At 41.9% G+C, this 288325-nt stretch overlaps 6 protein-coding genes, 4 long non-coding RNA genes, 2 pseudogenes and 8 gene segments (V, D, J or C); 11 read left to right on the forward strand and 9 right to left on the reverse strand.

Moving 5' to 3' along the window:
- Positions 1-13760: 13760 nt before the first annotated feature.
- Positions 13761-14769, forward strand: LOC149917376 (T cell receptor gamma variable 9-like). The segment is given in 2 exon segments: positions 13761-14187; positions 14282-14769. Coding segments are annotated over 2 exon segments (531 nt in total).
- A 19-nt stretch (positions 14770-14788) lies between these two features.
- On the forward strand, positions 14789-15820 carry LOC149917377 (immunoglobulin heavy variable 3-30-3-like). The segment is given in 1 exon segment: positions 14789-15820. A coding segment is annotated over 1 exon segment (621 nt).
- Positions 15821-23191: 7371 nt separating this feature from the next.
- On the reverse strand, positions 23192-24698 carry LOC149917378 (uncharacterized). The gene is made up of 2 exons (XR_016467621.1): positions 24290-24698; positions 23192-24031 (listed from the first exon to the last, which is right to left on the reverse strand). It is a non-coding gene; the product is annotated as an uncharacterized LOC149917378 (long non-coding RNA).
- A 118-nt stretch (positions 24699-24816) lies between these two features.
- Positions 24817-33608, reverse strand: LOC149917379 (uncharacterized). The gene is made up of 3 exons (XR_016467620.1): positions 32835-33608; positions 32575-32689; positions 24817-26063 (listed from the first exon to the last, which is right to left on the reverse strand). It is a non-coding gene; the product is annotated as an uncharacterized LOC149917379 (long non-coding RNA).
- On the forward strand, positions 29736-30463 carry LOC149917380 (T cell receptor gamma variable 9-like). The segment is given in 2 exon segments: positions 29736-29881; positions 29976-30463. Coding segments are annotated over 2 exon segments (531 nt in total).
- Positions 30619-31319, forward strand: LOC149917381 (immunoglobulin lambda variable 1-47-like). The segment is given in 1 exon segment: positions 30619-31319. A coding segment is annotated over 1 exon segment (621 nt).
- Positions 33609-37223: 3615 nt separating the features above from the next.
- LOC149917382 (nucleoporin NUP42 pseudogene) lies at positions 37224-37784 on the reverse strand (annotated as a pseudogene).
- A 226-nt stretch (positions 37785-38010) lies between these two features.
- Positions 38011-42772, reverse strand: LOC149917383 (uncharacterized). Its single transcript, XM_090142235.1, has 4 exons — positions 40097-42772; positions 39621-39715; positions 39214-39290; positions 38011-38511 (listed from the first exon to the last, which is right to left on the reverse strand). Exons 1-4 carry the CDS (start codon positions 42718-42720, stop codon positions 38404-38406), a joined length of 2904 nt encoding a protein of 967 aa, XP_089998361.1. The 5' UTR covers positions 42721-42772; the 3' UTR covers positions 38011-38403.
- Positions 42773-50950: 8178 nt separating this feature from the next.
- Positions 50951-64872, reverse strand: LOC116241045 (rho GTPase-activating protein 32-like). The gene is made up of 7 exons (XM_090142237.1): positions 64802-64872; positions 60363-60508; positions 57962-58205; positions 56894-56962; positions 56681-56752; positions 56488-56588; positions 50951-51025 (listed from the first exon to the last, which is right to left on the reverse strand). The coding sequence occupies exons 2-3, from the start codon at positions 60448-60450 to the stop codon at positions 58000-58002; spliced, it is 294 nt and encodes a 97-aa protein (XP_089998363.1). The 5' UTR covers positions 60451-60508; positions 64802-64872; the 3' UTR covers positions 50951-51025; positions 56488-56588; positions 56681-56752; positions 56894-56962; positions 57962-57999.
- LOC149917384 (uncharacterized) lies at positions 60483-73431 on the reverse strand. Of its 5 annotated transcripts, XR_016467608.1 has the most exons (8): positions 73194-73431; positions 72270-72383; positions 71817-71905; positions 71291-71329; positions 67928-68058; positions 66900-66983; positions 65587-65649; positions 60483-61885 (listed from the first exon to the last, which is right to left on the reverse strand). It is a non-coding gene; the product is annotated as an uncharacterized LOC149917384 (long non-coding RNA). The 5 variants fall into 5 exon arrangements; XR_016467610.1 differs by lacking the exon at positions 71817-71905; XR_016467611.1 differs by lacking the exons at positions 60483-61885; positions 65587-65649 and adding an exon at positions 65659-66354.
- On the reverse strand, positions 62693-65580 carry LOC149917385 (uncharacterized; annotated as a pseudogene).
- Positions 73432-94070: 20639 nt separating the features above from the next.
- Positions 94071-95090, forward strand: LOC149917386 (T cell receptor gamma variable 9-like). The segment is given in 2 exon segments: positions 94071-94508; positions 94603-95090. Coding segments are annotated over 2 exon segments (531 nt in total).
- Positions 95091-95105: 15 nt separating this feature from the next.
- Positions 95106-96739, forward strand: LOC149917387 (immunoglobulin heavy variable 3-30-3-like). The segment is given in 2 exon segments: positions 95106-96166; positions 96602-96739. A coding segment is annotated over 1 exon segment (621 nt).
- Positions 96740-103512: 6773 nt separating this feature from the next.
- Positions 103513-126490, reverse strand: LOC149917388 (uncharacterized). Of its 4 annotated transcripts, XR_016467618.1 has the most exons (5): positions 125698-126490; positions 118388-118909; positions 107895-108416; positions 105863-106384; positions 103513-104352 (listed from the first exon to the last, which is right to left on the reverse strand). It is a non-coding gene; the product is annotated as an uncharacterized LOC149917388 (long non-coding RNA). The 4 variants fall into 4 exon arrangements; XR_016467616.1 differs by lacking the exon at positions 103513-104352 and having other exon boundaries at positions 105138-106384; XR_016467617.1 differs by lacking the exons at positions 103513-104352; positions 105863-106384; positions 107895-108416 and adding an exon at positions 125438-125552 and having other exon boundaries at positions 117158-118909.
- LOC149917389 (Ig kappa chain V-III region PC 4050-like) lies at positions 111560-112821 on the forward strand. The segment is given in 2 exon segments: positions 111560-112243; positions 112338-112821. Coding segments are annotated over 2 exon segments (492 nt in total).
- LOC149917390 (T cell receptor gamma variable 9-like) lies at positions 112978-113916 on the forward strand. The segment is given in 1 exon segment: positions 112978-113916. A coding segment is annotated over 1 exon segment (618 nt).
- Positions 123356-144048, forward strand: LOC116238588 (Ig heavy chain Mem5). The gene is made up of 5 exons (XM_090142239.1): positions 123356-123953; positions 134448-134514; positions 140783-141076; positions 142316-142399; positions 143056-144048. Exons 1-5 carry the CDS (start codon positions 123477-123479, stop codon positions 143193-143195), a joined length of 1062 nt encoding a protein of 353 aa, XP_089998365.1. The 5' UTR covers positions 123356-123476; the 3' UTR covers positions 143196-144048.
- Positions 144049-154670: 10622 nt separating this feature from the next.
- Positions 154671-205288, reverse strand: LRRFIP2 (LRR binding FLII interacting protein 2). Of its 8 annotated transcripts, XM_090142242.1 has the most exons (27): positions 205149-205288; positions 195695-195799; positions 189852-189938; positions 188410-188460; positions 186134-186187; positions 184428-184493; positions 182617-182658; positions 181701-181766; positions 180458-180532; positions 179947-179994; positions 179823-179867; positions 178503-178550; positions 178348-178404; positions 175159-175266; positions 172719-172763; positions 171908-172012; positions 171368-171439; positions 166716-166886; positions 166116-166208; positions 164328-164420; positions 160619-160720; positions 160238-160370; positions 159279-159328; positions 158262-158382; positions 157602-157681; positions 156383-156487; positions 154671-155692 (listed from the first exon to the last, which is right to left on the reverse strand). In XM_090142242.1, exons 2-27 carry the CDS (start codon positions 195782-195784, stop codon positions 155582-155584), a joined length of 2118 nt encoding a protein of 705 aa, XP_089998368.1. In that variant the 5' UTR covers positions 195785-195799; positions 205149-205288; the 3' UTR covers positions 154671-155581. The 8 variants fall into 8 exon arrangements, with proteins under 8 accessions (XP_089998368.1, XP_089998366.1, XP_031464256.1 ...); XM_090142240.1 differs by lacking the exons at positions 175159-175266; positions 178348-178404; positions 178503-178550; ... (7 more) ...; positions 188410-188460; positions 205149-205288 and adding an exon at positions 204734-204963 and having other exon boundaries at positions 154679-155692; XM_031608396.2 differs by lacking the exons at positions 175159-175266; positions 178348-178404; positions 178503-178550; ... (6 more) ...; positions 186134-186187; positions 188410-188460 and having other exon boundaries at positions 154680-155692.
- On the forward strand, positions 202670-213961 carry LOC149917391 (uncharacterized). The gene is made up of 4 exons (XM_090142125.1): positions 202670-202758; positions 204659-205604; positions 206006-207287; positions 207892-213961. The coding sequence occupies exons 1-3, from the start codon at positions 202670-202672 to the stop codon at positions 206048-206050; spliced, it is 1080 nt and encodes a 359-aa protein (XP_089998251.1). The 3' UTR covers positions 206051-207287; positions 207892-213961.
- Positions 213962-224051: 10090 nt separating this feature from the next.
- GOLGA4 (golgin A4) lies at positions 224052-284003 on the forward strand. Of its 5 annotated transcripts, none has more exons than XM_031608391.2 (26): positions 224052-224281; positions 227851-227946; positions 236112-236210; positions 240557-240622; positions 241569-241883; positions 244775-244822; positions 245238-245294; positions 247975-248073; positions 248588-248726; positions 249704-249891; positions 250364-250447; positions 251174-251321; positions 257168-257346; positions 258408-258539; positions 259534-259689; positions 260486-264696; positions 265502-265623; positions 266919-267049; positions 269710-269823; positions 270709-270729; positions 270982-271050; positions 271605-271680; positions 273129-273232; positions 278131-278217; positions 281376-281439; positions 283248-284003. In XM_031608391.2, the coding sequence occupies exons 1-25, from the start codon at positions 224195-224197 to the stop codon at positions 281403-281405; spliced, it is 6858 nt and encodes a 2285-aa protein (XP_031464251.2). In that variant the 5' UTR covers positions 224052-224194; the 3' UTR covers positions 281406-281439; positions 283248-284003. The 5 variants fall into 5 exon arrangements, with proteins under 5 accessions (XP_031464251.2, XP_089998369.1, XP_031464246.2 ...); XM_090142244.1 differs by lacking the exon at positions 224052-224281 and adding an exon at positions 224834-226795; XM_090142243.1 differs by lacking the exon at positions 281376-281439.
- The last annotated feature ends 4322 nt before the right edge of the window (positions 284004-288325 follow it).

Here is a 288325-nt window from a genome sequence, read left to right on the forward strand (position 1 = left end):
AGCGAATACCAAACTCGAGGGGAACGTAAGAATGCCCTCATACGTTCAGTTTTCTGTGCACTGAGTAGAAAACAACAGGAGCTGCTGGCCTGAAGGTTTTGCCGTAACTGAGCAACCTGACCTGGCTGTAGGTGCCCCTGTTCATTGCGGGGCAGTTGGGTCAGATGGCTTTACAGTGCCTTCTGACTCAAACAGGTCTATGATTCTCCCTTCTTCTTTCTGATAACTGCACAGGCCTCACCAATTACGCAGGTACAAAACGTATTATCCAAAGCATGAGTTTCTGTTCATAAAGTGGGCAAAACCTGACTTACCCAGTCTGAAATTTCCTTTCCGTAGGTCAGATCACTCTTGTTCCCTCTTTAAAACAAAACAAAAAAAAAAAAAAACACCAAAAAGAAAAAAATAAAAGCCATGCCTCATAAAAGCATGTTTGTGTCTTCCCACATTTAGATAAATGCTTTCAATCAGTACATGCAACAATGGAGAAGCAGGCTGCAGGAGCTGAAGGCTTCAAATGCCTCGAAAAAAGCGCCGAAGGTAAGTGTTAAGAAAAGGTAAAATATTTCTGTTCCTGATATTTGCTTTTCTCTTAACTCTTGAGTGAAGGTTTTTCTTAGGATTCACATTTAGACAGAGCTCAGGGTTCAGGCTTCAGCACAGGCAATGATTGTTCCTCGCTCAGAGAGCAGACTGAGCCATAGCAGTGATACAGATAGAGTCATGCAACAAACCAGAACAAGTGAGAGGAGAATGAGAGCTCCAAGAGGATTTGGGGATTGCAATTACTTTTTGCCCGTCACTCAGCAGATTTCTGCTTCTAGGGTGCTTGCAGACAGCCTGAGAGCGTTTTGTTTAAAGCTGCAACTGCTTGTGGCCAGCGTTTGATTAAGTTCCTCAGAGTTGCGTTCAGCTGGGTGGCACACATAGGTTTTTGCTTTAAGTGTGCATTGAAAGATACTTGCCTGTGTTGGAATGTAGTTCTCATGGATGTATTTGGAACTTTTTCAGCTGTCTCGGAGCAAGAATGCGGTCACTCAGCCATTGCCTTCTCTTGGATCGGGAGGACAGCAAGCCCCAAGCACTGGGTCCCCAAGTAAGTTTCTACATAAAGAACCAGCCATTAAACAGGCGTTGATAAGTGTTCTTCTGCAGTACTGAAATGCAGCAGTGTTTCAGTATGGCAGGTGTACCCATTCTGAGCGTTCTGACCCATTTCCTCACTGCAGGCTTTCCAGAGAGCAGCAGCAGTGGTGCTGCCGGTTCGTCCTCGAACGCAAATCCCAGCGTCCCATCTGGAAGCGCTCCAGCTGTGGGGAGCTCTGCTGCTGCCTCCAGTCCTCCTGCACTCGGGGTGACGTCCTCCCACAGCGTTCCCCATCCTGTTGGGACTGGCGCTTCTTCAGCTCCATCTGCAGCCCCCTTCTCACTTAACGCTTCTGCAACGACCAGTGGTTCTGGAACTTCTGGGCTTCCCGGCCCTGAACGTTCTGCTGCTGCAAACTCTTCCAGCACCGCTCCGCTGACAGCTGCTGGAACTCCCCAGGCAGCGACAGGAACTTCTCACTCGGGTGCAAGCAGTGCTTCTGCTGCACAGACTGCCGGTGCCTCTGGACACAACATCACGTCCGCGCCTTCTGCATTCCCAAATGGTATCAGACCAGGCCAGTTGTATACACCGAGGAGTGAATTAACAGCCGAAGAGCTGGAGCAGTTTAAAGCCAAGAAGTTCACGCCAGGAAGGGTCCCTCTGAAACCACCACCTGTAGACCTTTTATATGATAAGGATTTAAGTTAATTCTGAAGTTAGTTGTTGTTCTTAGTTGTTGTTCTGTGATTCTTCCAATAAACAACATTGTGATGGAGCAATGAGTTGGAATGCTTTGTTCTGACTTACGTTTTCATTTAATCTCTTCAGTCTTCTGTATAATCAACGATTATACAGGTGTTATAATTAAGAAATCTACAAGAGAGTTTGGCTAAGCAGGTTATTACACCAAAAAGAATAATAAAGGGCTTACCCTTGCCCTGGGCTCACTGGAAAACTCCAAAGGGAGGTATCTCCAGAAAGAGATCCTTCCTTCCCCACTGGTAGTCAGCTCTTAAATGGGACCAAGCTCCATCCCTTCCTGCAGCACAGGTGAATTGCCTTCCCTTGTGCTCCCAGGGCTGACCCATTGCTCACCTCAAGTGGTCAATCAGAGGTTCAGGCCCTGATTCAGCAGTTCCCATACAGTCTTCACAGTAAGATACCTTGTGGTATCAGCTTTCCACTACAACAGTCTAGGCTCATAGATCCTTGTGTACTGGCCAACCAGGTGGCTTCTGCCAAATGCTTCTCCCACTGCTTAAACGTTCCACCCCCCATTGCCTTCCACATAGTTTTCAACAACCCACTGTACTGTTTGATTTTACCAGAAGTTGGTGCATGCAAGGGAATATGATAAGTCCACTCGATGCCAAGATCTTTGGCCCAAGTGTTTGCAAGGGAATTTTCAAAATGTGTCCCGCCATCTGACCCAATTCTTTCTGGGGTGCCATGTCGCCACAGGACTTGTTTCTCCAGACCCAATATGGTGTTTTGGGTTGTAGCATGGGCTACTGCATGTTTCAAGGCACCCAGTGGTTACCTCCAGCATGGTGAGCACATAATGCTTACTATCGTGAGTTCGTGGCAAGCTGATTTAATCAACCTGCCACACCTCCCCATATTTCAACTTTTGCCATCACCATTCCTCCCAGCAAGTTTTCGTCCTTTGACATGGTCCCCCACCACATCCGTACCTCCAAATTGGAGGGATGTGAAGTTGATGGGTGGACCACTCGATGGATAAGAAACTGGTTTGAAAGGCCACAGACAGAGGGTGGTCGTCAATGTCTCCATGTCCAGGAGGAGGCCAGTAATGAGCAGAGTCCCCCAGGGGTCTGTCTTGGGACCGGTGCTCTTTAACATCTTTACCAAGGGCTCCATCAGAAGAGGGATGGCCAGCAGGGACAGGGAGGCAATTGTCTCCCTGCACTCTGCTCTTATGAGGCCTGAGGGGATAGAGATTTGTTTTTCTGTTTGCTCTACAGGTTTTAATAAAATCTGAGACTTTTGATTTATAAAACTATCCTGTGATGAAACTGCAACTTGCTCATGCTGACTGCTTTGCCCAGAAAACTCAAATCTATGTACCCCCACTGAGCAACTTCAGGAGCTCTGCCTTTCTCTGTGCCTGGTTACAGTCAGCCGTCAACATTTTTCAGCAAAGCTCTCCTTTCCTGTGAGAGTCTCTGATGCTGCATAGCTCATCTTTTCCTGTATCAGCAGAAGGGTGATGAAGGCTTTTCCTTTGCACGCTTGTTCCTTTCAGGACAGCCCAAGATTACATCTGAGAAAACCCTGGGACTGTCAACCAGCCTGCATGCTTAGCTTGGCATTTCAAAGAAAAAGTCTGAACACTTCTGGGACCTTGTGTGCCCTAATGACTGCAAACCAATGGAGGCTAAGAAAGTACGGTTTCTGTCTGCAGTTGCTATCTTCTAAATCAAAATAAGACTTGTTTCTTCACTGAAAATCTTAGGACCCTTCAAGCTTTGTTTTCTTATCAAAAAACAAAAGGCTTTGAGCCTCTTCAGTCATCACCAGGAACAAGAGCATGTTAAGGCACTGCTTTGTACTGAAGAAATCATAGAATCATGAAGGTTGGAAGACTGCTATGATCATCTAGTCCAACTGTCATCCATGTTGACAAAGCACGTCCCTAAGTGCCACATCTACCCTTTTCTTGAAAGCTTCCAGGGATGGGGACTTCACCACTTAAAAGCAATCCATTGCAAGGCAGTGTCCAATGATTGTCTCTTTAGGGAGGTCAGGAATCCAGGACAGGGCAAGCAGGGCTGAGCAGCCTATTCCAACATATCACCACTCTTTCTGAGAAGAAATTTTTCCTAGTATCCAAGCTGAACCACTACAAACAGTTCATGGCTATGCCTAAGGAAAAAGGTAGATCACCTGAAGTGCTGAGGTTGGGTTATGTTTCAGATGTCCACTGTTTAGTTCACCCTTGGCACCTATGTCTGCTTTCCTCAAGAATCTGTCAATTTCTGCCATGACTAGCAGAAAGCTTTCGCTTTTTGCCAAAGCACACCAATGGAGCAGTTGAGTTTCCCGTGCTGATGTGTTAATCCTAAGGCAATGAAGAGTTTTGCCCTTAGAAAGGCTGGATGTGTGTTTGAGGACTGGAGTGCTAATAATGGCACCAGCTTCAACAGGAGCGGGCATTAAGCACATGCATCAGAATTGGTTTGTGATTGACATGCTGGAAAGGAGCTCTATGGAGAAGGACCCTGGGTCCTGGACGACAGCAGGTGGACCACAAGCCATCAGTGTGCCCCTGTGGCCAAGAAGGCCAATGGGATCCTGGGGTGGATTGAGAAGAGCGTGGCCAGCAGGTTGAGGGAGGTGATCCTCGCTTTCTGCCCTGCCCTGGTGACCCCACATCTGGAGTGCTGTGTTCTCTCCTGGGCTTCTCAGCTCAAGGAAAGCAGGGAGCTTCTCGGGAGCCCAGTGGTGGGCCACAAAGGTGATTAGGGGGATGGAACATCTGCCTTATGAGGAAAGGCTGAAGGACCTGGGACTACTCAGCCTGGAGGAGACGGAGAGGGGATCTTATCAACGCTTGTAAATATCTTAAGGGCAGGAGTCAGATGGGTGGGCCAGGCTCTTCAGTGTTGCCCAGCAACAGGACAAGGGGCAAGATGTGCTACAAACTGGAACACAGGTGGTTCCATCTGAACTTGAGGGAAAACTTCTTTTCTTTGACTCCTGAGGCTGAGTGTGCTTTCTCATTCTTTTTTGCTTGCTCCCCTCTTTCTCAGCCTACCTTCCTTTCCACAAGATTTTCATGTGCCTTGGGGCTTCTCATTGAGGATGGAAAACTGAATTCTTAAGAAAATAAATCAGACAAAGTATTCACAGAAATTGTTGGACCCAGGAGTCAGTTATTGCGTCTTAGCGCACCTCTATAACTTTCAGTTGAAGCTGTATTTGTTTGTTTTTTTTAAATGAGGTCTACATTCATGCATCAAGGAATATACAATAGAATCATTCTGAGCTATGAGCAACCATACAAAACCAGGTTTAATTGTAAATTCACAAGAATAATTGTAAACGATCATTATTGTACCCAGTTGGATATTTGCAGAAGCCTGTAGGCAAATGGGTTGCTGTATTTTGAAAGTTAATTAATCAATTTAATTTGCTTAGATAAAGCAACATGAACTTTAGTTCACATGCTAGAGCATGCCTGTTGGGAGACAAGTGAATATCAGTGATAGGCTGACCCATTCTTAGCATAGGTCAGGAAGATTCTTTTTCTGCTTCTAGTAGGAGTTGATGTTTGTTTGTTCAAAAACACAAGACGCCTTTAACATGTTTGCACTTGTTATTTCAGAACTGAGCTAATTGAACTGGCATCTCAATTCAAACTGACATTTGACAGGTCACAGAGATTTTTCAGATCAGCCAAGAAAAACACAGAGGAAATAGCGCGCACTGACATAGATAGAATCATTTAAGAAAACCTACTAAGTATGTTGGGAAATATCACTTAAATACTGATAGAAGTGGAAAAAGTAACACATTTCCTAGAACAACAACTCATTCCTGTTTCTTGAAAGATTGTCCTCATACCAAGAAACATTTGGAGGATTCAAATCACACTACAAGCAGGAAATCATAAAATACCAGCAGTCTGGAAACAGGGTACTCAGTGACACTGTGGGGACATAGGATACTCAAAGTCTATTCCATCAACTTCCTGAATGCTCTTGGTATTATTCTAGTCTCAGCAGTGAAATAATGTAGTTCCTGGTTCACTGAGTATGCTTGAAATTACATCTATAGGGACTATAGATTCCTATAAGCAATCTAAAGGACAGCGTAAGCCTTCGTAGTCAAGATTTCCAATTTTGCTCCTCCTCACTCTTAAGTGGAACTGAGCAGCACAAGCTCCATGGGATCTGTTTCAAAGGTGCTAACAGACAGGAAGTCTTAGAGTCAGTAAAATTCACTACCTTGGTCTCAAGCCATGACCAAAATCATCTGACTTTGGAGTATTCCACAGAGCCAGTGCCTTGATGAAGGAATCAAACCTGCAAGCAATTATGGTAAACAGAATATTTTAATTAACATACTGGTATTTGGAATTCAGTACTCTGTACTAATACTTAAGTAGTTTAAATTTTTCGTGAACTTTCCAATATTTTATTGCATGGGAGCAGCAGCTGCAGTTTTGGTCACTCTGGTTGAGTCACAGTTTAAAAAAAGTAATTGTTTGTTTTATTTCCAGGCAAAAATTACCACAATTTGGATAAGAAATAAAATCCCATTCCCTGCAACATCCAACTGTGAATGTCCTGTCATTTACTTACTAGGGGTATATCTTTTTTTTTTTTCTCTACTGACATGCCCAGACTACTGTACTGTTACAGCAAGACATAGGTGAGAATGGTCTCTTAAACTATCTGAGGATGTCTCTTCCTCTTCTATGCTCTGGCACGGTATAGGATTTTACATGTGGTACATTACACAGAGCAAATATGGAAGAAATCATTTTTCATTTTCACTGTACAGCAAAATGATATTACCTACCACAGATTTAATCTGCAATGTGATTGCTTGGGTCTGCTTCCATTAATTAATTCAATTAATTAATTCAATTAATTTCAGGAAGATTCATTTATTTAAAAAAAAAAAAAGAGAGAGAGAGAGAGAAAAGGAAACTTGCTCATAGGTTCTTGGCAAACACCTGAGACTTTTCTGTCCTGAATGGAGGATTAGTGAGAGTTTATCCCTCCTGAAGGCACTGTATTCAGTGCATTCCCATGTGGTCATTGAGATGTTCTGCTTCAGAAACAAGTTAACAACTGCCTTTGTCTAAATGCCAGAACACCTGCAGCCAAGCAGCAGTGGGTCAGGATATCTCTTGGAAGGACCTCAGCACACAACTGCCTCGAGCAAGAAGAGAAAAGCCCATCCGTGAATTGGCCAGAGATGCTAGGACCTCAGCATGCTTGAGCCATACCTAAGGGAGAGCCTCTCCCTGAAAGGCAAAATACCTGCACCAGTATCTCACATACAGGATTACCAGCGTGGCACCTGTGAGCACAAGGTAGGCTGGCAACAGCCTTCACAACAGTTGACCTACAAACATTTCCCATTCCACTTTCATTTCATTGTTTTGAAGTCTGAAATTTGACCCCCAAAAATCAATGGCAAAGTCGTGCTATCAACAAAAACAAAGAATTGGGTTTGTTTTCTTCTCCTCTTACTGAAACAGTGTTACAGCTAGAAAGATTATCACAGTGAAAATAAGAAAAAAAAAAATAAAGGAACGCTCACCTGTATCCAAAGATGTAGGCTCACAGGAAAGACTCCATAAAGGAAGGATCTCCAGCAAGAGACCCTTCCCCAGTGGCAGTCAGCCCTTAAATGGAGTCTAGGAGAGCTGCAGCCAGGCTTCACCCCTTCAGTCACACAGCTGAATTGCCTTCACCTGTGCTCCAGGCTGACTCAGAGCTTGCCTCAGGTGATCAATCAGTGGTTCAGGCCATGACTCAACAGCTTCCATACACACAGGAAGGTAATACTATGAGAATTCAGGGTGTTTTTTGTTTTGTTTTGTTATGTTTTGGTCTTTTTTGTTTGTTTATTTTGTGTGTTTTTATTTTTATAACCTCTCTGCATTAAGCTACATTGAGGCTAAATCTATACTGCTCCCTCTAAATATACTGCTACCTGGAATTTTTTGTTCAGTAAGACAGATGCAGAAATTATTCATTACTTGATGAAACACCATTGACTGAGGGAATGCATTCATGAGTGCTGAAGGGATTCTTTTTGCATGCATCTCTTCGTTGTCAATGTTAACCAGATTGAACATCTTTGTCTTCCTGTCTAGCCATGCTCCCCACTCCAAACAAGATGTCTGGGGACATTTTGAAGGTTAATTTAGCATTTCCCAAATGTCATCCAACTCTGAATGATAAAGTTTATCTAATTTCTTTTTCACCCTCCATCACAACAAACTGTTTCCAGTACACTTACTTAACAACTCTTAGGGCCATAGCATGTACAAACCAAAGGCATCTAAATCATGAGCAGAGCTCTTGGTTATGAAAACAAACAAACAAACACACACACACAAATCACACAATTTGTTGTTCTTTGGTTTCAACAGCTTCATTCTTTCCACAAAAAAAAATGCAATATCTCTTCACATTGCCAAAGTAAGCTATCTCACTTCTAACATCATGCATCTGTTACTGGACCAGAGTACACAACATCCAAATTTGGTGATGAGTTCACTGCACTGACCTAACCTGAACATCCCACTGTCAATCCTGAAGAACAAATTCACTGCCTCTGAGGATGGAGAATTTGGGTTTTTGAGAGATTTGTGCTCTCAGGTTCAGCTATTAGCATGCTCACTACTACGCGTTCTTCAGTAGTTGAAGAAGAGCAGGACATCTCCATTACAAGAAAAAATGTTGGTCTTATCGGGTTTCACAATGACCTTGAACTAACTGATTCCTCTTCACCATGGAAGAGTGGAGTCACCTCCACAACATGTGGTTAGCAACCAGGGAAGCACTCAGTTCATCTGACCTGAAAAAGATGAGGAAAACTGGTCAAACTGGTCAGTGGGTTTCCTCCATCCACGCATTTTCTAGTAAAATTTTGATTCTGACCCACAGATAATTTCTATATAATTTTTTTTCTGGCTTTTAACATGACTTTGTTTTGTTTGGAAATAGCAGCCAAGGGAAGGTATTCAGGGTTATTAGAAAAAAAATGCCATCTTCCAAAGAGCTCATGAATTGATTGGGAGATTGCAGTGAACTAAGCAGTGAACTCATCAGTTCACTGACAGCGCAACAACCATCACAATTACATAAAACTTGCATAAACATGATTTTATCTGATTTTCTTGTTAGTCCAGGAAAAGCCTTCCTATTCGTTCAGCCTCCTGCTCTAGATCTAACCACACATGTCGCCTGCAGCCTCTGAGGACTTGCCACCCAAGGACAAGCATGCAGGTGATGCCTGCTCTGCTTTTCAAACATATCAACAAAAATATGTTGGTGACAAAAATGGCTTTAGGAGTATAATAGTTTTAGAGAAGCAGAGGTTGATATTGTCTCTATAACTATACTTAATAGGCATTAAAAGCAGCAAAATGGTTATTCAGCCCTTGTGGTAACTGTGCCTCGTAATTTCATTGATAAAAAGACAATATGAAGCGCAGGGTTGTTGCAACAGACACATATTCCACACAACACAGTCCCCCGACATGCAATAGACCAATGAAACAAGTTGAGAGAGATGGAGACTTCACCACCAGGAAGTTGAACACCAGAGGAGAGGGGTCCACACCATCAGCATTCAGCTCACAGGCAGGGAACTCTATGCTCCATTTGATACAAATGATGGTGATCGGGTATTTTTTGTGCTTGCTTGCTTCCTCTTTTTGGCAGCAAGACAAGGACAGAGAGGGGGAAGAATCACAATTCTGGAGAAGGTTGTGCTCCTTCTTGCTGGCATTCTTGCATTCCTCAAAGCAGGCCAGGTGCTGCCCCACTGCCGTTGTATCTCCATTGCCAGCAGGGCTCTGCTTCAGAGAACTTCAAAATACCACTTTCCTTGCTGACTGTCTACACTACTAAAGCTCAAACTACAAGCTCTCAGGCCCCATCCTCACACTTTTGATTGGGAGTTTTCTTCAGGAGAGTCTGGTTGAAGAGCTGGTATGTAGTGAAGCTACAGCATGCAATTAGCTGAGCTGTATGCAACAGCATCAACGAAGGGGTGACTCAAAGCACCTCACTAAGAGGCTTCATGCAGGGCAGAAGAAAAAAAGTGCCAATTGAGTATCTATAGAAAATCCTGTAGACCTCCTCTGCTAGCCAGGGCAGAGTCTTTTGCTGTACCACCTGGGCTACAATCTATGCAAGGTGTGCAGACATTCTCCCTCACCCTTTCTTGTGGCAGTGACAGATTTTCCCAGATGCTTGCTGATTTGGCTGAGCAGCCGACACAATCATTTCTGCAAATGGCCATCCCAAAAAAGCCATCACCGAGGCTGGTGCACCTTAACCCACAGGGCAAGAGGGCAGGTCCCACTGCCCCAGCATCAGCTGGCAGTGGGTCCCAGGTGTCACAGCAAAGGTGGCAGAAGGAAAAGGATTCCTTTAGTCAGCTTTAAATACTAGCTACCATTCTGAACCAATTTCTGACCGTTTAAAAATGTTGTTGTTATTAATTCAAGCAACTTGCAATACTACACTTTAGATATTATTCAGAGCTATTCTTTGTCCTTTTGTAAAATGTCATTCTATTCATCCAGGCACTCACATTTTTTATTCATATGCTTCTTTTTAATTCTCCTTTACTATATTACTGAAAGAGAAGTGCGTAACCTTTGCCTACACTTTGAATTCCTCTTAAATTACATCACTTCAAGGCTTCACACTGCATATATTTTACTGGGAAGCTCCAAGATGGCTTCTTGACACTCTCTCATAACATCCCCAGCTTGCAGTAGGGGTGCAAGCATGGCTGTGCCCACACATGCAGGGTGTCTTTTCATCTGACAGAGAAGGATCTCAAACTCACCACCACTCAGAGGCATAACTGCATGAATATTCAGGAGCAATGCTGCTGCAGTTACCTGCAGTTACTGCTTTTGCCATTGGAGCAGCTGGGATTAAAGCTTTGCTCCTTTGCTTTTATGTCAGCTATGATCTGTAACTCCCAGCCTGCAGAATCAGTGTGTGCTTAACCCCGAACCAACTCATCCTTCTTTGTACCCAGGTAACAGCATCACACCAAGGAGAACCACACAGCTGCAGTTGTCCTTAGAAGCACTGGAGAAAAGAGTGGCTTTTCTAGACTATGGGCAAAAACTGTAGCCATGCCAGTTTTGCATTCAAAACACTGTGGAAATTGTTTTCTTTGCTTGATTTCCTAGGGAGAGCCCCTGTTTGGTGTCTTGGTTGTATACCACCATTCCTCCAGCTGAGGCAGTGACTCACTGTTGGTACACAAGCTCAACAATATGTGCAGCAGAGTGAATACAGGAAGAGCTGCTTAGTCACATCTGCAGACAGCAGAAAGTTGTTTTCAGTTAGTTTACTGTGAACATTTAAAAATCAGGGAGAAAGGAGAATTAAGATCAATCCAAATCCAAAGAAAAAACAAAAATGGACTATTTTTGGAAATGCAATATTCCATTATCTTTACCTTTCCGCTTAGAGTCAGAATTCAATTCAGGTTCATATGTTAGCATTTCATTTACTTATACAGCATACAAATGGCAGTACTTTGATGTAGGAAAGTACTTTTACACTGGAAAGAGTAGAGTTTCTGAAGTTTCCTGAGGAACTATGATATAGATAATATGAAAAAGCATAAGAAGTTGAGCATAATTTTCAAGACCTGTAGCAGGCACAATTTATATAGATTGCAACACATCAAATATTCACCTAAAACCTGAGTCACTTGGAGCCACGGCTGACTACCTTTTGACTGAAGCTAAAGTTGTGCATGCAGCCAGCTTGGTGATTCTGGATTTTTGCTGCATGAAGTCTCATTCCCAGTGGATTCACAGATGCTATGCTGGGCTGTCAGGCAGCACACTGATTTCAGCATCTACCCATGCTCTCAACAAGGCCACTGTAACTCAGGGTTTCTGGGAGCTAAGTGACCTGTGTGTGCAAAACTCCAATAACTCCTTCAGACTCCAGTCTTCCTCTCCAGAGAAACTGGAGGGTATGGATCCACCTACTCAATGTGGATACTTTTTCTTTTTTTTCAGCACAACTGCTGAAAGCCAACAGTTCTGGAATTATTGATTTAAAACCCTTTTATCTCAGCACAGGCTTTTCAGATTAGAGATGATGGTACTCAGTAGACTGGATCCAAAACTTGTCCTGTGTGACTAGGCTAGCACCTACCCACAGTTAAGCAAAACCTGCTTGCTTTTCTTGTCAAATAAAACCAGCTACTGGGGTCAAAAGACTCATGTTTATAATTCCTAGTGATTTCATTCCAAATTCCCTCCCATTCTCTGATTGCTCAAGCTGAAGGTGTGCAAACGCAGGAGAGCTTTGCTTCTCTTGGATCTGGCATGGCTCAACCACTTTGTTTTTCTTCCTGGCTCTTCAGTGTTGCTAGCATTAACTGTTAGCAGCACATAAATTGTTCTCACTATTTTAAATTATTTCTGCATTCTGAGATTTTCCTTAAAGAATCATAAAAGAAAACCAAGGACTTCCATTTGTGCTATTCTCTTCATATCCAAAAAAAGCATGGAAATAGGCTTAAAAAAAACTACCAAGGCACAATACATAGGTAGCTCAGACACTGATATATCTTCATGCTACAAAACAAACTCATGTCATCATAGAATTATAGAATCCTAGAATCATAGAATAGCCTGGGTTGAAAAGGACCACAATGCTCATCCAGTTCCAACCCCCTGCTATGTGCAGGATCACCAACCAGCAGACCAGGCTGCCCAGAGCCACATCCAGCCTGGCCTTGAATGCCTGCAGGGATGGGGCATCCACAGCCTCCTTGGGCAACCTGTTCCAGTGCCTCACCACCCTCTGTGTGAAAAACTTCCTTCTAATATCCAACCTCCTTTGTGTCAGTTTAAAACCATTCCCCCTCGTCCTATCACTATCCACCCTCCTAAACAGCCATTCCCCCTCCTGTTTATAAGCTCCCTTCAAGTACTGGAAGGCCACAATGAGATCTCCCTGGAGCTTTCTCTTGTCCAAACTAATCTGCCCTTGGTGAAGCCATGCTGGCCCTCTCGGATCACCTTTTGGCTTGCACATGCCATTACATAGCTTCTAGGAAGATCTGCTCCGTAATCTTCCCAGGCACGGAGGTGAGGCTCACTGGTCTGTAGATCCTTGGGTCATCCTTTCTCCCTGTCCTGACAATGGGAGTGACCTTTCCTTTTTGCCAGTCCCTGGTGTCTTCACTGGACAGCCATGATTTTGGAAATATGATGGAGGGCGGCTTGGCAACCACATCAGCTATCTCTTTCGGAACCTTTGAATGCATGTCAGGTGGCCCCATGAATTTACGTACATTCAGTTTCCCAGGGAGGTCTCAGACTTGTTCCACTCTTATAGTGGGATGCAATCCGCTCCTCTCACCTGCACATAGAGCTTCAGGGTCCTGGCAGACACACCAAGCCTGACCACCTGTGAAGACCAAGGCAAAGCTCTCATTGAGTACCTCAGCTTTTTCTACGTCTCAGGACGCCAGCTCTCCATCACAGAAACGAGTGTATTGCTCCTGCTGTCCTGCAGGTGTCCTTCACGTTCATACTAGAAAGCATTTCCATTTCAACTAAGGATGAGCATGTGCCCCAGCCTGCTGAAGTTGTCTTGTTGCCAAAAGCAAAGGAAATGGCTAAGTGTGAAGACAGCTGCCTCACAAGGCAGAGAATAACAGTAGAAATGGCACTGGCTGTGGGACATGCACACCCCTCAGGATCCAGCTGCCTCCTCCAGTACGTTCTCTACATGGGACTGAGCAACTCTCTGATGAATCTTACAGAGAAACATCCTAGGCTAGCACCAAGCAGGCTGACCCATCTGTACTCTGACAATGAGGAGTTGCAAAGGCACAGGAAGCGGCCTCTGACTGTGTTTCTGGCAGCCCACAGCCCTGCAGAACCCCCAGCAGCCAGCACACTGCTTGGCTGCGCTCTCGCTGGGGCAGGGGCTGCAGCCCTGCCCTGCTGCTGCCCTGCTGCCTGCCTGTCTGTGCAGCTCACCAGGGGCAGGACGTGACAAACAGCACACGGGGCTGCGCGGCTGCTGTGGGCAACCCGCCTGCAAGGGGGAGAAGGCAAAGGAAGCGGCACTGGGAAGAGACACGGTCCGGTTTCACCCCAGCTGGCTGCTGGGGGCCGCTGTTGTGGAAATGGCTGCAAGCGCTTCTTGATCCTATCGGCAGGTAGAACAGCCCCATTGGGAATCAGAAAGAAGTGATTTCCACCGCTCGGATCTGCTCTGGGATCTCTCGAGTGCGAGACTGAGGCTGTCCACGCAGGGAAGCCCCAAGGAGAGCAGCAACCATGTGGCTGCTGACAGCTCTCGTGCTGGCAGTTGGTTTCTCCTGTACGTGCCCTGCTCGCCCCGCTGCCTGCATGAATAGCGGGAACCTCTGCTGTTCCAGCTTTGTCTGCCCAGTTTCTCTCTTGCTTCCCCTTAGGTGGCTCTGCACAAGCCCTGCAGCAAAGTCCAGCGTCCATCACCAAGCCTGAAAGCAAAACACTGCTCGTCACCTGCCGCATCTCCATCTCCAACTTTGACAAAGTCTTCATTCACTGGTACCGCAGGAGGCCGGGGGCAGCTCCCAGGCGCATTGCCTACATGGCAACCAGGCTGTTCCTTGACAGTGAGTCCGACGAGGGGAAATTCAGCATCGAGAAGGACCTCGCCAAATCCCAGTGCACCCTGACAGTGGGCAGGCTCACTGCACAAGACGCTGCCACCTACTACTGTGCCATATGGGATGCACAGCAGCAGAGAGCCGTAGGGAACCCGCACAAAGATATGCTCTGCTTCCTGAACCACATCCTAGAATGCCAGGAGACGTGTGGGAATGGCCTCACCTTCCCTCTGCATCTTTATTCGAGGCAAATCCCATGTGGGCTCCAAACTGTTTGCGTTTCATGTACCGTTTGGCCCAGACTGTAAGGTCCCTCTGTTGTGCTGCTTTCTCACAGCATCACCTGCTGGCTGCGCAGGGCCCCTCTCTGGGTGGCCGCTAGTGAGTCACATCCTGCCCTCAGGCACAGCCCCTGTCCCTGCCACAGAGCTGGGGGCTTTCTCTGGGGCACAGGCAAGCAGGCACCACGAGAAGAATGCTGCTGCTGCTGCTGCTGCCACTGCTGGCCCTGGCTGAAGCCTGCTTGCATCCATTCCCCTCCCCGTGGAGGCTCCACTTGCAGCAGCAGCAGAAGGCTGTCCTGCGTACGCCTGCGGGCAGCAGGCTGGCAGTGCTTGCTGCCTTTTCCCTCCTTCTGATACAGGGACATGCACAAGTGCTGCTGCTACAGAGTCCACCATCTGTTACCAAACCGAGATCCAGAACTGTGACTATTGAGTGCAAAGCCGAGGGCATAGCTTACTTCCAGGCTGCCTACATCCACTGGTACCGACAACTGCCTGCCAGAGCTCCTGAATGGCTCCTTTCTGTGACAGGAGAATCACAAGTTTTCTATGATTCGGAATCCTATAGGAACAAGTACTTGTCTTCCAAAACGGGGAACAAATTTTGCTATCTATCAATTCTAAACATCCGTGATGATGATGAAGGTACCTACTACTGTGCCTACTGGGTGTCCCACAGCAGGAGCAGCCTGCAGGCAGCCCTTACAGAAAGCTGGCTGCAACCTGAGCAGCACACTTTCATACAAGTGCCGAGAGCCACAGCTGCCTTCCTGCCCCCATCTCACAGCCTTCAAGACATCCCCACAAGCTGAAGCAGAGGAAGGAATTCCAGACGAAAGCCAAGACAATTACATGGCAATCATGTTCAGAGCTCACTGTCTCTGTCACTATTCTGTGTGGCCTGAGCTCATTGTTTCCTCTCCCTACCAGCAGCAGTCCTGCCCCTAATGTTCAGTTTTTCACGCTGGAATGGCAGCACTAAAGGGCTGATGAAAGATGCTTCTTGAACAGCCCTGGGAATTGGGAGGAGTAGAGAGACCTGGGGAAGTGCACAACTGAACAACCCTGCTTTCTACGCGTGTGCTTAACAAGATTTGTGGGTAAGATTAAATGGAGTGTAGCAGATAGATAGATAGATAGGTGCACACAAAACAGTTACTGGATTGAATATTTTAGGTCCTCTCTACAGTGTTACTGATGGGGTTTCATTTGCTGGTGAATTTCCCGCACACAAATACGCCCTCCCTGGCAATGAGCTGAAGAGCTTCCATTGGATGAGCCATGAGTCATCTCCTCCTCCCAGCTGCTGATGCTTTCTCCACCTGGATGGCTTTATAACACTTCTCCACTGCCTCAGCTCTACATTTCACTCTTGCACACAGCATGTTCTTGCTTCCCTTACTCGCTGTGACTTCATTTTTGTCCCGTAAGTGCCGTTTCCTTTCTCCTCTGCATCCCATGCATAGAGAACACAGTCCCTGCTCCAAGCTTGGTGGGTCCTGGCCTACATGCAGCTCCTCCCTGTTCCCTTGCAGGTGGAGATGCACAGGCTGTACCGGTGCAAAGCCCGGCAGAGCTCAGGCTGTTGGAGGGCAGCTCAGTCACCATGACATGCCTGAGCAGTGAAAACGTTGTGCACTGGTACAGGCAGCTTCCCGGGGAGCCACCCAAGAGGATACTGTACATGTCTGGATCTGCACCTACTTTCGATGACAACAATGACAGAGCGAAGTTTCAAGTGCAGAAAAATCCTTCCAACAGTGTTCTGACAATAAGGAAAGCAACCCGGAGGGATACCGGTACATATCACTGTGCATATTGGTATTATCAAGGCTTCACAGCATTAGATGGGCAAAGGTAAGCTGTACAAAAAGGCACTTGGCACTGTGAACCTCAAGCTCTCAACTCCTGCCAGATGCAGATTCTCCTTTATGCCACCTTTCTCTGGTAATTTTCTGCAGCAGGAGAGTAAAAGCAAAAGATTAACATGGCAAATGCTAAATGAATTATCTCAACTAATTCTCAGAATATTTCTTCTGTACTTACACATACCTGTACCATGCAGAAACTGAACAGTCTCAGTCACTTACGGATAAAAATAGGCAGTTATGGCCAAGAACTGACTGTACTCAGAGCACTCACCTGACAGTGAGCACAGACTGTCTGTGCCTGAGAACAATGCACAGTGGTAAGTATTCCTTATTCATTGAAAGCCGTACAGCAAACAGAGAAACAGATCTCTATCTCCTGGAGGCTCTCATCTGAAAGGAGGCACACACGTGAAACAATGAGAGAAAACTACATGATCTTCTAGATCCTCCTTCATTCTTTTTCTGCTGTCACTGCACTTACTACCAACTCCTTCTGCAGCCCCAAAAGCCCAATTTCATTGTCTCGATTTCTCACCTGATGCACCCAGACAGGACTTCACTCTTCTTCCGTGGGCCTGGTCTCCATTGAGCCTCCACTGAGCAAAGGTCATTGAGTTCTAAGAATTAGTGTCTATGGTCAAAGCCTCCGTTCACCATGCAGAGGAAAGCTGGCATTTGTCTGTCAGTTAGCTCCAAAGCCGAGTACTGAATTTGATTAGAACCCTCAGGCACAACTCCTGTGAGGTGCTGCACTAGAGAGACTGGACCTTCAGCCTCACAGAGATTGCCACGCTGGTGGTTTGGCAAGGCTCTGAACACTGCTTGTGTGTGAATGAATGTGCCATCGTGCCTTTCAGTCCTCGCGTGGGGCAGCGGTTCTTTGCATTTCTCTGAAAAGCAGACAGGACCACCATCTTCTAGACAACCTCAGCTTTCTCCGCCCTTGCTCCTTTCCCAGGCTGCTGTAGCTTCCTGACAAGCACAGCCCCATGTTGATAGGCACAGAAAAACATTGCTGGAGACTTCTCCTCCCACCTGGGGCCCCACTCACACGTCTCTCAGCCTCAACAGCAGCTGAGCAGGAGCAGCAGACATGCTGCTGCTGGCAGCTCTGATGCTTGCAACTGCATGGTCTTGTAAGTGCTTCAGCTTCTTTTTCCTCACAGGCAACCATGGATTTTGCCCTAACAGATGTCTTCCCAAGTGGTTGCTTACCAGTTGCTACTTAATGTCTCTTCTTTTTTGCTTTTCTTTTTTTTCCTTTCTTTTCTTTTCTTATCATTTCTTTTCTACTTTTTCCTTTTTGTAATTCTAGATGGATTTGCACAGGAAACTCCCATACAGAGCCCTGTATCCATCACCATGGCACAAGGAAACGCTGATCTGAAGTGTCATTTTAAGGACTTCTCTGGAAATTTTGATAACACCGTCATACACTGGTATCAACAGAAGGAGAATAAAGCTCCAGTCAGGATGATCTATTTTTCATCAGGGACAGTAGTGGCAGATGAGGGTTTCCAAAGGCACAGATATGGGATTCAAACTATTCCTAGTCAGAAACTTTGCACTCTTACCATAAGAAATGTAATTCCGGATGATGCTGCTACTTACTATTGTGCCTACTGGGACCCTCACTGTGGCAGATGCCAAACAGTCACCTCAACAAATAATTCCTCAGTAGCTCAACCACAGATCATTTGGAATAAACCAGATCAGCTCCCATAGTGTGGATGAGCTGCCCAGCCAGAAGCAGTTCCATCTCTATCTCTCTGAGGATTTGGATTTCTACTTCTCTCAAATGAAGGATTCTGAAGCTATCTGCAAAGTCCATGCTGATCGTTTCTTCACTGACAAAACTATTTGGTGATAGTCTTAACCTGGAAAGCCCTATGGATTGAAAGCAATCTGCCCAGTACACGTCCCTTCTTGCAACAGAAAGCACAAAGTTTCATTTGTAATGATGCCTTCCGGGAGACTTGCTGTGTTAGAAAGCTTCAGGACAAAACTGGGGCAGTAGCTGTCATTTAGACATGAGCTGTGTGAGATCCATCACTGCCATGCGCCAATCGTATTCATCCAGAATCAGCTCTTGGGCAGATTTCTGCTCTGTGGGCAGAAGAATAGCAATGGACTGATGCACATTTCATCTGCCCTGGCAGATTTTGGCCACAGGGATTTAGTCTCGTGTTCTCTCCATACAGTCCCTAGCACAAATGTGACTGTAACTGACTGAGGTTGCCCACACAGCAGATTGCCCTGGGCTGCCGCTGCAAGGAGGACTGTGTGCATGCATCTCTCCCCCTTCTCCTTCAAGTCTGTTCCATCCTTCTCTCCTCCTTGCTCCTGCACTGAAGCCACCCACCTGCCTGACCTGACAGAAAATGAAACCTGGAACTTGAGGGGGAGACTAGCGAGAGTGTGGAGACAGATTCACCCACGAGGTTGCCTCAGATGAAGCGGTCACCCCAAAGCCTCAAGACTGCTTCTACACGTAAGGACAGAAGGGTGATTGTTGTAGGTGACTCCCTTCTGCAAGGAACAGAAGGCCCTATATGCCGGCCCGACCCCACCCGCAGAGAAGTGTGCTGCCTTCCTGGGGCACGGGTCAGGGACATTTCAAAGAAAATTTCTAGGTTGATTCAGCCTTCAGACTACTACCCACTTTTAATAATTCAGGCTGGCAGCGAGGAAGTTGGCAAGGAAAGCCTGAGGTCCATCAAGAAAGACTTCAGGGGAATGGGGCGAATACTAGAAGGAGCTGGGGTGCAGGTGATCTTTTCTTCTACGCCCGTGGTGTCGGGAAAAGGTACAGGGTGGATCCGAAAAACCCAACTCTTAAATAGATGGCTTAAGAGCTGGTGCAGACACAAGAATTTCGGCTTTTTTGACCATGGGGCAATCTACACTGCACCTGGCATGATGGCTGCTGATGCAAGCAGCCTGTCCCTGAGGGGTAAGAGGGTATTAGCTGAAGAATTAGCGGGACTCATTGACAGGTCTTTAAACTAGGAATGAAGGGGGAAGGGGGCAAAATAAAGGCTACTGGGGTTGAACGGTTCATTCGAGGGATTGTACCAAACTCTGTGGGCAATGATGGCAGAGTGCAAAAGGAGGGAGTAGGGCAGGGGGATGCTGGGGATGCTGCTGTTCTAGCGGATCCTGGATCGCTTATGAAGGTGGTGAGACGGACAGCCCGGCTGAAGTGCCTTTATACTAATGCACGAAGCCTGAGTAACAAGAAGGAGGAACTGGAAACTGTGATGCATTCTGAAAGTTATGACATTGTTGCTATCACAGAAACATGGTGGGATGACTCCCACAATTGGGATACTGCCATCGACGGCTATAGACTCTTTAGGAGAGATAGGAGAGGTAGGAAGGGTGGGGGAGTTGCTCTCTATGTCAGAGATTGGATAAACTGTGAGGAGCTCCCCATGAGAAACAGTCAAGAACAGGTTGAGAGCCTGTGGGTTAGGATTAGAGATGGGACTAATAAAGGTCAGCTGGTATTAGGGGTATACTACAGGCCACCTGACCAAGGGGAGGCTGCTGATGAGGCTTTCTTGCTCCAGATGCGTGAGGCGTCTGCCTCACGGGCTCTTGTCCTGGTGGGGGACTTCAACCATCCGGACATTTGTTGGAAAAACCACACGGCGAGCTGCAAGAGCTCCAGAAGGCTCTTGGAATCCATTGATGATAGCTTTCTGGTTCAGGTATTGGACAGACCGACCAGAGGTCAAGCGTTGCTGGACCTGCTGCTCACCAACGCTGAGGAGATCATCAAAGGCGTCAAGGTTGGAGGATGCCTAGGCTCCAGCGATCATGCCCTGGTTGAGTTTGTGATCTCAAGCGATGTGGGCCTGGTAAAGAGCAGGACCAGGACGCTGAACTTTAGAAGAGCAGACTTCAAGCTACTCAATGGAATGCTGGCCAAGATCCCCTGGCGCGCTGCCCTCAAAGATAAGGACGTTGAGGAGAGCTGGCTGCTCTTCAAGGATGCCCTCCTGGCAGCACAAGAGGTCTCCATTCCCCTGATTAAGAAAGTGGGCAGGAGAGGTAGAAAACCGGCATGGCTCAGCAAGGACCTGCTAAGAGAACTGAGGGTGAAGAAAGGGGTGTACAAGCTCTGGAAACAAGGCTGTGTCACCTGGGAAGAAAACAGGGATGCCGTCCGGACTTGCAGACGTGGGATCAGGAAAGCCAAGGCGCAGGCAGAACTGAACTTGGCCAGGGACGTGAAAAACAATAAGAAAACCTTCTACAGGTACATTGGCCAGAAGAGACAGGCCAAAACGGGCGTACCTACTTTGGTAAATTTAAAAGGAGAAATGGCTTCAACAGATGAAGAGAAAGCTGAGGTGCTGAATGAGTTCTTCACCTCGGTCTTCACTGGTGGCCAGGATTCTAGTCTTTTTCATGTCCCTAAGTCTTGCACCCCCATACCTCTATGTGGGGACCAAGGAGGTAAATCCCTCCCCACTGTAAGGGTTGAGCAAGTCCGAGAGTGCCTCCTTAGACTGAATGAGTATAAGTCTATGGGGCCAGATGGCGTGCATCCCAGGGTCCTGAAGGAGCTGGCTGAGGTGGTTGCTGAGCCGCTCTCCATCATATTTGAGAAGTCGTGGCTGTCAGGTAAGGTCCCGGACGATTGGAGGAAGGGTCACGTCACTCCCATTTACAAGAAGGGGAGCAGGGAGGACCCGGGTAACTACAGGCCGGTGAGTCTCACCTCCGTGCCTGGGAAGATTATGGAACAGATCCTCCTGGACAATATGCTTGATCACATAAAGAACGAGCACGTGATCCTAGATAGCCAGCATGGCTTCACCAGGGGAAGGTCATGCTTAACTAATCTTGTGGCCTTCTATGATGGAGTGACGGCATTGGTGGACGAAGGGAAGGCAACTGATGTCATTTACCTGGACCTGAGCAAGGCCTTTGACATGGTCCCCCATCACATCCTCATCTCCAAACTGGAGGGAAGTGGATTTGACGGGTGGACAACTAGATGGATAAGCAATTGGTTGAAAGGCCGCAGACAGAGGGTGGTGGTCAATGGCTCTATGTCCAGGTGGAGGCCGGTAACGAGCGGTGTCCCTCAAGGGTCTGTCTTGGGACCGGTGCTCTTTAACATCTTTATTAATGACATCGATGAGGGAATGGAGTGCACCCTCAGCAAGTTTGCTGATGACACCAAGCTGAGTGGTGCAGTCGATACGGTGGAGGGAATGGAGGCCATTCAGAGGGACCTTGACAGGCTGGAAAGCTGGGCTCGGGTGAACCTAATGAGGTTCAATAAGGCAAAGTGCAAGGTTTTGCACTTGGGCCGGAAGAACCCCAGGCACCTGTACAGGCTGGGGGGAGTTGTCCTTGAGAGCAGCTCGGCAGAGAAAGACCTAGGGGTCCTGATAGATGAGAAACTTAACATGAGCCAGCAGTGCGCTCTGGCAGCCCGGAAAGCAAATGGGATCCTGGGCTCCATCAGGAGAGGGGTGGTCAGCAGGGATAGGGAGGTGATTGTCCCTCTCTACTCTGCTCTTGTGAGGCCCCATCTGGAGTACTGTGTTCAGGTGTGGAGCCCTCAGTACAAAAAAGACATGGAGATTTTGGAAAGGGTCCAGAGGAGGGCCACGAAGATGATCAGGGGGCTGGAGCACCTCCCCTATGAGGACAGGCTGAGGGATTTGGGTTTGTTCAGCCTGGAGAAGAGAAGGTTGCGGGGCGACCTCATTGCAGCCTTTCAGTATCTGAAGGGAACTTACTCCCAGGAGGGGAGTAAACTCTTCATAAGGGCTGATAATAGCAGGACACGGGGAAATGGTTTTAAGTTAAAAGAGGGAAGATTTAGGTTGGATGTTAGGGGGAAGTTTTTTACTAGGAGGGTGGTTAGGTCCTGGAACAGGCTGCCCAGGGATGTTGTTGATGCCCCGTCCTTGGAGGTGTTCAAGACCAGGTTGGACGAGGCTCTGGGCAACCTGATCTAGTAAAGGTGTATGTTTGGTGGCCCTGCTAGGCAGGGGGGTTGGAACTACATGATCCTTGAGGTCCCCTCCAACCCAGGTCATTCTGTGATTCTGTGATTCTGTGATTCTGTGATTCTGTGAAACGGCCTTTGCCATTGGTATTTACTAGAAAGAGAGGCCGTTGTCCCTTCTCCGAGCAATATGTGCTTAACACCGCATTGCCACGTGTCTTTCTGCTTTTGTTTTCCAGTCTTTCTCTCCAAGAAGTGTTTGCATTTCTTCTGAGGCTCAGAACTGAAATCCTGTGGCTGTGCATTTCCTGCCACGCTCCAAATCAAAGGCAGGGCACACGCTCACGGTGCTGCTGCCCGTTGCTGGAAGCTGATACCTACCGGCTCTTCAGCGGAGAAAAACTATGCACAGGAAAAACATCGCTGGAGACTTCTCCTCCCACCTGGGGCCCCACTCACACATCTCTCAGTCTCAACAGCAGCTGAGCAGGAGCAGCAGACATGCTGCTGCTGGCAGCTCTGATGCTTGCAACTGCATGGTCTTGTAAGTGCTTCAGCTTCTTTTTCCTCACGGGTTCCCATGGGTGACATAACAGATATCTTCCCAAGTGCAATGTTGCCACTGAATCATGATTACTTCTTTTACCTTTCTTTTTCTTATTTGTTTGTTTTTTCCCCCACAGAACTTCCATCCCCACAGACTCCCACTTGGTGCTGTCTCCATCCAAGGCCCCATTCATTCTGCTCCTCCACAGCAGCAAAGTGGAAGCAGCAAACATGCAGCTGCTGGCAGCTCTTATGACCACAACCACTCTGTCTTGTACATTCTGCTTTCTTAAGCTTCCTTTTCCTCACAGCAACCCATGGATGAGTTCAAAGATATCTTTCCACATCCCTGACTGTCACTGAATAACAATTTCTCCTCTTTTTTTCTTATTTCCTAGATGAATTTGCATGGAAAGTTCCCATTCAGAGCCCTCTATCCATCACCAAGTCACAAGGAAGTGTACGTCTGCAGTGTCGTTTTGGAGACTTGTTTGGACATTTTGATGACACCGTCATACACTGGTATCAACAAAAGGAGAATACACCTCCAGAGAGGCTAGTCTTCTTTGCATCAGGCTTGTGGTCCACCTGCTGTCGTCCAGGACCCAGGGTCCTTCACCATAGAGCTCCTTTCCAGCATGTCAATCACAAACCAATTCTGAAGCATGTGCTTAATGCCCGCTCCTGTTGAAGCTGGTGCCATTATTAGCACTCCAGTCTTCAAACACATCCAGCCTTTCTAAGGGCAAAACTCTTCATTGCCTTAGGATTAACACATCAGCACGGGAAACTCAACTGCTCCATTGGCATGCTTTGCCTAATCATGGCAGAAATCGACTGATTCTTGAGGAAAGCTGACACAGCCTTGATTTTCTGGTCCAGCCGTTGTGATCCCCTAGGAAAGGAGGCCCAGAAAAAGAACTACAGTGAGTGAATGCAAAACAATATTCTTGCAAATCCCAAGTACTTCAAAGAAACATATCATCCCGCCTCCCCTGTAGTCTACTCTGCTCCACAAGTAGGAGACTCTTAACCCCCTGGAAATACAATTTACCTGTTTTGGGTACTGCAAAATCCCAAGGAGGCCAATTTGCTTTGGAGATTTACTCCCTCTTATCTACCACAAATGCAGATGTGCTTTTTATAAACTCACCTGAACGCTTGCTCCCCGACTCTCCCTGCTCCCAGCGGGACATCTGGGGACAAATTCCTTTGCTCTGCTGCACAGGGTCACCATCAGCCCCCAAAGGGGTCAACTCCTCCCCCCATGAAACACAGCTCATTGTACGGGCAGCAATTTCCTGTTCTCAGTCTCAACAGCAGCCGAGAAGGACAAGCAACCATGCTGCTGCTGGCTGCCCTTGTGGCCACAACCACTTGGTCTTGTTCGTACTTTTTCTTAAGCTTACTTCTCCTCACAGGAACCCGAGGATGAGCTAAAAGGCATTATCCCAAATCCACAACCAACACTAAATAACATATTTTCTGCACTCTTTTTTTTTCCATTTTTTTCCTAGGTGCGTTTGTGTGGGAAATTCCCATACAGAGCCCCGTATCCATCACCAAGTCACGAGGAAGCATACGTCTGCAATGCCATTTTAAAGAGTTCTCTGGAAATTTTGATAACACTGCCATACACTGGTATCAACAAAAGGAGAATACACCTCCAGAGAGGCTAGTCTTCTTTGCATCAGGGAAAACTGCAGTTGAAAGTGGCTTTCAAGGAAACAAGTACGTGGTTAATGAAGTTTCTAGTCAGAAACTGTTCATTCTTACAATAAACGATGTAAGTCCAGATGATGCTGCTACATACTACTGTGCCTACTGGGACCCACACCTGGATAGATGCTATAAGACCATCAAGCCACAAAACTCCTTCAAACACTCAACTTCAACTTCAGTCTGAACCACAGCACCGTTACTGCCTCACTGCCCCAGCCTTCTCACTCCATCTGCTATCAGCTTCTACCCAGAGCAAATACTGCATGGATGCAGAGAATCACAAACAATAAAGGGCTGGAAAGGACCTCTGGACATCATCCAGTCCATCCTCCCTGCTAAAGCAGATTCCCTAGAGAGGGGAAGAGTCCAAGAAGGTCCTGAATGTCACCAGAGGACACTCCCCACCCTCTCTGGGCAGCCAGCTCCTTTGCTCTGACACCCTCAAAGAAAAGAAGAGGTTATTCCTCAAGTTCAGATGGAACCACCCGTGTTCCGGTTTGTAGCACATCTTGCCCCTTGTCCTGTTGCTGGGCAACACTGAAGAGCCTGGCCCACCCATCTGACTCCCACCCTTAAGATATTTACAAGCGTTGATAAGATCCCCTCTCCGTCTCCTCCAGGCTGAGTAGTCCCAGGTCCTTCAGCCTTTCCTCATAAGGCAGATGTTCCACCCCCCTAATCACCTTTGTGGCCCACCACTGGGCTCCCGAGAAGCTCCCTGCTTTCCTTGAGCTGAGAAGCCCAGAAGAGAACACGGCACTCCAGATGTGGGGTCGCCAGGGCAGGGCAGAAAGCGAGGATCACCTCCCTCAACCTGCTGGCCACACTCTTCTCAATCCACCCCAGGATCCCATTGGCCTTCTTGGCCACAGGGGCACACTGATGGCTTGTGGTCCACCTGCTGTCGTCCAGGACCCAGGGTCCTTCTCCATAGAGCTCCTTTCCAGCATGTCAATCACAAACCAATTCTGATGCATGTGCTTAATGCCCGCTCCTGTTGAAGCTGGTGCCATTATTAGCACTCCAGTCTTCAAACACATCCAGCCTTTCTAAGGGCAAAACTCTTCATTGCCTTAGGATTAACACATCAGCACGGGAAACTCAACTGCTCCATTGGCATGCTTTGCCTAATCATGGCAGAAATCGACTGATTCTTGAGGAAAGCTGACACAGCCTTGATTTTCTGGTCCAGCCGTTGTGATCCCCTAGGAAAGGAGGCCCAGAAAAAGAACTACAGTGAGTGAATGCAAAACAATATTCTTGCAAATCCCAAGTACTTCAAAGAAACATATCATCCCGCCTCCCCTGTAGTCTACTCTGCTCCACAAGTAGGAGACTCTTAACCCCCTGGAAATACAATTTACCTGTTTTGGGTACTGCAAAATCCCAAGGAGGCCAATTTGCTTTGGAGATTTACTCCCTCTTATCTACCACAAATGCAGATGTGCTTTTTATAAACTCACCTGAACGCTTGCTCCCCGACTCTCCCTGCTCCCAGCGGGACATCTGGGGACAAATTCCTTTGCTCTGCTGCACAGGGTCACCATCAGCCCCCAAAGGGGTCAACTCCTCCCCCCATGAAACACAGCTCATTGTACGGGCAGCAATTTCCTGTTCTCAGTCTCAACAGCAGCCGAGAAGGACAAGCAACCATGCTGCTGCTGGCTGCCCTTGTGGCCACAACCACTTGGTCTTGTTCGTACTTTTTCTTAAGCTTACTTCTCCTCACAGGAACCCGAGGATGAGCTAAAAGGCATTATCCCAAATCCACAACCAACACTAAATAACATATTTTCTGCACTCTTTTTTTTCCATTTTTTTCCTAGGTGCGTTTGTGTGGGAAATTCCCATACAGAGCCCCGTATCCATCACCAAGTCACGAGGAAGCATACGTCTGCAATGCCATTTTAAAGAGTTCTCTGGAAATTTTGATAACACTGCCATACACTGGTATCAACAAAAGGAGAATAAAACCCTGGGGAGGATCATCTACTTCACATCAGGAGCAACTGTAGTAGATGAGAGCTTCCAAAGGCACAGATACATGATTCAAACTATTTCTAGACAGAAACTTTGCATTCTTACCATAAGAAATGTACTTCTAGACGACGCTGCTACCTACTATTGTGCCTACTGGGTCCCACACTACAACAGAAGCCCAACAATCACCTCAACCAATACTCCTCCAGCAGCTCAACCACAAACCATTTGAAAGATCCCAACTCACTTCCCCACCATGGAGGAGTCTCCTGAACATGTGGGGAGGATTTCCTCATTGCTGACCAGCTCCTTGCAGATGTCAGCTTCCAGAAGATGAGGATTTCAAGCAAGCCAAGGGGGGCAAGGCTGAAGCAAACAGTGGATGTCTAAAACATAACCCAACCTCAGCACTTCAGGTGCTCTTCCTTTTTCCTCAGGCATAGCCTTGAACTCTTTGTAATGGTTCAGCTTGGATACAAAGGAAAAATTTCTTCTCAGAAAGAGTGGTGATATGTTGGAATAGGCTGCTCTAGTAAGTGGTGGAGTCCCCATCCCTGGAAGCTTTCAAGAAAAGGGTAGATGTGGCACTTAGGGACGTGCTTTGTCAACATGGATGACAGTTGGACTAGATGATCGTAGCAGTCTTTTCCAACCTTCATGATTCTACGATTTCTTCAGTACAAAGCAGTGCCTTAACATGCTCTTGTTCCTGGTGATGACTGAAGAGGCTCAAAGCCTTTTGCTTTTTCATAAGAAAACAAAGAGAGATCTTGAGCTTGAAGGGTCCTAAGATTTTCAGTGAAGGAAAAAGTCTTATGTTGATTTAGAAGATAGCAACTGAGGGAGAAGGAAGATTTGCTATTCATTCCTCCGGAGACCTGGAGATGAGGATTTTTCTCCTTTTTCAAGCTGTGTCAGTCTCTTTCCCCATCCTTCTTGCTTTCACTTTCTGTGTTTCACTCCCAGTCATCGCAGTAACAACACATCTGAATCACAACAGAAGTGCGGACGCTGCAATGCCAAAGCCAGTCCCAACAAAAACAGCTTTCCTCCTTTAAGAACACCTGTCCCTATTTATGCCTTTAAGCAATGTGTGCCTCTTAGCTTCTGATTCAGTGTTCACGTTGACCCTCATGGCTGTGAAAGTAATCCACACAAGTTTTTCCCTATCATCAGGCCTTTCTTCAGTATTTTCCTTTACTGTGGTACAACTGAGACTCTCCCCACTTTCTTCTTTGAACTGTAACTCGTTGAAGAACAGTAGCCTGGTGGCTCAAGAAGTGACACAATTTCATGTATGTATCAGGTGTCCAAACTGGCCATGGCTATTGCTGGATTTTGTCCTGCAAAGGCTTGCAAGCTAAAGACACACTGAGGAACTGGACAGTCTTTCTGCGGCACACAGTGCTTTGCTTTCTGTGTTTCTAACTATGAGACCTCCCTGTGAGACACACTGCTGTGGGCACAATCCAGTCCCTGCAAGAACAGCCAAGGTGGCAGTGGCATCCTTCACAGTGTGACTCGGGACACAGCTGGGGAAGAACTGGTCAGCCTCTTTCTCTGCCTATCTTATTTCTGGTATTGCATGTCAGTTTTCATAAAAATAATAGAATCTCTTCAGTTGGAAAAGCCCCATAAGATCGTCAAATCCACCCATCCATCTAGCACTTCTAAGTCCAGTACTAATCCGTGTCCCTAATGGCTTTTAAATACCTGCAGAGATGGGGACTCCACCATTTATTTCACTGGGCAGCCTGTTCAACAGTTGTGCCCAGAAGAATTTAGAGTAGACAACTGTTTCTCTTGCATCTGCTTAAACCATCTGCAGTCCGGTTCCTCTCTGCAGACACAAACCGTACGTTCTTAGCCTCCATTGGTTTGCAGTCATTAGGGCACACAAGGTCCCAGAAGTGTTCAGACTTTTTCTTTGAAATGCCAAGCTAAGCATGCAGGCTGGTTGACAGTCCCAGGGTTTTCTCAGATGTTATCTTGGGCTGTCCTGAAAGGAACAAGCGTGCAAAGGAAAAGCCTTCATCACCCTTCTGCTGATACAGGAAAAGAGGAGCCATACAGCATCAGAGACTCTCACAGGAAAGGGGAGCTTTGCTGAAAAATGTTGATGGCTGACTGTAACCAGGCAGAGAGAAAGGCAGAGCTCCTGAAGTTGCTCAGTGGTACATAGATTTGAGTTTTCTGGGCAAAGAAGTCAGCTCGAGCAAGTTGCAGTTTCATCACAGGATAGTTTTATAAAGCAAAGATTTAAGAAAAAGCAATCCCTCTTTGTGTCAGAAGGCGGATATTGTTAAGACTTGGAATAGCAACAACTCCAGGTTTACCCTGTGTTTGTCTGCACCTTCCAGACAGAGCAGGAAGGAAAACCTGAACCTGCACTGCAGCAGTCCAACTTCCTCCAAGCTCCTGGTGCCTGTATGCCCTGAAGCAGCAACGGGCAGGCTCAAGGCCAGCACAGCACTCCTGTTCATCTTCCAGCTCTTTGGACACCTATGAATTAAACTTACATCTTTCCCCCTTCTCACCAGACCACATGCATTCTTTCCGACAGCTCTGGATTTTCACTACCAACACGTTGGCCATTTGGCAGAACCCCCAGCAGCCAGCACACTGCTTGGCTGCGCTCTCGCTGGGGCAGGGGCTGCAGCCCTGCCCTGCTGCTGCCCTGCTGCCTGCCTGTCTGTGCAGCTCACCAGGGGCAGGACGTGACAAACAGCACACGGGGCTGCGCGGCTGCTGTGGGCAACCCGCCTGCAAGGGGGAGAAGGCAAAGGAAGCGGCACTGGGAAGAGACACGGTCCGGTTTCACCCCAGCTGGCTGCTGGGGGCCGCTGTTGGCTGCAAGCGCTTCTTGATCCTATCGGCAGGTAGAACAGCCCCATTGGGAATCAGAAAGAAGTGATTTCCACCGCTCGGATCTGCTCTGGGATCTCTCGAGTGCGAGACTGAGGCTGTCCACGCAGGGAAGCCCCAAGGAGAGCAGCAACCATGTGGCTGCTGACAGCTCTCGTGCTGGCAGTTGGTTTCTCCTGTACGTGCCCTGCTCGCCCCGCTGCCTGCATGAATAGCGGGAACCTCTGCTGTTCCAGCTTTGTCTGCCCAGTTTCTCTCTTGCTTCCCCTTAGGTGGCTCTGCACAAGCCCTGCAGCAAAGTCCAGCGTCCATCACCAAGCCTGAAAGCAAAACACTGCTCGTCACCTGCCGCATCTCCATCTCCAACTTTGACAAAGTCTTCATTCACTGGTACCGCAGGAGGCCGGGGGCAGCTCCCAGGCGCATTGCCTACATGGCAACCAGGCTGTTCCTTGACAGTGAGTCCGACGAGGGGAAATTCAGCATCGAGAAGGACCTCGCCAAATCCCAGTGCACCCTGACAGTGGGCAGGCTCACTGCACAAGACGCTGCCACCTACTACTGTGCCATATGGGATGCACAGCAGCAGAGAGCCGTAGGGAACCCGCACAAAGACATGCTCTGCTTCCTGAACCACATCCTAGAATGCCAGGAGACGTGTGGGAATGGCCTCACCTTCCCTCTGCATCTTTATTCGAGGCAAATCCCATGTGGGCTCCAAACTGTTTGCGTTTCATGTACCGTTTGGCCCAGACTGTAAGGTCCCTCTGTTGTGCTGCTTTCTCACAGCATCACCTGCTGGCTGCGCAGGGCCCCTCTCTGGGTGGCCGCTAGTGAGTCACATCCTGCCCTCAGGCACAGCCCCTGTCCCTGCCACAGAGCTGGGGGCTTTCTCTGGGGCACAGGCAAGCAGGCACCACGAGAAGAATGCTGCTGCTGCTGCTGCTGCCACTGCTGGCCCTGGCTGAAGCCTGCTTGCATCCATTCCCCTCCCCGTGGAGGCTCCACTTGCAGCAGCAGCAGGAGGCTGTCCTGCGTACGCCTGCGGGCAGCAGGCTGGCAGTGCTTGCTGCCTTTTCCCTCCTTCTGATACAGGGACATGCACAAGTGCTGCTGCAACAGAGTCCACCATCTGTTACCAAACCGAGATCCAGAACTGTGACTATTGAGTGCAAAGCCGAGGGCATAGCTAACTTCCAGGCTGCCTACATCCACTGGTACCGACAACTGCCTGCCAGAGCTCCTGAACGGCTCCTTTCTGTGACAGGAGAATCACAAGTTTCCTATGATTCGGAATCCTATAGGAACAAGTACTTGTCTTCCAAAACGGGGAACAAATTTTGCTATCTATCAATTCTAAACATCCGTGATGATGATGAAGGTACCTACTACTGTGCCTACTGGGTGTCCCACAGCAGGAGCAGCCTGCAGGCAGCCCTTACAGAAAGCTGGCTGCAACCTGAGCAGCACACTTTCATACAAGTGCCGAGAGCCACAGCTGCCTTCCTGCCCCCATCTCTCAGCCTTCAAGACATCCCCACAAGCTGAAGCAGAGGAAGGAATTCCAGACGAAAGCCAAGACAATTACATGGCAATCATGTTCAGAGCTCACTGTCTCTGTCACTATTCTGTGTGGCCTGAGCTCATTGTTTCCTCTTCCTACCAGCAGCAGTCCTGCCCCTAATGTTCAGTTTTTCACGCTGGAATGGCAGCACTAAAGGGCTGATGAAAGATGCTTCTTGAACAGCCCTGGGAATTGGGAGGAGTAGAGAGACCTGGGGAAGGGCACAACTGAACAACCCTGCTTTCTAGGCGTGTGCTTAACAAGATTTGTGGGTAAGATTAAATGGAGTGTAGCAGATAGATAGATAGATAGGTGCACACAAAACAGTTACTGGATTGAATATTTTAGGTCCTCTCTACAGTGTTACTGATGGGGTTTCATTTGCTGGTGAATTTCCCGCACACAAATACGCCCTCCCTGGCAATGAGCTGAAGAGCTTCCATTGGATGAGCCATGAGTCATCTCCTCCTCCCAGCTGCTGATGCTTTCTCCACCTGGATGGCTTTATAACACTTCTCCACTGCCTCAGCTCTACATTTCACTCTTGCACACAGCATGTTCTTGCTTCCCTTACTCGCTGTGACTTCATTTTGGTCCCGTAAGTGCCGTTTCCTTTCTCCTCTGCATCCTGTGCATGGAGAACACAGTCCCTGCTCCAAGCTTGGTGGGTCCTGGCCTACATGCAGCTCCTCCCTGTTCCCTTGCAGGTGGAGATGCACAGGCTGTACCGGTGCAAAGCCCGGCAGAGCTCAGGCTGTTGGAGGGCAGCTCAGTCACCATGACATGCCTGAGCAGTGAAAAGGTTGTGCACTGGTACAGGCAGCTTCCCGGGGAGCCACCCAAGAGGATACTGTACATGTCCGGATCCTCACCTACCTTCGATGACAACAATGACAGAGCGAAGTTTCAAGTGCAGAAAAATCCTTCCAACAGTGTTCTGATAATAAGGAAAGCAACCCGGAGGGATACCGGTACATATCACTGTGCATATTGGTATTACCAAGGCTTCACAGCATTAGATGGGCAAAGGTAAGCTGTACAAAAAGGCACTTGGCACTGTGAACCTCAAGCTCTCAACTCCTGCCAGATGCAGATTCTCCTTTATGCCACCTTTCTCTGGTGATTTTCTGCAGCAGGAGAGCAAAAGCAAAAGATTAACATGCTAAATGAATTATCTCAACTAATTCTCAGAATATTTCTTCTGTACTTACACATACCTGTACCACGCAGAAACTGAACAGTCTCAGTCACTTACGGATAAAAATAGGCAGTTATGGCCAAGAACTGACTGTACTCAGAGCACTCACCTGACAGTGAGCACAGACTGTCTGTGCCTGAGAACAATGCACAGTGGTAAGTATTCCTTATTCATTGAAAGCCGTACAGCAGAGGAACATATCTCTATCTCCTGGAGGCTCTCATCTGAAAGGAGGCACACACGTGAAACAATGAGAGAAAACTACATGATCTTCTAGATCCTCCTTCATTCTTTTTCTGCTGTCACTGCACTTACTACCAACTCCTTCTGCAGCCCCAAAAGCCCAATTTCATTGACTCGATTTCTCACCTGATGCATCCAGACAGGACTTCACTCTTCTTCCGTGGGCCTGGTCTCCATTGAGCCTCCACTGAGCAAAGGTCATTGAGTTCTAAGAATTAGTGTCTATGGTCAAAGCCTCTGTTCACCATGCAGAGGAAAGCTGGCATTTGTCTGTCAGTTAGCTCCAAAGCCGAGTACTGAATTTGATTAGAACCCTCAGGCACAACTCCTGTGAGGTGCTGCACTAGAGAGACTGGACCTTCAGCCTCACAGAGATTGCCACGCTGGTGGTTTGGCAAGGCTCTGAACACTGCTTGTGTGTGAATGAATGTGCCATCGTGCCTTTCAGTCCTCGCGTGGGGCAGCGGTTCTTTGCATTTCTCTGAAAAGCAGACAGGACCACCATCTTCTAGACAACCTCAGCTTTCTCCGCCCTTGCTCCTTTCCCAGGCTGCTGTAGCTTCCTGACAAGCACAGCCCCATGTTGATAGGCACAGAAAAACATTGCTGGAGACTTCTCCTCCCACCTGGGGCCCCACTCACACGTCTCTCAGCCTCAACAGCAGCTGAGCAGGAGCAGCAGACATGCTGCTGCTGGCAGCTCTGATGCTTGCAACTGCATGGTCTTGTAAGTGCTTCAGCTTCTTTTTCCTCACAGGCAACCATGGATTTTGCCCTAACAGATGTCTTCCCAAGTGGTTGCTTACCAGTCGCTACTTAATGTCTCTTCTTTTTTGCTTTTCTTTTTTTTCCTTTCTTTTCTTTTCTTATCATTTCTTTTCTACTTTTTCCTTTTTGTAATTCTAGATGGACATGCACAGGAAACTCCCATACAGAGCCCTGTATCCATCACTATGGCACAAGGAAACGCTGATCTGAAGTGTCATTTTAAGGACTTCTCTGGAAATTTTGATAACACCGTCATACACTGGTATCAACAGAAGGAGAATAAAGCTCCAGTCAGGATGATCTACTACACATCAGGGAGGGCAGAAGTAGAAGAAGGGTTTCAAAAGTACAGATATAGGATTCAAACTATTTCTAGTCAGAAACTTTGCACTCTTACCATAAGAAATGTAATTCGGGATGATGCTGCTACTTACTATTGTGCCTACTGGGACCCTCACTGTGGCAGATGTCAAACAATCACCTCAGCAAATACTTCCTCAGCAGCAAAACCACAGATCATTTGGAATAATCTGGTGCCGGGCAGATTTCTGCTCTGTGGGCAGAAGAATAGCAATGGACTGATGCACATTTCATCTGCCCTGGCAGATTTTGGCCACAGGGATTTAGTCTCGTGTTCTCTCCATACAGTCTGTAGCACAAATGTGACTGTAACTGACTGAGGTTGCCCACACAGCAGATTGCCCTGGGCTGCCGCTGCAAGGAGGACTGTGTGCATGCATCTCTCCCCCTTCTCCTTCAAGTCTGTTCCATCCTTCTCTCCTCCTTGCTCCTGCACTGAAGCCACCCACCTGCCTGACCTGACAGAAAATGAAACGGCCTTTGCCATTGCTATTTACTGAAAAGAGAGGCCGTTGTCCCTTCTCTGAGCAATATGTGCTTAACACCGCATTGCCACGTGTCTTTCTGCTTTTGTTTTCCAGTCTTTCTCTCCAAGAAGTGTTTGCATTTCTTCTGAGGCTCAGAACTGAAATCCTGTGGCTGTGCATTTCCTGCCACGCTCCAAATCAAAGGCAGGGCACACGCTCACGGTGCTGCTGCCCGTTGCTGGAAGCTGATACCTACCGGCTCTTCAGCGGAGAAAAACTATGCACAGGAAAAACATCGCTGGAGACTTCTCCTCCCACCTGGGGCCCCACTCACATATCTCTCAGTCTCAACAGCAGCTGAGCAGGAGCAGCAGACATGCTGCTGCTGGCAGCTCTGATGCTTGCAACTGCATGGTCTTGTAAGTGCTTCAGCTTCTTTTTCCTCACGGGTTCCCATGGGTGACATAACAGATATCTTCCCAAGTGCAATGTTGCCACTGAATTACATGATTACTTCTTTTACCTTTCTTTTTCTTATTTGTTTGTTTTTTCCCCCGCAGAACTTCCATCACCACAGACTCCCACTTGGTGCTGTCTCCATCCAAGGCCCCATTCATTCTGCTCCTCCACAGCAGCAAAGTGGAAGCAGCAAACATGCAGCTGCTGGCAGCTCTTACGACCACAACCACTCTGTCTTGTACATTCTGCTTTCTTAAGCTTCCTTTTCCTCACAGCAACCCATGGATGAGTTCAAAGATATCTTTCCACATCCCTGACTGTCACTGAATAACAATTTCTCCTCTTTTTTTCTTATTTCCTAGATGAATTTGCATGGAAAGTTCCCATTCAGAGCCCTCTATCCATCACCAAGTCACAAGGAAGTGTGCGTCTGCAGTGTCGTTTTGGAGACTTGTTTGGACATTTTGATGACACCGTCATACACTGGTATCAACAAAAGGAGAATACACCTCCAGAGAGGCTACTCTTCTTTGCAGCAGGGAAAACTGCAGTTGAAAGTGGCTTTCAAGGAAACAAGTACGTGGTTAATGAAGTTTCTAGTCAGAAACTGTTCATACTTACAATAAACGATGTAAGTCCAGATGCTGCTACAGTATGCTGCTACATACTACTGTGCCTACTGGGACCCACACCTCGATAGATGCTCAGAGACCATCAAGCCACAAAACTCCTGCAGCGACTCAACTTCACCTTCAGTCTTAACCACAGGACTGTTACTGCCTCACTGCCCCAGCCTTCTCACTCCATCTGCTATCAGCTGCTACCCAGAGCAAATACTGCATGGATGCCGAGAATCACAAACAATAAAGGGCTGGAAGGGACCTCTGGACATCATCCAGTCCATCCTCCCTGCTAAAGCAGATTCCCTAGAGCAGGTTACACACCAAAGAGTCCAAGAAGGTCCTGAGTGTCACCAGAGGACACTCCCACCCTCTCTGGGCAGCCAGCTCCTTTGCTCTGACACCTTCAAAGAAAAGAAGTTTTCCCTCAAGTTCAGATGGAGCCACCCGTGTTCCAGTTTGTAGCACATCTTGCCCCTTGTCCTGTTGCTGGGCAACACTGAAGGAGCCTGGCCCACCCATCTGACTCCCACCCTTAAGATATTTACAAGCGTTGATAAGATCCCCTCTCCGTCTCCTCCAGGCTGAGTAGTCCCAGGTCTTTCAGCCTTTCCTCATAAGGCAGGTGCTCCATTCCCCTAATCACCGGTCCCAAGACAGACCCCTGGGGGACTCTGCTCATTACTGGCCTCCTCCTGGACATGGAGACATTGACGACCACCCTCTGTCTGTGGCCTTTCAACCAGTTTCTTATCCATCGAGTGGTCCACCCATCAACTTCACATCCCTCCAATTTGGAGGTACGGATGTGGTGGGGGACCATGTCAAAGGACGAAAATTCGCTGGGAGGAATGGTGATGGCAAAAGTTGAAATATGGGGAGGTGTGGCAGGTTGATTAAATCAGCTTGCCATGAACTCACGATAGTAAGCATTATGTGCTCACCATGCTGGAGGTAACCACTGGGTGCCTTGAAACATATGCAGTACTCCATGCTACAACCCAAAACACCATATTGGGTCTGGAGAAACAAGTCCTGTGGCAACATGGCACCCCAGAAAGAATTGGGTCAGATGGCGGGACACATTTTGAAAATTCCCTTGCAAACACTTGGGCCAAAGATCTTGGCATCGAGTGGACTTATCATATTCCCTTGCATGCACCAACTTCTGGTAAAATCAAACAGTACAGTGGGTTGTTGAAAACTATGTGGAAGGCAATGGGGGGTGGAACGTTTAAGCAGTGGGAGAAGCATTTGGCAGAAGCCACCTGGTTGGCCAGTACACAAGGATCTATGAGCCTAGACTGTTGTAGTGGAAAGCTGATACCACAAGGTATCTTACTGTGAAGACTGTATGGGAACTGCTGAATCACGGCCTGAACCTCTGATTGACCACTTGAGGTGAGCAATGGGTCAGTGCTGGGAGCACAAGGGAAGGCAATTCACCTGTGCTGCAGGAAGGGATGGAGCTTGGTCCCATTTAAGAGCTGACTACCAGTGGGGAAGGAAGGATCTCTTTCTGGAGATACCTCCTTTTGGAGTTTTCCAGTGAGCCCAGGGCAAGGGTAAGCCCTTTATTATTCTTTTTGGTGTAATAACCTGCTTAACCAAACTCTCTTGTAGATTTCTTAATTATAACACCTGTATAATCGTTGATTATACAGAAGACTGAAGAGATTAAATGAAAACGTAAGTCAGAAGAAAGCATTCCAACTCATTGCTCCATCACAATGTTGTTTATTGGAAGAATCACAGAATAACAACTAAGACATGTAACTTCAGAATTATCTTAAATCCTTATCATGTAAATGGCCTGAAGGTGGTGGTTTCAGAGGGACCCTTCATGGATTGAACTTTTTGGCTTTAATCTTCTTCGACCCTTTGGCTGTTAATTCACTCCTCGGTGTATTTAACTGTCCTGGTCTGATATCGTTTGGGAATGCAGAAGGCGCGGACGTGATGTTGTGTCCAGAGGCACCGGCAGTCTGTGCAGCGGAAGCACTGCTTGCACCCGAGTGAGAAGTTCCTGTCGCTGCCTGGGGAGTTCCAGCAGCTGTCAGCGGAGCGGTGCTGGAAGAGTTTGCAGCAGCAGAACGTTCAGGGCCGGGAAGACCAGAAGTTCCAGAACCACTGGTCGTTGCAGAAGCGTTAAGTGAGAAGGGGGCTGCAGATGGAGCTGAAGAGGCGCCAGTCCCAACGGGATGGGGAACGCTGTGGGAGGACGTCACCCCGAGTGCAGGAGGACTGGAGGCAGCAGCAGAGCTCCCCACAGCTGCAGCGCTTCCAGATGGGATGCTGGGATTTGCGTTCGAGGACGAACCGGCAGCACCACTGCTGCTGCTCTCTGGAAAGCCTGCAGTGAGGAAATGGGTCAGAACGCTCAGAATGGGTACACCTGCCATACTGAAACACTGCTGCATTTCAGTACTGCAGAAGAACACTTATCAACGCCTGTTTAATGGCTGGTTCTTTATGTAGAAACTTACTTGGGGACCCAGTGCTTGGGGCTTGCTGTCCTCCCGATCCAAGAGAAGGCAATGGCTGAGTGACCGCATTCTTGCTCCGAGACAGCTGAAAAAGTTCCAAATACATCCATGAGAACTACATTCCAACACAGGCAAGTATCTTTCAATGCACACTTAAAGCAAAAACCTATGTGTGCCACCCAGCTGAACATAACTCTGAGGAACTTAATCAAACGCTGGCCACAAGCAGTTGCAGCTTTAAACAAAACGCTCTCAGGCTGTCTGCAAGCACCCTAGAAGCAGAAATCTGCTGAGTGACGGGCAAAAAGTAATTGCAATCCCCAAATCCTCTTGGAGCTCTCATTCTCTTCTCACTTGTTCTGGTTTGTTGCATGACTCTATCTGTATCACTGCTATGGCTCAGTCTGCTCTCTGAGCGAGGAACAATCATTGCCTGTGCTGAAGCCTGAACCCTGAGCTCTGTCTAAATGTGAATCCTAAGAAAAACCTTCACTCAAGATTTAAGAGAAAAGCAAATATCAGGAACAGAAATATTTTACCTTTTCTTAACACTTACCTTCGGCGCTTTTTTCGAGGCATTTGAAGCCTTCAGCTCCTGCAGCCTGCTTCTCCATTCTCGCATGTGCTGACTGAAAGTATTTATCTAAATGTGGGAAGACACAAACATACTTTTAAGAGGCATTTCTTTTGGGTTTTTCTTTTTGTCTTTTTCTTTCTTTCTTTCTTTCTTTCTTTCTCTTTTTCTTTCTTTCTTTCTTTCTTTCTTTCTTTCTTTCTTTCTTTCTTTCTTTCTTTCTTTTTCTTTCTTTCTTTCTTTCTTTCTTTCTTTCTTCCATTCTTTCTTTCTTTCTTTCTTTTTTTTTTTTTTTTTTGTTTTGTTTTGTTTTGTTTTAAAGAGGGAACAAGAGTGATCTGACCTACGGAAAGGAAATTTCAGACTGGGCAATTCAGGTTTTGCCCACTTTATGAACAGAAACTCATGCTTTGGATAATACGTTTTGTACCTGCATAATTGGTGAGGCCTGTGTCATGCAGTTATCAGAAAGAAGAAGGGAGAATCATAGACCTGTTTGAGTCAGAAGGCACTGTAAAGCCATCTGACCCAACTGCCCCGCAATGAACAGGGGCACCTACAGCCAGGTCAGGTTGCTCAGTTACGGCAAAACCTTCAGGCCAGCAGCTCCTGTTGTTTTCTACTCAGTGCACAGAAAACTGAACGTATGAGGGCATTCTTACGTTCCCCTCGAGTTTGGTATTCGCTGAGTCAAGAGCGGCCACCTGAAGAGCAGTACCCACTCCTAGCCTGAAGCGTCCACACCAAAGGTCAGCTGTTTGAAATACTTACATAGTATCCAGTGTTCTCTCGTGCAGTGCGGTAGTAATACCCCAGGCGTATCTCCTCAGGGGAGAACTCTGGAAAGCCTGCAGGGAGGCAACCAATCAGCATGCTCCAAAGGAAATACAACAAAAATACAAAATTGCCCTCTAGAGTTACACAAGAAACTGCCCTTGCTACACCATCTGGGACAAGCCAGGTCTACTTGGAGACACAAAAAGGACTCCTGGTGCAACTTCGGGGGTGCAAAACCACCAAGGAAATACCGTAATCCAATATCCCAGCCCGTTGCATCGCAAGGCAAGTCTTCACCTTGCAAGTGCTTCCATTGAGGCATAGCAGTGTGGACAAGTATAGAAATGCAGTCTAAACAATAGCAGCACTCTGCACTCAGCAAGGCTAAAAATGGTACCGACCTAAGACATTAGGCTTGCCCGTCACAGGAGAGTAACACGAAAACATCCACTGTCCAGAAGATTCCCAGCTTGCCATGTCTTTCGCTACACAGTCACTAGAAAACAGAACAGAACAGTCAGAAGCCAAACGGCGAAAAGCAAAGTCAAACTCAAACAGCCAAAGCCATCCCCATTAATTCCAAAGGACGCTGCTCAGAGGGAACAACTGAAGAATACTACAATTATCTGTGAAAGACACAACAGTCACTCTGCTGGACGCACAGATGTCCCAACAAAGCGTTTTACCGTATCATCGAACCGCAAGTAAATCACATCAGGTCTGTAAGAGAAACAAAACCCCAGTGCTTTCTATGGTTCCCCCCACACGTCCCAGCTTCCATCCTCCAGAACATGTCCTCTCCGTTATCCAGAGGAAGCCAGTAAGCACTTAAGCAGCTCCTTGCGAGCGCTTCCCAGGGGACAGGGTCATCACTTACGAAACTCTCCGCTGTCCATCTCTGTGGCCATCACCCGGGTCTGCACTGCTTAACGCAGAGCGCGCCTTCTGTTTCTGCGTGGAGACTGTGCTTTTCTTGCCTGCTGGTCCAATACCAGAGGCACCAGAGGGTCCTGCTCCATCATGGCTGCCACCTGATGTGCTCTTTGTAAGCACAGGAGGCTGGATAACGGCTGCGGGAGCGCCCCGTTCTCCTGCAGCTCCTCCCTTGCGCTGGAGCAAGTCTGGCTGGAGAAGGTTTATCTTTCTCAGGGCAGGAGCAACACGTCCTCCTCCATCACCTCCTGTGTGCTCGATCACGGGTGGCTGACTAAGGTTTATGTTTCCCTGAGTAGCAGCATTTGATTCTTCTACAGCTCCTCCTGTGTGCTGGATCACGGATGGCTGGCTAAGATTTGTGTCTATCTCAGATGCAGCATTTGATCCTTCTACAGCCCCTTCCGTGTGCTGGATCACCGGAGGCTGGCTAAGATTTGTGTCTGTCTGGGTAGCAGCATTTGATCTTCCTACAGCTCCTTCCTTGTGCTGGATCACTGGAGGCTGACTAAGATTTGTGTCTGTCTGGGTAGCAGCATCTGATCTTCCTACAGCTCCTTCCTTGTGCTGGATCACTGGAGGCTGGCTAAGATTTGTGTCTGTCTGGGTTGCAACACCCAATCCTCCTCCAGCTCCACCCTTCTGCTGGAGTACTCGTGGCTGGCTAAGGTTTTCATTTATCTGGCTAATGGCACCCAATCTCCCTACAGCTCCTCTCTTGTCCTGGATCACGAGTAGCTGGCTAAGCTTTGTATTTGTTTGATTACCGTCTCCCAATCCTGCTACAGCTGCTCCCGTATGTGGGAGCACAGGTCGCTGGCTAAGATTTGTATTTGTCTGACCAGTGGCTCCCCATCCTCCTACAGCTCCTCCCATCTGCTGGATGATGGGGGGCTGGCTAGAGTTTGTGTTTGTATGGGTAGTGGTACCCCATCCTCCTACAGCTCCTCCCGTCTGCTGATGCACAGGTGGCAGGCTAAGATTAGTATTTGTCTGACCAGTGGCTCCCCATCCTCCTACAGCTCCTCTTTTGTAGTTGAATATGTCTCCTCGCTTGTACTTAAACAGGGCTGGCCGCATAATGTGTGTGTTTCTGAAGGTAGCAGCACCCCATCCTCCTACAGCTCCTCCCATCTGCTGGATCATGGGGGGCTGGCCAGAGATTGTGTTTGCCTGGGTGCTGGTACCCCATCCTCCTACAGCTCCTCCCGTCTGCTGGATCATGGGGGGCTGGCTAAGGTTTGTATTTGTCTGACTAGTGGATCCTGATGCTCCTACAGCTCTTCCCGTGTGCTGGAGCACAGGTGGATGGCCATGGTTTGCATTTGTCTGAGAGTTGGCTCCCCATCCTCCTACAGCTCCTCCCATCTGCTGGATCCTGGGGGGCTGGCTAGAGTTTGTGTTTGTATGGGTAGTGGTACCCCATCCTGCTACAGATCCTCCCATCTGCTGATGCACAGGTGGTTGACTAAGATTTGTATTTGTCTGAGCAATGGCTCCCCATCCTCCTACAGCTCCTCCCGTCTGCTGGATCATGGGGGGCCGTTTAGGGATTGTGTTTGTCTGTGTGCTGGTACCCCATCCTCCTACAGCTCGTCTCTTGTAGTAGAACATGGCTCCTCTCTTGTTTTTTAGCAAGGATTGCCGCACAATGTATGTGTTTCTCGCAGAAGCAGCACCCCATCCTCCTACAGCTCCTCCCATCTGCTGGATCATGGGGGGCTGGCTAGCAATTGTGGTTGTCTGGGTATTGGCAACCCATCCTCCTACAGCTCCTCCCATCTGCTGGATCATGGGGGGCTGGCTTGCAATTGTGGTTGTCTGGGTAGTGGCACCCCATCCTCCTACAGCTCCTCCCATCTGCTGGATCATGGGGGGCTGGCTAGCAATTGTGGTTGTCTGCGTAGTGGCAACCCATCCTCCTACAGCTCCTCTCTTGTACTTGAACATGGCTCCTCTCTTGTTTTTTAACAAGGATTGCCGCATAATGTATGTGTTTCTCGCGGAAGCTGCACCCCATCCTCCTACAGCTCCTCCCATCTGCTGGATCATGGGGGGCTGGCTAGCAATTGTGGTTGTCTGGTTAGTGGCAACCCATCCTCCTACAGCTCCTCCCATCTGCTGGATCATGGGGGGCTGTCTAGCAATTGTGGTTCTCTGGGTAGTGGCAACCCATCCTCCCACAGCTCCTCTCTTGTACTTGAACATGGCTCCTCTCTTGTTTTTTAACAAGGATTGCCGCATAATGTATGTCTTTCTCGCGGAAGCTGCAACCCATCCTCCTACAGCTCCTCCCATCTGCTGGATCATGGGGGGCTGTCTAGCAATTGTGGTTGTCTGGTTAGTGGCAACCCATCCTCCTACAGCTCCTCCCATCTGCTGGATCATGGGGGGCTGTCTAGCAATTGTGGTTCTCTGGGTAGTGGCAACCCATCCTCCTACAGCTCCTCTCTTGTAGTAGAACATGGCTCCTCTCTTGTTTTTTAACAAGGATTGCCGCATAATGTATGTGTTTCTCGCGGAAGCTGCACCCCATCCTCCTACAGCTCCTCCCATCTGCTGGATCATGGGGGGCTGGCTAGCAATTGTGGTTGTGTGGGTAGTGGCAACCCATCCTCCTACAGCTCCTCCCATCTGCTGGATCATGGGGGGCTGGCTAGCAATTGTGGTTGTCTGGGTAGTGGCAACCCATCCTCCTACAGCTCCTCTCTTGTACTTGAACATGGCTCCTCTCTTGTTTTTTAACAAGGATTGCCGCATAATGTATGTGTTTCTCGCGGAAGCTGCAACCCATCCTCCTACAGCTCCTCCCATCTGCTGGATCATGGGTGGCTGTCTAGCAATTGCGGTTTTCTGCGTAGTGGCAACCCATCCTCCTACAGCTCCTCTCTTGTAGTAGAACATGGCTCCTCTCTTCTTTTTTAACAAGGATTGCCGCATAATGTATGTGTTTCTCGCGGAAGCTGCACCCCATCCTCCTACAGCTCCTCCCATCTGCTGGATCATGGGGGGCTGGCTAGCAATTGTGGTTGTCTGGTTAGTAGCAACCCATCCTCCTACAGCTCCTCCCATCTGCTGGATCATGGGGGGCTGGCTAGCAATTGTGGTTGTCTGGTTAGTGGCAACCCATCCTCCTACAGCTCCTCTCTTGTACTTGAACATGGCTCCTCTCTTGTTTTTTAACAAGGATTGCCGCATAATGTATGTCTTTCTCGCGGAAGCTGCAACCCATCCTCCTACAGCTCCTCCCATCTGCTGGATCGTGGGGGGCTGGCTAGCAATTGTGGTTGTCTGGTTAGTGGCAACCCATCCTCCTACAGCTCCTCCCATCTGCTGGATCATGGGGGGCTGTCTAGCAATTGCGGTTCTCTGGGTAGTGGCAACCCATCCTCCTACAGCTCCTCTCTTGTACTTGAACATGGCTCCTCTCTTGTTTTTTAACAAGGATTGCCGCACAATGTATGTGTTTCTCGCAGAAGCAGCACCCCATCCTCCTACAGCTCCTCCCATCTGCTGGATCATGGGGGGCTGTCTAGCAATTGTGGTTCTCTGGGTAGTGGCAACCCATCCTCCTACAACTCCTCTCTTGCACTTGAACACAGCTCCCCTCTTGTAGTTGAACGTGGCTCCTCTCTTGTTTTTTAACAAGGATCGCCACATAATGTATGTGTTTCTTGCGGAAGCTGCACCCCATCCTCCTACAGCTCCTCCCATCTGCTGGATCATGGGGGGCTGGCTAGCAATTGTGGTTGTCTGGTTAGTAGCAACCCATCCTCCTACAGCTCCTCCCATCTGCTGGATCATGGGGGGCTGGCTAGCAATTGTGGTTGTCTGGTTATTAGCAACCCATCCTCCTACAGCTCCCCTCTTGTAGTAGAACATGGCTCCTCTCTTGTTTTTTAACAAGGATTGCCGCATAATGTATGTTTTTCTCGCGGAAGCTGCACCCCATCCTCCTACAGCTCCTCCCATCTGCTGGATCATGGGGGGCTGGCTAGCAATTGTGGTTGTCTGGGTAGTAGCAACCCATCCTCCTACAGCTCCTCCCATCTGCTGGATCATGGGGGGCTGGCTACTGACTGTGTTTGTCTGGGTGCTGTTACCCTGTCTTCCTCCATGTCGTCTCAAGCGCTGGAGCACGGATGCCCGGGCAGCGTTTGCGTATCTCTGGGTAGCGGCACGCCGTCGTGCTGCGGCTCCTCTGATGGGACCTGCTAACGAAGAGGAAGGGACGCTAAGCATTGCAGACGGCACGCGATTCGCACAGCGCCGCCCGAGGCAGCAAGAAGTGGGAACAAAAAACATACTTGGGTAGGGGCGCCCCCAGCGGCCGCTGGCACGCACATTCTGGCGCCTGTCGGTGAAGTGGCAGCGACCCCGAAGGGCGGGCTGCGAAGCGGGCATGGCTGCACTGCCTGCCGGCATCAACCACCACCTGCAACTGACAGCCGCCAGGTGACGTCAACCCCCTCAGTGACATCATCCCCTCAGTGTTCCAAATGCCTGCGGGAGCAAAGTGCTCGGTCCTTGTATTTCTGGACTTGTTAATTTTTTCGAGCGGATCTTGCTCCGCAGACATCACTCACCTCATCTCCTGATTCATCTTCTCAGGAGGCTTTGGGTAACAGAACTGCACCCAAAGCACTGTGTTACTGGCTGCTTTAGTGGGTCGTGTATGTCCTTCACTGCTTTTTTCCTTGCCACTTTGACTTGAAGGACTGAAGATGACTTGTTAGTCCTTAGTATAAGAAAACCATTACCAAAATTAACATGTAGAACTATATTAACAGATAATCATCATCCAGCTACTCATCTGGAAAATTGAACTCGTTGTATTTTCTCACTTCAGAGAAATCCTAAGTACAAATGCATCAGTTTTACAAGTACCTTAAATATCAAAGTGATAATGAGCGTTGGAAGTTAATTGCATAGTCAATTAGCTTCTAGTTCAGTAAGTCACCTTACTGGCGGTGGACTGTTGGCAGCCAAAGAGCCAAAGCAGTTCCTAGCCATACTTGAAAACTTGCACTTTGCCAGCTGGGTCTTGCCTGGAACTTGCCACTGATTTACTCCTAAGATACAGAAACGTAATGTAGAATGCTGAACTTAGGTAGAGTTTATTCCAGCAATCCCCAGAAATCCTCGATGACTTTCTCTTCTTTTTACACTTTTATTTGCTTTTTATTTAAAACAAAACAAAACAAAACAAAACAAAACAAAAGCCTAAGGAAAAAAATGGAGAGGCTTTTTTTTTTTCTTGTCTTCTTTTAAGAATCCTTCCTGCAGTATAGACTTGGGAGAAGTTGCAGTTGTACCGCACAGTTCTCTGATAAATTGAAAGGAAGGTGTCTACATTTTTATGTTCACAATTTCCTAAATCTTCTGTAATTAACATATGGTAATGAAACGCTTTCTGGTAATGCAGTGTCTGTGTTCTCCACTCCATGTTGCTGTGACTACTGAAAAGTGTATGTCAAAATCAGGAAGGAAGAAGAGCATCTGTAAATATTGCCACGGGCACTGACATTGAGATTTGCTGGAGTATGCAAAAGCAGCTGAATTCCACCAGTTCAGAAGCAGATTGTTTATCAGACACCTAGTTTGAAGTCCAGTGACTCTGCAAATCATCTGTGTGCGTCTCGAAAAACAGGGAAAGAAATGGGTTACACCAACCTTTTCTCTGCAGATTAGAGCAACTATGAGGTTTAACAGAACTACTCGTGTTGTATTCACAGAGCAAACGAGAATCAATTAACCAAGAGCAAAAACGATCTCAGGGAATAAGAACAGCAATATTAATATTATTTATTCAGTGCATCCTGTGGAACCGTGTTGAGTTTTCTGGACTGGGAGTGAATAAGAAAATTCATTGCATGGTTGCAGTAGATGCCTGGAGAAGAACCAATCGTTTTCCATCCTGATGCTGCCAAGAGGACTAATTCAGTAAGTGGAAAGCTACGAGAGACTGACTTAGAGTAACTCTCCCAGACTGAGACATAAGTCAGGACAAGATAAATGTGGTGATGTCACCATCTGCATTACCTCATGGTAGCACATGGCAAGCCAGATTTGATACCCATTGCCATTCCTGGCCATTTAATGCCACCTTGTAAAATCCAAAATTCTCCTTTGAACTCTCACTCTCGTCCAAGATGAGTCACAGTACCCCAGATCATCATAAATCACTCAGGCACTGATGTGATATAATTCCAGTTTTACTATACTATCAGATCTTGCGTGGACAGCCAGCAACGTTTCTGAGGTGCATCTATTCTGATGTCTCCAAACCTGATTTAGATGAGGTAAAAAGTGGAATACACGTAGAAGCTGGGAGAGGAAACCAAGAGTGATCTTTAACACCAATGCTGAGAGACAGAAAGCAGCTTTGTGTGAAGGAGGAACATTGTCTCTTTGGGGGGATATGGACCTCCATTCCACAGTGCTTGGTCACACAACCAAAGGAAAATGGTCAAGGAAAATCAAGATGATTTCATGTTTCACAGGTGAAATTGTGACACTGGAGATGTAACGGAGAGAGCCTGGCATCCTGAAAACTTGTGGCTCTAATCTAGTATCAGAAAAACAATGAAATGGAGAAATGCACATGAAAGGCTAGTTACACAGCTTCCTTGCAGCTGTAAAGAATCTGCCTTTGATGCAGAATGAAAACTTTTCCCCCTGAAAAGGTAAAGCTGTGCTCTCACATGGCTTGGGCTGCAGGAGAAAATGTGGCTTTGGAGAGCTGACATTAATCTTGGTGGACTGGCTGTAGTCTTGGAGAACTCACAGTAATCCTGATGTGCAAGACAGCTGGATTGCATTTGCCTTCTACATACATGGGCAAGGAATTATGCAGGGAAAGATAGATATGGATATAGATCTAGACATAGATACAGATACAGGTAGGGAAAATTCATTCATTCAAACCCCATCAGCAAATATAAAGCTTTCAAGAGAAAGTATTTTTGTCATCTTTTTTTTTTTTTTTTCTTTTTTTAATGCACAGAAATGCATATCAACATGTTATCTGGAGGAAAACACATCATTTTCAGCTGATCTATATTTCTAAATAGCCACCTGGAATTTTTCCAGACTTTTCTGACCTCTTACCAAAGGGCAATTTAACGTTGTGGCTGCACAACTAACCTGTCTGCAGACAGACAGATGCAGAAAACAGCTGCTGTGCTCTGGTGCACTAAGCAGTAAGAACACATGGAATTACTAAAGGCTGCGATGTGGATATGGACATATTTTAGCAGCTCAGCCTATTTCTGCACACATTAATGCACACCAAGAGGAAAACAAACAAACAAACAAACCTGACAGCGTTCAACTGAGGCTCACAGTACAAAATTCAAAATGTAGATGAAACTTGCACGTAGGTCATGTATTTTTTATTTATCCACATCTACTTGACTTCTTCAGTATGAGGGCATAACTAGGCAGGTGGTAGCTAGAGAGAGAAAAGGGTGAAGATCTGCTTAACAGGAACAGGGATGTTCAGAACTGGATGGAAATTACACCTGGACAAACCCCCCAAGTTTTCACTTTCACGACAGAATTTTTGCTGCTTCTTAAGAAACAAGGCTAACAGCACTAAGAAGCAGAAGTGATTGGTTGATCATACTGATTTCTTAGCTGAGGAGGTTACTGATAATGATACAGGTTTTCCTTCACAGATATTTGTACTTTTTTTGTAAAGTAGCAAAAGAGAGCAATGGACAAGCTATTATCCAAGCATGACCAAAGCCTGTAGACTAGAATAGTTTACTAGGAGGGGATCAACACATGGGAATTGCTTTGTAGCTCTCTGAACCTGAAGAAACACGACAAAGACAAAAGTGCAAATATATATATAGATATTGAAAATCATTATTTTGCAGGTGTGTGAAAGTATTTTTATGAAGCCATTTATGACTTAATTGCCATTAATGAATTAGGAAATAAAGGTCAAAGCAAAAATTAGAAGCCATCACTGGATGTGCTAGGACAGCTTATTATCCTCTGGGTTTTTAATGTTCACTTAATTTACAGTCAGGTATTTCCCAAAGTGCTGAACACTTGTTAGAACAGAAGTTTTGAGTCGTGTGGGTACGAAGCTCATTATGTACCAAGGATCTGGATGTGAGTGGGTGGGTCAGTGTCACCAGTCATCTTCTGAGGCCTTGGAATACACGGGTGGTTGACAGTAATCAACATGAAAGTGTTCTGCACGGTGTCTAGGGTGCAGTGTAAGAGCGTGCTACTGCAAGTGTGGATTTTCTGTCAGCACCAGCATTACAAACACGTATTGCTCCAGGGACTAGTCTTCTGTAAGTGCATATACCATATCTAAAGGCAGGTACAATTTACTCATTACAAAAGCAAAAGTGTTTTCCACTAAAAAAAAACAAAAGGAAAAGAAAATAATGATTTGCCAGTGAGGAGAAATGATATGTAAATAGAGAAATTATTATTTGGGATGAAGCTCTTGAGGCTAAATGGGAAAAAAAAAAAAAGTTGATAATTTACAGTCTTAGATCTTCACCATATTCTGAATCTAAGAATCATAGAATTGCTCAGATTGGAAAAGATCATCAAGTCCAACCACAGGCTAACCACCCTACCCTAACTCTAACAACCCACTGCTAAATCATGCCCCTGAGCACCACAAATGGTTTGTAAACACACCCAGGGATGGTGACTCAACCACCATTTTTCCTGATATCCAGCCTAAACTAGGATGTCTTCTGCAACCTTTACAAATGCAAACTTCTTAGGCTACAAAACCTGCACCCTATAGACAGTATAAATCTTTTTCTTAGCTTGGAACAGAAGTAGGCAAGACAAAAAAAGGTGAAATTAGGGTTGGGAAATAGGGTTGTTACTGAAATTTCCAGCATCCTTTCATTCAGTGCTGTGACCTTCCAGATAAAAAGCTGCTTGCTTTGGAAAGCTGTGTGGTTTAAGAAATGAGCTCAGCTCTTTCACATAGGTATTGACAGCCCCCTTGGATATCAACATCAGCCTGAAAAATGATGTCAACTTCATATTCTGAAGAAGCACTATATGCCCAGCAAGCAGGATCTTTAGGGGAAGAAATATGAAGTCCTTCAGACAAGGAGAAGCTTCCTCACTCCCTACAAGCACACAAAAGGAAACAACTACACTGAACCCATGGCAGATGGAAAGGGTCTCCAGCATGCTATGATGTCTGGCAAAGCTCATTCAGACAACAAGCTACGGCAATAAATTATTGCTGCTCTCCTTTACGTGGGGAAAGCTACACGCCACCTGCACAGGGTCTGGAGTGGGGAGAATGCGAGTCCTCAGACCTAATCCCAGTTCTTCAGCTAAAGGATTAAACTCAAACAAGGTTTGAACATCGTGTTTGTGGGCACTGCTGAACAAACAGTAACCGTGGAAGGTGGGAGAACGGCTCTTCAACACATCCATGTGTTAAAGTGATGTGCCCAGTTGGTGGGTAAGACTCTGTGTGCCACCTGCCTGGCACCAAAGTCCCCAGCAAACCATGCTCAGACATCTGACTGTGAACCGGAGTGAGAATCAGATCAAGCTGGTGACTGACAGGTGCAGACAAGCTGTCAGCTGGAAAGCAGTGATGCTGACTCCAGCAGAGCACGTCTCAATATATTACAGTGCGTCAGATGTATTACAGCACCTCAGTGTGCGTAGTTTAGGAGCACAAAGGGCATTTGCCTTTTAATAATGTTTTTATGAGCTGCCTGAGTGATTTGCAAGCAGTTCAGTATCCACCGCTGCATACCACTGCTGCTGTATTTCTTAGAAGACTGCTTGGACAATGCAAGGGAGAAAATGACTGTGATCAAAGTGAATTTACAACACACAATTGCATTTCTGTGAACAATCTGCACAGCCAATACAAATAGGCTGGAAAAAATCGATTCAACAGGATCCATCAAAACAGAAATAAAACAAAAGAGCCTTGTCCCAAAGCAATGCTTCCGAAACAATACCCCATGAAGGTATGCTAATAAATAACTCTTATTTGCTTTATAATGTCGCCATAAATGTGAAAGGATCTGCAAAAGGAAACATTTATGAGTTCTTTTATTGGACCTCATTATGTGTGAGCAACATTAAAAACAAACTATTTCCCTCTTGCTCAGGACTAAGTTGATCAGCCTGAAATGTCACAAACAAATGGACTGCCTGCTCTTGCAAGATACCATTGTGTATTTTCAATCATATTTCCAAATTCTTAAACACTCACTCATTAATACACCATTGCATTTTCAAATCAGTACTTTCTCAGGTCACTTTCAGCAGGTGATGCATCCACAACCCTTTTCATACTTTGCAGAAAAGTTTTTCAAAAAGAGAGTGACTTTATAAATTCACTGGCTTGCTGAACTGATACACTCTGTTGCTTATGTTATGTCTTTTTACTTTTAGTAGGTGCCTAAAAATGTTCACATCTCTCCTTGGTTGACCAGTCTTTGCTCCACAGAAGCCACTGTGATCTGCAGCGAGCTTTTCCCTCTGTTACATTTCTTCTGTGAATTGTAGCTAAATATGAAAGTTCAAATTACATTCACTACTGCAGAAATCATTCAGATTCCAGTGGAACTTTTCCAGGATGGCACTAGGAAGATGTGGAAAAGGCACAAGTAAACTGATTTTGCTTTTGGATTGTGTTGTTGGTTTACACTCTCTGTGCTGGTCAGTCTCATTGAATGACCTGCAGGGAGAACCCAACTTTCTGGATGTTCATCTCCATCACACTCAGACCACTTTGGTCAGGAAGAGAAGCAGGATGTTGGGAAAAGACTATTACCTGTATGTTTTTAGCATGCTAGGGGTCACTTTGCGCTGAGATTGTGAATTCAACCTGCTGCTGGTGGGCCGACCCCTGAAACAACAAAAAAGCAAACTGTTAGTGCTCCTATCATATTAGTGCTTCTGTCTTCTCCTTAACCAAGAATGATTTTTTGTATCATTGCTGAGTGTACTATTGGATCACGCAATCACATGATTGCATTTATTTTTTAAATGTTCTATCAAAAATGAATGCAAGTAATTAATTGATTTTTCTACTATTCTTTCTGAAGAATTAAATGAACCTGTAGTCACACAGTTGCCTAGCAATACAGGTGAAGAAATGCAGCACACAGAATACATCCTGGTTAAAAAGGTATTAAAATATCAAAGGCAATGACAAGCTAGGGTGTGGTTATGAACAAAGGTTGATAAGTGGTGTTTTCAGGAAAGAGGTTGGTGTCATTTGGCCTGGAAACAAAACATCAGTGAAAGAACACTGGAACCTAACATGCAAGCCCCCAGCTCAGTGGGGAGAACTGAAGACACTAGCATTAATCAGGATGCTGGGGTTTAGGGTAATATATCAGCTAAGCTGATCCTCAATACCAACTTTGGCCTTAAAATCTGTGAATCCATCACAACCCAGGCAGTGTTGCACCCTTGACAGATGGTAAAGCCTGAAAGTTTCAAATGATTGTGTGAGGTTCAGCCCAACATCCCCCAGCATGCAGGCTGGCTTCTTCAGAGTGGGAGGATTGCTACCAAGCTTTTATGAGCAGGCTTTTGGGTGTGCATTGCATGCTGCAGCTCCCACCAGCCTGGGGTTCCCAAACCACCTGGAGCCAAGCAGCCCAATGGCATTTCTTCTTTACAGCACCTCCTGGGCTTAGCAAAGAGGTTGTAACAACAACAACAACAACTCTATAAGTGCTTTTCTTTTTTTGTTGCCATGGAAAATTTGCTAGTTTAAGAACAAATTGTATGCAATATTTTTTTTGTTCTCACGGGAAGAGTGCTTTCTTTTATGTGATGCAGGCTCCTTTAAACTCTTCCTGCACTTGGTGGGGTGCAGAATATCTCAGTCCTAAGAGATCTCAGTACTCATCCTTCTCCACCGCAATGCATGTTACCCCTCATCTGTCCTACAGCGTGCAGAAGCACAGCATTCCGCCACCACTCAACACAGGATGGCCAGAGGCTGAGCTGCAGTTCATTGTATAACACAGGTATAAGGAGTCTGGGATGGCTGAAGGACTACATCTGTTTCCCCTCATCACATTTACTGAAGCCCAAGTGGTTCAGGATGCTTTTCTAAGACTGGCATGCTCATCTTGATGAGCACCCTGGTGAGCACCACCTGCTTCCAGCAGGGCTGGTGCCATGGACAGATGTCTTTCATGGAGCCAAAATCGTGTAACCAGTTGCGTATGTTCAATGGAAAAAGGAGGCAGTGGTAAATTCATAAGAATGCCTAAGAAGGCATGTTCATCACAGAAACTTCCTGGAATACACACATGCATACATCAACCTTTTGCACTTAGCTGTTCCTGGCAGAGCTTTCCTGTGTGCAGCTCATAGGAATCTTGTAGAAGAACAAAATGACTTACAAAACTTTGTCACTGGTGATGACCCAGAAACTGTCAAAACAGCTCTGAGTGAATCAGTGGCAAGTAGCACGTTTTGTTTATTTTCAGAGTGCAATGCTCATCCCCCAAAACCATTCAGTCAAGAAACAAATGAGTTATTTACCCTTTTCACAGAATCACAGAATCTCCAAGGTTGGAAAAGACCCACGGGATCACCCAGTCCAACCATCCACCTATCACCAACAGTACTCACTAAATCATGTCCCTCAGCACAAAATCCAAACGTTCTTTGAACACCTCCAGGGTCGGTGACTCCATCACCTCCCTGTGCAGCCCATTCCAGTGCCTGACCACTCTTCAGAGAAGTAGTATTTCCTAACGTCCAGCCTGAATCTCCCCTGGTGAGTCTCGAGTTTCAAACATTATGTTCACCTGTGGCCTTGAAAATATTATTTTGGAAAAAAAAAATAAGGTCAAACATGTTCTTTAGAAAATGTCAAACAATTTGTACTTCATTTTTTTAATTATAAGCTTAATTCCTAACCACGAGTTATATTAAAAAAAACATTTGAAAGAAGCCGCATTCTTTAAGGCTTCTAACAAGATAAACTGGGACAGTTAAATATTTCATACTCACTTTGCAAATACATAATTGACCACAGAAATTGCAAGATGGAGAAGAACTTCATCTACCATATATACTTTTTAATCCCAGCACTTCTGCTCTATGAGGCACCAACCAACCAAATCATTAAAAAATGTGAAGATTGCAAGCTCAAAGAAAAGAAGCTGAGAAGTTACAACAGAAGGCAATACATAAATATTTCACCATTTTGAGAAGATGTGTATGACCAGTGTGCCAACTGACCAACAGCAGTCAACAGTACTGCTTAAATAAAAGACCAGCTCTCCCTGTCTGTTGAGGAGCCCATAAGCCAGGTGTAAGCAGGAACACAAATTTGCTTGAGCTCCTATTCTTGATCCTTGAACTGCCATTCTTCACCAGGCAGCCTGGCAGAATCTCCTAGCTGCTGGCTGCTGCAGCAATTAAAACTGCTCAGCACTTGAGCACAAGCCCACCACAGTGTTTCCTGTCTCACAGTTTCCTGCTCACCCTCAGTATCACTGGGCATGTGCCCATCAGCTCTTCTGTCCCCAGATGGCAGAACCTCTGCTGGCTACACCAGTTCTGAGTTCATATCCAGAGCTAAAGTGAAAGCCATCAAGTACAGCATTGTGTTCTTGGTAAGTATGGAAAAAAAGCATGCAGCTGGCAGCTGGGGCAGATGCTGAAGTTAGGGATCTCCCTTCATCACCAGCAAATAAAATGCATGAGGTGGTTCAGCGAAGGAGTTTTACTCAGACCTCTGACTTGCCTTCTGACCTTTTCCTCTGCCCTCCTATGACTGACAGGATCCTATTTTAGGCACCTGATGTATGCAGTGATATACACAGCCCTCCTGCACAGAAACGAAGTAAAGGAGGACACTGCCTAAAAGGAGCTAAGGAGGAGCTCACTTCCTCCTAAGCCAGGCTGCTAAAAGACCTGGCAAATGAGTTGTCTTTTGGGTTTAGAGAATACAGGCAGTACCTAATCTCCTTCATTAGGGCAGGAAAAGGAAGGAGAGGGAAGGGAGGCAGAGCAATTGAATTTGATGTCAGAAGCACGTTGCCTGCAGAGGTGGGGAGGACAAGCTCTCCTCGCCCAGCCAGGATGCAGATGACTCAGTGCAGGTGTCCTCCATCTCCCAGGGAGGTGACAATATCCTGATGAATTTAGGAGGCTGACATTTAATCTCAATAAATAAAGGCAGCATTACACAGCACTTGTGATTAGCTGACGGAGACAGACAGGGAGCTATCAGAAGCTGTTTACTCCCCAGGGCACTGCAAGAGAGATCACTCCTATTCCCAGTCCTACATAAAACTCAGATTGATTGATACTGTGATAAAGGCTACTACTAGAGGTGCTTAGTTCACTGGTTAGCTGTAGTGTCCTTGGACATGAGAGATGCTGCTGTGATTCATGGCTATCAGAAATCCAAGAACACCTGCTCTGCATCTGAACTTACCTTGTGGCCATCAGAGAAAGACTGTGCAAGAAACACAGAAACAGTCACTACCACGATGCCTCCAGATGGCAAGAGCTCACCTAGGTGTTCAGTATTTCAGAGGACCTTGATAATATCAGGCTCCCAGCATCTCTCACTGTGTGAGAAAGTGAAGGCACATAATGCTCACGGATTTCCCTGAATCCACCGATAGTGGGGGATCTGCAGCCAGTGCTATGACCCACACACTGACAGGGCACACTGTTGTTACTATGGGCCCTGTGTGTGGACACTACTGGGTTGGTTACTCCAGAAAACAGGATTTCTTCCTTGCACATTCACTGAGCACCCAGCTCAGTGCCCAGCACATTGGCAATCCAGGTGCCTATAATGCAGCTGAGGGAACTGCCTGCCTCAGCATGCTCAACACTCTTTGTGAGAGCAGTTGACATCGGCATTTATGAGACAAATTAATCCTGTATGCCTGCAAATAAAGCAAAACCCATGGCCTCTTTTTCTACCACCTCCAAACAAAAGCTACGAATGACGCAGCCCTCTCAGACCTGTTTCTCCAACAGCAGTAGGGCAGTCATAGAGTCTCCCTACATTCCCTTACTACAGGGCACCTCCAACCAGCGTGCAAAGTGGAATGTCAGCCTGCTGTAATTTAGAGTGAAAGTGTCATTCCAGTGCTTCTGGGTGCCTAAGAGCCTTTTCTTAATGGGTTTACAATCTAGTCTAGGTAAACAGGTAGGCATACACAAATCTTTGCACGTGCCAAATTCATCAAAACCTTTACTAGGGCATGATTTACTAAAAGAACTGCAAACTGAAATAAAGTTTAAAGGAAAATTGGAATTTGAGGTAAAAAAGAGCAGTTAATGAAGGTGCTTAGTTTAGCATTAATCATTACCCCTGCTGGGACCAGAACACAGAAGAAGTAAGGGATGAAGTTTATCCTGGGCTGTGGGTAGTAGAATCCCCAGGTTGGACCAAGAATGCAGCACCAAAAGGATTCAGAATAAAGCAGGGAGCTCAGCTGGTTCGGATCAAGCAGTACTCTCTCAAATCCAAAGACATGGATGACCTGATAGCTACCAAAACAAAGGAGGTAATGTGTAACATGGACAATTAGCTTACTAAACTTCCTCAGGCTTAATGGCTATTGACTTTCTCCACAGAAAGCCCAAGTGGCACAGCCACAAGTAACCCATTTGCAGTATGGAATCGCTGCGGGATCCCCAACCCTAGGAAACAGCAAGAAAGGAAACAGCCAGACTGGAACCTCAAACAGCTGAGGAGCTACAGATTTTCCTAAGGATGACAAGGTGGTGCCGCCTACAGCCATGGAATACTGCTAAAGCCCCTCTATGCCCTTTTGAAATCCTGTCCAAAGGTCCTCATACAGGTTGAGGAAGACAAATATGAGGAAGGCTTAACTGTGGCAATTAGACATGGACTCTGTTGTTGGTGCAGAACAAAAAAAGACCTTTTATTGCGGGTGATGAACTTGAACAATGTGCACTTGGTCAAGTGCCTTATGAAACGTGACCCTCTTGCCATATTTGGCAGTGCTGGATCTTCCCTCCTGCCCTGATGTAGATGGCACGGGAGCTGGGCTCGTCCCTCTGGTGCCATTCCACAGCACCCAGTCTGTGTTGTTGTGAGTGTTGGACTGAGGCACGGCTCTGTCAGCCTCATCTCACATCTGCTGTACCCCAGCAGCGTCTCCCAGTAGTCGGTGATAAGGATGTGCAGTCTGTCAAATACTTGGGTGCCTGCCAGGCGTTACATGGAACCACCGCAGCACGGCTCTGAGTGACCCCTTCCTGCTGTGCAGGCTACGGCTTGTCCACACATGAACATCAGACCTCAGCTTCCCATGTCTCATGGTGAACAGACTGAAGTATGCCTACCACACGCTGCCTTCTCCATTTCCTTCAGCAGTTCCTTTAGGAGATGGGATGAGCCTGGGAGTTTCTTCCTCCTTTAGGTTCATCCTTTCCTCTTTCCTGACCTGTACAGAATGTATGAAGTCAAATATCAACGTGCATGAAGTTTTGGAGACCAGTGGTGAGTCAGCGGAGTCAGTAAAGACAAACTACTCACTGCTGGGATTCCAGCTGGGCTCCAGCACAGGAGGAAACGAACAACCGGGCAAAGACAGCCACGGGGGCACTTCTGCAACCAAAGACCCATGAAAAGTTTCACTCATACCCCACAGCATCACTGAAGAGGAGAGCATTAGAGGGAATCGTGCCATGAAATGGCACTGAAATGGGCAGTGAAAGCTCTCGCAGGAATTACAAAGCCATGACTTACCCATGCCATCCGCCAGAGTTTTGGTCCCAGAGCTCAAAGCGGATCCTGGATCACCTGCACCAGTCACATCTGCAAACAAACGCAGGACAGAGCAACCCCCATTAAACATCCTTCCAGGCAGAATGACACAGGATGCAATTAAAGCCAGGGATTCCTTCACAACACTATTCTCTCCCTTCCACACAGGAAGGTAACCTTCCCACTGAAATGTGGCAGCTCTCCCAGTAAAGAAATACTCATGGCTTGACTGTGCATGCCCTTCAAGGCTCAAACAGGCTCAGAAGGCCTTGAGAGGATCTTAAGTAAAATTGCACCCAAGTAAACTGGGAGAGCATGAGCACTTCTGCCTCCAAGGAAACAGACACAACTTACATGCCCAATGCTTATGCATCTTCTCACTCCTTTTGTCTGGCTACCTTGTGACAATAAGCCCTGTTTAGTGTTTATTTCTTATATTTGTATTATTTGTTGAGTAATAGCTTCCAGCACGTGCACCCAAGCAGAGAGCAGTTACTGAGTGAGGTGGTCAGAAGGGCAGCAGCTCCTGGTGGCCACGTGCAGGGGCTTCTCAGCCACAGATGCCAGAAAGGTGTGGGCACAGCCAGTAGAACAGCTCCTGGTGGTAATTTTTGGTCACAGAGCACTGCAGTGTGCGGAACAAAGCCAGCAGCCTGTCCCTTCAGAGACCCCTGTCAGGCGGGGCTGGGGCTGCAGCAGCCCTGCCTTTTCCCAGTCTTAGCAAACAGCAAGTCAGTCCAACAGCTCTGCTTAGAGTAGAACCAGAATTTATTTCAGGCACGTGGTCCTGAAATCTGGAAAACCCTGATGTTTCCAGGTGCAGGTAGTACTGGCAAGCAGAGACATCAGATGGCTCTATACACCTCGTGACCTGCCTGACAGGAAAGGAACGGTGCCATTGTGTGGCTAAACTGAGCCCATCAGGCAGTCATAAGTTAGTGGAGTCCTCAGAGTCCAAAGTGAGTGGAAGTTTGCTACAACACTTCATGCCTGGTTAAGGTAACTTAGTTTCAGCAAGTTTTGCATTAGTAACAACGGAAAAAAACCCACCAAACAATTATGATAGGTGCTGCAAAAGAAACTCCTCTTCATCTTTTGGATGGAAAGTCAATGACTGTGTGGAATTTCCCCTGGAAAGCTGCAGGGCCTTCTTCCACTTCAATGTCTCTGCTGTCTGACACAACGGGAGAGCTGCTGTGGCCTCGTGTCCGTGCCTGTGCCTCCTCCAGGGTGAGCAGCTTGGTGGGAGGAGAAGAAACCCACAGGGACTTGGGCCACAATTCAGAACTGTGTCCTGTAAAGGAAAACCACAGAAAAGATGGAGGATCAGCAAGCAGCAGCACGGCCAACACCGCTCTGGGGGAGGTGCTATATTTTTCTAAGACTTGGTTATCCTAGTCACTGGAGGATGATGTCAAAATAACCATTTTGTCACAGGTATGTTTATGGCAAAGGACATACTCATAATTGAGAGCAACTTACTGTATTTAAGCAAGCAAGCGAAACTCCTAAGAAGTGAGGACAGGTCAGTCAGAAACCTTCACTGCCTTACTTGTATCAAGCTTTGTCTGCATGCAAAATATTGTCATGATAGTGACAGTTTTCTTCTTATGAGGTCTGGGTTTGGTCGCTCTCAGCATCCAGCAACAGGAAACACTGCAAACGAGTGCAGCAGCTACAACCCAGTGTGCAGGTGGAGACCTGAACAGAGAACTGAATCTGGCTGTGTCTTGCTCTTGGCCTGCTTGTTTTTGGAGACAAACTTTTAAACTTCTACCAAAGTAGCTCACAGTGCCAGCTGCTAGGATCTCTGAAGCCTCTCAGTGCAGGGCAGTGCAGGTGAGCATGAGGAGTCTGCTCTAAGAGCTGTCCTTCTTTGCTACTGCTTACACAGCAAGCATTTATATGGCCATTCCCATGCGATAAGAGGTGAGGGAGGGAAGTGTATCATCCCCCTCACATCAATATCCTGGTTGGATCCATTCCTACCACTTCTCTCTTTAACATCACAGCTCCTGGGTAATGTGTGCACAGCCTCATGTGTTTGTCAGCTGTACCTGAGTAGCCAGGCTTTGGGCCAAACGGTATACAGACATCCAACTAGACTAACTTGGGGTGCCTTAAAGCAGGCTGGGGAATGCTGTCCCCTCTTGAAGGCTGGTCCAGGTTGAGATGCTGTGCTCAGAGCAGCCTTGCCAAAGCAGTATTGCCAAGCTCAGCTGATACACTGTGACATTCCCTGACCCTTCTGCTTGTGGGGAAGCCGACAATGTGAATGTCTGAATCACTAAACAACTAGTCAAGCTGATATGCTCCATTCTACAGCCTGGATCATTGTATGGCTCAGGTGCTTTGCATGTCAATTTTCCCCTGGCAGAGCTCAGCCTGCTGTGGGCTGTTCCTATTTAGCCAAGCTAACCCCTACATCCTGCTGACATAAAAACTGCCTTCCAGTAGGAACAAAAGCTGCACTTACAGCAACTGTGCTATCCAAAGAAGAGCAACACTTGTATAAAATGGGAAGCAGCAAATATTCTCAAAAAGCACCTATCTAGACTCCACCAGTGGCAATAATTGCAGTGACTGTGCAAATTTCATTGGAAGGTCAGGGTATCAAAGTAGATGGAACAAACTTAGCACTGCTTTGGAATAATAATTGCTTGTGCTCTTCACACTTACTCATCTAACGTACAGAGGAAACTTTCTTCCTGGTGCAAATCTGTTTCTTTCTACTGGACCATGTGCACTTCTGGTCTTAGCAGTTACTCAAGGAAAGCTGTAGGTTCTGGGGCTGGGCACAAACATGTTGCAGTTATTTCCTCACTCTTAGCACCTAAGCTGTGGCTCATCTGAAAGCCACAACTCTGCAGTGCAGGCAGAGAAGTGGGAAACAGCTGCACGGCCCGTGCAGTCGTTGCCATGCAACTGGACAGCCCTGCTGATTAACCGATAGAGACTGTGAAGAAGAAACATCCAGGAAAGCAGCTGTCAGAATATCTCACATTAAGAGCAAGACTTCTGTTTCTCAGCATCAATGCTAATGAATACCAAGAGCTTTCTTTAAATCTGCTGATTGCTATTTGTCTTCTAAGATGCTTGTAAGGATCAACATTGAGTCATACTGCAAGACAGCTCTCAAGTGGGAAAGCACACAGAAGCATTGAAGAAAGTGATTTTAGAAAGAAAAGAGAGAGTAGGGAGAAAGATTAAGTTACTCTGTACAGACTGTCAGTGTGAGGACATAACAGCAGCAGCCAAACTTTCAGCTGTATATTCTCGTAGGGCTTCCCAGAAAGATACTGGTAGCCACATTTGCCATATTCTTACATCAGCCCAGAAGTCTGTTGTCTCCTCGACAGTAGAAGCATATGTCAAGTATGATCTCTTGGTGGAGATCTGAATTTGATCAAGGTGTCTGATCAAGGTAAAGCTAATGGAGGAAGACACTCACCTGCTCCATCTCCAATGAGCGGGCTGGATTTGGAGCAGAAGAGGACATCTGAGTGGTTCAAGATGAATTCCACAACAGCTGACTGCATCTGCACCTCCACAAAGGCAGCTCTTCCGCTGATGCAGGCAGACTCACTCTGCTGTGACCTGAAAAAAAATAGATGAAGTAAAACTGACAACAGACAGAAGACTGGGAAAACACCTCTGGCTGTGCAAAATGTGTTGATTTTGGAGGGGAGGGTCTACAAAGGCTGCATGTGTTTATTTTGAGGTTTCTTTTCAGCACTGTTTACAAGATATCAAGCACGAGCCCACTCTGGTGCACATCAGCGTGCCCCTGTTTCAATTCTGAATGACACTGGCCCAACACATACTGACTTCTTTTGGAGCCCAGCACGCCTTTTGCGTCTCTGAAAATGATGCAGGGACATTTTCTTCAACATTCCCTTAAGGATGCTTTGTTTACCAACGCTTCAACAAGGTTTATGGGTAATGAACAGAAAAGTACAGAATCTAAGGGAGTGATCTGTGTGACATCTGGGTGCTGGAGCTGGTGGCACCATGCAGAGCAGCAGCACAAGGGCTGTTTGCAGGGAGCTGATCCAACCCCTCCAGGCTGACGCCTCTGTGTCAGCAGTGACTCTGGGGCTTTTCACAGGGGACTGAGCACACTAATTTTGCAACTCATGCTTCTCTGTGTTTCTTCTGTTGCTGTTGCCTTGGTCAGTAAGTAACTGCACTGCATTTATTCTACACCCTGCTTGCAGAGGCTCATTCAGGCAGAGCTGCCCTAACAAGAAGCAGCAGCAGCAAAGGCCACCCACTGAGGCCACGCACTGGTACATCTCCAGCATCACAGCCCGGTACAGCAGCGCCCCTTCCTCCCTGCTGACATACAGGGCCACCTCTGCAAAGGGCACAGGCTCCTGCAAGTGCTCCTTGCTGGGCACAGCCAAGGCAGCTTGGAGAGGAGAGAAACTCCTGTCCCAGCGGCTTCTCTCTTCCCAGCACACAAATGCTGGCTGAGGACACCTCACTCTCTCTCACCCTGCTCTCCCATCTCCTGCTCCTTGCCCTCTCCTGGCTCCTTCCCCAAGCCCCTGCCTGAGATGGACATGCTGTGGCCAGTTGCTGCTCTGCGCTGCTGCAGGCAGATGTTAAACTGGAGCCTGCTGAGACAAGAGAAACAATAGGCAGGAGAGGTGTGAGGGAATGCAGCAATCCCTGCCCAACCCCCACCCTCACCAGCCCACCTGCAGGGCATTGCCTCGGGGCAAAAGCCAGCTGGGACTCAGACCAGCAGCACTGCTCTTACCAGGCTTCCTTCCCAGCAAAGCCAGATTATGGTGCACTCCCCCCTCGCCCTTTCTTCCTTCCTTCCTCCCTCAGTCTGGCACAGGAAGACAGTGAGCAACACTCCTGGTTAATTCAGATTAGTGATCACAAAACTGTCTCACACTGGGAGTCTGAAAGAACTCACAGCAGACCTCTGGCTCAACAGCTGAGGGTCAACTGAGCACATGCCTAAAAACAAAGTACAGCAATGAGTCAATCATCTTACCACCAAAATAGAGAGCAGCACAAGCACCTCTTAAGCTCTCCTGCACAGCAGCAGGCTGCAGGACGAGCTCTCCCCTTGAGCAGGGATGCCTCTTAAGATCACGCCTGCACAGAGATGCTTTCCACCTTGATGTCAAGACACCTTGCTGGTACAGATCCTCAGTAAGTGACTAAAAGTTTGAGCTTTATCAGCTTCACTAAGGTTATATCTTTGATTGTGCACATAGGATCCCTTAGACACAAACTCCTGAACGCGTCTGGGACTAGGAGTGGATCCAGCTGTGCTGAGGAACCTTACCTCTGTGGTTTGAAGAGTTCAGACAGCAATGGGGTTTGCTCTGATCCCCATGACACAGCAGGAGAGCGTCCTGTAGGTGTGTGTGTAACCCTGTCCACTATATGGAAAACAACTAAGTGTATCCAGCCATCTCCACTCTTGTTAAGTCACTTTATATCTACTACAGCATGTCTATGTTCATCAATAAATACATTCCTGCTTCCCCCTTAGGAGTGTATATTGTAGCTGTATCTATCTGTTATCAATTGGTGAAGGCTGCATGATAGCAACTAGGGACACTAACTATTATAAGATTCATGGAGTGAATGCCACTCCCAAATTCTTACATGAATGGGCTCATGAGACTGAGAGCCCATTATAATTAAGAAACAAGGGACCGTCAGGAGCCAGCAAGGGATAAAAGAGGGAAAATGGTATTATCTGTTACATATGAAGTAAGGGAGAACGTAAATGAATGGTACAGGAAGCAGAAACAACAACAAAGATTTATTTACTTCTTTTTAATAACCTACAGATATTGATTTTGCTTGGGTTTGTGCCAGGCACTCAGAACTGTGCCACACACTGTGCACAGGGGTGGATATGGAAATGCATCGTATTGCGTAGCTACAAATCTGGGAGTCTGTACTCTTAGTGAGAAAACAGAATCACCACACATTTGAAGCCCAGAATCATCACAGAATCAAAGAATCTAGAATTGGGAAACAATCACAGAATCTGAAATAACACAACTTACACTCACAGGAGCTAATATCCTCATAGCATCCTCATACAATCCTCAAACTCCAGAATCCTAGACTCTACTAACCCCATAATAACCCCACAGTATTGAATCACATTTTGTTTCCTCACTCCCACACAGGGAAACTTTCTATAGAGCAACCTCACAACTGATGCTGTCAGTCAGCATCACCCAGCACTCCTTATGGAACGGGTTATCTAGAATATCAAACCACCGCCAGTCACAAGTGCTCAGAGGTTCTTCCTCAAAAGATGAACTTTTAACACTGTTTTTCATTCTAATTTGGATACGGGCAGGGAACTGAGGCCCAGACTCTTTATGAAAGGAATCCAATACCACTGTGCCCTTCACAAAACCTCTCCCCTTTCCACAACACAGGGGAATGGGGAAAGGGAACCTTCATCCTGGCTTTCCACCACCCCTCAGGTCAGTCCCGGGGATATGTGGGACCCTCCTGGAGACACTGGGAGCCCCCAGGCTGTGGACATGGCCAAGAGGCACCCAGGGTGACAGAATGAAGCCACAGCTTGGGGACACTGGCCAGGTGCTGGAGACTTTCAAATGGCAGGACACAACCACAGCCTGGGGATACGAGCGGCAACAAAAGGGACTTTGCTCAGACCACTGGGACAACAGTGCCACGCGTGAACACGCTGCCACCCGCCTAGTGAAAGTCATGTCCTTGCTGCAGCTGTGTCCCCAAAGGGCTTTATTTGGTGCCACAAACCTCAGATCCCCTAAACAGGGCAAAACCACAGAATTCCAGACCAAGCAATTGTCAGGAGCTTCCATTTGGTGACAACGTCACTGTGAGGCCAAGGTCCCCACAGGCCAGGTGACCCCGCTGAGACACCGAGTGATCAGTGGCAGCGCTGCTGATGGCAGCATCAGCTCAAGGGGACACAGCACTGGAAATGCAGCAACAGTGAGAACACCATCAGCGACAACCACAACCCTCAAGTCCATTGGACGCAGTGCTGGAGGTTAGAGACAGTGACACTGCAACAACGACGCCAGGAGCTCCCCACGGCTGCCAGAACTGCCCCACCAGTGTTCCCACTCTCACAGCTCCCGTGGATGTCGGGCAGCAGGCGGTGATGGTGGCCACGGTGGCAGACACAGCACGCAGCTCACGGCACACCAGGCACAGGCAGCGCACGGTGGCAGCTGCCTCAGCTTGGGCTTGGCCCAGAGGCCCCCCAGGCCTTCCAGCAGCCGCGCAGCCCCACCGAAACTGCGCCCCAGTGCCTCAGCCATCGCGCCCCGCAGCCGCCCCTCGCCCGCCCCCAGCCGCTGCTGCAGCAGCGAGGGGCCCCCCGGGACACCCCTGGCAGCGGCACTCGGGCCGCACTGTCCTCTTCCTCCTCCTCCTCGGTCTCCGACGCCTCCCCCGGGACCTTCAGCCCCGTTGCGGGGGTCCCGGCCGCGCTCCCGCCCGTCTCCGGCTCTGAGCCGCTCTCCGCGGCCGCGCCCAGCACCAGCGTGGGGGGAAGGGGCACGGCCACGGTCTGCGAGAGGGGAACAAAAGGGAGGAGAACGGCCCCACCGGGCACGGAGACCGCCGGCCCCTTCTCCCGAGTCCCAGGGCAATACCCCGCACAACAGGCCCGTGCCCCCCGGGCCTCGTGAGAGCCCCGCTTCCCCACCCCCTTCCCAGCCCCACGGAGCCCCCAGAACACGGCCCGGCACCCGCAGCTCCAGGAGGACGCCTCGGATTCCCTTCCCAGCCCTACGTGACCCCCCACGCCCCAATAACACGACAGACCCACCGCCCAGCCCCGCGAGGACCCGCGTTTCCTCAGCCCCGCACCGCCGGCTCCCCGCCTCACGTGACGCTCACCACGGCCGCTGCGCGTCGCGCCGGATGACGTCACGCCTCCGCGCGCCCGGTACCCTGACTCGCCCTCGCTCGGACCGCGCACGCGCGGAGCGGGCACCCCGCGTGGCCTCGGTCGTCCAATCATCCATCCTCCCAAGCTTTAAGTGACAGCCAGGGCAGCCAATTGGCTCCGCAGAGACCAAGGGGCGGGCGGGCAGAACTCTCCCGAAAGAAGGGTCGTGGGGGCAGGGCGTACACATAACAGGCGGCAGCTCCATCATCACACCTCTCTTGCAATGCCTTTCCTAGTCACGGAATCACAGAATCAAGGTCTAGGTTGGAAGGAACCTTAAGAATCATGAATCTCCAAGCCCCCTGCCACAGGCAGGGCCACCAACCTCCACATTTAATACCAGCCCAGGCTGCCCATCCAACCTGGACTTGAACACCTCCAGGTTGAAAAGGCAGCAAGGTGGGCCCAGAGATAGAGAAGGACATCCACTACTGCAATATCACACTGCAACCATGTCAGTCATTACTCTCAAAGCGTGCATCAACTAAAAAGCTGCAGTGTTTGAGACCTACAAAACGATTTGCACTACCAGACTAATCAGCACGCATGAATACACATGAAAGACCACAAAGTTCCTCTCTGAAGAGATGAGTACAAGGTCCCTTAGATTACTTTCACATTCACTACTTCTTACTTTGTAATTCTGTATTGTAAAACAAAGAACAACATTTTTCTTGCAATACCAATTCTTAAAAGCAGTTTTACAATGGAGTATGAAAACTAATCCACTTACAGGATGGAGTTGCTCAAGAATACTAGAGTTTGCAGATTCAAAATCAAGCCTCGAATGCCACACCTGAAGAGTTTTCAGGAAATACAACAATAAAAGATAACATTAATAAATAAATAACCCAACACAGTCACATAATTTAAATTGACCTTGAAAGCTATCAGTGTCTAACTACTGTTATTTTAGACTTGTGGATCTCTTTAGCAGCCACCAATTTACTCAGCCAGCCATTATAAACCTTAATTTTTCATAACTATACAAGGGCTGATCCAAAAGGAATGCCTCCTATTTTATAATGCGGGCCCACAACATCACAGGTGGGCACTGGTGGGATGACAGCAGAGGTTGAACCTTCCTGCCAGCATTCAGTTACATTTCGTAGCCATGTGACAGATGGCAGCAGACTTCCAGAATGACAGCACAGCACCTGACATGGAAGTGCACATGAAGCACAGGGGTGTCACTGAACTCCTCCACAGTGCAAAAAATTGCACCCACTGACATTCATCAGTTCCTGCAGAACATTTATGAAGACCAACACGTGGATGTGAGCACAGTGAGGTGGTGGGTGGTGCGTTTCAGCAGTGGCAACAGCAATGCAAAAGACAAGCCACCCAAACAGCCAGATTTAACTTTGTTTTCTTTTTAAACAAGCACAGCATGCAGGCTCTCGTTCAACACTGGAAAAAAAAGCATAGCTAATGGTGGTGGACCATGTTGAATAACAGAGTTTTGTAGCTGAGAATTCACTCTATGTATCTGTTGTCATTCCTGTGGAAATAAACAGGAGTCATTCCTTTCAGAGCAATCTACGTACATCAATGAGCCATCATCCTAATAATGCAGTAATACTAATAGTAGGAACAGAAAAAAAACAGATGCTCAGAATCTCTTTTGTGGGGATGGAACAACAAAACCAACACTGCAGTCAGCTGCAGTTATTCCCCCAGGAATGAACTGATGCCAGTAGAAAGGTCGTGCCCACTTCCAACACTCAAACTATACCAGCATTTCAGAGCATGCAGCCTTGGAATAAACCCTAAGAATAAACCAAATTGCATCTCTGTTCCAGCAATTTTTTTCTTCAATATACATGAATAGACTGGGAGGTACTAATCCTACAAATTCAATTATACCATTGTGTCTTATGGTAAGAAGAAAAGCAGGATGTTTAAGACTTTGTCAGGCACAGAACCTCCAGCACTGGAGGTGAGCAATTCTGAATTCTCAGTGTCTTGTCATAATTTGTGTGCATGCACAAGAAACAGTGCAACTCACTTTACAAGAGCAACCAAGTGTATTCAAGGCATACTTACAAAAGACTCTGAGGTAGAAAGCTGCTTGCTGAGGTGAAGATCAGAAATGAGGCAGGGGAAGCCTGACAGATTGAGAGTGATTGTCTGAATAAAGAAAGGAACAGAAGGAATAGACGTTGTTAGAATCTATCAGACACCAATATTCATTTGAAAAACATACTGTACTCACAACAAAACATTCTACACTCACAAGTATAACCAGCCTGGCTGAGTGTGCTGAGATGAAATAAACAGAAATCAGAAGAGAATAATTGCATCTTAGTAAAAATATCTGTGATTTCTAGTCTGAGCAAATTAATTTCACATACAAAAATTATTTCCAACATGAAGTAACCACATTTCCAAAACAAATTCTACCCATGGAAGATTACAGAATTATACTAAAGCACATTTTAAAACATCAGTTCTGTGACAGACAGAGTAAAGAGACCAGAAAGAGAAAGTACAAAAGGGCTCCTCCCTGAGGAATAATTAACTACAGGAGGTAGAGCTGTTTGTTGGGGTTTTTAGTGTGAGTGAGCAGAGAAGAGGGATGTGACCTCAGGAAAGTCTTCAGTAACACGGAAATGGGAAGAGCTGCCCAGGTGTTCTGAACTGTTCAGATGATGTGGCAGCCATTTTCTTCAATGCTGTTACATATGCAGTAACGAGCAGAATGAAAATTAAGGCATTTGCCTTCATCTTAATGGCACTGTATGTGCCACCTCTCTGCAGAACTGCGGCACAAACAGCACAAGGCTACTGAAGAACAATTGCCAATCCACGTTTTCAGAAGACAGCATGATGAAATATTTCCCTTTTCCCATGCACAAAGAAATGCTGACTCAGGCAACAATCTCAAGAGGGATAAGAATACGGAGGTACTTCATTCTATTTTCTCAAACTGAAAGGTATCAAATGTCTGCTTAAGGATAAAATAAAATGAGCAAAAAAGAACATGGAAAGCACACTAACCTTGGCAGGCACTTCAGATCAAAATGCTCTAATAGCAGTAACTATAGCAGGCAGTAGCTTATTTCTGCACATACCTAGTGGTCAAATTTGCTTGCTATTAGATCTTTCTGCTTCCTATTGAACTAAGCCTTCTTCTTCTTCTTCTTCAAGGTATTCATCAGACTTTCCACAGAACTGCTTTCACGTTTTACAAAAAATAACACACCTAGAAAAAAAAAGACTCAATAAAGGTCTGTGACAATACAGGGATGCAAACTTCCTACCTGTCACACAAACAGGTGCAGCGCCCACCTTGAGGCTCTTGTGCTGTCACTGGCACACACTGACAAAGGGGAATCCTTCATAGCAATCAGCTGCTGTGTTACACAGTCATTCTGGGAAAATGGTTTGTTGTGTTTGTTGTTCATATGCATAGCACTACATCAAGTTAGTACAACTATCTACACCTCTTTCTCTCCACCACACCGTAGAGAAACAAACAGCTTTCTGGCTAAAAATAAAAATATCTTGCAATGCAAAAAGAATTTTCCCAGATAAAACAAGGGAAAACAATCCAACAAGCAACCTCCCTCCTTCCCCTCAACCCACCATCCTTCCCCCCACAGAACAGACAGAACAAACCCACAGGAAAGGAAAAGACAGCAAATCCACTTCCTGAACCAACTCCCAGTGTTGAGAACTTAATAAAGAAAAAACAATACATTCTCTGCCTGTATCACCACAAAAAGCTGCACATTAGATGAAACAAGTAACTGAGGGTTACAGCCTCCAGCTGTACCTCCTAACCAAAGCAGCTGGAAGAAAAAGTTAAAAAAAAGTCTGTTTGCTAGTCTGTTTTTTAGACTGGAGTCTCAGAAAGTTGTATAGATAACAAAACCTTCACACCTATTCTTTGTAACTGGAGACAAACAACCTGAGAGAGACCTTAAGAAACATACAGCTAGGTTAACTTTATTATGTTCTTTTCCTCCTGTGTTTTTCATGCTAGTTCTGAAGAACAGCCCCTTTTTGAATATATCTTCAGAATCTGAACGATATCTGAACTCAGCTGCATATGCCAAGGTGAAAACGTAACTAAAAATGCCCTACAACTTCCACAACCTTTTTCTCATAGCGGTTAAGGACAGCTGTCCTCACACTTCAGCATTTCTGAGTTCAGACTGACAGAGGAGAGCTGCAGTTCCTCTCTTGTCCTGATGCAACAGATGACTGTCTAAGGTACTGTACAACACATCCCTTACGCACACAGCTTTAAAAGCTATCAGCAGTGCACAACACTTATGAGCTCACGTTTCTGCTCACGCTGGTTTGCTTTTGGATCTGAGCCCAACATCCTGCACTGCTCCATCGCTGAAGGTACTGCAGTATCCCACAGCCCACGGTTCCTGCTGAATTAGTCAGGCTTTTGGCATTGGTTTTGTCCCAGGATAGAGAGGCCTACCTATTAAAAGGAGCACTTATCACAAAAAGAAAACTCAAAGCCTAGAAGTACAAACAGCTGCAGTAATTCCTCTCCTCCAAACTGAAAGTGAAAAGCACGCTTGCTGTAGAATAATACCAGTAGAACAGAAAAGCTTGCATTACAGATCAATCTGTAATATACTACAGCATTTGCAGGAGTACAAGATTATTTCTTCAGAACACAGCAGCATAAGTAAACCTAGCTTTATGTACGTCACACCACCTCCACAGCTTGCTAAAGCAAAGCTTCATTCTGATATTGACCTTGGTGACCTGTAGCAGTAACCTTAACGTGCTAAAGGTGAAGCAGCGCAGTCTTGCACTGCCTTAGGCCAAGCTTTAAATATTTATTATCAACAGCAAGATACAGCACAAGGTCCCAACTGAAACATGCAGCTGCATTTACGGCTCAGCACCCAATTCAGCTCTTTTGCACACCTTGACAACAAGCTCAGCTGCAAAAGGCACGCTGGGTGGGCTGCAAGAGCTGCAGAACAATTCACTGACAGTAACCAACACAGAAGCAAAGCTCATTTCCTTCACAAGACCTCCTCCCTAATGAAGACCGCTGATAATACAAAGGTAACGAGCACATCGTACACATTTCTATCCAGAAGTCAGTAATCAGATGTAGTCTACCTCTGCAAAACATGACTGCTGTGTGACAAAACCCACAACAAGAAGATTAAGTCAGCTGGCTGCATACTTCCCAAACACTGCACTGCTATCATAACTAAATGGGAACTGAGAATCCAGACATTATCATAACAAAAAAGTAATCAAAGCCCCAGTGAGCTTCTGGATCTCACCAGTTTCTCTGAAAACGGAGAGCTCAATGCCTAAGGAAGTTTCTTTATACAATTCCTGCTTAGCTGTCCTGCTATAAACTTTGACCATAGATCAGTTTAATAGACTGATCACACACCCTTACATATAAATGAGGATAAAGTGTTTCAGAGGAGAGCACTCCCCCTTTTCAGGAGCAGGCAGAATGTTATCTATGCCAGCCTCGTGAAAGACACTTCAGTTACAAAGGGTTTTTCCCTCCTAGCGTCACATCACATTTAACTCTTGTACACCATTTTCTGAATTATTCTGCTACAACTAACCACTGAATGAAATAGTTACAGATGCTGCCAAGGACAAATAACACAGCTGACCTTATACAGCATTCAAAACCTAAAAGAATTCTCTAATAGCCGCTGACTGACTGATTTTAAGCAGAAGGGACCCAATTTCTGCAAAGTTGTGCGTGGAGAGGAAAAAAAGAATCAGCAGTTTTCTTCACACTCAGCTTAACCCTTATTTTCTTTTGAGAAGAAATGCATTTCCTTCTTAGCCTCACAGCAGCAACAAGGACACGAATAATGAATACAGTAGAACTTATATTAAGATTCCACTTCAGCATAACATAACTCAAAGAGAAGTGAGCTTCCAAAGAGGGGTGTGCAGGGAAGGAAACAGTGACAGCACAGTGTTACCTGATGTGAAGTACTGTCTCTTTCCAACTCATGTTCTAAATGAGGTATTGACTTTTGCACAGTTAAAATACAGAGCTCTTACTTTATGGAAAAAGTAAATCAGACCATGAAACGATAACCTGGAGCCATACATCAATAATTAAAGGGCATCATATCCACTGGAACTTCACTTGAGAATCTGAAGGAATTCTGGACCTCTGACTTATAAAATAAGCTGCTTTCCAGACAGTAAGAAGATGAATTCATACGGTTCAACTGCAGCTTCCTTTAAAATGCCCTCCTTAGCATACACTGACTTACAAAGTTCAAAATAAAAGCTTCAGAAAAAAAAAAATCCAAGGATCCTGTGTTCCTGTTAGCACTTCATGCCTGCAGCTACCATGAGAGGTCAGGAAGCAAAGAAGTCATCAGGATGAAGGTTTCTTCTCTAGAGAAAAATCAGACAAGGGAACTTCAGAAGCACATTTCACTTTTAAGAAGGAAAAACAGACATACCTTCATCCATTTGCTATGAAATGCCCCTTCATTCCATATCTATAAAGCAAAAAGTAAACAGAAGTCAGTATCTGCTGATATACAAAGTAGTAGTGCATACACATAAATAAATATTTCACCTTCACTACTGAACTTTTTTATCAGCCCTCCAGGGAAATAATCTGTATGAAAATTCAAGGCAGGTGCTTATTTCTCTCATCCTTCAGCCCACAGCCTGCAGCCTTACTGAAAAGAATACTCATGCTGTCAGAGCTCTCTACAACGCTTGGCTTGTCACACGTTGTATGCTATTAACATTGTCTCTACAGCTTGGCAGACAATGCTTTTCACCACAATTTCACTTCAAGATGTGGTCATACAGAATGTCAGTAACAACATGAAAACAAGACATTACTTCAATACTTCACATGCAGAACTTATATTCTACTCTAAAAGCACAGCAAAGCAAAAACTCGTGTCAGACACACACCTCCCACCCCACCCCTCCAAGGTCCATTTCTCAAGCATCTCAAGCATCATGCCTTACCAGAGAGCAAGAGTGACACTGACTGAAACAGTCAGTAACAGGAAGGGAAACACTCCAGAAGTGATGGACATTGTATGTACCTTCCCACACTGCAACAGAAAGGGCAGACTTTCTCAGTGGGATGGGAACCGTAACTTGAGAAGCTTCACTGCAGACAGTGAAAATTCAGAAATGCAGCCCTAACAATAAATCATTTATATTCACCACTGTGATCAGGTCTAAGCATTAACATCCTTTGACATGAGAAGATCATCGCAAAGCCACTGCCTAGGATGCTATGCGACTTCAGAAAAGCACAAACAGTCTGCGAGAAGCATCAATGCAAGCATACCAAGTCCTAGAGCATCCCTACCTTGTCTAGTGCGACATAAAAACATCGGTCCGTTAAAGTAATTAAGGGTCAGACGTGTTTGTTAGAACAAAGAGCATATAAACCCTAAGGCTTGGATTTACCAATCGGTTCAATTTTGAGGTTCCTCTCTTTAGCTTCTCTCATCAGCCACTGCCCACGGCCTCAGAAGTCGTTCTCATCATCTCCATAGCCCATCTCAGAGAACTCAGTGCCATCTAGGAAGGAGACAGACCTTTTAAAGACTATTATAAAATTATAAAATTCTCTGTGTTGCTCACTGCCACACTATGCAGGCAGGCACACCGCTCCAGGTGGCTCACACATCCTTTCCTCTGTACTTCAAACCAAAACGAGCAGCGAAGGGAAGAAGCAAAGCTGCCACTCTTCATTCTCAGTGTGTTAACTTAGCATAAACGTTTGGGGATTTTTCCCTTTTTTGGGGGAGGGGAAGAACTCTGTCTCTTGCTATTTTAAAAATGGACTACGCTTTCTTTTTTTTGCAGCAGAATGTGATTAGCTGTTGGGCATTTTCTATTCCTAAATACAGTAATGCTAAAACCTGTATTTATGACAGGTTTTTGTCCCAGCAACCACTGAGAAATTCACAGCATTAGGACCATAAGAAAAATAATCACCATTGAAAGTATAATTAGCAGATAACGTCCACGTGGTGACGTACGGGGGCAGAGAGAGTAAGGGAGAAAAAAAAGCAGCATGAATTGAAATCCAGTTCCTTCTCAGATTTTGCTCACAGCGATCACAGACGCACTTTTACATCACGGGATGGGGGGGGGGGGGACGAGAGCACCGCCTTCGGAACGCGAGCGTAAATTTCCTTCACGAGTCTGCAAACACCAGCCGTGATATCTCTTGTGCCACGCGTGTGGCTGTGTGAGGCTGCACATCTCAGTGAAGGGAACACGGACGCCGTAACGCCGTTCGGAGGACGCTCGCTCTCCCCCCCCACTCCGTCCTCCCCCCCCCACAGCTCTCCCTCCCCGCCCGCGCCCACCGGCCCCGCTCACCCCGCTGCCGCCGATCCCGGCCCTCCGGCACCGTAAGCGGCACCGACCCCGGGAGGCCCGGAGCCCGCAGGAGCCGACCGCACGACACAGCCAGCAGGAACGGACAAACCCGGCGCGCCGCCCGGCACCGCGCCGCCATCACGGCGCGCCGCCCGCCACGTGACCGCGCGACCCGGCCGCCCCCTGGGCAGGGCGGCCGCGGGGTGAAGCTGGCGGCCGCCATTTTGAGAAAGGGCACGGCAAGTTCAGAGCGGCAGGGGGGCGCTGAAGAGCGGGTGAAGCCGTCGAGGAGCCATGTTGGGTGTGGGAACGCTGCCGGGCGGAGGCGGCTGCTTGCAGCGCGGGTGCAAATATTAAAAAAAAAAAAAAAAAAAAAAAAAAGCACTTTGGGAAATACCCGTGTGTAAAAGATGCCGCTTTTTAATCAAAATGCACGTATTCAAATGTAAATTGATTGTGAAAATGAAAGATGGAAGAGGGGACGTGCTGTACTCCTTTTTGTAAGAGGAGCAAATCAGAACAAGTCTCATGCTTTCAAGGTTACGTACAAAGCTGGCCTCAGAATTGGTGATGCTCTTTAGATTCCAGGCTGGGGCTGAAAGAAAATGCTTCTTCTGCTTTTCATGTTTTGGGGGGGGACCTGAAACTGATTTCCATGAGTAAAGGACCATGGCCTTGCACTTCATTACAAACTGAGCATTGTCATTCAAACAACAGAGAATGGCTCCTTGGTTTTTAAATACTTTGTGTGTTTCACCAAACAAAAAAGACTGGGCAGGAGCTGACATTTCTTGTATTGGATTTGACTTAGTATACATCACTGGAGAGGTAAGTTCTTAAGGAGCAGTATGAAACAACAGAATTTAAGACACTGTAACCTGTTTTGTGGGCTTAGCAGTAACACAGCAGTAACTCCACAATGCTTTAGAAAAACAGGGTTCATTTGATTGCTGTCTCTGTAGAATGGGAAAGACATATTCCAGGATCTCCAGCTCACTCACACAGCACCAGTTCCTGCTTTTATTTCAGCATCTGTGAGCTAAATGTGGAAGTGGGTGGAAATCAACCCCTGCACTCAAGACTAGAACATCACATTTCATAGAACAATATCATCCTAAAATGGTATCTGTGAGATACTCCAGCAAATCTCAATGTCTGTGCCTGCGGCAATATTTACAGATGCTCTTCTTCCTTCCTGATTTTGACATACACTTTTCAGTACTCACAGGAACATGGAGTGGACAGCACAGACACTGCATTACCAGAAAGCGTTTCATTACCATATGTTAATTACAGAAGATTTAGGAAATTGTGAACATAAAAATGTAGACATCTTCCTTTCAATTTATCAGAGAACTGTGCGGTACAACTGCAACTTCTCCCAAGTCTATACTGCAGGAAGGATTCTTAAAAGACGACAAGAAAAAAAAAAAGCCTCTCCCTTTTTTCCTTAGGCTTTTGTTTTGTTTTGTTTTTAATAAAAAGCAAATAAAAGTGTAAAAAGAAGAGAAAGTCATCGAGGATTTCTGGGGATTGCTGGAATAAACTCTACCTAAGTTCAGCATTCTACATTACGTTTCTGTATCTTAGGAGTAAATCAGTGGCAAGTTCCAGGCAAGACCCAGCTGGCAAAGTGCAAGTTTTCAAGTATGGCTAGGAACTGCTTTGGCTCTTTGGCTGCCAACAGTCCACCGCCAGTAAGGTGACTTACTGAACTAGAAGCTAATTGACTATGCAATTAACTTCCAACGCTCATTATCACTTTGATATTTAAGGTACTTGTAAAACTGATGCATTTGTACTTAGGATTTCTCTGAAGTGAGAAAATACAACGAGTTCAATTTTCCAGATGAGTAGCTGGATGATGATTATCTGTTAATATAGTTCTACATGTTAATTTTGGTAATGGTTTTCTTATACTAAGGACTAACAAGTCATCTTCAGTCCTTCAAGTCAAAGTGGCAAGGAAAAAAGCAGTGAAGGACATACACGACCCACTAAAGCAGCCAGTAACACAGTGCTTTGGGTGCAGTTCTGTTACCCAAAGCCTCCTGAGAAGATGAATCAGGAGATGAGGTGAGTGATGTCGGCGGAGCAAGATCCGCTCGGAAAAATTGACAAGTCCAGAAATACAAGGACCGAGCACTTTGCTCCCGCAGGCATTTGGAACACTGAGGGGATGACGTCACTGAGGGGTTTGACGTCACCTGGCGGCTGTCAGTTGCAGGTGGTGGTTGATGCCGGCAGGCAGTGCAGCCATGCCCGCTTCGCAGCCCGCCCTTCGGGGTCGCTGCCACTTCGCCGACAGGTGCCAGAACGTGCGTGCCAGCGGCCGCTGGGGGCGCCCCTACCCAAGTATGTTTTTTGTTCCCACTTCTTGCTGCCTCGGGCGGCGCTGTGCGAATCGCGTGCCGTCTGCAATGCTTAGCGTCCCTTCCTCTTCGTTAGCAGGTCCCATCAGAGGAGCCGCAGCACGACGGCGTGCCGCTACCCAGAGATACGCAAACGCTGCCCGGGCATCCGTGCTCCAGCGCTTGAGACGACATGGAGGAAGACAGGGTAACAGCACCCAGACAAACACAGTCAGTAGCCAGCCCCCCATGATCCAGCAGATGGGAGGAGCTGTAGGAGGATGGGTTGCTACTACCCAGACAACCACAATTGCAAGCCAGCCCCCCATGATCCAGCAGATGGGAGGAGCTGTAGGAGGATGGGTTGCCACTACCCAGACAACCACAATTGCTAGCCAGCCCCCCATGATCCAGCAGATGGGAGGAGCTGTAGGAGGATGGGTTGCCACTACCCAGACAACCACAATTGCAAGCCAGCCCCCCATGATCCAGCAGATGGGAGGAGCTGTAGGAGGATGGGTTGCCACTACCCAGACAACCACAATTGCTAGCCAGCCCCCCATGATCCAGCAGATGGGAAGAGCTGTAGGAGGATGGGTTGCCACTACCCAGACAACCACAATTGCAAGCCAGCCCCCAATGATCCAGCAGATGGGAAGAGCTGTAGGAGGATGGGTTGCCACTACCCAGACAACCACAATTGCAAGCCAGCCCCCCATGATCCAGCAGATGGGAAGAGCTGTAGGAGGATGGGTTGCCACTACCCAGACAACCACAATTGCAAGCCAGCCCCCAATGATCCAGCAGATGGGAAGAGCTGTAGGAGGATGGGTTGCCACTACCCAGACAACCACAATTGCTAGCCAGCCCCCCATGATCCAGCAGATGGGAGGAGCTGTAGGAGGATGGGTTGCCACTACCCAGACAACCACAATTGCAAGCCAGCCCCCCATGATCCAGCAGATGGGAAGAGCTGTAGGAGGATGGGTTGCCACTACCCAGACAACCACAATTGCAAGCCAGCCCCCCATGATCCAGCAGATGGGAGGAGCTGTAGGAGGATGGAGTACCAGGACCCAGACAAACACAATCCCTAGCCAGCCCCCCATGATCCAACAGATGGGAGGAGCTGTAGGAGGATGGGGTTCTTCTACCTTCAGAAACACACACATTATGCGGCCAGCCCTGTTTAAGAACAAGAGAGGAGACATGTTCAACTACAAGAGAGGAGCTGTAGGAGGATGGGGAGACACTAGTCAGACAAATACAATCCTTATTCATCTACCTGTGCTCCAGCAGACGGGAGGAGCTGTAGGAGGATCAGGAGACACAAGTCAGACAAATACAAACCTTAGCCAGCCCTTCGTGATCCAGCAGACGGGAGGAGGTGTAGGAGGATGGAGTACCAGGACCCAGATAAACACAATCCCTAGCCAGCCCCCCATGATCCAGCAGACGGGAGGAGCTGTAGGGGGATGGGGAGCCAACGTTCAGACAAATAAAAATCTTAGCCAGCCACCTGTGCATCAGCACATGAGAGGAGCTGTAGGAGGATGGGGAGACACTAGTCAGACAAATACAACCCTTATTCATCCACCTGTGCTCCAGCACACAGGAGGACCTGTAGGAGGATCAGGAGACACTAGTCAGACAAATACAAACCTTAGCCAGCCCTCCATGATCCAGCAGACGGGAGGAGCTGTAGGAGGATGGAGTACCAGGACCCTGACAAACACAATCCCTAGCCAGCCCTCCATGGTCCAGCACACAGGAGGAGCTGTAGGAGGATCAGGAGACACTACTCAGATAAACACAATCCCTAGCCAGCCGCCCATGATCCAGCAGACGGGAGGAGCTGTAGGAGGATGGGGAGCCAACGTTCAGACAAATAAAAATCTTAGCCAGCCACCTGTGCATCAGCACATGAGAGGAGCTGTAGGAGGATGGGGAGACACTAGTCAGACAAATACAACCCTTATTCAGCCACCTGTGTGTCAGCAGACGGGAGGAGCTGTAGAAGGATGGGGTTCTGCTACCTACAGAAACACACACATTATGCGGCCAGCCCCGTTAAAGTACAAGAGAGGAGCCATGTTCAATTACAAGAGAGGGGCGGTAGGAGGATCAGGAGACACTAGTCAGACAAATAGAAACCTTAGCCAGCCTCCCATGATCCAGCAGACGGGAGGAGCTGTAGGAGGATGGGGAGACACTAGTCAGACAAATACAATCCTCATACATCCAGCTGTGATACAGCACATGCAAGGAGCTGTAGGGGGATCAGGAGCCACTACCCAGACAACTACAATTGCTAGCCAGCCCCCCATGATCCAGCAGATGGGAGGAGCTGTTGGAGGATGGGGAGATGCTCCTCAGACAAAGACAAACCATAGACAGCCCCCCATGATCCAGCACAAGGGAGGAACTGTAGGAGGATGGGGAGACACTAGTCAGACAAACACAAACCTGATCCATCCAGCTGTGCTCCAGCAGACGGGAGGAGCTGTAGGAGGACAGGTTACCACAACTCAGACAACCACAATTGCTAGCCAGCCCCCCATGATCCAGCTCATGGGAGGAGCTGCAGGAGGATCAGGGGACACTACTCAGACAAATACAATACTTATCCATCCACCTGTGCTCCCACACATGGGAGGAGCTGTAGCAGGATCGGGAGACACTACTCAGACAACTACAAATCTTAGCCAGCTACCCGTGATTCAGGACAAGAGAGGAGTTGTAGCAGAACGGGGTGCTGGTATCCCAAGGAACAGAAATCTTATTCGACCAGCCGTGTTCCAGTACAAGGGAGGAGCTGTAGGAGGATCAAATGCTTCTACCCAGATAGACAGAAACCTTAGCCAGACACCCATGATCCAGCACATGGGAAGAGCTGTAGGGAGATTGGGTGCCATTAGCCTTAGCCAGCCACCAGTATTCCAGCAGAAGGATGGAGCTGAAGGAGGATTGGGTGCTGCAACCCAGAGAAACACAGATCTTATCGGGCCAGCTGTGTTCCAGTACAAAGAAGGAGCTTTGGGAAGATCAAATGCTGCTACCCAGACAGACACAAATCTTAGCCAGCCTCCAGTGATCCAGCACAAGGAAGGAGCTGTAGGAAGATCAGATGCTGCTACCCAGACAGACACAAATCTTAGCCAGCCTCTAGTGATCCAGCACAAGGAAGGAGCTGTAGGAAGATCAAATGCTGCTACCCAGACAGACACAAATCTTAGCCAGCCTTTGGTGATCCAGCACACAGAAGGGGCTGTAGAAGGATCAAATGCTGCAATCCAGATAGACACAAATCTTAGCCAGCCTTTGGTGATCCAGCACACGGAAGGAGCTGTAGAAGGATCAAATGCTGCTACCGAGATAGACACAGATCTTAGCCAGCCTTTGGTGATCCAGCACAAGGAAGGAGCTGTAGAAGGATCAAATGCTGCTACCCAGATAGACACAAATCTTAGCCAGCCACCCGTGATCCAGTACATGGGAGGTGATGGAGGAGGACGTGTTGCTCCTGCCCTGAGAAAGATAAACCTTCTCCGGCCAGACTTGCTCCAGCGCAAGGGAGGAGCTGCAGGAGAACGGGGCGCTCCCGCAGCCGTTATCCAGCCTCCTGTGCTTACAAAGAGCACATCAGGTGGCAGCCGTGATGGAGCAGGACCCTCTGGTGCCTCTGGTATTGGACCAGCAGGCAAGAAAAGCACAGTCTCCACGCAGAAACAGAAGGCGCGCTCTGCGTTAAGCAGTGCAGACCCGGGTGATGGCCACAGAGATGGACAGCGGAGAGTTTCGTAAGTGATGACCCTGTCCCCTGGGAAGCGCTCACAAGGAGCTGCTTAAGTGCTTACTGGCTTCCTCTGGATAACGGAGAGGACACGTTCTGGAGGATGGAAGCTGGGACGTGTGGGGGGAACCATAGAAAGCACTGGGGTTTTGTTTCTCTTACAGACCTGATGTGATTTACTTGCGGTTCGATGATACGGTAAAACGCTTTGTTGGGACATCTGTGCGTCCGGCAGAGTGACTGTTGTGTCTTTCACAGATAATTGTAGTATTCTTCAGTTGTTCCCTCTGAGCAGCGTCCTTTGGAATTAATGGGGATGGCTTTGGCTGTTTGAGTTTGACTTTGCTTTTCGCCGTTTGGCTTCTGACTGTTCTGTTCTGTTTTCTAGTGACTGTGTAGCGAAAGACATGGCAAGCTGGGAATCTTCTGGACAGTGGATGTTTTCGTGTTACTCTCCTGTGACGGGCAAGCCTAATGTCTTAGGTCAGTACCATTTTTAGCCTTGCTGAGTGCAGAGTGCTGCTATTGTTTAGACTGCATTTCTATACTTGTCCACACTGCTATGCCTCAATGGAAGCACTTGCAAGGTGAAGACTTGCCTTGCGATGCAACAGGCTGGGATATTGGATTACGGTATTTCCTTGGTGGTTTTGCACCCCCGAAGTTGCACCAGGAGTCCTTTTTGTGTCTCCAAGTAGACCTGGCTTGTCCCAGATGGTGTAGCAAGGGCAGTTTCTTGTGTAACTCTAGAGGGCAATTTTGTATTTTTGTTGTATTTCCTTTGGAGCATGCTGATTGGTTGCCTCCCTGCAGGCTTTCCAGAGTTCTCCCCTGAGGAGGTGCGCCTGGGGTATTACAACTGCAGTGCACAAGAGAACACTGGATACTATGTAAGTATTTCAAACAGCTGAGCTTTGGTGTGGAGGCTTCAGGCTAGGAGTGGGTACTGCTCTTCAGGTGGCCGCTCTTGACTCAGCGAATACCAAACTCGAGGGGAACGTAAGAATGCCCTCATACGTTCAGTTTTCTGTGCACTGAGTAGAAAACAACAGGAGCTGCTGGCCTGAAGGTTTTGCCGTAACTGAGCAACCTGACCTGGCTGTAGGTGCCCCTGTTCATTGCGGGGCAGTTGGGTCAGATGGCTTTACAGTGCCTTCGACTCAAACAGGTCTATGATTCTCCCTTCTTCTTTCTGATAACTGCACAGGCCTCACCAATTACGCAGGTACAAAACGTATTATCCAAAGCATGAGTTTCTGTTCATAAAGTGGGCAAAACCTGACTTACCCAGTCTGAAATTTCCTTTCCGTAGGTCAGATCACTCTTGTTCCCTCTTTAAAACAAAACAAAACAAAACAAAACAAAACAAAACACCAGAAAGAAAAAAATAAAAGCCATGCCTCATAAAAGCATGTTTGTGTCTTCCCACATTTAGATAAATGCTTTCAATCAGTACATGCAACAATGGAGAAGCAGGCTGCAGGAGCTGAAGGCTTCAAATGCCTCGAAAAAAGCGCCGAAGGTAAGTGTTAAGAAAAGGTAAAATATTTCTGTTCCTGATATTTGCTTTTCTCTTAAATCTTGAGTGAAGGTTTTTCTTAGGATTCACATTTAGACAGAGCTCAGGGTTCAGGCTTCAGCACAGGCAATGATTGTTCCTCGCTCAGAGAGCAGACTGAGCCATAGCAGTGATACAGATAGAGTCATGCAACAAACCAGAACAAGTGAGAGGAGAATGAGAGCTCCAAGAGGATTTGGGGATTGCAATTACTTTTTGCCCGTCACTCAGCAGATTTCTGCTTCTAGGGTGCTTGCAGACAGTAGCCTGAGAGCGTTTTGTTTAAAGCTGCAACTGCTTGTGGCCAGCGTTTGATTAAGTTCCTCAGAGTTGCGTTCAGCTGGGTGGCACACATAGGTTTTTGCTTTAAGTGTGCATTGAAAGATACTTGCCTGTGTTGGAATGTAGTTCTCATGGATGTATTTGGAACTTTTTCAGCTGTCTCGGAGCAAGAATGCGGTCACTCAGCCATTGCCTTCTCTTGGATCGGGAGGACAGCAAGCCCCAAGCACTGGGTCCCCAAGTAAGTTTCTACATAAAGAACCAGCCATTAAACAGGCGTTGATAAGTGTTCTTCTGCAGTACTGAAATGCAGCAGTGTTTCAGTATGGCAGGTGTACCCATTCTGAGAGTTCTGACCCATTTCCTCACTGCAGGCTTTCCAGAGAGCAGCAGCAGTGGTGCTGCCGGTTCGTCCTCGAATGAAAATCCCAGCGTCCCATCTGGAAGCGCTGCAGCTGTGGGGAGCTCTGCTGCTGCCTCCAGTCCTCCTGCACTCGGGGTGACGTCCTCCCACAGCGTTCCCCATCCCATTGGGACTGGCGCTTCTTCAGCTCCATCTGCAGCCCCCTTCTCACTTAACGCTTCTGCAACGACCAGTGGTTCTGGAACTTCTGGGCTTCCCGGCCCTGAACGTTCTGCTGCTGCAAACTCTTCCAGCACCGCTCCGCTGACAGCTGCTGGAACTCCCCAGGCAGCGACAGGAACTTCTCACTCGGGTGCAAGCAGTGCTTCTGCTGCACAGACTGCCGGTGCCTCTGGACACAACATCACGTCCGCGCCTTCTGCATTCCCAAATGGTATCAGACCAGGACAGTTGTATACACCGAGGAGTGAATTAACAGCCGAAGAGCTGGAGCAGTTTAAAGCCAAGAAGTTCACGCCAGGAAGGGTCCCTCTGAAACCACCACCTGTAGACCTTTTATATGATAAGGATTTAAGTTAATTCTGAAGTTAGTTGTTGTTCTTAGTTGTTGTTCTGTGATTCTTCCAATAAACAACATTGTGATGGAGCAATGAGTTGGAATGCTTTGTTCTGACTTACGTTTTCATTTAATCTCTTCAGTCTTCTGTATAATCAACGATTATACAGGTGTTATAATTAAGAAATCTACAAGAGAGTTTGGCTAAGCAGGTTATTACACCAAAAAGAATAATAAAGGGCTTACCCTTGCCCTGGGCTCACTGGAAAACTCCAAAGGGAGGTATCTCCAGAAAGAGATCCTTCCTTCCCCACTGGTAGTCAGCTCTTAAATGGGACCAAGCTCCATCCCTTCCTGCAGCACAGGTGAATTGCCTTCCCTTGTGCTCCCAGGGCTGACCCATTGCTCACCTCAAGTGGTCAATCAGAGGTTCAGGCCGTGATTCAGCAGTTCCCATACAGTCTTCACAGTAAGATACCTTGTGGTATCAGCTTTCCACTACAACAGTCTAGGCTCATAGATCCTTGTGTACTGGCCAACCAGGTGGCTTCTGCCAAATGCTTCTCCCACTGCTTAAACGTTCCACCCCCCATTGCCTTCCACATAGTTTTCAACAACCCACTGTACTGTTTGATTTTACCAGAAGTTGGTGCATGCAAGGGAATATGATAAGTCCACTCGATGCCAAGATCTTTGGCCCAAGTGTTTGCAAGGGAATTTTCAAAATGTGTCCCGCCATCTGACCCAATTCTTTCTGGGGTGCCATGTCGCCACAGGACTTGTTTCTCCAGACCCAATATGGTGTTTTGGGTTGTAGCATGGGCTACTGCATATGTTTCAAGGCACCCAGTGGTTACCTCCAGCATGGTGAGCACATAATGCTTACTATCGTGAGTTCGTGGCAAGCTGATTTAATCAACCTGCCACACCTCCCCATATTTCAACTTTTGCCATCGCCATTCCTCCCACAGAGCTTTCATCCTTTGACATCGTCCCCCACCACATCCTTATCACCAAATTGGAGGGATGTGGATTTGATACATAGACCACTCAATGGATAAGAAACTGGTTTGAAAGGCCACAGACAGAGGGTGGTCGTCAATGTCTCCATGTCCAGGAGGAGGCCAGTAATGAGCAGAGTCCCCCAGGGGTCTGTCTTGGGACCGGTGCTCTTTAACATCTTTACCAAGGGCTCCATCAGAAGAGGGATGGCCAGCAGGGACAGGGAGGCAATTGTCTCCCTGCACTCTGCTCTTATGAGGCCTGAGGGGATAGAGATTTGTTTTTCTGTTTGCTCTACAGGTTTTAATAAAATCTGAGACTTTTGATTTATAAAACTATCCTGTGATGAAACTGCAACTTGCTCATGCTGACTGCTTTGCCCAGAAAACTCAAATCTATGTACCCCCACTGAGCAACTTCAGGAGCTCTGCCTTTCTCTGTGCCTGGTTACAGTCAGCCGTCAACATTTTTCAGCAAAGCTCTCCTTTCCTGTGAGAGTCTCTGATGCTGCATAGCTCATCTTTTCCTGTATCAGCAGAAGGGTGATGAAGGCTTTTCCTTTGCACGCTTGTTCCTTTCAGGACAGCCCAAGATTACATCTGAGAAAACCCTGGGACTGTCAACCAGCCTGCATGCTTAGCTTGGCATTTCAAAGAAAAAGTCTGAACACTTCTGGGACCTTGTGTGCCCTAATGACTGCAAACCAATGGAGGCTAAGAAAGTACGGTTTCTGTCTGCAGTTGCTATCTTCTAAATCAAAATAAGATTTTCAGTGAAGAAACAAGTCTTAGGACCCTTCAAGCTTTGTTTTCTTATCAAAAAACAAAAGGCTTTGAGCCTCTTCAGTCATCACCAGGAACAAGAGCATGTTAAGGCACTGCTTTGTACTGAAGAAATCATAGAATCATGATGGTTGGAAGACTGCTATGATCATCTAGTCCAACTGTCATCCATGTTGACAAAGCACGTCCCTAAGTGCCACATCTACCCTTTTCTTGAAAGCTTCCAGGGATGGGGACTTCACCACTTAAAAGCAATCCATTGCAAGGCAGTGTCCAATGATTGTCTCTTTAGGGAGGTCAGGAATCCAGGACAGGGCAAGCAGGGCTGAGCAGCCTATTCCAACATATCACCACTCTTTCTGAGAAGAAATTTTTCCTAGTATCCAAGCTGAACCACTACAAACAGTTCATGGCTATGCCTAAGGAAAAAGGTAGATCACCTGAAGTGCTGAGGTTGGGTTATGTTTCAGATGTCCACTGTTTAGTTCACCCTTGGCACCTATGTCTGCTTTCCTCAAGAATCTGTCAATTTCTGCCATGACTAGCAGAAAGCTTTCGCTTTTTGCCAAAGCACACCAATGGAGCAGTTGAGTTTCCCGTGCTGATGTGTTAATCCTAAGGCAGTGAAGAGTTTTGCCCTTAGAAAGGCTGGATGTGTGTTTGAGGACTGGAGTGCTAATAATGGCACCAGCTTCAACAGGAGCGGGCATTAAGCACATGCATCAGAATTGGTTTGTGATTGACATGCTGGAAAGGAGCTCTATGGAGAAGGACCCTGGGTCCTGGACGACAGCAGGTGGACCACAAGCCATCAGTGTGCCCCTGTGGCCAAGAAGGCCAATGGGATCCTGGGGTGGATTGAGAAGAGCGTGGCCAGCAGGTTGAGGGAGGTGATCCTCGCTTTCTGCCCTGCCCTGGCGACCCCACATCTGGAGTGCTGTGTTCTCTTCTGGGCTTCTCAGCTCAAGGAAAGCAGGGAGCTTCTCGGGAGCCCAGTGGTGGGCCACAAAGGTGATTAGGGGGATGGAACATCTGCCTTATGAGGAAAGGCTGAAGGACCTGGGACTACTCAGCCTGGAGGAGACGGAGAGGGGATCTTATCAACGCTTGTAAATATCTTAAGGGCAGGAGTCAGATGGGTGGGCCAGGCTCTTCAGTGTTGCCCAGCAACAGGACAAGGGGCAAGATGTGCTACAAACTGGAACACAGGTGGTTCCATCTGAACTTGAGGGAAAACTTCTTTTCTTTGACTCCTGAGGCTGAGTGTGCTTTCTCATTCTTTTTTGCTTGCTCCCCTCTTTCTCAGCCTACCTTCCTTTCCACAAGATTTTCATGTGCCTTGGGGCTTCTCATTGAGGATGGAAAACTGAATTCTTAAGAAAATAAATCAGACAAAGTATTCACAGAAATTGTTGGACCCAGGAGTCAGTTATTGCGTCTTAGCGCACCTCTATAACTTTCAGTTGAAGCTGTATTTGTTTGTTTTTTTTTAAATGAGGTCTACATTCATGCATCAAGGAATATACAATAGAATCATTCTGAGCTATGAGCAACCATACAAAACCAGGTTTAATTGTAAATTCACAAGAATAATTGTAAACGATCATTATTGTACCCAGTTGGATATTTGCAGAAGCCTGTAGGCAAATGGGTTGCTGTATTTTGAAAGTTAATTAATCAATTTAATTTGCTTAGATAAAGCAACATGAACTTTAGTTCACATGCTAGAGCATGCCTGTTGGGAGACAAGTGAATATCAGTGATAGGCTGACCCATTCTTAGCATAGGTCAGGAAGATTCTTTTTCTGCTTCTAGTAGGAGTTGATGTTTGTTTGTTCAAAAACACAAGACGCCTTTAACATGTTTGCACTTGTTATTTCAGAACTGAGCTAATTGAACTGGCATCTCAATTCAAACTGACATTTGACAGGTCACAGAGATTTTTCAGATCAGCCAAGAAAAACACAGAGGAAATAGCGCGCACTGACATAGATAGAATCATTTAAGAAAACCTAAGTATGTTGGGAAATATCACTTAAATACTGATAGAAGTGGAAAAAGTAACACATTTCCTAGAACAACAACTCATTCCTGTTTCTTGAAAGATTGTCTTCATACCAAGAAACATTTGGAGGATTCAAATCACACTACAAGCAGGAAATCATAAAATACCAGCAGCCTGGAAACAGGGTACTCAGTGACACTGTGGGGACATAGGATACTCAAAGTCTATTCCATCAACTTCCTGAATGCTCTTGGTATTATTCTAGTCTCAGCAGTGAAATAATGTAGTTCCTGGTTCACTGAGTATGCTTGAAATTACATCTATAGGGACTATAGATTCCTATAAGCAATCTAAAGGACAGCGTAAGCCTTCGTAGTCAAGATTTCCAATTTTGCTCCTCCTCACTCTTAAGTGGAACTGAGCAGCACAAGCTCCATGGGATCTGTTTCAAAGGTGCTAACAGACAGGAAGTCTTAGAGTCAGTAAAATTCACTACCTTGGTCTCAAGCCATGACCAAAATCATCTGACTTTGGAGTATTCCACAGAGCCAGTGCCTTGATGAAGGAATCAAACCTGCAAGCAATTATGGTAAACAGAATATTTTAATTAACATACTGGTATTTGGAATTCAGTACTCTGTACTAATACTTAAGTAGTTTAAATTTTTCGTGAACTCTCCAATATTTTATTGCATGGGAGCAGCAGCTGCAGTTTTGGTCACTCTGGTTGAGTCACAGTTTAAAAAAAAATAATTGTTTGTTTTATTTCCAGGCAAAAATTACCACAATTTGGATAAGAAATAAAATCCCATTCCCTGCAACATCCAGCTGTGAATGAATGTCCTGTCATTTACTTATTTGGGGTATATCTTTTTTTTTTTCTCTACTGACATGCCCAGACTACTGTACTGTTACAGCAAGACATAGGTGAGAATGGTCTCTTAAACTATCTGAGGATGTCTCTTCCTCTTCTATGCTCTGGCATGGTATAGGATTTTACATATGGTACATTACACAGAGCAAATATGGAAGGAATCATTTTTCATTTTCACTGTGCAGCAAAATGATATTACCTACCACAGATTTAATCTGCAATGTGATTGCTTGGGTCTGCTTCCATTACTTAATTCAATTAATTAATTCAATTAATTTCAGGAAGATTCATTTATTTAAAAAAAAAAAAAAAGAGAGAGAGAAAAGGAAACTTGCTTATAGGTTCTTGGCAAACACCTGAGACTTTTCTGTCCTGAATGGAGGATTAGTGAGAGTTTATCCCTCCTGAAGGCACTGTATTCAGTGCATTCCCATGTGGTTATTGAGATGTTCTGCTTCAGAAACAAGTTGACAACTGCCTTTGTCTAAATGCCAGAACACCTGCAGCCAAGCAGCAGTGGGTCAGGATATCACTTGGAAGGACCTCAGCACACAACTGCCTCGAGCAAGAAGAGAAAAGCCCATCCGTGAATTGGCCAGAGATGCTAGGACCTCAGCATGCTTGAGCCATACCTAAGGGAGAGCCTCTCCCTGAAAGGCAAAATACCTGCACCAGTATCTCACATACAGGATTACCAGCGTGGCACCTGTGAGCACAAGGTAGGCTGGCAACAGCCTTCACAACAGTTGACCTACAAACATTTCCCATTCCACTTTCATTTCATTGTTTTGAAGTCTGAAATTTGACCCCCAAAAATCAATGGCAAAGTCGTGCTATCAACAAAAACAAAGAATTGGGTTTGTTTTCTTCTCCTCTTACTGAAACAGTGTTACAGCTAGAAAGATTATCACAGTGAAAATAAGAAAAAAAAAAAATAAAGGAACGCTCACCTGTATCCAAAGATGTAGGCTCACAGGAAAGACTCCATAAAGGAAGGATCTCCAGCAAGAGACCCTTCCCCAGTGGCAGTCAGCCCTTAAATGGAGTCTAGGAGAGCTGCAGCCAGGCTTCACCCCTTCAGTCACACAGCTGAATTGCCTTCACCTGTGCTCCAGGCTGACTCAGAGCTTGCCTCAGGTGATCAATCAGTGGTTCAGGCCATGACTCAACAGCTTCCATACACACAGGAAGGTAATACTATGAGAATTCAGGGTGTTTTTTGTTTTGTTTTGTTATGTTTTGGTCTTTTTTGTTTGTTTATTTTGTGTGTTTTTATTTTTATAACCTCTCTGCATTAAGCTACATTGAGGCTAAATCTATACTGCTCCCTCTAAATATACTGCTACCTGGAATTTTTTGTTCAGTAAGACAGATGCAGAAATTATTCATTACTTGATGAAACACCATTGACTGAGGGAATGCATTCATGAGTGCTGAAGGGATTTTTTTTGCATGCATCTCTTCGTTGTCAATGTTAACCAGATTGAACATCTTTGTCTTCCTGTCTAGCCATGCTCCCCACTCCAAACAAGATGTCTGGGGACATTTTGAAGGTTAATTTAGCATTTCCCAAATGTCATCCAACTCTGAATGATAAAGTTTATCTAATTTCTTTTTCACCCTCCATCACAACAAACTGTTTCCAGTACACTTACTTAACAACTCTTAGGGCCATAGCATGTACAAACCAAAGGCATCTAAATCATGAGCAGAGCTCTTGGTTATGAAAACAAACAAACAAACACACACACAAATCACACAATTTGTTGTTCTTTGGTTTCAACAGCTTCATTCTTTCCACAAAAAAAATGCAATATCTCTTCACATTGCCAAAGTAAGCTATCTCACTTCTAACATCATGCATTTGTTACTGGACCAGAGTACACAACATCCAAATTTGGTGATGAGTTCACTGCACTGACCTAACCTGAACATCCCACTGTCAATCCTGAAGAACAAATTCACTGCCTCTGAGGATGGAGAATTTGGGTTTTTGAGAGATTTGTGCTCTCAGGTTCAGCTATTAGCATGCTCACTACTACGCGTTCTTCAGTAGTTGAAGAAGAGCAGGACATCTCCATTACAAGAAAAAATGTTGGTCTTATCAGGTTTCACAATGACCTTGAACTAACTGATTCCTCTTCACCATGGAAGAGTGGAGTCACTTCCACAATGTGTGGTTAGCATCCAGGGAAGCACTCAGTTCATCTGACCTGAAAAAGATGAGGAAAACTGGTCAAACTGGTCAATGGGTTTCCTCCATCCACGCATTTTCTAGTAAAATTTTGATTCTGACCCACAGATAATTTCTATATAATTTTTTTTCTGGCTTTTAACATGACTTTGTTTTGTTTGGAAATAGCAGCCAAGGGAAGGTATTCAGGGTTATTAGAAAAAAAATGCCATCTTCCAAAGAGCTCATGAATTGATTGGGAGATTGCAGTGAACTAAGCAGTGAACTCATCAGTTCACTGACAGCGCAACAACCATCGCAATCACATAAAACTTGCATAAACATGATTTTATCTGATTTTCTTGTTAGTCCAGGAAAAGCCTTCCTATTCGTTCAGCCTCCTGCTCTAGAGCTAACCACACATGTCGCCTGCAGCCTCTGAGGACTTGCCACCCAAGGACAAGCATGCAGGTGATGCCTGCTCTGCTTTTCAAACATATCAACAAAAATATGTTGGTGACAAAAATGGCTTTAGGAGTATAATAGTTTTAGAGAAGCAGAGGTTGATATTGTCTCTATAACTATACTTAATAGGCACTAAAAGCAGCAAAATGGTTATTCAGCCCTTGTGGTAACTGTGCCTCGTAATTTCATTGATAAAAAGACAATATGAAGCGCAGGGTTGTTGCAACAGACACATATTCCACACAACACAGTCCCCCGACATGCAATAGACCAATGACACAAGTTGAGAGAGATGGAGACTTCACCACCAGGAAGTTGAACACCAGAGGAGAGGAGTCCGCACCATCAGCATTCAGCTCACAGGAAGGGAACTCTATGCTCCATTTGATACAAATGATGGTGATCGGGTATTTTTTGTGCTTGCTTGCTTCCTCTTTTTGGCAGCAAGACAAGGACAGAGAGGGGGAAGAATCACAATTCTGGAGAAGGTTGTGCTCCTTCTTGCTGGCATTCTTGCATTCCTCAAAGCAGGCCAGGTGCTGCCCCACTGCCGTTGTATCTCCATTGCCAGCAGGGCTCTGCTTCAGAGAACTTCAAAATACCACTTTCCTTGCTGACTGTCTACACTACTAAAGCTCATACTACAAGCTCTCAGGCCCCATCCTCACGCTCTCGATTGGGAGTTTTCTTCAGGAGAGTCTGGTTGAAGAGCTGGTATGTAGTGAAGCTACAGCATGCAATTAGCTGAGCTGTATGCAACAGCATCAACGAAGGGGTGACTCAAAGCACCTCACTAAGAGGCTTCATGCAGGGCAGAAGAAAAAAAGTGCCAATTGAGTATCTATAGAAAATCCTGTAGACCTCCTCTGCTAGCCAGGGCAGAGTCTTTTGCTGTACTACCTGGGCTACAATCTATGCAAGGTGTGCAGACAGTCTCCCTCACCCTTTCTTGTGGCAGTGACAGATTTTCCCAGATGCTTGCTGATCTTGGCTGAGCAGCCGACACAATCATTTCTGCAAATGGCCATCCCAAAAAAGCCATCACCGAGGCTGGTGCACCTTAACCCACAGGGCAAGAGGGCAGGTCCCACTGCCCCAGCATCAGCTGGCAGTGGGTCCCAGGTGTCACAGCAAAGGTGGCAGAAGGAAAAGGATTCCTTTAGTCAGCTTTAAATACTAGCTACCATTCTGAACCAATTTCTGACCGTTTAAAAATGTTGTTGTTATTAATTCAAGCAACTTGCAATACTACACTTTAGATATTATTCAGAGCTATTCTTTGTCCTTTTGTAAAATGTCATTCTATTCATCCAGGCACTCACATTTTTTATTCATATGCTTCTTTTTAATTCTCCTTTACTATATTACTGAAAGAGAAGTGCGTAACCTTTGCCTACACTTTGAATTCCTCTTAAATTACATCACTTCAAGGCTTCACACTGCATATATTTTACTGGGAAGCTCCAAGATGGCTTCTTGACACTCTCTCATAACATCCCCAGCTTGCAGTAGGGGTGCAAGCATGGCTGTGCCCACACATGCAGGGTGTCTTTTCATCTGACAGAGAAGGATCTCAAACTCACCACCACTCAGAGGCATAACTGCATGAATATTCAGGAGCAATGCTGCTGCAGTTACCTGCAGTTACTGCTTTTGCCATTGGAGCAGCTGGGATTAAAGCTTTGCTCCTTTGCTTTTATGTCAGCTATGATCTGTAACTCCCAGCCTGCAGAATCAGTGTGTGCTTAACCCCGAACCAACTCATCCTTCTTTGTACCCAGGTAACAGCATCACACCAAGGAGAACCACACAGCTGCAGTTGTCCTTAGAAGCACTGGAGAAAAGAGTGGCTTTTCTAGACTATGGGCAAAAACTGTAGCCATGCCAGTTTTGCATTCAAAACACTGTGGAAATTGTTTTCTTTGCTTGATTTCCTAGGGAGAGCCCCTGTTTGGTGTCTTGGTTGTATACCACCATTCCTCCAGCTGAGGCAGTGACTCACTGTTGGTACACAAGCTCAACAATATGTGCAGCAGAGTGAATACAGGAAGAGCTGCTTAGTCACATCTGCAGACAGCAGAAAGTTGTTTTCAGTTAGTTTACTGTGAACATTTAAAAATCAGGGAGAAAGGAGAATTAAGATCAATCCAAATCCAAAGAAAAAACAAAAATGGACTATTTTTGGAAATGCAATATTCCATTATCTTTACCTTTCCGCTTAGAGTCAGAATTCAATTCAGGTTCATATGTTAGCATTTCATTTACTTATACAGCATACAAATGGCAGTACTTTGATGTAGGAAAGTACTTTTACACTGGAAAGAGTAGAGTTTCTGAAGTTTCCTGAGGAACTATGATATAGATAATATGAAAAAGCATAAGAAGTTGAGCATAATTTTCAAGACCTGTAGCAGGCACAATTTATATAGATTGCAACACATCAAATATTCACCTAAAACCTGAGTCACTTGGAGCCACGGCTGACTACCTTTTGACTGAAGCTAAAGTTGTGCATGCAGCCAGCTTGGTGATTCTGGATTTTTGCTGCATGAAGTCTCATTCCCAGTGGATTCACAGATGCTATGCTGGGCTGTCAGGCAGCACACTGATTTCAGCATCTACCCATGCTCTCAACAAGGCCACTGTAACTCAGGGTTTCTGGGAGCTAAGTGACCTGTGTGTGCAAAACTCCAATAACTCCTTCAGACTCCAGTCTTCCTCTCCAGAGAAACTGGAGGGTATGGATCCACCTACTCAATGTGGATACTTTTTCTTTTTTTTCAGCACAACTGCTGAAAGCCAACAGTTCTGGAATTATTGATTTTAAACCCTTTTATCTCAGCACAGGCTTTTCAGATTAGAGATGATGGTACTCAGTAGACTGGATCCAAAACTTGTCCTGTGTGACTAGGCTAGCACCTACCCACAGTTAAGCAAAACCTGCTTGCTTTTCTTGTCAAATAAAACCAGCTACTGGGGTCAAAAGACTCATGTTTATAATTCCTAGTGATTTCATTCCAAATTCCCTCCCATTCTCTGATTGCTCAAGCTGAAGGTGTGCAAACGCAGGAGAGCTTTGCTTCTCTTGGATCTGGCATGGCTCAACCACTTTGTTTTTCTTCCTGGCTCTTCAGTGTTGCTAGCATTAACTGTTAGCAGCACATAAATTGTTCTCACTATTTTAAATTATTTCTGCATTCTGAGATTTTCCTTAAAGAATCATAAAAGAAAACCAAGGACTTCCATTTGTGCTATTCTCTTCATATCCAAAAAAAGCATGGAAATAGGCTTAAAAAAAACTACCAAGGCACAATACATAGGTAGCTCAGACACTGATATATCTTCATGCTACAAAACAAACTCATGTCATCATAGAATTATAGAATCCTAGAATCATAGAATAGCCTGGGTTGAAAAGGACCACAATGCTCATCCAGTTCCAACCCCCTGCTATGTGCAGGATCACCAACCAGCAGACCAGGCTGCCCAGAGCCACATCCAGCCTGGCCTTGAATGCCTGCAGGGATGGGGCATCCACAGCCTCCTTGGGCAACCTGTTCCAGTGCCTCACCACCCTCTGTGTGAAAAACTTCCTTCTAATATCCAACCTCCTTTGTGTCAGTTTAAAACCATTCCCCCTCGTCCTATCACTATCCACCCTCCTAAACAGCCATTCCCCCTCCTGTTTATAAGCTCCCTTCAAGTACTGGAAGGCCACAATGAGATCTCCCTGGAGCTTTCTCTTGTCCAAACTAATCTGCCCTTGGTGAAGCCATGCTGGCCCTCTCGGATCACCTTTTGGCTTGCACATGCCATTACATAGCTTCTAGGAAGATCTGCTCCGTAATCTTCCCAGGCACGGAGGTGAGGCTCACTGGTCTGTAGATCCTTGGGTCATCCTTTCTCCCTGTCCTGACAATGGGAGTGACCTTTCCTTTTTGCCAGTCCCTGGTGTCTTCACTGGACAGCCATGATTTTGGAAATATGATGGAGGGCGGCTTGGCAACCACATCAGCTATCTCTTTCGGAACCTTTGAATGCATGTCAGGTGGCCCCATGAATTTACGTACATTCAGTTTCCCAGGGAGGTCTCAGACTTGTTCCACTCTTATAGTGGGATGCAATCCGCTCCTCTCACCTGCACATAGAGCTTCAGGGTCCTGGCAGACACACCAAGCCTGACCACCTGTGAAGACCAAGGCAAAGCTCTCATTGAGTACCTCAGCTTTTTCTACGTCTCAGGACGCCAGCTCTCCATCACAGAAACGAGTGTATTGCTCCTGCTGTCCTGCAGGTGTCCTTCACGTTCATACTAGAAAGCATTTCCATTTCAACTAAGGATGAGCATGTGCCCCAGCCTGCTGAAGTTGTCTTGTTGCCAAAAGCAAAGGAAATGGCTAAGTGTGAAGACAGCTGCCTCACAAGGCAGAGAATAACAGTAGAAATGGCACTGGCTGTGGGACATGCACACCCCTCAGGATCCAGCTGCCTCCTCCAGTACGTTCTCTACATGGGACTGAGCAACTCTCTGATGAATCTTACAGAGAAACATCCTAGGCTAGCACCAAGCAGGCTGACCCATCTGTACTCTGACAATGAGGAGTTGCAAAGGCACAGGAAGCGGCCTCTGACTGTGTTTCTGGCAGCCCACAGCCCTGCAGAACCCCCAGCAGCCAGCACACTGCTTGGCTGCGCTCTCGCTGGGGCAGGGGCTGCAGCCCTGCCCTGCTGCTGCCCTGCTGCCTGCCTGTCTGTGCAGCTCACCAGGGGCAGGACGTGACAAACAGCACACGGGGCTGCGCGGCTGCTGTGGGCAACCCGCCTGCAAGGGGGAGAAGGCAAAGGAAGCGGCACTGGGAAGAGACACGGTCCGGTTTCACCCCAGCTGGCTGCTGGGGGCCGCTGTTGTGGAAATGGCTGCAAGCGCTTCTTGATCCTATCGGCAGGTAGAACAGCCCCATTGGGAATCAGAAAGAAGTGATTTCCACCGCTCGGATCTGCTCTGGGATCTCTCGAGTGCGAGACTGAGGCTGTCCACGCAGGGAAGCCCCAAGGAGAGCAGCAACCATGTGGCTGCTGACAGCTCTCGTGCTGGCAGTTGGTTTCTCCTGTACGTGCCCTGCTCGCCCCGCTGCCTGCATGAATAGCGGGAACCTCTGCTGTTCCAGCTTTGTCTGCCCAGTTTCTCTCTTGCTTCCCCTTAGGTGGCTCTGCACAAGCCCTGCAGCAAAGTCCAGCGTCCATCACCAAGCCTGAAAGCAAAACACTGCTCGTCACCTGCCGCATCTCCATCTCCAACTTTGACAAAGTCTTCATTCACTGGTACCGCAGGAGGCCGGGGGCAGCTCCCAGGCGCATTGCCTACATGGCAACCAGGCTGTTCCTTGACAGTGAGTCCGACGAGGGGAAATTCAGCATCGAGAAGGACCTCGCCAAATCCCAGTGCACCCTGACAGTGGGCAGGCTCACTGCACAAGACGCTGCCACCTACTACTGTGCCATATGGGATGCACAGCAGCAGAGAGCCGTAGGGAACCCGCACAAAGATATGCTCTGCTTCCTGAACCACATCCTAGAATGCCAGGAGACGTGTGGGAATGGCCTCACCTTCCCTCTGCATCTTTATTCGAGGCAAATCCCATGTGGGCTCCAAACTGTTTGCGTTTCATGTACCGTTTGGCCCAGACTGTAAGGTCCCTCTGTTGTGCTGCTTTCTCACAGCATCACCTGCTGGCTGCGCAGGGCCCCTCTCTGGGTGGCCGCTAGTGAGTCACATCCTGCCCTCAGGCACAGCCCCTGTCCCTGCCACAGAGCTGGGGGCTTTCTCTGGGGCACAGGCAAGCAGGCACCACGAGAAGAATGCTGCTGCTGCTGCTGCTGCCACTGCTGGCCCTGGCTGAAGCCTGCTTGCATCCATTCCCCTCCCCGTGGAGGCTCCACTTGCAGCAGCAGCAGAAGGCTGTCCTGCGTACGCCTGCGGGCAGCAGGCTGGCAGTGCTTGCTGCCTTTTCCCTCCTTCTGATACAGGGACATGCACAAGTGCTGCTGCTACAGAGTCCACCATCTGTTACCAAACCGAGATCCAGAACTGTGAATATTGAGTGCAAACCTAAGGGCATAGCTAACTTCCAGGCTGCCTACATCCACTGGTACCGACAACTGCCTGCCAGAGCTCCTGAATGGCTCCTTTCTGTGACAGGAGAATCACAAGTTTTCTATGATTCGGAATCCTATAGGAACAAGTACTTGTCTTCCAAAACGGGGAACAAATTTTGCTATCTATCAATTCTAAACATCCGTGATGATGATGAAGGTACCTACTACTGTGCCTACTGGGTGTCCCACAGCAGGAGCAGCCTGCAGGCAGCCCTTACAGAAAGCTGGCTGCAACCTGAGCAGCACACTTTCATACAAGTGCCGAGAGCCACAGCTGCCTTCCTGCCCCCATCTCACAGCCTTCAAGACATCCCCACAAGCTGAAGCAGAGGAAGGAATTCCAGACGAAAGCCAAGACAATTACATGGCAATCATGTTCAGAGCTCACTGTCTCTGTCACTATTCTGTGTGGCCTGAGCTCATTGTTTCCTCTCCCTACCAGCAGCAGTCCTGCCCCTAATGTTCAGTTTTTCACGCTGGAATGGCAGCACTAAAGGGCTGATGAAAGATGCTTCTTGAACAGCCCTGGGAATTGGGAGGAGTAGAGAGACCTGGGGAAGTGCACAACTGAACAACCCTGCTTTCTACGCGTGTGCTTAACAAGATTTGTGGGTAAGATTAAATGGAGTGTAGCAGATAGATAGATAGATAGGTGCACACAAAACAGTTACTGGATTGAATATTTTAGGTCCTCTCTACAGTGTTACTGATGGGGTTTCATTTGCTGGTGAATTTCCCGCACACAAATACGCCCTCCCTGGCAATGAGCTGAAGAGCTTCCATTGGATGAGCCATGAGTCATCTCCTCCTCCCAGCTGCTGATGCTTTCTCCACCTGGATGGCTTTATAACACTTCTCCACTGCCTCAGCTCTACATTTCACTCTTGCACACAGCATGTTCTTGCTTCCCTTACTCGCTGTGACTTCATTTTTGTCCCGTAAGTGCCGTTTCCTTTCTCCTCTGCATCCCATGCATAGAGAACACAGTCCCTGCTCCAAGCTTGGTGGGTCCTGGCCTACATGCAGCTCCTCCCTGTTCCCTTGCAGGTGGAGATGCACAGGCTGTACCGGTGCAAAGCCCGGCAGAGCTCAGGCTGTTGGAGGGCAGCTCAGTCACCATGACATGCCTGAGCAGTGAAAACGTTGTGCACTGGTACAGGCAGCTTCCCGGGGAGCCACCCAAGAGGATACTGTACATGTCTGGATCTGCACCTACTTTCGATGACAACAATGACAGAGCGAAGTTTCAAGTGCAGAAAAATCCTTCCAACAGTGTTCTGACAATAAGGAAAGCAACCCGGAGGGATACCGGTACATATCACTGTGCATATTGGTATTATCAAGGCTTCACAGCATTAGATGGGCAAAGGTAAGCTGTACAAAAAGGCACTTGGCACTGTGAACCTCAAGCTCTCAACTCCTGCCAGATGCAGATTCTCCTTTATGCCACCTTTCTCTGGTAATTTTCTGCAGCAGGAGAGTAAAAGCAAAAGATTAACATGGCAAATGCTAAATGAATTATCTCAACTAATTCTCAGAATATTTCTTCTGTACTTACACATACCTGTACCATGCAGAAACTGAACAGTCTCAGTCACTTACGGATAAAAATAGGCAGTTATGGCCAAGAACTGACTGTACTCAGAGCACTCACCTGACAGTGAGCACAGACTGTCTGTGCCTGAGAACAATGCACAGTGGTAAGTATTCCTTATTCATTGAAAGCCGTACAGCAAACAGAGAAACAGATCTCTATCTCCTGGAGGCTCTCATCTGAAAGGAGGCACACACGTGAAACAATGAGAGAAAACTACATGATCTTCTAGATCCTCCTTCATTCTTTTTCTGCTGTCACTGCACTTACTACCAACTCCTTCTGCAGCCCCAAAAGCCCAATTTCATTGTCTCGATTTCTCACCTGATGCACCCAGACAGGACTTCACTCTTCTTCCGTGGGCCTGGTCTCCATTGAGCCTCCACTGAGCAAAGGTCATTGAGTTCTAAGAATTAGTGTCTATGGTCAAAGCCTCCGTTCACCATGCAGAGGAAAGCTGGCATTTGTCTGTCAGTTAGCTCCAAAGCCGAGTACTGAATTTGATTAGAACCCTCAGGCACAACTCCTGTGAGGTGCTGCACTAGAGAGACTGGACCTTCAGCCTCACAGAGATTGCCACGCTGGTGGTTTGGCAAGGCTCTGAACACTGCTTGTGTGTGAATGAATGTGCCATCGTGCCTTTCAGTCCTCGCGTGGGGCAGCGGTTCTTTGCATTTCTCTGAAAAGCAGACAGGACCACCATCTTCTAGACAACCTCAGCTTTCTCCGCCCTTGCTCCTTTCCCAGGCTGCTGTAGCTTCCTGACAAGCACAGCCCCATGTTGATAGGCACAGAAAAACATTGCTGGAGACTTCTCCTCCCACCTGGGGCCCCACTCACACGTCTCTCAGCCTCAACAGCAGCTGAGCAGGAGCAGCAGACATGCTGCTGCTGGCAGCTCTGATGCTTGCAACTGCATGGTCTTGTAAGTGCTTCAGCTTCTTTTTCCTCACAGGCAACCATGGATTTTGCCCTAACAGATGTCTTCCCAAGTGGTTGCTTACCAGTTGCTACTTAATGTCTCTTCTTTTTTGCTTTTCTTTTTTTTCCTTTCTTTTCTTTTCTTATCATTTCTTTTCTACTTTTTCCTTTTTGTAATTCTAGATGGATTTGCACAGGAAACTCCCATACAGAGCCCTGTATCCATCACCATGGCACAAGGAAACGCTGATCTGAAGTGTCATTTTAAGGACTTCTCTGGAAATTTTGATAACACCGTCATACACTGGTATCAACAGAAGGAGAATAAAGCTCCAGTCAGGATGATCTATTTTTCATCAGGGACAGTAGTGGCAGATGAGGGTTTCCAAAGGCACAGATATGGGATTCAAACTATTCCTAGTCAGAAACTTTGCACTCTTACCATAAGAAATGTAATTCTGGATGATGCTGCTACTTACTATTGTGCCTACTGGGACCCTCACTGTGGCAGATGCCAAACAGTCACCTCAACAAATAATTCCTCAGTAGCTCAACCACAGATCATTTGGAATAAACCAGATCAGCTCCCATAGTGTGGATGAGCTGCCCAGCCAGAAGCAGTTCCATCTCTATCTCTCTGAGGATTTGGATTTCTACTTCTCTCAAATGAAGGATTCTGAAGCTATCTGCAAAGTCCATGCTGATCGTTTCTTCACTGACAAAACTATTTGGTGATAGTCTTAACCTGGAAAGCCCTATGGATTGAAAGCAATCTGCCCAGTACACGTCCCTTCTTGCAACAGAAAGCACAAAGTTTCATTTGTAATGATGCCTTCCGGGAGACTTGCTGTGTTAGAAAGCTTCAGGACAAAACTGGGGCAGTAGCTGTCATTTAGACATGAGCTGTGTGAGATCCATCACTGCCATGCGCCAATCGTATTCATCCAGAATCAGCTCTTGGGCAGATTTCTGCTCTGTGGGCAGAAGAATAGCAATGGACTGATGCACATTTCATCTGCCCTGGCAGATTTTGGCCACAGGGATTTAGTCTCGTGTTCTCTCCATACAGTCCCTAGCACAAATGTGACTGTAACTGACTGAGGTTGCCCACACAGCAGATTGCCCTGGGCTGCCGCTGCAAGGAGGACTGTGTGCATGCATCTCTCCCCCTTCTCCTTCAAGTCTGTTCCATCCTTCTCTCCTCCTTGCTCCTGCACTGAAGCCACCCACCTGCCTGACCTGACAGAAAATGAAACCTGGAACTTGAGGGGGAGACTAGCGAGAGTGTGGAGACAGATTCACCCACGAGGTTGCCTCAGATGAAGCGGTCACCCCAAAGCCTCAAGACTGCTTCTACACGTAAGGACAGAAGGGTGATTGTTGTAGGTGACTCCCTTCTGCAAGGAACAGAAGGCCCTATATGCCGGCCCGACCCCACCCGCAGAGAAGTGTGCTGCCTTCCTGGGGCACGGGTCAGGGACATTTCAAAGAAAATTTCTAGGTTGATTCAGCCTTCAGACTACTACCCACTTTTAATAATTCAGGCTGGCAGCGAGGAAGTTGGCAAGGAAAGCCTGAGGTCCATCAAGAAAGACTTCAGGGGAATGGGGCGAATACTAGAAGGAGCTGGGGTGCAGGTGATCTTTTCTTCTACGCCCGTGGTGTCGGGAAAAGGTACAGGGTGGATCCGAAAAACCCAACTCTTAAATAGATGGCTTAAGAGCTGGTGCAGACACAAGAATTTCGGCTTTTTTGACCATGGGGCAATCTACACTGCACCTGGCATGATGGCTGCTGATGCAAGCAGCCTGTCCCTGAGGGGTAAGAGGGTATTAGCTGAAGAATTAGCGGGACTCATTGACAGGTCTTTAAACTAGGAATGAAGGGGGAAGGGGGCAAAATAAAGGCTACTGGGGTTGAACGGTTCATTCGAGGGATTGTACCAAACTCTGTGGGCAATGATGGCAGAGTGCAAAAGGAGGGAGTAGGGCAGGGGGATGCTGGGGATGCTGCTGTTCTAGCGGATCCTGGATCGCTTATGAAGGTGGTGAGACGGACAGCCCGGCTGAAGTGCCTTTATACTAATGCACGAAGCCTGAGTAACAAGAAGGAGGAACTGGAAACTGTGATGCATTCTGAAAGTTATGACATTGTTGCTATCACAGAAACATGGTGGGATGACTCCCACAATTGGGATACTGCCATCGACGGCTATAGACTCTTTAGGAGAGATAGGAGAGGTAGGAAGGGTGGGGGAGTTGCTCTCTATGTCAGAGATTGGATAAACTGTGAGGAGCTCCCCATGAGAAACAGTCAAGAACAGGTTGAGAGCCTGTGGGTTAGGATTAGAGATGGGACTAATAAAGGTCAGCTGGTATTAGGGGTATACTACAGGCCACCTGACCAAGGGGAGGCTGCTGATGAGGCTTTCTTGCTCCAGATGCGTGAGGCGTCTGCCTCACGGGCTCTTGTCCTGGTGGGGGACTTCAACCATCCGGACATTTGTTGGAAAAACCACACGGCGAGCTGCAAGAGCTCCAGAAGGCTCTTGGAATCCATTGATGATAGCTTTCTGGTTCAGGTATTGGACAGACCGACCAGAGGTCAAGCGTTGCTGGACCTGCTGCTCACCAACGCTGAGGAGATCATCAAAGGCGTCAAGGTTGGAGGATGCCTAGGCTCCAGCGATCATGCCCTGGTTGAGTTTGTGATCTCAAGCGATGTGGGCCTGGTAAAGAGCAGGACCAGGACGCTGAACTTTAGAAGAGCAGACTTCAAGCTACTCAATGGAATGCTGGCCAAGATCCCCTGGCGCGCTGCCCTCAAAGATAAGGACGTTGAGGAGAGCTGGCTGCTCTTCAAGGATGCCCTCCTGGCAGCACAAGAGGTCTCCATTCCCCTGATTAAGAAAGTGGGCAGGAGAGGTAGAAAACCGGCATGGCTCAGCAAGGACCTGCTAAGAGAACTGAGGGTGAAGAAAGGGGTGTACAAGCTCTGGAAACAAGGCTGTGTCACCTGGGAAGAAAACAGGGATGCCGTCCGGACTTGCAGACGTGGGATCAGGAAAGCCAAGGCGCAGGCAGAACTGAACTTGGCCAGGGACGTGAAAAACAATAAGAAAACCTTCTACAGGCACATTGGCCAGAAGAGACAGGCCAAAACGGGCGTACCTACTTTGGTAAATTTAAAAGGAGAAATGGCTTCAACAGATGAAGAGAAAGCTGAGGTGCTGAATGAGTTCTTCACCTCGGTCTTCACTGGTGGCCAGGATTCTAGTCTTTTTCATGTCCCTAAGTCTTGCACCCCCATACCTCTATGTGGGGACCAAGGAGGTAAATCCCTCCCCACTGTAAGGGTTGAGCAAGTCCGAGAGTGCCTCCTTAGACTGAATGAGTATAAGTCTATGGGGCCAGATGGCGTGCATCCCAGGGTCCTGAAGGAGCTGGCTGAGGTGGTTGCTGAGCCGCTCTCCATCATATTTGAGAAGTCGTGGCTGTCAGGTAAGGTCCCGGACGATTGGAGGAAGGGTCACGTCACTCCCATTTACAAGAAGGGGAGCAGGGAGGACCCGGGTAACTACAGGCCGGTGAGTCTCACCTCCGTGCCTGGGAAGATTATGGAACAGATCCTCCTGGACAATATGCTTGATCACATAAAGAACGAGCACGTGATCCTAGATAGCCAGCATGGCTTCACCAGGGGAAGGTCATGCTTAACTAATCTTGTGGCCTTCTATGATGGAGTGACGGCATTGGTGGACGAAGGGAAGGCAACTGATGTCATTTACCTGGACCTGAGCAAGGCCTTTGACATGGTCCCCCATCACATCCTCATCTCCAAACTGGAGGGAAGTGGATTTGACGGGTGGACAACTAGATGGATAAGCAATTGGTTGAAAGGCCGCAGACAGAGGGTGGTGGTCAATGGCTCTATGTCCAGGTGGAGGCCGGTAACGAGCGGTGTCCCTCAAGGGTCTGTCTTGGGACCGGTGCTCTTTAACATCTTTATTAATGACATCGATGAGGGAATGGAGTGCACCCTCAGCAAGTTTGCTGATGACACCAAGCTGAGTGGTGCAGTCGATACGGTGGAGGGAATGGAGGCCATTCAGAGGGACCTTGACAGGCTGGAAAGCTGGGCTCGGGTGAACCTAATGAGGTTCAATAAGGCAAAGTGCAAGGTTTTGCACTTGGGCCGGAAGAACCCCAGGCACCTGTACAGGCTGGGGGGAGTTGTCCTTGAGAGCAGCTCGGCAGAGAAAGACCTAGGGGTCCTGATAGATGAGAAACTTAACATGAGCCAGCAGTGCGCTCTGGCAGCCCGGAAAGCAAATGGGATCCTGGGCTCCATCAGGAGAGGGGTGGTCAGCAGGGATAGGGAGGTGATTGTCCCTCTCTACTCTGCTCTTGTGAGGCCCCATCTGGAGTACTGTGTTCAGGTGTGGAGCCCTCAGTACAAAAAAGACATGGAGATTTTGGAAAGGGTCCAGAGGAGGGCCACGAAGATGATCAGGGGGCTGGAGCACCTCCCCTATGAGGACAGGCTGAGGGATTTGGGTTTGTTCAGCCTGGAGAAGAGAAGGTTGCGGGGCGACCTCATTGCAGCCTTTCAGTATCTGAAGGGAACTTACTCCCAGGAGGGGAGTAAACTCTTCATAAGGGCTGATAATAGCAGGACACGGGGAAATGGTTTTAAGTTAAAAGAGGGAAGATTTAGGTTGGATGTTAGGGGGAAGTTTTTTACTAGGAGGGTGGTTAGGTCCTGGAACAGGCTGCCCAGGGATGTTGTTGATGCCCCGTCCTTGGAGGTGTTCAAGACCAGGTTGGACGAGGCTCTGGGCAACCTGATCTAGTAAAGGTGTATGTTTGGTGGCCCTGCTAGGCAGGGGGGTTGGAACTACATGATCCTTGAGGTCCCCTCCAACCCAGGTCATTCTGTGATTCTGTGATTCTGTGATTCTGTGATTCTGTGAAACGGCCTTTGCCATTGGTATTTACTAGAAAGAGAGGCCGTTGTCCCTTCTCCGAGCAATATGTGCTTAACACCGCATTGCCACGTGTCTTTCTGCTTTTGTTTTCCAGTCTTTCTCTCCAAGAAGTGTTTGCATTTCTTCTGAGGCTCAGAACTGAAATCCTGTGGCTGTGCATTTCCTGCCACGCTCCAAATCAAAGGCAGGGCACACGCTCACGGTGCTGCTGCCCGTTGCTGGAAGCTGATACCTACCGGCTCTTCAGCGGAGAAAAACTATGCACAGGAAAAACATCGCTGGAGACTTCTCCTCCCACCTGGGGCCCCACTCACACATCTCTCAGTCTCAACAGCAGCTGAGCAGGAGCAGCAGACATGCTGCTGCTGGCAGCTCTGATGCTTGCAACTGCATGGTCTTGTAAGTGCTTCAGCTTCTTTTTCCTCACGGGTTCCCATGGGTGACATAACAGATATCTTCCCAAGTGCAATGTTGCCACTGAATCATGATTACTTCTTTTACCTTTCTTTTTCTTATTTGTTTGTTTTTTCCCCCACAGAACTTCCATCCCCACAGACTCCCACTTGGTGCTGTCTCCATCCAAGGCCCCATTCATTCTGCTCCTCCACAGCAGCAAAGTGGAAGCAGCAAACATGCAGCTGCTGGCAGCTCTTATGACCACAACCACTCTGTCTTGTACATTCTGCTTTCTTAAGCTTCCTTTTCCTCACAGCAACCCATGGATGAGTTCAAAGATATCTTTCCACATCCCTGACTGTCACTGAATAACAATTTCTCCTCTTTTTTTCTTATTTCCTAGATGAATTTGCATGGAAAGTTCCCATTCAGAGCCCTCTATCCATCACCAAGTCACAAGGAAGTGTACGTCTGCAGTGTCGTTTTGGAGACTTGTTTGGACATTTTGATGACACCGTCATACACTGGTATCAACAAAAGGAGAATACACCTCCAGAGAGGCTAGTCTTCTTTGCATCAGGCTTGTGGTCCACCTGCTGTCGTCCAGGACCCAGGGTCCTTCACCATAGAGCTCCTTTCCAGCATGTCAATCACAAACCAATTCTGAAGCATGTGCTTAATGCCCGCTCCTGTTGAAGCTGGTGCCATTATTAGCACTCCAGTCTTCAAACACATCCAGCCTTTCTAAGGGCAAAACTCTTCATTGCCTTAGGATTAACACATCAGCACGGGAAACTCAACTGCTCCATTGGCATGCTTTGCCTAATCATGGCAGAAATCGACTGATTCTTGAGGAAAGCTGACACAGCCTTGATTTTCTGGTCCAGCCGTTGTGATCCCCTAGGAAAGGAGGCCCAGAAAAAGAACTACAGTGAGTGAATGCAAAACAATATTCTTGCAAATCCCAAGTACTTCAAAGAAACATATCATCCCGCCTCCCCTGTAGTCTACTCTGCTCCACAAGTAGGAGACTCTTAACCCCCTGGAAATACAATTTACCTGTTTTGGGTACTGCAAAATCCCAAGGAGGCCAATTTGCTTTGGAGATTTACTCCCTCTTATCTACCACAAATGCAGATGTGCTTTTTATAAACTCACCTGAACGCTTGCTCCCCGACTCTCCCTGCTCCCAGCGGGACATCTGGGGACAAATTCCTTTGCTCTGCTGCACAGGGTCACCATCAGCCCCCAAAGGGGTCAACTCCTCCCCCCATGAAACACAGCTCATTGTACGGGCAGCAATTTCCTGTTCTCAGTCTCAACAGCAGCCGAGAAGGACAAGCAACCATGCTGCTGCTGGCTGCCCTTGTGGCCACAACCACTTGGTCTTGTTCGTACTTTTTCTTAAGCTTACTTCTCCTCACAGGAACCCGAGGATGAGCTAAAAGGCATTATCCCAAATCCACAACCAACACTAAATAACATATTTTCTGCACTCTTTTTTTTTCCATTTTTTTCCTAGGTGCGTTTGTGTGGGAAATTCCCATACAGAGCCCCGTATCCATCACCAAGTCACGAGGAAGCATACGTCTGCAATGCCATTTTAAAGAGTTCTCTGGAAATTTTGATAACACTGCCATACACTGGTATCAACAAAAGGAGAATACACCTCCAGAGAGGCTAGTCTTCTTTGCATCAGGGAAAACTGCAGTTGAAAGTGGCTTTCAAGGAAACAAGTACGTGGTTAATGAAGTTTCTAGTCAGAAACTGTTCATTCTTACAATAAACGATGTAAGTCCAGATGATGCTGCTACATACTACTGTGCCTACTGGGACCCACACCTGGATAGATGCTATAAGACCATCAAGCCACAAAACTCCTTCAAACACTCAACTTCAACTTCAGTCTGAACCACAGCACCGTTACTGCCTCACTGCCCCAGCCTTCTCACTCCATCTGCTATCAGCTTCTACCCAGAGCAAATACTGCATGGATGCAGAGAATCACAAACAATAAAGGGCTGGAAAGGACCTCTGGACATCATCCAGTCCATCCTCCCTGCTAAAGCAGATTCCCTAGAGAGGGGAAGAGTCCAAGAAGGTCCTGAATGTCACCAGAGGACACTCCCCACCCTCTCTGGGCAGCCAGCTCCTTTGCTCTGACACCCTCAAAGAAAAGAAGAGGTTATTCCTCAAGTTCAGATGGAACCACCCGTGTTCCAGTTTGTAGCACATCTTGCCCCTTGTCCTGTTGCTGGGCAACACTGAAGAGCCTGGCCCACCCATCTGACTCCCACCCTTAAGATATTTACAAGCGTTGATAAGATCCCCTCTCCGTCTCCTCCAGGCTGAGTAGTCCCAGGTCCTTCAGCCTTTCCTCATAAGGCAGATGTTCCACCCCCCTAATCACCTTTGTGGCCCACCACTGGGCTCCCGAGAAGCTCCCTGCTTTCCTTGAGCTGAGAAGCCCAGAAGAGAACACGGCACTCCAGATGTGGGGTCGCCAGGGCAGGGCAGAAAGCGAGGATCACCTCCCTCAACCTGCTGGCCACACTCTTCTCAATCCACCCCAGGATCCCATTGGCCTTCTTGGCCACAGGGGCACACTGATGGCTTGTGGTCCACCTGCTGTCGTCCAGGACCCAGGGTCCTTCTCCATAGAGCTCCTTTCCAGCATGTCAATCACAAACCAATTCTGATGCATGTGCTTAATGCCCGCTCCTGTTGAAGCTGGTGCCATTATTAGCACTCCAGTCTTCAAACACATCCAGCCTTTCTAAGGGCAAAACTCTTCATTGCCTTAGGATTAACACATCAGCACGGGAAACTCAACTGCTCCATTGGCATGCTTTGCCTAATCATGGCAGAAATCGACTGATTCTTGAGGAAAGCTGACACAGCCTTGATTTTCTGGTCCAGCCGTTGTGATCCCCTAGGAAAGGAGGCCCAGAAAAAGAACTACAGTGAGTGAATGCAAAACAATATTCTTGCAAATCCCAAGTACTTCAAAGAAACATATCATCCCGCCTCCCCTGTAGTCTACTCTGCTCCACAAGTAGGAGACTCTTAACCCCCTGGAAATACAATTTACCTGTTTTGGGTACTGCAAAATCCCAAGGAGGCCAATTTGCTTTGGAGATTTACTCCCTCTTATCTACCACAAATGCAGATGTGCTTTTTATAAACTCACCTGAACGCTTGCTCCCCGACTCTCCCTGCTCCCAGCGGGACATCTGGGGACAAATTCCTTTGCTCTGCTGCACAGGGTCACCATCAGCCCCCAAAGGGGTCAACTCCTCCCCCCATGAAACACAGCTCATTGTACGGGCAGCAATTTCCTGTTCTCAGTCTCAACAGCAGCCGAGAAGGACAAGCAACCATGCTGCTGCTGGCTGCCCTTGTGGCCACAACCACTTGGTCTTGTTCGTACTTTTTCTTAAGCTTACTTCTCCTCACAGGAACCCGAGGATGAGCTAAAAGGCATTATCCCAAATCCACAACCAACACTAAATAACATATTTTCTGCACTCTTTTTTTTTCCATTTTTTTCCTAGGTGCGTTTGTGTGGGAAATTCCCATACAGAGCCCCGTATCCATCACCAAGTCACGAGGAAGCATACGTCTGCAATGCCATTTTAAAGAGTTCTCTGGAAATTTTGATAACACTGCCATACACTGGTATCAACAAAAGGAGAATACACCTCCAGAGAGGCTAGTCTTCTTTGCATCAGGGAAAACTGCAGTTGAAAGTGGCTTTCAAGGAAACAAGTACGTGGTTAATGAAGTTTCTAGTCAGAAACTGTTCATTCTTACAATAAACGATGTAAGTCCAGATGATGCTGCTACATACTACTGTGCCTACTGGGACCCACACCTGGATAGATGCTATAAGACCATCAAGCCACAAAACTCCTTCAAACACTCAACTTCAACTTCAGTCTGAACCACAGCACCGTTACTGCCTCACTGCCCCAGCCTTCTCACTCCATCTGCTATCAGCTTCTACCCAGAGCAAATACTGCATGGATGCAGAGAATCACAAACAATAAAGGGCTGGAAAGGACCTCTGGACATCATCCAGTCCATCCTCCCTGCTAAAGCAGATTCCCTAGAGAGGGGAAGAGTCCAAGAAGGTCCTGAATGTCACCAGAGGACACTCCCCACCCTCTCTGGGCAGCCAGCTCCTTTGCTCTGACACCCTCAAAGAAAAGAAGAGGTTATTCCTCAAGTTCAGATGGAACCACCCGTGTTCCGGTTTGTAGCACATCTTGCCCCTTGTCCTGTTGCTGGGCAACACTGAAGAGCCTGGCCCACCCATCTGACTCCCACCCTTAAGATATTTACAAGCGTTGATAAGATCCCCTCTCCGTCTCCTCCAGGCTGAGTAGTCCCAGGTCCTTCAGCCTTTCCTCATAAGGCAGATGTTCCACCCCCCTAATCACCTTTGTGGCCCACCACTGGGCTCCCGAGAAGCTCCCTGCTTTCCTTGAGCTGAGAAGCCCAGAAGAGAACACGGCACTCCAGATGTGGGGTCGCCAGGGCAGGGCAGAAAGCGAGGATCACCTCCCTCAACCTGCTGGCCACACTCTTCTCAATCCACCCCAGGATCCCATTGGCCTTCTTGGCCACAGGGGCACACTGATGGCTTGTGGTCCACCTGCTGTCGTCCAGGACCCAGGGTCCTTCTCCATAGAGCTCCTTTCCAGCATGTCAATCACAAACCAATTCTGATGCATGTGCTTAATGCCCGCTCCTGTTGAAGCTGGTGCCATTATTAGCACTCCAGTCTTCAAACACATCCAGCCTTTCTAAGGGCAAAACTCTTCATTGCCTTAGGATTAACACATCAGCACGGGAAACTCAACTGCTCCATTGGCATGCTTTGCCTAATCATGGCAGAAATCGACTGATTCTTGAGGAAAGCTGACACAGCCTTGATTTTCTGGTCCAGCCGTTGTGATCCCCTAGGAAAGGAGGCCCAGAAAAAGAACTACAGTGAGTGAATGCAAAACAATATTCTTGCAAATCCCAAGTACTTCAAAGAAACATATCATCCCGCCTCCCCTGTAGTCTACTCTGCTCCACAAGTAGGAGACTCTTAACCCCCTGGAAATACAATTTACCTGTTTTGGGTACTGCAAAATCCCAAGGAGGCCAATTTGCTTTGGAGATTTACTCCCTCTTATCTACCACAAATGCAGATGTGCTTTTTATAAACTCACCTGAACGCTTGCTCCCCGACTCTCCCTGCTCCCAGCGGGACATCTGGGGACAAATTCCTTTGCTCTGCTGCACAGGGTCACCATCAGCCCCCAAAGGGGTCAACTCCTCCCCCCATGAAACACAGCTCATTGTACGGGCAGCAATTTCCTGTTCTCAGTCTCAACAGCAGCCGAGAAGGACAAGCAACCATGCTGCTGCTGGCTGCCCTTGTGGCCACAACCACTTGGTCTTGTTCGTACTTTTTCTTAAGCTTACTTCTCCTCACAGGAACCCGAGGATGAGCTAAAAGGCATTATCCCAAATCCACAACCAACACTAAATAACATATTTTCTGCACTCTTTTTTTTTCCATTTTTTTCCTAGGTGCGTTTGTGTGGGAAATTCCCATACAGAGCCCCGTATCCATCACCAAGTCACGAGGAAGCATACGTCTGCAATGCCATTTTAAAGAGTTCTCTGGAAATTTTGATAACACTGCCATACACTGGTATCAACAAAAGGAGAATAAAACCCTGGGGAGGATCATCTACTTCACATCAGGAGCAACTGTAGTAGATGAGAGCTTCCAAAGGCACAGATACATGATTCAAACTATTTCTAGACAGAAACTTTGCATTCTTACCATAAGAAATGTACTTCTAGACGACGCTGCTACCTACTATTGTGCCTACTGGGTCCCACACTACAACAGAAGCCCAACAATCACCTCAACCAATACTCCTCCAGCAGCTCAACCACAAACCATTTGAAAGATCCCAACTCACTTCCCCACCATGGAGGAGTCTCCTGAACATGTGGGGAGGATTTCCTCATTGCTGACCAGCTCCTTGCAGATGTCAGCTTCCAGAAGATGAGGATTTCAAGCAAGCCAAGGGGGGCAAGGCTGAAGCAAACAGTGGATGTCTAAAACATAACCCAACCTCAGCACTTCAGGTGCTCTTCCTTTTTCCTCAGGCATAGCCTTGAACTCTTTGTAATGGTTCAGCTTGGATACAAAGGAAAAATTTCTTCTCAGAAAGAGTGGTGATATGTTGGAATAGGCTGCTCTAGTAAGTGGTGGAGTCCCCATCCCTGGAAGCTTTCAAGAAAAGGGTAGATGTGGCACTTAGGGACGTGCTTTGTCAACATGGATGACAGTTGGACTAGATGATCGTAGCAGTCTTTTCCAACCTTCATGATTCTACGATTTCTTCAGTACAAAGCAGTGCCTTAACATGCTCTTGTTCCTGGTGATGACTGAAGAGGCTCAAAGCCTTTTGCTTTTTCATAAGAAAACAAAGAGAGATCTTGAGCTTGAAGGGTCCTAAGATTTTCAGTGAAGGAAAAAGTCTTATGTTGATTTAGAAGATAGCAACTGAGGGAGAAGGAAGATTTGCTATTCATTCCTCCGGAGACCTGGAGATGAGGATTTTTCTCCTTTTTCAAGCTGTGTCAGTCTCTTTCCCCATCCTTCTTGCTTTCACTTTCTGTGTTTCACTCCCAGTCATCGCAGTAACAACACATCTGAATCACAACAGAAGTGCGGACGCTGCAATGCCAAAGCCAGTCCCAACAAAAACAGCTTTCCTCCTTTAAGAACACCTGTCCCTATTTATGCCTTTAAGCAATGTGTGCCTCTTAGCTTCTGATTCAGTGTTCACGTTGACCCTCATGGCTGTGAAAGTAATCCACACAAGTTTTTCCCTATCATCAGGCCTTTCTTCAGTATTTTCCTTTACTGTGGTACAACTGAGACTCTCCCCACTTTCTTCTTTGAACTGTAACTCGTTGAAGAACAGTAGCCTGGTGGCTCAAGAAGTGACACAATTTCATGTATGTATCAGGTGTCCAAACTGGCCATGGCTATTGCTGGATTTTGTCCTGCAAAGGCTTGCAAGCTAAAGACACACTGAGGAACTGGACAATCTTTCTGCGGCACACAGTGCTTTGCTTTCTGTGTTTCTAACTATGAGACCTCCCTGTGAGACACACTGCTGTGGGCACAATCCAGTCCCTGCAAGAACAGCCAAGGTGGCAGTGGCATCCTTCACAGTGTGACTCGGGACACAGCTGGGGAAGAACTGGTCAGCCTCTTTCTCTGCCTATCTTATTTCTGGTATTGCATGTCAGTTTTCATAAAAATAATAGAATCTCTTCAGTTGGGAAAGCCCCATAAGATCGTCAAATCCACCCATCCATCTAGCACTTCTAAGTCCAGTACTAATCCGTGTCCCTAATGGCTTTTAAATACCTGCAGAGATGGGGACTCCACCATTTATTTCACTGGGCAGCCTGTTCAACAGTTGTGCCCAGAAGAATTTAGAGTAGACAACTGTTTCTCTTGCATCTGCTTAAACCATCTGCAGTCCGGTTCCTCTCTGCAGACACAAACCGTACGTTCTTAGCCTCCATTGGTTTGCAGTCATTAGGGCACACAAGGTCCCAGAAGTGTTCAGACTTTTTCTTTGAAATGCCAAGCTAAGCATGCAGGCTGGTTGACAGTCCCAGGGTTTTCTCAGATGTTATCTTGGGCTGTCCTGAAAGGAACAAGCGTGCAAAGGAAAAGCCTTCATCACCCTTCTGCTGATACAGGAAAAGAGGAGCCATACAGCATCAGAGACTCTCACAGGAAAGGGGAGCTTTGCTGAAAAATGTTGATGGCTGACTGTAACCAGGCAGAGAGAAAGGCAGAGCTCCTGAAGTTGCTCAGTGGTACATAGATTTGAGTTTTCTGGGCAAAGAAGTCAGCTCGAGCAAGTTGCAGTTTCATCACAGGATAGTTTTATAAAGCAAAGATTTAAGAAAAAGCAATCCCTCTTTGTGTCAGAAGGCGGATATTGTTAAGACTTGGAATAGCAACAACTCCAGGTTTACCCTGTGTTTGTCTGCACCTTCCAGACAGAGCAGGAAGGAAAACCTGAACCTGCACTGCAGCAGTCCAACTTCCTCCAAGCTCCTGGTGCCTGTATGCCCTGAAGCAGCAACGGGCAGGCTCAAGGCCAGCACAGCACTCCTGTTCATCTTCCAGCTCTTTGGACACCTATGAATTAAACTTACATCTTTCCCCCTTCTCACCAGACCACATGCATTCTTTCCGACAGCTCTGGATTTTCACTACCAACACGTTGGCCATTTGGCAGAACCCCCAGCAGCCAGCACACTGCTTGGCTGCGCTCTCGCTGGGGCAGGGGCTGCAGCCCTGCCCTGCTGCTGCCCTGCTGCCTGCCTGTCTGTGCAGCTCACCAGGGGCAGGACGTGACAAACAGCACACGGGGCTGCGCGGCTGCTGTGGGCAACCCGCCTGCAAGGGGGAGAAGGCAAAGGAAGCGGCACTGGGAAGAGACACGGTCCGGTTTCACCCCAGCTGGCTGCTGGGGGCCGCTGTTGTGGAAATGGCTGCAAGCGCTTCTTGATCCTATCGGCAGGTAGAACAGCCCCATTGGGAATCAGAAAGAAGTGATTTCCACCGCTCGGATCTGCTCTGGGATCTCTCGAGTGCGAGACTGAGGCTGTCCACGCAGGGAAGCCCCAAGGAGAGCAGCAACCATGTGGCTGCTGACAGCTCTCGTGCTGGCAGTTGGTTTCTCCTGTACGTGCCCTGCTCGCCCCGCTGCCTGCATGAATAGCGGGAACCTCTGCTGTTCCAGCTTTGTCTGCCCAGTTTCTCTCTTGCTTCCCCTTAGGTGGCTCTGCACAAGCCCTGCAGCAAAGTCCAGCGTCCATCACCAAGCCTGAAAGCAAAACACTGCTCGTCACCTGCCGCATCTCCATCTCCAACTTTGACAAAGTCTTCATTCACTGGTACCGCAGGAGGCCGGGGGCAGCTCCCAGGCGCATTGCCTACATGGCAACCAGGCTGTTCCTTGACAGTGAGTCCGACGAGGGGAAATTCAGCATCGAGAAGGACCTCGCCAAATCCCAGTGCACCCTGACAGTGGGCAGGCTCACTGCACAAGACGCTGCCACCTACTACTGTGCCATATGGGATGCACAGCAGCAGAGAGCCGTAGGGAACCCGCACAAAGACATGCTCTGCTTCCTGAACCACATCCTAGAATGCCAGGAGACGTGTGGGAATGGCCTCACCTTCCCTCTGCATCTTTATTCGAGGCAAATCCTATGTGGGCTCTAAACTGTTTGCGTTTCATGTACCGTTTGGCCCAGACTGTAAGGTCCCTCTGTTGTGCTGCTTTCTCACAGCATCACCTGCTGGCTGCACAGGGCCCCTCTCTGGGTGGCCGCTAGTGAGTCACATCCTGCCCTCAGGCACAGCCCCTGTCCCTGCCACAGAGCTGGGGGCTTTCTCTGGGGCACAGGCAAGCAGGCACCACGAGAAGAATGCTGCTGCTGCTGCTGCCACTGCTGGCCCTGGCTGAAGCCTGCTTGCATCCATTCCCCTCCCCGTGGAGGCTCCACTTGCAGCAGCAGCAGGAGGCTGTCCTGCATACGCCTGCGGGCAGCAGGCTGGCAGTGCTTGCTGCCTTTTCCCTCCTTCTGATACAGGGACATGCACAAGTGCTGCTGCTACAGAGTCCACCATCTGTTACCAAACCGAGATCCAGAACTGTGAATATTGAGTGCAAACCTAAGGGCATAGCTTACTTCCAGGCTGCCTACATCCACTGGTACCGACAACTGCCTGCCAGAGCTCCTGAAAGGCTTCTCTATGTGACAGGAGAATCACAAGTTTCCTATGATTCGGAATCCTATAGGAACAAGTATTTGTCCTATAAAAGGGAGAATAAAATCTGCACTCTGTCAGTTAGGAACATAGAGGATGGAGATGAAGGTACCTACTACTGTGCCTACTGGGTGACCCACAGCAGGAGCAGCCTGCAGGCAGCCCTTACAGAAAGCTGGCTGCAACCTGAGCAGCACACTTTCATACAAGTGCCGAGAGCCACAGCTGCCTTCCTGCCCCCATCTCTCAGCCTTCAAGACATCCCCACAAGCTGAAGCAGAGGAAGAAATTCCAGACGAAAGCCAAGACACTTACGTGGCAATCATGTTCAGAGCTCACTGTCTCTGTCGCTATTCTGCGTGGCCTGAGCTCATTGTTTCCTCTCCCTACCAGCAGCAGTCCTGCCCCTAATGTTCAGTTTTTCACGCTGGAATGGCAGCACTAAAGGGCTGATGAAAGATGCTTCTTGGACAGCTCTGGGAATTGGGAGGAGTAGAGAGACCTGGGGAAGGGCACAACTGAACAACCCTGCTTTCTAGGCGTGTGCTTAACAAGATTTGTGGGTAAGATTAAATGGAGTGTAGCAGATAGATAGATAGATAGGTGCACACAAAACAGTTACTGGATTGAACATTTTAGGTCCTCTCTACAGTGTTACTGATGGGGTTTCATTTGCTGGTGAATTTCCCGCACACAAATACGCCCTCCCTGGCAATGAGCTGAAGAGCTTCCATTGGATGAGCCATGAGTCATCTCCTCCTCCCAGCTGCTGATGCTTTCTCCACCTGGATGGCTTTATAACACTTCTCCACTGCCTCAGCTCCACATTTCACTCTTGCACACAGCATGTTCTTGCTTCCCTTACTCGCTGTGACTTCATTTTGGTCCCGTAAGTGCCGTTTCCTTTCTCCTCTGCATCCCATGCATAGAGAACACAGTCCCTGCTCCAAGCTTGGTGGGTCCTGGCCTACATGCAGCTCCTCCCTGTTCCCTTGCAGGTGGAGATGCACAGGCTGTACCGGTGCAAAGCCCGGCAGAGCTCAGGCTGTTGGAGGGCAGCTCAGTCACCATGACATGCCAGCTGAGCAGTGAAAACGTTGTGCACTGGTACAGGCAGCTTCCCGGGGAGCCACCCAAGAGGATACTGTACATGTCTGGATCTGCACCTACTTTCGATGACAACAATGACAGAGCGAAGTTTCAAGTGCAGAAAAATCCTTCCAACAGTGTTCTGACAATAAGGAAAGCAACCCGGAGGGATACTGGAACTTACTACTGTGCATATTGGTATTATGAATATTCTGTATGGTTCACAGCATTAGGTGGGCAAAAGTAAGCCGTACAAAAAGGCATCTGGCACTGTGAACCTTAAGCTCTCAACTCCTGCCAGATGCAGATTCTCCTTTATGCCACCTTTCTCTGGTAATTTTCTGCAGCAGGAGAGTAAAAGCAAAAGATTAACATGGCAAATGCTAAATGAATTATCTCAACTAATTCTCAGAATATTTCTTCTGTACTTACACATACCTGTACCACGCAGAAACTGAACAGTCTCAGTCACTTACGGATAAAAATAGGCAGTTATGGCCAAGAACTGACTGTACTCAGAGCACTCACCTGACAGTGAGCACAGACTGTCTGTGCCTGAGAACAATGCACAGTGGTAAGTATTCCTTATTCATTGAAAGCCGTACAGCAGAGGAACATATCTCTATCTCCTGGAGGCTCTCATCTGAAAGGAGGCACACACGTGAAACAATGAGAGAAAACTACATGATCTTCTAGATCCTCCTTCATTCTTTTTCTGCTGTCACTGCACTTACTACCAACTCCTTCTGCAGCCCCAAAAGCCCAATTTCATTGACTCGATTTCTCACCTGATGCACCCAGACAGGACTTCACTCTTCTTCCGTGGGCCTGGTCTCCATTGAGCCTCCACTGAGCAAAGGTCATTGAGTTCTAAGAATTAGTGTCTATGGTCAAAGCCTCTGTTCACCATGCAGAGGAAAGCTGGCATTTGTCTGTCAGTTAGCTCCAAAGCCGAGTACTGAATTTGATTAGAACCCTCAGGCACAACTCCTGTGAGGTGCTGCACTAGAGAGACTGGACCTTCAGCCTCACAGAGATTGCCACGCTGGTGGTTTGGCAAGGCTCTGAACACTGCTTGTGTGTGAATGAATGTGCCATCGTGCCTTTCAGTCCTCGCGTGGGGCAGCGGTTCTTTGCATTTCTCTGAAAAGCAGACAGGACCACCATCTTCTAGACAACCTCAGCTTTCTCCGCCCTTGCTCCTTTCCCAGGCTGCTGTAGCTTCCTGACAAGCACAGCCCCATGTTGATAGGCACAGAAAAACATTGCTGGAGACTTCTCCTCCCACCTGGGGCCCCACTCACACGTCTCTCAGCCTCAACAGCAGCTGAGCAGGAGCAGCAGACATGCTGCTGCTGGCAGCTCTGATGCTTGCAACTGCATGGTCTTGTAAGTGCTTCAGCTTCTTTTTCCTCACAGGCAACCATGGATTTTGCCCTAACAGATGTCTTCCCAAGTGGTTGCTTACCAGTCGCTACTTAATGTCTCTTCTTTTTTGCTTTTCTTTTTTTTCCTTTCTTTTCTTTTCTTATCATTTCTTTTCTACTTTTTCCTTTTTGTAATTCTAGATGGACATGCACAGGAAACTCCCATACAGAGCCCTGTATCCATCACTATGGCACAAGGAAACGCTGATCTGAAGTGTCATTTTAAGGACTTCTCTGGAAATTTTGATAACACCGTCATACACTGGTATCAACAGAAGGAGAATAAAGCTCCAGTCAGGATGATCTACTACACATCAGGGAGGGCAGAAGTAGAAGAAGGGTTTCAAAAGTACAGATATAGGATTCAAACTATTTCTAGTCAGAAACTTTGCACTCTTACCATAAGAAATGTAATTCGGGATGATGCTGCTACTTACTATTGTGCCTACTGGGACCCTCACTGTGGCAGATGTCAAACAATCACCTCAGCAAATACTTCCTCAGCAGCAAAACCACAGATCATTTGGAATAATCTGGTGCCGGGCAGATTTCTGCTCTGTGGGCAGAAGAATAGCAATGGACTGATGCACATTTCATCTGCCCTGGCAGATTTTGGCCACAGGGATTTAGTCTCGTGTTCTCTCCATACAGTCTGTAGCACAAATGTGACTGTAACTGACTGAGGTTGCCCACACAGCAGATTGCCCTGGGCTGCCGCTGCAAGGAGGACTGTGTGCATGCATCTCTCCCCCTTCTCCTTCAAGTCTGTTCCATCCTTCTCTCCTCCTTGCTCCTGCACTGAAGCCACCCACCTGCCTGACCTGACAGAAAATGAAACGGCCTTTGCCATTGCTATTTACTGAAAAGAGAGGCCGTTGTCCCTTCTCTGAGCAATATGTGCTTAACACCGCATTGCCACGTGTCTTTCTGCTTTTGTTTTCCAGTCTTTCTCTCCAAGAAGTGTTTGCATTTCTTCTGAGGCTCAGAACTGAAATCCTGTGGCTGTGCATTTCCTGCCACGCTCCAAATCAAAGGCAGGGCACACGCTCACGGTGCTGCTGCCCGTTGCTGGAAGCTGATACCTACCGGCTCTTCAGCGGAGAAAAACTATGCACAGGAAAAACATCGCTGGAGACTTCTCCTCCCACCTGGGGCCCCACTCACACATCTCTCAGCCTCAACAGCAGCTGAGCAGGAGCAGCAGACATGCTGCTGCTGGCAGCTCTGATGCTTGCAACTGCATGGTCTTGTAAGTGCTTCAGCTTCTTTTTCCTCACGGGTTCCCATGGGTGACATAACAGATATCTTCCCAAGTGCAATGTTGCCACTGAATCATGATTACTTCTTTTACCTTTCTTTTTCTTATTTGTTTGTTTTTTCCCCCACAGAACTTCCATCCCCACAGACTCCCACTTGGTGCTGTCTCCATCCAAGGCCCCATTCATTCTGCTCCTCCACAGCAGCAAAGTGGAAGCAGCAAACATGCAGCTGCTGGCAGCTCTTATGACCACAACCACTCTGTCTTGTACATTCTGCTTTCTTAAGCTTCCTTTTCCTCACAGCAACCCATGGATGAGTTCAAAGATATCTTTCCACATCCCTGACTGTCACTGAATAACAATTTCTCCTCTTTTTTTCTTATTTCCTAGATGAATTTGCATGGAAAGTTCCCATTCAGAGCCCTCTATCCATCACCAAGTCACAAGGAAGTGTACGTCTGCAGTGTCGTTTTGGAGACTTGTTTGGACATTTTGATGACACCGTCATACACTGGTATCAACAAAAGGAGAATACACCTCCAGAGAGGCTAGTCTTCTTTGCATCAGGGAAAACTGCAGTTGAAAGTGGCTTTCAAGGAAACAAGTACGTGGTTAATGAAGTTTCTAGTCAGAAACTGTTCATTCTTACAATAAACGATGTAAGTCCAGATGATGCTGCTACATACTACTGTGCCTACTGGGACCCACACCTGGATAGATGCTATAAGACCATCAAGCCACAAAACTCCTTCAAACACTCAACTTCAACTTCAGTCTGAACCACAGCACCGTTACTGCCTCACTGCCCCAGCCTTCTCACTCCATCTGCTATCAGCTGCTACCCAGAGCAAATACTGCATGGATGCAGAGAATCACAAACAATAAAGGGCTGGAAAGGACCTCTGGACATCATCCAGTCCATCCTCCCTGCTAAAGCAGATTCCCTAGAGAGGGGAAGAGTCCAAGAAGGTCCTGAATGTCACCAGAGGACACTCCCACCCTCTCTGGGCAGCCAGCTCCTTTGCTCTGACACCCTCAAAGAAAAGAAGAGGTTATTCCTCAAGTTCAGATGGAACCACCCGTGTTCCAGTTTGTAGCACATCTTGCCCCTTGTCCTGTTGCTGGGCAACACTGAAGAGCCTGGCCCACCCATCTGACTCCCACCCTTAAGATATTTACAAGCGTTGATAAGATCCCCTCTCCATCTCCTCCAGGCTGAGTAGTCCCAGGTCCTTCAGCCTTTCCTCATAAGGCAGATGTTCCACCCCCCTAATCACCTTTGTGGCCCACCACTGGGCTCCCGAGAAGCTCCCTGCTTTCCTTGAGCTGAGAAGCCCAGAAGAGAACACGGCACTCCAGATGTGGGGTCGCCAGGGCAGGGCAGAAAGCGAGGATCACCTCCCTCAACCTGCTGGCCACACTCTTCTCAATCCACCCCAGGATCCCATTGGCCTTCTTGGCCACAGGGGCACACTGATGGCTTGTGGTCCACCTGCTGTCGTCCAGGACCCAGGGTCCTTCTCCATAGAGCTCCTTTCCAGCATGTCAATCACAAACCAATTCTGATGCATGTGCTTAATGCCCGCTCCTGTTGAAGCTGGTGCCATTATTAGCACTCCAGTCTTCAAACACATCCAGCCTTTCTAAGGGCAAAACTCTTCATTGCCTTAGGATTAACACATCAGCACGGGAAACTCAACTGCTCCATTGGCATGCTTTGCCTAATCATGGCAGAAATCGACTGATTCTTGAGGAAAGCTGACACAGCCATGATTTTCTGGTCCAGCCGTTGTGATCCCCTAGGAAAGGAGGCCCAGAAAAAGAACTACAGTGAGTGAATGCAAAACAATATTCTTGCAAATCCCAAGTACTTCAAAGAAACATATCATCCCGCCTCCCCTGTAGTCTACTCTGCTCCACAAGTAGGAGACTCTTAACCCCCTGGAAATACAATTTACCTGTTTTGGGTACTGCAAAATCCCAAGGAGGCCAATTTGCTTTGGAGATTTACTCCCTCTTATCTACCACAAATGCAGATGTGCTTTTTATAAACTCACCTGAACGCTTGCTCCCCGACTCTCCCTGCTCCCAGCGGGACATCTGGGGACAAATTCCTTTGCTCTGCTGCACAGGGTCACCATCAGCCCCCAAAGGGGTCAACTCCTCCCCCCATGAAACACAGCTCATTGTACGGGCAGCAATTTCCTGTTCTCAGTCTCAACAGCAGCCGAGAAGGACAAGCAACCATGCTGCTGCTGGCTGCCCTTGTGGCCACAACCACTTGGTCTTGTTCGTACTTTTTCTTAAGCTTACTTCTCCTCACAGGAACCCGAGGATGAGCTAAAAGGCATTATCCCAAATCCACAACCAACACTAAATAACATATTTTCTGCACTCTTTTTTTTTCCATTTTTTTCCTAGGTGCGTTTGTGTGGGAAATTCCCATACAGAGCCCCGTATCCATCACCAAGTCACGAGGAAGCATACGTCTGCAATGCCATTTTAAAGAGTTCTCTGGAAATTTTGATAACACTGCCATACACTGGTATCAACAAAAGGAGAATAAAACCCTGGGGAGGATCATCTACTTCACATCAGGAGCAACTGTAGTAGATGAGAGCTTCCAAAGGCACAGATACATGATTCAAACTATTTCTAGACAGAAACTTTGCATTCTTACCATAAGAAATGTACTTCTAGACGACGCTGCTACCTACTATTGTGCCTACTGGGTCCCACACTACAACAGAAGCCCAACAATCACCTCAACCAATACTCCTCCAGCAGCTCAACCACAAACCATTTGAAAGATCCCAACTCACTTCCCCACCATGGAGGAGTCTCCTGAACATGTGGGGAGGATTTCCTCATTGCTGACCAGCTCCTTGCAGATGTCAGCTTCCAGAAGATGAGGATTTCAAGCAAGCCAAGGGGGGCAAGGCTGAAGCAAACAGTGGATGTCTAAAACATAACCCAACCTCAGCACTTCAGGTGCTCTTCCTTTTTCCTCAGGCATAGCCTTGAACTCTTTGTAATGGTTCAGCTTGGATACAAAGGAAAAATTTCTTCTCAGAAATAGCGGTGATATGTTGGAATAGGCTGCTCTAGTAAGTGGTGGAGTCCCCATCCCTGGAAGCTTTCAAGAAAAGGGTAGATGTGCCACTTAGGGACGTGGTTTGTCAACATGGATGACAGTTGGAATAGATGATCGTAGCAGTCTTTTCCAACCTTCATGATTCTACGATTTCTTCAGTACAAAGCAGTGCCTTAACATGCTCTTGTTCCTGGTGATGACTGAAGAGGCTCAAAGCCTTTTGCTTTTTCATAAGAAAACAAAGAGAGATCTTGAGCTTGAAGGGTCCTAAGATTTTCAGTGAAGGAAAAAGTCTTATGTTGATTTAGAAGATAGCAACTGAGGGAGAAGGAAGATTTGCTATTCATTCCTCCGGAGACCTGGAGATGAGGATTTTTCTCCTTTTTCGAGCTGTGTCAGTCTCTTTCCCCATCCTTCTTGCTTTCACTTTCTGTGTTTCACTCCCAGTCATCGCAGTAACAACACATCTGAATCACGACAGAAGTGCGGACGCTGCAATGCCAAAGCCAGTCCCAACAAAAACAGCTTTCCTCCTTTAAGAACACCTGTCCCTATTTATGCCTTTAAGCAATGTGTGCCTCTTAGCTTCTGATTCAGTGTTCACATTGACCCTCATGGCTGTGAAAGTAATCCACACAAGTTTTTCCCTATCATCAGGCCTTTCTTCAGTATTTTCCTTTACTGTGGTACAACTGAGACTCTCCCCACTTTCTTCTTTGAACTGTAACTCGTTGAAGAACAGTAGCCTGGTGGCTCAAGAAGTGACACAATTTCATGTATGTATCAGGTGTCCAAACTGGCCATGCCTATTGCTGGATTTTGTCCTGCAAAGGCTTGCAAGCTAAAGACACACTGAGGAACTGGACAATCTTTCTGCGGCACACAGTGCTTTGCTTTCTGTGTTTCTAACTATGAGACCTCCCTGTGAGACACACTGCTGTGGGCACAATCCAGTCCCTGCAAGAACAGCCAAGGTGGCAGTGGCATCCTTCACAGTGTGACTCAGGACACAGCTGGGGAAGAACTGGTCAGCCTCTTTCGCTGCCTATCTTATTTCTGGTATTGCATGACAGTTTTCATAAAAATAATAGAATCTCTTCAGTTGGGAAAGCCCCATAAGATCGTCAAATCCACCCATCCATCTAGCACTTCTAAGTCCAGTACTAATCCGTGTCCCTAATGGCTTTTAAATACCTGCAGAGATGGGGACTCCACCATTCATTTCACTGGGCAGCCTGTTCAACAGTTGTGCCCAGAAGAATTTAGAGTAGACAACTGTTTCTCTTACATCTGCTTAAACCATCTGCAGTCCGGTTCCTCTCTGCAGACACAAACCGTACTTTCTTAGCCTCCATTGGTTTGCAGTCATTAGGGCACACAAGGTCCCAGAAGTGTTCAGACTTTTTCTTTGAAATGCCAAGCTAAGCATGCAGGCTGGTTGACAGTCCCAGGGTTTTCTCAGATGTTATCTTGGGCTGTCCTGAAAGGAACAAGCGTGCAAAGGAAAAGCCTTCATCACCCTTCTGCTGATACAGGAAAAGATGAGCCATACAGCATCAGAGACTCTCACAGGAAAGGGGAGCTTTGCTGGAAAATGTTGATGGCTGACTGTAACCAGGCACAGAGAAAGGCAGAGCTCCTGAAGTTGCTCAGTGGTACATAGATTTGAGTTTTCTGGGCAAAGCAGTCAGCTCGAGCAAGTTGCAGTTTCATCACGTGCTAGTTTTATAATGCAAAGATTTAAGAAAAAGCAATCCCTCTTTGTGTCTGAAGGCGGATATTGTTAAGACTTGGAATAGCAACAACTCCAGGTTTACCCTGTGTTTCTCTGCACCTTCCAGACACAGCAGGAAGGAAAACCTGAACCTGCACTACAGCAGTCCAACTTCCTCCAAGCTCCTGGTGCCTGTATGCCCTTAAGCAGCAATGGGCAGGACCAGGCCAGCACAGCACTCCTGTTCCTCTTCCAGCTCTTTGGACACCTATGAATTAAACTTACATCTTTCCCCCTTCTCACCAGACCACATGCATTCTTTCCGACAGCTCCGGATTTTCACTACCAACACGTTGGCCATTTGGCAGAACCCCCAGCAGCCAGCACACTGCTTGGCTGCGCTCTCGCTGGGGCAGGGGCTGCAGCCCTGCCCTGCTGCTGCCCTGCTGCCTGCCTGTCTGTGCAGCTCACCAGGGGCAGGACGTGACAAACAGCACACGGGGCTGCGCGGCTGCTGTGGGCAACCCGCCTGCAAGGGGGAGAAGGCAAAGGAAGCGGCACTGGGAAGAGACACGGTCCGGTTTCACCCCAGCTGGCTGCTGGGGGCCGCTGTTGGCTGCAAGCGCTTCTTGATCCTATCGGCAGGTAGAACAGCCCCACTGGGAATCAGAAAGAAGTGATTTCCACCGCTCGGATCTGCTCTGGGATCTCTCGAGTGCGAGACTGAGGCTGTCCACGCAGGGAAGCCCCAAGGAGAGCAGCAACCATGTGGCTGCTGACAGCTCTCGTGCTGGCAGTTGGTTTCTCCTGTACGTGCCCTGCTCGCCCCGCTGCCTGCATGAATAGCGGGAACCTCTGCTGTTCCAGCTTTGTCTGCCCAGTTTCTCTCTTGCTTCCCCTTAGGTGGCTCTGCAGAAGCCCTGCAGCAAAGTCCAGCGTCCATCACCAAGCCTGAAAGCAAAACACTGCTCGTCACCTGCCGCATCTCCATCTCCAACTTTGACAAAGTCTTCATTCACTGGTACCGCAGGAGGCCGGGGGCAGCTCCCAGGCGCATTGCCTACATGGCAACCAGGCTGTTCCTTGACAGTGAGTCCGACGAGGGGAAATTCAGCATCGAGAAGGACCTCGCCAAATCCCAGTGCACCCTGACAGTGGGCAGGCTCACTGCACAAGACGCTGCCACCTACTACTGTGCCATATGGGATGCACAGCAGCAGAGAGCCGTAGGGAACCCGCACAAAGACATGCTCTGCTTCCTGAACCACATCCTAGAATGCCAGGAGACATGTGGGAATGGCCTCACCTTCCCTCTGCATCTTTATTCGAGGCAAATCCCATGTGGGCTCCAAACTGTTTGCGTTTCATGTACCGTTTGGCCCAGACTGTAATGTCCCTCTGTTGTGCTGCTTTCTCACAGCATCACCTGCTGGCTGCGCAGGGCCCCTCTCTGGGTGGCCGCTAGTGAGTCACATCCTGCCCTCAGGCACAGCCCCTGTCCCTGCCACAGAGCTGGGGGCTTTCTCTGGGGCACAGGCAAGCAGGCACCACGAGAAGAATGCTGCTGCTGCTGCTGCTGCCACTGCTGGCCCTGGCTGGAGCCTGCTTGCATCCATTCCCCTCCCCGTGGAGGCTCCACTTGCAGCAGCAGCAGAAGGCTGTCCTGCGTACGCCTGCGGGCAGCAGGCTGGCAGTGCTTGCTGCCTTTTCCCTCCTTCTGATACAGGGACATGCACAAGTGCTGCTGCTACAGAGTCCACCATCTGTTACCAAACCGAGATCCAGAACTGTGAATATTGAGTGCAAACCTAAGGGCATAGCTAACTTCCAGGCTGCCTACATCCACTGGTACCGACAACTGCCTGCCAGAGCTCCTGAATGGCTCCTTTCTGTGACAGGAGAATCACAAGTTTTCTATGATTCGGAATCCTATAGGAACAAGTACTTGTCTTCCAAAATGGGGAACAAATTTTGCTATCTATCAATTCTAAACATCCGTGATGATGATGAAGGTACCTACTACTGTGCCTACTGGGTGTCCCACAGCAGGAGCAGCCTGCAGGCAGCCCTTACAGAAAGCTGGCTGCAACCTGAGCAGCACACTTTCATACAAGTGCCGAGAGCCACAGCTGCCTTCCTGCCCCCATCTCTCAGCCTTCAAGACATCCCCACAAGCTGAAGCAGAGGAAGGAATTCCAAGACAAAAGCCAAGACACTTATGTGGCAATCATGTTCAGAGCTCACTGTCTCTGTCACTATTCTGCGTGGCCTGAGCTCATTGTTTCCTCTCCCTACCAGCAGCAGTCCTGCCCCTAATGTTCAGTTTTTCACGCTGGAATGGCAGCACTAAAGGGCTGATGAAAGATGCTTCTTGGACAGCCCTGGGAATTGGGAGGAGTAGAGAGACCTGGGGAAGGGCACAACTGAACAACCCTGCTTTCTAGGCGTGTGCTTAACAAGATTTGTGGGTAAGATTAAATGGAGTGTAGCAGATAGATAGATAGATAGGTGCACACAAAACAGTTACTGGATTGAATATTTTAGGTCCTCTCTACAGTGTTACTGATGGGGTTTCATTTGCTGGTGAATTTCCCGCACACAAATACGCCCTCCCTGGCAATGAGCTGAAGAGCTTCCATTGGATGAGCCATGAGTCATCTCCTCCTCCCAGCTGCTGATGCTTTCTCCACCTGGATGGCTTTATAACACTTCTCCACTGCCTCAGCTCTACATTTCACTCTTGCACACAGCATGCTGTTGCTTCCCTTACTCGCTGTGACTTCATTTTGGTCCCGTAAGTGCCGTTTCCTTTCTCCTCTGCATGCTGTGCATGGAGAACACAGTCCCTGCTCCAAGCTTGGTGTTTCCTGGCCTACATGCAGCTCCTCCCTGTTCCCTTGCAGGTGGAGATGCACAGGCTGTACCGGTGCAAAGCCCGGCAGAGCTCAGGCTGTTGGAGGGCAGCTCAGTCACCATGACATGCCTGAGCAGTGAAAACGTTGTGCACTGGTACAGGCAGCTTCCCGGGGAGCCACCCAAGAGGATACTGTACATGTCTGGATCTGCACCTACTTTCGATGACAACAATGACAGAGCGAAGTTTCAAGTGCAGAAAAATCCTTCCAACAGTGTTCTGACAATAAGGAAAGCAACCCGGAGGGATACTGGAACTTACTACTGTGCATATTGGTATTATGAATATTCTGTATGGTTCACAGCATAAGGTGGGCAGAGGTAAGCCGTACAAAAAGGCATCTGGCACTGTGAACCTCAAGCTCTCAACTCCTGCCAGATGCAGATTCTCCTTTATGCCACCTTTCTCTGGTAATTTTCTGCAGCAGGAGAGTAAAAGCAAAAGATTAACATGGCAAATGCTAAATGAATTATCTCAACTAATTCTCAGAATATTTCTTCTGTACTTACACATACCTGTACCACGCAGAAACTGAACAGTCTCAGTCACTTACGGATAAAAATAGGCAGTTATGGCCAAGAACTGACTGTACTCAGAGCACTCACCTGACAGTGAGCACAGACTGTCTGTGCCTGAGAACAATGCACAGTGGTAAGTATTCCTTATTCATTGAAAGCCGTACAGCAGAGGAACATATCTCTATCTCCTGGAGGCTCTCATCTGAAAGGAGGCACACACGTGAAACAATGAGAGAAAACTACATGATCTTCTAGATCCTCCTTCATTCTTTTTCTGCTGTCACTGCACTTACTACCAACTCCTTCTGCAGCCCCAAAAGCCCAATTTCATTGACTCGATTTCTCACCTGATGCACCCAGACAGGACTTCACTCTTCTTCCGTGGGCCTGGTCTCCATTGAGCCTCCACTGAGCAAAGGTCATTGAGTTCTAAGAATTAGTGTCTATGGTCAAAGCCTCCGTTCACCATGCAGAGGAAAGCTGGCATTTGTCTGTCAGTTAGCTCCAAAGCCGAGTACTGAATTTGATTAGAACCCTCAGGCACAACTCCTGTGAGGTGCTGCACTAGAGAGACTGGACCTTCAGCCTCACAGAGATTGCCACGCTGGTGGTTTGGCAAGGCTCTGAACACTGCTTGTGTGTGAATGAATGTGCCATCGTGCCTTTCAGTCCTCGCGTGGGGCAGCGGTTCTTTGCATTTCTCTGAAAAGCAGACAGGACCACCATCTTCTAGACAACCTCAGCTTTCTCCGCCCTTGCTCCTTTCCCAGGCTGCTGTAGCTTCCTGACAAGCACAGCCCCATGTTGATAGGCACAGAAAAACATTGCTGGAGACTTCTCCTCCCACCTGGGGCCCCACTCACACATCTCTCAGCCTCAACAGCAGCTGAGCAGGAGCAGCAGACATGCTGCTGCTGGCAGCTCTGATGCTTGCAACTGCATGGTCTTGTAAGTGCTTCAGCTTCTTTTTCCTCACAGGCAACCATGGATTTTGCCCTAACAGATGTCTTCCCAAGTGGTTGCTTACCAGTCGCTACTTAATGTCTCTTCTTTTTTGCTTTTCTTTTTTTTCCTTTCTTTTCTTTTCTTATCATTTCTTTTCTACTTTTTCCTTTTTGTAATTCTAGATGGATTTGCATAGGAAACTCCCCTACAGAGCCCTGTATCCATCACCATGGCACAAGGAAACGCTGATCTGAAGTGTCATTTTAAGGACTTCTCTGGAAATTTTGATAACACCGTCATACACTGGTATCAACAGAAGGAGAATAAAGCTCCAGTCAGGATGATCTACTACACATCAGGGAGGGCAGAAGTAGAAGAAGGGTTTCAAAAGTACAGATATAGGATTCAAACTATTTCTAGTCAGAAACTTTGCACTCTTACCATAAGAAATGTAATTCGGGATGATGCTGCTACTTACTATTGTGCCTACTGGGACCCTCACTGTGGCAGATGCCAAACAATCACCTCAGCAAATACTTCCTCAGCAGCAAAGCCACAGATCATTTGGAATAATCTGGTGCCAGGCAGATTTCTGCTCTGTGGGCAGAAGAATAGCAATGGACTGATGCACATTTCATCTGCCCTGGCAGATTTTGGCCACAGGGATTTAGTCTCGTGTTCTCTCCATACAGTCCCTAGCACAAATGTGACTGTAACTGACTGAGGTTGCCCACACAGCAGATTGCCCTGGGCTGCCGCTGCAAGGAGGACTGTGTGCATGCATCTCTCCCCCTTCTCCTTCAAGTCTGTTCCATCCTTCTCTCCTCCTTGCTCCTGCACTGAAGCCACCCACCTGCCTGACCTGACAGAAAATGAAACGGCCTTTGCCATTGGTATTTACTAGAAAGAGAGGCCGTTGTCCCTTCTCCGAGCAATATGTGCTTAACACCGCATTGCCACGTGTCTTTCTGCTTTTGTTTTCCAGTCTTTCTCTCCAAGAAGTGTTTGCATTTCTTCTGAGGCTCAGAACTGAAATCCTGTGGCTGTGCATTTCCTGCCACGCTCCAAATCAAAGGCAGGGCACACGCTCACGGTGCTGCTGCCCGTTGCTGGAAGCTGATACCTACCGGCTCTTCAGCAGAGGGCAGTGTGTGCAGAGAGGATTTCTTCGTGCTGGAGACGGGTGAGCATGCTGGAGCAGCTGAAGGGGGTCCCACATGGAAAAGGACATAGCTCCCATTCACTCTGAGCGACGGCGCACATGCAGTGCCCACCAGGGTGTCTTCTCAGCTCGCAGCCTTGCACCTGATGCCCAGCTGCTCTTGCTCTCAATCCTTTCTCAGTAGCTCTTACACAAAATTCAAGTCCTTGGATAGAGCAATAGTTCTTGCATTTCCCTGAAAAGGAGATGGGATGTTAAATCTCTAAAAAGATACCTTTCCAAGTGCAAGGTTGGTAATGAATAATATAATTTCAAAACTGCCACACAGAGACCTGTATCCATCACCAAGTCACAAGGAAATATACAGCTGAAGTGTCATTTTAAAGACTTCTCTGGAAATTTTAACAAGACCTTCATACACTGGTATCAACAGAAGGAGAATAAAGTTCCAGTGTGGATACTCTCCTCCTGGAACCCTGATATGTGTCTTCTTGCAATAGGCACCACAAAGTGTCATTTGTAATTCTGCCTACTAGAAGACTTGCTGTGTTAGAAATCCTCAGTGCAAAACTTAGACAGTAGCTATTGTTTAGACATTAGCTCCACTTTAGACGGGTGAGCAAGCTGGGGCACCACAATGAGGTCTCTCATGGGATGAAGGCATACCTCTGACCCCCTGCATATGATGGCACATGTGTACTGCCCACCAAGGTGGCCTCTAGACTGGCAGCTTTGCACCTGATGCCCAGATGGAGCTGCTCTTGTTCTCAGTCCTTTCTCAGCAGCTCTTAACAAGTTGCAAGTCCTTCCATTTAGCAATTACATTTGTATGAAAAATGGATAGCGTGACAACTTTCTGGCCAACCTGAGCATCTGCTAGCCTTACTCGTTCTCAGGCTGCCAAGAATTTTCTGCCAGCACAGCCCTGCATTGTTATGCACAGAAAAAACCATCACTGGACATTTCTCCTCCCACTCAGTGCAGCCTCCATCCAAGGCCCCTTGCATTCTCCACTGAGTCTCAACAGCAGCTGAGTGGGAGCAGCAAACATGCTGATGCTGGCAGTTCTTATGGCCACAGCTGCATGGTTTTGTAAGTCCTTTTTCTTTTGTTTCCTTCATAGGGTGCCCTTTGCTGCACTAACAATTTTCCTAATCCCTGAATTTCTGCTAATAACATCATTTACCCATTTTGTCTCTTGCAGATGGATTTGCACAGGAAATTCCTATACAGAGCCCTATATCCATCACCAAGTACCAGAAAAGTGCACGTATGTTCTGTGAAATGAAGAAATTACCAGGACGTTTTGATAACACCGTCATACACTGGTATCAAATGAAAGAGAATAAACCTCCAGAGAGGCTGCTCTTCTTTGCAGCAGGGAAAACTGCAGTTGAAAGTGGCTTTCAAGGGAAGAAGTACATGGTTGATAAAGTTTCTAGTCGAAATCTGTGTATTCTTACAATAAACGATGTAAGTCCAGATGATGCTGCTACATACTACTGTGCCTACTGGGACCCTCACCTTGATAGATGCTCAGAGGCCACCAAGCCACAAAACTCCTTCAAACACTCAACTTCAACTTCAGTCTGAACCACAGGATTGTTATTGTCTCATTGCCCCAGCCTTCTCATCTGCTATCAGCTGCTACCCAGAGCAAATACTGCATGGATGTAGAGAAACACAAACAATAAAGGGCTGGAAGGGACCTCTGGACATCATCCAGTCCATCCTCCCTGCTAAAGCAGATTCCCTAGAGAGGTTACACGGGGAAGAGTCCAAGAAGGTCCTGAATGTCTCCAAAGGATGTATTGATGTCTTCCGCATGATGCTGCTACCTACTATTGTGCCTACAGGGATACTCACAGTACAGCAGCAGCCCAACAATCACCTCAACCAATACTCCTCCAGCAGCTCAACCACAAACCATTTGAAAGATCCCAACTCACTTCCCCACCATGGAGGAGTCTCCTGAACATGTGGGGAGGATTTCCTCATTGCTGACCAGCTCCTTGCAGATGTCAGCTTCCAGAAGATGGGGATTTCAAGCAAGCCAAGGGGGGCAAGGCTGAAGCAAACAGTGGATGTCTAAAACATAACCCAACCTCAGCACTTCAGGTGCTCTTCCTTTTTCCTCAGGCATAGCCTTGAACTCTTTGTAATGGTTCAGCTTGGATACAAAGGAAAAATTTCTTCTCAGAAAGAGTGGTGATATGTTGGAATAGGCTGCTCTAGTAAGCGGTGGAGTCCCCATCCCTGGAAGCTTTCAAGAAAAGGGTAGATGTGCCACTTAGGGACGTGGTTTGTCAACATGGATGACAGTTGGACTAGATGATCGTAGCAGTCTTTTCCAACCTTCATGATTCTATGATTTCTTCAGTACAAAGCAGTGCTTTTTCATGCTGGTGACACAATTGCATGTATCTAGTTGGTGTCCAAATGTGCTATTGCTGAATTTTGTCCTAATTCTTGCAAGCCAAAAACACACTGAGGAACTGAACAATCTTTCTGCAGCATTGTGCAGAAGTGCTTTGCTTTCTGTGTTTCTAACTATGAGACCTCCCATCTGTACACTGTTCCAAACCCTGCAAGAACAGCCAAGGTGGCTGAGTCTTCCCCAGCATGACTGAGGACACAGCTGGTGAAGAACTGGTCAGCCTCTTTCTCTGCCTATCTTATTTCTGGTATTGCATGACAGTTTTCATAAAAATAATAGAATCTCTTCAGTTGGAAAAGCCCCATAAGATCATCAAGTCCACACATCCATCTAGCACTTCTAAGTCCAGTACCGTGTCCCTAATGGCTTTTAAATACCTGCAGAGATGGGGACTCCACCATTCATTTCACTGGGCAGCCTGTTCAACAGTTGTGCCCAGAAGAATTTAGAGTAGACAACTGTTTCTCTTACGTCTGCTTAAACTGAAAGTTGGTCTAAACTGCTTAAACCATCCGCAGTCTGGTTTCCTCCCGTAGCCACAAACCGTACTTTCCTGACATTGGTTTGCAGTCATTAGGGCAAACAAGGTCCCAGAAGTGTTCAGACTTTTTCTTTGAAATGCCAAGCTAAGCATGCAGGCTGGTTGACAGTCCCAGGGTTTTCTCAGATGTAATCTTGGGCTGTCCTGAAAGGAACAAGCGTGCAAAGGAAAAGCCTTCATCACCCTTCTGCTGATACAGGAAAAGATGTGTGTGTGTGGTTATTTCAGGGTCAGGATCGAGTTCAGGAGGCAGACAGGTAACAGACATGCTGGGACAGAAAATGCCAGATGCAGCACATGGACACCTTCACAATGGCCTGCAGAGTGGCTCCCAGTGCTGGATTGTGTCCTAATACTAGTTGATGGTACTTAATTCTGGATGAGAGGTGGAGTATGCCTTTGAGGATGAGCAGTATGATCTCCTGAGTATATGTGTTTCCTTAAGATGTATAATACTATGGGCTGACTTGTGCGTGTAAAATTGAAGAGGATACCTTCACTTAATTATTCAGCATTAAATTGATGGGTTATCTGACCAATTTAGAATCTTTTTAGACAAAGATTTGATCTAGAGGGAATTATATATGTGCTGAACCCTGTGTGCAAATCTGAAATTCCTGACATCCTTCAACAAGCCAGTGCCAGCCCATCCCTCCAGGAGTCTCCCAGGGCTTGAATAGTGAAAAAAGGCTTTTTGTTTTCAGTGACTGCATGTTATGAGAGCACTTCAGGTTTTTACAAAGCTAAAACACAGTGTGTAATGTGTGGATCAAGTACTTTGGCACAGGAACCAAGCTGATTGTCTCCAGTAAGTACCATTGATACCAATCTGATTTTTACACCGTTATTTGTGTTGTTAGATTATAATTATTAATGTAAGTGTTTAGGAAAAAAAATTTCTGCCTGATAGGTCATATTTTGTCTCTAATCTGTGAATGTGGTTGCAGTTGGGTGTTGATGGGCATGAATATCAGGCTGGATAAAGTGATCACAGGAAAGATTACTGAATATTTATTGAGGTTGGGGGGAAATGAGGAGAGGTAAAATTGTAAATGTTGTGGTGGATACATTCCTTGTGCTGTTCCAGGAAAGAATAATGAATTGTGAGAAAACTTGGAGAACAGCTTGCAGTTCAACTAGTGAGAAATGTCAAAACTTGCTTGTTTATAGATGTGATTCAGCCTAAATTAATTGGGAAGAAAAATTGCCAGGAATTGAATAAATGTCGTGGCTGTACCTAAAGTAAACCAGCTTCCCTTTGCATTCAGTAATTCCTCAAAAACTGTGCAGTCTATAGTATGAATGCTATTGTCAGTATAAACCATACAGCAGTATCTTGCTCAGAAAATACATGAGGTTACCAAGGTGAGTATAAACAAATCAAACTGCAAAAAGCAGAAGAAAGTTGAAGTTTTCTGCAGTTTGCAGTTAGATTTTGTCTGTATATAGGCAGGTATTTTTGCCAGAGAGAACGGTGTAAGCACTCAGAACAGCCACAAACTTAGTTAAACACGTACTAGGTGTCTGCTTAGTTTAGAATATGGTCTTTGCATGTAAAATATTGGCTTTGAAGTAAGAGTATGATGAAGCTTAATCTAAGGCATTTTCACACAGTAATATTGTGCAAGATACCCTATCTAAATCCACAAATATCTAGTAATTAATTTTATTTTCCTTTGGGAATGATAATGTAACCACATTTCCTCTTAAAATAACAGATAAAAGTTACTTTAGAGAAAATGCAGTGGACTAGAAGCAGCAGATTTTGTTACAAAAATCCCAGCACTAAAAGGGCTAAAGCATAGTAAGCAAGCATGACACAACTTTCTTCTCAGAAAATGCTGCATTTAAAAATGGGGACATTTTACTCTCCATGAAAAACAAACAAACAAACCCCAATTATAGTATTTCTAATATATTGCACTCCAGTCCATACTAAAAATTCAGTTATTACGCTGGCCAAATTATCACCAACCTCTAAATCAGAGATACTTTCTGTAACTTGTGAAAGAAAAATGAAGTGCAGAAGATATTGCTAAGCATTATCACACTGTGCTATGGTGATGAGAAAATATTTGGAAGTGGAACTAAACTCATTGTTTCAGGTGAGTGTGAAATAAAACTTACTGAATGCGTCTGAAATGCATTTCAATACTGTTAGATATTGGCTACGTGATGTGCTCTGGTTCTTTATCTCCCACTGGTTTTAATCCTACAGAATGCTTTGCAGGATTTTACCAGCAAACAGTATTTTCTGATGCAGAACACAATGCCATTGTTTTGTATTTATATATGAAATGGGAAAGATGAGGCAATTATCCCAGTGCAAAACATAATTAACCCCTTTTTTTCTTCTAAAAGATGAAATTAAATGTGGCGAAGATAATGTTCAGAGAAATAAAATATATATATTTTTTTAATCCTTAATGGTGCATTTTCCACTTCTGTGACATGTCTAATTCATTCCAAAAGACTATGTCAATTTTGAGCTACTCAAAATCTTGGAAGAGCAAAGAAGAGCAAGGCGCTTATTTTTGTCTAAGTCTGACTCTGCCAAATAATGGGAGAATGCCCAGGACTGTCTTAAGACCTGCATAGCTGAAAGGCTACACTCTCTCCCTAGTTTTTGCAGAAACCTCTTACTATCATTTATTACATATTATCAGTTGTTATTATTAAGAGTGCTGAACTGTAGAGACACTAACTTTCCCCTCCCAAAGTATTTACATACTTTATCAAAATTTTATTGCCTCAAGTAAACTTCAGATGATTTGATGCTTGCCTGTGGTTTGGCTTGACTAATTACCTGGGATGAAAACTATCTACTTTTGCTCATCTGAAAATGGGGTGTCTTGGTAATGGAAGTTCTGATGTTTATTTGAGTTTTTGCTTCATGTTCTAATAACATGAATTCTGTTCAGGGGTTTTGTGCTGCTCAGCTCTCACCATAATGTTCACTAATTCTAGGGCTGATTTTTTGGTGCTTTAAGGGAGCAGTTTAAGGCCAGGTTGGGCAGCCTGGTCTGGTATTAAACGGGGAGGTTGGTGGCCCTGCATGTGGCAGGGGGGTTGGAGATTCATCATCCTTGAGGACCCTTCCAACCCCAAGCCATCCTAGGATTCTATGATTCTATGATTCTGCAGTTGCAGCTTTCTCCAAGTAGAAGATAAGGGGTGAATTACTTAGTCTGCTACATCCATCTAAAGTTTTGGAAGACTAAAATTAGTTGAGATGAACCCTGCCCATTTAACAATATACATTTCCTCAAAATCTTCACACCATATATTTAGTTAGTTACTTACTTTAGCTTACTGCTTATTTTTGCTGTTCTAGGGTCTAAACATTGATTAAATCAAATCTGTTTATCTTAACAAAATAATATTTACTCATAAATTAAATGTGCCCTTGTCACAAAGAATGCTGACAGTATGTTGGGCTGCATTTGGCATAGCATTGCCAGCAGGTCAAGGGAGGGGATCCTTCCTCTCTGCTCAGCACTGAGGAGACCACCTGTGTATTTGTCCAGTTCTGAGCTCCACAATACAAGAGGGACATTGGTGTATTTGAGGGAGTCCAACACAGGGCCAGGAAGATGATCAAGGAATTGGAGGAGAGGCTCTGAGAGCTGTGCCTATTCAGTCCGATGAAGAGGAGGTTCAGGGTCATCTCAACAATATCTATAAATTCCTGAAGGGAGGGTATGAAAAAGATGAAGTCAGGCTTTTTTCCAGTGGCACCCAGTGTCAGGACAAGAGTCCATGGGCAAAACTGGAACACTGTAGGTTCCCTCTGAACACCAAGCAGCACTTTTGTGCTGTGCGGGTGGCAGAGCCCTGGCACAGGCTGCCCAGAGGCTGTGGGATCTCCTCCTTGGAGATCTCCAGAAGCCACCTGGACATGGGCCTGGGCACCCTGCCATTGGTGAGGGCTGGAGAAGGGGGTCTTCAGAGGGTCCTGCCAACGTTAGCCATGATTCTGTGATATAAAGATAACAGATCTGATATTGTAAAGACTTTATCCATCGTGTCCGGATATTACTACCAAGTTTTCGGCACTGGTACAAAGCTCATTGTATCAGGTAAGTTGCTTTCCTTACAATAAGATATAAGAGTTTTGTGTGTTCATACAGATTGATTATTACAGCATCCTGGAGGACATTCAGCTTGCTTAGAGCTTTGGTCAGCTCTATCCCTGCATGGGTTTCCCTCACCTTGTCATTCTGTCAGTCCTGTTGATTTGTATTGCAGTGGTTTAGGATCGCAAATACATCCAGGAGCTATTTTTTTTATCACTTATGAGCATACTCCTCCTTGGAAATACTGTGAAAAAGATCGGGAGTAGTTTCCAGAGCCCTCATGCTTTCTTAAAACTACCGAAGCATTAACAACAGAATCAAGCAGTTGTGAATTAAACATAAAAAAAAAGAAATCCTCTTCTCAATACAGATTCAAATAACCATTTGCAATGGCTGTTGCTGAAGTCCTTTTTCAGTTAGACTAGTCAAAGTGAAACAATTTGTGCTTAATTATTTTTGTTATGTACACAGCACTTCGGCAGTAGAAACAAAAGAGTACCTCCAAATTCTCCCCTTCTTGCTTATTAACGTATACTTGAAGAAGTCACCTTTTTCTTGCCATTCCTGCAGAGATATTTCTTTGAATGGTACATTGAGGACAAAATCCTCTTTTTTCCCTGTTAACTGGTGATCTAAACACTGTAACCCTGGGGTAGCCTATTACAGAAACAGAAGGGTGAGGAACTATTGCTTCCAAATATTTTAAGCCTGATTAAATGCATTGCCTTACACAAGCATATCAATCAAAGATTGTTTTAAATGATTCCTTTATGAAAGACTAACAAAATCATAGCTACAATTCAATAGAAATATCTATGTTGGGACAGTTGTGTTAAGTGAAATTAAGTGAATTAAGTGAAAGCCCTCAGGTAGTCACCATTTAATTAGTATTTACTGTTTAAAATAAATTATTTTCAAGCGTCTACCAAAACTTGCAGGATTCTGTTTCCTTTACAAGGGCCAAGGTTCCTGACTAGTTTAGAGAATAAAAAGCCTATATTTACCTCGTGCTTATGTTCTGGCACCTCACAAGTACATTGCTAGCTTATTAGGAAGTAATAAGGCAAAGAATCTATTAATATTTTCAGTGAATAAACTCACAGCAGAAATTGCAGCAGCAATATTTGATTTCTTTAGATTCCAACCCCTAGATATTACCAAGGAATCTACCATGATTTCATCAAATGCACTGAATTTCAGTAGTCAAAAAGCTACAATTATTTTTTGCAATTTTATAGACTAAAATACATCTTGCTTATATATAGTTTATGCTTACATTTACTGACACGTCATCTAAAATTAAATTGATATTCTGCCCTTTTAAATCAAAATGCATTCATTCGTATTTTTTTTTCTGTTTGCTATTTGTTTGTGTTTATGGGGAAGAATATGAAGTTCTGAATCAAAACCCAGTAGATTTGAATGTCCAGACCACTGTTATGGAGAAAGGATTGTGCATGAAATAAATAAAGGAAAAGGTGGCCAGTCTAATGAAAACTGCAGAGCTAATCCTCATTAATATTAGTAGGTACATCCGCTAATGACTTTAGCAAAAATAACAAGGATGCCATGGGCCTGAAGATTGATTGAGTACCTCTTAAGGCAATCTAGAGGAGAAAGAATGTGGTATGTTATTCTAAAAAGGTAATACAGATGACAGAAAAGTGATGTGGAATTTGCAGTAGCAAAACTCATCTCAAATTCAGTGAAATGCTTGTGTGATGCTGCCGTTCTGGTACTGACACCCTACAGTAACATCAGTACTCTGTATGCAAGTATGGTAGGAGCAAAAGGTAAACAGTCCTGACCCCACACCCATTTGAGCACATTGGAATGGACCTCAGTATGCAGAGTTAGATCCAAAGTGAGTAAGGGCTCCTACAACAAGCCTACAACTGAGAGGAGCTGTGGCTGTTCAGATTTCCTGTAGTGCTTTTCGTTAATTCAGTTAAACAGTAACCCAAGGTGTTTCTTTATGTGCCCCATCTTTGGCATAAGAACCATTTTCCCCTCCAAATTTTTTAATATAAAAACACAATCATTCTTAGTTACACCGTGATATGAAAGAACTATCTGAATATTTGTCTAAATGGTTTGTCTAAATAAAGGTCATTTAAATAATAGTTGTGCTTCCAGTTGCCTTCCAATACAATATTTCCTCCTTATAGCTGTTAGCCCAAAACAATCTGTATTTCACAGAAATTGGAAATGGATTGCTGAGCAATACTGTGTGATGAGTTCCAGCTTTTGTGCATTAATAGATTCAGGTAGAGATACAGCCTACACATATTGATATCACCAAAACAGACTGATTTTGCCCAAAGGTGATGAAAATGTGCTTGAAAATCCTCCGCTCCCACGGATCTTTAGAGATCTTTATTTTAGTATATAGAGAAATGGACATAAAATTTGTTACAAAACAAGAACTTTGGAGGATTTGAAAGAGGTTAAGAAAAGGATTCAAAATGAGTGGTTAAGACCTTGCACTCAGTTTCATATCATATAATCAAATAAAATCAATGCTTTTAAAATCATGTGGTCAAAAGCACTCAGCAGCCCTAAAAAAGAATTAATTTTTCTGGGGAAAAAAAAAAATGTAGAAGATGTATGGTAGCTCAATCAACAGTTTTGGTTTATTCTAATTTTTTTAAAAAAGTAATAGTGAAGATCAGCTTGAAATGGAATTTTAAGTGTATTTCACTGAAGACTCTTTGGAATAGAAATGACAACTGAAATTGAACTCATAGTTTCACATAATTTTTAGCTAAATAACTAGACTGCTCTCTTTATTCATAACGTGGTATACTTCTCCAGCCAAAATGTCATAAACATTTTCTGTAAGGAAATATAACAATGTGGGTTATACCAGATACTTGGCACTGGCACAAATCTCATAAACTCATTTCCATCAAGTCCTCTAAAGTTGTTTTTTTGTTTTGTTTTGGGTTGGTGTTTTTTGTTGTTGTCGTTGTTTATTTTGTTTACATTTTGTAATGGCAAAGTTGTGCAGTGAAGGTTGATTGGAGTTTCCTTCCTTAAGTTTCCTGGGGAGGCTCAGCACAGGCAATGTTATCACCAACACTTCAGAACCAAGATGCTGTCTATAAGCTGAGTGCTCTCAGCTCATTTTGTGGGGCCATCCAAAAAAGGATAATTAAAATTTCAACCCAAGTCTCCCTGCTTTATTATAAGAAAAGCCATGCACTTGCTTAAGAATTATCCGCAGGTTACGTTTACATGGTTATATATTATTTTAAAAAGACTTGGCTGCCTCTTCAAACCTGCCTAAAAGAACTGTTCAATAAAATAAGCAGCATATGATTTTGAGAGTGTAACTAAACAGAAAAAGGCAGCAGAGTGTAGAGTGGACATTTACTACTTCAAAATTCTTCAGAACGTATTGGATCTTGTGCACAGATAAGTCAGTGTGAATCAGCTTGTTGACTTAAATAACTTTACAGATAAGCCTGAAAATACATCAAAATCTACTGACGGGTTTTTAACTTTTTTTTTTTTCTGCTAATTGCAGCTTATATATATATATATTCACACACAATCACATGTATTTTCATGCATACTGGAAAAACTTAATTTGTTCATTTCTCCTTTCTCATTCATTTATTTGTGTGTGCACGCGAGACTCTCCTATGTAGACAAGTCACAGCTATGGAAGCAGCATATTTCCTCAGTTTTGTTGTACAATTTCAGTATCTCATTTAAGCTAAGCACATAGGGTCTTGTTATGGTACAAGGAACGACACCAGCAATTCTAGAGGTGGAAGTTATTCCATCGTAATAAAAGTCCCTAACATGGGCAGGATGAAATTAGAGCTGGAAGCATCTCTTTCTGTCTATTAAAATGTGGTATTCCAAGAGAAAGACATCAAACCAGATGATTAAGATCTGGCCCACAAAATTAGGCATGGTAATTTCTTAAGCTTTGAAAATCTAAAAGAAACATCTGCAATAGCAATGAGTCCCAGCAGAGCACAATGTCACTGGAACAAGAGCTACATCACAGCCTTCTGAATATATACGATTCTGAAACAAATTGTCTTGATAAAGGCTTTAATTTTGCATCCATGGAAGGCCTGATGAATAAATAAGACAAAAATAACCCCTGAATTAATGATAGAGAGCCATAAGATCGTTAGCAAGTCTCTTTCTGGGAAAAGCAGAACACTCAGTCCACATTCTCATTTCAGTGACAACACTCTGATATGAGGGAAATCCATACTAAAAGAGTTCTTGGCAGACAGTCTTATCTTAGCTTTCATCATCCTTTCATTTAAACCCTAAATACGAGGTGCTGTATGAGTGCTATAGCACAATTAGATCATTTAAAGAAATGTCAAAGCATTTTGACAAAAATGTAAGTTTATACTAACATATTTTCTCATAACGTATGAAAACTGCACCACTCAGCCAGGTCACTCTGCAAACAAACACTAAATCTCTTTGCTACCTTAGAAAACTAAATGAATCATTCTTTAGCAGTACCTTCTGCACAACAGAAGGGAATTCCAAAAACTGCAAGTTCTTACTTGCAATTAAGCATAGACTCATTATCTATGTGCTTTATCCCAGAGAGACAAATGAAATGGAAATTAGCTACAGATTGTGGATTGTGGAAATGGCTCACTTTTTGTTAAAATATATTCAAGTGAGTAAGTATCAAGCAAGTTTCATAAAGCACATCATCACCTACTAGATCCCTGGTATGGATAGCTAAGCTATTTGAATATAGAAACGTTATCTGAATATTGCATGTTCTTCCACTTTAGCTTTGTGGGGGTCTTTTCCTTTTCAGCTGTGTTAATTGGAACATTCCCACAAGCCCACTATTAAAAGAAAACACCACCAACCTCCCACATCCAGGGCATTTTGTGGTCGCATTTTCCTGGCTTTATCAAGGCCTTTACATAGATCTAACATGTAGAACTTCACAAAAAAAAAAAAAAAAAAAAAAAAAAAAAAAAAAGGGAAAGAGAAAGGAAAGTTTATTGTCATTTCCTGCTTTGTTCCAAAAATCACAGAATTAATACCGCATTTAAAGGAATTAATTCTGTACAGAAGATGCTCATTAATTAGCAGCGTATTGTTGGCTTTATAATGGGGACATACAACTGCAAAGATTTGAAAGGTAGGGGTCCAGTTTTAAAATTTTGTAGACAAAATCACCGCGTAGTTATTTTTGCATCAACATTATAAAGCACTACCAAATTCCTGCTCCCAAATAAATAAATGAACACAGCTCTTTCTGGAACTATTACTTATTATTTAATAATTGTCTATGACCTATGCAGACTCTGACAGCAGTTCTGCTGAGAAGGCCATGGGATATAGACGGTCCTATAGTCCCCTAATATCTTCTGACTCAGCTGCAAGGGAGAGTGGTTTTGAATATATTCAACAATATTTCAGCTTCTTAACGTGTTTCCCAAAAAACAAAACAAAACAAAACAACAACAACAACAAAAAAAAACCACACACACAAAAAAAACCTCCAAACATTTTTGAGCACGTATCTAAGGTTTTGACTAACCAGATAAAATTTAATTTAATAAAGCACTCAAGAAATCTTTTGAGAGACCATTTTTAACGTACACTGATAAAAACTTCTATCTCTATCAGATGTGCTGCTTGAGGAGAAGCATGAGCAAAGCTATCTAGATATTAGTGTTCACTGAACAATTTGGAATTTAAATGATGTTTCGCCATGCGCGTGGCAGAGTATGAAAGCTTCTATCAAACATTCTCTGGACTTGGAGGAGTCTGTATGTTGTAAAAACAACATTGAGTTTAGACCGTTCTAAGTGAATCTTCTAATTTTGCAATCAATTTGGTGTTAGTTCTCTATGAAATAGCATATTTAAAATAAGATTGAAAGTCCTATTTTCTATTCCCAGTTATTCAAAAGAGTCTTGTAACTGTTTTTGACTGGAACCCAAGTGGTAGATTTTGATTTAATAATTTAAATTCATTTAATATAAACCGTGTCTAAATGTCAAGAACAGTCAGCTCAAAAGAAAGCTTATTTTTACATAAAGGATAGCAAGGGTTGTAATCCATCCATCCACTTACCTAAAATGTATTTTGTACGTGAGCCATTGCTATTCCCATCCTAAGTATTTCATAATAAACTGGAGAGCTAAAGTACTTGTTGAGAAGAAATATTTTGTCTCTGAATACCCATAATGTACTGCTGTACACTACCAAGATTCCAACTCTTCATTTTGTTATTTTTTTTCCCCTCAAAAAATAAATCCAGAGAAAGGAAATTCTAAACCAGAGAATTCTGAAATCCTGCAGAAGGAACACGAAAACCAACTAGTGTATGTTTGCCTTTTTGAGAAATTCTACCCAGAAGTTGCTCGGGTGAAATGGATCGACGAAGCAGAAAAGGAGGTAACAGAGAATGTAGTAAAAGGAGATGTCTGGAAGTTTCCAAATGAGGATAAGTACTCAGTCAGCTCCTGGTTATCCGTACCATTGGAAAACAAAAACAAGAAATATGTTTGCCATTTGGAGCATGAAAGTGGAGAACTTTTACTGCCCACGCATGGTAAGTATTACATTTTAAATTTTTTACTCTACCTACTATGTCTTTATTTCCTTTATTTAATGATTTTTTATTTTCCAGTAAAATTCCAGAAATAATGCTGTACATGACTACTCCTGCAAGCTTCTGTATTCCTAGCCACAATAACTCAAGTTCTTATCAGTAGAAGCAATCAAAGCTTTCCCAAGAGAAAAATCAATCTGTGCTGAGTTTGCCAAGTGAAGGTCCTTTGTAGTTCTTCAGTGCTACCAGGTGTAAAGTAGAGTTGCACCAAAAGGTCTGCACTGACTTACTTGGCAGTATGCAGAATTTCTTCAAAACAGTGTTACAGCTGTAAATGTCAGAGGCATCAATCCCTCTGACATCAGTCGTGGCTGTAATAAGTGAAGGACGTAAAATTAAGGCTGATGGGGGTGTAGAGCAATGTTTAAATGTGTTACTTATTCCTGGCCTGGTGACATTGAGGTAATAACCACGTTAAAAAGAAAGAATTCATTTAATTGCTGGGAAACTGATTATCTGAAGAAAAATCTGAAAGCCAACACAGTTTCAGAGGGGGAAAAAAAAGCAATCTACAGTAACTGGTCTAAATCTACAAACTGGTTGAATCATGGTAACATCACAGAGAAGACTCCTTATTCTGGATAGGTGAATCCTTCCTGAGCTCAACTTGCTATAAAGGAGTACAGCTCCACTCCATGAAAACACAGCCATACATAACTATTACTTTCAAAATATACTCTGACAAAAATATGTTTCAAGTGTATTTTAACAGAGGTATGTATTCATTGAATTCTCAATGAATTCAAATACCATAACTGAGAAGAAACCCAAAAAGAAAAAAGCTCAAAGAAAGGGAGATTGTTTTAGAGACACCAACCTACCACTAAAATAACAAATTCCCAAGAGGGAACATGAGTGACAACCAGGTGCTCAGATTGACTTCAATTTGAAAATTAAAGAGCTGCTGACAAAAATCTGCCTAACAGAGGGAAAAAGGGCAAAAGCAAAGCCCATGGTGAAGGCAACAAACGCTCATTCACTTCTGTATCAACATTTGTCCCCTTCAGTTCCCCCTGTGATGGAATCCTACTGGTGGACAACTCATCTACAGATATGTTTTGAACGTCCTACTTTTTTTAATACTAACTTCTACTTCTCTGTTGCTCTTCTTTTTAGCCCTACGTTAACCTTTGTTAAAATTGAAGTCCAATTTTGTCATTTAAACTCTCTTTCCATTAGTTTCTTCAGAGAGCACTTCTCAGGAGCCGGACTGTGGCACTGAATCTAGAAACAGCACAGAAACAGAAACAGTTTTTAACAAAGGTAATGACAATGAATTAAAATAGGGGAAAGCAATGTGAAAGCTAGATATCGCTTAATATGAACAATGCCAACATTTTAAATAGCTTGCAGGAAACCTGTTAAATTCTGGGGTCTGCAACTTAGAAAGGCTTCCACACTACTCTGAATCACCATGTTGTGGAGTGTAAAAAGCAGCCCTCCTTCACTGGGCTTTGTTAGCTGGTTGCAGATGTTGTTTGGGCTGCTGCTCTGGATTGTTAGCCTGCATTAAGTATCACTGCTTTAAATACTCAGCATAGTTAAACGCACAACGCTTGAGCTGATGCTCCTTCAGACTAGCGACCTGCAAAGAAGTTTTCCTTTAGATTACATGAGGATTTAGGAAATACTTTGGGCACTTGTGTCAAGAAACTGACGCAAAATGATTCCAGGAAACACGGTGTTGTTGATGGTGGAAGAGCCAGAAGCTCTTGCATTGCAGGGAATGATAACCTGGCAGCCAGTCTAACACTAAGAAATCTGCCCCATCTGCAGCCTGCTCAGGGGACAATCAGATGCTGTATTGTATATTTCCATTGCAGCCCACATAAATGTACCACACAGTACTACCTGTTTCTTTTTGGAGGTTGTACAATACTGGTGTTCAACAGGAATTTTCTGCCTCACATCTGTTACAGATCACTTGACGCACAAGGCAGCGCAGTTGGTGTACGTCGTTCTGCTTCTGAAAAGCTCCATGTACTACGTCATCGTACTCTTCTTCTTCTTCAAGTACAGAACGGGGAATGCAGCTAAGCCCTCGGGAAAGAGAACATGAATCCTGGGTTTGGAAAGGTTTATAAGATTGACTTCAATTTGCTTTGCTGTGTAATTATCCAGATAGGCTCTCCTGCTCTCCACGCAACAAAAACAATCCTGAGAGAACAGCCATATAGGGTCTGCTGTGCTTCACTGTCAGTGTTTTCCTAATTTTTTCTGAGTATTGAACTGAGGTGGAGGTGAGCAAAAAATATAAGTTTACGTAGGGTTTTAGTAGGAATGCTGTAATGCAAGGTGAGGAACCTCCTCCTGCTTAAAGTATTTTTGCGTGCATATGTAATGGAACTTTCAAAACATAAAACATTGATGCATTTTATCATCGCATTTAAGGATTAGTTAGGAGCATCCCAGTGCTGAAAACGCATTTATATATATATTTAACTTTCAATGATTTATTGCAACTCCACCAAATCAGGATTTGAATATTCTGAAGTGATAAATGCTTTAAGAGACTCAACTAGGCATGATTTTTAAAAGCAAAGAGATTATCTTTTAGCAAGTTTGATGAACGTAAAAGCAATTCTAACATGCATATCTATAGAAATTTAAGAAATTCAACAGGGCACAGGCTAGCACCGCTGCACAAACTGAAAACTTGCAGATCGTGTCTTTAAAGGTACAAAGTGATTGCAGTTATCACCTTGTTTAGAGAAATCATTTCAAACTCAGCAAAACCTTATATCTGGTGCTTCAATAGAGAAAGTGTTCTCACCTTACAGGAAAAACTCTTAGATGCTGTACTTTGAACTCCTCGTCTCCAGGTTTTGCTAATTTAGAGCTTGTCCAAGTTTGGAGATGAATGCCTGCACCAAACCTGTAATGATGTAGAGCAATAAAAGCTTTCCTTGAGAGGCATTTGTGAGACCTCTATTTGTTCTACAGGCTGTAGCACGTGTCCTGAAAACTTGGTTATTTTCCATGTTCATTGAATTCCTTGGAGAATGAAGGATCCTTACAACCATCCTTTTTTCTTTTTTTTTCTTTTTTTTTTCCTATTTTTAAACGGGGACAGAGTTCTACGTAGAAAAATGAAAATTAACCCATTAAGTCTTAACTGTTGAACAGCAAAGCTGGGGAGAAACAACATGCTGTTACAACATCTTGGCTTGCAGCCCTGCTCTAGAAGAGGCTGCCTAGAGCAGGTTGCTCAGGTCTGTGGCCAGATGTCTTTTCAGTATTTCCATGGCAGCCAGTAGCAAATCTCTCAGCCTCTCCCCATATGAGAGATACTCTGGTCTCTTGATTATCTCTCCTGGTTCTTTACCGGGCTTTCTCCACAACCTCCATGCCATGTTTGTCTTATACTGATGAGCCCACAATTGGAACCCTAAAAAGTACTGGAAAACCACTGTTGACACTGAAGACTCAACCAGGGACCTTTAGATCTTCAGTCTAACACTCTCCTAGCTGAGAGTCTGTGTGTGAGCCTTTAGTAATAGGGTGATGGGTGATGTCTAGAAGAGAAGCAGGGAAACAAAACTTCTGTTCTTGAAGCAGGAGTACATTTAACTTTAGAATGGAGAAGGTATCTGTCACAAGCAAAAGGGAAATAAAGATACAGAGCTAGGTCTCTATAATACAACCTTACTGATGAGGCAGCAGAATGACAAAAGAATGATGGATGATGAAGAGAAAGACAATTTAATTGTACAAAGTGCTCAACAAATGAATGAGAATAGGAAGAAAAGGGACAGTCAAGCACAAACTGTTCTTTCTACAAAAAAGGAACTAAGTATCCAGGTGGACAACAGGTTGACAATGAGCAAGGAGCGTGTCCTTGTAGCCAAGAAGGCCAATGGGTTTGTTAAAAAAGAGTATGGCCAGCAGGTCAAAAGAGGTTCTCCTCCTCCTCCTCTACTCCATTCTGGTGAGCCCACATCTGAGGTGCTGTGTCCATTTCTGTGTCCCCAGCTTGAGACAGACAGGGTACTTCTAGAAAGAGTCCAGATGGGGACTACAAAAATTATTAGGATCCTGGAGAATCTCCCTTATGAGAAAAGGCTGAGAAACCTGGGACTTTCAGTCTAGAGAAGAGAACACTCAAGGGTAAAATCCCATCGATGCTTTAAATATCTGAAGGGCAGGAGCCAAGTGCATGGGGCCAGGTTCTCTTTGGTGATGCCCAGTGATAGGACAAGGGACAATAGGTACAAACTGGATCACATTTCTCACCTTCCATCTGAACATGAGAAATGACTTCTTTACTTAGAGGATAAGAGGCTGCCAAGAGATGTTGTGGAGTCCCCTCTGGAGATACTCAAGACCTTGGATGCTTTCCTGTGTAACCTGCTTTAGGGAATTGCTTTAGCAGGGGGTTGGAATAGATGACCTCAAGAGATCCCTTCCAGTCTTTAAGATTCTGAGATTCTATGATCTTTAGTCATATTCTCTTTGACAACGGGCTGATACCCTGCGTTATTATTTGCTAAGGCTTGATTCCAATGCAAGTGAAATAACACAGCGAGAAAAGTATTTGGGAAATGCACTTACTGTAGATTTGGGTAACATAATTAATATCACTGTCCAGGCCTCCCTCACCATTACACCTGCTAGTCCGTCAGGCTAGAAAAGCATTTGAATCAAGTGAAAAAAGCAAGTGAATCAAGTCTGCTTTTACTAAAATCATCCTCAGATCCACTTGTGCTGTCTCATGTACAAAATCAAAAGATGCTGTCCGTGTTGCCCAGTAAAAGAGTGAGAAAGCATGGCCTTTTAAGGTTTTTGACCAAAGAACCCTGCCCATAAGCAGTGCTGAACGATGTTCAGAATTGCTCTTACCTCACAGTCGATGGGGTTTCTCAAGTACATAGCTCAACTCTTACATTTTGCAACAGATCACATTGCCCCTGTAGTGTATTTATACAGGCACATGCTGCTTATAGCATGCTTCTATTCTTATTTATTTGGCCCAAACAGGAGGACAAGTGGATGTTTTTAGGCGCGGGGTGCAGGGGCGGCTAATGGTAGGAAGCTTTGGTTGTTCAGTGGAAAAAACCTGTAAACTGAACCAGTCACAACCAGTTCAGAGGAGGTGGGCTGCGATGGAAATGGGCGATAAGCTGGGGACAGTTAGACCACAGCCGTCCTGCCTTTTACCACAGTGTATTTCTAAACCGCAGTGATGGAAATACAAAGCGATAAAACCACGTGCCTGTGCTGCTTGTAAAAAAAAATAGTGACACTTATCGTTCACTCATGTTGCCCTAACTGCGTGCTTGTGATAGCCACATGTAAGGGCTACTGCAAAAACACGGGTGCTGCAGGAAGTCTGCAGGACTTATTTATCACGCATGCACGCAGTTAGATGCTATCTAAGCGTAAACTTCTGCAGCCAGGACTTTCTGAATGCTTGAAAGGTGCAGCTTCTCAAATGAATGTCTTATTACAGCAGATTTTCAGTGCTTTCAAGCTTCTATGAGTACGAGCATTACAGCTGCTGTGCTCCTGGCGTGGTTGCAAAAATAGTGAAAGTACTGAGAAAATGATTGCAGTCAATCTGGTGCTTCTAATGAAAAGAAGACAGAATGGAACACACATCTCTACAACACGAAGGACTAATGTGCAGATTAATATTTTTTTTTTGTGGGAAAGGATTTCCACTGTTTTCTTTGTCTTGCTAGAAGCACTTTGCATCCTATATTGAACAAGAAAAGGTTGAGAATTTTGATTTCTCATCTACTAAAATGCCCTAGAATAGGTGATAAGGAAAGAAACCCGTGGATTCCTCTCACATATAGTTGCAAAGGAGAACGATCTGCGTTAGGATGACAGCAGCTGACTTCTGTTCATACCAGTTATCAAAACAAATTTTAAAGGAGGCCCCAAGAGCAGACTAATCATTTGGAGATTTTGAAACATTTGGGGCACCAGCACCATTACACTCACAAGTGCTGAGAAGATCAAAAACCTCAAAAGAACAGTTCAAGAGTTTGTTCCTCTGCACCTAAAGGGAAATAGATCAAATGACAACAATCAATTGACAAGTTTTAGCTACTGAATCTCAACTATCACTAAATATACTTCCACCATACAGAAGTTTTATTTCAACCTTTCACCAATCTCTTGGCTAGGTGCACAAGACATCACTTTCCAGTAATTACTCAGTAATTATTTGGAAGATCACTTGCATCACAGACAAATATTTTCATACTGCCTGCAAACAATCTAATAGGCACATGTCAACAAGGTACACCTTTGGTGCTGTGCAGCACACACTGTGCAGTACAGGGGAACCATTCCCTTTACTTTCTAGTGAGTATTTCCTTCTACATCCACCATTCTTAAAGAGGATCAAAAGATCTCAGATCAGAAGCTTCAGCTTCTTGGGGTTTAATTCCTCCTTTAGCTGGAGCTTTGTCATTTGTGGTAAAGTGAATGCAAGATAATCCTGAAAATAAATTAAGTCATTTCAAAAATGAGAAAATCGACTCTCATATTTAATTGAAGCCACAAAAATCTTAAGACACTAGTGGTAGAGGGTAACACTCTCCTGGTACTAGGCAGAGGAAAGAGGGTAAAGACTTCAGTAGTTTTGTCTGGACGACCTTCAAGATGAGTACATTTGTCCTACAACTAAAGTAAAAATAAATCTTTTCCTCAAACTTCCTCTTTCCAGAGAAATTTTTTCCACCTCTTCCCCTTCTGGTCCATCATTGTCTTTCCAGGATAGCTGGTGAAGAAATGATGGACAACAGCCAGATGAGATTTGGGTGGTCCTGTGTGGAGCCAGGTGTTGGACTTTATGGTCCTTGTGGATCCCTTCCAACTCAGGGTATTCTATGATTCCATTTCATCCTGAGTCTTTTTCATCATGCTGCAGAAGAGCTACTTCAGCCCCTGCACTTGGATTAGCCAGAATTCAGAGGCAGCCAAGTCCAACTCAGCCTCTGAGCAGCCAGAGCCCAACAGGGTTTCCTGCAGCAGGTTCAAAGGTGATGAACTCAAAGAAATAGTCCACTAATCAAATTATTTTAGAGTGGAGCTAACGAGAAAAAAGGAACCTATTCCCAAGAAAACTGGAGTTCTACACGAAAGTTCTCCCATTTACAATGGATTTACCACTGTCCTGTTTTTCTCTGAAGTCTTCTTCAGATCCTATATGGGAAGAGAGGATTGTTACCAACTCCGCTGAAAGAAATCACAGGCATTTTAAATCAAGCATTTCCCCCAAAGTACTCCCTTTTTCTTTTAAGCTGGAGAACATATTTTTAGATGTTTCACCTGGAGGATTTTTAATTATCAAATCCAAAAAAACAACTTCACTAGGATCATTGCTGAAATGCCTTTCCCCATGTAAGATTCTATCAGCAAGGGCTTTCTGTTTCACTATGACACACTTGGGATAATCAACTCCATGTTTGCTCCCTGGCAAGCAGTTTTTCCCACTTATTGCTGCCTTCCCCTTTGGAAGACATCTTCAGAAGCCCTTTGGGGAGCAGCCAGAAGCACTGCTTTACAAAATAAATCATTTTTGTCTTCTCCTTGCCCCTTCATGCTCTAAGCCCTTAAGAAAGATCAGGTGGGCACAGGACCACGCACCAGAGATGGCTCCTGCAGGAGGCAGGGCTGTGCAGGAGGGTGGTTGGCTGTAGGAGACATTTTTTTTAGGAAGACTTTTCCTTATCTTTCCCAATGCAGCAAAACTGCTGCTCGTTTTCAGGCTCCAACTATAAAATAATAGTAAAAATTAATTGCTTCACAGTTAAGCAGGCTAACAGAAAGGAAGGACGTGAGCTGTCACTGAGGCTTTAGTGGCAGCACGCTGAGCTCCAAGCAAAGCTTGTCACCCCAGCACTTTGAGGCACTGTAACTGACAGACGCAGCATCAACCCACTAAACTGCCTCTTTCAACTCACACATGTAGGCAGAGAAGAAGGGAAGGGGTAGAAAGATGGGGAGTCAGAAACACCAGCCATTGCTGTTTTCAAATATGGTCACAAGCAGAGGAAACAAAAAGGAGCATGTTTTCAGAGTGAACAGTTTAAACCCACATTTTTAGTGTGAGCTCCCTGTTTCCACCAGCATTCCTCAATCCACTGGCCAGCAAAGCAGATCACAGAGCCTCTCTTGCATTTAACTAGAACACGTTTTCTATTTGAATCATAAGAGCATTTCTAACTCACTTTGCTCCCAGGGCTCACATCAGCACATAAGGTTTTAAAAATCTCTGTATAGGAAAGACTGAGTTGGCTTTACAACCAGGTGATCAGGATGCATCACTGATGACCTGTATTTCTGTAGTCCAAGTTTTCTCCTCCTGAGCATCTCCATTTGCAGTACAGCACAGCACAGCACGATGCTCTCTGCTGTCCTGCTTTCTCACCCACACACGGAGCTGTCATCCCATGTCAAAGCACTGCAAGGTTTCTCCCAACATTATCAACTCCTAACTCTTCTTTAGAAAGCTTTTGCACTGCTAGTAGATACAGAACAGATCTGCTCACCATCACAGACAAGCTGAAGTGCAGGGCACTGGCTGAAGGTGCTGTCTGGGAGCTAAGGAAAAAAAGGCTTGGCAGGAACAAAAATCCCTTCTTCAGCCAAGGGTCTTTGAGCGTATTCCAGTAATCACTCTGAAACACCAGGACAGAAAGCAAGGGGCTGCCAAGTTTCAGAAGGCAGGTAAGAAGTTCCTTCCAAGCTGCAGCAAAAGAAGCAGCTTCTCGTTGGGCTGAACATCCTAAGGCACGAGAAAGTGTCATCACTTAGCAGCTTGTCAGGCAGCAATTAAGCTGGGAAAAAATATAAAACAAAATTTCTACCTTCACAATGCAAGATAGCAAAAACTACCTTCAGTGCTTGGTCACTTCAAAGATGAGAGAGCACAGTGCCATCTACCAGTCTCTCTCACCCAAAGGAGGGGAACTTGATGGTATATAACCAGTTTCAAGCTAGGACAGGACCAGAGAAGAATGCAGCACCCTCAGCTGCTGCTGTTTGGAAGATGCCATGTCTCTCAGTTGTCACAGCCAGCAGCAGGAGCCCAGCTTCTCCTTCTGTCTGCCCCGCAGGGAAAGGAGTTCCCATGGCTGCAGGGCATCGTGTTCTGCTACAAACACACATGGGAAAGAAGCAACTCCTGTGCAGCAGAATGTGAGATGTACAGGAAAAGATGGGGGAGATTTCTTTTCTGAGGGGCACTACATTGACTCCAGACTGAATTTAATGAACAACACTTGCTTGTCCCATTTCCTTCATTCAGACTGGCCTTCCAGAGTGCTGTGCTCTCAGTTCTCATTGCTGAGGACAGTCTGTCACCAATACAGGTCATTTTAACCTTTCGTTCAGCAGTGCTTGCACACATTGTTTCCCACTGCGTTCACACCACTCATTTCTGCTACCAACCATTACAACACCTCACTAACAGCTTTTCAAACCGCGTGTCTACCAAAGGCTGAAGTGGGAAGGCCAGCTGCTCGTTCCTGAGATCTGTGCTTTGCTACAGCTTTCTCCCCGTTGCTCAACCAGAGACTGAGTGCCCTCTGCTGACAGCCAGGCAGCAAACCTTGAGACAGTCGAGATGTCTGGCTGCAGACATCAAGGCTTTGGCAGCAGCGGGCTGTAAGCATAGGGCCCTCTGTGAAAAGAAGCCAGGACATCTTCCAATGCTCACCATCCTGGAGCCACTGATAGGTCAGCTTGCTCTGAATGTGGCTGTAGAATATATTTTCTTCTCCTCCTTTTGTAGAGGAAACTAAGTATCAACAGTTCCTCCTGTTCTTCACTGGGTGTAAGAACAACTCTACCCACAGGAGCAACCTTAGCTAACTACTGTTTTAAGCACCTGAGCTTGAAAAGTTTTCCCAAATCCCCTAGAAGGGAATTTAGTGCTTTATGGGAATTTTAGTGCCTTCCTTGGAGAAAAACTCACCATTTAGCAGGAGTTTCCCAGCACTTTGTGGACAGGACAGTCAAGAACAATGCCTCCAAGCCAGCCAACAGAACACCTGTGGAAGGCAGCCTGAAACAATAGTCTTACACAGATTTTCCCTCTGCCCTCCATCAAGCAGCTCTTGCAGGTTCAGGTCTTCCTTCTCTTCCCAAGCTTGACAAAAGCATTGGAGAAAAGAGGAACACAAAGCAGAGTGTAAACAGAGCGTCTGTGACCCTTGGCCAAGGTAAAGGACTAAAGCAGACAGCAACAAGAGGGAGAAACCGGTCACTACCTAAATCTCTTCTAGTATCAGCTCTTTTTAAGAAGCTTAGTCCATATTTAAGTGTCCCCACCACAGCCAGACACTGAAAGCTCGTGGCCCTCCATTAGATAAAACTAGAAAAGACCCATCAGTACAGAGCCCTTTATTGTCTGCAGTACAAGGTCAGCTCTGCCCACTTTTTGGAGGTGTTGCTCCATTCCAGGACAAGAAATGTGCTCGAGGTGCAGAGGAGCAGCCCCTTACAGAGGCATCCCACTGCCACCCACCAGATGGGTCCAAAGAAGGCTTTGGGCAAAGGCTTCAGCACGTGCAGCATTCAGGCAAGCATGGCTTGTTCAAAGACAGTGCCTTCTGCACCAGGAATGAACTGCCTCCCCACTGCACCTCCTGCCATGCATCTTGCATTCAAAATAAGAAAAAGTAAATGATTATCTCATTTGATCTTGTTCATGCTTTAATTACCCGGCACAGGGAGGTGCTTTCCATTCTACTTCTGCCTATTCTTCCTGCTTTTTGTTTCAATGTGGTATTAGCTCATTTTTACACAGCTGTCCTACTGCTTGTTTAAAATCATTCACAACAGACTTTCACAGTGACTGTTCACAAACTACACTGAGAATAAGTTTTACAAATGTCCCAGTGCAGTAGAGTCATAATTGAGATGAGTTTGAATAACAGGGGAGGCTTCCTTGCAGTGCCTGACTTATGGCCACAAACCCATTTTTGCTTCTCAAAACTTAGCGTTCACAAACAACTTCCAAAAAATAATTTCGTGGATCTTTTATCAGGTCCTAAACCAATACAAGTAAAACTCACCGCGCCTGGGGGCCTAACAAGCTTTTTGCCTGCAAATTGAAGTTTTGCAGCAAGCAAATGAAGACAAAAGTGTCCATCCAGATGCTTAATGCTACATTGAGCTGGAGTATGCAGGACATAACAACCCCAAATATCTTTGATAATTTCTTTGTTATATTAGACTTTGGCATATTAGATAAATCTAATGCGTATCCTTCAACAGGATGAGGATTTGATGCACTTTCTGATGCACCTCGTGTCATCCTTTTCACTGATATGTGCCTTTAAGGCTCTCAGGAGAGAAAAGACTATTGTATACAGGATCACGCAGCGTGAAATTGAATACACATACATACATAGTTTTGTTTCCATTGCAGCCCAGAGGTAACCTTAACTCTACAGAGAGTAGCACGGTCCACAAAACCCATCACTCGACATTTTATAATTAAAATTCATGAACTGCTCCCATGAAGATTAAAACTTACATTTCATTCTTGGTGTCTGGTGCTTTCAGATGCTACACAGGTAAGTTGTAGGAGGCATCAGACTGGAAAAAAACAAGCAGCCTTGTGACAGCATGGCTTTGTGGGAGAACTGTGAGGTGTTAAATCAAAGGTCTATTCAATAAGAACACACCAGAGGCTAGCTGGAGACAGTTACAATGACAAAATTCAAGATGCCCCTGTTAGAAACAGCTCAGAGATCAGTGTGTAACAACTGTGACTGGTATCAGGATGTATTACTAAAGTACAGACAGAATGGCTCCAAAGCCAGTTGGGATGCTATAATCGCCTTGCAACTGGCAAGATGTACCTGCTTGGATTCAGAGCTCACAAGCGTTGCCTATTTTAAGTAAGTGTACTGAATGTGTACTGAATGTGCCACTTTCAAGCTTAGACAATATGCACTGTTCTCCTCCTTTAAAAATGGAAAGTTCTGAAGATACTCCATAACAAAGTCACAGTGGTTTAGCAAATGCTTCAACAGCTGATCACTTCCATGCTTGTCAAAGCAATGCATTATTCTGGTACAGAAGAGCTTTAACAGTGCTAAGCCTGAATTACTTTGGATTCACACTTCCCTAGATCTACCTAATACCAAACATGCAATCTGCACAAGGGCAGTCAGTTCCCGAACCATTTGCACCAAAACTACATCTACAAAGTCCTTGGAATGGTTCCACTGAGCCCAGAAAGTGTTGCTCCCATAGGCAAAGTGGGGAACACCCCAAGTAATAGCTGGACGTTGTTACAAATCATACTAATCCCTTGTGTCTGAAACAAATCCCAATTTTCACCATTATTTCAAGACAATGACAGTGTTCAAAATAACTCAGCACATGCTTGTACTTGCTCTGATTGAAGTACTGTTTGTAAATAAAGAATCTGGAGCTTTAGAAATTGACTCTTCCTCCTTAAACAGCAATAGGCATCATAGGCTTCTCTCACTTTGCACTTTCATTTCTGTAAAGCTAGACTTAGAACTCTGTTGTTGGCTCGGATGCTGACAGCACGGGGCAGGGCCCTGGTACCTACCCTGCCATCTCAGGGAGAATAAATGCCTTTAGATACAGAAAGGCTGCTCTCAGGTATCCCCAAAGCCCCATTCTCTCAGCCTGTACTCATACAAAAGGTGTTCCTTCCTTTAGATCATTTTAATGGCCACCCTCTGGCTGTGCTCCAACAGGTCCATGTCTCTCCTGTACTGAGAACTCCACATCTGGATGCAGTACTCCAGGTGAGGCCTCACCAGCACACAGTAGGTCCCTTCCAACCCCTGAAATTGTGAGATTTATACATGTGAACACACTCAGAACCCCTGAAGTATCTCAATCTCCAGAATACATACTATAAGAACAAGACTAATAGAAAGTACACAATATGAAAGCAGAGTTAACAGCAAAGAGCATGATTTATATGATCACCGAACTACAATAGGCTCCTATAAATGAGCAGGTCTAGGAAGATCTGCTACCTAAGGGATGCTTCTCAACACAGAAAGCATTTTTAATGTCCAAGAGATATAAAAACATCCAAGGAAAAACAAAGTACACTCACTTTTCCCATGTAAAGATGGCAGTTCCTTTGAAAATAAGCTCCCATAAAGACAGAAGCACAAATGCTCTGGATTGTAAACATCCTGAAATATATTTTGGTTTGAGAAATACTGACAGGTAACCATTTGCAACAGGAAAGTATCTGATATGAGTCCAAAAGAACGACTCCTCTCAAGTCAAATGTTTGGCCTTGCTAGTCTCAAACAGAGGCTGACACTGTGTCAGGCAGTTAAGAGCTCCCACTGCTGGTGGTATTTATTAACACACCCGTTATGTCAGCTTGAAAAGAGTGAAGTCCTTAATAGCTTTCCCTGTCCACAGAGAATAAGCTACAGACAAAACAGTTCCAAAAAAAACTTGTACTGACTTGGTGACAGTATTATCATGAAGTAGCAGACCTGCCTAGGAAAAAAAAAAAAATGAAACAAACTCACTACTTCAAAACTTTTAGATTAAAAAATAATAAAACTTTTTTATGAAGATCAAAATTCACTGTTCTGTGAAGACTTTCTTTATTCTGTTGTAACCTCAGCATTTCAAAGAAAACACAAAGCATCTGCTTTTGGTCAGTAAAGTGTCCATTTAATTAACTCCTTAGCCACATTTCCCAACCCTTCCTCCCACCCTAAAATTTCAGTTCACACTTCAGCAGCAGATGACAAATTGATGGTACACAACGAAAGTCTGAAAATCTGAACTCTTAAACTAAGAGCATCAAGGGCTAGTATTTGACAAAATTATCTAGCACTCAGATGTGCCCATGCAAAAAAAAAAAAAAAGCAGATTTTTATATACAGTCCCTATTTATTTTCTTATAAATTTAAATATTTTACAAAAATGCATTTTCAAAATGTATAAAGTTCAGTGAACACCCCAAATGTATCTTAAAATAAAATGTTATCTGATTTCAAGGGTTATTTCAACAATGAAGTCTAAATTGCACCAGATAAAAGGCACTTGTGCTGTGTGATGTCTTGAGCAAACGTATGTTAAGTTTATAATACAGTGTCTTCTTGAATTCATGCAGTTGTCTCTGAGCATCAAGCATCATTAAAGCAGCCAGAAGAGATCGTGAGTAAACTTGATTCCACAGTTGTGAAAATGTTCTCTATCACCAGGTTGAACATACAGCATTGTGCTCCAGCTCTGACTCTAGAATCAAACGCTACAGAAAAATTGCTGTTACTCACAAGGGAATTCAAACTACATTTCATTTTCTCATAAGTTACAAAAAGAAGTATGTCATTTAACTATGAAACTAAAACACCACTGAACAACTCTGTGTTCACATAGTGTGTGCCAATGAAAGTCTGTATTTAAAAATGAGCTAGGGGCTAGTTATTCAAGGAGCAGTGCATTGTATTTTCAATTTCCACTTCACTGTTGAGATAGAAGCGCAGTCCTATTTGCCTTCATCTTCTCCAGCCTTTTCATTAAGTGGCTATTGGTCATCTCCATCTCTTCTATCTTATCCAGTGCTGTTCTTAACTATAAAATGAAAGCAAAAGTTATCACCACCAAATTTAATTGGACTTTTTGCTGTTTTTAAGCCTTGACAGTGATAATAAAAATCAGAAATACAGCTATTAAATTCTTTACAAAAGTACTGCGTGAGTTAAGACTGATACGTGAAGAGTAGCCATGTCATCACTGCAGCCAGATGAACGGGAATTCAAATATTAACATAATAATGGGTAAGCGATTTGAATATGAAACACTGTCATCACCAAACAGCTCCCCATTACATGCTATTGAAAGATAAGGTCCTTTCAACCACTGTCATTAGCTGATGGGGACATGGGTAGCAGGCAACACAAGTCATGCAGTAGCTCCAAGGCAAACATGTTCTTTCCAGTTCTTTGTGAAGCGTGTGATGGAAATTTCCTAGGATGGTACTCAATTATGGGAAGCTTGGCTCTTCAGTATTATTTATGGAGGGATTAGTACAAGTTACACATTTAGAAGAAAATATAACTTCAGATTCTCTCTTTCAAGGATAATACTGCATTGAATGGTATTTAGTACTACTTTCATGTGCTACAGTCGTCCTCTGAATGCAGCACTGAGAGTCAGAGGCCTTCTGATAACACTTGAAAGCTGTAACAGAAGATGACTGAAAAGAGAGAGCTTGGACATAAAAGACAATGAAGTTCAAGACAAGTGAATCAAGTTAATTACCTCTCGCTGAAGCTTCCTCTTTTCAGCTTTGAGTTCATCTTCCACTTTTTCTGCATTTTCTGCTGCATTTTTATATCTTGCAACCTGTCCCTCCAGCCGTCCAACCTGCAAACCCAAACACAAGACCAGAGGAACGATTACCCAATGTGTTCCATTCTGAGCTCACCTACCACCACCAGTTCTTCCATTTCCAAAACAACACTAACAAGGCATCCTGCGAATTATCTCTATCTCTGTATAGAAAGAGAGGTTTAAATGTATTTAGCAACAGCCATTATTTCAAAGTGTTTAAAACAAAAATAAAAAAAATCCATTATTATCACTGAAAAAAAAAAAAAAAGCTAAAAGCTAAATGGTGTGCAGAACTTCCAATAACCTTCTCTGCTGGTCTTCTGGCAAAGGATGCAGAAAGCAGTAGAGAATGGAACATAGTATGGAAATACTTCAGATGATATGAAAAGACACTGAACTAAGCAGAGAGAGGAATCTGTAAAACAAAGAATTGGGGAATATACAGGGATTAATACAAACCCTGGAAAGCTAAAAAGCAGAGACCACATGAAAGTAAAATGAAGAAAGAGTCATAACATGATGCAAGACATCTTAAGCCAAAGTACAGATTTCAACAGGAAAGTATGGACTTGTATGGGTCCAAACCAGGATTTTGTCACATTTTGAAGTTCACTTGCTAGACTGTTTTCTTTTCAGCTCCTTGCTACCCACAAATCCATAGGACGGGGTAATCATCCACTGCTATACGAGAGTGCAATCGTGAAAATTTGATTCACACTATAATCCTTTAAATGATTTTCAAGTGATCTGCAGAGATGCTGCATTTTACCACCATGTTACTCACCCTTTGCTAATACCCTAAAATTCCTGAATTTCTAAGAGTGTGTTCCACAGTCAAATACAACCTTCATACAATTAAGCTAACATAAATGAATTTTCTTAAAAAGGCTAGCTTCAGTCCCTCTTTACATTCTGCTGTACATTAATGTGCAAATTAACTCTATTTTCTTTTATGTTTAGACTATGCACAGCTATTTACTTGCAGCAAATAGGAAGAAAGTACAAATGTAACACTGTTCTGTGCAATCTAAAGAAAAAGTAGTAAATCAAATTATAGGTTTTCATAAGTTTTCTTGAGAAAAAGTATTGTAAAAGTTTGCAGAAAAAGCGTAATGATATAAATAAATTTGAAGAAAGATGCACTTACATTTTGTTCCAAGGTGGTTATGTCTTGTTCAGCTTTTGAAAGTCTAAACTTGTATTCACTAATTTGTCTGTTGGCATCTCCTAGACAAAAATTGACATGAATACATTTCTCAGGGTCGTTCTCTGTAGTATCAGTACTTCTTTTAAATCAGATTCACTAAAAAGCCCATTTTATGTATACTGAGGTATATGACAATCTGTTAAACAAGTAAAATATTCAGCTGAAGAAATAACTTGCTTGGAACGGAAAGTTCCAAGTGTAATGCTGCTAAGAAGCACTGCTGAATTTTGAGCTATATTTTAGTAATTTCTCATATTTTGCTTTAGGGAATGGTTAAATCTTTTAGATAAGTTTCTGTGTCAAATAAAATAATCAAAACATCTTAATAAAAGCAATTCAGCTGAAATTCTAAAAGCTAAAAAACACATTTGTTCAAGTATCAGCGCCCATTCTAGGCAAAACTGTTAACTGAGAACCAACTAACCACAATACATATTTAAGTTATTATACAGTGAGAAATTTCCTGCAAGGATTCATAGCAAGGAAAAAAATACTTAATAACATCTGTTTACAATACTACCACTGTATAATAATGCAGGAAAAGGTAGTCAGCTTCATCTCCCCAGTAAGAATACTTTTGAACAGTAACCATATACTTACTCTGCATTTCAATTAGTTGCAAATCAGAACCATTCTCTAAGCCTACTATATCTGGATTCATGCCATCACTTTTAGAGTATTTCTGCCTCTCTTCTTCCAATTGCATCTTCAGTTTTCTAACCTGAAACACAAAGTTTCACTTTGTGAAAAACACAGAAATTCAGTAGTAGTACATCTAAACATTCAGTGAGGCCAAGTAGTACTAAGATGCCACTTGCTGAGACAATTCTGCAAGTGGGAATAGCTGAGCCATGCAGGAGAGGTAGGAAGGACGTCCATTCCCAGACATCTGCCTATGAAACCATTTCCCCACTGTTGCTAGGTGAGGACACTCAGCATGCCACCTTTGCAATGGGAGTTGCAAAATCCGCATTCCTGACATAAACCAAATCCTTTAATTGATTTTTACACTTATATGGCTGTAGTTATACATATTTTTATGCATATAAGATGTAGGTACATTCTTAGCAAAAATAGATGTTGGCAACATCATTTTATATTTTTTATATTGATGATATATTCAACTACAGAGAAACTAGTATTCTTAATGAATACTCACTGGACATATGTTTTCTTGAGCTTTCTCCTCAATATTGAAACTACATTAAAACACAGCTACCTTGGTACTAGTAACTTTCTGTTTAAGTAACTGAAGTGATTAAAGAAATAGTACACTATTACCACTCAGCAGTTTGGCAGAAAGATGCTAGAGCTTCCAAGAGCTATATTTTACTGAATTCAGTATTCCTGGATAATACCAAAAGGAAATCTATGTGTACTGAACAACCTTTTTTTTTTTTTTTTTTTCCTTTCTGTAGTGCCAGAAACAGAGTGAGAGGAGCTGATAATTCCTGGCACTCAGACAGTTTACAAGTCAAACATTCAGTCTTATTTCGTTTGAGCACTCAGGTATTGGTGACTAATCGAAAGGTGCCTGCATTTGTTTACTGCTACTTTTTGTGTATCCTGTAAAGGATACACAAAAGTTACGTTTCTGAAAATAACAGGTTGTTTTACCTGGGACAGTAATTCTTCCTTTTCTCCAGCTAATTTGCGTAGCCGAACATCTAAAACAAGAGAGTTCTGTTAGAAAACATGAATCTTTAAGTAAGGAACTATTTCTTGTAATTTTTGTTTTCTAAGTAAAACATTCTTCAAACAAAGCTAATAGCATTGGGAGAACAAAACCATGATATCTCCCTAGCAATAACATAATGCTTTTCAGTTAATAGCAGTAAAATGAAAAAATACTTAACTGTTTAGTATATTAGTATAACAGCTCTGGAACAAAGAGCTCTGATTTTAGTAATTCTTCAAAGTAAAATAACAACCAAGTAGTCAAGTGAAGACCAGTTTTAAATAATAAAACATAGTTTTATAATTTTGTTTCAATATATAGAGGCAGCCAACATGTTCTTTTCCTAGTTGCATACTCTTCTTGCCTTATTCTTAAAGATTGCTACCTCTTCAGGTACAGCACTAGGCTTGTGGAAAGCATGCATTTATAGGAAGTTATATAGTTTCTGTTCTCAAATACAGAAAAGTATTTGGAAAAGGTCCCAGAGGAGTATTTCAAAATCTCAAATCAGTTAGGAGATCAGTAATAGTTACAAAATACCCTGTCAGATAATGAAATGTAATGATTATAGTAGTTTACAAGGAAAATATAAGCATAAAGGTGTGTATTTCACAATACAAATATGTATCAAGCCCAGTCCTCATCTAAACAATGCTAATTATTATACATCATGTGCAAATATAATGCAAGTGTACAGAGAAATTTATCTGCATGTTAACTAACAGTTTCACAGGGTATTGACTACACACAGATTAACTAAAAACTAAAATAAAGGTCTAGGAAAAAGAAAAAAAGCATATGTTATCTTTATCTCCATTTGATTGTTTTTAAAACTCATGGATTATGAACAGAAAGCAAGCAGACATCATAAACTCTACTTATTTTTGGCTATTTTTACCTAGCGGTCCTTCTCCTGCAGATTCCAAGACCTGAGCAGCTTCCTGTGATACAACTGTTATTGCACCAACTGCTGATTCATGGTTTATATCACCATTTGGTGTGCCATCTGGGATTATCACTAGTCCATGTTTCTGAAAGTATGAAAAAGAAATTGGTACTCATAGGAGACCACTGCTAAAATGCAACGGTACAGAGAATTTTTTGAAAAGCCTTCTTGAAGGGATTGAAACAGTTACAATGAAATGCTCCATCCGACCTACCAAGGTCATGTATTGAGACTGTACAAGAATAGGAACCATTCTTCCTCCTTTTCATTGACCTTGATTTCATGCCCCATTGCTGGGTTTCTGATACTGTAAAGCAGCTACTACCAACATACCTCTCCTCTCTTCATTGTTTCCTTCAGGTCAGCCAACTCCTCTCTGAGCTCATCTCGCTCATTCTTAATGCAGTCAAAGTAATCTTTCTGTCTTTCTAGGGCCTGGGTTCAGGCAGATAGCAAGAAAAAGAATGGCATAGAGAAAGAGATGACAGATAGCAGAAAGATTTTCTAAAAATAAATACAAAAAGCTTAATAAAAGAAATTAAAAGGGGTATTTTATGTATGTAAAATGTATCTATATCTAACATCTAACAACTACATTTTGCAAGTCAAACATGTAGCCTCATTGCCGTATTTCTCATGACAAATTTTGTCCCAGAGGGGTCTTAGTTAACTTCTATTATAGAATTTTTTTAAATATTCTGGTTTTGATAGATTTTGATAATCTAAACAAAGCACCAGAAGAGCAAGTCATTCTTCTTAACATAGCCAGATATAAAATTTGCTGGAACTCAATTGTCAAAAGATCTTAAAGCATAACACTCATTGAGATAATTTCTCTAACTTCTAGTAGAAATCTTACCTCATTGAACCACTGCACATATTAAATCTGTCATTCACTTAGAAGTCTAGGCTATTTGTACTGAGCACTTTTTACTATAAGCAAAGTAATCACTTTCACAGAAAAACAGAAACAAGCACTAGCAGTACTGTTCCAGCACGAGAAAGGATCACAGCTAAAAGCACAACATATGGACATAGATGGGTTTGCCTACCTAACTAAACAGCAGCTCTGTTACTTGGCAGTTAATCAGACATTTTCCCTTGACTGGGCAGGATCCCAGTATTCCATTCAAGCTCAATATCACATGCATTACAAATAATCCTGACTACAGAGCAACTGCAAAAACATGCACAAGTTTTCCTAAGAAAGTTATTTAGCTACACTTTGCATCATGCTTTTAGGAAGGAATGATAACAAGAAAGAAATGAAGGTGAATACCACTGTATTGCTTGTAATTGCTCCACGTGATTGCAGTATGCTGAACTTTAATAATCAGTACGAAACAATTAAAATGTAGAATTTATAAGATGTCCTTTCATTTCCAGACCCATACCATATCTTTGTAACAACATCAGTGTGAAGATCCTTAATCAGTACAGTGTTTTGTGTTCCACTTAAAGATGACTGCCATTTTTGAAGCATACAGGGGTGGCATGGGGGTGAGTGTTCTATGTTCACTCATATGGAAGGGTGATCACAGAGGCCTAAAGTCACACTGTAGATGCGGAACCTGTGTCCTTGGCAGTGCCCTGTGATGCTGCTGGCCTTATTAGAACACCCTTTTTATCTTCTTCCAAAACATAAAAGTGCTGGGAAGCAGGAAATTGTTATAACCATGTACCTCTATCTATGGAGAGATTGATGATAATGATGATAACTTCTCAAAACTGAAAAATCTTAGTAAAACTGCTGGTTTTTGTATGCTTGAGGGTTATGATACGACATGGATTTTACACTAGATCTTGTACTATTGCAATTCTTCTCTTGGGAAAATTAAATTAGTAATAACAACAACAAATTCAGAACAATTGAACACTACAAGCATGTTTTAACATACCAACGTGATTAAAGAGCATATTTGTTTAGGGTGCTACTTATTAAATATTGCAAAAACTTTCATGAAATCTATCCCAAACTCAGACACACCACTGCTGATTTCAAATTGGTCACACACATACTAGATTAAAACAGCTGTACCTTTCAGTAATAACCTAATCTAAAAGTTTTGTTCAATATTCTCAAATTGACCATATTATAACAAGGCACAACTACAAATTTTGATTGCTTTGTAGAAACAGGATTATATAAGGAGACATGGGTAAAACAAGTCATGCTATCTTTGTTCCGCTTGCCTTTCTTCCTGCCTCTGAGGTGCCAGTCTTGCAAACATTTTATAGGTTATAATCCTAAGTGAAACTACTTTCTTTGCAAAGTTTCAGAAATTCAGAAGCTGGAATAGAGTAAAATTAGCAAGATGACTCAGTACTGAGGAGAAAGAAAAAAACTGAGAGCTAAGAAAAATACCTGAACATTTTAGGTAACATGAGAAAAAGACAGTGGCACTATTACATTTCAAGAAGTAGGAGATTAAGTTTGAGATGAGAACAAACTGCGAGGAAAATTTTTTTAGCTTTTGACTTTGTGACTATCTGCAGTAACTAAAGGAAAAAATAATTGTCAAGGTAATTTTAGTTCTTTGAACATTAGATTTATAATAGCTTCTGCATTAACTGTGGTGAGGTATTTGAAGGAAAAAAACAAATTGACACAGTCTGGTACACAGAAGTGATGAAGAGTAAATATGGAAGAAATATGACCAGTTAATACAGAATTAAAATAAGATTTCTGGAGGATCTCCAGGAAAAAAAAAAACGACTATGGAAGTTGAAATACTATTTTTCTGATGGAGGAGAATGTTGCAGTATGGTTCGAAGGAATGAAACGATAAAAATGACATGAAGGAAGAGGGTTTTTTTTTTTTTTTTTTTTTAATATATCTGGGTGCTGCAAGCTAAAGATAACATTTCATTTTTCACACTGACTTGAGCTTCAGCAAATACATTAATATTCAAAGAAATGTGAATAAGTCAAAATCCTGGTGTAAAATTAGTTTGATAGAAACAACCCTGAAGTTACTAAAAGACACTTCCCTTCTGAAAACTACCCACAGTTAACTCCCTCTTACTGCTAGGCAATTTACTTGTAGAGCCGAACAGCCACAAGTTCAGGCCATGTAATTATTTTTTAGGGTCAGCCTGGCTCTGAAGCAGCTTTTCCATTGTGACTGCCCAGAAGCAAAGCTGACAAGCCCTTCCTAAACTATATCAGCTGTGTAACAAATACATGACTCTGCTCTTGTTGTACCACCTTTCCTGCTACACAGGAACCCCAGAAATACTCCTCAAAAGAGCTGATACAGGCAATGCTTCAACTTCAGCTCTCAGTTCCAAGAGTTGGTACCAATCAGCCTGGTTCAGTACTGTATCCAAAGTAAAGACCTAGAAGAATCAAGAGCACAATACAGAAATGTGCACGTGTGGCTGAAGAATTCAACTCAAGTCTGCATGCATATTTTAGCAGTAGGTATGCTAACTACAAACTTAACAAGTATTCACTGAGACTTCTCTGCATTTGAACCCTGCAGCTCCCTGGGTTTTCCCACTATTCCAAATAGTGGAAAGCAAACCAATTAAAAATCCACTGATTCTTAGGCAACCTGCTAAGACAGTAATAAAGGTAGCAGCCAAATCACTTGCAAAGTTTGACCCCCGTTCAGGTTTTGAAAAATTGAATTTACCTTCATAAACACTAAAAGCGTTAAAACTTCTTTCAATTCTGTGTAAAACTCTATCAGTGCCATGTATCTGTGGATCAGTGTAAAGGAACAATTTTTATATCTGTCAAGGATAAGGAAACAGTTACTTTTACAAGTTTTGACTACAGGTTAAAAATGTTCTGAAAAAAAAATTGTGCATAATAGTCAATTCCATATTTTTTATATATTAATATTATTCACCATTATGCAAGTAAAGAAAGTGGAGCTAATTCTCTCTCTCAAACAAGATGACTGCAAAGCATTTTAAATATTTAAATTGGGAGTGGCCTTCATTTCTTTGGAGTACACAGCATTCCTTGGGAGGAGGAGGGGAATTAGTCTACTTAAATTAAAAGAACAATTTTGCCCCCGTATTTGTTTCCTACCCCTATTTTTTTATCTTTCCAATTAATTGTCTCCTGGAGATCAAACACCTCTTTGGTTATGGAATCTATATGCTGCTGCATGCGTTGATTCTCCTGTAGTAAATAGTATAAGGGAAGAATAAAAGAGGAAAGACCATTAAGAAATGAGGAAAAAGAAACAACAAAAATTCACATTTGAAGGTAAAGGAAATAAAGCAGTAAAAGCCAACCAAAGAGTAAATGAGCATGAGGTTAAAGAAAAAATAGCGTGACTAAACATAGCATTATAGTTTTCATGTGAATTCATGCAAAAGAAGCGTATTTTATTCCATTTCATGTCAAGGGCAGAATTTTGTACAGCTAGCTAGTTCTTCAAGAAGAGTTCCCACTGCAGTTTGGAGACAGCCTTCTTCAGACAAACAATTATTATGTGGTAGTTTCCAGACACCTTTAAGTACTGTTAGGAAGTGAATGTTCTACCCCACCTGCTAGCTTCCCCCAACCCCTCCCCAGATATACAATCTGTTATCTAGAAACAACCTTGTTTATGGAGTAAGACCTGAGAGAAAACATAATGAAATAAATACATTTGGAAGGTTACTGCCACAGAGCAAACTTTGATTATGTAAGATAGTAATACTGCAAGAAACTTCAATAGATTTTTAGCCTGCACTTGTATTCAATAGATTTGTCTACCACTGGTGGCAAAATAAATACTTCATTAAATAAAATTAAAGCGGGCTTTCATCACACAAATTTAAAATTTAAATTGGTGTTTGCAAGATGCTGACCATTAACAACAACAAAAAAATCTAGAAGTAACTGCTGAGTATTACATATATAATACATTCTTCCTGTAATCTGCCTTCAAAGCATTGCAACATTAGTCAGAAACAGTAAGAAGTATCACAGTACATGGACAAGTTGCAATATCCAATACTGCTCAGCAAAGAAATTTAGAAATATAGTAGATGCACAGGACATGACACTAGGAAAAGATAAACTACTGCAGAAGATTCATTATCAGTTGATACTGAAAATTTAGACGACAAGGACAGTATGATGATATCTATGGAATTATAGCTATTCTAGGAACTAATTATGCTAAACTGCCAAAAATCACTTGCTTTAGTGCTTTTTACACACTTCTCTTGACAAGTGGTTTTACTAGGGTTTAACAAATAGAAAACACTCTTGAAAGCATAAAGAAAAATGTTTGAATCAAGCATCCAGGAAGTGAAGTATGCTTGCTGACTACTTTCAGATATTTTAATCAATGTATTTTGAATATAGCATTACACTACAAAAGAAAAAAAAACAGCAACACGGTTATGACCCAGTAACACTGACAAATGTTGCTGTATTTATACTTGACTGGAAAGCAAGCAAGCATTCAGTCCTGAAAACTTCAGTGGCTGATGGTCACTAAAATCAGAAAGAGCAGAAATGCAAATTTTGGGAAAAAGCAAAGAAAAATAATTCATACTACCCATGAGATTTTGGTCATACAAGCGTTATCTCTGTTCTCAGAAGAAAGTAAAGGTACAAGGCACATTCATGTGAGAATCATGGTTACCAAACAAAGGATTTTCTAATATGTAACACACATGAAAATCTTTCAGGGACATTCTTAACTTTAGAAGCTAACAGACTGATTAACTTAAATTCTATTCTCTAAAACAAGATAAATTCTTTAATAAGAATGGGAGTTAATATTTTAGCTAATTTTGTGTGTGATGACTGTTCAAATCTTACACTGATTTTATTTGTACAAGTTCTATCATGCATAATTACCACACATCAACATACCTCTATCAATTCATCTCTTTGTCGAAGGCCCTCCTTAAGTTCATCCAGCTTGTGCTGTAGAACACTGCACGTGTGTTTCTGTCTTTCCAATTCCTGTATTGAATTCATGATTTTTATTTATTTGTGGTTGGACATGCATTTTAAATACGTTTAAGTTAAACAAGTTACTAGTCTATCTTAACATGACAATATCTGAGAAACCCCTGTAATAACTTAAGAAATTCTAACTACAGAAAGACTTAAAACCACAGATTAAATTTTAGGTAAGTTCCCCAGATATTTATTGTACAGAAAATTCATTTAATAAGATATGGAATGGAGACAAAAGACTCCATAAAGGTTTATGCATAGTAACAATGATACCTAGTCTATCTATGTATTGCATGGAAAAAAAACTGCCACAGATTTTCTGTTTCCAAGAAAGTTTGACCAAACTCATCCTATTCAGTTCAAGTGAATATTTTGCTTAATATTTGGATAGATTCTTCTGTTAATCCAGAGGTCTTTGACTGCTTCTTACTGAGAAGTTGAAGCTTCCTATGAACTATCTTTGTAGAGTGGGGGGAGGGGAAAGATAAAAAAGCCCTCAAAAATCAGTACCTTTGACTTCTCTTCATTTTCCCTGTGGTACTCCGCTATTTGCTCTTCTTTCTCCTCAATGACATCCTTTAGAGTATCCACTTGGTACACCAAGTTGTTTTTCTCATTGTCTAGTTGAGCATTGGAAACCATAGCTTTCTTGTACTTCTCTTCAACTTCAGCTAGTGAATCCTATGGATAGTAGAAAGGGGTACATTTCTTTTTTATTAATAGCTTTAATAATAAAAACTGTTACACAGACAAACTCTGCAACTATTCTTGTTTCTGATCTATTATTTCTGTGACAACTCTATGGAAATAAAGCTCAATTTCCATTATTCTTATGTTATAGACAGCAATACAGAAAATTATCATAACACAAGTAACAAAATTACAGAGTAGTATTATTCCACGTGACATTTTCTGCTTCGCAACCTTCATAACTTATAGGAACAAAGCATTATCACCATAGTATTTACTTCATATTCAGTGCATGCAAAGGAAAACATGTCAGAACACAGCAGCAAATCTGAAAGAACTCAGACAAATGACTGCAAATGTCTACAGAAAAATCTCTCAGAGTAGCTTTAACTTTATTCTCATTATATAAGAAGGGCTTTATAATCTAGATTCAAAGTTTAAAGGTAGACAAATCTTTCTAGTAATTATGATCATTTCGGCTTAAACTGTTTTATCTTCCTACTTTTAAGGAGTAGAATAGAGAAAATTTTCTAAGAAATACAAAATCATGCATAGATATCATAACATCTATGTGTAATAATTTATCCGTGTTACAACAAAACTTCATTTTTAGGAAGCTGTCCTTAAAGCACATATTTTCTCTTTTATTATTCTGTCACGATTGTATAAATTTATGCCTATCAATTCAATACACTGAATTCTGGAATTTCATGCTGAGAAATCTAGTATTTCAAGAACCCCATAAGAAATAATTCCAGAGATGTCCAGATAGACTACAGATCAGAATAGATTACACAACATAGGAAGTATTGAGAAAGGTATTGTTATCATCCAGGAGACAGAAAATAACAAATAGCAAATAAGATTCAGGATGAGATATAAGCAGATAATGAAGAAATAAAGACCACTTTTAAATTCATTTAAGATAATTCAAGTTTTAGATTTAAAAATGTGATTATGCAATCATGAAAAATTCTGTAGTTACTGGTAAAGCAAAACATCAAGAGACAGTAAAGCTTTCCAAGACATTCAAAGAAGAATTCCATTTGGAGGGAAAAGGAAAATAATACAAGTCATAAAAGGCAAATGATATAGTCCTTCTATATTTAACAGATTTAACAAAAGCAATAACAAAAAAAAAAAAAACACCAGAGAAAAATGCCTATTATTGTTCAATTCAGTGAGTGCCTTGAGTGGAATCATACAGTAATGTATATTGGCAGAGGTCCCTGAATGCCATCTGGTCTAACCTCCCAGTTAAAGCTGGGCCAAGATCATGCTGATTAGAGCTCTCTCTGGTTTATTTTGGAGTTATCTCCAGGGATGTAGAGTGCACAACTAGGCTGGGTAACTTGTTCCAGTGTTTGACCATCTTCCTTGTGAAAAGGCTTTCTTGAAATCAAATTGGAATTTCTCTTGTTACAATACAATTTTTGTCTGTTGCATCTTGCCCTACCGCTGTTTGCCTCTGTATGAAATCTGCTGTTTTCTCTACATCTCCTTTCAGGCAGCTGAAAACATCAATGAGATGATCCCACGCCCCATCTCAACAAGTCCACAGTCCTCTTATTTTATGCCATGTGCTCCAGAACTAGCCATCAACAAGAACTAAGAAAAGAGCAAACAACGATTGCAAAACAGATGCTTAACTGCCTTAAAAAAAAAAAAAGAAAAAGAAAAAAGAGAGGGACTTGCTTGGAGCTTAGAAGATCAAATTAAATTGCAATTAATCAGCAAGTTAATGCAGAAAAATCTAGAAAAATCTGCATTTATGGAAGAGAAATACATTGATATTGAGAACGAAGAGTGGCAATTGTTTCCGAGAAAGGAAATAAGCTATGCTTATAAGACCCCGACCAATCAAAAAAGTTGTATCTTACTAAGACATCTCTGGAATAGTTCCTTTTGTTTTTTTTTAAAAGAGAAGATTAACAGAATCACTAAGCTTGGAAAGGACTGCTGAGAGTATTTGGTCCAATCATTAACACATCACCTCGCCACCATGTCGTCCCTAGGTGCTACACCTGCCCTTTTGTGGTGGTAGGCTCTGCAAGGATGACTTCAGAATATAGCAACTGATGTTATGGATTACGTATGGATACTTGCAGCAAAATCTACCTATACACTAGATTGTTAACTCTGTCTAAAAAGTGATCAAAACACCTGAGAAGCTTTTGAGATTAAACCAACTGCATGACAGAATACTTCTTTCTCTTTTAGCACTGAAAAATATTCATATGTATACAATTTTCATGCTGTTTTCTCCTCTAGCTTAAGTAACTACAGCTCCATTTTGTGCAATTACTGATTTCATGATTTATTTTCGTAAAGCATCACGTTCCCTATGGTGCAAGAATTACATGCATTTTCAGTAATATCCCAGTTTTGCAAGAAGTAATAAGGATTTGGAAGAGTTTCTGAAAGACCTGGATGAGGCAGTAGGATGCCTGAGGATGAAGCAGTGGAAATGGGCTGGAATGAAAATAGATAAAACTCTGTACATAACCTGTAACTAAGAAGAAATACCACCAATAATTCTATCAGCAAAGCCAAAGGGCTGTGCAAATAAGCCTCTGGAGCTAGAACCAAAAGACTAAACAAAGCAGACATCAAGACAGAGCTCCATAAAATGCATTAGAAAAAAATGCTGAGGAAAGGAAAATGATTCCTTTTCTAATTGCTGCAAGAGAACACAGAAAGACTTAGCAAAACAGAGGCAAACATTAAGAGATGTGAAGTACTGACTAAATCAGAAGTACTCAATACTGTTGACTGTGCTGACACCCAGATTTGTAGCCAAGTGGAAAAAGAAAACCTTTTTGTAGCAAGAGGGATAAGCAACTACAGAGATTTTGGGTTAGTGGGCCTACAGATCACTGTTACACAGCCACTGGAAAAACACGAGAAGTAGAAGCAGGTACCATTATAGCTCTTCTTAAATGAAAGAAAACACCAGCAGTTGAGAAGGCATTACATTCCTAACTAGAAAGAAGGCTTCCTGAAAGAATTTCTCTAAATTAACTTAAGAATATCTGTTATATTATTAATAATATTTTTAAAAAATTGAATACATTTTGTACTATCTTTGAAGTCGATCACAGGTCAAAGATCTTACTGCCTACTGTACACCTGTGCTCTTTGGCAACTCTAACAGATAATAAATAATAGTGCTCAGTAATGACAGAACAGCTGCCTTGACGTGCTGGTAAACATGCCAAAGTGTAAGAGGAAGACCTATTCTGAAAATATAATGCAATCTCAAAGTTAGTACAAGCATAGTTAAGTCTAACAATCTAGCAATTTCTTCAAGTCTGTTGAGGAAAACTTTGAAAATGCAGAAGAAGTTCAACACTATTAAAAAAATCAGCTTTACACTAACTGACATTCTTTGAAATCTTTTTAATAGTCATATAGCAAATATAGTTAAAATAGAGACTTAGAATGCTCATCATATCAAAAGAGGTTATTATCATCTAAAGAATATATTTGCTAACTTGAACAGCTCTAATTACATATTTTTTCTTTACTAGAATGTCTATCACAGTGTTTAATCAAGAAAATAAAAGAAAGCTGTTAAATGTCAACATTATATGCTCTAGCAGCAAGAAGCAGACAGTGAATTCTTCCTCTGTATGGATGTAAAACAAGTACGTTAAGAGCTCTTTGCCACTCATGACTAGATAACAGGAAAGAGAACAAATCCTGGAAAAGATATTGTAAGTTGCCTGATTTGTCATATTTAGTTTCCCTTCAGAAGAGAGACCAAGCATACTTTAGATTAACTGCAAACCGTTAATTGTGGGAAAATTCACCAAAGATAAGCATATTAATTTAAGCAAGCCAAAATGCAGATAAATCTCATTAACCCAATACTGAAAATATCAATCCATGGTTTAAGAAGAATATAACTGGAACTGCAAGCCAATACAATCAAATAATTATCTTTCGTAATTGCAGTCTACAAATGATCCAAACAAAATAATCTGCTCCTGCAAGCAACATGCCTGCCTACGTGTATATATTTCAAAAGTATTACTTCAGTTTTACTTTATAAAATTTCCTGGGATTTGGAAGAATAATTAAGTTATTCATCATAACCGTATCTTACTTCTTTCTTCCTCATCTGACATATAGCAATTACTTTGAATATCTATTTATTTGCAACAAAGCACTGAAAAAGTACGTTAAACCTCTTAAAACCCATCACAAAACATTCACTAGAACGTGGAAGTTAGAATAATGTTAACGTAAACCAAATAATGATTTGAAATGTACAATGAGATAGCAGATCTTAATATTTTATCTAAATGACAAACTCAATCTGACGCTCTCTATGCATTAAAAGTTAGGTACATGCTTTAAAGAAATTTAAGAACTTGTTAGTAAAGCTTTATACAGTTAGTGGAACCAGTAATATCTCCATTACCCCAAAAGATCCATACAGAACGCATGCATGGGAGAAGCCCTAATACCTTTAGTTCTTTAAGTCCCTGCATGTATCTCCCCTCTACATCGTGTATCTGGTCCTTAAGATCATAGATATCCTGCAGGACATAGGAATGAACCATTGCTTAAGTAGTATGGGGAAATACATTTGTAGTTGAAAGATCATCAAAATGTTTATATGCATTTTTGTCAAATGCCAAAGCCTGCAGTAATTTACACAAATTGTACTTAGTTCACAACAACCAGATGGAAATTCAGATTTTGTTTGCATCACTGAATCCAAGCTATGAGAACTAAAAAAGATCTCAAACAGGATGTTTATGTCAAATTTGAAATAATTACAAATTCTTCTACTAAAATAAACTATCAGCAACATAAATACTGATCAATACAATTATCAACACAAAAATATTATATATATATATATATATAAAAATTTTCCCCTGATTGAAAATTAAACCCTCAGAGCATTTTCTTACTATTATGAAACCAGAAGCAAAAAGCATTCCTCCCAACCACAAATACAATTTTAAGCTAGATCCAAATTCTCTGACAATGCAGTTTACCCGTAATTCACTGAGGGAGGCATCAGGATCCAACAAACTGCTTGTATCTCCACTTCCTCTCCTAGATGAGTTGCCACTCAGAGGAATTGAATTGCGAGACGATGGCTTAAAGAGGGGAAAACATTGCATCAGGTATGATATAGTGGTATACTTGACTATACTTGACTCTTTATAAATTACTTCATAACCGTAAAGCACTTTTCTCTCATCTTTACTTTTTCTTAGGATTATTTTCCACCAAATGTTTTCCAGCACTTATGTTACTTCTTGATGAAATGTTGGTTTCTGTTTACAGTCATCTGATTGATGAGAAGCTTAAAGAATAGTATGTAGCAGAACAGAAAGAAATAGAAAACATATCACTTATTGTAACATTTCAAGTTTATTTCCAATTTTCTGTTCAGAAGATATCCATAAGGAGGCTGTTAGCACCAAAAAACACTTCTAAAATTTTTCTGTCACACATGATTCAGAACTCGCTAATGGAATCCAACATCTGTGTTTTTCAAGTCTTAGTCTCTTAAAATACAACCTTTCCTGGTGAATGTTTTACCCAGAAAATGAATTCTACAAGAAACTGATACTTCTTAAAAGGATATTAAAGAATAATATTATTTCTTTTGGAAATAAGATGCAATGCACTATTTTTGGTAGAAGAAATATGTCTAAAATTATTTCTTTGCAAGTTCTTAACATTACTAAAATACACTCCACAAAGAAAGCACATATTTCTACTTTTGGAGAAATTTTCATGTTTTTAAACTGCTGGATGAATACCAACAATCAAAAATTTTAATTTAAAGATTCTTACCCTTGAAAAAATTTCTGAATGTGATTTTTCACTCTTTTCTTCCAGCTGAAAAAGAGAAGGGAAACTGGTCACAATACACCTTTTGCTACAAAGGACTACTAAAGAGCACTATTCTGTTCAAAGATACTGAAAAATATTCACGAACAAAAAGTGAAAGAGAAATATCAGAAGTTAACACAGTTCAAAATGCATGAAAAAAAAAAAAATACAGCCTCAAAATGTAGTTTTACCTTAACTGCAAAATAAATGAATGCTTGTAAAGAAAAAGCCAGAAACCTTTTACAAAGTTTTCCAAAGAGTCATTGCTTAGAATAAAGTACTGAACAAAACAAGTTCCATTACTTCAAGTTTGAGCACAATAGTGACTACAACACTCGGTGGCATAACAAACAGATTCATGCAAGTGCACTTCAGACAATCAGTGACACCAGTGTGAATGGTCTAGTTATTAGAAAACACATTTGCTACCTTTAACTCTTCAGTAAAACCACAAGTTACATAAGGACAAGAACACTTCAAGTGAAAGCTCTGAATTATGAAATAATTTTAATTCATATTTTTTTGGACTGGAGTCTGAGCAAATGAACATCTCCCCCACTTCACCTCCATCCCAACTTTTTATTTCAGAACCTTTGGGAATCCAAACTTGCACTGTAGACTTCCATAGTTTCAACATTTACACAAAACAAAGAAGTGAAATTAAATGAAAACTGTAACACACTGATGAGTACTTTTTAATAGCATGACCTCTTCAAAAGCTCATTTATTCAAAACCGCCCACTTTGCTCTCAGCCCAGTGACAACAGATTTGGAAGTTTGCTATCATCACACTAAAAACAAATGTTCCTGTATGAGATCTTTTTCTGTCTGCTATGGCTTCTACAGGTTTGACAATGCATTTCCATGGCAGATTCTATCATCTCCAATGAAATACTGAAATCCAAATTTGTAATGTTTGCCACCCCCATGATGGTAAAAATGATATGAAAAATCCAAATGATCTGAAGTATCATTTGGAAAGACAAAGTATTATTACAGTCTACATGTACATTAAGAATAAGTAGTTTTACATACTTCAAATTAACTTACGTAGCAACAACGATAAAAACTGAGAAAATAACAATTGTTTGTCTCAGCTTCCACGCTTTCTCTCAGCAGAGCAAGCTTGAGTAAAAGAGCTTTACCGTAAGTTAAGAAAAAGCTAAGATTTAAAACAGATACGACTGCTCTCTGTGATACTTTGACCACATACGGAGACAAATAGAACACTACAATACAAGTTATGCAGCTCTATATGACTATTATATTGCCAAAACGTGGAATGACAGAAACAGCAGTTGTAAGGGTACTCTCTAGTAGTCACGTAGTCCAGCCTTCCAACCAAAGCAGAGTTGCTGCAAACAGAAATCCAGGTTAGCTTTTATTTATAGGCTCTGCGTGGTTAACTTTCACCAGCTCCTGAGGTTGGAGATTCTCCAACCTTGCTGTAACCTGAGTGTAACACTAATCTCATGGAGCTTCTCCCAGGCTCTAGCCTTGAGAAGCAGCACGAGGGTGCAAAATGTACAGTTAAGAAGTGTTTGGCTTTTACCTACTTAAGCAGTGGCAGGCTGCTAGTAATCAGGTAGCCTCCCATCCACCCAGCTAGATAAGCCCAGTTCTCCCAGCTTTTCCCCCTAGGGCATATGCTAGCCCTGATATTCAAAGACAAGAACAGAAAATTATGAACAGAAAACTCCCTATTCTTTCCACTATTAAACATAAAAACTTTAAGTGACACAGTTTGCTAGAGTTAACAACAGCAATAAAAAACAAAGGCAGCTAGCTTTTGAAGCTCAGATCAAGGGAACAGATAGGAAAACTGTCATCCCAATCTTCCTGTGACAAGCTCTGTTAACCTAGGACTCAGTGCAAGGGCATAGATGGCTCCAATAAAGGATTCTTAGAAACTCTTGCAATGGATTAATGAACACTAGAATGTGCTAACAAGAGCATACTTAAGTCTATTTTTGTCATTAAAACAAGTATTAGTACTCCAAAACTCCACAAAGCAAAACTAGGAATTGCTAACTTCATAAAATAAACTTCCACAAGAAAAAAAAATGATTTTTTACATTAAAGAGATGCTTAGGCTTATCACCTATCAAAATAATGTGAAGTGTTAAGATGTTACATGCTTCAAGCAACAGGCAAAATCTCCTTAAAATAAAGCAGCATGCAACATGAAACAGTTTTAAGAAAATTCCTGGACTTGAGACATTTTCATATAAAACACAGCATTTAGTTTGAAACAAGCCCCAATCCTTCAACAAGCAGACTTATTTGACAAAAGAGCTCAGAGTTCTTTTGTAGTATTTACTCCTCTGTAGAACAAAAATAAAATTCACGGTTAGTCAGTCTGCTGTATTTGGCACAATATAATAACAAGCATTACACTCACACTATTCAAACCTTGGACATCATCTGCATCAGAAACAACGCTTCCCCTGCGGTTGGAGCGACTGAAATAGTCAGCAGCAGTTTCACTTTTATCAGAAAAATCAGAGGACTTAAAAAAAAAAAAAAATGAGGTTGAAAGAAAACTGAAGATTATATCACAGAAGGAACAAGTTTTTTTTTTTTTTAAATACAGCAACAACTTACATTTTCATTATTGCAATTTATTCCTGTATTTGAAGTGTAAGAACTGCAAAATATTCTTTTCTGAATTTTTGAGACATTAAGTGTGTCTATAGGAATAATACATGTGCCACACCATTATCAATACTTTAGCCATGCATAATTTTTAATTGCTCTTCAAATTTACTATTCTGATCATTGTCTATCTAGGTGCTTATCTAAAAGCAAGGCCAATAGATATTTATTACTGACTCACTTTCTATAATTGGAGTAATATAAGAAGTACAGTCAAATATAGAAAAATGGTTTGGAATCAGTAGTGCCAAACTACATAAATTCTTAAAAAAATAAAAAGAATAAAATTGCAAATGATAAAAACAGATGATACAGTCTGAAGTCAAGAAAGAGAAAAATACTTTTCTCTACAAATGTTGTTTCCTCTTTGGATCGCAATCTTATCAATCTAATCTGGGCCTTCACTCTCTCAATTTTTAGAATCTTTAAAATGGAATGTAAGTTTCCTCCCTGAAGCCACCCTCAGGTGGCCAAAAAGTGAGGGGAAAAAGTGCTCACATTACTCACAGAAAAGGCAAGATATACCTAAACACATTACGATCACTACAACTGCCATAGGAACTCAAGTGAAATATTTTTTAAAAAGCACATTATATGTTAAATGTGTTAATGTGAACAATGCATTTAGTTTTAAAAGTACTTATATGAAAGACAAATCTTTAAATAATTTGAAAATATATGGCCTCCATTCAATTTTCACCATTAAAAAATAACTCAGAACATCTTTGTAGCTGAAATAAATACTTGATATAGCTTCATCTCATTCTGATTGAAGATAGTGAAATGCCTTGTACACAAATAAAATAGTCAGCTGATGAATACTTACAGCCACCTTACAATAACTAAGGAACCAGAAAGGATTCCAAACACCACTACACCACCACATTACCACCCTTCCCTTGCATGGCAAGATTAGAGAGGATGCAGTCCTCCCCATTTCATCATCTGTACATCACAAGGATTGAAAATATACCCTTACATCTAAGTTATTATAATTTTTATATTTCTATATTTTATTATAGATAAAAATAATGTTTGAATGTTTGTCCAAGAAATTTGTATAGCACAAATGAAAGATCTGTTCTGCAAGAAAATACAAAGAAACTATGCTTATAATTAAAGCATAATAAAAAGCAATAAAGCTTTAAAATAAGATAAAATGAATGACTTACACAAGCTTAAAAAACAACTATTCAGGCATGATTCTTATCAACAGTAATAAAGATTTTTTTTTTTTTAAAAACAGAAACAGTTAAGCCAGAAGGCTGAGGCACTAAGTACTGCTTATATTAATAAACAAACAAAAAGAACATTAAAAAACCCTACAGCACTGAACAATTATTATGTGACTAACGTATTTATTCTCTTAATACAAAGCCAAATAGAAGGCACAATAATGGATCAAAATGCACTTAGACTGAGTAAAACTCAATAGTATGCATCTTCATAGTGGCCAATGGGAAGGAAGAAAATTGCTCAGGTGCTCCTCAAAAATTACCCTGGTTTTTCTCTCCAGTAAAGATTTATTTCATTACTGTTAAGTTCATAAAATGTATCTTCAAAAGCCTCATCAGAAAATGTAAGAGAAACCCTTTCCCAGTGTGCTAGTTGTATCTCTGAATCCTCTCTCAGAAGGCAGTCAGCACACCTGCATCTTTTCCCTAATGGGTTTTTCAGATGCAGAGCACTATGGATTTGTATGTTTTTCAGTGTTGTTTTATACTCTGATTTCATGTTCTCTTCTATTCTCCCTTTTGATTTCCCAAGGCTACTGAGCTGATTTCCAATGCAACACCCCAGTGAAACCAAGTATTAACAACAGAAAGAATATATTAAGTGATGATTAAGCTATGAACAAGATTTTTCCTTCATCTATCTACTTAATATCCTTTTCAGAATTATTTCATTCAATTTTTTCAACTTTGAAATCTATTAAATCTTCACTAGTATACATTGGCATTAATGATATCACAAACATACTGAAAACTGACACAAACTCCTAAATATATGTTTTACACACACACACACACACATATATATACATATATATATATATATATATATATGACATTAAACTCAATCTTGAGAAACAGGAGACAATTAGTACACTCAACATCCAAAAGACTTCAGAGATGGATGACAATAACTCCTAACTTTTGGAACCCTTTACAGAAATGGCAAAAGTCCCTTTTTCCTATATTCCTTAAAATTTAGTCTGCAGTCTATTGCAGCTAAAAAAACCAATGAATTCCTGACAATTTTTTTTCTTTTAATTTTTCCTCTCTAACACTGATAAGAGCATGTGAAAAATGAAAACATGACTCACACAAAATGCTGGCATTCTTTTCTTGGGTAGCGTGACAGATGAGCAGATGCACCAGTAAAACCGAGTGGTTCTGGGGCAGAAACATGGTGTAGCTACTAAAAATCACTTTGCAGCTCAAAAAGTCATCTTTGGAGCAGCAATTTCAGCACAAGACACAAGAACAAATTTATCTAATTTTTAAGTATCAGCCACCAGAAAAGTGAGCCGATTACTTCTCACTGCATGATATAATGTTGCATGATATAATGAAGTTTGACATCAGTCCTCTTCCCCCAAAGAAGGACTTTTTCCATGTGCTGGCTCCAGCTGTGACATAAGGTGGTAATTCCATAAAGTACTGTGCTTCAGCACTTAGTTCTTCCCAGTTCTGTACATCTGTACAATATTTGAGAGATGCTTAAAACAGGAAATTCCTTACGGCTTCTTTATGTTACTGTCTCACTGCCAGAAGTTCACACCTTGGTAAAATTTACATCTCTGATAAACAGCAATATTTTAATAAAAAAGTGAAAATCTAATTAATCAGTAAAATAACTCACAGTGAAAATACTCATAGCTGTTGTGTGTTAGTATCAAAACATTCAGCAAAACATGCAAAGGAACGCTCACCACAGGACTACTTCGAATTGAGCTTGCTCTTGAAGAATACCAACTGTATTCAGATGGCTAAAGAGAAGTGTTGAAAATTTTCTTAATTTTCATTGATTTATGTCTCCAGAAAACCAAGATTTTGAAGGAAGCAACTGAAAACCTGTAACACTTACAGTGCAAGAACTACATGAGCTACATAATCCATCACCACTCAAAGATGCCTGAGAAACAGAGGGAATGAAATGCCATTTATATTCTGACTCAGAAATTACTGTCACACACTCACACACTGAAATGCACTGATAAATTAAATCTCATTCTTATTATCTTACCCAGATAGGTATTTTCCAGTTACTATTTATATTTTTTGAAAGAATGAAGAACAGTTTTTAAGAATAGCATTTCCTCCAACTAATATGGATATCTACTTCCTAATATAACCTAAATTTCAGTGAAAAATAGCTATATAAAAGTCAGCTTTTTTCAGAAAAATAAATATTTTAAGTGAAATTTGTTTTCAGTAGTTGCAAACCACCCTGGAAACTGAAGTCGTATCGTACACTTATCCACCTTGAAAGCCCATGCAGATTTTCCTGAAGAATTTTTTCGGAGTGCAAGGCTGAAATCTATTTATGTATGGAATAATAACAGAAGCTCTGGCACCAAGTTAAATAAAAATTTAGAGTCTCATGTTGCTGTCCCCTGCCTCTGAAGCTATCTCCAATAGAAATTAAGAATTCTATGTAATAGGAGTTACCACAGTCTCATTCTCTCACTGGATCTTCTAGTGTTATAAACAAAAACACACACAAAATCAAGAAGTGCTGCAATTAAAGCGCATAAGTACATACAAATATTACATTTAAAAAATTTGACTGTTTTCTTATGTAGTTTCAGAACTCCTCCAGGTGGCAGCTAAGTTAGATTTGAATTACTGAAGCAGTAAAAGGCATTAAGTTTCAAGCATACATGGTACCTTTTAAATAAAAGTTTTATAGAGCTACTTCACCACTCTTATTCTAGCTGCTTTGTACTTTGTAAAGATGTCCACTTGCACTTTTGCACACTTACAAGTTTTCATTCTGGCATCTCATTTGAAAGTACATGATTTATTTATTTATTGTTATTTACCACAAATTTCTGTATCGTCCAGACAATGATTCTCTCATTCAATTGCTAGACTTTTTTTAAATATTACACATGCAGTTGTTGTCTAGCATGCTTGGATTAACTTATTCTAAGGCCAGTATTCATGAACATTACTGCTGTATTCATAAACTTTATGTCTGTCTGTAAGAAGATCATCACATAGCAATTGGTACAGTAATTTAAAGGGGGAACCTAGTATTTAAGGTGAACTAATGTCTCCCCAAAACGAGATGCATGAATTATCTATATTTAAGAGCACAAAAAGAATGCACATGTAATACTGTCAAGCCACACGGCCATACAATACAAACTTAAGGCATCCGTGCAAAATGGGGCTTACGAACCAAACTGATACTTCTTATCAAACCAGTGTTTACAGAAGGAGACACCTATAAAGAAAAGCGTAATTTTAATTTTCAAGGGCCATTAAAACATCCAGAGAAAAAATGTCTTTCATGTAGTACTAACCCTGTAACTCCTAGTTGTTGCCACAGGATCACTGTATAGAGAAGATGACTGTAATGTGAAGAACAGAGAAAAGAATGGAGAAAGAAACATTTTCTGTATACAGCATATGTTTTTATCTGTTGCTTTATATTCATCAAAAGTTCAAAAGATGGAAGTAATCTATTATAGTTGTAAAATATATAAGAACTTTTAAGTATGGATAAACATTCCAGGAAAATCCATTATCTTTGAAAACGAAACATAAAATTTTCATTAGAATAGTCTAGAATTTTTATCAAAAGAAAGTAGCAACAAATTAAGTAGCATCTAAAAGACATCCATTTCCTTTAGACATTTACTTAAACACGACCACGAACATACCTGCAATTACTGTGAGAAGCAATCTACCTCATCAGGCTGTTAATTTATCACTTATAGCAATGTACAATGAAGTAGCATATGGGGGCTAGATTTTTAACATGCTTTATGTACTTCATATATTAAGCAACAAATATAGGAAGGAAAGACAGACCCGAGTATGGTAGGAAGGAATCGGTTTGCTATATCTAAGGCTGCTATAGTTTCTTTGATCGTGGTAAAGTCCACTCTGTGAAAGGGAAAGAAAAAGAAAAGAAACACTAATATTGTGTAATTGCATTTAAAGATCTTGGGAATAATAAAAAAAAAAGATCTATTTTGATATAGCCCAACTATTCCCAAGTTCAGAAATTGGGATTTTTTTGCCATATATTAACATATGCCATACTCTTCATGCCTTGCCCAAAGTAGTTGTGTTACGCTCCCTTATAACAAAACCCTAAGAAGTTTGACTAAACCCTGACAAGTACAACATGAAATATATGAAAAACATGAGACAGAACTCACTAATAATTACTACAATTGTTTATTTGATCTTTCTTTTTCTATGAGATACCAACTTATATCAGAATTTGGAGGGAGAGAAGAATCTAATAGGGGATGGATGTTTGCATCATCACCATTAGTCCATAGCCTAACGCTGTGCTTTACACCAAGCACAAATTCTGAGGTCTAACGGCTAAAATTCTGGCTTATTGTTGCTTTTATACATTTCACAGACAAATAACACATATATGCATATACATATGGGAGAAGAAATTATATAAGAGAGAAAAAATAGAGAGGCAAGTACATGGCATAATACTTTTAGCATTGTCTCAACCCACACGTCCACTGCTCCAATCACTGCTAAGTCATCAGCTGTCAACATCCTCTGAAAAACTGCCTCCAAAATACTGGCAGTATATCCATGCCACACACTGGATTTTCTAGAAGAGTGTTTAGAAGAGCACATTAACCCACGTCTTTCTCAAGAACTCACATGAATAACGTCAAGGTTTATGGTAAATACAACCTTAGCTAGTTCAAAACTAGAACTCTAACAAGTAGAGTGGTTAAAACTCTAACAAATAGTGGTCAAAGCACAAGTAATAAAACACGTATTTCTGTTCTGACTGAATAAACTCTAATTCACAGAAGTGCCACTTCTAAACCATTTGAAAAGGCTTCTCACTGAATAGTATTTTTTATTCAGATGAGCTCCATCCACATAACCCTACTGATGTGTGACAGCTTAAAACACTCAACTTGTCAGAATTTGGTCAATAACACAAGTTCCTTTTACAAAAAAATAAAATAAATGCATCTATCAGCAAACTAATCCATTTATTCATGTACTGTATTAGTATCTAACAGTCTAGACAGTGTATTTATAATAAATATCATAGAAAACTAACCAATAAATCTTTACGGGAATAAGTAGTTTTCTTCTTTGTACTATAAGATTCACTGTAAGCATGACTCTAAGAATAAAATTTAGAAAAATTAATACCACTACAAACAGCAGCTTCATTCTTAAAACACAAAACGTCAATTCAAGATATTACATGATTAGAAAAATATGCCATACATCTAACGCTGTGTAAAAAAATGGTAAGTGAAATTAGAACCATCCTTATCTTTGGTTAGAAGGGCTTTGCTTGAACCAGTATTTACCTTTCACAAGAAATGTAAAAGCAATAATCAACTTCAAAGTGTTTATTACAGATTATTTTAAACACTGTTTTGATTATGCTGCCTACTTGCAGATAATTCAGACAAGCAAATTCAGCTTTTTAAGCTGGTAACATGCTTCTGTGAGTGGAATTGGTGCTTCATTCTGCTTAAGGACATGCACACAAATCTTACTTGCTACAATACATATCAGAACTACAATCACTTTGTAATGGTAAGAAGGCATACAAACCACATGCTTTTGAAAAAAAACAGTATATAACATTAAGTTTAATTTCCTATATGAAATATAGAATATAAATGCGTACATACAGATAAAGGTTGTTGTTTTTTTTTTAAATTATGTCCTCTATAAGTTGCACTTAATTACACTTACAGTTTAGCAATGACTAAAGTACCTACTGCAAAATAGCTGTTATGTTGTCTATACGTTACTTCATTAGACTTCTTCCCCACAGAAAGCTCATACAAGCACACTGCAGAATGTGTTAAAATGATACTAGTATTCTCAATCTTAAAGTGTATAGCACAAATCTTCTCTTTAAGTCATTTCTAAAGTAGCAAGTCAGTATCATTACACTGTGTAAGAACAAATCACAGTCTACATTCATACAAAAAACGTGCAAAGTGTTAACATACAGGGACCGAATATCTTGCAGGTCTATCCTTAGCACTGTCATACTGAGGTAAAAGAAGAAGAAATTAAAATGCTTACTTACAAAAGAAAAACAGAACAGAAATAAAATTGCATTAAACTGAGGCAGTTTACACAGTTACATGATGAAAGGCAGATAGTTACACAGGAAAAGGAGTCAAGAAGACCAGTCAACCCCACTGCTGAGGTACAAAACCCATCAAAATGTGGGGGCTCCCCAGAGCACCTTACAGAGGAAGGGAACTTACAGCTTCTAGGGCACGAAGGCAATATGGGATGCAGGGAAATAGCATTTAGGGATCCGGTGGGGAAAAGGAGGGAGAAAAGTGGTTTTGAAAGGAACAGGTGCATGAAGGAGGAACAGTGGGGATAAGAGGGGCTCTCTGTGTGTAAAAACACTCCTGGGGACTGTCCTTGTCTGGCCATGCCCTTTGCCTCATCAGGACAGTCTGATCTGGCTTCTTATTAGATCCCACTTCTAACTACTTTCCTGGGTGCACATCTGGGTACTGAGGCCCAGGACAAACGACTGGACAGACTGAGCATCTAGGGCCAGTTACTGGAGGGATCCATATTGCATACATGTATGTATTACTCACTAACAGGCCTTCCTCTTAGACAGACACAGGAACAGAATGAGGCTGTTTATGTTCATGTGAATGCTGAGTCTTCCTGTTCACGAGATCTGTGTCATCAGCCATGTGATTATACATAAACTAAATAAATTGAACAATCAAATGTTGTATATTTGTCTTTTATGGACATTCACAACAACACTACTATCTGAATCTGGGAAGACGGAATGGCAGTGGTCTTATTTTATCTCTATCAGTCTACCAGACTCAGCAACGCTTTAGGAAATTGGTTTCTAATAAGTTTTCCTACGTCTTTTGTCATTCAAAGACTTTTAGAGAATCTATATATTAATAATAATAAAAAACCAACTACAACAACAAAATAAAAAGAACATACATCTTAGGTTTTCACACTGAGCTTGTTGCTTTGATTTCAATTCATAGGTATAACTTAGTTATTCTGACTGTGTATTATGCACAATCTAAAATGCTGTTCATTATCATCCTAAGCTTTCTTAAAGCAAAAATAAACAGAAATTGAAGATGATTCAAGAACACGATAATATGCTAACAGCATGCTAGAGCACTTCCAAGTGTTAGTTTTGGTGAGAATACTGAGAGGACAAGAAAAATCATTTCTCTTATCTACTCTGAGTATGTCTGAGAATTCTGCAGAGTTCAACTTACATCTTAACTATAAAGCATTAAGAGCTTACCCCCCCCCAAAAAAAATATTCATGTAAATATTTACTGAAAAACTGCCTAAGCTCTGAGTCACACAAATCAGATACAAATACAGATTTCTAAAAAAAGGTAGAATTTCTATTCATATTTCAGTCCAGAGTGCAGAAATAGCATAGCAACAAATTCACTTTAAAAATACTTGAGAACAAATGCTTCCTGACAGAACTTTCAGGAACACTTTTGTAGCCACCAAGGTTGATGCACCACCTCCATCACCTGATTTTACTTCTCTTTTGCAAACATTAGCAGAGACTGAGAGATTAACTCCCTTCAAACTTCAACTTGAGTTTTTCTTTATGCCCCCAAATTTGCTATCACAGATAAAGCGCTTGATTACATCAGTTATTCCAGCAGTTCAATAAGCACTGTTGTCCTTAAAGAAGCATGCTGTCACCAAACAACTGCTTTGGTAAGTAGAGACAGAAAGGGTTATATAATGGGAACACATCAAAGCATGCTCATTCTGGGTTACACACCACAAGATCTCTCCTTCTGGTGGTACTTGGTCTGCTCCTGTGAGACCCACTGCTATCCAAAGGACTCTTAAGAATGAAATTGCAAAAATATTTCAATATATTAAGTCACTAGAAGACTCTCTAATGGTAACTGTTAAGCTTCACTAAATTACTCTCTATCTTCATGTATTTGTATGCTAAATGAACAAGAGTAAGAAAAAATCTGAGCAAATCTATATTATTTCACAAGTTTTTGTCTCCACTTACAATATTTTTTCTCTCCCTGTCAACCAATTGCTGTTTGCAAAATAGTCAATGTTAGGTCATTAAAAGTATTTATTTGGAGAAAATACCTGTGACAAAAAATGTAGAAGCACTTATTTAACACAGAGACGTGTAAGATGTTGCATAATCTTTGATAAACTGAATTTGATTTCTAATTGCTCTTAGTAAGTGGCAATCATTTTTATTTAAGTCACCAGAACATTTTATTCCACTGAACTAAACAGACCCAACCCTTTTATTATTGACTTGTCCCACCCTTGGGCCTTTACTACAGCTATGGTTTAGCACCATTTTTCATTCAAAAAGGGTACGGGAAAGCCTGTACAACAATAAATAATTTTACTACCAGTGTTTGGGGTATCTCACAGCATTCAGGCAAGGCTTTGTCACTAGCAAATACATTCCCACATTCTCAAATAAATAAAACCCTGCACCGTATTTCTTCTTCAGAACAAATCTTCAGGTACTCCTCTTTATCCCACAAGTATTATAGAAACAGTAATATCTGAAGTGCAAGAAAACAACAGCAAGCAGAAGACCACAAGCATCAACTTGGAATGAAAGCTGAAGTTACAAACTATTATTATTCATCTTCAGTAAGTGGTACTTATCCATTGGATGACTGAGTCAACAGAAGCAATATTAACTTTTTTTCTATTGACAGAACTTCTGACAGATGCAAAATGGAAAAGAGAACTTCTCCCCATGAGAACACTGCCATCTAAACTTGTATTGTTAATAGCAGCTTCACATCCAACCACGAGCTCTTGATGTGTAACAGTAACCATAGAGACAATGGACAACTTCTGCAGGAATTTTAATGCTCTACCCTTCAAGGGAAAACAATTAATTCTTACTAATTGGCAATATCTGAAGCCTAAATGAGTAGAATTATTCTGATATTTTTAAAGAAATACTTCATTTAATATTAGACCGGACAAACACTAAAAGATGACCCTTAAAAACTGTCATTAAATATAAGTTATTCTAAGGAATCAAATGTTTAATAACATGCATTTCTAAGCAATTTCCAAGCCCTACTCTTAGCCACGGAAATATACCATAAATTATAAATATACCATAAATTATAAACAGGAAAGGAAAAAAAATTCAAGGTATTCACGGCACTAACTTCAAAGATTGAAAATGTGATGATTGATATTCTTTTTAAATGCAAAGCTACAAATGCAAACAAATTCGTAAAATACTTATGTAGAATTGATGGAAATAAAATACCAAATAAAACACCAAATAAATTACCAAAAACCACATGTGATTTAAAATACTGTTCCCCAAATCATTAATGCTTAAAGCATCATCTACTTCCTGATAACATGAAATCTTATTTCTAAATTTCTACGGTTATTCCTAAGAATAACTGTAATTGTACTTTTTAAAAAGGGTCTTGTGGCAAGGGAAAAATATACAGTTTCAACACAAACCAAATATGAATGTCGACTGGACCGGTGAGAATACCTGGCCCTCTCTGAATCTTCCTGAGAAAGAAGAAATAGAGTTATTCATGGTTGAAAAAAAAAAAAAGAAAAAGAAAATGACAAAGTAAAAGCAAGCAAAGGTGAGCAACATGCTGTTAGCACTTTTAATGCCATATTTTCAATAATTGCTGTGGTAAGTGAAGTCATTCAAGTCAGGAGGAACTGTGATTTCACCTGATTTTGGTAAGTATACTAATGCATTACATTATAAAATGAAAATAAGAAAGGTTAATATAATTATCTAGTTAGAGTCCAGTACAGAAACCTTCTGATTATTCTATTAATGTAGAAAAATGTATAAGATTTTTAAAAGAAAGTCAAATTAAAAAGCTTTACAGAATTACATTTTACAAAGGCATTTTAACCTTTATGGAGATTATTATTCTCAATTTCCTGATGTATATTTCAAATACTCTATAGGAACAAAGCTTCTTAAGCAAATGGATCAATTACAAAATCTATAGGAAGCTGACATCTGTTGTGGCAGTGGAAAATGATGAACCTAACTTACACAATTTGGGAGGTAGCTAAGGCATCTTCACCTTTTATTTTGAAAGATCAAGGAATGTTTATTTTGTCTCAAATAAGCATCTCAAAATTTTCATTACAAAAGGTAAATAAATTTAGAATAATTTCAAAGCATCCCATTTGAAAGCTAGAAGAGGGCTCTAGAACTAGGATCTTTACTCAAATAAATCACTTCCTACCATTTTACCATATATCAAACTATTATGAAGATTGTAAGCTATTAATCTTCACGTGTAAAGGCTCAGCCTCCTATAGACAGCTTTCATATCCCTTACTGTCACAAGATTACTTTCTATATTATCATCACTTGTATATAAGCATGCTTAACTATTCAAAAACTGCCTGGTTAATTCTTGGCAATAAAAAAAAAAAATGTACATCTTTTTATTATTCTATCCCTGTATTACCATAAGAGGTAGATTACATAATGACATTTTAGTCTTCCTCTCTGTAACAACTACTTTCAGTTTTAAAACAAACATTGTGCCATGGAATAAACATCTACTACTCATTTTTGCAGTTTGCAAACAGAAAGCTCAATGCTTAGATAAAATTCCTCCTGGTTGCCTGTATAACACCAGAGTTTCCTCATTAACATACCTGAATCATGAAAAGCCTGACTTTCTGTACCCAGTTGCCTAGTTTTGAAGTGAAATTGCTCACAAAGGAGATTTGCATTCTACAGTTATGAAACACATGGGGATTTTTTTTTTTTTGGGGGGGGATTTTTGTTTTTCAAAGGGGGGACAGAGGAGAGGGAGAGCAGTGTGCATATGTGCACGTTTTATCACATGTTAACAGAAACAGTTTTGATTCTTTGTAAGTGGCATGAAAACTAACACACAAACACACTAGCTAGGCAAAGAGTCAGTATCAGGTCAACACAACTTCTGCAAATGAAATTCTAATGAAGACCAGTCTTTTTCATCCTTAGTGCCAATTAATAGTCACTACCTTATGATTATTTTTGGCGTGTCCTAAATCTTCTTGATTTAAACCATTCACAGTGGATAAAGCAATCCCCAAAAACTCCCACAGATTCACAACAAAATTACTTTTTAAAGAGGAATTCTCTAAAGAGACAGACTAAATTAGTATAAACTGGGAAGCAACTTTCTAAGGCTGTAATTCAACTATTCATACGCCTCCCTGCTCAGGGGAAGCAAAGGGCAAGGGGTGAAAGGATGAAAGTAACACAAAGCTTTTTTTGTTTGTTTTAAAATATATTATGCAAAGATTTAAGTCATAAAAGCGACTTAATCGATAATCAATGAAATAACCACTGTTTGCTATGTTACTCAAAAAGGAAATAAATGCAACTCTGCCAAGAAAACAGTGGAGAAAGCTTCAAGCTAAACCCCACAAGCCAAATCCCACAAATTCACTAAAGTAAAAATATTTACTATTGAAAAGACATTTACCAATACTGAAACTGGAATAAATTTGAAAAAGGACACATAACCTGAAGTCAGAATATGATGCAAACAATATGCATCTCATTTTAGTTTCTTTCTTTTTGCTTCCATGCAACGTCTTGCAAATCCACACCCATACTAAGCTATTATGCATGTTTTTTTTCAGCAGTTCAAAACGGTATAAAATGACACACCACAAACCATTAGTAAATTATTTCCTCCAAATCCTGTTAGTTCCTTGAGTGGCAAAAACATGCACAAAAGGTTGTTTTAGCCTACCATCCATTTCTGGATATGAGCCCATTTCGTATCATATGAATGCTGAGAAAACTACAGAATGTAAAAAACAAAAACAAACAAACCATTTACAAAACAATTTCCTAATCAAAAACTCAGACAAATCTAAGTTAACTGCCATGTTATCTTCAAAGTAGTATCAGATACAACAGCACTTAGACAAGAAAGTATGGAGTAATGAAAGACATAAAAATATATCACATTTTATAAATAGTACTTACCATCACAGCAAAAAAAAAAAAAAGCAAATATCATTTACACAGATTTGAATAACTACATTAAGTAACTGAAACACTGAAACCTCTGCTTGCCATGTGAAAACCTGAGCAGATGCAATAACCACAGAATAATCAAACACAGCTGACAATCTGGCTTTTTTATGCTTTTACACTCAAAAAGTGATCTTTTTTTAAAGGAGAAATGTGTGCCGTAAAACACAGTGTGTAAATATTATCCTAATGCTAGTAAGTTGTTTTAAATAGAAATCCTAACAATAAGTATTTATTGTAAACATTTTGAGTGCAATCAAAAAGGAAGACATTGACTGAAAATCACATATCTGAAGTCACATATTCATATTACTGAATGTATTATAAATAAAAATAGAGCAAAAACTGCTTTTTCATCATTTTTTACCCTTTATATTAAGCAGTGTTACACATTTAAGTGTATTATCTATGCTGTGCTGCCAGTTATCCATATTTGGAATGAATCTGTTTCATAGCAATAGACGAAAACTGCTGAGTGTGTTTTACAGTAAATGTTTATAAAAGCAATAAAAATCAGATGACTCAGGTGGAAGTGTACTAATGCATATCCAAACAATATTAAACTTCACATTAGATATTGAAAACTGTTCCTTTCTACACAAAATTATCTGTGCACACCTGAGTCCTGGACATTGCCATTTACATTCTCTTCTGAACATTTAAAAGAAATAAGCAGTAATAAATAAATATCTCCATAAAAACATGAATTCATTTATGCCCACTTCTAAGCGTTAACACTGAATTCACTGCTCTGTTAAAACACTCAAATACCTCATTTGCCTGCAAAGGCAGAATTAAAAAAGAAAAAGAATGTTAAAAATAGTTTATTCTTCCTTTGGAAGCATGAGTTCTAATAGTCTATTTGTACAGCAGATTTTCTTCTGCAATACAACCTTGAATATTAATCAATTTCAAAATCAGTATTCAGACTGATATTTTCTGAGGTGTTAAGCACAGATGAAAACAAAGCAAGATATCCTTGAGAATATAATCCATAGGAAGGAGGAGGGTAATGAGAGCACAGTTTGGAGCAGAGGCGGAAGGAGAAAGAGCTAACTGATGCTCAAAATCCCAGAACACCACTGAATTACACTGGAAGGCAAAACTAAGGATTTTAGCACAGTTTTGTAGCGATTCCTGGCAGTTTAACAATACCTCTTTTTGCTGCCTCTCCAGCTCTCTCATACGTATATCTCTTGCTTCTGCTCGAGCCGCCCGTTTTGCTGCAAGTCTGGCTTCAGCCTACAAGCAAATTGAAAACATTCCAAGTTTAAAATAAGTTGTGTGTAACTGTTTGCATATTGAATGTAATAACCTCTTCACGTAATTCGTAATTGATCACCATCACCAAAACATGACTTCCTTTCCACTTACAACTTCACATTCCCCAAAACACAAGGTCAAGTTTCTCAAATTTGGATAATGAATGGATGAAATTTCTCACTTTTGAAATATCAAACACTTGATGACACGTTTGCCATCAAAAAATCCTGGTTTTTTTTTAATGTTAATTAAAAGGAGCACTGAGAACCAAAAACTGAAAACTTCTATTATCCAAAACAATTTTTAAAAACTTTTTCAAGGTTGCAAACTTCATTTATAATTAAAGGGTTTTTGGTTTTTTTTTTCCCCTGCTTTTGTCATCAGTACATCATAGGTTTATGTAAAACACTAGAAACCTATCAAATGCATGAATATTTTAAATATCTACCACGCTTCAGGAAAAAGAAAGGGATATTAGCATTTGAATTACGTTACAAGAACAAAAATATCTATGAAAAAATTACCAAATAACCACCAAAAAAAGCAGCAAAAAATACTACAGCTTTGTTACTTAAAATAGTCTTAATTTCAAACCATTCTCATCAAGGACGTTTTCTCTCTATTTTGCATACATAGATGAAATGATTAGAAATCAGTGCCAGCACTGCTGACTGCCACTATCTGATCACTTTTCAAAGGCTGCTCTTCCTGCCTGAGGACTGCACAGAAGAGAGCAAGGGAATCCCCAGGAACAGGAAGTCTTTTCTCACTTGTAACCCTGCTCTGCAATTGCCTGTGATCATAGCTTATGTGGCAGATAGATTTTCACACATGTGCATGCTGTACAGAAAGAGGGAGGATTCGTATAGCTGATATGTCTAGTTTCAGATCTATCTATAGAATCATAGAATCACAAGATTGGAAAGGACTTACAAGATCATCTAGTCCAACTGTCCTCCTATTGCCATTACTACCACTAAGCTAAACCATATCTCATGGCACCTCAAAGATCACCTACAGATCAGCAGACATAAGCAAATAGCCTTTAGACTGGTAAGGCTTTTTGGTTAAACACAGCAAGTCTGTTTGTTTATTGACGCATGGTAAAAATCAACTCCCCTTTCATCATTCTCTCCTAGCCTTGCAGCCTATGTTTCACAACCATGTTTCTAGAACAGAGTAAAATGAGGAAATGCCGAGTTTTCCAAGTCGTTTATAATACTCAGAACAGTACTATAAACATATTGGTCATAAAATATATGCCTGAAATTGAAGAAAAAACCCAACTTGTTATAGGAAAAAAAAAAAGAAACAGTTTGGTACTACATTAATTATTAATCTGAGCAATTCCTCAGAAAAAGTACAGAATTTAAAAAGTACCAATATGCAAGGCTTTGGACAGATCACACTGCGCTCAAAAGGCCATCAAATTATTCTTTGTTTACTGTGGAGTTGTTAGATAGCAGACTTCTCATGAAAATCATGAAAACTATGTAACTGAAACTGAAAATGATGATTAAGAAATTAATTATTAAAGAAATAACCATTATTCATAAGGACGTAGCATTCTTCCTGGTTTCTGCTATTTACTCTTTTGTCTTACTGAAGAAAGCTTGTAGAAGCTGTTACAGAACGAAAGAAATTCTTCAACTAGATGGAAATAGTCATACATATCTACTAGGGGAAATACAGTGCCACAGCAGCTCTGCACAGACAGCTGACTTGAAAAGATGAAGCTGTTTGGACTACAGAAGTGGCACAAAAAAAAAGAAATTTAGACTTTTTTAATCAGGAAAAAGGGAAAGGACAGGAAGATTCTAATGCTTTCATAATTCATTCTTAAAATATTCTTAGCTCAAATGCAGTTGGGAGTCAGTACAGGTTGATTTTTTATAGGTTCCATTAAATAAATTTCATTCTTAAAAAACTAAAGACTGGCCAGCTGAGCCTTCACCTCAGTTTTATCAGTTATTTTATATATAGTTTTAAAATCAGAAGAAATGTTTCTTATGAAAATATATTACAACATCACGCAATTTAAATGCAGCTTCTTAAGAAGCTATGTATCAAATGCAAATGTTCCTGAAGTAACAAAATACAACTCTGGACTGTCTACAATCTAGCAAACCTGAGACTATTTTCAAAGCTTCTAAGGGGATTTCCAACTGCTACTGGGAAAAAGAAAGTGATAGCTGAGATTTCTTAGTCGCTTCAATTGCGAAAAAGATAAGGTATCCAAGCCTGTTCAGTCCACACCAGTACACCTACACTGGCGGCTAAAAAGAAAAGAAACTCCTTGATTATACATAGTGGAAGGCAAACAGGAGAATTAAGGTAGAGACAGTGACTTTGTCTGAAGTTTATTCAGAGAAATGATCAAGAAAAGAAGTAACAGACAGATAAGATACCTGTAATAAAATACATCAAGTAGACACAAACAAGGAAGAGGCCCTCACTACTTCATTTGGACAGGAAAAAAACTATTTCAGTAATATTTTTTGTTTTGTTCAGTACATAAATACACATGCACTGTTCCTCATCTTCTACCTTCAATCTAAGCACAAACATGATTTTAAATCAAGAACCGTACCTGCATTTCTTCAGGTATCAGCTCTGCTGCTCAAAGAAGAGCTAAAATATTCATGTACTTCTGAGTTCTGGAATTCATCTCTTTCAAAAACATTCATTTCAAAACTGATGTAAAAGTATTATATGCAAAAACATATTTCCTTGAGCCTGTACAAGCATCATTTCATTCGAAAAATATATATTCATATTTTTGCTGTTTTCAAGCACACAATCTATCAAGAAACACCTCTCATTGGAGTACGTTATTTTAGAAAACACGGCACTGGAAGTGAATGCCCTCTTTTCATTACTTTCCATGTGGTCAGTTTCTTTGTTTTCACCTAAAAATAGTTACTAACAACTACTTACAGTTATTTTAAAAATTGTCCCTGCATACTCCATTTCTCCTCTTTTCCATTTTTATTTTAAATAAACACTTTACTGTAATCTTTTTAAGAACTTCCAAACTACTTTATCTAGCACCTAGTTCTTTAGTTAGCATCAAAGTAGTTTCTGTAAGAAAGGAAGAAAAAAAAAAAAGAAAGGAAAAAGACCGGATTGAAATTTGAATGCCTTTGGACAGATAGTCAGAGTCTTCTTTCTGAAGTGCTTTTTCTTAGCATCTTCACAGCATTGATGAAATTCTTCATAAAGAGAAAAAGCTTACTACCACACAAAGTTGACATGGTAGAAGTTTTCCTCTCTGCAATGTTAAGTGAACATAAAATTTGCATCCACAGCGTGGAAAGGAATTTTTCCTCCTTCCCCTCATTTGCAAGAAGGCAATCACTAGAAAGTAACAGTATTTTGATTTTAGTTTCTATACCATGTAGAAAGAAGTTCATTAATAAGCCAGATTCAAAATAAAAGCTTCATCCAATAATATATGTCTGAAAAAATATGAATGATTTAATTAAAACAATTAACACTGATTTGTCATCATGGGCTAAAACATATACAACTTTTTTTTTATTATTATTATTTCTATTAAGGTATGTGCAGTATTGACGGTCCTGCATTTTCTAATGCTTCCAAGACTCAAAGAGAGGTTTTCTTCATCCATATGGTGGCAGTTGTGAGGGCACCTCTTACCCACACCTGGTTGCCAAATGCAGTTTTTGATACCAGGTTGTTGGACAGATACCCAGGACATTATGTGATCTCTGGCAAAGAGTTAGGACAAACATTTAAAAAAATATTCATAGTATTTCTTAATAGACTACTACACAGTTACCTCACTAGCCTCATAATAAAAGCTTATTTCATATTTCTTATTGAGGGAAATTGTTTCAGTTTTCTCTCTTGTTGCTCATTTCTTCAGCTTTCTTATTTCCATGCACTTTTACCCTCATCCTCTCCTTACTGTCTCTCCAAGACAGCACAGTCATTTACACACCAGATGGATTTCTCATCTCTCCTCAGATGCATCTTTTGTTTTACATTTATTTCTGATATGCCAGCTTTTTGTCCAACTGCCACAAAGTAAAGAACACAAACAACAAAATCTTAACATTTATACGATGAAGATTTAGCATGCTCCTGGAACATTCAGTGTAGCAGCACAGAGGAAATGCTTGTCTCAATGCAAACTCCCACAGCAAACAGAAGACAGGAAAACCTTCCAGGCTAGTACTACAACAGGTGAAGGGGAGAGGATGCTAACAGCAAAGTTATCTGATACAGGAGAGAAAAAATGAAAGAAAACTGACAAGGAGAAAGCAATTTGTTCAAGTCCCTCAGATCCCACAATAGTGACTTTCCATTGAATATTTTCATACAAGACAACACATCAGATTCAACTATTGATGAAGAAAATGACTGTAGAGAAGTGAGATTATTGGTTCAGTGCCAAAGAATTTGACACCATAATTTCCATTTTTGCAGATGCTTCCAACAGGAAGACTTTTTTTTTTTTAATACATCCCACAGAATAAAAAAAAAATCTCAATTATGTCAAATTATAGAGTGGTGAGAAGCAACGAGATTAATACTTTAAATCTGAACATTGTAAGAAAGAAAAATAAATTAAAAAAAAAAACAACTCCAAATCTCATACACCAGGAAACCCTTAGTATTACAACTACTGGCAATTCCTAGTGACATTTTGTGACTGCTTTGAATCTCAAAGCACTTTCCATAAAGTTTTTCCAGGTTGTGTGCCAGACTTTTGTTTCAGCAAATTCTGTTTACTATTTCTTGCTGTCTAGAACACCTTAGAGGAATATTTTCCTCACATGCGAGTCAGAACAGCTGAATTTGGTCCTGTAATCTGCATCTGCTAAAAAGGTAATTTCAGTATAGCAAGCTGAAGAACAGAACACCCTTTGACAGTGAAAAGATAAACAAGACATGTTGCTAAGATAACTGACTGAGAACAGTTGAGTACATATTCATGCATAGAAAACTGGAAATCCCTATGTCATAAGCATGTTAAATGGAAACATCTCTGCAGCCTCAAATGAGAAGGCAAATGAGAAGAACAGTACAGTAAAATCAGATTTTGTTTAAAGATAGATTTATTAACTGGCCTCAGCTGTTATACCCTGGGAAATGAATTCTGTTCCTTTAAAGTAAAATACAAGGGCTTTTTAAAAAAAAGTTGGCTAATACTTGAATTACAGCAAGCAGTTCAATGACAACTGCTACTCTTTTGCCTGGTTACTTCCAGGTGTTTATTTTTAAGCTGCTGATCCTATTAGAAAAGTACTGGAATATGAATAATATGAATAACATATCAATCTATTTTTGACAGAACTATGACTTCATATTTGAAATAGAACACGTTTGTCAACTCTTGTAAATGCACTCAATAACTGTTACACCTTCAATGCTAATAGACTACACTGACCACTATGGGAATACTGAACACTACAGTAGGCTAAACTTCAGGTTTTTTTATTTCACAGTTCAGAAAGCAACTGGATTTCTCGTATATCTCAAGGTAACAAACATTTAAAGCATACCTGCCTGCAGAAATTGCTGCTAATCTTAAGTGTGATACTACGAAGTTACACTAACCAAATAAGTAATGACACTTTATTCCAGTAAATGTCATCTTTTTTAAGTTAAAGTACTCTTCATTGGTATTTCATTTTTGTCTAATTATTGGACTGTAAATTTGCTTTCATCTCTATTTATGAATTAGAAACAAATTGAAATTAACATACCTCTCTGGCAATGCTACTCAGAGCTTCATCTTCTGCAGAAAATCTGTCTTTCACTGGAGTCCTCTTCCGTCCTGATCCAGGAGTCCCCATTTTTATTCTCTAATTCTGTATTTGCAAAGAGAAATTGGAAAAAAAAACATTCAGTTTTTAGATCTGGAATTAAAACAAACAAACAAAAAAATCCAACACAACGAACCCACAGCCCACAAACTTAATATAGTTACCTATTTTTTAGCCACGTAATACTCAAGAATTCAACATGACATTGGCATAAGGGCTGTATTTTTGGAAAAACTTCATCGAACTTCTATGGAAGCTTTATAAAATCTGACTGTACAAAGTGCACACAAATTTTTCTACTTAACAGAAACCACTCATTTACCTACAGTTTCAAAGTTAGACACGACTATCAGCTACTCCTAGCTCAGTGAAGATACTTACACACCCTATCATTTTTCACAACTCCTAAAAATAACAATTAAATGCATTTCATGGACTTAAAAGACCCCACAGTCAGGAGCAGGTTCAAGAATTAGAATTACACAGTCATAAGAACACTCTCCAAAACAGAAAAAAAATCAGCAGACAGAACCTTTTCAAAGCATCCAGGCAGGTAATAGACATTCATTTACATTTTAATACAGCTGCAACTGAATGCAAACTTCAGTATGCTATAGTAGAATTAAAGACATATCCAGGGTAATAAAAATATTCTTTTGCTTAACTTGGAAAATGAGGAGAGAAGCATTCCAGTGTCACATACTCAGTGTAATACATAAAAAGCACCTTTTGCAAGAACAAAAAAGTCACCAACAAACCAAGATACAGCTTGTATTTACAATATGCAGTCACAGAGAGTAAAACATTACTCAAAAGTAGGTGAACAACCTCAATTAGCTTTTTTTTTTTTCCTAAATACCTTACTGAAAGCCTACGTCCAGACATCCAGTTCCTTACAAATACCAGACCAGAACTCGGTGGTGGCCCAGCTACTCGAGATAAAGGAGATAAGTGTTCCACACAGGGCTTGGGAAAAAGCCTTATTTAGTAAAAAAAAAAGAAAAAAAAGAAAAAAAACAACTTCTTCATGGAAATAGAAAAGATCTAGGAGTGAACTATTACTGGCCACCCATTTGAAAACAAATTGGTTTAAGAGCTCTTATACCACCTCTAACTAGGAAATATAAAAAAATTCCTTATCCTAGCAATCGAACAGGCAAAAGAAATTCTGACAAGGATTTTTTGTGCATGGACATTTCATCATTTCTTACTCCATTATCTTTACTAGAGTAACAAAACCAGAATATTTGGGCTATTTTCTCACAAAGATATCATGTAGCATCATGATGCTTTTTTTTTTTTTCTTTTTTTTCTTTTTCTTTTTCTTTTTTTTTTAAATTTAGCTTCTACACTTCTCATTCCCACCATAATATCACACTGCAAGTCCTCTCTCCCTTGCAGGCAGGGCATCTTTCATCCTGCTTCCAATTCCACAGCTACTTTCCTAACCTTTATGTGCTTAGAGTATGGAAATATTCTATTTGCTGAGAAAAGACAACAGAGCCTGGAAAACTACACATTTCCCTTCTTAAAATCTCCTGCATAGGACAGACACTACTATTATGCAATATAATCTTATCAATTTCCAGTTGCTATTCTGAGATCCAAACTAATGACGTTCAGTACTGCAGGTGTTGGATACAAGTGCACTTTCAAGAACAAATATAAGATTCCAACCTCGCTCTTATCTGAAGTTGGAATGGTTCCTAAAGGACAGCAGAGATGGAACTCAAGGTGACTAAAGACTGAACTGAAGTCTAAAACAAGTTCTGCCCCTGTTGGTCAATTCTGTGAGAATCTGTTTTCTTAGTTTTAAAACAAAGCAAGCAAGCTCCTATTCTGGACTTTGATGAATTTAGGTATCTATACTGAGAAAGCAGTTTGAAAATGTTTTGGTGGCAAAGATACAAGTTCATAGCTTTGGCTTGCTGCTCTCGTTTGGGAGAGAGGTGTCTGAAAAATATATATTTCTTTTCAATAATTAATACTGACTGGTTTCAAGTAAAAAAGCAGATAGATCACAAGACAGAAGCAGCATCAACATGTAAAGTGATATTCTCCTACTATAAGTACTCAAAGGTTACATATTAGCCTAAATAAAACAAGAAATTATGCTATGTGCTATTATGATAATCCAATTCATTTAAGCAGCAGAACTCAAAACTATCTGCTAAAAAGGCCAATAGGCAAGAAATGAAATTCTTACCATTTGCATGTTCAGAGTTGCATTTCTCTTTTAGCATCTACAACATCAGCATTAACATTTAGTGTGCAAGTAAAAACTGCTGAGTACCTGAGCACAGTGTAGACCTGAACTACATCTGTGGGTATTGCTTAAACGACATCACTTCTAACAGACAACTAATTCAAGTTGGTGAATTCACTGAGATCCTCAGAGGATCAGAGTAATTTAGGGAATGAAATATAACAGGTTGTATAGCTATTTTTAGTATGGCTATCTTCAGACTGACAGTTCAGTACTTAATGTATAATTAAAGAGCAGTGAATGTGCAAATAGAACTTCGTCACAGTTGAACTGGAGCATAAAGGTGCAGGAGTCACTGTGCTGTGAAGAGAGCACAGCATTCCTTACAGCCATCTGCCAGATTTGCTCACCAAGATGAGCACAGAACTCCTGACTGAGCTCAACCCCAGAAAAAGAAGCATGAACAAACTGCCTAGAAGACACATAGAGACATTCTTTCTGCATACAAATATGAATTAGAAAAGCCAAAAACTCATCTAGAGTCAAAACTAGCAAAGGCTGCTAAGGACAACAAGAAAGGTGACTATGAGGACACTGACTCCAAAAGACAGGCTGAGAAAATAGTATGGCCATTGCTCAGTAAGGCAAAGTACGTGTCAGTGGTTAGACAATAGCAACTCTGAAGAAAAGAACAACTCCTGTTTTGAGCAAACACACTGTCAGACAATTGCATATTTGACACAGATCATGATGAAGAGCAAAAGTGACTATCATTCACATCAAACAGCAGGAAATTATAAAGTGTCTGAAACAAAGTAATCAGCTTTAAAGAAAACTGCACAAAAATATAAACATCAGTGGGGGAAGCCTTGGAGAGGAAAGAGCAGCTGTCCAAACCTGACCTGACACTATAATGTGATCCCTGTCCAGGTCAGACAGCATCCCTCCATCTCTCACCCTCCAGCCTGCAGGCAGCGAGTACAGAGTGCAAGAAGCAAGGAGAATCTGCCTGGCTGCAGGCAAGCCTTGAGGTTCTTTCTCACCAGCACACGTTCAGGCACTGTAGGGAATGGCACAGCTACATGCAAATCCAGAGCATCTCCAAATGGGAAATGCATGCAAACAGAGGATCTTGGAGCTGAAGAACAGAGAACAGTTAAACACTGGCCTAGAGAGACTGTGAAACCACCAGATTCAGAACGTGATCAGACAAGGCCCTGATCAACCTGCTCTACCTGACCATGCTTTGAGCAAGAGCTGATCTCCAGAACTTTCTTCCAAAATAACACATTTTTTGATTGCGTAATTCTTATAGCTGCCAGCTTTGAAACTCTTAATACAATCTCTTAACAAAATGTTTTCTATTCTTTCAAGAACCTTATTACACAATTTCTTGCATTCCATGTAGCTTTTAATCAAGCTGATGTATCACAGAGTATTTCATGTCTGGTTCTATGATTCAGTGCTGAAGAGATCTGGTTGGATTGCTAACAGACCAATAAGTCCAATACCAAAGGTATCAGGATGCTACTTCTCACAAAAAACAGCATCAAGCATTTCCACAAATGTGAGTAAAAATATTTCTTCCGTGCTTCATTTGTATAACTTGGACAATACATTAAACTTAACGTGCCATAACAGTTGAATTTTTACACACAAAAAAATGACCAGAATACAACCTAAAATAAAATACAACCACCCAAAGAACAGTTTGTCACACTGGGCTTCCTGAACAATAGAAACTACACTGTAATCTGCTGTGCTTACAATTCAGAACTCCCAAATCACATCTCCTACGTGCTCATTTCTTAACGTAGACTGGGTTACATGTATTATTACACAGCTGATGAAGCGACATCCTGTTGTATTTCATTTTTTTTTTTTTTAAAGAAGTCCTAAAATAAAACAGAAGACTCGTGAGGAAATCCTTCAATTTCCCTCTCTGATTTCCCTTCACTCCAGGGATATATAAAGTTCCACCCCTTCCACAAGTTAAACTCTTCTTCTTACTATCTTCTGACTAAAGGTAATCTGTTTATCTTTTCCTTCCTAAACAAAGGTGACCCGTCTCACACAAACAGGAGCTACTCTACATTCTGAGGCCCTATCTCTCACCACCTTCAATGGCACCACCTGTTCTGACGCCTGGGTCTACGCCAGCGTATTTGGCATCGCATGCATGCGAGGCATTCAGATACTACAGTGCGAAGATGCTATAAATAAACAAACTGAAAGTCTCCTTTTCTCTTTCAAAGTAACACCACAGAACACTTAAGAAATTCACCTGTGTAGAAACAATCTCTGTGCATCTGATCCAATACCAGCAAAGAGCAGCACTGCTCTAGAACCACCGGCTGTTTGAGCCAGCCTTGCAGTTTCCGAACGCTAAAGTATAAGTCAGCAGATGCTGCATATTTTAAAAAAAAAGTAAAAATAAAAGCAGCTCTTAATCTGGGGAAGGAACTGAACCTTTCGTCCACAGTATCTAGCTTCCTGAACAAATTTAGTTGTCCACTTGTCAAGCTGGCATGCTGATCTGTTTTAACTATCCATAAGTGAATCACGTGGAACATAAAATACCATGAAAGCACTACCTGCTCCTAATGGATAGCTACCTCTGACGTGTAATAAGAGAGAAAATACTACTAGGAAGATGTTCATTATAAAATACCATCTGGCAGTAATTTCACATTACTAGACTACATAAACATCTATGATACACACTTTTATCTGCCTTCTATCAAACAAGAGCTAGAAGTGTTTCCTCAACAAAACCCAAAGATCACGTAGAATACATTGTTATGGTCTACATGGTCATCTTCAGCTATAAGTTGATTCCATTTAAATTTGTGGGTTAACTATGATTTCACAAGAACAAAAAAGCAATGAAATCAATGGGAGTTGATCAAAAAGGAGGGCTGAAATTTCTTTAAATCAGTGTGAAAACCTAGAAGACTCTGAAGTAAGGTTGCTTGGATGAGTGTTAGAAACAGTGAGTAAGGAGGATGGATGTAAGAAGCAGAAGGAAAAGCACATTCAACACTAATAAAGCAAGCACAGACTGTTGATAAAAACAAACAGCAACTCATTCTGATTTCTGACAAATTTCAGAACTCCACAAACCCCAAAAATACTAAAAGAACAAGATTGTGAAATATACTACTAAGTACAAAACCTTTTTCATACACCTCACTAAAAAAGAAAGATGCAACAATGATGGAGTCAAACATTTTGAATATACTTCCTATTTTAATTGAACACCTGCCCTTCACTTTAACAGATAACACAGCTGAATTCATAGCTATGAAAGGTATGGAAGCTACCATGCCCACAATTAAAACAATAGTTAATGTGCTCAGCAGAACACTCCCAACTCAGTAATTTTGAAGAACTGTCTCATGAAACTGCAGGTTAACAAAGATCTATAAAAAAAAATAAATCAGAGGTATTATTATCACAAGCCAGCAGAAGTAGTATTCATATTTGAGAGGGAACAAAAAGAATCAGACTGGAAAATTACAATCTTATTTGTTTAAACTTCAGCGCTTTGTGAAAGCAAGTTCTAAAGTAGAAACAGAAATAAATGACAGACAACAAAGATACATGAAGAGTTAAATTACGCAAGGCTGACACAAGAGCGTTCCCTAGAAGGATGCACTTGTACCATTCCTCTGTGCAAGGACATGCTCTTTGGAATTAGAATGTCTAATTCACGAGGGGAAAAAAAAAGCAGCTTCATGTGCTACTGATCACAGTGACCACCATGCAATGAAGGAAAGAGAGGGAAATCAGCAGTTGTTTACATAATGGATTTAAGCACTCATTCATAGTTTTCATTCACCACCACCTTGCTCAGAAAAAGATTAACTGAAACCAGAATCATCACAGGGGGTGGAGAAACTGATACTACGTGTAAAACACCTAGCATTAAAGCAAGAAGTAAAGACTGACAAAGTTACTGTCTGCCAAAAGATGACAGTGCTTACTACTACAACGAAGGCAGTTATTCCAGTTCATGAACAGTGTTTCCACTAAAAACCAGAAAACCTGTTTGTCTCAAATCACGTCCTACCTCAAACTGGAGGCACAAAGATTCTGCTCTGAATGAACAAGTTCATGTCAGCCTCTTCAGGGCAAAAAAAATCCCCCAAAAGTTACTGTGTGCACAGCTGTCAGCCTGTACTGAGTTAACTATCAACTATCCAGTTTACCTCTCTGATACAGCATGCTCCCAGTTTATTTCCCTTTCAAAAACCTGAGAAATACAGCTTTTTCTTTGTTTGTGGCTTTTAACAATAGAATGACAACTCCTTAGAGAAAGCTAAAATCCCTTAGTTCTTGAGTGTTACAAAGCTAGGAATAGACAGTCAGCAGTTAAGACAACCAAAAAGCTGTTATGTAGTCTGGAAAAGTACTGCCTGATGGAGCCATGAAGTGTAACTACATCAGGCTAGTGTTAAGCAAGGCAAGACAGTATCTGTACTGACATATCCTAAACCTTGTAGGAGTACCAAACACCCACAGGCCCATCCATTTGTCTTTGGTGACCTTCCTGTCTTTGCAGACCACCAGAATCCTGAGACAACACTACAGAGTGAAGTGACTCCAATCACTGATATTTATTTTATGAAGCATGAATTCTTTGCCAGTCAGCTGCTCACAGCTGCACTTGTAGATATCATTACTCCACGAGATGATAAAAAAATGACATGCAGAATATTATCATTATTGAGAAGAAGGATCTGAAAAGCTGTTATAACACAGCCAGGACTATCTTAGGGCACAATGTAAAGCATAGGTAGGTTTCAGAGAAGCAATCACACAGCTGGACATTTACAGAACCAGTGTTATCACAGATACTGAAGATTCAGGGAAAATAACAGAAAGTCAAACATGATTTTCAAATTTGAGGAAATGACAGTACTACAATGAACACAATGAAAAAAATTAAAGGAACGCATAATGAAAAACAAAGTCACACCAATCTTCCAAAAACAAAGCAAACTGCATTTTTACATTGTCAGCTTTTCCAAAATGGGTGTCCTCTATCATTTTGCAAAAGAATGATTCATTAACCATTTAAAAACAAAACACTGCAACACACTGCTACTATATCGAGAATATTTGTTAATGAACAAAACAAACAAAGAGCTCCATGGTAACAGCCCACGTCAAGTAACAAGCTGCAGCTACTGAAGATATTTCTCCATTAACAACTTCATATTTACAACACTCCTACTCTTTTCTACTATTGCTAAAGTTACTCTACATTGCAGGAAAGCTACTGAAGCACAACAGAGCAAACCTTCCAGGGTACCCCCTAAAGCTGGGGATCCCCTGTGGGGCTATCAGGCCCTGGGGAGGTGCTCCTTCACCTCTGCCATGGCAGCAGCTCTAGTTCTACATGCCTAAAACACATCTATGAACTTCCAGCAGTGCTATTTAAATGTACTATTTTAAATGATATATAATGCAGAAGATTACAAAGAAGCAAGCTTGCACAGAAACAAGTTGTCCACTGCATATATTTACACACTAAGTCATTTCCAGTTACTCAGGATAATAAATTCATGTTACTTTCTCAAAAAGCTTCTCTAACATATATATATATTTAATATGTGCATTGCACTGACCTCTATCACCATTTATAATATTATTATTTTTCAAAAAAAAAACAAACAACAACAAACACACACCACATCATTGGTTTTTCATCATTGTTATATACTGGATGTACTCAGTAATATATCTATCTAGATTTCAAAAATAAATAAAAATGGCATGTGTATTATTGTGTATTATTATTATTATTATGTGTTTATTCTCTGTGAGAGAATCACAGAATCTCCAAGGTTGGAAAAGACCTGCAGGATCACCCAGTCCAACCATCCACCTATCACCAATAGTTCTCACTAAACCATGTCCTTCAAAACAAAATCCAAACATTCCTTGAACACCTCCAGGGTCGGTGACTCCACCACCTCCCCGTGCAGCCCATTCCAGTGCCTGACCACTCTTCAGAGAAGTAGTATTTCCTAACGTCCAGCCTGAATCTCCCATGGTGCAGCTTGAGGCCATTCCCTGCAGTCCTATCAGTGTGACACAAGAAAAGAGGCTGACCCCCAGCTCACTACAACCTCCCTTCAGGTAGTTATAGAGAGCAATAAGGTCTCCCCAGAGCCTTCTCCAGACTGAACAATCCCAGCTCCTTCAGCTGCTATTTAAGACCTTAGCACGTGCTACACAGCCCCCTGGAATTGGAAGTTTGAGACAGCGCTGGTTAAACCAGACTCCATGTGTTAAAACACTATGCCAGCTGCTGCACAATGAGAGCTATAAAGCAAAGCCAGTTCACAAGAAGCATAGATGTCTAGGTGAACAAGCTCACACCTGACATTTCACACAGCTGCCTTACATGCACAAGAGCCAGGAATTCTGTTCAGATAACACAACTTCACACCCTAAGGTAAACACATCCAAATGTAACAGAAAGCCATGGGAAAAGCACGTCACCTATGTCCAACTGCGCTGCACTGCCAGAGCAGCTTTCATCTCTTCTTACCTCACCACTAAGCAATCAGGCTGTGCAAGGAAGCAGATGTGTGTTAAGATCATACCTGCTTCTGGGCCCCACCGGTGTTTCAAACCCAAGACATAACGAACGCTTAAAAAAAAACCGACTTTTCTTAATGCTACAGGAAATTCGTGCAAGTAAATATTCCAAAGCCGCCCAGTGCTCACTTTGACGCTTTAGAGGAACGAAAACACCATACAATCATTACGATTTCAAGCCGAAGACAGCCAGAGGTCTCTCCAAGGTGGAAATCAGTGTGGAAACGAGCTGTAACACACGTGCTGGATCGCAGCCCGGAGCCGCACAAACGCCCCCATCCCTTATCAGCACGCTTTTCCCGCAGCCCAGCGCAGGGCGCGCAGAGCCGCCCGGCAGCAGCCCGGCCCGGCCCGGCCCGGCGGACACGCCCTGCCAAGCGGCGGAGACGCGGCGCCGCGCTTCGAGGAAGTGCGGCAGAGAAAGGCGCGGACGCAGCAATCAATGCCCGCGATTGGGTCCGCCCCGCTTTCCGTCTCTCTTCCCCTCGGCACGGAACGCAGCCGCGGGACCGACCGACGACCGACCGACCGACCGGCCGACCTCGTTCCCCCGCCCGCCGCCCGCCCCAGCCTCACCTGCGGGCCGGAACGCCCGGTTCGGCCTCAAGCTCCGTGCCGGCGGCGGAGGGACGGAGGCCGAAGCCGCCCGAGGACGAGCCGGCGGCCTGGGCCGGGCAGCCGCGCTCTCTCCTCACCCTGCCCCCCCTCCGCCCTTCCCCGCCCCAGGAACCGCAAGAACCGGAGCGGGGCAGGAGCGGCCGCGCGGACGAGGGCCGTCCTCCTCTCTTCCTCTCCCCGCCCTCACGCCGCCGCCTTTTCCCTTTCAACGCCGAGCGGCCGCCGCAGCCGCGAGACTGGCAGGAAGCGGCGGTCGCGCTCAGACCGCGCGGCGAGGAGGAGGAGGAGGAGGAGGAGGAGGAAGGAAGAGCAGCGGGGAGGAAGGAGCCGGGCCGGCAATCAGGCGGGAGCGGAGCGACGCTCGCGGGCCGCCCTCCAGCCTCTGCGCAACCGCGCATGCGCGGCCGAGGGGCGGTGAGCGCGCGGAGGGGCCGCGGCTGCGGGCGGTGCGGGAGCTGGGAGTGCGGCCGTAGCGCCGTGCGGAGCGTGCGCTGCTTCGCTGCTCCCTGCGGCCGCGGTGCGCTGAGCTGCTGACGGGCCGTGTACCCTGCGGCTGGGTCACCCCAGGGGCAGGGAGAGGTAGAGGTAGGTCCGCGGCGTTTCCTTCTCTGCGTTCTAAACCGGTTGGAACGTTGGGAGGTGCCGGTTTGAGGGTAAAAATCCCGTGTAAGCCCCACACCTCGTCTCACACCGCCCCAAACGCCACTGGACTTGCACGCTGATGTGCGACGAATACAACAAACGAAGATCCTAGGGATGAAAGGCGTAGAAAACAAAGGAACGCCTCATTAAATATATCCCGGTTTGTTCACCAGGATTTAACTAATATCCATCACAGCCCCAGTGAGGATCCACCTTGAAGCAGCCCTCAGGATCAGACCTGCAGCCGCCTGCCTTTCCAACTCCTCTGGCACTGACGCAGGGTGATCGCAGGGATGGCTTGAGCTCTGGAAGAGATGCTATTTCGTGTTGGAAGACACTTGATGATAAAAAGGCACTACGGGGATGACAAGCCTAGCAGTAACACTCAAGAATGTTCCCAAGAGCCTTTGGCAGAGTTCAAATGTTACACTAAAATAAGCTCGAGTGGATGAATAAGAAGGAGGAGCGTCCAGGCAAATTAGATCTATTCCAGTAGACATAAAGCAACCTCCTGGGGTTTCTTTAGTATTTTAGGACTTCCTACTTGAGAAACATTACAGTGTCTGTCTCCTTCTTCATGCAGCGTGGCCATTCCATGCTTATTTTTAACATCGTGTTAATTTCTGTAGTAATAGATGATGATCTCACCGCAGGGAGATGGAGCAGAGAGGAAGTGCTGTTGCAGAGGGAGTTTTTCTTGGAATATCAGTAGGAAAGACAAGAAAAGAGTGCTGACTTAACCTCAAATAAGGATGTCGTTTTTAATTCTTACAGAAGGATTTATGTGCTGATTTTCTGAGCTTTATGGAGAGAGTCTTCATTAGAAATGTCTCAGGTGGTTTTGATTGAGCTGCAGGGAAAAGTATTTTGAATGGAGAGTCTGTGTGGAATCTTCTGATAGATGCCATCCCCCTGGTCTGTGGGAATTCTCAGTCAGCATATTGCTATATAAAGAGAAAACATGCTTTTGGTTGTTTGTATTTTTTTTTTTTCTGATGAAGTGTTAGGATTTGCATGTGTTTGGTCTTTTGATATCGCAGGCAGCACATTTTTCTGTAATGATGCAGCAAAAAGCATGTCTCCTTGAGAGCAGACATGCATTTTTGTGGCTTGAAAGAGCAATTGTTTACTGAAAAGCAGTGCACAGAGCAGTGTATACAGAGCAGTTACTAGAGGCAGTGGTACCAGATGTCACAGTAGCAATTCTGAGTTCAGCATCATTAATGAGGAGTTAAACAAACACTTGGGTTACGTACATTTTTCATTATAGACCTTTAATTAGATGGCAAGAAATGAAATCACATTGAAATTTTTCTATGGAGTGGCTGCAGTTACAAAATAGAAATTGATTTATGAATCTAACCTGGACAAAATAGCTGCTGTAGAGCTTGTTCCATTAATAGTGTGTTTCAACTGAAATAAATAAATGAAGTAGCACTGGAGCTCCCTTTCCAGGTATTTTCTCTTTTTATATGGTAGGTTATTATAGATTGCTTCTCATATGATACTCAACCTGCTGATTTGCTCTCCCTTTTCTCTAAAAAGCTCTCTCTAAAATTGTTTTGCTTGGTTGAGGCATTCAGTGAGAGATCATCACCTCAGAAGGCGTATCTGGGATGAATGTGCAGGTCTGTTGTATAGAACACCTCAACAACATCAAGTTCCTGCAGTGATTGGCATAGAGCTCTAAGATTTCATGGATTTTAAGGAGCTCTGTTGAACTCAACATTACTCCGAGTAAAGCAAATTTTCAGTTGCATTCAAAGCAATAGGTAAAAGTCTGCATGGGTTAAATGTTAAATGCTGGGAATCATTCTGAGGCTTACTTCTAGAGAATATCTGAAATAAGTACAAAGCTGAATGCATGCAGACTGTATGCTGAATATAGTTGTCAAATTACTTCATAGACTTCTGTAGAATTCAGTGGAATAATAAAGGATTATTATCAGACTCCCTCCATAAGGCTTTTGTATGCATAAAACATTTACTAAATTACTTGCAAAAGCAAGCAGTGTTTTCCCAGAAATCTAGATTTCTGACTAAATATAATCTTTTGCAGAAAACAGCTGTTTTCAGTGCAGATTTGTTAATTTACCAAACTATTGAAAACAGAGCTCTTCTCACTTCCTCTCCACTGTTTTGGTCACTAAATTCTCAGTGAAGACTTCTAGAGGTAAGCACTGGAATGTCGAGTTTTATGTTCAGAATGTATTTATGGGACCATTTATGTATTTACTATGGGTTTTTATTCATCTTATACTTTAATTATTTTAGTAATAATGTGCTGAGCAGTTTCCAAAGATCAGCTTGTTGAATAAAAAATAAGGAGAAAACACAGGCATTATTTTGACCTATTTACGTGGATATAAATTATGAAATTAGCAATGTCTATGAACTGAGAGTTTGTTAGAAACTTTTTTTTTTAAAGTAAAGTGAAGCTATAACCTGAAAAAGGGAATTTAGAAATCAGTTGTACTTTAGAATGTGAAAGTTTTATATTTACATGGTGTGGTTAATTTTCATACAAAGCTTTTCATCATTATTCCACTGTAAAAACAACTAGGGATGTAAGTGGTGTTATCCTTATAGACTTGATAGGCATCACAGAATTGTAGAATAATCACACTCTTCAATGGATTCGTTTTGTTTGATACGTATAAAAATACCAGCAATTAATGTACGCTAAACGTCATTCTTTAAAGCTCAATTTAAAATCATGATCTGTTCCATGTGTGTTATGTATCCCCCCAAAAAAGATTGTGTAAATGCTTGTCGATTTTACTGGTGACACACAAACCACATAAAGGAAATCACCTCACTCTTACGTAGCCACGCTGAGTCTGCAAAACTGACAAGCAGTGTCTAAATTAAGCGTAAGCAACTTGATGTGATTTTTTTTTAGTATGCACTCAGATGTTTTTGTTAGTCACTTTTCTGACCATGCATATATTTTTTTTAAGTGGATGTCATTAGTGTGTAAAGTTTAAACACGGTTTCTCAATACATTTAGATTTTTTAACACACTGAAATCTAACTTATTAGATGTCCCCTATGCCTGACAGCACCACTCAAGTTATCTTGACCTACTACAGAGTTCCTGTTGGCTGTGAAGAGATGAACTACTTATTAACATAACTAAGACATATCTACTGCAGTTTTTTGTTTTCTTTGGAGAATATGAAAAGAGTTTAAATATTTATTTTTAATCTTTGCTTCCTACATGAAGAAACAGCTCCTTTACAATTCTCTTGTAATACTCAACTGCACAGATTCACCATATAGTAAGAACAGCCCTTACCTCATTTTCTCCAACAGCAGAGCTGACCCTCAGCATTTAAAACCATATGGAGCAACAGAGCCAGCTTGGGAGAGATGCTTCCTTTCCATTACAGTTGTGCTTGCATTCTGCTGCTTGCTGCTTCTGTGCACTCATTTCTTTGTATATCTGTAATTAATTTGCATCATACTTTGCTGGGGGAAGTGGATGCTCTCTTCATATAACTACTGTCCCATTAGAGAAGCAGGACACTGACATTGGAATTTTAAATTTGTGAGGCTCTCCCACTTTTTTTTCTTTTTCAGAGATGGTCAAATTTTTTTATTGCTCATGAAAACCAGTCAAAAGTATGTTAGCATCTTCCTTCTGAAATAATCACCATCACTTTTGGCCTTTTTTTTTTACTTTTCACATCCTAAACAGGTGCTGTTGCTTCAGTCATTGGAAGCCATGAATGCTCAACACTTGTAGAGAAAAAGCCCGTACAAATTAAACAGATTGGGTTTCATAATTCCACTTACTAAACTGAAAAATCAGCATATGCTTTGGAAGATTGGAAATGAAGTGATATTTATCTATAATGTATATGCACCTAAGATCTAAGGCAAAAACGCCTTTTCCAAATTATGATTAGAATGGTAACTCCAATCCCTGAAATTTGGGACTGTCATGCTTTACAAATGGAAGTTCCTGCTCTTAAGATATCAGAGAAATGCTATGTTAACAATTCAAGCACTGGAAAACAATGACAGAAAATGTGAAAAGTTCACAGAAAATTTCACAGTACATCATCTAAATGAATAGTAATTCAAAATAATTCTTTTAAATTCAATACAGTTGACACCCCTCTTTACTTGTCTGTAAAGTCTAACCCATTGATTTGCCTTTTGTTTAACCATTTACTTTATTCAGGATTGTGAGATAGCATGTACCTCTCCAGCTGAATTAGAAAATATTGTATTTATTAAATTGAAAATGATAGTATTCTTATAAATGCACATTCCATTTTAGAGCTTGAGGATACCTGGATTTTGTAGCAAATTTATTGCTATGTGTACTTTGCACTGGATTTGCCTGAAGGTTATGGCAGCTCAATCTCTATGAACTAGAAGGAGTAAAAAGCAGGTTTTTATGTTTCTAGACTAACTTATAGTCCTGATATTTTTAAAAAATCTATGTAGAATTCTGTATGTGATACATAAAAAAGATTGAATGCAACTTATGAGATTTTTTTTTTTGCTGTTTTCCATCTTTTCACTGTTGGATTTTTGTTTTTGTCGTATGTACGTTACTCTGTGACACTACTTGAATTACAAGACCAAAAGTCAGAATTACTTAAACAGTGAAAATAGAGATGATCCAGGAGGCAGAATCTGTCTTCTTAATAGGCTGAGCAAATGTAAAAGGAGTACTGAAGACAAAGATGTCACTCCAAATGTATACAGTGAATTTTAATTCCAAACATGATTTATTCTGAAAGTGATGTGACAGTCTTGCTCAGTATTTCTGTAGCATTCAAAAGGAGATTCAGTTACTCTTTTGATGATTCATATCTAAATATCTTGTCCTCTCATCGACCACTTGCACCAACTCAGCTAAAAAGAGAGAGAACACACAAACTGGATTATATTTTCTTGTGCAGACTTGTTTGTTAGCATTAGAGAGCCAATTCATTACTTACACAATTTCAAATCAGTTTGCACAGTTGTCACCAATGGAGTCACTTTTTTTGTTTGTTTGTTTGTTTTTTCTGAAAAGAATTACACAATTGTAATGAAAACACTTCTGCAGTGACATTACACTACGTTACAAGAAGTGAAGCATGCATGAGAAGTAGTGCTGGTTACTACAGGAGCCAAGATTGGATTTGTGCACCTGGCAACTAGGTGAAAAACAAAACAAACAAAAAATCTGAAAGTTTAAAATAAAACCACAAACAAACTCAGAAGAGAAGAGAAGAGAAGAGAAGAGAAGAGAAGAGAAGAGAAGAGAAGAGAAGAGAAGAGAAGAGAAGAGAAGAGAAGAGAGAAGAACTACAAAACTCACCACCCAAATATTAGAAATAAACCATCCTCTCAACATGACAAAAAGCACATCTGGTACCAGAATGAAGGCACAATAAATATGATTTTTTATACTGTTTTACAGGGCAAAATCATACCTGGGATGACACCTTAAGTTTTTATGCAGTGACTAAGTTTTGCTACTTTGTTATACACATCAGATTCTTTTATTTCTTAAGACTTAAAACAAGTATTTTTAGGATTTATTAGTAAAACATAGGAAAGGTTAATCAACCAGTTTAAAAGTTCTTCTAATTGTCAACAGAAACTAAAACTTTTGTTCATTTGTATATAGAATATGCATCTGTACACATACATACAATATGTGTGTGTATATATATATAAATATGAACAAGCCTGAGCATCAAGTACTAATAGATAAAGAATTAAAACTAGTCTAAGTGTAATCTCATACAGGTTACAATGTCTTATGAGAAGCAGTTACTCAAATAACCATTTGGAGTCTTTAGGTTACTAACTTTCCATGTCTGCTTTACTTCAAAACCTTGCAGAAGAAATGTAAAGGGCTGCCAGAGCAGCGTTAAGTAAAGTGTGTGCAGACTTTTCAAGCTTTGCCTGTTTCCTGTGGGAGATACCACAATTCTCAATTCCTGGTAAGAAAACCATGGGGGTTCATTTTTAGAACAACCAGTTCTGCATCTGCATTTATCTACTTTTACGTTATGGAAAGGATGTTTTTCTGGGTTGCTTATAATAAATGGTACCGGACATAGCCAGTGGGATGATAACAGTTGTGTAAACCCAAGGCTATGGTTGGATGCAACTGAAATTTCGTTGCTTGAAACTAATTTAACTGTTGTGTCATTGACATGTGCAGTAGTATTATGTCTGAAAAGTAACCTCACACAGGGAAAACAGAGGAAGAGGTGGCTTGCCAACTATATGTAGTTATTGTTAAAATGTGCACAGTGTTTTCTCACAAACAGAAAGAAAAAAACCCTTTCATGTTGCATGAGGAAAATTAATAGAAGCTCTTCATTGAAGTTAGCTATTTGAGGGTTGTGTTTGTTCATCCACGTGAAACTTACAGGAGTAACATCCAAAAGGGCTTCAAAGGGATGGTTTTGAAACAGCCACTTGAGAAATGATTGTGATAAAGAGTTTCAAGGAAGATGTTGGTGCTAGTGCATCACAAGCAGCAATCAGCACATTTATCAGTATATACAAACCAAAATTCATCTAGCCTTTTGTTACATACAATTATTTTACTTCCTTCCTCTATTTTTGGCAACAACATAGAAGATTAAGTAATAAAACTGGACAGAACTATTTCACATCCATCCTTAACCATACAAGGTTAAGATGAAGAATGTGAGAGTTTGGCTTAGCAAAAAAAAAAAAAAAAATCTCAAAGCTTTTAATTTGATATTATTTCTTTGATAATGAATTGCACACACGCACAAAAAAAAGTTTAGAGCACCTGAGCTGCTCTGCTGTGTGCCCCTGGCTGGCAGAGTGCTTATTGTGCACAAGGTCAGAGTCTGGGGGAATGCACTGAGGCCCCCTAGGTGCCCCAGCAATGGGATGCCAACAAGGGCAGGGTGCTGCCTTCACTGTGAGCCAGGCATCTGGCCAAAAACCCTAGGAGTAAGGACTGGATGGTTTAACACAGAAGAGACAGAGGAGTGGAGCTGGCAGAGGCTTAGTAAAGGTAAGATAGGAGAGAAGAAACATGCAAAGTGGAAACTTATCCCTGATCAGCCACTGCAGTCTGCTGCTGTTGGCAGTCCCTCAGCACTTGGCAGGTAAGGGTGTGAGTTTATTATACAGAAGACCCAGTATTTCTGTCCTTAACGCTGAGCAGTACCACTACTCTCATTTCTCAATACCATGCTCTTTTCTCCACAGAGCTGCCATTTTCTAATCCTTTATCTTGTCTCTTTTGCCTTGTCTCTGATTTTAAGACTTAAGTTCAGAATTTTGTTAATAACATATGTTTTCAGTATTTGTATTTTTCCCTGTTTTCAAACAATATATATGAACAAAAATATACGTAAGTATTTAAAACAAAGGAGTCAGTAAGATGATGAAAACTGATCAATTCTCATTTGATTTAAAAAATAGGAATATTTTGTGGTGAGTAATGTACCTGATCTGTTTCTCATTCTTAGAGGATGCATTTCCTTTTAGTAAGGAAGCAATTGGAGTGTATTCATTATTTACATTCTTCTCCTTTCCCACTGAAAATCATGTTCTGTGCAAGCATTAGAGTCAAATCTTGGTTTTCTACACTTTCATTATTTCTATCTTTGATCAGCCTTCATATTTGAGCAGACTTACTAGTCAACTAAATTAACAAAACAAATTCTTCCATTGCAGCAAAAATGGCATTAGTTTCACTAACCAGAAGTAAAATTACCAGCTGTCATTAATGGAGTTCATTTCATAGGAGTTACTACTTGTCTGGTTTATCTTCTTGAATAATTATACAGGGACTCTCTCTCATCATTTCCTTTGCAACACGTAACAAAGGTTTTGACTTGATCCTTTCTGCTTTGTTATCATGAGGTGTCTCTGCATGAATGGTACATCTGGATTTATGTGCATGTCAATCAGTGGTAAAAAGAGACAAAACTGCATTAAAAAAGTATGAATGTTTGAACTAAAATTTAGAAGTTTTATTCATGTTTAGACCAGGAGTGGTTTGAAGACTGGTCATGTACATGTCTCTGCTCCAGTCTGTGTTTTCAGTTTACCACCTATCTGTTCTCTTTGCTCTGAGGCTTGCATTAAGCAACCACTGTTTTTACCCGTATGATGTTTTCTTTCCCAGTTTTTGGTTTTAGAGATGAGGTGCTATCCTGAAACAGCAATTTCTCCTTTGATCTCCAGAGAAATATCACTTTGCTTCTAAAGTTTTTTCAATCTTCGTAGGTAAGAGAAATCCCTTCCAAGACTGTTGGTAGCTTCAATGGCTGTTTTGCAAAGTGTAAGGCGATAGTGACTAGAGAATGTTTTATAAATACGCACTGTGCACTTTAGATTACCAACACCACACAAACTAAAGCAGCCTCATTCCCACTGGTTTGTTATTGTATAATTTTCCACAGTTATCTCCTATTCTTAACTTTCCCCAGTTCTCTCTGCATGAGTACATCTAAAGAGACCACACCAAAAGACCCCAAGCCCCATTTGGCTTCTGGACAGTATATTACCCAGGGAGACTTTCTGGCATTGTTCCTAGCTATTTAAAGATTAATAGGTTGCAACAGAGGTTGGCAAGAATAATATTTGATCTTACCTCTGCAGTATGTTATTTGCTTAGCATTGTCCTTAATGGACTAGAAAAAAAATCTGGACTGCTTAACTATACAGAATTAAATGAATGTTCATACTGTGTTTAATTAGATAGAACTCGGAGAAAGAAAGTACTATACAGAGAAAGAGGAGAAAATACTGCATGAAACATTTTCAGTACAAAATGTTAGGTAGTGGGGGGTACAAACTGAATGAGAATTATAGCATGACAATGTGTTATGACAGCAAGTGAACTTACCTTTCTTACAGTATCTGAGTAAACCCAAAAGGAAGTTTTGCCTTCCGTTTAAGTATTTTTGTGCATACTTACTATAATTATGAAATGTTAACTGTTTGCAACACTTCTTCTCTTCTCTCAGTGTCCCAAATACAAAATTGTCTTGGTGCTGTGGATCACAGCAGTCTATATTGAAGCATGAGTTGAACAGATATATAGGAAACTACGTGATGTACAAAAAACACTTCTTCCTACTTTGAATAGTTACAGGGATGAACTGAATAAAGGTAATATAATAAAAGAACAATACCTGGCATCTTCCACTTGGAAATCAAAAGCTAAATGTCATCCCCACTGTAGTTCTTACCAGAAGAATTGTATCTCAGTGTTTCAATGTGTTCTGTGTATTCTGACCCAAATACCTGCGGCAGGCCCTCCTGCCTGAGTGCAAAGTCTGACCTCCATCTCTGGTAAAGAAGTCACTGTTTCCCTTCTCTGATAAGTATTATCACATGTGTTTAAAATAAAAGATTCATAGAGTAAAAATCATATTGCAAACTCTTTTGTAAGCAGTGACTTGCATCTGACTTTCTTTGGTTGCATTACTCATGCAGATTGTTGCTAAATTAGAATAAGAAGCTCACTGTATGACTCCTGGTTTCATAAGGAGAACTTAGCGGTGTTAGAAATAAAAATTGCTCAAAATCCTTTAAATCAAGCAAGACACAGTAGTCTTGCTTTGTTGTTGTTGTTGTTGTTGTTGTTTTTCCTAATGCCAAAATAGTTTCCTTAATGTTGTAAACTTGTAAAATTAACAATATTTTTTCTAGATCTGAATTTTCAAATCCTGCCCTCTGACTCACCCAATGACAATGAATGCAATTTAAAACTGGTGCAGTCCCCATCAGTTCAGCATCTCTCTTGTCAGGGAAAAGTCTCACCTCCCACAGATATTATTCCAAATGAAGTTTCAGATCCTGGAGGACAAGTTGAGGTCAGCTGAGTTTTTCTTGCTACAACATTTGAGTTCATGTAGCCCTTACTATAAATTGAAGTATAAAATTGCAACTCTGAGATTACCACCTCCTCCCCTTTCAGAGCCTTAAGCCTGTATATGTTGCCTGAAGAAAAATTATCAGAAGAGATAATTCTATGAAGACTTGTCACTGTTTTGTGGTGATAGGTGTTTTGTTGTTTTTTTCTTTGTTTAGTTGGGGTTTTTTGAGGCAGTTTTTAACTCTGTACAACTCTGGTCCATTTTAATAGATGCACTCATTGATGAGGAATATATTCTATTAATTATTAAACATAACTGTGCTGTGAGTTGCAATTTGCATTTGTTAAGCCAAACCGAATGTCTCTGGCCTCTTAGGAATAAGCAGGGAAAAACTTCATGTATATGAAGTAGGAGTGTGGAGTCAAAGTAACAAAAGGAAGTGAATGAGGTCAGAGAGAGAGCAATTGGATAATTAGAGTTTGAGATTACTTCGAAATTACACATGTTAACAGGTGAAGATGCAAAATAACATTGTTGCTTGGAGCATTCTGAGCAGTGGTAACTTCCTTTAGGTAACGATTTTCGCAAGTCAAGGAGTGTTTCATGCCAGGCAGTATTTCTTTGCTAACTAAGGGAGATAATAGAAGGGGTGATGCCAGTGGCTGTCACCCTTGTAGAACAGAATCATAGAATCTCCAAGGTTGGAAAAGACCTCCAAGATCATCCAGTCTAACTGTTCACCTATCAGCAATATTTCCCACTACACCATGTCCCTCAGTACAACATCTAAGTGTTTCTTGAACACCTCCAGGAGAGCAACTCCATCACTTCTCTGGTCAGCCCATTCCAGCACCTGACCACTCTTTCAGGGAAGTTTTTCTTAACATCCAACCCATTTCTCCCCTGGTGCAACTTGAGGCCATTCCTTCTAGTTCTATCATTAGTTACATGGGAGAAGAGGGCAACCCTCACCTCTCCACAACCTCTCTTCAGATGGTTGTAGAGAGCTATAAGGTCTCCCCTGAGAGAAGTCTCCCTCTCTTTCTCTTCTCCGTTCTAAATAACCCCAGTTCCCTCAGCCGCTCCTCATCAGACTTGTGCTCCAACTTAGTACTCAAAGTGAGGCCTCCCCACAGCAGAGTACAGAGGGAGATCACCTCCCTGCTCCTGCTAGCAACAGTTTCTTATACAAACCATCATGCCACTGGCCTTCTTGGCCACCTGGGCACACACTGCTGGCTCATGTAAGCTGAGTGTTGACCAACACCCCCAGGTCTTTTTCTTCTGCACAGCCTTTCAGCCAATCTGCCCCAAGCAATCCTGTAGTGCTGACTGGGTTTGTTAGGGCCAAAGTGCAGGGCACTTGGTCTTGTTGAACTTCATTCCACTGGCCCCAGCTCAGGGGTGCAGCCTATCCAGATCCTTCCATAGGGTCTTCCTACCCCTATGCAGATTGACACTTCCAGTCAGCTTGGTGTCATCTGCAAACTTACTGAGAGTGCACTCATCCAGGTCATCAATAAAGATATTAAACAGGACAGGCCCCAGTACTGACCCATGGAGGTCATGAAATAGCATGAGGACACAGCAAGGGGAACGACGTCTTTTCATTCTGTGTGTATACAACTCAGGATATTTCCTAGACCATGGGATTAAAAGTTGATTCAAACCCATATCTACGATGGAGGTGTTGTGCAATACTTGTAGAACTTGTCTTCCAGAAATCACTTTGCTCTGCTGTAAAATGACTTGTGTTTATTTTATGGGCATATCATCAGACTTACCTAACGTTTGTTTCTAAGTCACTTCAACAACAGCAGATATTATGAATTTAAATAAATGCTGAGTAATAACACTGTTCTTGCAGCAGTTCAGAGGAAGTGATAAAGTATCCACTTTCTTCAGCTGAAAGGTAAGTAATTCTTTTTCTAGAAGTGCTTTCTTATGGGCCTGTCATTGAGAAATAGGTCAAACATGAAAGGAATTTCAGGCCTAAAGGCCTTGGGTGTCTTCAACCAGCTCTTCCACCCTACTCAGTGGGTGGCAAAGTTTGCAGTAAATTCTTGAAGCTAGAAAAAGGAGTTAAGGAGAATAAGAAACACTTCTGTCCAAAACATTTAAAAACTAAGAGTAGTATGGGATTTAGAGTATGACAGTACTCAGGCAATAGCATACCAGTACCAGCAGATTTTCTTAATCTGAAATTGGTTGAGTGTTCCTAGTTGTATTATAGTCAGAAATGTGGCAGTGAATTCTGCTTAATGTAGCATCTCTAGTAATGTGCTTTTAGAAGTTCCAGACTTTAGCTAAAGGGATCATACAGATTACATATATGTATTTTTAGTTCTTCCCATCTGAATAACCTATCTGTCTCTAGATACTTGCATGTATTCTAAGCACTGCTGACTGAAAATTATTATGCAAAATCATTTGCCATTTCTTAAAGACAGTGCTTAAGTGGAAATATGAACATAGAATCAGAAAAATCCTAGCAGGGAAATAACTGAATCTATGAATCTGTCCATCAGTATTCTTAAAAAGGATGACCTTTATTGCAGCAACTGGGAAAGCAAAGAGAAAATCTAACCACGTGTTTGCAAGAAATTGGGTAGCATCACTTTCTTGCTTAAAAGACCAACAGAAGAACAGAAATACAAAACAGCTTGCCCAGGGTTGATGAGAAGAGCAGTGCTGGGAAGCAAACAGAGGACTCCTTGAAACCAACAAATCTACTGATCTGCCGTAAAGACACTCTGCCTTCAGAAGCAAGTTCTTTGCTCTCTTAGATATAAGGTCCCTGCTGATATGGATACTTTATATTGTACATGCAATAAAATAAAATAAAATAAAAATATTCAAGTGAGAATCTGCTGCCAGCTCATTTAAAACTGAAATTGTGGCTGGCATCACTGTTGATATGAAGAATCTTGTGTTTTATGGCATCCTTATCTCCCTTTTCATGGCATCCAGAGATTTTAAAGGAAGTACAGCAATTAAAGTGAAATACAAGTTTAGAGTTTTGACAATTTAGACAAAGCAGAATGGGAATTCCACTTAGCAAGATAGAGATAAAATGATTATTTTTGTTTTAAGAAAGCAAGACTCTTGCAAGATCCTGGCCCTCACTATTAAATCTCTCCATGGCTTATGTTTCTATTCACAAGAAAATGTCTTATTCAGTTGCATGAATCCGGATATTTTCCTTGTCTTGCAGTCATAAGCAGTGATTCAGTTTACCCTAGTGGCTCTCTGTAGCCTTCAAAGCCTGAGCTTGCACTTTGTACTTCTGTGAAGAGAAGCATGTTGCATGAAATGTGACCTCTGAACAACTTTCCCACTAGAGCAGAAAGCTTCCTTTCTTTTCCAAGGTGTAGAGCAGCAATGCTTGTAAGCTTTTCCTCACTCTGAAGTGAGTTTCTTGCTTTCTCAACAAAAGAAACAACTGCAGATTCTAGGCTGTCTTTCAGCTTTCTCAGGCACTGCCCTTGCTCTCTACATAGCTTTGTGCATTTTCCACAAGTTCACAGATCTTATTCCTCTCCCGTGTATCTTAGATGGTTGTTGGTGAACCTTTTTGCTCAGTTTTCCCTTCACTGAGCTCAGACCAATAGCAGAGCAGCACAGATGAACATCTAAACACATAAATAGACTGCTAAGCAACCATCAAACCAGACACATGATAAAGAAATGTACTATTAGATATCCAGCAGGTTACTTAGAGCAGTGTCTTCTTCATACACATAAAGATTAGATGGTTAAGTGGTTGTTGTAGGTTTTTATTTGTTTGTTTTGCAAGTCTCTGTTCCACATATTTTACAACTCTCTTTCCATAGCCAGTACAGTTTTGCATTTGTTACTGACAATGACTACAGAGCTAGTGGTAATGTTCTGGAACACTGACATCTGCTGGTAGTTGAGAGTCATGATATTTAGATAGAAAAGTATCCATCAAATCAGGTGAAGACGTACTCTGACTATTCACTAAGTCCGGCTTTCATTTTAAAACTCGTAGGACTCTAGTCATAGTAATATAATTAAAGGATGTATCTTGCATAACTACTTCTTTACCTGTGCAGCCTGCTGTAGGGGGCCTGCTTTGCAGGAGGGTTGGACTCAATGACCTCAGGAGGTCCCTTCCAACCCCTACAGTTCTGTGATTCTGTGATGCTTCTCACTCCCTAACTGCATCTATGAAAAACTCGTCACCATTTCCATGTACTATCAGATAATGTGTGGCTGTCTGTAACCTTTGTGTTGAAATAAAGATTGAAATACTTCCTGACTGATACTGATACCTATGCACCTGTGTATACGCCACTGCATAGCTGCCTTAATAGCAACATTAATATTTTGAATGTTATGAGTAGTAAACACTGCAATTACAACAAAATGCAATGTTCCATAACTTGTATGTAAAGAGCAGCGGTATGCACTGTAAGCTCTGGACAGTAACTTCTGTTGTTTGGTTAGTGCTCCTTTCTGCTTACATATATGTTATTACAGTTCACATTAGACTGTTTTTATAGCAATTTCTTCTACGTCGAATAAGATTCAGTAGGAGTAATAATAATGTTTTTATCAGACATTCGTTTAACAATGAGATGATAATATAAAGCAAATTTCAAGAATTCTTGATGACAAACCTCCTTTCAAAAAATATGAACTGATAAAAAAAGTTACCAGAAATGAACATATGTGATGCTTCCTTCTTTTATGTCTTTCCATATTTGTGGTGGAGAAGTGGATTGAAAGAAGTAGCTGTTAGCAGATTCATACATTTTTCACAAAGTAATTGGAGTTGAGGTGTGGAAAAGAGTACTGAAAGCCACATTCATAATTCATCCCCAGGGCTTTCTTGTGACTTCCACAGAGCTGCAATAACTTAAAGAGAGCATTTTGAAAATCAGGTTAGGCTGACTAGAGGCCACCTCATGAATACAGTCATTAGCAGCCAAGATAAGTTACTGATTGAGAAACAGAGCCGCTTGTTAGCTAACCTTGAGATAGCACTTAGTGGGATTACTTCAGTTTAAAATTAAGCAAATTGCACAGCAAAGACCATACACTCCTAAGCAATCTGAAATAAGAACTCCTGCAATGTAAAGCTATCCAGCTTTTGGCTGCCTCTGTCTCTCCTGCAGTCGAGAGACACAGTAAGTCAGCAGAAAGTTATTTGCTCTTTTGTCAGTTCAGTTTTCTGCAAAATCAACACACAGCAATGGCTGGAGGAAAGGCCTGACAAGCACTGGCTCTAGCACAAGGTGAGGAATGGGACTGCAGGGATATGTGGGTCCCTGTCACTGACAATTAGGGAAGTCTAGACTGCTATGAAAACACAGTCTTTTACATTAATGCTCAGTTTCCATTCCCACGGAGATACATTAATAACTGCTACAGATTCACTTGGGAACAGAATTTTATTCTTGATTATCTACCATATCCAGAACTGTGCAGAAATGCATTTATTTTTCTCTGACTTACCCTCTAGAAATAAAGTACTATTCAGTTGCATAAAGAGTTTTGTCACCCAGAAGGGATGGGAATTATTGTGATTCCAGACAATTCCCCCAGGACTTCACTGAGTTCGGAGTAAATTCTTTGTATATTGCAAAATGTTTTAATCAAACTTGCCCAGACACTAGAAAATTTGAAGATTTATGAACATATTTTGTGGAATTATCAGATACATCATCAGAATTTGAATATATATATTCAGAACACAACAACTAACTTTTCCAATGAAATAATACAGAGCTTGCTTTCATGTTTTGTACATTTTGTGAAAGAATGAACAAAGCTATAAATGCTTTAAAAAAAAAAAAAATGTAAAGGAAAAATGACAAAAGTAAGGGCAGGTAGTGGCAATAGTAGAAGAAGACATGATTCACAGAATCATAGAATGGCCTGGGTTGAAAAGGAGCACACTGCTCATCCAGTTCCAACCCCCTGCTATGTGCTACCAGCAGCCCAGGCTGCCCAGAGCCACATCCAGCCTGGCCTTGAATGCCTGCAGGGATGGGGCATCCACAGCCTCCTTGGGCAACCTGTTCCAGTGCCTCACCACCCTCTGGGTGAAAAACTTCCTCCTAAACCTAAACCTCCCCTGTCTCAGTTTAAAACCATTCCCCCTTGTCCTATCACTATCCACCCTCATAAACAGCCATTCCCCCTCCTGTTTATAAGCTCCCTTCAAGTACTAAAGGCCACAATGAGGTCTCCCCGCAACTTTCTCTTCTCCAAGCTAAACAATCCCAGTTCCCTCAGCCTTTCCTCACAGGAGAGCTGCTCAGCCCTCTGACCATCTCAGTGCCCTCCTCTGGACCCGCTCCCAGAGCTCCACGTCCTTCCTGTGCTGGGGGCCCCAGGCCTGGAAGCAGTGCTGCAGATGGGGCCTCACAAGAGCCGAGCAGAGGGGGACAATCACCTCCCTCTCCCTGCTGGCCACCCCTTTTTTCATGCAGCCCAGCACACAGTTGGCCTTCCGGGCTGCAAGCGCACACTGCTGGCTCATGTCCAGCTTCTCATCCACCAGGACCCCCAAGTCCTTCTCCGCAGGGCTGCTCTCAAGGAGATCTTCCCCCAGTCTGTATAAATACCCGGGATAATACATGGTTAGAGAAAGGAAGAAAAACTTGACTTACCCCATTGATGTTTGGACAGATAGTCCACCTGGATAATAATGCCCTGCAAGATGAAAGGCAGCTGTAAGCTCAGCTTTTTCTCTCTGATGGCTGTATGAGTTAGTTTCCTTTTAATATGCATCTAGCCATTAGATTCACACAGTACATTTAGAGACATACTTAAAATTAGAGTGTAATTACAGGTGCTGCAGAGGCAGAGCAGCACCGTGACAAAGCACAGAGGTGTGGTAACCGGGGATGTGTTGGGAGGCTGGAGGTGAGGCTGAAGGTGCAGTGATTAGAGAGTTTCCCAGAGCATTCCTTGGGCAGTGCCCTCACATGCTGCCTGGAAATGGTCTGTGCTACTGCATGCCAGGTTTAGAGGGAATAGAAGCCATCTGACTCAAGTAGCAAATTTTCCCTTTTTAAAACCACAGTTAAATATAATCACCCACTCTACCTCACATCCCTGTAGGCTGCTCTTCAGGTATTTTTGCCCTCTTAGTCTCAGAAACTCTTTCCTAGTCCTCTGTTTCCAAACCTACCTATACGTAAGTATCACAACCAGTCTTACAGTTTATCTACCGCCAAATACACTGTTGAAAATTAATTTTTTTTTTCACATGTAGCAAAACATTAGGAAAAACTATACATATATTTGCTGTGAAAGTATCTTGCTCATTTTGTGGTCAGTGCACAGCAAACTATCCATCTACATACTTTTTTTTTTTCTCAAATTACTTAAAGGTAACAGCAATGTATTTCAGGGCAAACAGGTTGCCCAAGGAGGCTGTGGATGCCCCATCCCTGCAGGCATCCAAGGCCAGGCTGGATGTGGCTCTGGGCAGCCTGGTCTGCTGGTTGGCGACCTGCACATAGCAGGGGTTGGAACTGGATGAGCACTGTGGGCCTTTTCAACCCAGGCCATTCTATGATTCTATGTCAGGATGCTTGTGATTACATTCTTCATAGAGCAGTGCTATACAGAAGGCTCATGGTTCAGCATTTCTTGCAAATCCCAGCCTGTATTTCTAGCGTTCGTATGACATCATCGGCAACATGGCAGTTTTGAAATAATCCCACTGTTGGAGAATGAATGGCAGCTGCTTTAACAGCTCGCTGTGTCTCACGGACAGGACTGAAGACACACAGTAAAATTAATAACAATAATAAAAAATCCATCAAGTAATCTAAAGCTTCTGCAAAGTGGCCAAGAACACCTGCCACCCGGTTTCAAATAGAAAACCTCAACAGTGATGCTTTTATTCACATCCTATCCGTAAATAACACGGCTCAGGTTTGCAAACACAACAGGACACGAGGTGGCTGCCAGCAGACAGGTTTTCAGCCAGCTGCAGGAACGGGCGGCAGGGAGAGGAGCTTCGTCACACGAGGAAGGGCTCAGGAACCTCTGCCGGCGTTTGGTGAGTCACAGGATGGCGGCACGGCGGAAAGGACCGCGGGGATCAGCGAGTCCTGTCTCCACACCGGACCACCCGAGCCCGTTCCGCGCCCTGCGGTGACGATCCTTCCGGCACTTCCCACCCGGATCTCGGCTCCGTCTCGCCGCGCCACGCACTGACCGCCGCCTATCCACCCATCCTCCCGCCCGCCGTCACCGCGTTCCCTTCCCGGACCCGCCCGAGGTCCTCGGGGGCGGAGTGCGGCGAATTCCCGTGGGAAGTTTGTGCCTCGCCGCGCCCCGTACCGCCCCGAGCTCTCGGCTCCACGTTGGCCGCGCAGGCGCAGCGACGCGGTCACCTGCTGAGGGAGGGGGGAGCCGGCGGCGGCCGAGCGGGGCAGGGGGCGAGAGCCATCGCCATCTCAGCGCAGAGGGCGAGAGAAGAGGAGGAGGAGCGGGAGGAGGGCGAGAAGGACGACGGGGAGGCAGCGCGCTCCCCTGGCCGCCATGTTCAAGAAGCTGAAGCAGAAGATCAGTGAGGAGCAGACGCCGCCGCGCGGCGCTGGGGGCCGGGCCGCCCCCAACCAACATCAGGTAGCGCAGGGACCGCCGGGGGGCTGGGGGGTTAAGGTTAGGGTTAAGGTTAGGGCTTGTCGTCCCGCTGTCCGCCCGTCACATCGCCCAGTCCCTTCAGCTTCCCTCGTCTGGAGGCCGGCTGTCGCTCGGTTTAGCCCCGTGCGTGTTTTTAAAGGTGGAAAAGCTGAGAAAAAATTTTGTTCTCACTTTTTCCTTTTTTTTTTTTTTTTTCCTTAGTGATAATTTAGTTGGCTTTTTTTTTCTTTCTTTCTTTTTTCTTGTATACTTCTATCAAGGCACATGATTAGCATTGATTTCTAGAACTGTGTTTCCTAATGAAGCACTGCAGGCTTTGGCAGCGGCCACAGCCAGAAGTGTTGTGATGATTTCACGCATGTGCCGAAGCAGAAATCTTCTCTGTGCCAGTTGGGTAAAAAGGCCTTGACAAGTTAACTTTCCTTCATCAGACTTTGTGCAGAGACGGGCATTGTCAGCCTGTGCCTCTCTGAGTCTTCGCTGGGTTAGGTATCCTTGAAATCTTGGAATCTAACAGAGTAAAAGTGATGTAAACTCAGCCTTGTGCTAATGACGGGCTGCAGGCAGCGACTGCTCTCTTCTGACAGATCAGCCATCAGCTGCCTGTGCCCAGGCTGGCTGTAACATGATGCGTGAGTGATCCGGCGTTGTGTGGTCTCCTGGTTTTGACCCTGCTGACATTCAGCTACTTAGTATTTGTTTTAATTGCTTACTTGTCAAGTAGGGGCAGTATTTCTGGAGATGGATTGTCTGCAAATCACAGAATCACAGAATGGCCAGGGTTGGAAGGGACCTCAAGGATCATGAATCTCCAACTCCCTGCCACAGAGAGAGCCACCAGCCTCCCCATTTAATGCTAGACCAGGCTGCCCAGAGCCCCATCCAATCTGGCCTTGAACGTTTCCAGGGATGGAGCATCCACAGCCTCTCTGGGCAGCCTATTCTAGCACCTCACCACTCATAGTAAAGAACTTCCTTCTGACATCCAACCTAAATCTTCCCTCCCTCGACTTAAAACCATTTCTCCTTGTCCTGCTTTGTAGCTTGTCAAGTTTAAGCCCTTTCATATCTATTCATTTTGAGTCTTCTCTGGAGAGTTAAAGAAGTACATTTTTGTCACAGTCAGGTCAGAATACTATACTGAGTTGGTATGAGTGCTGAACTTTCAAGTACAGTGGTAAGAGAGCTGCAGAACTTATTCTTACTTATAAACAGCCAGATCACAATACTTAGTACACAATGTTATCACCCAGTTAGCAGGACACTCATTACATGTGAGTGTTTTCACTATATATGAATACTTACTAGAAATCAACATTGTGTATAAATTTGGACCCAAATAGCTGTAGTTGCACTTCTTTATTTTTCTCTCACATCCACAGCCAACAGTTCAATATATTATAGTCTTGGTTGTTAACATGGACAAATGTTAGCACTGATAAGTCTTACGAAACATAATATAAGATACTTTCAACCAGTCTGCACTGCTGTGGGCAGGTTGTGTAACTCAAAGGCTGACATGGATGGAGGAGCAGACAGAACAAGAAGAGATTTTTGTTTGTGTGCAAAAATTTCTTGGAGTATTACTTATTCTTTGATTGATCTCTGGTACTACTAGCAGGAAATTGGCATTATATTTGTTCCTAAAAGTAAAATAAATCTGTTAGCTCCTGTGCCTCATTTCAAAATAGATTCTGTAACTGAGGAAGGAGGGCAAAGGTACTGAGGCCTGTAGAATGTGGTGGAGCCCTGCAAGGGTGTGAGAAGTACTTCTGTTCCCTTTCTTTTAGTAGATACATAAATGTTCAGTTTGCTGTGTGCTCAGTCATCACGGGCACTATGGGATACCTCCTAGTGAAATACTTTCAACCCAAGTTTTCCAAATGTTCAACACTTTTTGTTCTATGGGACTTGTGTCTGCATTCATTTTTGCTCTTTTTGTTCCTGTACCCTGTCACAGGGAGGCCTCACTCGTCATCCCCTCTCGGGGGCACAGAACTTGTCAGCTGTGCTCTAGCTGTGGTACGTGAGGCTATAATTACCACTCAAACACTGATTAAATCCACAGGCACCATTTCTCCTATCATAACATTCATCTGAATGCTACAGGTCTTTGTAGGCTTTCCTCTTCCATGTGAGTGGTTAGCTAATGGATGTTAGCTCCCTGCATCTGAAAACCTGTCTGATGGAGGGCATGTCAGCTTCTGACTGCTGACAGGGAGAAAAAAAAAAAAACTGCTTTTGCAGTTGGACGCATCCGTTTGATCTTCTGAACTTCAGTTCCGGAATTGTGCTGTTTGTTGCATAGGATCAACGGCTGCTCCTGCTGCCCTGTGTGGTGCCCCTGAAATGGCTCGAAATTGTCTGGCCAGATGAGTGCATGCAGCAATACCAAACGCACAACCACCCAGGGCAGAGCAAAGAGAGGCCTTCATACTCCTCCTAAACAACAGCTAAGTGCTGATGAACATTTGGAAACCTTTCTCACTCTGTGTGGTGAGGGCTAGATGTCTTCTTCATATAGCTCACTTTAAGCTAGATAGTGGAAGGAAGAGGAGCTGGGATGGGTTGCTGTTGTTGTGTCTGATAGCCTGACGTTCGTGTTTCAGAGCATCTAGTGCAATCACGATCTTGAGGTAGACATTTCATAAGGAAGAATTTATGTATGCAATCTAAATGATGGTGCTGCAACAAAGTGTGAAAGGATTTGAGACTTTTTTTTTTCTTGGTAACAGTGTTTGTTAGTTCTGGTTATGTTGTTGCATTTATCTAAAGGGAAATCTCACTCATTAGTTTCTTTGTATGTAAAACTTGCTGATATTTTGGTGTTCCTTACTTCAGTATTGAAGTTCTCCAAGTGAATGTTGAAGCGTGAGGCTGGCAGCTACACTGGGGTTGGCTTGGCTTGTTGCAACCTCACGCAGCATGGAGTTGTGAAATGCCGTTGAATGGATGTTCAGTGCTGACAGGAACAAGTTTGTATTGACATCAGAAAATGCGTCATGTTCTGCCGCTGCCCTTTTCTTTTGCTTAGATTCTATTTTATTTTGAAAAGTCTTTAAAAAAGTTTTTCTTCTGTCAATTTTTTTATTTATTTCTTAAAGAAATCAGATTCCTTATGTGAATGATCAAATAGCTGTCAGTGTGCAAAACTCCTGAGCCATAAACTAAACATGATCATGTTAACATAAACTAAACTTTAACATAAACATAGCACCTTAGTACTTTAAACAAGTGTTAATATACACTTGTTGTATTATGAAGCTTGAGTTTCAAGTCTGGACTGAGAACACCATGGTTGCTAATGATCAAAATATTTTGTTGCATGTTTCATGGCTGTTTCATGACATTTTATGCTGTGTAGACTTTGTTCTGGGTCCAGTTGTTATTGATAGTATAGGAAGCTGGTTTTGATTTCTTGAAAAGGAAAATGTACATGGGGCTTTACTGACATGTTATAGCTAGTAATTGTTGAAATAAATGACAGCATGGAATAATTAGTTCTGAACTGGTGAGGTTATTGGTTGTTGATATATGTGATTTCTCTATAGGTTCCCCCCAAGTCTCCTCCACCAACTGACAAAAGAAGCAGATCATCTTCATTGGCAGAGCAGAATGATGAAGGCACTTTAACACCAGACAAAGAGGTCAGTTGAGAACTAATTTTCTGTATGTTTTTAGCTTTAATATTTCCTTTAAAAAAAAAAAAAAAGAAAGAAAAAGGAAAAACAACTTTGTATTGAGTAACATTTTTTTTGTTTCTTGGTCTATTTCTTGTGCATTTATACACAAGAACAGTCTTAACCTTATAGGTTAAATCCCATAGTGTTGACTGCTAGTGAAATGCAACTTTAAGCTGTGGCTGTTAACTCCCAGATTAAGAAACTTTTAAAATCTTTCTTGAAGTTTTAAAAATCTTATCCCTGAGTTAAACTCAGTAAGCTACTGTGACAGAAGTGACATTCAGAGAGATTGTTTTTTCTGTCCCTTTTGTTTGAAAAGATGGGGGAGTTCTGTTAGCTGTAGGGATAAATTGAGCCTAAAGTAGCCTAAAGTATTAAAGTGAGCCCTTATCAGTGTTTCTGACCATACTAGTAATAATTATCCAATTTCAGAACAGTCTCCAAAAAAACCAATCACAAACAAGAAAACACCAGCCTAAAAATATGGGCCTAAAATATGATTAAATTTGCAATGACTTGCATAAGCAAACTAGAGATAATCTGCACTCGTCCTTGTTCAGATTGAGCACTGTGGGGTTTGCTGGTTTTTGTTTTTTTTAATAGCAGGATTAAAAATAAACAAAAAAAGAACTGATTTAGAGAACGTGAAAATAGACTGGAGCGGTAAAGCAGGGAATGCTGGTGATTCTGTGGAATTTGTCAAAGGAGATCTTAAACTCCTAGCTATAAAACCAAATTTCCTGGTTTTGACTGGGGAAAAAAGAAAAAGATGCACTTTCTTACAACAGGCCCATCTACTTCAATTTTTAACACATTTTTGTCAGGTGGTAACCAGTTATCCTGAAATTTGCCTTACATTGTTGAAAACAGTACCAGTGATTAATGCTTGACAGTTTATTTTCTGCAGTGATAGCAGAAACAAGGCAAAGACAAGAACCACAGATCCTGTGGTTCTGTTTTGTGCTTTGGAACAGCAATATTAAGTTCTCTAATAGTGTTTTTTTTTTCCTTGTACTCTTGCATATATAGAATGACTTCCATTTGTCACTGGAGAGAGGTTTTCTCTTAACTGATACTCCATAGTGTCAGCAAGCAGTGTAACCCCTGTTAAACTATTAAGCATTTTAGCAAAGTACTTTGCTGCTTTTGTTTTAAGTGCCTCAAGACAACTAGTAGAATGTGATAAAGGTTAAAGGAACAATTTGATTGGGTGGTAAGACACTTTAAAGCAGCAAAAGCTTAGTGGAATATGCTTAGTGAAGTATGAAACAGTGCCATTTGTCTGTGTGACTGATTCACTGGGTTTTGTATGTCGTTGATTTGGCACTGCCAACACAAAATTTTTCTCTGTTTTCAGAGGCAAATAATAAGGGAAATGAATAAGTGGTTATTCTCCTCTTCCCTTTTATTATGCAAGTACCAACTGTTTTGTCCACTCAAATAGTACAACTTACTCATTGAGTCAAACTCAGAGTAGTTTTCTTTAACCTGTATTTAGTTTTGGGAGTGACTGCTTTTATTCCATATCTCAAGAAGATTCACATTCCTAAAAGCTGATCTTCTTCTTTAGTTGATTTAATAAAAAATATTAAAACAAATAAATGCTATCTCCACCATTCTGATAACGTCATATTTTAAGAAATAAAAACATTTTGAAATATTGTTGAGTTCTTCTGAATATATATATATATTATATATATATATAGGTAAAGTCAAGTATATATCAATGCTTCCTGCACTGCTCTTCATTTCTGCCAATTTTGCCTTCTAGTGTTTCATTTGATTTTATTATGCCCCAGTTTCTTTTTTCTAGTTTACTCTTCAAGACAAACAGGAGAAGCAAAGAATCCCCCACAGGACATGCCAGGTTTTGCTGGAAGAACATTATCATGCTCTAAATACAGTGATTACTCTTGGAACGATCAGAGAGAGAGGGAGAGATAAGATTAAGAGTGGCAATGGAGTACTAAAGTGACCCCAGATTTACAGTTATCCCTTGGCATAGGGAGTTGTTATGAGAATTTTGTTTGTGAAAGACATTTTGTAATTAAAATTCTGAAAGCAGTGAGGATCTTTGCTTTTTAATAAGGTCTGTTTTCACATCAAATGGAAATTTTACTAAAGAAAGATAAATGACATGAAAGCTTCTTTTTCCAAATATTCCTCATAAATATTAAGACTGGTTAAAAGCAGAAAGTCTTTCAAGTGTATTTGTTGAACTTTCCTAAAATTCAGCTCAGTGGCAGTATTTATAGTGCTTAAAAATAAATGCAGATACTACAGACCATCTCTGAAAATACACATAGTAATTATAGGGTAGGAGGAGAGCATTTTAAGCAATGTTATTGTTTGATCATTCATATGTTATTACATACAGTTGTCAATGGTGTTACAAAGAGCTAAGGTTAGACAACATTTAATTCACTGAAAACGTTTGGTTTTGAAGGATGCTGTAATGTTTCTGTAGTACATGAATAGGTATTAACCAACATGGTTTAGAAAGCTTAAAGAAATAGAACTCTGCAGTGTTTTGGAGTTCTGCTGTGTGTTTTTTCACCTCTCACTGGTCTATTATATTTTAGTATTTATAGATTAATAGGTATTTTAATAGATACATGTTCACAGAATCACAGAATGGCCAGGGTTGGAAGGGACCTCAAGGATCATGAATCTCCAACTTCCTGCCACATGCAGGGCCACCAACCTCCCCATTTAATGCTAGAGCAGGCTGCCCAGGGCCCCATCCAACCTGGCCTTGAACACCTCCAGGGATGGAGCATCCACAGCCTCTCTGGGCAGCCTGTGCCCACATCTCACCACTCTCATAATAAAGAAGATGTTTTCAGACTTTTGGTGCTGCCATGTCAAGGCTACAGGTACTGCATGTGAAAACTTCGATGTAAATTCAAAATTTTTAGAATTAAAAAAAATCAGAGTGAATTAAACTTGTAATTGGCAATATGAACGCGATCAAATAATTAAAGAATTACAGTAAAACCTTCAGACAAAGATTCTTGCTTGATATTCTTCAGTGATAACTTTTTTTTTTAAACTGCAAATGCTTTCAGATTTTAAAAATCTCTGCGCTTCATTTATGGAACACTAGCTTAAGTTTTTTCTATTGCTGCCTTCTTTCTTCTTTGGCTTCTATTTCAATGAAGCTGTGACTCTCCATGAAGGATACAGAGAAGCTCATTCTGTTTTCTGTGTAAGCAAAAAGCAGAGGTCTCTTCTTGCAAGTAGCTTACAAAATATGGCTTGAATGTGAGATAAAAGCATATATTGGTACTTAGCTAGAACTTCGTCAAACAAGTTGTCTGTTAGGTGCTTTCTGAGTCGGACTTCTTGTCATTCAAAACAGATCTGCATGATTAAAACCGAATTCCTGTTATTTCAAGTCTTTTCCAGAGAAGAATAGAGTTTGGTTTTCAAATTTCAGTCTGTTGAGCAGAATTTGAGGGCAGATGCATCAATCGTACTCCTTATCTTTCCTAGAAATTCAAAATTTTCTATTATGTACAAGGGCTGCTCTGAAAGTAATGCCTCCTATTTTATTGTTTTGGCCCACTGTATGAGACATGAATGTTGGTAACATGGTAATAAAGGTTGAACTTCCCAGCAATATTCCATTACATTTTACTGTCATGCAAAAGATGGCAGCAGAGGGGTGGTCTAGCAGAATGGTTCTCTTATGAAAATGCATCTGAAGCTAATGTGTGTCCTTGAATTCCTCCACGTGGAAAAAATGGCACCTTTTGATATTCACTGACGCTTGCTGAACGCTTATGGAGACCAAACCGTGTATGTGAGCACAGTGAGACAGTCGGTGGTGTGTTTTGGTAGTGGACAGCAACTTGAAAGACAAGCCAGATTCCACAGGGTTCATGCAGCTTTTTAATTTGCTCTGTCAATCAAGTGGTGCTGTTGTGCTCTTTGAATCTGTTGTAATTTCCTTGGAAATAAATGGGAGGCATTACTTTGGGAGCAACCTATGACTTACAAATACAAATATGTATGTATTAAATAATATCAAATACAAATATGTATTTGACCTACAAGTACAAATATGACTTCGCAAGTCACGCCCACCCAGTAAAGATAACAAAGGCAGTTTGGAGCCACCAAGCATGAGGGAACAGCCAATAGTTTGCTGTGTAGGACTTGTCAGTTATCCAGGTCCAGATATCACTCATATCCTCAGGAGTGTCATGGAAGTAACAGCAGAGCACTGTATATTTAGCTCCATTTAGAGCTGAAGATAAACTAGCAGCGGACTTCTCAGACTTTTTAATGTTGATTTTAAAATGAATTGAAACACTTTTCTAGCATAGGCTAATAATAAAGGAAGACAAATGAAACTGGAAATAGTTTTTGTTTTTCTACCTTTGTTAGTGCTGCATCTTTCATTTATTCATCCAGTTTGAAGTGCTTCCAAATAAATACTGCCAGGATCTGTCTCTTTGTTAAATGCAACTTTAAAACTGAGTTTTGGAGGCTGTATAATCTAGTTCTTATCTGAAGCTTTTGATGCATGCACAGATTTGTTTAGATAGCTCATGAAAATAACAGCAAATCCAGAAAGGGCTGTTTGATTTCAGTATTACCTCTTCCTGTAAATGCACTTCTGAACTCGTAGATTGAAGCTTTTTTAATTGGAGAGAGCTCTTGAACTTTGAGTTCTTTCTCCAGTGTTTTAATTCCACGAACGCAGTAGGAATGAGGCATGAAGAGATCATTATGAATTGCACAAACCTATTAAATAAGTATTTGTGTAAGTTCAGCAAATTACTGAATCATTCGCAACTTTTCTGGCATGCCCCATATTGGGCAAATAAACTTTTTTTTCCTTTTTTTTTTCTTCTTTTTTTCCCTACTGCTGGGGAATGGTATATTCTTGTTAGTTACACCTGATAGCTGACATTGCTGGCTCCTTGAGCAGGATGAGTAAACTTCTGGCTTGTCTTTTAGTCAAGCTTGTAGTATAATCTCTTTCCATCTGTTTTTCTGTATGTGTATGCATAGAAAACTGTACACATACAATCAGAGAAGCTTCTAAACATTAATATACTTGACATGCACATGCACCATGATGTACTTGGCTAACAAAATGTATGAATTTGCAAGTTTACATAGCAGCATCTTCATCTGAAACTGTGAGAGGGAAAGACGGCCTTTGACAACCAAACAAGTGTTATGCATATGCAATATGAATTGATCCAGTTACTCCCATCTTCAATGAACAGTAAGATTTGGGTTGCACCATAATCCCCGTTCAATTCTGTCTTTTGTTTCACAGCCTTCTAAGAAAGCTTTTTGATGTAGGGGTCGTAGCTGCTTTAGTTTATGCATTCCATTCTTCAGAGTCATCAGAGCAAAAGAAGATTTGAGCGGGGTGATTCTTCAGAGAGAGAAAGAATAGCAGAAACTATAGACGTGATGGGTTCTGGGGTTCAGCCTTCAAAGAACAAGTAAGACTGCTTAACCGAGTCCAGACTTGAGGGCTAAAGAAGCTGTATTTCTAAAATCCTGGAGAGATTAACTCTTAAATAACAATACGTAGCACTTAAAGAAGCGTAGCATCATCTGGTCTCTTGGTTAATTACTTAATTTACCTAATTTCTAACTTTTTCTGAAAGGTAGAAATCCTTATTGTTGGTCAGTAAGATAAAGTAGAAGTTCTGTATTGTAATAAAAGATCAGCAATATCACACGCTTAATTTGGTGCCTGAATTAAAAGTCAGTGTGCAATAGGAAATTCGTTTACCTTGGAGCATGCTTGAAGCATAGAATATTGAAAGATTTTATTAGGATTTCTCTAAAAAGCTTTAAGGGCAATTTGATGGCATTCAGAGGACTAGAGAAAACTAATTAAAGCATTACTTAGATTTTTGCAAATTCTGTCTGGTCTGAAACATGCTAGAAACAACTGGATGCTCTACTTGTCTAATTCTGTTAATTACATCAGGCTGACATAGTAGTGCTAATGATACATTGGATAGCATAGCAGTAGATGATGCTTAATGTTTCTGACCTCGCTAAGGTAATGAGGAGTGGCACAGTTCTCAAGCACAAGAATATTGTAGCAATATTTACAACTGTTTTGCTTTGGCAGGCTGCCTTTTTTTTTCTTGCTGCTTTTTTTTTTTTTTTTTCCCCCAGGTATGGATGAATCATTTTTAGTGACTAACACACATGCACAAAAAAAAGAAGTTAAATAGACAGCTAACACTAATGCTATGTGGAACTGTTAATTAGAAATGAAAAAGTGCTAATAAAAATAGATATATACTTTGGGAAATATTTGGTAGTGTAATTATAAGACTTATCTAGCAGCACTGCCTATAATATAACTATCTAAACATAGCAGGTAATGAGTTGCTGGAGCAATGTATGTATGAGCAGTTACATTTTCAGTGCTGAACATCCAACGTCTGAGAACAGAGGATGAGTTCATTAATGAAAAGATGGAGCCAGTTTTAAAAGGGTTACTTTAACCAATGAGTATCATTCTTGGACCATGATTGTCCTTTATAGCCATTTGAAATGTGAAACTCATCTGTTGGCTACTGGGAATGAAGTATCTTGCAATCTCATTTTCACATGGTTTTCTGTTCTGCCTTAGACAATATTGTTGTCTTCTACCTGACTTTGTTTGTAGGCTTTGTTCCTTCCCTTTTCTGCTAGCCTTGTCTTCTTGTCAGAAGGCTCAAGCAACAGCATGGTAATATAGTGATGTTCTTGCTTCAGGCTTCTGATTATCATCTATGAAACTCAGCAGTATTGTTAATTGCTTTCTATTGTTTGTGTTAACTATCGTTTGTGAGACAGACCCGGAGTTGTATGTCAGCAGATTTAAGTAGTATGGCATAAGAAATAAGAAAGCATGTATGAGTTTAACAACGTAACAATAAGTAGTATGCATTGGGGTGGCTTAGGCTATGCAGATGCTGGTACCTTGGATATGCTGATCTTGCTATGGAAGAGCTGCACACAGTCCCTGCCAATTATCTACCAAGTAGCTGGAATGAATTTTTAAAATCAACTCTTCCCATTGTTTAAGCTTCTTTGTTGTCTTTCCCATATGATTGGGTGTGGGTGGTTGTTTTTTTTTTTTTTCTTGTTTGATTTTGTTTGGCTTTTTTTTGTGTGTGAGACAATACTGCCCAAGCCCTCCTGCTGGAACCTTATTACACTTACGTAGACACGGACTTGAAGGCATTACTAAAAACAACCATTCTTGGGTGACTGTCCGCTTTTTTTTATTTCAGATGAAGAATAATTTCTTAGAGGTGAAATAGGATTATTATTATTATTTTTTTTTAATGCGAGTTGTTCGGGTAATGCAAGGAATTTGGTTTATGCAAAATAATCCTGTGGTGAAATTGCATGGTCTAATATTTTGAGAAGCAAGCATTAACCTACCATTGCTAGGAAATGGTAATTAGAACCATCTGGATTCTTGAAGTCCTTGGCAGTCATGTTTTGAAAGCAATTAATCTAAGCTGAAGATAATGCAAGTTCCATTTCTAAAATGTTCCTAATCTTTTGGTTAATAGTGTTTGCCATAATCTGTTTACAAGTACTTTCAAAATGGTGTTTCATCATCCTAACTGGTGCTGTCTAAACATTATTCTATATAAAGAATTCTGCGTCTTAAACATTTCATCAACATTTTATTTCCTGCTGAGAATTTATGTACTTCCGATTCGTGAGGCCATCAGGCTTTCTTGTAGCACTGCTGCTTTGTGATTATACACTTCTTTTGTGATTGTTTTTCACGTGGAGTTTGGAGAGCAAAGAGGGCTCAGTGATATCAGAAGGCAAGTCACCTACAGAACTTTTTAAAACAAAAAGTCAGTGTCAGTACCTGAAATGATTTCATTATATTGGGCTTGAATATGATACTTTTCAAAAACTACATGTTTCCCATTCTTCTAAATAATGAACTGAATGATTTAATGCATAATTTGTGCTCTTGTCCTACCTTTATCAGTGTCCTATTGTCTCATAAACTGCTGTACCTTCTTACAATGTTTTCAGTAGTGTCAAAAAACAGTAGAATTTTGCAACATTCTTTACCTTATCATTTGATTTATCTTCGTTTTCGTACTTTTTGCATTGAATGACAGCTTCTAGCCGGGATGATAGCAGAGCCTGCTTTTCTCTCTGAGTATACTATCTTTGCTTTGGATCCCACCAAGCAACCTAAGCCACAGAGTGACGGTGTGGTGAGTCCTCCCACCCCTCTTAGTGATGCCTTTAGAGAGGCAGGAGAGTCCTGTACTAGAAGGCAAACCTAGTGTTGCTTGTGGCTTGTTCTCACAATGGCATCTTAACTACCTTGTTGCTAACCCTGCACTAAATTTCACTGAGTTAGTACCTGATAGCTCCTGGCTGGTGTGATGTATGATGTGAATTTATTGTAACACCAAAATTAACACATTTTCTGTTACGTGGGTGACAATACTTTACTCAGCTTTTAAGTAATTGTTGCACAAATTTGTACACTTGTTGCTTAGAATCTGATAATGCTATTGAAAGTCTTCCTCTTCATTTTATGTATGTTTGTATTTCAAGATAAATAAATACGATAAACACTGCTATTGCATGTAATTTTTGGACACAGAAACATTTTGCTGCCTACAGTGGAAGGCTCAATGTAATTTACTATTGGTGGCAGTAGGAAATTGTTATACATAGACAGAGAAATTCAGCTACTTCTAATTGGTGACCTGAATGGTATTATTGAGAGGCTAAATGGTCTTTTTTTCTAAATTGTTAGATTTCATTTTAAATATATAGTTGCTTGCCTGGAAATGTTTTTTGCATAATATACAAATAATGCAGATGGAGAAGCTTGGTTGGAAGAGAACAAGACAACTGGAGAGTAAATAGCAGACACAAGAAGGAAAGCAGCCTTCTGTCTTCTGAAATATACAGATACAAAGCTATGTGATTCTGATTGTTGGAAACTGGGATGTCTTCCTTCATATGCTTCAGAACCATGGCATTCCTGAGTGCACAGTGATTCAAAACAGTGCTAAAATCATAGTCACAGATAATCCTCAATTCATGATTCCTTATTTTCCTTTTCTGATTTAGCAAGTCCTTTCTTGCTGCTCACGCAGAGGCTGAAAATGCAGAGATGCTGAAGGCCATAACAGGGCTTACACTCTGTGGTGATGGGATTGTCTCAAGCTAAAAATGATAAGACTGAAACTGCTAGAAAAGGTGATTTGTGCAGTCTTTGTATGTGCCAAAGTGTTTTTTGCTTGTTATCTCAGAGCACAGCTTCATTACTAGCTCAGACACGGTGCTCTCCAGAATGAGCTTTTTGATGAGGGGCAAAGTTGACATTCAGACTACTGAAATCTGAAGCTTTGGAATAGTTTTTAGATTTTGTATGCATTTTTTTCCTTTTTAGTTTCTAGGTATTTTGACCACATTCAAGGTCCAGTAATAGTTACTTTAAATTCTGCAGAGAAAATTAAGTATAAACAATCACGGACTGTTTTTCAGTATACTGTGGAATATCCCTTTTACAGCTGGATTTTGGAAAGAATACAGTCATGTGAGTGCTCTAGAGTTGCCTTTGTGTTCTCTGTATATACTTCAGTGACAGCAGTCTCCATCTTATATGTCTACATACAAAGCTGCATACGCTGCAAGTAATTATAAAGTGGGAGTTATAGGTAATGTGTTACCAATGAGTATTTAATAATCTTACCTGTAAAACTGATTTTATTTTCTGAACCTTTCGAAAAGAAGTGCTCTCAGTGTAAGAATTTGGGAGGGGGCAGTGAAGAACAGAAAATAGTGATGAAAAGTCTTCAAGGAAGAGGAATGCTGGTTATTACAAATATAAGAGAACCAAAAATGAACATTTGGGAAACCTGGATGAACTAAAGATACAGGAGAATGAGCGTTTCATCAGCACACACAGACAGATAAATCAATTTTGCTAAAACAGGCTGGTATTTTAGCTGTGTGTGTGCAGGTGATGTGTGATCCAAGAGAATGGGCATCAGGGCAAAGCGGCTGGAACTGTGGTGGTTTTTTTGCTCTGCATAGAGGAAGCTAGTGTAAGCTCTTTACTAATTGAGCTTTGGGCATTTCCTTACATGAAGAAACACAGTGCAGGTATTCTGCACACAGGGTTTTTTTGGAGGGGAAAAATTGTGGAGAAAATTATTTATACAAAACCCTTCTTCCTTCCTCCATAATTTACTCAAAATTTTGTGGCGCTTGAGGAAGAGAATAAGAACAGTATTGTGTTTTTAAATACAGACACTTTAAACTTTTAGACACATGAAAATATTTACATTCTTAGGAAATAAGTAGTAAGATAAATTAGTTTGCATTTCAAGAGTAGGAATGTAGGGAAGTACAGATATCAGTAGAATTCCATGAGGGTTCCAGTTAAAATTGAGCTCTGGTTTATACCTCTTAATGACAGAAAGCAAACATTTTACTAATAATTGTAGACATAGCTGTCTTTGGATACAGATACAGTTGTTGTGTTATGTTCTGGGGAATAATGGGAGACTTCTGTTGGTCAGAAAGCCTGTCATTTGTCTACAGGTTTTAAGACTCAAAATGCCCACACTCTTTGCTTCCAGTTTCACCAAACCAACTCTTGAGGCTTATGAAAGGCTTCTAAGCTCTTCAAAGCCTCTTGAATCTATATTTATATATAGCAACCTTTATTCATGCTTACCTTTCACTTTATGGGCACTACAGAATGACCCTTTGCCCTAGAGCACAGACTAGGGCAGTTAGAACTGCAGGAGCTAGGTATGTGTGAGGGTCCAGGTTCTATATGAAAGATAACCAGTGCATCCTTGTGATTTATTCTGATAGCAAATACAGTCCTAAATATAGGCTCTGCTTCTGTTTACGTAGGCTGAAAGCAAAGCTACCAGCACAATGAAGAGGAAAACTTTAAAAGAGGTGGCATTAGTTTCAGTTTTGAGATGGCATTTTTTAAAGGATCTTAACAGTTAAAAAGGATACTTTTTTATATGTATTTATAAATTAAATATAATAAATCTAATTACTCTTGTGTTTTAAAATGAGTTAAATGTTATTAAAGTATCACTGTGAAGTAGACGTACAAACCCTACACAGTTTCCTTTAATTCTTTTGTTGATAATCAGAATACATGGTTTTTGAAGATGTAGTTAGTGTGAATTCTTGCTAAAGTATGTCTTTTCTCTCCTGTTTGTTGAGTACTAGACCTGGACTATCACCACTGAAATAAAGTAGATGCTTTATTATAAAATTATAAAAGATGCTTTATTTTATTTGGATTATCCTTACTGTTAGCTTTCCAGTTAGGAAATGAGAGAACAGGTAATGCAGCCCAGAATAAAATCTGGGAATGCTTTAGTTGATAAACCAGTAAGAGCTCTTAATCCACTAAAACTAAATCCACTATGACAATGTGATGCTATTAAATGGAACGCAGATTTTGCTCAAGCCAGACGAAATGAATTTCCAAGTCCAGACAGACTTGTTATGTGGCTCATTATTGCTCATTTCACCTAGTCTGAGTCTGTATGGGTGACTGCTAATTTCTCGGGCTTCCTTAGCTGTCTGGATTTCTATCTTCTGTGATATTTCAGTACTTTATTGAGTTTGGTCCGTGTCAAACCATACTGAAGCCATTTTTTTTTTCCCAGTGCATTCCTCTTTTATGCTTATGCTTCCATGCATATCTGCACATCTTAATTGGGAAGTTACATTGCTCATAACCCTATTCCTTATATTTTGTTCAGTATTTTTCAGTGCTTCTCTTGGAAAAAAATAATATCCAAGAGAGTTTCTAGCTTGTTCTACTACATCACTTTGACCTGACTTAAGCACTAGAAAACTCTGAATCTGTACAGGTTAGGGAGCACCCGAGCACAGGGCATAGGAACAGCAGAACAGACAAAGGACAGAAAGGTCTGAAATCCGTAATGAACATAAAACTATTGGTTTTTGTGGAATTTTTTCCCCTCCTTATTTAGGAGTGCAGAAAAATGTATGTGTCCAGTCTTACACAGGATGTGTTCTCTGAAAGTCTAATATTGGGCTTTCTTGGAGTCTAAAACAGAGTATTAATGGTGTATTTGTCCAGGTAGCAGGTTTTTGTGTTTTTTTCCCCACTTTCTATGCCTCCTTAAGTATAGGAGGATAATGTTATTTCAGTGTTCCTCGCATCAGCTGTAAACACCATTGGCCTTCAGTTCATTTTTTTTTTTCCTGTTGTTATTTTGTCTTTTTCTGATGTTCCTTTGATCTGTGCATAAATGTTACATAAATAATCATTATGAATAATTTAATTGGAAATGTTGGTGTTTGCGGATGTCTCATACTAATCTATGCACACATAGCTGCTTTGTAGTTCTCTATATTGCAGCAATATGTTTGGAGTTTAACAAACTAGCTTGTTTGCATGAACATATCGGAATAAACGTTTTAAAGAAAGTACTAGAAACACAGTCAAGAAAAAAGCATGGGTGTTACTTGTAGGAATGATGAAATCTAGTTGTTAGTCTATTCCTTCTAACAGTTGTTTTTCCTCCTGCAGAATTTACTTAAGCAAACAGTTCCCAGATCAACTGAAAACAATGGAAGTGAGCCAGCATCCCCTCAGGTACTTACGGAGCTTTTGTTTTGTCTTTCACTGCCATGTTTCATTTGTATTAATTTAGCCAAAGTGCCCAGTGTGCATCTTCATGCTGGAGAAGGGATGAGAAGTACTTTGGCATGTTACTAAGATGGTATTAAGATAGAGTTACTTTCTAGCTGAAGGAAAAGAATTGATAGGCTTAAAAAAAGTCGTCACTAGTAATAAGGTGGAGGTCACTCTTTAATACATCTCAGAAATAGGTCTGGGTTGCTGGAGTGAGATTAGCAGCAATTCCTACTGTGTGTATTCCAGCCTTTGTGTGGGCTATATCATTTGGTAGTGCTGTGAAGTCACTGCTGTAGCACCAGCAGTGCATATCTCCATAGCATGGGCTCTGCTTTTTTAAAACCTCACAAGGATTTGTGTTGTATAAATCAGTAATTGCATTTTGTGTAAAAATCTTAAAACCATTTAAAATAAAAAAGAATCTTCAAGATCCCATTAGAACTGTTGTACAAGGACTTTTACAATGAATTTATTTTCTCAGTCGTAGGAAAAGGTCTTGGTATCTTTGAGATAAATGCAAACTTCTGTTTAATACATCAAGAAGTGAATTGTGTTTATATATTTTAATTTGAGACAAAAAGTAAATGCAGCTATTTGTTTTAGTTACGTATTCACTTTCTAATGGATTTGCACAGAAATACATGCTTCCAGGAGAGTAAATCAGAGCTGCATGTACTGAATTTAGTTGTTCTCTGAAACTGCCCACACCTGGTAGTTTGCATGGCTGTTTTTTCCACACAGAGAGGTGACTGCTAAGGGAATGGTAGCTTTTTGGTGTCATCTCTAAGGTGCTCTGTTGGGTGATAGTGGTTCCCTGAACCTCAGGTCTCTGTTTCCTCAGCCTTAGTGTTTTTGACTGCCTAAAAGCAGTGCAGAAGTAACTTCTTGCTTTGGGTTTTTGCAGCCAAGTGATGCTCAGTCATTCACCCAGCGTCTTCAGCTCCGAGTTCCCTCCATGGAGTCATTGTTTCGAAGCCCAGTGAAAGAGTCCCTGTTCCGCTCTTCTTCTAAAGAGTCCCTGGTACGAACATCCTCCAGAGATTCGCTGAATCGGCTGGATGTGGATGCAGCTGGTCCCACCTTTGACCCACCTTCTGACATTGAAAGCGAGACCGAGGAGGTTTCAGGGAATGCAGACAGCCTCAGCAAGGAGCAGCTGCTGCAGCGACTGCGCCGAATGGAGCGCAGCTTGGGCAACTACAGAGGGAAATATGCTGAGGTAAGCAGTGGCACTGTAGGGAGAGGAAGGAAAAAACTAAGACTGGCATACCACAGTAGTGGGTCATCATTTTTTTCTCTGCAGTTTTCCTCAGCTTGGAACAAATGGATCCTCTTATAGATAGCATGGACTTTTAATGATGATACTAAGTCTGGTTATGTTTGGCCTAAATGAGCCAAAGGTTTTGCTGGTAGTACAATGTGGAAATACTTCTCACAGAATCACAGAAGAGCTGAGGTAGGAAGGGACCTGAGTCCATCCTGCTCAAATAGGGCCACCCAAAGCATGTTCAGATGGCTTTTGGAGTTCTCGTAGGTTGAATCTCCACAGCCCCCCAGACATCTTGGGGTCTGTCAGTTGCAAAGCACAGAAGTGCTTCCTGGTATTCAGAGGTAACCTGGCAGGACAAGGGGAAAAGGTTTTAAGTTGAGGGAGGAAGATCTAGGTTGGATGTCAGGGGGAAGTTCTGTACAGAGAGAGTGGTGAGGTGCTGGAACAGCTGCCCAGAGAAGCTGTGGATGCCCCATCCCTAGAGGTGTTCAAGGCCAGGTTGGATGGGGCCCTGGGCAGCCTGGTCTAGTATTAAATGGGGAGGCTGGTGGCCCTGCATATGGCAGGGAGTTGGAGATTGATGATCCTTGAGGTCCCTTCCAACCCTGGCCATTCTGTGATTCTAGTGTTCCAGTTTGTTCCCATTGCTTCTTGTCTGGGAACCACTGGAAAGAGCCTGGCTCTGTCCTTGCCCTCCCTTCAGGAATTTATGGACATTGACGAGAGACTCCTGTGCTTCAGGTTGAGCAATCTCAGCCTCTTCTTGTTAAAGAGGTGCTCTGATCCCTTCATTGTCTTGGTGGCAGCTTTCCCTTGGACCCTTTCTAGTATGTCTGGGTCTCTCTTGTACTGGGAGGCCCCGAACTGGAACACTTACTACTTCAATTGTGGCCTCACCAATCCTGAGTAGAGTGCACAAATCACCTCTGTTGACCTGTTTGCAGTGCATTGCCTGATGCAGCCAAGACTACCATTAGCCTTTTAAGCAGCAGGGGCACACTGCTGACTCGCATTCAATTTTGTAGCCACCAGGACCTATAGGTCCTTCTCTGCAGAGCTGCTTCCCAGCTGGACCCGTGGAGTTATTCCTTCCCAGGTGCAGGGCTTTGCATGTCCCCTTGTGGAATTCCATGAGATTCTTGTCAGCCAGCCTCTCCAGCCTCTTAAGTTTCTCCTTTTTCATCTCTAGTTTGTAAATAATTACTTGCTGTTGGGAACAGAGTTGAGTGTCACTTTGTGTGAGTTTTTTCCTCAGATATATACCTAGATACAGGTCCAGGAGGTTTTCTGGTGAAAGTGTGTAGCTGGGCTGGTATTGAGTGTAGTGCTGAACATGGCTAACTTGACATACTTTGCTTCTGAAACTTGTTCTGAAGTACACCTACACTGTGTGCTTCACTCTGTGCATTTAGCATAGGCAGGCACTTTGTTTTCAGTCATTAAGTTCTGTTCACCATAACTTCTTGGTATAGCACTTCTAAATGTTTTGTTGTTCTTTTTTTTTTTTAAGTGCATGTCTTGTATTGAAAACTAAATGTATGCATCTTTTTTTTTTTTTAACATTTATGTAAATATGTGCTACCCACAAGTACAGTGATTTCTGTGTGGATTTTTGGCTATCAGTGTCAAAATCCATGCAATCTAAGACATATACAGCAACTACTGTGTTTAAAATATATCTTAAAAAATAACTGTGTTTCATTAATTCATTCATTATCATCTCCCATTATTTTTTCATAGTCTTCCAGCTAGTATAATAAGGTTGTATTTTCTAAAGGTTTAGGTAAAAAAAAGTGTTGTTAAAATGACAGTTCTCCAATTTGTAGATTTTGTTTTGTGTTTTTAGTGCGGCCTGTCCAGCAAGTCCTAGTTTTCTCTATCAAAAAGATATTTTGTGTGTGAGAGAGTTTCTCCAGTTCTTTGGATTCCATTTAAAGAGTTTGGAAGAAAAGCATTTGACATATAGTGAGGATTTTAAGATTTAAAATTCTTTCTCATTGGTAGTAGAACCCAGAGTTGGCATCTCAATAATGTAGTTTTTGTTTTCTTCTAAGTATGAAGTAAGTATGACTCAAATTTAACAGTAGCTTTGAATTCTGAGAAGTTCTAATTTATTTTAAATTACGTTTTGAAGATGTTAATTGACTTACAGATTTCTAGTTTTGATGTTTTGCATTGGTTTTCCCATAATTTCTCAGTAGTTGGAAGAGTGCATTCTAGTTCCAAGTGCCATTATGCTACTTCAGCTTTGGACAGCTTAGGCAATTGTGATCAGATTTTTAATTAAACTAAATTGTGCAGTTACTCATGAAGTCCTTTTGTCAGCTTACAATGAAAAATTTTGTTCATTTCCAGTCTGTCTGCTTGTTTATGTGCAAAGCACATGGGATGAGAACATTCACTGTTACACAAAGCTTTTTCTCCTAGAGTTGAAAGTGTACTTTATAAGGTAAAATCATTTTAAAATTTAAACTGTGTGGGATATGTATGTTTAAAAATGTACATCCCCGTGGAGGCAATTCTCTGGGATATAACTTTTGTGATGTAGTTTTTTGACCACCTGTACTTAAGCTTGGGAGTTCTTAGGATTATTTTCAGTGGAGTGCTGTGCATGAGTGCTGAGTAACCTATTTGTTTTGACACATAGACTTTATTTAAGCTATTTTATAAATGGAAAAAAATGAACTTTGCACAAGACAATTGTTTTCATACATTTCTGTCAGGAGAGTTTTCCAAGTGAAGTAAGGAGTTTGAAAATGCATATAGTGATACAACTAAGCAAATAATTTTGATATCTGTAAGTGGATGCATTCTCATTATTACTGATTTCTGTATTTTAGCTGGTGTCTGCTTATCAAGTTATCCAACGAGAGAAGAAGAAGCTACAGGTAAGCATTGCTGTTTTCTGAGTCTTGAAATATATGTGCAAGTACACCAAAGTGTCCTTTGTTTATATTCATTTATGTTTATTTCTACATGTTTACATACGCTGGAGTGTTTTATTTATAAATAAAATAAACAGAAGACTCTCTTTTAGCTCGGTGCCCTTAGAAATCTCACCTACTACTGGTTTGTGCAAATAACTGAAGCTGTTGTACTTTCTGCCTTTTTGAATGGATCAAGTGGATTCATGTGATGGATTGCCAACTCACATTTGGCAGCTTATTACAGTACTCACACATCAAATTTGACTTGAAAGAAAAATAAATATAAACACAAATTCTTCTGCTGATATACAGTTCTATGAATTTATTTATACTTTGCACCTGCAATTACATTTAATATGGTTTATTCCTTTTTAAGGGCATTCTGAGTCAAAGTCAGGATAAAGCACTTCGCAGAATTGGAGAACTGAGAGAGGTAAATTCCTTTATTGGTTGAATGTTTGCTTTCCTCCATACATGCAGAGGATCTTTCTCTGTGCCTGGTTTTTGATTTTAAATTCAATTTGGAAAATATTTCCTATTGCACAGCAGGGTTTTTAACTGCTTGCTTTAATTGCCTAACGTGGGGCTATTTCTCTTGTTTATTTCCCATTCAGCAGATTATTGTCACAGTCTAAGGCAGAGCAGTTTGTAGCACCAACTGAATTGCTTTTCTGTTCATTGTGAAACTGGTAGAACTGCATGTGGCTATTGCAGTGTTGTTGGGGCTGCCATTAGATGTGGCTCTGCAACTTCTAGCTTTTTTAGTATTAAGAAATAATTATAGTAGGTAAATACAAATAACAGGCTCTGCATACAAGGGTTTTCATGGCTGTTGAGTTCACTGGTTTCTTTTTTTGTTATTGTTGTTTTGTTTTACCTTTTTTTTGGGGGGTATAAATAATTTTAAGAATACCCACAGCCTTACAAACAAATTGGCTGGTCAGTATTTCTTTCCAGTTTGCTACAAATGTAAGAAGTGTATTCCATGTCAAGTGTATAGCTGTATTCCCCAGTAGATTTAATTTTCCTGTGTATTGATGCTTTGTAAAGTTTGAGAGGCTTATATATATCAGAATTAAAGTGTTTTTATTAGGAAAAAGGTTGTGTGTTTGCATACTGAACTTCTAGCATGTTTTGACAAAGTTCTTTGATTAGAAATAGATGTAATTGTGTGTTTATGTTTAAAAAGAGATGTATATACAATGTAAAATTTATTTATCCTAAAAGTATTACAGATGTAATGATTCCTAAAAATCTAAGACTTAAATTCTTTATTAACATAAAATCTTCCAAATCTATTCTTTGGTATTCTGAAAGCCCAAATATTAGAACATGTAGTGAAACAGTCTCAAAACTTAAAATAATAGTAATTAAAATATACAAATAAAATGGAAAGATTCCACTGTGAAAACTGAAATGTTACAGAATTCATCATTCATTGATGTAGCTACTTACTATCATTTAATTAAATGCATTTAATTAAAATACAAAACCAAAAGAGCTGTCCTTCATCATACAATCTATTTTTCCCATAAATGTTTTGGAATAGACAAGTTTCATCTGAGGAGGCCATGTAAGAGCAAATTAAGTTTTGCTTGTTATGAACTGATGGTGCAAAAAGTCTTTGGACGTAAATATTTATTCTGCTTTAGGTTTTGCATTAGGAATTTCCTATTAAAAATAATCCCTTGACAGTGCTTGGTGTCTCAGCTCTCAGACAAGGATCAGAAAGGGCTTTTGAATGCAGAGATCTATTGCAGTGCTGGTTTCAGAACATTTTGTTGGCTTCTTTGCTGAGGAAGGAATTGCCTCTACAGCTCTGAAGCACACGAGGAAGGTGTGATCAGTAACTGTTGAGAACTAGAGGCAGTATATGGTTCAGAAGTGGAGGTGATTTGTTGAAAGGAGAGGGGAACATCTTTATTTGAAGCTGCTTTGCTATATTGCCCTTTTGGTGGTGGCCAAGCTTGGTCAGTGCTCACCACTGCAGGTCTCATAGTTGGTGTTTACTGGTTGGGGAAGGGATAGATAGCAGGAGACCTTAAAAGTGAGACTGGGATTTGGGTGAAAGCAAAGCAGGCAGCACTGTGTGCATTTTGTCTCATTTGCTTTTTCATCCTTTCTTTATGCTTTCTGGCATGCAACTAAGCCTGGCTGACAGATCACATATTTACAGGTGGTACTTGCTTTTACACAAGCAGCACCCTTGCAGAGTAATGGTGATAGAACTGTTGGCTTTCTGGGGTAAATCTTCCTAGTAAAGGTCTGTGTGGATTGAGTAAATAAAAGAATAAAAACACGTATATAAAGTGATTTGCAGTGCATGAATGAAACATGTATGGTTCTGGTTCTCTCAGTAAGAAGTTGAATGCAAATGTAAATACAGCTATTGTCCTAGCAACTAATTATTTAAATAATAATTAAAAAACAGATAAACTTTAAAAAGAATCAGAAACTGCCTCAAAGTTTTGTAGTGTAAATAGTGTAGATATTTACAGAGTAAATTGTGTAGATATTGCTTCCATATTTAGGTTACATCTACGGATTTCTAAAGCTGTTCAGCCAAATGAATTCAAGTACCAAGTAAAGCCACTCTGAAGTTTTTTGGCATCCTCTGTCTTATTTGAGACACATTCAGGATAAAAAAAAAAAAAAAAAAAAACATATTCCTTTCCATTGTTATAAATGGCATGTGTCATATTACAATTCTAGTGTACTGAATGAGCATAAGGGAAATTTACATTTCTGCTGTTTATGTTGATTTAATCTGGTGCCTAAATGCAGAATCTGGTTTACCAAAGTGCATTCTTTAGATCCCAGGAGAAATGTGTCTTTGGAAAACAGTTTTTAGGAACAGGCTTGAAGTGATCCTAACACAAACTGGAAGAGAGGATCCTTGATAATTTCACATCAAATCCTAATCTCTTATTTAGATGCTGGTATTAGAATTATGTTTTCCTAATTATGTTGCTTAGTAAAAAAAATAGATGCTGTGGTTTTGTTCTGAAGTTACAGTTGCAATGAGATATTTTTATTGTTTCATAATATGTAGATAAGCTTTTTAAATTCATGTTTCAGCTCTCATTTGAAATGTGTTTTTTTATGATTCTCAGGAGCTCCAGATGGATCAACAAGCTAAGAAACATCTCCAGGAGGAATTTGATGCTTCCTTAGAAGAAAAAGATCAACTTATTAGTGTTCTGCAAACTCAGGTAGAACACCATTCCCAAGAGGTGTTTTTAAAAATTAATTTTTTCCAGAAACTTTTTATGAATTTCCTGTATTGAGTGTCTGTGTTTTATTATAAATGCTGTTGTTTTTTAAGGCTTGAGAGTTTATGATTCCCTAGAAATTAAATATATACCTTTAGAACACCTTTGGAAAATCTCATTCTTGTTAAATAGAGGTGTTTGATCTGCGTTTAAATACCTTAGCAATGTCTTTGTTATCAAGAACATAACATTAGCAGATATTCGAGCTAAAAATGCTTTTGTAAAATATGTGGATTTTCCTTAATTGATCTTTGCTGTTTCTCCACTTCTAATTATACTATTTTTGTTGCTTGGAAACATAATTGTGATTTAAAAAAATGCTAAAAATGACCAGACAAGATTCTTCCTTTCTCTCCTTACTGAGAACAGTTTTCTTAACTTTCTCTTATCCTACAAATGAAAACATGGTCATCTTAGAATCCTTACCTTTTAACAAAAAGAACATTTTGTTTAGGTGTCGTTGCTGAAGCAGAGGTTACAGAATGGTCAGATAGGCATTGAATTACCTGATCCAAATAACCAGTCTGAATCACAAGTTCAAAGTCAAAGAAAAGAAATCAATGCAGAAAATATTGTGGAACCAGGAAGCGATGGTAGGTATTGGGGCTTTCTTTAAGAGATCTTGGTTTTGGTGGAATAAGCCTGCTGTTATTTATGATGGAGTAAAAGAACTTAAGGCACAACATATTTGGGCTGAAGTGTTCCTCTATATGGAGATATCTGAGCTATAGAAATCCCACTGTTGTTTAGATTTGGTTATTGATTGTGGGATAATATGTTGCTGGTATACCATGAAAATATCTGTTGTGACTTAATAAAAGTTAGGATTCAGATAGAGCTGAACATGCATCTTGAAATGCTCTTTGTTGAGGATCTGCCATGATTTTTCTGTTTAGATAACTTGTGGTGTTAGAGCAAAGATTTTCTTACCCAGTGTCATGTCTTTCCTAAGAATATGCTGCTTAGGAAGTAACATATGCATTTAGTCCCTGGGAATCAGAGTTCAGGATGTTTCCTGTGCTCAGATCTGCCTTGGGATTGTAGAGTGTAAGACCCATTCATGAAATGAATGGCTGAAAATGTGTCTGATCCTATTTTCAGAGCACCAGGACAGAACACAAGATACTATCCATATGCTAGTGAAGAGAGTAGCTTTTCTAGCTATGAGAAGCTATTCATATAGAGAAGAGCATAGCTTAGAAAGATACTGAACTTGGCCTTTTTCCTGCCTAATGCAATATTGCCAACCTTGCTATACTAGAATTAATGTCATACTCAACACTGTGAAAACAGGGGCCTGTTTACTTGGCACTTCAGAGATACGATTTGTTCTGCATTTTGGGATTTGCAGATTAATTTGGAGTTGAAGAATGCATTTGCCATCTTGTATATGTGTGTGCATGATTTCTGGCTGGACCTGGAATGCATTTAAAGTAGTCAGTAGGAAGTTTTGCAAACTTTGCACAACTTTATTTTAAAGAACTGTGAGTCACTCACCATGTGAAATAGGAAAGTAGATCTGCATTTTGGAAAAAGTGTGCACGTGGTAATGTTGGTATATTGTCTGTAGAGGGTAATGAAGATTCTGTTAAAACACTGGAAACTCTTAATCAGAGGGTGAAGCGCCAAGAGAACTTGCTGCAGCGCTGCAAGGAGATGATTCGGTCACACAAGGAGCGCTGTGCCCAGCTAAGCAATGAGAAGGAGGCACTGCAGGAGCAGCTGGAAGAGAGACTTCAGGAGCTAGAGAAAATGAAGGTAAAACACTCTTGATTTTATGGGTAGCTACGAGAACAGTGTAAGAATTCCAGTACTTGCTGAAGATCATCTTGTAAGCCAAGATGCAAGTAGGGGAGCAGATGTTAGGCATGTTTCTTGCCCATTTTACTGTTAGAGCTCTCTCATTCACAAGAGAACCCCTGCCTTTGGATACCTGAATTGTTACAGAAGCAATGAAGCAGCCTAACAATGAAAGATTTAGGAGTAATTCTAAGGCTGCCTACTTTCATTTCCCTGAACTTCATTCTCTGCTTTACCTCTAAGGCATACTGCAGGGCCCCATTGCTAGCCTAATTTAATTTTTTTTAATGTAACAACAGTTTTGGTTATTTACCAATCTAGGAATCATTCTTTCTAAAAGCCAAACGCTGAGTGCTTGCCAGAAGGTATTTTCATGTGGATGGCAGCGATTAAAGCTTTTGTGGATGGCCTCTCTTTATTTTCATTCTAGGACCTTCACATGGGTGAGAAGACAAAACTGATTACACAGCTGCGTGATGCAAAAAATTTGATTGAGCAACTAGAACAGGACAAGGTAAATAAGGAAGAATTTTTATATAAACTGTAGTTTTGGAAGAAGAGTGGTTAAACTTGAAATATCTGACTAAGTGGTGTTTGAAGGTGTTCATAGTCACCTATTTTGGACTCCCATGGTTACACACCTCAATGCAAGATTTAAAGAATCTAACGAGGATGAGATGCAACATAAAGGAATAAGCACCCAATGAAGTAGCTGTAGTTTCTTAGGAATATGAAGAGTTTCTCCATTTTTATTCCATCAAATATTTTTATTCCATCAAATATTTTTATTCCATCAAATATTTTTATTTTTTTTTAAACTGTGATTACTTGGAGTAACTTTTGATGGTGGTGTAACATGCAGCTGGCTAACACTCATCATCTGTGCTTGCTCTTTAAGGAGAAGCAGACATACAATAGTACTTTTAGTTTACAGAATACATATTTCAAAGAAAAACGTCTATCCCAAGAAAATAAATTTTTCTGATGGTCCTTGTTTCCTGGAGGAGTATTTTTAACCACTAGATAAATTTTGGCTCTTCGAAATAATTCCTTTTCTGATCTTTTTATTATTTTCTGTTTTCTGACATAGAAAAAAAAAAAAAACAACACAACACAATTTCTGATATTATAGTAATGGATTAAAGTTTATTCCTAACGAGGAGTGTGTCCTAGCTTGAAATTGTTTTCGATATGCATTTTATTTGTTTGTTAGCTTTTATCACAAGGACCTTTTCCATAGGGCATGGTAATTGCAGAGACAAAGCGACAAATGCATGAAACATTGGAAATGAAGGAGGAAGAGGTAGCCCAGCTGCATGCTCGGATCAAGCAGATAACTACACATGGCGAGGAGTTGAAAGAGCAGAAAGAGAAATCTGAAAGAGCTGGTAAGAAACTGAAGTTTATTAGCTTTCATATTTGATCACAAGAAAGCTTCAGCATATTCTTTTTGCAGTTTTTCATCAGGTGTTATTTGGAATGGGTATTAAAACATGCTTTTTTTCCTAATGTTCTGCTGCGTCACCCCTGCTGGCATCATTACTAACTTCATTTCCAGTCGTGAGTTATTAACTGTTCTGTGTGATACTCTACTATCAGTTCAACTGGGGCAAGTAAGGAAACTGCTAAAGCAGCTGTACCTTTATAGCAGAAAAGATTTGACATAGTGTTGTATTGGTGTAATTTCAGGAGGGGAACTTTGGGAAGATTTTTTTAAAAATGCTAATGCCTTGAATATTTGCTATAGAAAACATAGCAATTAATGCATAAGAACTTGAGAAGATATAGAAACAGAAGGATGTGTTACAATCATAACAAACATTTGCTTTCAGTAGTTGTAGCAGAAGAGTTTCGGGTCTTTTTCCTAGTAAAACATCAGTGATGATCCTGTTGTTTCGGGGTTTTGTAACCTAATATTTGTACAGTTATTCCACACCGAAGTTTGCTGTTGTTGGAAATTTGATAGCATTAATTTTGTGTACTTTCAGTCAGTCTTTCCACATTTTTCTTTTCTTTTTTTTTTTTTTTTGAACATAGTGAAAGCTATTTGGCACTGTATCTATTTAAATTCTTAGACAAACATTTAGATTGTTCTCATCATAGGCATTTAGAGGGAGTAGTTCACAGTCTTGGAGGAGCTATGATGTGATCAGTTGCATAAAGCATGCAGTATAGTATTTTTTTCTCTGTAAGTACTGTAGTGTAAGTACTGAGAAGTTCCAACCATACACCTTGTAGCAGTTTTATTTTAAATCTATGTAAGTTTAAATCAGAACTTTCAATTTTAAAAATGAATTTGTGATGCAGAAGAGCAGGTTCAGCTTCCAAAACCAGCAAAGGAAACATAAAGATAAGAAAGCAACAAATGGTCAGACAGAAGACTTCTGAACAACCTGTGAAAATAACAAATATTTGGATTAGGTGCCCTCCTTCCCTGACCTTTCATGACAATTTTTAGCTTTGAAATCCGTGTTGTAGAAATCAGTGACTCCTTTGCTGAAGTTGGAATTCTTGGAGACTGGAAAGTTTAGATTTTATTTTGTTTTTTTGTTTTGTTCTAAACAAAATATAATTATCAAGAATATTTTAACATCCCACAGATAGGAAGCTGCTGCTGACATTGAAACATAGCCATTTTTGAAGTGGTAGAAACCTTTAATGAGGAACTAATGTCCACACACTCCTGTTTGTACAGTCGTTTCCTCACATCTGCGTAGTTGGAATATGAAAACGAGTTAAAGACAATCTCTTTTCATGGAAATATTAACTACTGTAGTGACAAGGAATTTCACTTAGTACTATGTATTGAGTACATTGCACTTCACTAAGAGATTTGTGTGTTATATGTTCTTTTTATTTTTAAGTGCTTATGGTAAAGTTTATGGTGTATAAGTGTCCATTTTAACATAGAATGCTTATTTTTGTACTCTCTTAAGCATGCATATGCAGATGTTGGAACCTCTGGAAGATTACTTAGTGCATTTAATTTTATTAGGTTTTCCTATGCATTCCAAAGAAATCGTGATGCACAACTGAAGTGGAGCTTAATGCAGTCAAAATCATTGTTCTGACATTTGAAAAGACACCATGAATATTGGGAAAGCTTGAAATTGGTTCTTTGTCACAGCCTTTGGTTTTCACAAGTTCTGTGAACTTGGCAGCCTTATGTATTTGAGAGCTACAGATAGGTTACTTGGCTGGTTAATGTGAGATTATTTTTGATTGTAGGCTTGTTAATTTTTTATATCGTGATTCAGTGAAGATTTGCTTAGTGCAATATTGTATTTGCAGCAGTGTTACATTTCATCTACATTGTGACAAAATAAAGATTTGTACTTTTTTTGTACTTGGCATTTACTTCAGCGTACAGTATAGCACTGGGACAAAAATCAATGTATTTTGTGGCTACTTCATATTTTAAATTTTGTCAGTGTCACGTATCTGGCTTTTTTATTGCAATGAAGTGACAGTGCTGAAAAGCACCAGTATTTGATTTAATACAACAAAAAATAGCGACAGTTTAATGTTAATGCATTTCTGTGTACTGAAAGATGCATATCCTTATTTTGTGTGTGTTGTATAAACTATAACTGAGTGTCCCCAGTAAATGTTCAGTTTTTTTTATAGTTAGAAGTACACTGTATTGAAATCTCACAGAGCATCTTGTTTTTGTGCATCCACACATGCCAATAAGTGAATCATGGTGCCTTTCCCAAGCCTTGTATGAACAGGACTGGGGTAAGGGCTTTCTTTTCTTACATCAAACATTGGGTGCTTGGTCTGGGCTCTAAAAGTAAATTCTGTGCTTCTCAGGCAATGGCAGTTCATTAACTGGAAGCAACAACAAATGTTACTGAATGCTTTTCAAATTATGTACATTTTTTCTATTTTCACTTAGCAATAATATTGTTAGAATTAGTGAATTTATTGCTAAACTGAAGTTTGTTACTCCTCAATTTACGGCAAAGTTCTTTGACTTCTCAGAATGCAGTTAATTGATGAGTTTATTCTGTGAAGTAAAATAAACAAGCAGGCTTAAGAAAGTGAATTCCTATTTCTTCTTGCTGCTTTCTGCAGATGACATTTCCTTTGCAGGATTAATTAGTTTATGCTTTGTAAATTTCTATGGAGATTAAAAAAGCCTCAACTCTGTGTTGAGAATCCTGCATAGCTGCTCAAACCAACTGTAGGAAATTAATTCAACCTTTATTTCTCAAGTAGCTTTTTGACAAGATGCCTGCTCTCAGCCTTCAGTAAGAAAACGTAAACATCTTTTGCCAAATCTGTTCTGTGCTTTGTGCACGATTTCCAACAGTAGATGGCACTACAGCTGAAGGTAATACATGTTTGCAGTACTGACCAGGGTAACCAAGAAGCCTTCACAACACTGACTTGTGTTACACAGGGCAGCAGAGGCAAGGAAGGGAGAGCTGGAACTGATACTTAGGAGTAGCATATGTAAAGCAGTTAACTTTCTGGTGCACGTCTTATAAGAATCAGTTCTGCAACCTGGTGCTTCTTAGACTCAGGCTCTGTTTGATTTCATGTCAAAAATATCTGATGGTCTGCTTTGGTCACATGAATGAGTTCTTGCAAGACTTGTCTGATGCTTCCTTGTTGTGTCTGTTAGCACTTCTGTTTTACCAGTGAGCCTTAATGAGACCAGTACCTTAGACAGAAGGATCTTATCTCAACATTAGCTGTGCTGGTTCAGAAGGGCAGTGGCAGTGTCCTTACTTTACTCTTGGGATTCAGAATAGATGTACTTAGATAAAAACACAGACTTCCTATTCCAAGCTTTTTTCCACAGTAGTATTAAAAGCTTCAATAGATTAGAAAAATAATAGTAATAATAGTAATTTAGACTGTGTTCTCCTTTCCTGGTGTTAGTCCTCTACTGGTTTGAAATTCGCTTGTGTTACGCTACACTAGAATTAACTACTCTGATTTAAAACGTTGTGTTTTGCTGAAGTGCTAAAAGTGCCTGAGATGCATATAATTTAACTTTTACAGAACCGTGTGTGTTTGTGAAGTGTTGCTTTTTTGTGCTTTCATATCTCCTTGACGTTTCATCCAGCAGCTCTGCCTAGTGTTTGCATTAGCATCCTGCTTGCAATTATGGCAGTGCAGCTGTCATCCTGCATGTTGCTCAGCTTTCACTTACCAGCAGGTCAATCTTAGTGCAAATTTGATTCTTCTGTTTAGTGAGTTTGTGGGTGGTGGCAAATGCATTAGATTTCCTTTCTCGGAAGGAAGAGATTTCTTAAATGAAATTAAGATTTTATTACTCATAGTAAGTGAAACAGTGAAATATCTTAAAATCTGTTAGATGCAGGGTTTTTTTTTTTTTTTCCAAATTGTATTTAGTAAAAGTTTAGGCTGATTTGGCTGTCTCTGTGTGCTTTGGCTAGGGCTAAGGGAAGAGGAGAGCAGTCACTACCAGTCTCCAGATGCAATAGTGCAGCCTGCATTCATGGTTTGGGGCACAGGAGGAAGGAGTGGAGTCCTGCTGGCTCTGGGTGGCAAATGCCCCAGTGGAGATGATGAAGAACATGCTTGGAAAACAAGTGGCTGCCTCATTGGGAGCTATAGGCTTTGTGCATGCTGGCATTATACTTTACACTGCTTTGCTCTTTGACGTAATCTCTTAGATTTTTGTAAAGAGTTCTTGAAGTACTTTGTAAGGAGGTATTGGAGTAGAATGAGGAATGAAAAATTGGGTATGATTATGTGGTTTGGTATTGTCATGGTCAATAGCCTGTTAACATCCTAAAATATAATTGTTGCTGTGAAAGCTTCCTTGCATAGCAGTTGGAAAAGGTCAGAAATTGGATGAATGCAATTTTATGGGCTTAAGTAACTTGGAAACATATTTGTGGCATTGGCTCAACAAGCACAGTTTGTTCATAAAGACTGGTTTCAAATGTTATCAGAAGATTTTGAAAAGAAAGTACAATTTGCTTCTCTAATTCATGCCTGAGTATTATTAAACATGGTTAACTGTATTTGTTTCACAAAAAAGGATGACAGTTAACTGTTGTGAATGCCTACTAAACAATGGTGTATCAAGAAACGAGGGATGTGTGTTTTTTGGGTTTAGAATTAAGTGGGAGAAAGGTGAGCATACTAAATAACATCTTAAAAAGCGATTTTATGTCTGTTCCAGACTAATATCCAACTAGTCCACGTTTTTCTGTGCTCTGTTAAATTACAAACGTGATACTGGTACTATGATCACTGATTTTTACAAGGGTATTTTGCCAAAGTTAGTTTATGTAAAGAGTGTACCATATACCATGCTGTCTTGAGACTGAATTTTCCTTTGACATGCAGCAGAGGCTTCTCTGCTTATGCCCTTTTCAGGAAAAGGGACTTCCCAGATGGTGAATACTTCCTAGTCTAGTGTAAATCTATGGAGATTCTGTTGTCAGTTTCAGCGAGGGATTCAGATATTGAAACTGGTATTGAAAAATCATAACAAAACTGCTCCCATTCAAGAATTCAAGAATCGATTTGCTTTCTTTCTATATTCAAATGATCACCTCAGAAGTGAAATAGGCTAGAATATTTGTTATCATAAGAAGCAGCTGTGAGATGATTGCTTCCAATATCTAAGCTGTGTTTCAGCAGAGCTGTGTCTGTCATTACCTCTGCTTGTGTTCTTTGAAACACGTTACAAATATTCAAGTTCTTTTGAGAACAAATGGTAATATTTTTTCCTTAGATTTTTTATTTTAACAAAGTTTACAGAAGCACAAGGCAATCTTCATGAACACACATTTTTCCAGTGTCCCTTCTAATTGTGTTCATAGCAGTTTATGTTGAAGATAGGCAGTGAAAAGATGAAATTAGCAAAACCCATCTCTACACAGTATTAAAGAGAAGTTTATCAGGGTTATGCTGTGGGAAAGGAACAATTCTTTGGTAAATAAAATACAGTGGCACTATACATGAGTATTCTGTTCAGGAAGAGTTCTTTCATGATTTATTGAAAAGTGAGAAAATTATTCAGTGCTTATGGTTGGAAAAAGAGCCATAGTTTTACCTGTATAGTTTATATACCTTAAAAGGATTTTAGGGGAAGAAATAGAAACTACTGAAAGCCAAAAGCAATCGAGGCATTCATGGCCATTTATCAGTTTTTCCTTTCTAGATAATAAACTCATGAGAATTCTTGATGGATTCATAAGCTCACAAACTTTTTTTTTTTAATGTTTTTTTAAAATCTCTCCAGCTTTTGAAGAGCTTGAGAAGGCTCTGAGTATGGCCCAAAGAACAGAAGAAGCCAGGAAAAAATTACAGGCAGAAATGGATGAAAAAATCAAAGCAGTAGAAAAGGCAAGTGAGGAAGAGAGGGTAAATCTTCAGCAAGAGTTGACCAGAGTGAAGCAAGAGGTGGTTGAGATTATGAAGGTAAAAGCTGAAACTCTTATTTATTGTTGTTTTTTAACGTAATCATTACATTACAAATAAGTTACAGCTGTAAAATTCATTTAATATATCAGAACATTATTATAAAATTCTAGCTATTTAAAACATTAGAGAAACATTAATCTCTGAAATGAAAGATTTACATAACGTGTAAAGTGAAATAGAAAACTAACGTGTGTATTTTGTCACTAACAGTTTAAAATCAGTATGTTACTCATTGTAAAATGAACTGTATTGCTTTTAGTTTCACAGTGTTTAATAAAAGGATTTACTAGAAGTACACTTGAGACTTGAAGTCTCAACGAGATGATAAGGATATGTTCCAATATTTACTACAGATGAAGAAATTAATGTCAGTGAACTCACACACATCTCCACTAGGACTCTAAGTTCTAATGCTGAGGACTTCCAATAATTACCCTAGCCCAGTACACATAAAAGTTTAAGAACTTGTTGCCAACGGTTGATCACTACTTAAGAATAGCTAAAATCTGCTTGATCAAAGCAAATTTTATTCAGCTAGTATCAAATACATACTTCACATCTTGCTAAGATGTAGAGTGCAGTTCTTGTCTTGACATTTGTTGTGTTACTAATTTTTCACTGATGCTTTGGGAGAATGATTTATTTACATGATGTTATTCATAGGTGAAGCATCTATGTAAGCTGTAGACAGCTGTTTAAGGAGGTCAGGATGATTCTCTTGTGGCTCATGAAATAATGGGAATAGAGGGAAGGTCGCAGACAGAAGCTTCTGTTCCAATTTGTTATTACATCTGAACTAAAATTGAAAACACGAGTTCACCTTTGTAGAAGAGTCTTTTGAAAATGTGATGTTTCTTTTATGAGAACTATGGAAGACTTTAAATAACATCTGACAGGACTTATTACTAAGAAGTGTCTCAAATAATTGTTAGTTACTGAAAGGAAGCAAATACTTTCAGTTTCCTTTCTCTGCACTGTATTTCTTATTGGGAAATAATACAAAATGTTTTGTTAGTTAATGTTTTGAAATTAGTTTTTTTGTGACGTTTGATTCCCAGAAGTCTTCAGAAGATCGTGTGGCTGAGCTGGAAAAATTACATAAAAAAGAAATGGCTACCAAAGATCAGGAACTAAATGAGAAATTGCAGGCCCAAGAAAGAGAGTTCCAGGAGAAGATGAAGACAGCTCTTGTAAGCATTCCTAAAATGTGTAGAAAGACATTTCTCTAAGTGTGAGGTGGGTACTAGGAGACTTAAATCTGACCCATTCCACAATGGGAGTCCTTTAGCACTCAGATATGAGTGCCCTCCAAAAGTCAAGGAGCTCAGAGACATCAGAGCATGAAAGATAAGCAGCTACAATGACCCAGACTGAGTTAAAGATAATGAATCACTTTTAATCACTGACAGCTGCATGTTCTGTGAAAAATTTTTACTGTTTTTGTTAGACTCTCTTTGTTAGACTTGTTTTTTTAATTTCTACCTCTGAATTATTGGAGATTGGCCACAGCAACTAGAGAAAAAGAGGTACAAAGAATGAAGTTGTTAAACAAAAAGCATTGACATTCATTATGTCTGGTTATGTTATATTGTCAGAGAAACACATTTGCAGTGGTAGATCTCTGGTAGAAAAAATCCTTATGGGTCTTCGCTGTTTTCTGTAATCTGTAATCCAGTTCAGCTCATTGTGCAGCTTCACTTACCAACTAGGTATTCTTTTGTGCTCTTCTTTGGTGGCTGGTGACTAGAACAGAGGATGTTGACTGTTCCTTCCTGAGTATATTCTTCTACTTGTTTTTAAGATTACTTTTGAATTATAAGAAATAGAGATATAAAAATCTTTTAGCAAAATCAAGTGGGGACAGATGTTTGTTCCCCAGAGGTTACTCACAATTAGTAATGGTGACCAAGCAAAAATGAAATGCTTGAGTTGCATTGTTTGTCATGCATTCAAAAAAAAAAAAAAAAAAAAAGTGGAAGGCGAATGATTGCCAAGTAAAGAAAATGATCTGTAATAATCTGTTTTCACAGAAATACACACCATGTGTTTGTATGTAGAGGAAATATATGTGATTACTATGATTACTATATGATTCCTACTAACTTGTTTGTAAATTTCTTATTATACTGTTTTTGAAGGTGTGGGCCATCTTTATAGTGTATTGTCTTATTCATTTTGGTACAGGAGAAAAATCAGAGTGAGTGTTTAAAAACCCTTCAAGAGCAAGAGCAACAGGAATCCCTAGCCTTAGAAGAACTAGAGCTGCAGAAGAAAGCAATACAGTCAGAATGTGACAAAAAACTTGAGGAGATGCATCAGGAAGTAGAGACTTTTAGAACTGTGAGTAAATATTACAGAAAAGTAAACATTTTCTAAGAATGCCTTTCAGAATATTCTTAACTTTGACAAGTTTACAAATAATGTAGATGTTACGTGATCAGGTTTGGTTTAATTACATAGTGTAATAGTAGTGACCAAAATGTGATGTATTACCAAAGTAAGCTGCAGCTTGTACTTTTTTTTACATGATCTGATTTCAAAATAGAACAATCCATTCACTTTGTATCATGGTGTAGTATATAAATTTGTATCCATCAGCACAGGTTTTATGTGTGTAGTACAGGGAAGCAGTGCTTTCATCAGTTTAATTTATGGGTACTGCTACCATACAAACACTTACAAAGATGCTTAAGTAGTAAAAATTTGCTTAATTTTTTTGAAGTGTCTTTTGCTGTTTGTCACAGGAAAGTTTGTGTTTTCTCCTAAAGGAAGTTTGCATTTTATTCAACCACTCCCAAACTTAAAGTTGCGAATTTTGCTTATGGAGGAGTTTCAACTTTACATACAATTATATGAGGTGGAATTAAGATAAAACTAGTATGTAGGTATAAAGCCCAATAGCCCTTGTAGACTCAAGAAACCTTTAATCCAATCCTGTTTGTTTAAAAACAACATTGTTCTTTCATACATTACATGAATTAATTTGTTTGAATTATTTGTTTCCAAGTTTTTATTTTGTCTGTTTTCCCTGCAGTGGAATAGAACTTCTTTTTTCCATTAGCTAACTCACTTAACTTAATGGAAGCAAGGTTGATAACAAACTAGATAAATTAAATAAAACTGTGTTTTCTAACAGAGAATTCTTGAATTGGAGAGCTCTCTTGCAAAGTGCTCACAAGATGACAGAAAGCGTTCAGAGGAATTAAGCACTTTGATGGAGTCTGAAAAAATGCAGCATAACAAGAAAGTGAGTGATTTGGTTGAAAAACACAAGGAGGAATTGGAGAATGTGAAGCAGCAGCAGGAAAAGCTTTGGACAGAAAAACTTCAAATTTTACAGCAGCAGCATGTAATTGAGATAGAAAAAATGAGAGAGAAGCAAGAACAAGAAATAGATACAATACTGAAAGAGAAAGAAACGGTTTTCCGTACGCATATAGAAGAGATGAATGAAAAAACATTAGAAAAACTTGACGTGAAACAAACAGAATTAGAAGCGTTGTCATCTGAGCTATCTGAAGCACTAAAAGGACGTCAGGATTTAGAACAAGAGCTCTCAGAATTGAAAAGTAAATTGGGTGAAGCAAAGCAAGAATTTGAAGGAAAGTTGGAAGCAGAGAGGAATCAACACAAAGAAGAGATTGAAGTTATGATAAAAGAGCATGAGGTGTCTATTCAAGGAGTCGAGAAGGTACTGAAGGAGGAACTGAACCAAATGAAGCAATCGTTGGAGGAGAAGGAGAGACTGCTGGAGGAAATAAAAGCACATGAGCAAGAACTAAAGGAATCTGCACAAAGATCTGAAGCTGAACTTGTCCAAGTGTCTGCAAGGCTAGTGGAGGCTTCACTATCTCAGCAGAATACTTCTAATGAGCAGGCAAAGCAATACGAAGAGGAATTAGCAAAGCTCCAGCAAAAGCTGATGGACCTGAAAGGAGAAAAATTGGAACTTAGTGAGCAGTTAGTAAGAACTGAATCCCAGCTGAATGAAGTCAAGAAGGAGTTAGAATTGTACACCTCTCAGGTACATGACCTGAAGCAGCATTTGCAAGAGCAAAGCGATGAAAATACCCAGAAAATAACATCTCTAACACAACATTATGAATCTCAAATGAGGGATCTACAGGAAGAGGCTGATAAGGCAAAGCAAAGTCTAACTGAAAGGGAAAATGACATCGAACATGTGAGGAAAGTACAGAATGAACAAATGGAAGAGCTTAAACAGAAACTGTTAGCCGCAGAGGAGAGAATTAGTACTTTACAAGGAGACTATGAAAATAAGCTAAAACGTCAGGAAAACAAAATGGAGAAAATGAAGCAGAAATCGAAAGGTATGCAGGAAGCCTTCAAAAAGAAACTCGCTGAGCAAGAATCGAAGCTAAAGAAAGAGCTTGAAAATAAGCAATTGGAGTTCAGTCAGAAAGAGAGTGAATTCAATGCTAAAATGTTGGAAATGGCACATGCCAGCTCAGCCGGAATCAATGATGCTGTGACAAAACTGGAGTCTAATCAGAAAGAGCAACTGGAGAGTCTTGCTGAGGCTCATAAGAGGGAGTTGGAAGAAATTAGCCAAAGTTGGGAAAAGAAACTCAGTCAGCAGGCTGAAGAGCTCCAGGAAAAACATGAAATGGAACTGCAAGAGAAAGAGCAGGAACTTGGAGATCTGAAAGAGAAACTTGCCACCTGCAGTGCTGAAAAAGAGGACTCGAGGACAGAAATAACCCGACTGAAGGAAGAGCAAGTCAAGAGGAATGAGACCCTGAAGCAATTGCAAGAAGATCTAGAACAGTCCTTAGCTCAGATGAGTGCTCTGTCGAATAGTGAAAGTGGCCTGAAAGCACAGCTCCAAAAGCTGGAGGGTGATCTTAGTCAGTCCCTGAAAGAGAAATCAGGACTTCAGGAACAGATCAGTAGGCAGAAAGCAATTGAAGAGAAGGACAAAGCCAGAATTACTGAGCTGGCAGATAAGCTGAAAGCCCTGGAAGAGAAACTCCAAACTATGCAGTCTTCTCACAATAAGGATCGTGAAAATTATGAGAAAAAAATCGAGGCTTTTCAGCTACAAGAAACTGAGGTTAAGGAGCTTGCAGCACAATTAGGTGCTTATTGGAAGAGCGCTGAAGTTCTATTGCAAACAAAAAGCAATGAACTAATTGAAAAATGTAATGAAAAAATTGGCATAGTAACATGCAAAATTGCAGAATGTGAGCGCCAAACTATAAGAGTTAAAGAAGCGGTAATTGTTAAAATGAATAAGTCAGTGCAGCAGCTGCAAGAGAAGGACAATGTAATACAGTCCATGAGGGCTGATATTGAAGGTCTTGTAACAGAAAAGGAACAATTGCAGAAAGAAGGAGGGCATCAGAAGCAAGCAGCAACAGAAAAAGAAACTTGCATAACACAGCTCAGGAAGGAGTTATCAGAAAATATCAATGCTGTCACCTCAATGAGAGAGGAACTCCGGGAAAAGGAATCAGAGATCTCAACTCTCAACAAAACAATAAATGAGCTTAACGTTAGACTTGAAAGCATGGTAAGCTTAACAGAGAAGGAGGCAGCCATCTCTCTATTAAGCACTCAACATCAAGAGGAGCGGTTGCAGTTGTTAAACCAGGTACAGGAGTTGTCATCCAGTGTTGAGCTACTGAGACAAGAAAAAGCATCGGCTCTTGAGCAGGTGGATCATTGTACAGCCAAGCTGTCAGAGTGGAAGACAAAAGCACAAACGAGGTTTACACAAAATCATGAAACTATTAAAGATTTGCAGAGCAAACTTGAGGTAAGCAATACCCAAGCCACTAAAAAAGATGAAGAGCTAAATAAGCTGAAGGAGGAGCTGGCTCAGCGAGGCAAGGATCTGGATAGTTTAAAAAGTGCCCTGGAACAAAAGGAAAACAGGATAGAAAAACAAGAAAGTGAGTTAACTGCAGAATTAAAAATCCAAGCAGCAAGAGTTGCTGAATTGGAAGAACACATTGCTCAGAAAACTTCAGAAAATGATTCCTTGATGGAAGAACTTAGGAGGTATAATGAACAAAAAGACGCAGAGCAAAAAGAGGTAGCTTGGCAACTCCAGCAGGCAGAGAAGGTTGCTTTTGAAAAAGACAATAGATTTAAGGAGGCTGAAGAAAAAGTGCTCAATCTTGAAAAGGAAGTAGGTTCTCTGAAAGCTGAACGTGAAGCAAAAGAGAGAGAATTTGATCAAATGAAATCAGCAATACTTAAAAGCAAAGAGGAAGAACTAAAAGAGTTAGAAGAGAGACTGAATGCAGAGAACAGCACGAAGTTGGCAGATCTGAAAAAGAAGGCAGAGCAAAAAATTGGTTCCATTAAAAAGCAATTGTTGTCTCAAATGGAAGAAAAGGAACAGCAATTAAAACAAGATAGAGAAAATCAGGTAAGACATTTGGAACAAAAAGTGCAGGAAAGAGAGGCCAAAATTGAATCCCTGGAAGAAAAGATGAAGTCAACAAAAGATTCCATGGAATTAGAGAGAGAAATGCTGCAAAAAATAGAGAGTGCTAAGGCTGCTATAGAGCAAGAAAAAAATGAAATACTTAAGAGTGTCCAACAGACACACGAAGAGAAAACGAACGAGTTACAGAAGGACTTGATAGAGAAAAACAAGTTGTTGCAGAAGTATGAAAGCGAACAACGTGAAAGTATAGACTCTCTTCTAGAACTGCAAAAGAAACAGGAAGAGCTCCTTAAAAAATTGGAATGTGCCGAGAAGAGACAGAGAGAGGAGCAGAGTGTGACTGAAAGGCTCAGGGAAGAGCTTGAAGAGCAGGCTAAAAAATACTCCTTGCTAGTGGATGAGCATGCTCGGTGTGGTGGTGATTTAGCAAGTAGTAGGGAAGAACTGAAAGCTAAAGAACAAAAAAATCTGGATATGGAGAATATAATTGGAGATTTCCAGAAAAAAATGCAGGAAAAAGATGCAGTCAGTCACTCTTTAGAGCAGAAGGTGAGAGAATTGGAAGATAATCTAGCTAAGGTAAATGAAGCGCACAAGATAGAGATGGAAGATAGATGTTTGAAATATGAAGAAAACCTAAAAAGTTTACAGCAGCAGCTGGAAGAAAGAAATGACCGCTTGAAAGCTTGTGAAGCAAATGCTGAAGAAAAGACTAAATCTGCTTTGGAGCTGCAGAAGTTACTGGGTGACATGCAGAACCAGCTGAAGGACTTGCAAGCTAAACTGGAGGAGACTGACAGGGAGAAACAGAAACTACGTAAGGATGTAAACAGTCTTCAGAAAGACCTGCGTACTCTGCGAAAAGAACATCAGCAGGAGCTTGACATAGTTAAGAAGGAGTCCTTAGAAGAAATGGAGCAGAAAATCAGGTAAATTCTTCATTCCCAGTCTGGTTAACATCTCCTTTATTTTTAACCATTTAAGGAGACCTTTTTATAGCTTGATTTTTAACAATGAAATGATGACTGGTATTTTGCTGTGTTTTTTTTTTTTTTTTTTTTTTTTTTTTTTTTTTCTAGATAGACTTAAACAGAAAGCAAGGAACACATAAAACATTATTTGATTCATCAGTTTAAAATATGGTTTCTCATTTGACAAAATAATACCACTTGAATTGTTCGGTGCATTACCAGAACATAAGATACAGTTTTAGTTTCCTGAAACAAGAAACAAAGTCTACTAAAGCTCAGTTCTGAGAGCTTCGTGTCACTGCCCTGTAAAGTAGCTCAGTATCAATTGAAAGTTCAGAGTGTGAACTGGGGTGGTGGGAGGGAAACAAGTGGTACCAAGAATTGTCCACATATACTGCAGAAAATCTGGTATGATGTTCAGTGTTCTGATAGTTTTATCAGGCAGGGAAGTTCCTAAAAACTCTACTATGGGTGCCCATTTAATTCGAAGTTTTGAGCAAAAAGTGTGTATCTTCGAGTGAAGGAGAGTGAGAGGACAATGGCACACGATGGTTCAATTCTGGTTTGTTTGTTTTGTTTTACAAATAAATCACCTGTGTCTTCCAGGTGAATTAGATGGGAAGGAGAATCCCACAGAATTCAAAACCAACCCGTTATAAAATAGTTTTAGAAACTTCATGAATTTCTTCCCTTTCTAAACTGTTCTCAAACTCTTCAAAATTTTATTTTCTCGATGAATTTTTTTCTTACTTTTTTTGTACAGATGTGAACAAGAAGACATTGAATTAAAGCACAACTCTACATTAAAGCAGCTAATGAGAGAGTTCAATACTCAGCTTGCACAAAAAGAAATGGAATTGGAAACAGCTGTAAAAGAGACCATCAGTAAGTGATATGTAACTGTAAAATGGAAAGGCTGAAAAGTAACCAGGTGCTTTGAAAAGATATTTTATTTGGAACTCTGATGAAGATACGTATGTAATGATTTGTTGCTTCCTCAAGAAATCAGGGAAAACTTCTCTTGCTAAGCAAATATGTAAATGTTAATTGTAACACAATTAGGAAAAGATGTATTTAGTTTTTCTTCCTGTGTCTTTGGACCGTTTCTTTGACCTAGCTCTGTATCTGTCTGTATCTGTCACGGCAACAGTTACCCAAGACTTCCATTGATACTAAATTTTTTTTGTATGTACAAAAAACAAACAAACGAACAAAACCCCACTTTTAGAGATGAAAGCATTTCCATTGTAATACTGCTTTGGCTTCAGTAATATAGACATGTAATGCTGCGTAATAGTCTGTATGGCATTGAAGGAAGCCTTCTAGTGGAATTCAGAGAACATCCCAAGTTGTACGCTTTCATAGAGGATGATGGAGTCCAACTCCTGGCTCCGCAAAAGACCACATAAAATTCAAACTTTGTATCTGAGACCATTGCTCCTTGAACTCCCAGCAGCTTAGGGCTGTGACCATTGCCTTCAGGAGTGTGTTCCATGCCCACCACCCTCTGGTGAAGCACCTGTTCCTAACCCCCAACCTGACCCTCCCCTGACACAGCTCCATGCCATTCCCTTGGGCCCTGCTGCTGTCACAAGAGCAGGGCTCAGCGCTGTCCCTCTGCTCCCCTTGTGAGAAAGATGCAGAATTGCCGGGAGGCCTTCCCTTCCCTGGATTTGAGAAAACCAAGGGACTTCAGTTGCTCCTCATTTGCCTTGTCCTCTAGACCCTTCACTGTTCTCATATCCCTCATGAGAGAGTGGATGCTCTCAGATAGATATATGTTCTTCTTATATTGTGATGCCAAAAACTGCACACAGTGCTTGAGGTGAAGCTGCACCAGAACAGAATCAGCATTGCAATTTCTTAGCTGAGCCTTATAGGTTTCATTCAGTGTTGCTACTAACGGGCCAAGCAGAGCATACTGCCTGTTAGCTATGTCATGTATATTATAATTAGAGTACAGTGTATTTCATATTTTTTTTTTTACTGTTGATCTTTTGCCATCATAATGTAAGTTGGGGTTGGAGAAGAAAGCATCTTGTGACTTCATGTTTACTGAAGAGCTTTTTTTATGGATACCTACTGCAATTTTTTTAAGCTTTTTTAAGTAGCGTTGTGACTTAGTTCATCCAAATATGTATGCCTTTTGATTTTGCCTCCTCTCTTTTTTTTTTTAATAGGTAAAGCCCAAGAGGTAGAATCCGAATTGATAGAAAACCATCAGATAGAGACAACTCAGTTGCATAAAACAATTGCAGAAAAAGACGATGATCTGAAAAGAACTGTGAAAAAATACGAAGAAATCCTTGAGGTATCTTTCTAAAAAGTGATATGGCTACTTGCATTTCATAATAACTCTTATTTTTTCATTGCAGAACTGGACAGAAAACTGCAATGCATTTTAGCAAAGATCTTTGAAATCTCACTGATTGAATTATACTTTACATGTGTGGTGGCCTAGTTTCCAATTAAAATATTTCGTTGTGTTTTTGGAATATGTAAGAACAGCAAAGATCAGTTCCCAACTCTGATCTGTGATAAGTCCTTATGTCCTCCAACAGTTTTTCTGTGCTCCAGATCATAACAGCAAAAGCAAGCAAGTTAAATTTTAACTTCCACTAGATGATGTTGTTGCTTCTAGCAAGGATTTAAATACAGTGCTAGAAATATCCTCATAGTATAGCTCCCTTCTTTGACATACTCTGTCTGGATTGGTACCACAGTTCTTAAAGTAAGGTTCTCTTTTATGCACAATGCAGTCGTTTTTTGCAAGTAAAACTTCCATTTTTTACTTCTAGCTGGACAATCTATCTTCATGATATTTGTAGGCATAGCCTTGCTCTGATATCACACCAACCAGAAGTTAGCAGCTAACTTCAGTATCAGAGATACTTGACCCTCTAAAGGATGCTTTCTGTTTAATCAAGTAGGAGTTTAGGTACAGAAAATATGCTGCAATAGACTGAATGGCTTTCAGGTGCTAGACTGTTACTGTATTGGGATGCAGTCTTTAACTTTGGACATTCTAGTTCTGCTTGTACAAATAATGTTTAAAAGACTGTGTTTTTTTTTAATTTGTAATAATTGAAAGAGAACTTCTGTTTGTTTATGCTGAGTCCCAAGAGCTATGTCTGAATATTTTATTGTAAAAAAACACAAATTTGCAGGCAGATTATATATCCTGCTCTGTTTTTTGAACGAGGCAATTTGAGTGGATATGACAGGATTTTAATGGAGTTCCCTTTTTTTTTTCTTTTTATCACAGAATTTAGAAAAATAGCATAATATAAAACCTTGAAGTTATTTTTTTCTATGACATACATCATTCCAAATCATACTTGTGTATGCAGTATGTTGCCATTCATGTCCTTAAGATTGAAATAGATCTGTAATGTGAAATCATGAAGCTGTACTTCCTTTCTGTTTTGAGATGCATTTAGCCTGTATGAGAAGCATGCATGCTGTACAGAATTCATAGCCTTGCAAGTTTACGCTCCGTTTGACTTTGTTGCAATTGGAGGCACAAACAATGATGTTCAAAGTGCAGTAAGCTGTAGTGTGATATTCTAAATTACAGACCACATTTATTTTTTAGATAATGGTGTATTTGTGAGTGCTTGTTTTTGTTAGTGTGGCAAAACAATAATGAAACCCTGCACCAGTTCAGACAATTCTGAAAAAGAGTTGCAAGAATCTTAAAAGTGAATAAATATTTGTTAAATTCAGTGGATGTCATATTCATTGAGATCTCTGCTAAAAAAAAATAGGAGCATGTGCATCCACAGATTTTATCAACTGAATGGTAAGCTACCAGTTACTACCATAAATATACCCAACTTGACACATGGCAGGTTTGAGAAACTTTGAATCAAGAAAGTCATGGAGAGAGGTTTCTCTCAGTTATAAGTGGTAAGGAGATGAAGCAAAAATAATGCCAGCTGGGGGAAAGAAGTTTGATCATAGTAACTTTGTAGCTTTCTCTTGCACTTTAAATGTGGTGAATGATGCTAAAAATTAAACTAACTTGATGTGTGTATCCTTAAAGACTTGCAAGAATAAATCATTCTGTTAGAATGACTTATTTACAAAATGTTCTGCTGGTAATTTGTCTTGCTTTATGTGCTGTCTGCTTATCTTTTATAAGCACTGTTATCAAATAGGATTTCACTAGAGTCTCCCTAATTATGGACTTATAAATCAATATAGCCTATAACTTGAGGGCTTTATTTTTTCTATAGGTAAACTAACGAGTATAATTAGAGAAAAATGAAATGTTGTACTCCAGCTAGTTTATCTAAAGCCTGTCTAAGCTAAAGTTGAAATATGTAATTTCAGATGCATATCCCCATGTGAATAAGGGTAGGTTCTGTGGTTTATTGAAATCTTAGTTTGCAACTGTAATTATTCTGGATAGTGTGTAGTTTATGTATTTTCAGAGTATGCCAGATGCTGTATAGAACAAGAAGTTAATGTAATTCCATGTTGGAACCTCACATGATCTCTAATTATTTCAGACTCTAAATCATGATCTCTACTCAGTGGGTTGTACAAGTCATATCTTACAGAAGTTTTAATCATCCTTTCTAGTTGTTTCTTTTCTGTATTTTAGCTCCCTTCTATGACTAAGTGGTGTGCATGCAGTTTTGATTTATTTCAATGGATAATTGTCTAGAAAATGAATGAACTTAGATTCTTAATGTAAAAAAAAAAAAAAAAAGTTAAAATCAACTAGCTATGCCAGTTTTTGACTTTTTAAATAGAAGAGTATAAAGAAACCATGGAAACATAGAATCTTGTTCAGCTCCTATGGTTGGTTGTTTCTTGCTCTTTTTCACTAGCCTTATACTGGATTTCAGACATACTGTTTCTGTGTATGGCATAAGTCTTTGCTGTCAGTCTGCTGTCATTATGTTTTGAGTGGTTAGATAATGATTTATTGTTTAACTAATAATTTCTTCCTGTAATTTGAAGGCTCGTGAAGAAGAAATGACAACAAAAGTTCGTGAGTTGCAGACACAGTTAGAGGAGTTGCAAAAGGAGTCCAAGCAAAGGATGGCAGAAAAGGACCATCGAAACAGTGAAAATGTGAGCTGGCATTAACATTACAGTTATGTCTCTAGGTGTGATGTGTTTTTGTCTTCATGAAGTTCTACGTGTGCAGCCTAAGTTGAATTTTGTTTATCTGAACTTCACCTTCATGTACACATTTTGTTCTTTTAGGTGTTGTCTTCTTCCAAAGTGAACCTGTGCTAATATATTTGATACTACCTTTTTTAATGAGATGTTTAAAAAAAAAAAAAAAAAAAACCTTTTTGTTCCTTTTTTGAGGAGGAGGGCAGGGGATTTTTTTCCTTCTACGTGTTTTTTGTCATTGTTGGGTTTTGGTTTTTCTTTTTTTTTTTTTAATAAGGAAAGGAAATTGCATTGGATCATTTGAATGATTTTTTTTTTTAGCTGAAATTCCCAAGATTACTGAAATAGACCTCTGAATACATCAAGGATGGACAGTGTCTGTGTGCTTTTGTCTTTCTGAGAACACATTCTAGTTAGAGGAATTGTTATTTGATGGACAAAAATATGACTGAGATGAGGAAGAGTCTATGTGGCGTTGTCACTGATCAGAAAATTCCTATTAACCTTAGTTTAAGAATCTTCATTTTGATAGCAAGCACCGTTGGGCATACTGCATATTTAGAAATGCTAGGTTCTTCAAGTTATCTTTATGATAATTGTATTACTGACTCAAGAGAATTTAAATATAAGCTTTGATGCTTATCAGTACAAATAAGCATTAAAAAGTACTTTTTGGGCTACTATAAGTATATAAGCATATTTGTATAAGAATATGATTTGATCATTTCAGTTTTTATCTTCTTGGATTAGTCATATGTGACTAATCCTGAGAATGAGATATTTGATATTTTCTTTTTTCATATCTGCATTTTCATCTTTTTTTTTTTCTTGTTCTAGGTAACAATAGCAGAACTTCAGGTAAGTTTTTATTTTTTTATTTTTATTTTTTTTTCCCTTGGTAATGCTGTGTCACATGGAAACTAGCAGTACTGCTTATCATAGAATCATGGGATCATAGGATGGCCTGGTTGAAAAAGACCACAATGATCATCTAGTTTCAACCCCCTGCTATGTGCAGGGTCGCCAACCAGCAGACCAGGCTGCCCAGAGCCACTAAAGCAGTATGTTCAGTAGTTTATTGAAGTTTTCTGTATGTGGCTTTTCTTTCAGGCGCAGCTTGCACAGAAGACAACACTTGTCAATGATTCAAAGCTGAAAGAGCAGGAGTTCAAGGAGCAGGTAAGGCTGCTTCCCTTGAACAAGGGAAGAACATCATCTTTTTTGATGATTTGTATTTGGAATATTAAACTTTTTGTTCCTTCCAACTGATGATGTAGCACAACTCTATACAGGAAGTATGATACTAATATGTGTAAAATTGTTTTGACTCATACATCTATGCACATTTTCAAAATACTCCTCAGTCCCCAGGGTATGAAAATACCAAATGTTTGTGGTGCAGGTTATCAAAAACATTTGCAGAATGAAAAATGTATGAATGTCCTTTTTGAAATTATGGTTCCCCACTTTTTGTAAACTAGATCTTCTGGCTTTAGGTAAAATAAGTAATTTTCTATCTGTGTTTTTATATGTGCTTATGTATGTATGTGTATATACATGTATACATAAAGTGTATATAGGTATATTTTCCTTAGTTGGACACAGTTTTTAGTAACGTATTTAAGGGCAAATATATTTTGCTGTATTAGAATGTCAGGAAGCTTAGCTGGAACTTTTTATGCTTACTTTTAACTTACTTTTAACAGTTCTAATCTTGATTGTGCTCTGTTCAGATTCATGTACTGGAAGACAGACTGAGAAATTATGAAAAGAAAATGTATGTCACATCAGTTGGAACACCACACAGAGGTACGTATGTAGTTTTCATCAGATAAGTTTGTGGATTTGAAAGATATGCTTTTGTTTAGAGACTCTATTAAAACACCAGGTTTTTTGAAACACTTTCATAATGTTTTTTGCAAATCATGTAGCATTTTTGTTTGATGTCTCATAAGTGGAACAGCTCTGTATCAGCAATCTGTTATCTCTGGGGGGATTGATAGAGGCAGTTTCAGTGAAAATGGGGCGGAGGGGAATTATACCCTAGCTAACTGAATACAATGTTTATGACTCCTTAAACATCTTAACTATGCAATTATTACATTTCACAAATCTTTCTTGTGTTCCATGTCAGGACCCTTGCCATTCTTATAACTAAATGTCCTTTTCAAGATCTCCTGCTCTGACATCTTGATTACCGTACTATTACTTTTCTTGCTCTATCCGTATTTATTAAGAACACTCCTTTAAAAAGTTGTTTTGCAGAGTTACTTTAAGCAAGTATTTTTAACCTCTCTCTGTGGACCATTTCTTCTTTATCAAAAGTCCACTTTCTCTTAAGACTTATGTCCCAATTAGTCCAATATCTAACCTAAACAGCTAATTTAATTTGCCACTGGCCTGTGATGCTGGGCTTACGTTAAATTATGCATCTTTCTATCTTCCATCTTTACCTTGGTAAGAATAAGCTAAACTATTACTTTATTCTCTATAAATATTCCTCATAAAATTTATCCTTCACTGCTGTCTTTGCAAAACTTGATGATTATATTCATAGTTTGGTATACCACTGCCTATCATGCTCATGAATGCCTTTTTCTTTTTTTTCCTTAACTTTGTACTCCTTTTTTGTTTCCTCCTATGTGTCCTGTATCTCCTGTCTGACAGCTAAAGTTTCTCTCTTGATCTCGTACTGCAGTTCTTCACATTCCTTGATAACCCTGTAGTTAATACAAATAAAGCACATTTCATTGGAAAAAATATTAACACTTGTAGTTATTTCATTTTTTTTTCATCTACTTTTCCCTGCTTTCAACTATCTTAAATTCAGAATCTGTTATATCAATTTATCTTTTCTGCATTTCCTCTGAAAGCTAAATTGGTATAATTTCTGATTTCAGATGCACTGATACAAAATTGGAATCAAGTCATAGTCAAGAAAAACAGCGGAATCTAAAGAAATAGGTTTTAAGTCTATCTGGTATGCGTTAAAAAGAAGAGATGCATGAATTTTCATTTAAAAACAAAACTTCATGAGTAGTACGTTGTTGAGGATTTTTAATTAAATGTGCTGATCCATTATATTTTAAGCTTCAGGAAATTGCTCTAAGTAGGTTTTAGGCATCTGGCATAATTACGGTCACTATGCCCGTGTTTCATACTTGGTTACAATTTGTTTCAGTCACTTTCTGACTATGAGTAACTTACATTCTTATGAGTTACTCTCAGTATAAATATATTTTTTTTTGTTTACACAGATGGAAATCTTCATCATACTGACGTCTCTCTCTTTGGAGAGCCTACTGAGTTTGAATACTTGAGGAAAGTGCTCTTTGAATATATGATGGGTCGTGAGACAAAGGTATGGAAACTTGTATGCAGTGATGTGATGTGGGTTAGAATGAAGTTTAGCTTCCTTGCTGTATAGATCTGAAGTGCCATGATGTTGGTGGTTCATCTTGCATTGTCTGTTATTGTAAAAAGATTCAGTGGACTTTCAGGGCTTTTTTACAAAGAGATACTGAGATAAAACGCAGGGGAAGTGAAAGGAGAGAACACTGGGGAGGGGAAGGAAGTGTCACATCTCTCACCAAGGTACTTAAGAAACAAATACCTCTACAGGTAGGTGTTATTTTACCAGCAGAAGTCTTAGTGTCAGTCAGGCTTACTGGACTTTGAAAGCTGATATGCACTATATTAGCAAACTACTTTTGTGATGTTATCTTGGTGCAAATACAATTAAGTTACAGTTGTATTAAATATTACCTTGTTACTAGCTCTGAAGGTGAAGTTTTTTTTTTCAAATTGTTCCTTAAAGATCTTTTATAAGGCACCCAAATCTGTGTACCTTCACTAGTTTGTATTAACTTACTTTTAAAAGCAGAGTAAAGCTGCACAGTAGGCTCCTTGTTGTATGCTGACAAGCTTGTAAAATCATTCCTATGTTGGAATTTTACTAGCTTGTAACAATACTGATGCTAAGAAATTGACCAGCTTCAAAGGAGGTATGTCATAACACAAACATTTTTCTTGGATGATAAATGCTATGTGGATGAATATATATATATTTTTTCCTCCCCGGAGTTTTTCCATTCTTTGTTGTGCTGCTTTCAACTTGGACTACTATTAAGTAAAAAGGTTTTATGCAGGTTTCTTTGTTAGTTGGGTCTGTTCTCATTGTGTTCCATATGGAATAAAACTTGTTCTATACGGGACTTTTTGTCCTTTCAGGATTCTTCTTTCTTTTCATCCCTTTTCTTACTTTGCTATTTAACTTCCTTTCTATGTAAAACATAAATCCTGGATCAAAACAAACTAGAATCACTAGTTAGCTTCTGTTCCTCAGCCTGTGGCTCATTGGCTGGCTCTCTCTGGCTCTCTCACCTTAATAGCATTTGATTGAAATCATTAAAGAAAAATACATACATTGCTGGATAATTACAATAACTTTTGAATTGTGAAGGACTTAAACATGAGAAAATGCTAATATATATATATATATATATATATATATATATATATATAAAAACACTAACAACAATAACAAACTTTGTCAGCCATGTTTCAGCTTCAGCCATCCCATGAGACTGTAATGGATGACTGGTGCATATTGTTGATGCAGGTAGCAAGAATTCTGTCATTCCTTCAGTTGCTTTGATTGAAAGATGTCTGTATTTGTGTGTGTATGTAATTGCTCTGGAGATTACACTCTGTAATTAGAAGATGCCATTACAACATTTCCTGCACACAGACTCCTAAAAGCAGATGAGTATGGGGGAAAAACTGTATCAGGAAAAATAGACATTGAGTTCCTGTAATAACTTGTGAAGGCATTGTTTTAAAACTGATAGAAGTGAAAGGGAAAGTAAATTTAATTCAAATAAAAAAGCATAATAAACAATTTTCAAAGCACTACAGCTGTTAGCTTTGGGAAATCAGATTTAGATAGGTAATGAATGATAAACTGAAATTGAACATGATTGTATTTCTCTCTATCATATTTTCGTACTAATCTGATCTGATAACATCATAGCAATTTTTATTTGAGGATGAATGTTCTAATATATTGCAAAAAAGGGAAGGTTTCTGGTATTGCTGTTATTAGCTGATCAAGGTTGTAGCTGTTCTGGTATTTGTTACTGAAAAACTAAAATGCAGTGAAGGATAACATTTATATATACATAACATTAATATATATATATATATATATGTATATATTTATATACATATTTGCTAATGTAAATCTGAAGGTATTTTGGTGGTTTCTTCAATTTTGCTTCAAATAGTACACCCAAGCTGATGTCATACTGTTGTTCAACCATTGGATATGTGACTGGAAGACACTGAGGTTAGCTTCTGCAGTCAGGGTTGTATCTCATACCTTAAGTTTACTTGACTATGTCTTGAAAATAGTTTGGTTTCTTCCTGCTACACTGATTGGAGACCCATAATAAATGGTGATGTGATTGTTATAATCCATTTAATACTGTGTTAATAGATTCAGAGTGTATATTAATATGCACTTCTTATTATCAACACGTTAATTGAGTTAAAAGAACTCTGTGATCAACCTCTTTGATACAGATGTACCCTCTTAGCTTCTGTTTTCACAGACCAGGTGCAGCAATTATTTCTTACAAGTTATGCAGTCAATTCCCCAGACCATCCTTTGAGCAGGGTCTCCTTTATCAAGTACAAAAACCACTTTGTGTCTCAGAAGTAGTTCTGCAGTGGAATAAGTCATCTTTGTGTGCCTGATGCGCTCTTTAGTGAAAGCATTTCTATAGAAGCTGTGCAAACTATCCTGAACAATTTACCATTTATGCAGCCTGGTAAACAGTTCTGGTATTGTATTAAGTGGAGGGATGAGTGAATGCATCAGTTGTGCAAAAGTGCTGGAAAGCTAAGAGAAATGATGAGGGTTGCTAGTGGTTCAGTAGCTAAGATTCAGGAATTACGACTGTAACGTTTAACCCATAGAATCTGCAGCTTGTCACAGTCTTTGTAAGCTGTTTCACTGATGTGCACATTTGTATTTGCTGGGGATTGTTTATTGTCTTCTCCTCCAGTCCTGTAATACTTTTTCCCTTTGTTTTTCCTTGGCACAATCTATGAAATGAAATAATCAACTAAGCATATGCACCTTGATCAGAATATCTGAACTCAGAGATGCATGGCATACACAATCAGGTTCAATAAAACTGCATTTTCTACAAGCACGTGAATGGCTGAACTTCCAGCTCTACTGCACACTTAATCTGAAGTTTTGCAAAAGTCCTGGAGGACCATTTTGGCAGATGCTTCTCCTTGTTACTTCACTGTGCCACTTGGAGTCTGTTCTGAAGTCAGAAAGTCAGTCTGAATGTTGTATGTGTTTGATAAATGTGTTTCCATCAGCTAGATAAAGGAGTGAATGAAATAGCACAGAATTACGTTCTGTCAGGCTTGCTTCAGGCTTTGCAGCTCTACAGCTCACATATCAGAGAGAATAAATCAATACAAATCTTCTTCTGGCGCCTGGCCGTGCTTTTGTGCATTGCAGAATGACAAGGGATATTTCTGTCAAACTCCTGCACGATTTTTGAAGGGTCTGGCTTTGACCTGCAGCTCTCAAAACGAAGGGGGCTGATGGATATCACTGTGAAAGCATTATTTACAGAGCTCACATAACTGACCTCAGAAAGAAATGCAAGCTGGCATCTCTTACAGTAGGGCTGGTTATTACGTTTGTGAAAGCTGTGAGTCTGTCAGTGGGTGGGTACAGAGATGCACACCCAGGAAGGTCCATGTATGTTCACAGTTATTGTTTTGCTATCCCTAGTGACATAGACTGTTAGTGAAGTAAGTTCTGGACTGTGAATAGTACTGAATTCTTCTGCTTTAGAATCTCTGTAGTAGCCCCAAGAACATGGAAAATTTCAAGTCACTGAGAGTGTTGAATTACAAAACACTTTTTTTCAGGAAAGAAGGTTTTAGCCTCTGTTTAAGTTGGCACATAAGAATCTGTGCCTTCATGCAGTATTTGCAGTGTTTGTAGATTTTTTGTTAACATTTGCACGCCGTCCTGTGGAAAATAGTCATACAGTTTGAAGAGATGCTAAGCTCAGTACTTTCTAATCTTTTAGTCCTAGATCATTGTGATCAGGGTTTTGGCAAACGAGGTGGTAAAAGCACAGGATCTGTTTGTGATGCTGGGAGTGCTCCTTATTGTATCTGGCAACTGCACTACAGGCTCTTCTTAATTATGCGAGCTACCAATATATTTAAATGAAACTTTTTTTTTTTAATCAAAAGGTTTCATTCGACAGGACTCGTTGAATGTGTTTATCCCTAATTAATTATAGACAGAAGCAGTATCTGCAAGTTAGAGGTTTACCTCTCACTTTTAGCTGTGATCATTTTTGTCCTGCAGCTGCTTTGTTGCTGCAGTCTCCCTCCTCATTCCACATGTGGTGAGGCTGGTAATAAGCAGTGGACTTTGAGAGCAGCAATCTTATCTCAGCCACATTCTTGAAGAGCAACAGCTACTGCTTCTGTAGCAATCACTGTTCTGTTTGAGCTGCCCTGCAGTTCTTACTTTGACCTTTCTTGTGAAAGTCACCAGAACCACGTTCTGTGCCTTTTGGAATTTTTTTATTCCCACTAATCTGTTTTTAAAAGGGAAATAATTGCTTGCTTTGCACGAAAGTTTGACATTCTAACATGTTCCATCTGAGGTTGTCTAAATGTTTTGCTAGTTAAACATGAGCTACTGTATACCTGCTGACAATATTTTGACAACTGCAGTTCTGCATCTCACATTTGGATCTTTCTCGGTGCTTCATTTCTTTGTGTTTCTTTACCAAATATTTGGGTGATGTGAGTATAGGTGAATTCATAAAGACTCTTTCAGATTCCACGTGCCTCAGATGAGCTTTTCAGAAAGGCTGCGTTAAGATTAAATGTGGCAGGAGCAGCATTTGCAACAGTTTGCTGCTGTTATTAATGGACTTGAATACTCTAGAGCTTACATCATAGTACAATAGCTGCAGTTTGTGACAGTGTGAAATGAACACTCTTCTTGGTTTCTATGTATTTCACATAATGTATCATGCCATGCAAATACAGCATGAAACTGGTGGTTATTTTTTAATTCCTTTCATTATGCTTTTTGGAGACATTACTAAAAATAACAGTCTTCTCAAGAGAAGCATATTTTAAAATGTTAAGAAGCATTTTAGGTCACATGATAATAATTAAAGATGATCTGTTTCTTTTCAGACGATGGCCAAGGTTATAACAACAGTGCTGAAGTTCCCAGCTGATCAGACTCAGAAGATACTAGAGCGAGAAGATGCACGACCATTGGTAAGTTGTACCAATAAGCTAAAGTTCATGCAAAAGATGATGTTGCAAGAATAAGAAATTGGACACTTTCTTTAGATCTCTCTTTCACACTTTCTTTCTCTATGTCTCCACCTCTTTCCCTCCAATGGAATGTTAAATTCTGCCAGTAGGTTATAGCAAAAATGGAAAAAAAAAAAAAAAACAAACCCAAAACCAAGCACATTTTCTTAACTAGAATTTCTGTCTAAACCACATTTGTGAAAGCTACTATTCTGAGATTAATTTTCTTACCAAAAAAGTTAACTGAGAGAATATTTGTGTTACTTAAATTCAGAAATTTCTGCAGATTCATAGGTGTTTTATGGAAAAAATGGTAGAAGAGAGGCTTTTTCAGCCCTGGAGTAAAATATTTGATAAACACAAGAACAACATTTGCTTGTAGAATAGAAAACTCATTAGTTCACCCACCTGGGATTTGTGCTATAGAAGTGGAATATATACAGAATCACAGAATGGCCAGGGTTGGACGGGACCTCAAGGATCATGAATCTCCAACTTCCTGCCACATGCAGGGCCACCAACCTCCTCATTTAATGCTAGACCAGGCTGCCCAGGGCCCCATCCAATCTGGCCTTGAACACCTCCACAGACTGGGCATCCACAGCCTCTCTGGGCAGCTGTTCCAGCACCTCACCACTCTCTCTGCAAAGAACTTCCCCCTGACATCCAACCTAAATCTCTTCCCTCCTTCAACTTTGAAACCATTTCCCTACAAAACCATATACATGGAACTTTGTGTCAGTATCCTAACAAGAATTTATTTATTTATTTATTTATTTATTTATTTAGTACTAAAGAACCATCAAAATATGTCAGGTTGACTCTCAGGAAGGACAAATGAAAAATAAGAATTTCAGACAATTTCTGCAGTGCTGCCTTTTCACCAGTGGTGCTGAGTAATATAATAGCAAGATTTGATCTTGTACAGCTGTGGGGAAGGAAATAAAGTGATGGCAATCAATCTGCATAGATGCACGCATTAGAGAATAAAATTGGTGGGACATTCAATAGAGAATGATTCCTTTTAATTGTAAATAATTAAATATTGCTTAACTTTTTAAAAAAATATTATTACTTCATTGTTTTTATTTTTACCCCTAAATTTTTTGAGGGATAGAGTGGAACTGTACAGCTTCAATCCTTGTGGTTTTGGAATGTCTGTGATGAGAGGTTTTATTTGTTTTCTGTTTGTCTTTCCATTTTAAATAAACATATTAAATATTTCGTCTTTATTGAAGAGCTGAATTGGGGTTTCAGAAGCAGGGCCAAAAGAGATGAAGAATATATGACCACAAGCATTTATTTGGCATTACTCTTACTGTTTTATATAGTGGAGTTGCTTTTTATTAAGACAAAAACTGCAGTAATAGCTTTGTCTGTGTTGTATCTGAAGTCAGTATTGTGATCCTTCTCTTTGTGGATTAGCTGAGTACAATATTTAGGGACTTAAGTGAGGGAAAGAGCTGCATTCTCTTTTTCTCACTTGCCTTTTGGATATATTGAACACTTCCAGAAACAAAATCAAAGTTTGAATGTTTTCACCTGTAGTTGCACTTCTCATAATGCTACTACATCAGCAGAAAATCACAGAATCACAGGACATAAACGTCGTGTTGAACCCTTGAAGTGAATTTAATAAAAAGTTTCCATCGTTTCATCAGCTTGAAGTATCAGATGAGGAAAGTGTTTGATACTTCAACATTTTCTGTAGGCTTTGTCCTGTGAGCCTTGCAATCTTAAATACTTAATACAGTTTTAAAGTCATGTAAATGCTGATAAAAGTGTAACAGTAATGTCTTGTGCGTTGCAAGCATCCTATTTTTGTTCTCAAAAGGCTTTTATTTAAACCAATTTCTCATCTCTGCCATATTATTTGAAGTTATTCACTCTACTCTTGCTTCTGAAATAACATGACAAATTATAAATTATAAATAAATGAAGCAATAATTATGGCTTGCCTAAGACTCTTTCTCAGACCTTCAGTTAGAAAGCTGACTTTCTATTTGATTTATTTATTTGCACACTCTAGTAATATTCTAGGAGAGTCTGAGTTGGTCAAAAGTGAGGTTAGAGTTGGAGCTTGTCTTTCAGCTCCCTGTGCTTTTTGGTATTTGAAACTTGGTCTTCTCGAAAGAGGTGCTCACCAATTCTGATACAAAAGAAAACTTCAAGTTAATCCAACAAGTTTTGGTACTAACTAATAATTTGGGGCGAAGTTATGGCTAGTCATACAAAGAACTTTTTTCCAGGCTGCAAGTGCTTTGATGGTTATGAATATCAGAATTCAAAGAAGTTGATGTCTTAATGAGAAACTTCTTCAATTTCACATAGCAGTGTTTCTTGGCTCAGATTTAGCCTGTCATTTTTTGTCCCTTCCAAGTACACAGAGATGAAAAAATAGACATCTAACAAAGTCAAATATAAGGACTTGCTGTGCATACAGCTAATGAAGGGCACAGTCATTTTTCTCTTCAGTTTCGAAGTTGCATTTGTTTACCAAACAACAAATTAATGTTTGTGGTGAATGTTTTGTAATTCTGTTCAAGACTGAAACAAGTGGGGGAGTCATAAATTATTCTGTTAAGAGATATGCTGTGGTTTGTTTGTTTGCTGATGTGTACTAACATGATTGTCGTGTTTCTTCACATAAAACCAGAATGATAGCAGTATTTCAAAGTATCCAGTATTTAGATCTCATGAGTAATAATGTTACAAACTTATAAATGTGCATTTTTAACATAAAGCTTAGTTGGCTTTGTATGTGAATTTACAGCCAAGAGGTTTAAAACTAATTTTAATGTGTAAATTGTCAATTTAATGTGCTACTGAAAAGGAATCAATGTGCTTGTTAGGAAGTGCCTGTGAGTACTTGTCCTTTTAGTCTGTCTGTCTCAAACAGTAGGAATATACTTGAGAGGTTTCTACTTAAACCTTTAACAGATCCCTCAACAGATAAGTGTACACCAGACCAATGTATCTCCTGCATTAATATGTTTTTTGCTACCTACTTATTGTGATCCAACTGTAGCAATCTCATCTGTAATCAGTAGATGTTCACAGCATTCTTACATATGCTTTACCATGTAGTCCAATAAGCTGTTTTCTTCCTGGCTTTGTAGTTTGCCTCACCTCGCAGTGGTATCTTCTGAATATTCCATCAGTCTGTGCTTAGTTAGCATGTGGGTGAGTGAAGCCTAATATGTACTTGTTTTGTTTGGAGATAAAACCTGTAGTATGATATTAATCATTCTTCTGCTTTTTTTTTTTTTTTTTTCCCACCCCTCTCTTGGCTCCTTTTTGGTAATTAAAAGCATTTTAAGACTTTGTTTTGTAAGTGTGTGATAAACTTTGCTTTATTCTTATGTTACAAATCCAAGTCTGAGCATGGTAAATATTGATTCAAAAGCAATCTTTCTGAGATACAAGAATAACTTGAAATGTTGATTGAGGTGCAGAAATCTGAGTTCTAGGGGAAAAATCTTATTTAAAATCAAATGATATGTAATGTTAAATTTTATTGTGCTTGGCTAAATCTTAATCCATTTTCCAATCTCTTTGTAGTTTTTTGAATAAGCTATAAGTAAGCTTATAAATAGATAAGTCAGTTTTGAAAATGGTGATGCTGTCTGAAATGAATTCTGTACATCTTCTAAATATGATGATGTGTTATTTGAAAGAAACTTAATGAAATATCCTCTGTAGAGTGATTTGGAGTATGATGGCATTTAAATGTTAGTACCTTTCTGAATCAGAGCCTTGGCTTGGTGTCAAGAGAATGTAGGGCACTGAGATGAGGGAGAACACTTTGGGGACCTTTATGCTTTCAGTTTACTCTGGTTTTCCAGAGTTTTTCCAGGTTTTATTAAGTTGTTTTCATGAAGAAAGCATGATGCTATTTGTAATGTTACAAGAAAGCAAAAGCTGGCTTAGATCTAAAGGCAAAGGTTGCATTTGACTAACCCAGCTAAACAAACAATGTGAAGGAGTAGTGGCTGAGAGAGGAGCAGAACATGCAAATGCCCTAGCAATGCTTTTTGCATTGCCTAATGTTACCACTAGAGCATGATGTTTAATAAACTCTTCATGGTGAGTTCTGTAGGATGTGGTCAGCATAACTTTCCTTCATCCTTTGCAATGGAAGATCTTTTAAACCTTTCACTTTAAATACAATAGCAAGTACTTTATTGCACTCAAAATGCAATAGCTTCTTGACAAAATCAGCAGCTATTTTCTCTAGCCTTCTTTTAAAAATAATTGAATTGTTAGTAACGATAGGACAAAGCTCTTTACAACGTGATTGCAGAGAGCACATTTGAAACTTCAATTCTTGTGCTTTCTATAAGGCTGATGTTAAAGCTTTGTGCATTCTCAGCTGTCTTTGGTGGCTGTCACAGGAGGGCCTGATTTTTGGCTTTATAGTTAGCAAATGCCTGTACTGTGGGACAGTAGGCGTGGAAGCTTTGCAGCCCTCATTATTGGATTGTTGTTTTTTAGTTTATCTCAATATTTTTGTAACTTAGATTAACAGTTTGCCAGCAAAAGAATGATTTTCTAGTGTGCATGAAACTTAAAAATTCAGGTGATTATTGTGAAAGTAATGATCTTCTTGATAGCCCCCAAATTTGACTTCACTGCAGTTTGGATGACAGGCCTCAAACAGAGAGAACAACAATTGGCTTGAGTTTTTAAGTGGATTGATATGTGACAGTATGGTAGACTTCACTATTTCCAGTGATATTTCTGACTGTTCTGTTACAGGTCTTTTGATTTTATTTTATTTTTTAATCAACTTTCTCAACAGTTGTGATAATATCAGAATGGAATTACTTAATCAAAATTGCCTACTAATGTGGTCGTTTGATTTAATCTGAAATTCTTGTATCTCCTATTCCTATCAATTAATAATAATTTCATTTTTAATAGTAAGTGCTTCTGAGTTGCTCTTAATAAAATACTGTCCATTCATTTCTTTTCACTTTCTATTTCTCTAGTCATGGCTACGACCGTCCTGAAGAGATCACAGTGAGAATGTCTCATAACAGTGCTGCTTAGAAATACGTTCATATCTCTGTTTGTTGCCCCTTGAGAGGGGGCGAGAAGAAAAGCTATTATTCAAGGTCACAAATGGAACAGCAAGAACCAAAGCTCAGCACCACCTTTGGACCATGAATATAGTTAAAACTGCCTTGACAAGAGACGCTAATCAGGGGTTATCTGGGGATGAGTCTTTTTTCTCTTCTATTGAACACTCTCTTCTATTTTGTGTTAAAGGTTATTTTTTTAAAGGAGAGAAAAGACTACCCTAGGAAGGAATTGCCCATTGCTGTATCTCTATACAGGTTTCACTGGGTGTTTTTTAAGAGTTGAACTAAATGGTTTGTCTCTTCTATTTATTTTTTTATTTTTGAATGAATTGTGCAATACATTTTTGGATGGATAGCAGTTGAGGTGATTTTTCCGGATGAACTGGGCACTCTTGTTTGACTACTCCTCTACCAATTTGATCTTCTGATTGTTTGCTAAAGGTCACTTCCTCTATGCTTTTGCCTACAATAAATCCGAATTGCAGTACCTCATTTGTTTACTTCTAGCTTTTGTACTTATATTTTCTGGAAAAAAAAAAAAAAAGTACATTACTGTAAATTGTAAATAGTTAATACATAACTGTATCATAATGCTGATCTGTGATTGTTGACAGCACTAATCTGACAGGGGCTGAGATGAAATAAAGTTTATTTACTATATAATTTTGGAACTTCTTGTTGCTTGCTGCTTCTTTTGAAAGGCTCCACCAGTTTTGTTCTCATTCCTGTTCAGGACATCCATCCCTAAGATGTTTCCAGGCTGAAATTGCTCTCATGTCAAGAGCTGTAAGAAATCAATGGAACTACTCAAACTTTCCAGGGAATGCAACCTGTAAAATAGGTGCATACTGAGCTGATGGTGTAGTATGTGCATCTATCTCAGTGCATCTATCTCAGTGTATACTGGGATAGAGTGTAGCAAGCAAGGAGGTTTGCTTTGTTAAGGTTTTAAATGGTTCAAGCTGATCAATCCTCTGCATTATTTTTGATAAGTGTCTGTAGGAACAACAAACCTCAGTAGTTCACCTCTGATCATAAGCAGGCCTTCTGAACATAATGCCTGCCTGAAAGATCACCGGATCACACAATCGCAGGGGTTGGAAGGAACCTCGAGAGATCAACAAATCCAACCCCCCTGCTTAAGCAGCTTCCCTGTCTGCTTTACAGGAGCAATGAGTTCAGTGCTGGTGCACCTGCCTGGAGCAGCCACCACCCTGTTCTGGGGACGCTCAGTCTGTTCCTTGCTTTTGATAGCTAAGGACCCAGAGCTGCATCTTCACATTCACTTGCTGACTGGCAAAAATCTCTTCCTTTTCATGCTGCTTTATTATTTGCAGTATTTGTTTTCCCCTTGTATTAAACATCAGTTGTCAGATTTTTTTTTTAATTTTTTTTTTGTTTGTAATATTTTCAGCTATAGAAAGTTTTTGCTTCTGCAGTATATCTGATCCCTGTCTTCCAGTGTGTTGCCAGATGTCTCAGCAGCCTGTGCCAGACTTCACAGGGTACGTTTGGTTCTGAAAAATGCACGTTCCTTCCTGGTTGGCTGGGGATTTGTAGGATTTGGCTATCATTATCATTAGAGCAACCCCAAACATGGACTTTGTGTTTCAGTTTTCCATGTAAGGTATAGGTTTTCCTAGGTTTTGGGATATTAAATGTAGGGATCTGTTATTTTGACAGCGAGTTTCATTGTGATCACTTACTGTGCTTTTCTCTTTATACAAATAGGTTGTTCTTCACGTGTCCTGTCCTTGTTCTTTTCCTTCCACGTGAAAGTTACTGGCTGTGGGCAGCACTTTATCAAGCATGACCTAAGTGCAGCAGGCCAAAGTGAAACCTCATATTCATGTGAAGGACAGAGCAAATAAATGATGGGTTTTTTTTTTCCCCTGAAGTGACCTAATTAAAGAATGGGAGATGACAGAGTTATCCTTGATTGTGCTTTTAATTAAAATCAGAAAAATGCTCCCCAAGTTCACTTTTTCAAAAACGTTATTTTCCCTTCTATAAATTACTCATAAGCAATCACATAACTATTTCTTAACGTAATGGAGAAGGTGTAACTGCAAGGTTTGGGGCAAACAAGTTCTAAGTGCTTCTTTATTTAAGGGAATATGTAAATAAGGCATTGCTTTAGAATCTAAATAGAGGAAATGAGAGTGAAGGCATGAAAATGAAAGCTTTACTTTGAGTGATGATTTATTGTTTCTTGGAGTATCATCACAGACCCTGATAGTAGAGCTAATGCAATTATAAACTAAGATATTCCAGGCCACAAATACCTCTGATTATAAAACATTCTTGCTTAGACACCCGTAGCTAAAAGCCAAAGACATACCAAAGTTTTGGCTGCCTTTTTACCAAAGGTTAGAGGATCCCAAGTTTGTTTAGAGTGGAATGTTAGAATGCTGTGCTGCAAGAGAATGTGTTTGGATTTTTTTATGTTGAACTTTCCTCTAGTTTTACATGCAGTCAGTGTACATTGCATGTGTAACTGTGCACCCACGTGCACGAGCATAGAAAACCAAAAGATCTATTTATAGATCTGTTTATATAGACTTAAAATGTTTCCCAAGCATCCTCAAGTGTTCGAAGGCTTAATCTCTTAATTCCAATGAAATATGTGTGGAACTTTTATTCCTGTATTATCTCAGTGCCTAAGCTGATGTTTATTGGCAGTGTACAGCTGTACGGTACTTGACTGAATGCTGAGGTGGGTTCATTTGGTAATTCAGACACCCTGCATCCAGTCTTACTGTCTGTCCACAGCTGTGCTACAAATAAAAAATAAATAGAATTCCTCTGTAGACCTTGCTAAATGGAGCAACTTATTTTTTTATTTGCTTTCTCATGAAATGATGACTTTCACAACGTCATTGCTGTTTCATCACGGATAACAAGATGAGCAGTAAGTGGCAGCTTTTCCCTTGCTTCCTTACATCCCTACCCAGATACAGGAATCCTTGTGTTCCTTGCTGGTCCTCAAAAAGAATGTGAGCTTGGGACTTGAAATGGTGTTTGGTTGTGTTTATTCATAACACTGCACATTAGACATGCTAGAGCAGAAGTAAGCATCAAATTGGATGTTGTTCTATGCCTCTGATGTAGGAGTTGTCACCTTTAATTTTCCCTTTTCTTGCAGGCTGTCGTTTACATTGATTGTAGCCTTCCCCTGTAAGCATTGATGCAGCTTTCTTTGTTAGAGTAATTTTAAAGGCATGTTGGCTCAAACTTAGGAAGGACATCTCTAGAGATTTCCTTTATTGTAAAACAATGACAGCTATTTTCTTCCTGACCACGTAACACCATGTGATGTTTTAGAGAAGCCATCATTAAGCCCGTGGTAATGACACGTTGTCTTATGGCTGTGCTGGAAGATCTCTGCACAGTGATGGGGGAGTTACAAACGTGGCTCATGCATCTGCTGTGTCAGACGACCTGCTTTTCTTGGTTGCAGCTTCTAGATCAGCCCAGGTCACAACATCACCTCTTAGTTGTTGGACAAATGAGTGCGGTAGTTACTTGGCCTCTAATGAAGCATGTCAGATTAACTAAAGCTGCTCTGATTTTGTTGCAAGCTTTTCCAAATGGAGACCCAATGTGGACCCTGGGGTGGACCAGGTTTGGGGTCTGGAGGCCACCCTTGGGGTTGATGCTGAAGCTTGAATCTGGAGCACTTTCTGTAAGAATTTAACTTCGCTGATAGGAATGAACAGCAGGTATGTATGCTGTAATCTTTGTCGCTGTTAGTATTTTGGAAACTTTATTGGTCCAAGAAAATATTTAGCCTTGTTATTGAGATCAATGATTCCTACTTGTTACAGTGCTGAAGTCCGCAAGAAAAATTGCTGCTGTGGTTAGTGACATTATGCATCATCCAGTTTTATTGGAGTAAGGGAAGCACTTAAAAGCTTTGTAACTTGGATCAAACCATGTATCTGTTGCAAGAGAGTCAATCAAACAAAAGCAGTATGTGAAGACTCACAAGAGGCCTCTCTGTGCAGCCAACTTTTCCTATGCTCTGTGCTTCCCAAAAAAGATAACAACAACAAAAAACATAGCCAATCCAAAATTCTTCTGTGCATGTTGTTGCAATGATATCTGAGGTTTACAATTTCTGGAGTAGCGTGCTTTAAAAATAATAAATATTTCCTCTCCTTCTAGCCTAGGCCAGGACCAGAGTTATATGGCAGTGATAACAGTGGTACAATCAGTAGCAAAAATAAAAGAGGAAGGGTGATCAGAAAGATTTGGGTCTTCATTTAGGTAATGAAAATAATAATTAGGTTGGGTTATTTTCAGAAAATGAATGTTTTGCCTTCCAATGCTGAACTCTACCTTCAGCTTCCCTGAGAGGTGTTACTAAATAGAAAGCAACTGTCCTCACCTTGCAGCCCTGCAGCCAGGGCAGGTGTTATCTGAAAGTTAATTAAAGAACAGCAAGCTTCAGCCCAGGATTTCAGTGCTGTTCAGCAGCAAATTAACATCTGATCCAAACATGAATTCAATATTGGAGGTAGGTAAGTTTTCTTTTTTTTTTCCCCACACAAAGCCTGCTGCAGACATCACTTCTGGACTGGGCCTGCAGGCTCCTGTGCCAGTAGAAATTGTGTCCCACAGGGGTCAGTGCTGGGCTGATACTCTTCATTGTTTACTTTGACAATGGGGTTGAGTGCACACTCATCAAGTTTGCTGATGATAAGCAATGGGGTGCAGTCAACACACCAGACAGATGAGATGCCATCCAGAGGGACCAAGACAGGCTTGAGAAGTGGGCCCAGGTAAACCTCATGAGGTTCAACAAATCCAAGTGCAAGGTGTTGCACCTGGGTCGAGGCGATCCTCACTACCAATACAAACTGGGGGATGAAAGGACTGAGCTCAGCCCTGCCAAAGACCTGGGGGTACTGGTGGATGGCAGGCTGGACATGAGCCAGCACTGTGCCCCCACAGCCCAGGAAGCCAACAATATTGATGCTGTG

The sequence above is a fragment of the Phasianus colchicus genome, chromosome 6, assembly GCF_987193195.1.
Source record: "Phasianus colchicus chromosome 6, bPhaCol1.hap1.1, whole genome shotgun sequence".
NCBI lineage: Eukaryota > Metazoa > Chordata > Aves > Galliformes > Phasianidae > Phasianus > Phasianus colchicus.

Bases quoted from the DNA above. Each gene is read 5' to 3' on its own strand.
- LOC149917383 (XM_090142235.1), bottom strand. From the start codon at position 42,720: ATGATCCAGCAGATGGGAGGAGCTGTAGGAGGATGGGGTGCAGCTTCC. The intron at 39,716-40,096 runs GTAAGTGATGAC...TCTGTTTTCTAG, and splicing joins GATGGACAGCGGAGAGTTTC to TGACTGTGTAGCGAAAGACA. The intron at 39,291-39,620 runs GTCGGTACCATT...GCCTCCCTGCAG, and splicing joins GGGCAAGCCTAATGTCTTAG to GCTTTCCAGAGTTCTCCCCT.
- LOC116241045 (XM_090142237.1), bottom strand. From the start codon at position 60,450: ATGCAGTCAGCTGTTGTGGAATTCATCTTGAACCACTCAGATGTCCTC. The intron at 58,206-60,362 runs GTGAGTGTCTTC...TTTCCTTTACAG, and splicing joins GCTCATTGGAGATGGAGCAG to GACACAGTTCTGAATTGTGG.
- LOC116238588 (XM_090142239.1), top strand. From the start codon at position 123,477: ATGCTGCTGCTGCTGCTGCTGCCACTGCTGGCCCTGGCTGGAGCCTGC. The intron at 123,954-134,447 runs GTGTCCCACAGC...GATATTGTAAAG, and splicing joins CCTACTACTGTGCCTACTGG to ACTTTATCCATCGTGTCCGG. The intron at 142,400-143,055 runs GTAATGACAATG...CATCTGTTACAG, and splicing joins AGAAACAGTTTTTAACAAAG to ATCACTTGACGCACAAGGCA.
- LRRFIP2 (XM_090142242.1), bottom strand. From the start codon at position 195,784: ATGGGGACTCCTGGATCAGGACGGAAGAGGACTCCAGTGAAAGACAGA. The intron at 178,405-178,502 runs GTAAGTGTTACA...ACTTCTCTTTAG, and splicing joins GCTCATGTAGTTCTTGCACT to CCATCTGAATACAGTTGGTA. The intron at 175,267-178,347 runs GTGAGCGTTCCT...TTTTTTTTTAAG, and splicing joins CAATTCGAAGTAGTCCTGTG to TCCTCTGATTTTTCTGATAA.
- LOC149917391 (XM_090142125.1), top strand. From the start codon at position 202,670: ATGCAGAATATTATCATTATTGAGAAGAAGGATCTGAAAAGCTGTTAT. The intron at 202,759-204,658 runs GTAGGTTTCAGA...TTAATGCTACAG, and splicing joins GGGCACAATGTAAAGCATAG to GAAATTCGTGCAAGTAAATA. The intron at 205,605-206,005 runs GTGAGCGCGCGG...TTTGTTCACCAG, and splicing joins GCATGCGCGGCCGAGGGGCG to GATTTAACTAATATCCATCA.
- GOLGA4 (XM_031608391.2), top strand. From the start codon at position 224,195: ATGTTCAAGAAGCTGAAGCAGAAGATCAGTGAGGAGCAGACGCCGCCG. The intron at 267,050-269,709 runs GTATCTTTCTAA...TGTAATTTGAAG, and splicing joins AATACGAAGAAATCCTTGAG to GCTCGTGAAGAAGAAATGAC. The intron at 278,218-281,375 runs GTAAGTTGTACC...CTGGCTTTGTAG, and splicing joins GAGAAGATGCACGACCATTG to TTTGCCTCACCTCGCAGTGG.